General features: G+C 40.1%; 1 protein-coding gene, 1 long non-coding RNA gene, 2 other non-coding genes and 2 pseudogenes across 4 annotated transcripts; 5 read left to right on the plus strand and 1 right to left on the minus strand.

Moving 5' to 3' along the window:
• Positions 1-31258: 31258 nt before the first annotated feature.
• On the plus strand, positions 31259-37243 carry LOC122304748 (the record flags this gene model as incomplete). Its single annotated transcript, XM_043117012.1, has 6 exons — positions 31259-32371; positions 32756-33004; positions 33452-34087; positions 34217-34997; positions 35136-35470; positions 37238-37243. Coding segments are annotated over 6 exons (3120 nt in total), but the record flags the coding sequence as incomplete, so codon positions are not given.
• Positions 37244-53171: 15928 nt separating this feature from the next.
• On the plus strand, positions 53172-215845 carry LOC122304749 (annotated as a pseudogene).
• Positions 74531-76032, plus strand: LOC122304142. The gene is made up of 3 exons (XR_006240929.1): positions 74531-74671; positions 74772-74884; positions 75635-76032. It is a non-coding gene; the product is annotated as an uncharacterized LOC122304142 (long non-coding RNA).
• LOC122304750 lies at positions 215842-228866 on the minus strand (annotated as a pseudogene).
• A 27877-nt stretch (positions 228867-256743) lies between these two features.
• Positions 256744-256852, plus strand: LOC122305923. Its single transcript, XR_006241355.1, has one exon. It is a non-coding gene; the product is annotated as a small nucleolar RNA R71 (small nucleolar RNA).
• A 5947-nt stretch (positions 256853-262799) lies between these two features.
• Positions 262800-262907, plus strand: LOC122305902. The gene has a single exon (XR_006241333.1). It is a non-coding gene; the product is annotated as a small nucleolar RNA R71 (small nucleolar RNA).
• Positions 262908-288358: the final 25451 nt, after the last annotated feature.

Here is a 288358-nt window from a genome sequence, read left to right on the forward strand (position 1 = left end):
GTCAAGCCCAAGAAGCGTAACAATCTCCCAAGGTTCCCATCTACCCACAGTTAAGCTTATGACTTGAGTTAAGGGCAGTAATCGACTTCCACACGATTATTTATCTCTAGACCATATTTTGATATTAATTTATGTTTTAATATTCTTTCTCACCCTTTTTTATCTTGACCTTATTGTTTTCATCGTTGTTTTCCATCATTCTGAGATTTAATTAGAGGATTAGTATTGATCCAAGACATGTTAATTGAAACAAAGCCATGTAAACGCCCAAGTCACCGCAAATCGCCACCTCGGTGCACCTCCATGTGTGCATTGCAACAAATCGGCGCCATGCCCATGGCTTTGATACATTTCCTTAGTGGAAACTTCACCATTTACACCGCCCATTCCCCCCCAAGTCCAGTTCTAGCATCTGATGAATTAGCAGCAAGAAACCCCCATCTTTTTATCTCATTCTTTCAGTTGAAGCCCACATACAGCTTACCATTGGTTTCCGTCAAGCCCAAGACGTGTAACAAGCCCCCAAGGTTCACATCTAGCCATGTTTAAGCTTCTAGCTAGAGTTAAAGGTCAACAATCAACACCCACATGATTATTCATCTCTGAACCATGTTTTGTGCTTAATTTCACTTTTAATATTCCTTCTCACCTTTTTTGCCTAGACCTTGTGGCTTTTATTGCTGTTTGTCATCATTCTTGGGTTGAATTAGAAGACTGTTCTTCATCCAAGACAAGTCAATTGAAGGAAAAAAGGCAGGTAAATGAGCGAGTCAATGCAAATCGCCACCTAGCTGGCCCTAATGTGCATTTCGACAAATCGGCCCCTAGCCCACGCATTTCGCAATATTTTCGCCAGAGAAATCCCACAACTCACACTCCACATTAACCTGCCTAGCTCGGTAATAGAATCCGACGAATTGCCACCCACCCACCTGTCTTCTATTTCCTTCTTGAAATTGAAGGCCACATACACCTTACCATTGGTTTCGGTCAAGCCCAAGAAGCGTAACAATCTCCCATGGTTCGCATCTAGCCACAGTTAAGCTTATGACTTGAGTGAAGGGCAATAATCGACTTCCACACGATTATTTATCTCTAGACCATATTTTCATATTAATTTATCTTTTAATATTCTTTCTCACCCTTTTTATCTTGACCTTATTGTTTTCATCGTTGTTTTCCATCATTCTGAGATTCAATTAGAAGATTAGTGTTGATCCAAGACATGTTAATTGAAACAAAGCCATCTAAACGCCCAAGTCACCGCAAATCGCCACCTCGGTGCACCTTCATGTGTGCATTGCAACAAATCGGCGCCATGCCCATGGCTTTTATACATTTCCTCAGTGGAAACTTCACTATCTACACCGCACATTCCCCCCCATGTTCAGTTCTGGCATCTGTTGAATTAGCAGCAAGAAACCCCGTCTTTTATCTCATTCTTTCAGTTGATGCCCACATATAGCTTACCATTGGTTTCCGTCAAGCCCAAGACGTGTAACAAGCCCCCAAGGTTCACATCTAGCCATGTTTAAGCTTCTAGCTAGAGTTAAAGGTCAACAATCAACCCACACATGATTATTCATTTCTAAACCATATTTTGTGCTTAATTTCACTTTTAATATTCCTTCTCACCTTTTTTGCCTAAACCTTGTGGCTTTTATTGCTGTTTGTCATCATTCTTGGGTTGAATTAGAAGATTGTTCTTCCTCCAAGACAAGTCAATTGAAGGAAAGCCAGGTAAATGTCCAAGTCAATGCAAATCGGCACCTAGCTGCCCCTATATGTGCATTGCGACAAATCGGCCCCTAGCCCACGCATTTCACAATATTTTCGCAAGAGAAATCCCACTACTCACACTCCACATTAACCCGCCTAGCTCGGTAATAGAATCCGATGAATTGCCACCCAGCCACCTGTCTTCTATTTCCGTTCTTGAAATTGAAGGCCACATACACCTTACCATTGGTTTCGGTCAAGCCCAAGAAGCGTAACAATCTCCCAAGGTTCACGTCTAGCCACGGTTAAGCTTATGACTTGAGTTAAGGGCAATAATCGACTTCCACACGATTATTTACCTGTAGACCATATTTTGACATTAATTTATCTTTTAATATTCTTTCTCACCCTTTTTATCTTGACCTTATCGTTTTCATTGTTGTTATCCTCCATTCTAAGATTTAATTAGAAGATTAGTGTTGATCCAAGACATGTTAATTGAAACAAAGCCATGTAAACGCCGAAGTCACCGCAAATCGCCAACTCGATGCACCTTCAGGTGTGCATTGCAACAAATCGGCACCATACCCATGCCTTTTAGACATTTCCTCATTGGAAAACTTCTCTATTTAGACTGTACATTCACCCGCCAAGTTCAGTTCTAGCATCTGATGAATTAGCAGCAAGAAACCCCGTCTTTTATCTCATTCTTTCAGTTGAAGCCCACATACAGCTTACCATTGGTTTCCGTCAAGCTCAAGACGTGTAACAAGCCCCCAAAGTTCACCCACATGATTAAGCTTCTAGCTAGAGTTAAAGGTCAACAATCAACACACACATGATTATCCATTTCTAAACCATGTTTTGTGCTTAATTTCACTTTTAATATTCCTTCTCACGTTTTGTCCCTAAACCTTGTGGCTTTTATTGCTGCTTGTCATCATTCTTGGGTTGAATTAGAAGATTGTTCTTCATCAAAGACATGTCAATTGAAGACAAGGCAGGTAAATGTCCAAGTAAACGTAAATCGGCACCTAGCTGCCCCTACATGTGCATTGCGACAAATCGGCCCCTAACCCACGCATTTCACAATATTTTCGCAAGAGAAATCCCACTACTCACACTCCACATTAACCCGCCTAGCTCGGTAATAGAATCCGATGAATTGCCACCCACCCACCTGTCTTCTATTCCGTTCTTGAAATTGAAGGCCACATACAGCTTACCATTGGTTTCGGTCAAGGCCAAGAAGCGTAACAATCTCCCAAGGTTCACATCTAGCCATGGTCAAGCTTATGACTTGAGTTAAGGGCAATAATCGACTTCCACACGATTATCTACCTGTAGACCATATTTTGATATTAATTTATCTTTTAAAATTCTTTCTCACCTTTTTATCTTCACCTTATTGATTTCATTGTTGTTTTCCTTCTTTCTAAGATTTAATTAGAACATTAGTTTTGATCCAAGACATGTTAATCGAAACAAAGCCATGTAAACCCCGAAGTCACCGCAAATCGCCACCTCGATGCTCTTTCATGTGTGCATTACAACAAATCGGCGCCATGCCCATGCCTTTTATACATTTCCTCAGTGGAAACTTCACTATTTACACCGCACATTCCCCCCCAAGTTTAGTTCTAGCATCTGATGAATTAGCAGCAAGAAACCCCCGTCTTTTATCTCATTCTTTCAGTTGAAGCCCACATACAGCTTACCATTGGTTTCCGTCAAGCCCAAGACGTGGAACAAGCCCCCAAGGTTCACATCTAGCCATGTTTAAGCTTCCAGCTAGAGTTAAAGGTCAACAGTCAACACCCACATGATTATTCATCTCTAAACCATGTTTTGTGCTTAATTTCACTTTTAATATTCCTTCTCCCTTTTTTGCCTAAACCTTGGGGCTTTTATTGCTGTTTGTCATCATTCTTGGGTTGAATTAGAAGATTGTTCTTCATCCAAGACAAGTCAATTGAAGGAAAGGCAGGTAAATGACCAAGTCACCGCAAATCGGCACCTAGCTGCCCCTACATGTGCATTGCGACAAATCGGCCCCTAGCCCACGCATTTCGCAATATTTTCGCAAGAGAAATCCCACTACTCACACTCCACATTAACCCGCCTAGCTCGGTAATAGAATCCGACGGAATGCCACCCACCCACCTGTCTTCTATTTCGTTCTTAAAATTGAAGGCCACATACACCTTACCATTGGTTTCGGTCAAGCCCAAGAAGCGTAACAATCTCCCAAGGTTCCCATCTACCCACGGTTAAGCTTATGACTTGAGTTAAGGGCAGTAATCGACTTCCACACGATTATTTATCTCTAGACCATATTTTGATATTAATTTATCTTTTAATATTCTTTCTCACCCTTTTTTATCTTGACCTTATTGTTTTCATCGTTGTTTTCCATCATTCTGAGATTTAATTAGAAGATTAGTATTGATCCAAGACATGTTAATTGAAACAAAGCCATGTAAACGCCCAAGTCACCGCAAATCGCCACCTCAGTGCACCTCCATGTGTGCATTGCAACAAATCGGCGCCATGCCCATGGCTTTGATACATTTCCTTAGTGGAAACTTCACCATTTACACCGCCCATTCCCCCCCAAGTCCAGTTCTAGCATCTGATGAATTAGCAGCAAGAAACCCCCATCTTTTATCTCATTCTTTCAGTTGAAGCCCACATACAGCTTACCATTGGTTTCCGTCAAGCCCAAGACGTGTAACAAGCCCCCAAGGTTCACATCTAGCCATGTTTAAGCTTCTAGCTAGAGTTAAAGGTCAACAATCAACACCCACATGATTATTCATCTCTGAACCATGTTTTGTGCTTAATTTCACTTTTAATATTCCTTCTCACCTTTTTTGCCTAAACCTTGGGGCTTTTATTGCTGTTTGTCATCATTCTTGGGTTCAATTAGAAGACTGTTCTTCATCCAAGACAAGTCAATTGAAGGAAAGACAGGTAAATGAGCGAGTCAATGCAAATCGCCACCTAGCTGCCCCTACATGTGCAATTCGACAAATCGGCCCCTAGGCCACGCATTTCGCAATATTTTCGCCAGAGAAATCCCACAACTCACACTCCACAGCCTAGCTCGGTAATAGAATCCGACGAATTGCCACCCACCCACCTGTCTTCGTTTTCCTTCTTGAAATTGAAGGCCACATACACCTTACCATTGGTTTCGGTCAAGCCCAAGAAGCGTAACAATCTCCCATGGTTCGCATCTATCTAGCCACAGTTAAGCTTATGACTTGAGTGAAGGGCAATAATCGACTTACACACGATTATTTATCTCTAGACCATATTTTCATATTAATTTATCTTTTAATATTCTTTCTCACCCTTTTTATCTTGACCTTATTGTTTTCATCGTTGTTTTCCATCATTCTGAGATTCAATTAGAAGATTAGTGTTGATCCAAGACATGTTAATTGACACAAAGCCATCTAAACGCCCAAGTCACCGCAAATCGCCACCTCGGTGCACCTTCATGTGTGCATTGCAACAAATCGGTGCCATGCCCATGGCTTTTATACATTTTCTCAGTGGAAACTTCACTATCTACACCGCACATTCCCCCCCATGTTCAGTTCTGGCATCTGTTGAATTAGCAGCAAGAAACCCCGTCTTTTATCTCATTCTTTCAGTTCATGCCCACATATAGCTTACCATTGGTTTCCGTCAAGCCCAAGATGTGTAACAAGCCCCCAAGGTTCACATCTAGCCATGTTTAAGCTTCTAGCTAGAGTTAAAGGTCAACAATCAACACACACATGATTATTCATTTCTAAACCATATTTTGTGCTTAATTTCACTTTTAATATTCCTTCTCACCTTTTTTGCCTAAACCTTGTGGCTTTTATTGCTGTTTGTCATCATTCTTGGGTTGAATTAGAAGATTGTTCTTCCTCCAAGACAAGTCAATTGAAGGAAAGCCAGGTAAATGTCCAAGTCAATGCAAATCGGCACCTAGCTGCCCCTATATGTGCATTGCGACAAATCGGCCCCGAGCCCACGCATTTCACAATATTTTCGCAAGAGAAATCCCACTACTCACACTCCACATTAACCCGCCTAGCTCGGTAATAGAATCCGATGAATTGCCACCCACCCACCTGTCTTCTATTTCCGTTCTTGAAATTGAAGGCCACATACACCTTACCATTGGTTTCGGTCAAGCCCAAGAAGCGTAACAATCTCCCAAGGTTCACATCTAGCCACGGTTAAGCTTATGACTTGAGTTAAGGGCAATAATCGACTTCCACACGATTATTTACCTGTAAACCATATTTTGACATTAATTTATCTTTTAATATTCTTTCTCACCCTTTTTATCTTGACCTTATCGTTTTCATTGTTGTTTTCCTCCATTCTAAGATTTAATTAGAAGATTAGTGTTGATCCAAGACATGTTAATTGAAACAAAGCCATGTAAACGCCGAAGTCACCGCAAATCGCCAACTCGATGCACCTTCATGTGTGCATTGCAACAAATCGGCGCCATGCCCATGCCTTTTAGACATTTCCTCATTGGAAACTTCTCTATTTAGACTGTATATTCACCCCCCAAGTTCAGTTCTAGCATCTGATGAATTAGCAGCAAGAAACCCCGTCTTTTATCTCATTCTTTCAGTTGAAGCCCACATACAACTTACCATTGGTTTCCGTCAAGCTCAAGACGTGTAACAAGCCCCCAAAGTTCACCCACATGATTTAGCTTCTAGCTAGAGTTAAAGGTCAACAATCAACACACACATCATTATTCATTTCTAAACCATGTTTTGTGCTTAATTTCACTTTTAATATTCCTTCTCACGTTTTTTCCCTGAACCTTGTGGCTTTTATTGCTGCTTGTCATCATTCTTGGGTTGAATTAGAAGATTGTTCTTCATCCAAGACATGTCAATTGAAGAAAAGCCAGGTAAATGTCCAAGTCAACGCAAATCGGCACCTAGCTGCCCCTACATGTGCATTGCGACAAATCGGCCCCCAGCCCACGCATTTCACAATATTTTCGCAAGAGAAATCCCACTACTCACACTCCACATTAACCCGCCTAGCTCGGTAATAGAATCCGATGAATTGCCACCCACCCACCTGTCTTCTATTCCGTTCTTGAAATTGAAGGCCACATACACCTTACCATTGGTTTCGGTCAAGCCCAAGAAACGTAACAATCTCCCAAGGTTCACATCTAGCCACGGTTAAGCTTATGACTTGAGTTAAGGGCAATAATCGACTTCCACACGATTATTTACCTGTAGACCATATTTTGATATTAATTTATCTTTTAATATTCTTTCTCACCCTTTTTATCTTGACCTTATTGTTTTCATTGTTGTTTTCCTCCATTCTAAGATTTAATTAGTAGATTAGTATTGATCCAAGACATGTTAATTGAAACAAAGCCATGTAAACACCGAAGTCACCGCAAATCGCCAACTCGATGCACCTTCATGTGTGCATTGCAACAAATCGGCACCATACCCATGCCTTTTAGACATTTCCTCATTGGAAACTTCTCTATTTAGACTGTACATTCACCCCCCAAGTTGAGTTCTAGCATCTGATGAATTAGCAGCAAGAAACCCCCGTCTTTTATCTCATTCTTTCAGTTGAAGCCCACATACAGCTTACCATTGGTTTCCGTCAAGCTCAAGACGTGTAACAAGCCCCCAAAGTTCACCCACATGATTAAGCTTCTAGCTAGAGTTAAAGGTCAACAATCAACACACACATGATTATTCATTTCTAAACCATGTTTTGCGCTTAATTTCACTTTTAATATTCCTTCTCACGTTTTTTCCCTAAACCTTGTGGCTTTTATTGCTGCTTGTCATCATTCTTGGGTTGAATTAGAAGATTGTTCTTCATCCAAGACATGTCAATTGAAGAAAAGCCAGGTAAATGTCCAAGTAAACGCAAATCGGCACCTAGCTGCCCCTACATGTGCATTGCGACAAATCGGCCCCTAACCCACGCATTTCACAATATTTTCGCAAGAGAAATCCCACTACTCACACTCCACATTAACCCGCCTAGCTCGGTAATAGAATCCGATGAATTGCCACCCACCCACCTGTCTTCTATTCCGTTCTTGAAATTGAAGGCCACATACAGCTTACCATTGGTTTCGGTCAAGGCCAAGAAGCATAACAATCTCCCAAGGTTCACATCTAGCCATGGTCAAGCTTATGACTTGAGTTAAGGGCAATAATCGACTTCCACACGATTATCTACCTGTAGACCATATTTTGATATTAATTTATCTTTTAATATTCTTTCTCACCCTTTTTATCTTCACCTTATTGATTTCATTGTTGTTTTCCTTCTTTCTAAGATTTAATTAGAACATTAGTTTTGATCCAAGACATGTTAATCGAAACAAAGCCATGTAAACCCCGAAGTCACCGCAAATCGCCACCTCGATGCTCTTTCATGTGTGCATTACAACAAATCGGCGCCATGCCCATGCCTTTTATACATTTCCTCAGTGGAAACTTCACTATTTACACCGCACATTCCCCCCAAGTTTAGTTCTAGCATCTGATGAATTAGCAGCAAGAAACCCCCGTCTTTTATCTCATTCTTTCAGCTGAAGCCCACAGACAGCTTACCATTGGTTTCCGTCAAGCCCAAGACGTGTAACAAGCCCCCAAGGTTCACATCTAGCCATGTTTAAGCTTCCAGCTAGAGTTAAAGGTCAACAGTCAACACCCACATGATTATTCATCTCTAAACCATGTTTTGTGCTTAATTTCACTTCTAATATTCCTTCTCCCTTTTTTGCCTAAACCTTGGGGCTTTTATTGCTGTTTGTCATCATTCTTGGGTTGAATTAGAAGATTGTTCTTCATCCAAGACAAGTCAATTGAAGGAAAGGCAGGTAAATGACCAAGTCACCGCAAATCGGCACCTAGCTGCCCCTACATGTGCATTGCGACAAATCGGCCCCTAGCCCACGCATTTCGCAATATTTTCGCAAGAGAAATCCCACTACTCACACTCCACATTAACCCGCCTAGCTCGGTAATAGAATCCGACGGAATGCCACCCACCCACCTGTCTTCTATTTCGTTCTTAAAATTGAAGGCCACATACACATTACCATTGGTTTCGGTTAAGCCCAAGAAGCGTAACAATCTCCCAAGGTTCCCATCTACCCACGGTTAAGCTTATGACTTGAGTTAAGGGCAGTAATCGACTTCCACACGATTATTTATCTCTAGACCATATTTTGATATTAATTTATCTTTTAATATTCTTTCTCACCCTTTTTTATCTTGACCTTATTGTTTTCATCGTTGTTTTCCATCATTCTGAGATTTAATTAGAAGATTAGTATTGATCCAAGACATGTTAATTGAAAGAAAGCCATGTAAACGCCCAAGTCACCGCAAATCGCCACCTCGGTGCACCTCCATGTGTGCATTGCAACAAATCGGCGCCATGCGCATGGCTTTGATACATTTCCTTAGTGGAAACTTCACCATTTACACCGCCCATTCCCCCCCAAGTCCAGTTCTAGCATCTGATGAATTAGCAGCAAGAAACCCCCATCTTTTATCTCATTCTTTCAGTTGAAGCCCACATACAGCTTACCATTGGTTTCCGTCAAGCCCAAGACGTGTAACAAGCCCCCAAGGTTCAAATCTAGCCATGTTTAAGCTTCTAGCTAGACTTAAAGGTCAACAATCAACACCCACATGATTATTCATCTCTGAACCATGTTTTGTGCTTAATTTCACTTTTAATATTCCTTCTACCTTTTTTGCCTAAACCTTGGGGCTTTTATTGCTGTTTGTCATCATTCCTGGGTTGAATTAGAAGACTGTTCTTCATCCAAGACAAGTCAATTGAAGGAAAGGCAGGTAAATGAGCGAGTCAATGCAAATCGCCACCTAGCTGCCCCTACATGTGCAATTCGACAAATCGGCCCCTAGGCCACGCATTTCGCAATATTTTCGCCAGAGAAATCCCACAACTCACACTCCACATTAACCTGCCTAGCTCGGTAATAGAATCCGACGAATTGCCACCCACCCACCTGTCTTCTATTTCCTTCTTGAAATTGAAGGCCACATATACCTTACCATTGGTTTCGGTCAAGCCCAAGAAGCGTAACAATCTCCCATGGTTCGCATCTATCTAGCCACAGTTAAGCTTATGACTTGAGTGAAGGGCAATAATCGACTTCCACACGATTATTTATCTCTAGACCATATTTTCATATTAATTTATCTTTTAATATTCTTTCTCACCCTTTTTATCTTGACCTTATTGTTTTCATCGTTGTTTTCCATCATTCTGAGATTCAATTAGAAGATTAGTGTTGATCCAAGACATGTTAATTGAAACAAAGCCATCTAAACGCCCAAGTCACCGCAAATCGCCACCTCGGTGCACCTTCATGTGTGCATTCCAACAAATCGGCGCCATGCCCATGGCTTTTATACATTTTCTCAGTGGAAACTTCACTATCTACACCGCACATTCCCCCCCATGTTCAGTTCTGGCATCTGTTGAATTAGCAGCAAGAAACCCCGTCTTTTATCTCATTCTTTCAGTTGATGCCCACATATAGCTTACCATTGGTTTCCGTCAAGCCCAAGACGTGTAACAAGCCCCCAAGGTTCACATCTGGCCATGTTTAAGCTTCTAGCTAGAGTTAAAGGTCAACAATCAACACACACATGATTATTCATTTCTAAACCATATTTTGTGCTTAATTTCACTTTTAATATTCCTTCTCACCTTTTTTGCCTAAACCTTGTGGCTTTTATTGCTGTTTGTCATCATTCTTGGGTTGAATTAGAAGATTGTTCTTCCTCCAAGTCAAGTCAATTGAAGGAAAGCCAGGTAAATGTCCAAGTCAATGCAAATCGGCACCTAGCTGCCCCTATATGTGCATTGCGACAAATCGGCCCCTAGCCCACGCATTTCACAATATTTTCGCAAGAGAAATCCCACTACTCACACTCCACATTAACCCGCCTAGCTCGGTAATAGAATCCGATGAATTGCCACCCACCCACCTGTCTTCTATTTCCGTTCTTGAAATTGAAGGCCACATACACCTTACCATTGGTTTCGGTCAAGCCCAAGAAGCGTAACAATCTCCCAAGGTTCACATCTAGCCACGGTTAAGCTTATGACTTGAGTTAAGGGCAATAATCGACTTCCACACGATTATTTACCTGTAGACCATATTTTGTCATTAATTTATCTTTTAATATTCTTTCTCACCCTTTTTATCTTGACCTTATCGTTTTCATTGTTGTTTTCCTCCATTCTAAGATGTAATTAGAAGATTAGTGTTGATCCAAGACATGTTAATTGAAACAAAGCCATGTAAACGCCGAAGTCACCGCAAATCGCCACCTCGATGCGCCTTCATGTGTGCATTGCAACAAATCGGCGCCATGCCCATGCCTTTTAGACATTTCCTCATTGGAAACTTCTCTATTTAGACTGTACATTCACCCCCCAAGTTCAGTTCTAGCATCTGATGAATTAGCAGCAAGAAACCCCGTCTTTTATCTCATTCTTTCAGTTGAAGCCCACATACAACTTACCATTGGTTTCCGTCAAGCTCAAGACGTGTAACAAGCCCCCAAAGTTCACCCACATGATTTAGCTTCTAGCTAGAGTTAAAGGTCAACAAACAACACACACATGATTATTCATTTCTAAACCATGTTTTGTGCTTAATTTCACTTTTAATATTCCTTCTCACGTTTTTTCCCTGAACCTTGTGGCTTTTATTGCTGCTTGTCATCATTCTTGGGTTGAATTAGAAGATTGTTCTTCATCCAAGACATGTCAATTGAAGAAAAGCCAGGTAAATGTCCAAGTCAACGCAAATCGGCACCTAGCTGCCCCCACATGTGCATTGCGACAAATCGGCCCCTAGCCCACGCATTTCACAATATTTTCGCAAGAGAAATCCCACTACTCACACTCCACATTAACCCGCCTAGCTCTGTAATAGAATCCGATGAATTGCCACCCACCCACATGTCTTCTATTCCGTTCATGAAATTGAAGGCCACATAAACCTTGCCATTGGTTTCGGTCAAGCCCAAGAAGCGTAACAATCTCCCAAGGTTCACATCTAGCCACGGTTAAGCTTATGACTTGAGTTAAGGGCAATAATCGACTTCCACACGATTATTTACCTGTAGACCATATTTTGATATTAATTTATCTTTTAATATTCTTTCTCACCCTTTTTATCTTGACCTTATTGTTTTCATTGTTGTTTTCCTCCATTCTAAGATTTAATTAGAAGATTAGTATTGATCCAAGACATGTTAATTGAAACAAAGCCATGTAAACGCCGAAGTCACCGCAAATCGCCAACTCGATGCACCTTCATGTGTGCATTGCAACAAATCGGCACCATGCCCATGCCTTTTAGACATTTCCTCATTGGAAACTTCTCTATTTAGACTGTACATTCACCCCCCAAGTTCAGTTCTAGCATCTGATGAATTAGCAGCAAGAAACCCCGTCTTTTATCTCATTCTTTCAGTTGAAGCCCACATACAGCTTACCATTGGTTTCCGTCAAGCTCAAGACGTGTAACAAGCCCCCAAAGTTCACCCACATGATTAAGCTTCTAGCTAGAGTTAAAGGTCAACAATCAACACACACATACATGATTAAGCTTCTAACTAGAGTTAAAGGTCAACAATCAACACACACATGATTATTCATTTCTAAACCATGTTTTGTGCTTAATTTCACTTTTAATATTCCTTCTCACGTTTTTTCCCTAAACCTTGTGGCTTTTATTGCTGCTTGTCATCATTCTTGGGTTGAATTAGAAGATTGTTCTTCATCCAAGACATGTCAATTGAAGAAAAGCCAGGCAAATCGGCACCTAGCTGCCCCCACATGTGCATTGCGACAAATCGGCCCCTAGCCCACGCATTTCACAATATTTTCGCAAGAGAAATCCCACTACTCACACTCCACATTAACCCGCCTAGCTCGGTAATAGAATCCGATGAATTGCCACCCACCCACCTGTCTTCCATTCCGTTCTTGAAATTGAAGGCCACATACAGCTTACCATTGGTTTCGGTCAAGGCCAAGAAGCGTAACAATCTCCCAAGGTTCACATCTAGCCATGGTCAAGCTTATGACTTGAGTTAAGGGCAATAATCGACTTCCACACGATTATCTACCTGTAGACCATATTTTGATATTAATTTATCTTTTAATATTCTTTCTCAGCCTTTTTATCTTCACCTTATTGATTTCATTGTTGTTTTCCTTCTTTCTAAGATTTAATTAGAACATTAGTTTTGATCCAAGACATGTTAATCGAAACAAAGCCATGTAAACCCCGAAGTCACCGCAAATCGCCACCTCGATGCTCTTTCATGTGTGCATTACAACAAATCGGCGCCATGCCCATTCCTTTTATACATTTCCTCAATGGAAACTTCACTATTTACACCGCACATTCCCCCCCAAGTTTAGTTCTAGCATCTGATGAATTAGCAGCAAGAAACCCCCGTCTTTTATCTCATTCTTTCAGTTGAAGCCCACATACAGCTTACCATTGGTTTCCGTCAAGCCCAAGACGTGTAACAAGCCCCCAAGGTTCACATCTAGCCATGTTTAAGCTTCCAGCTAGAGTTAAAGGTCAACAGTCAACACCCACATGATTATTCATCTCTAAACCATGTTTTGTGCTTAATTTTACTTTTAATATTCCTTCTCCCTTTTTTGCCTAAACCTTGGGGCTTTTATTGCTGTTTGTCATCATTCTTGGGTTGAATTAGAAGACTGTTCTTCATCCAAGTTAAGTCAATTGAAGGAAAGGCAGGTAAATGAGCGAGTCAATGAAAATCAGCACCAAGCTGCCCCTACATGTGCATTGCGACAAATCGGCCCCTAGCCCACGCATTTCGCAATATTTTCGCCAGAGAAATCCCACAACTCACACTCCACATTAACCTGGCTAGCTCAGTAATAGAATCCGACGGATTGCCACCCACCCACCTGTCTTCTATTTCGTTCTTAAAATTGAAGGCCACATACACCTTACCATTGGTTTCGGTCAAGCCCAAGAAGCGTAACAATCTCCCAAGGTTCGCATCTAGCCACACTTAAGCTTATGACTTGAGTTAAGGGCAATAATCGACTTCCACACGATTATTTATCTCTAGACCATATTTTGATATTAATTTATCTTTTAATATTCTTTCTCACCCTTTTTATCTTGACCTTATTGTTTTCATCGTTGTTTTCCATCATTCTGAGATTTAATTAGAAGATTAGTATTGATCCAAGACATGTTAATTGAAACAAAGCCATCTAAACGCCCAAGTCACTGCAAATCGCCACCTTGGTGCACCTTCATGTGTGCATTGCAACAAATCGGCGCCATGCCCATGGCTTTTATACATTTCGTCAGTGGAAACTTCACTATCTAGACCGCACAATCCCCCCCAAGTTCAGTTCTAGCATCTGTTGAATTAGCAGCAAGTAACCCCGTCTTTTATCTCATTCTTTCAGTTTAAGCCCACATACAGCTTACCATTGGTTTCCGTCAAGCCCAAGACGTGTAACAAGCCCCCAAGGTTCAGATCTAGCCATGTTTAAGCTTCCAGCTAGAGTTAAAGGTCAACAATCAACACACACATCATTATTCATTTCTAAACCATATTTTGTGCTTAGTTTCACTTTTAATATTCCTTCTCACCTTTTTTGCCTAAACCTTGTGGCTTTTATTGCTATTTGTCATCATTCTTGGGTTGAATTAGAAGATTGTTCTTCCTCCAAGACATGTCAGTTGAAGGAACGCCAGGTAAATGTCTAAGTCAACGCAAATCGGCACCTAGCTGTCCCTACACGAGCATTGCGACAAATCGGCCCCTAGCCCACGCATTTCACAATATTTTCGCAAGAGAAATCCCACTACTCACACTCCACATTAACACGCCTAGCTCAGTAATAGAATCCGATGAATTGCCACCCACCCACCTGTCTTCTATTTCGTTCTTGAAATTGAAGGCCACATACACCTTCCCATTGGTTTCGGTCAGGCCCAAGAAGCGTAACAATCTCCCAAGGTTCACATCTAGCCACGGTTAAGCTTATGACTTGAGTTAAGGGCAATAATCGACTTCCACACGATTATTTACCTCTAGACCATATTTTGATATTAATTTATCTTTTAATATTCTTTCTCACCCTTTTTATCTTGACCTTATTGTTTTCATTGTTGTTTTCCTCCATTGTAAGATTTAATTAGAAGATTAGTATTGATCCAAGACATGTTAATTGAAACATAGCCATGTAAACGCCGAAGTCACCGCAAATCGCCACCTCGATGCACCTTCATGTGTGCATTGCAACAAATCGGCGCCATGCCCATGCCTTTTAGACATTTTATCATTGGAAACTTCTCTATTTAGACTGTACACTCACCCCCTAAGTTCAGTTGTAGCATCTGATGAATTAGCAGCAAGACACCCCGTCTTTTATCTCATTCTTTCAGTTGAAGCCCACATACAGCTTACCATTGGTTTCCGTCAAGCTCAAGACGTGTAACAAGCCCCCAAAGTTCACCCACATGATTAAGCTTCTAGCTAGAGTTAAAGGTCAACAATCAACACCCACATGATTATTCATCTCTAAACCATGTTTTGTGCTTAATTTCACTTTTAATATTCCTTCTCACCTTTTTTGCCTAAACCTTGTGGCTGTTATTGCTGTTTGTCATCATTCTTGGGTTGAATTAGAAGACTGTTCTTCATTCAAGACATGTCAATTGAAGGAAAGGCAGGTAAATGAGTGAGTCAACGCAAATCGGCACCTAGCTGCCCCTACATGTGCATTGCGACAAATCGGCCCCTAGCCCACGCATTTCGCAATATTTTCGCCAGAGAAATCCCACAACTCACACTCCACATTAACCTGCCTAGCTCGGTAATAGAATCCGACGGATTGCCACCCACCCACCTGTCTTCTATTTCGTTCTAAAAATTGAAGGCCACATACACCTTACCATTGGTTTCGGTCAAGCCCAAGAAGCGTAACAATCTCCCAAGGTTCGCATCTAGCCACACTTAAGCTTATGACTTGAGTTAAGGGCAATAATCGACTTCCACACGATTATTTATCTCTAGACCATATTTTCATATTAATTTATCTTTTAATATTCTTTCTCACCCTTTTTATCTTGACCTTATTGTTTTCATCGTTGTTTTCCATCATTCTGAGATTTAATTAGAAGATTAGTATTGATCCAAGACATGTTAATTGAAACAAAGCGATCTAAATGCCCAAGTCACCGCAAATTGCCACCTCGGTGCACCTTCATGTGTGCATTGCAACCAATCGGCGCCATGCCCATGGCTTTTATACATTTCCTCAGTGGAAACTTCACTATCTACACCGCACATTCCCCCCCAAGTTCAGTTCTAGCATCTGTTGAATTAGCAGCAAGAAACCCCGTCTTTTATCTCATTCTTTCAGTTCAAGCCCACATACAGCTTACCATTGGTTTCCGTCAAGCCCAAGACGTGTAACAAGCCCCCAAGGTTCACATCTAGCCACGTTTAAGCTTCTAGCTAGAGTTAAAGGTCAACAATCAACACGCACATGATTATTCATTTCTAAACCATATTTTGTGGTTAATTTCACTTTTAATATTCCTTCTCAGCTTTTTTGCCTAAACCTTGTGGCTTTTATTGCTGTTTGTCATCATTCTTGGGTTGAATTAGAAGATTGTTCTTCCTCCAGGACATGTCAATTGAAGGAAAGCCAGGTAAATGTCCAAGTCAACGCAAATCGGCACCTAGCTGCCCCTACATGTGCATTGCGACAAATCGGCCCCTAGCCCACGCATTTCACAATATTTTCGCAAGAGAAATCCCACTACTCACACTCCACATTAACCCGCCTAGCTCGGTAATAGAATCCGATGAATTGCCACCCACCCACCTGTCTTCTATTTCGTTCTTGAAATTGAAGGCCACATACACCTTACCATTGGTTTCGGTCAAGCCCAAGAAGCGTAACAATCTCCCAAGGTTCACATCTAGCCACGGTTAAGCTTATGACTTGAGTTAAGGGCAATAATCGACTTCCACACGATTATTTACCTCTAGACCATATTTTGATATTAATTTATCTTTTAATATTCTTTCTCACCCTTTTTATCTTGCCCTTATTGTTTTCATTGTTGTTTTCCTCCATTCTAAGATGTAATTAGAAGATTAGTATTGATCCAAGACATGTTAATTGAAACAAAGCTATGTAAACGCCGAAGTCACCGCAAATCGCCACCTCGATGCACCTTCATGTGTGCATTCCAACAAATCGGCGCCATGCCCATGCCTGTTAGACATTTCCTCATTGGAAACTTCTCTATTTAGACTGTACATTCACCCCCCAAGTTCAGTTCTAGCATCTGATGAATTAGCAGCAAGAAACCCCGTCTTTTATCTCATTCTTTCAGTTGAAGCCCACATACAGCTTACCATTGGTTTCCGTCAAGCTCAAGACGTGTAACAAGCCCCCAAAGTTCACCCACATGATTAAGCTTCTAGCTAGAGTTAAAGGTCAACAATCAACACCCACATGATTATTCATCTCTAAACCATGTTTTGTGCTTAATTTCACTTTTAATATTCCTTCCCACTTTTTTTGCCTAAACCTTGTGGCTTTTATTGCTGTTTGTCCTCATTCTTGGGTTGAATTAGAAGATTGTTCTTCGTCCAAGTCATGTCAATTGAAGGAAAGGCTGGTAAATGACCTAGTCAACGCAAATCAGCACCTAGCTGCCTCTATATGTGCATTGCGACAAATCGGCCCCTAACCCACGCATTTCGTAATATTTTCGCAAGAGAAATCCCACTACTCACACTCCACATTAACCCGCCTAGTTCGGTAATAGAATCCGATGAATTGCCAGCCACCCACCTGTCTTCTATTTCGTTCTTGAAATTGAAGGCCACATACACCTTACCATTGGTTTTGGTCAAGCCCAAGAAGCGTAACAATCTCGCAAGGTTCACATCTAGCAGCGGGTTAAGCTTATGACTTGAGTTAAGGGCAATAATCGACTTCCACATGATTATTTATCTCTAGACCATATTTTGATATTAATTTATCTTTTAATATTCTTTCTCACCCTTTTTATCTTGACCTTATTGTTTTCATCGTTGTTTTCCATCATTCTGAGATTTAATTAGAAGATTAGTATTCATCCAAGACATGTTAATTGAAACAAAGCCATGTAAACGCCCAAGTCACCGCAAATCGCCACCTCGGTGCACCTCCATGTGTGCATTGCAACAAATCGGCGCCATGCCCATGCCTGTTAGACATTTCCTCATTGGAAACTTCTCTATTTAGACTGTACATTCACCCCCCAAGTTCAGTTCTAGCATCTGATGAATTAGCAGCAAGAAACCCCGTCTTTTATCTCATTCTTTCAGTTGAAGCCCACATACAGCTTACCATTGGTTTCGGTCAAGCTCAAGACGTGTAACAAGCCCCCAAAGTTCACCCACATGATTAAGCTTCTAGCTAGAGTTAAAGGTCAACAATCAACACCCACATGATTATTCATCTCTAAACCATGTTTTGTGCTTAATTTCACTTTTAATATTCCTTCCCACTTTTTTTGCCTAAACCTTGTGGCTTTTATTGCTGTTTGTCCTCATTCTTGGGTTGAATTAGAAGATTGTTCTTCGTCCAAGTCATGTCAATTGAAGGAAAGGCTGGTAAATGACCTAGTCAACGCAAATCAGCACCTAGCTGCCTCTATATGTGCATTGCGACAAATCGGCCCCTAACCCACGCATTTCGTAATATTTTCGCAAGAGAAATCCCACTACTCACACTCCACATTAACCCGCCTAGTTCGGTAATAGAATCCGATGAATTGCCAGCCACCCACCTGTCTTCTATTTCGTTCTTGAAATTGAAGGCCACATACACCTTACCATTGGTTTTGGTCAAGCCCAAGAAGCGTAACAATCTCGCAAGGTTCACATCTAGCAGCGGGTTAAGCTTATGACTTGAGTTAAGGGCAATAATCGACTTCCACATGATTATTTATCTCTAGACCATATTTTGATATTAATTTATCTTTTAATATTCTTTCTCACCCTTTTTATCTTGACCTTATTGTTTTCATCGTTGTTTTCCATCATTCTGAGATTTAATTAGAAGATTAGTATTCATCCAAGACATGTTAATTGAAACAAAGCCATGTAAACGCCCAAGTCACAGCAAATCGCCACCTCGGTGCACCTCCATGTGTGCATTGCAACAAATCGGCGCCATGCCCATGGCTTTTATACATTTCCTCAGTGGAAACTTCACTATCTACACCGCACATTCCCCCCCAAGTTCAGTTCTAGCATCTGTTGAATTAGCAGCAAGAAACCCCGTCTTTTATCTCATTCTTTCAGTTCAAGCCCACATACAGCTTACCATTGGTTTCCGTCAAGCCCAAGACGTGTAACAAGCCCCCAAGGTTCACATCTAGCCACGTTTAAGCTTCTAGCTAGAGTTAAAGGTCAACAACCAACACGCACATGATTATTCATTTCTAAACCATATTTTGTGGTTAATTTCACTTTTAATATTCCTTCTCAGCTTTTTTGCCTAAACCTTGTGGCTTTTATTGCTGTTTGTCATCATTCTTGGGTTGAATTAGAAGATTGTTCTTCCTCCAGGACATGTCAATTGAAGGAAAGCCAGGTAAATGTCTAAGTCAACGCAAATCGGCACCTAGCTGCCCCTACATGTGCATTGCAACAAATCGGCCCCTAGCCCACGCATTTCACAATATTTTCGCAAGAGAAATCCCACTACTCACACTCCACATTAACCCGCCTAGCTCGGTAATAGAATCCGATGAATTGCCACCCACCCACCTGTCTTCTATTTCGTTCTTGAAATTGAAGGCCACATACACCTTACCATTGGTTTCGGTCAAGCCCAAGAAGCGTAACAATCTCCCAAGGTTCACATCTAGCCACGGTTAAGCTTATGACTTGAGTTAAGGGCAATAATCGACTTCCACACGATTATTTACCTCTAGACCATATTTTGATATTAATTTATCTTTTAATATTCTTTCTCACCCTTTTTATCTTGCCCTTATTGTTTTCATTGTTGTTTTCCTCCATTCTAAGATGTAATTAGAAGATTAGTATTGATCCAAGACATGTTAATTGAAACAAAGCTATGTAAACGCCGAAGTCACCGCAAATCGCCACCTCGATGCACCTTCATGTGTGCATTCCAACAAATCGGCGCCATGCCCATGCCTGTTAGACATTTCCTCATTGGAAACTTCTCTATTTAGACTGTACATTCACCCCCCAAGTTCAGTTCTAGCATCTGATGAATTAGCAGCAAGAAACCCCGTCTTTTATCTCATTCTTTCAGTTGAAGCCCACATACAGCTTACCATTGGTTTCCGTCAAGCTCAAGACGTGTAACAAGCCCCCAAAGTTCACCCACATGATTAAGCTTCTAGCTAGAGTTAAAGGTCAACAATCAACACCCACATGATTATTCATCTCTAAACCATGTTTTGTGCTTAATTTCACTTTTAATATTCCTTCCCACTTTTTTTGCCTAAACCTTGTGGCTTTTATTGCTGTTTGTCCTCATTCTTGGGTTGAATTAGAAGATTGTTCTTCGTCCAAGTCATGTCAATTGAAGGAAAGGCTGGTAAATGACCTAGTCAACGCAAATCAGCACCTAGCTGCCTCTATATGTGCATTGCGACAAATCGGCCCCTAACCCACGCATTTCGTAATATTTTCGCAAGAGAAATCCCACTACTCACACTCCACATTAACCCGCCTAGTTCGGTAATAGAATCCGATGAATTGCCAGCCACCCACCTGTCTTCTATTTCGTTCTTGAAATTGAAGGCCACATACACCTTACCATTGGTTTTGGTCAAGCCCAAGAAGCGTAACAATCTCGCAAGGTTCACATCTAGCAGCGGGTTAAGCTTATGACTTGAGTTAAGGGCAATAATCGACTTCCACATGATTATTTATCTCTAGACCATATTTTGATATTAATTTATCTTTTAATATTCTTTCTCACCCTTTTTATCTTGACCTTATTGTTTTCATCGTTGTTTTCCATCATTCTGAGATTTAATTAGAAGATTAGTATTCATCCAAGACATGTTAATTGAAACAAAGCCATGTAAACGCCCAAGTCACCGCAAATCGCCACCTCGGTGCACCTCCATGTGTGCATTGCAACAAATCGGCGCCATGCCCATGGCTTTTATACATTTCCTTAGTGGAAACTCCACTATTTACACCGCACATTCCCCCCCAAGTTCAGTTCTAGCATCTGATGAATTAGCAGCAAGAAACCCCCGTCTTTTATGTCATTCTTTCAGTTGAAGTCCACATACTGCTTACCATTGGTTTCCGTCAAGCTCAAGACGTGTAACAAGCCCCCAAAGTTCACCCACATGATTAAGCTTCTAGCTAGAGTTAAAGGTCAACAATCAACACCCACATGATTATTCATCTCTAAACCATGTTTTGTGCTTAATTTCACTTTTAGTATTCCTTCTCACCTTTTTTGCCTAAACCTTGTGGCTTTTATTGCTGTTTGTCATCATTCTTGGATTGAATTAGAAGATTGTTCTTCGTCCAAGACATGCCAATTGAAGGAAAGGCTGGTAAATGACCAAGTCAATGCAAATCGGCACCTAGCTGCCTCTACATGTGCATTGCGACAAATCGGCCCCTAACCCACGCATTTCGCAATATTTTCGCAAGAGAAATCCCACTACTCACACTCCACATTAACCCGCCTAGTTCAGTAATAGAATCCGATGAATTGCCATCCACCCACCTGTCTTCTATTTCGTTCTTGAAATTGAAGGCCACATACACCTTACCATTGGTTTTGGTCAAGCCCAAGAAGGGTAACAATCTCCCAAGGTTCACATCTAGCAGCGGTTAAGCTTATGACTTGAGTTAAGGGCAATAATCGACTTCCACAGGATTATTTATCTCTAGACCATATTTTGATATTAATTTATCTTTTAATATTCTTTCTCACCCTTTTTATCTTGACCTTATTGTTTTCATTGTTGTTTTCCTTCATTCTAGGATTTAATTAGAAGATTAGTATTGATCCAAGACATGTTGGTAGAAACAAAGCCATGTAAACGCCGAAGTCACCGCAAATCGCCACCTCGATGCGCCTTCATGTGTGCATTGCAACAAATCGGCGCCATGCCCATGCCTTTTAGACATTTCCTCATTGGAGACTTCTCTATTTAGATTGCACATTCACCCCCCTAGTTCAGTTCTAGCATCTGATGAATTAGCAGCAAGAAACCCCGTCTTTTATCTCATTCTTTCAGTTGAAGCCCACATACAGCTTACCATTGGTTCCGTCAAGCCCAAGACGTGTTAAAAGCCCCCAAGGTTCACATCTAGCCCTGTCTAAGCTTCTAGCTAGAGTTAAAGGGCAATAATCAACATACACAAGATTATACATTTCTAAACTATGTTTTGTGCTTAATTTCCCTTTTAATATTCTTTCTCACCTTTTTTCCCTAAACCTTGTAACTTTTAGTGCTGTTTGTTTTCATTCCTGGGTTGAATTAGATAATTGTTCTTCATCCAAGAGATGTCAATTGAAGGAAAGGCAGGTAAATGACCAAGTCACCGCAAATCGGCACCTAGCTGCCCCTACATGTGCATTGCGACAAATCGTCCCCTAGCCCACGCAGTTCGCAATATTTTCGCAAGAGAAATCCCACTACTCACACTCCACATTAACCCGCCTAGTCCGGTAATAGAATCCGATGAATTGCCACCCACCCACCTGTCTTCTATTTCGTTCTTAAAATTGAAGGCCACATACACCTTACCATTGGTTTCGGTCAAGCCCAAGAAGCGTAACAATCTCCCAAGTTTCGCATCTAGCCACACTTAAGCTTATGACTTGAGTTAAGGGCAATAATCGACTTCCACACGATTATTTATCTCTAGACCATATTTTGATATTAATTTATCTTTTAATATTCTTTCTCACCCTTTTTATCTTGACCCTATTGTTTTCATCGTTGTTTTCCATCATTCTGAGATTTAATTAGAAGATTAGTATTCATCCAAGACATGTTAATTGAAACAAAGCGATCTAAATGCCCAAGTCACCGCAAATCGCCACCTCGGTGCACCTTCATGTTTGCATTGCAACCAATCGGCGCCATGCCCATGGCTTTTATACATTTCCTCAGTGGAAACTTCACTATCTACACCGCACATTCCCCCCCAAGTTCAGTTCTAGCATCTGTTGAATTAGCAGTAAGAAACCCCGTCTTTTATCTCTTTCTTTCAGTTGAAGCCCACATACAACTTACCATTGGTTTCCGTCAAGCCCACAAGACGTGTAACAAGCCCCCAAGGTTCACATCTAGCCATGTTTAAGCCTCTAGCTAGAGTTAAAGGTCAACAATCAACACACACATGATTATTCATTTCTAAACCATATTTTGTGCTTAATTTCACTTTTAATATTCCCTCTCACCTTTTTTGCCTAAACCTTGTGGCTTTTATTGCTGTTTGTCATCATTCTTGGGTTGAATTAGAAGATTGTTCTTCCTCCAAGACATGTCAATTGAAGGAAAGCCAGGTAAATGTCCAAGTCAACGCAAATCGGCACCTAGCTGCCCCTACATGTGCATTGCGACAAATTGGCCCCTAGCCCACGCATTTCACAATATTTTCGCAAGAGAAATCCCACTACTCACACTCCACATTAACCCGCCTAGCTCGGTAATAGAATCCGATGAATTGCCACCCACCCACCTGTCTTCTATTTCGTTCTTGAAATTGAAGGCCACATACACGTTACCATTGGTTTCGGTCAAGCCCAAGAAGCGTAACAATCTCCCAAGGTTCACATCTAGCCACGGTTAATGATGTGAACCCCAATCGACTCGCGTTGAGACCGAACAACAATATTGGAAAACAAACCCAAGAACGCCAAACTCAAGTCTATGGATGGAGAATTTAGACCCGTTGAAATCTCGTTCCAAGAACCTAGATTATATTAAAATCTAGACCCAATGAAATCCCGTCTCAAGAACCCAAATTACAAGGAGGAACGCCACAAAGGTTGTGATTTACCTTTGATAAGTTCAAGAGTTCAATTAAGAACACGAGGAGAAAACTCACTCACAATGAAAATTCAATAAAAAATGTCTTACCTCTCAAATGAGGCTACAAGTCCCTTAAATAAACAATTCCCAAAACCCTAAAGGAATAGTGCCGCGGGTACTGTAGCGTGAACAGTGCCGCGCTACAGTAACTTCTAAAACCCTAGTTCACATAAATAAATAACTTTCCGAATATGCCATTGGCCAAAATACAAGGCCTTCCCAAAAACCCTAGTTCATTAGAAATAAGACATATGGGCTAGACATCTCCCAAGCCCAATTATTCTAGAATAATTCCTTTGACTAATAAAATAAGTCATTTCAATGAAATAAATAAGTCCATGGTCTTTAATAACAATCGGCTCAGGTCGTGTCTTCCATAGCTTGGATTAAGTGGATCAAAACTGGTTCTCATTCTTTCAAGCCGATCATGTGTGTTGGGCTCTTACTAGTTTCATCCCAATTGGATTGCACCAATTCTTGCATTGCTTCCTTAATCTTCGTGGCTCTTAATGTTGTAATTGATCCTTAAGACTTGGTCCACCTTGGGGCCCATCATTCCCCCTCTCCTCAAAAGGATTCGACCTCGAATCTCTACCTGGATCAAAGGGAAAAAGATCAGTAACAATGAAGATAGCAAACACGTGATACATACCTGGAAGATCCACTAGGTATGAAATATCATTAATTTTATCAAGAATTTGGAAATGTCCATCCAAGCTACTTCTGTCATCCACAAACAAAAGTATTAGAGTTAAATGAGTAAATGGATTAAAATCATAAACAACTTTAAAAGGAGAATATGAAGTAGTAGTATGCAACGTCTTATTATATGCAAACTCTTTAAATGGCAAACAATCCTCCCAAGTTTTTAAATTCTTATGAAGAACAGTGCATAAGAGCTGGGTATTAGAAACAATCCTCCTAGGTACACCATGAAGTCGCACTATCCCCTTGAAAAATAAGTTAGCTATGTTTGTGGTATCATCAATTTTATGACATGGAATGAAATGTGACATTTTACTAAATCTATGCACAACCACAAAAATAGAATCACTACCACTTTTAGTTGTACGTAGCCCCAAAACAAAGTCCATAGATATGCCTACCAATGGTTTACTAGGAACGGGTAAGGGTGTATACAACCTATGTGGCAAAACCTTAGACTTGGCCTTCCTACATGTAATGCACATGCCACAAATGCAATTGACGTCTCTTTTCTTTTTAGGCCAAAAGAAATGTTCATCCAACAATTCAATGAATGGCAAATGATACTCCCACAAACGTTCATGAAACACATCTAAGGTTTTCTTTGTACCAAAATGACCATTCCAATTATATGCAAATTCAATGAATGGTAAGTAGTACTCCCACCAATGGTCATCCAACACGTCTAAAATCCTCTTTATATCAAAATTTCCCAACAGACCACATCCATGCACAAGCAACTCACGCATAAGACTAGTAGGCACACAAAATCTTTTCTCTCTAAACAAGTACCAATCTAGTCTATATAAATGAGAAAACGATGCTTTCTTACGTACTCCATACACACTAGTCATGCCATCATCATTAACAAACAAGTTCTTATCATATTTAAGTCTCAATAACTTTGCATCTATAATGATGACAAGGACGTACCTTATTGCATAAGTATCAACCACAAAATTTTCTTTACCTTGTGTGTACTTAGTTACATAAGGAAATGTCTCAATGAGTTGCACCCACTTGTCATGCATTCTATTCAACTTACAGTGTCCTTTCAAGTGCGTCAAGGACTCATGTTCTTCAAAGAAAGGTCGAATAGGGATTGTCGCACTTGGTATAAAATCAATGTAATGCTCCATCTCTCTAATTCCACTAAACACTCCGCTAGGAATTACGACCTTATATCTCTGCAACAAAGAGATAACAATACTAGGCAAAGATTCATTAAATCCGTTAGTAGTAAAATTCGCCTTAGCATAAAAACTCACTTCTCTCTTTGCTTTTCTCTCACTTTCTTCACTCCAGCTTTTCTTTTCACTCTCATTTTTCTTTTCACTCTCTTTTTTTTCTTTCACTCTCTTTTTCCTTTTCACTCTCTCTCTTTGTTTCAGTCTCATTTTTCTTTTCACTCTCTATTTTTTCTTCACTCTCTTTTTCCTTTTCACTCTCTTTTTTCTTTTCACTCTCTCTCTTTGCTTCAGTCTCTTTATTCTTTTCACTCTCTATTTTTTCTTCACTCTCTTTTTCCTTTTCACTCTCTTTTTTTCTTTTCAGTCTCTCTCTTTGCTTCAGTCTCTTTATTCTTTTCACTCTCAATTTTTTCTTCACTCTCTTTGTTCTTTTCACTCTCTCCTTCTCTTGAGGTTTTGGCCTCACTATTTCTTTTTTGATCAACCTCACCTTTCAACTTCAGTTGGTCCTCATGGACCTGTGTTGGAGTTAAAGGAACAAGTTTGATTCTTTTTCCATCCTTTTCAAAACTGTACATGTTTCTAAACCCATCATAGATCACTCTCCTATCACACTGCCACGGCCTCCTCAACAAAATATGGCCAGCATGCATAGGCACAACATCACAAAGTACATCATCCTTGTACCTCCCAATTGAAAAAGAAACTAGCACTTGCTTATTTATCCTAACCTCCCCACAATCATTCAACCACTGCAACTTGTATGGTCTAGGGTGTTTCAAAGTAGGTAGATTCAATTTCTCAACTAAAGTAGTGCTAGCAACATTAGTACAACTCCCTCCATCAATAATCATACTACATACCTTGTTGTTGATGTGGCATCTAGTACGAAAAATGTTCTCTCTTTGCTGCTCTATACCATCCATCTTAAATTCTGTATTGGGAGCACGCCTAACAAGAGACTCGCCATACTCTTCATTCTTATTGTACATATTCTCAATACTAGGCTCACATCTCCTCCTATCTCTCCCACTTTGCAAATTTGTAATCAATGCACCTTGTTGTTCCATCTTATCCATCACTTCCCCCAACTTCAAATTTAACCTTTCAAACTTTTGTTGCATGGACTGCAACAAAAAGAATGAATTGTCTGACATCCCCTTTGGTTATGAGTCACTTTAATGAGACATTGTATGTGCTGCACAAAAAAGAATGTTAGTGGAAAAAGACCTCACACGCTCTCCCTCACGTGTTTACACTCAAATAATGGCACTCCACTCGTGTTTCACTCTTAATTGGCTTTTTCCCGATAATGATCTCACACTCTCTTGCCTTTTACCTCAAGAGTTTTCCCACTCAAGTTCTTTCAAAACTAATTGAACTAAATCAAGGCAATACAACCTTGTTTTATCCCAACTAATAATTAGATCCAAGAAACAAGAACAAGAGAAACACGGAATGAATAAAATGACAAGGGAATCAAGGAAATTATACGAATGGAAGAGTGACTGTAACACAAGATACCAACTAGAAAGAGGTAACAAGAGGTAATTCAGCCCCTTTAAGGACAAGACCCAATCAACAAATTTCTTTCTTTCTCTTTTATTGTAACTATATAGCAACCACTGAATATGCTACCTCTACTTTCCTTCTCCCTCCCTTTTTTTTTTTGAAATTTTTTTTTTTTTCGAATTTTTTTTTCTTTTCCTTTCTTTTCTTTTCTTTTCCTTTCCTTTCTTTTCTTTTCTTTTCTATTCCTTTCTTTTCTTTTCCTTTCTTTTCTTTTTCTTTTCTTTTCTCAAAAATTCAACCACAAACAGGAATATTCAATTGTGATAATCAAGCAATTGAATTTAAACACATACAAATTGGCAAGGACATAGAAGGAAATCAATGAAACCCTAGATGGTGCAAATTTTGGCAGCCCTAGGAAAAACGAATTTTTGTGCTTTTTTTTTTTTTTTTTGGGCAATTCTAGAACATTGAAGCCCTAGAATTAACAATACAATAAATAAAAAGATAGAATCAGACCTGATTGGAAACCTTGCTCTGAAAATCAAATGATGTGAACCCCAATCGACTCGCTTTGAGACCCAACAACAATATTGGAAAACAAACCCAAGAACGCCAAACTCAAGTCTATGGATGGAGAATTTAGACCCGTTGAAATCTCGTTCCAAGAACCTAGATTATATTAAAATCTAGACCCAATGAAATCCCGTCTCAAGAACCCAAATTACAAGGAGGAACGCCACAAAGGTTGTGATTTACCTTTGATAAGTTCAAGAGTTCAATTAAGAACACGAGGAGAAAACTCACTCACAATGAAAATTCAATAAAAAATGTCTTACCTCTCAAATGAGGCTACAAGTGCCTTAAATAAACAATTCCCAAAACCCTAAAGGAATAGTGCCGCGGGTACTGTAGCGTGAACAGTGCCGCGCTACAGTAACTTCTAAAACCCTAGTTCACATAAATAAATAACTTTCCGACTATGCCATTGGCCAAAATACAAGGCCTTCCCAAAAACCCTAGTTCATTAGAAATAAGACATATGGGCTAGACATCTCCCAAGCCCAATTATTCTAGAATAATTCCTTTGACTAATAAAATAAGTCATTTCAATGAAATAAATAAGTCCATGGTCTTTAATAACAATCGGCTCAAGTCGCGTCTTCCATAGCTTGGATTAAGTGGATCAAAACTGGTTCTCATTCTTTCAAGCCCATCATGTGTGTTGGGCTCTTACTAGTTTCATCCCAATTGGATTGCACCAATTCTTGCATTGCTCCCTTAATCTTCGTGGCTCTTAATGTTGTAATTGATCCTTAATACTTGGTCCACCTTGGGGCCCATCAGTTAAGCTTATGACTTGAGTTAAGGGCAATAATCGACTTCCACACGATTATTTACCTCTAGACCATATTTTGATATTAATTTATCTTTTAATATTCTTTCTCACCCTTTTTATCTTGCCCTTATTGTTTTCATTGTTGTTTTCCTCCATTCTAAGATGTAATTAGAAGATTAGTATTGATCCAAGACATCTTAATTGAAACAAAGCTATGTAAACGCCGAAGTCTCCGCAAATCGCCACCTCGATGCACCTCCATGTGTGCATTGCAACAAATCGGCGCCATGCCCATGCCTTTTAGACATTTCCTCATTGGAAACTTCTCTATTTAGACTGCACATTCACCCCCCAAGTTCAGTTCTAGCATCTGATGAATTAGCAGCAAGAAACCCCGTCTTTTATCTCATTCTTTCAGTTGAAGCCCACATACAGCTTATGATGGGAACCAAGGTGGAGCTACCCTTAAAGATCCCTTGCAAATTCCAGATGGGCCAATTACAAGATCAAGAGCCAAGAAGATCAAGGAAGCAATGCAAGGATTGGTGCAATCCACTTGGGATGAAGCTAGGAAGAGCCCAACACTCAAGATGGGCTTCAAGGAAAAAGAACCAGTTTTGATCCACTTGATACAAGCTATGGAAGACATGACTTAGAGATTGGGCCTATTGTTGTTAAGGCTTTCAATTTGTTTAACGGTATTTTATTATTAATTTAGAAGAAGTGGGCTTGAGGATGCTTGGCCCACGTATGTCTTATTTCTAATGGACTAGGGTTATTTTTGGGAAGGCCTTGTATTTTTGGCCAAGGGTTTATTTGGAAAGTTAAAATTTTATGTCTTACTAGGGTTTCAGAAGTAACTGTAGCGCGGCGTATGGCACTGTTCACGCTACAGTACCCCGACGCATTGTTTACTTAGGGTTTTGGGGATTGTCTATTTAAACCACTTGTAACCTCATTTGAGAGGCAGACTATATGGAATTGTGATTGAGAGTTGAGTGACCTCCTCTTGTTCTTCTTGAACTTCTGAACTTATCAAGGGTAAATCAAAACCTTTGTGGCGTTCTTCCTTTGTAATCTAGGTTCTTGAGACGGGTTCTTCAATGGGTCTAGATTTTGATATAATCTAGGTTCTTTGAACGGGTTCTCATTGGGTCTAGATTCTCCATCCATATACCTGAGTTTGGCTTTCTTGGGGTTGTTTTTCCAGTATTGTTGTTGGGTCTCAAAGCAAGTCTATTGGGGTTCACATCATTTGGTATCAGAGCAAGTTTTCCAATCAGGTGTAATTCTATCTTTTATCTATTGCATCTTTAATTCTAGGGTTTTATTGTTCTAGGGTTGCAAAAAAAAAAAAAAGTGCAGAAATTCGTTTTTCCTAGGGCTGCCAGATTATTCTATCATTTTGGTTTCATGTTTATCAACATTAGGTGGCTAAATTGCTTGTTTGTGGGCTGCCAAAATTTGCAGCATCTGTAGGGTTTGAAAGTTCTGGGTTTCTTGCATCTTTAAGTTTGTCAATTCCTTGGAATGTCGTTTCATTGATTCTCTTCTATTTCCTTGCCAATTTTTATGTGTTTGAATTCAGTTGTTTGATTGTTGCAATTGAATATTGCTGTTTTTGACTGAAATAGTGAGAAAAGAAAAGAAAGGAAAAGAAAAGAAAAGAAAGGAAAGGAAAAGAAAAGAAAAGAAAAGAAAAGAAAAGAAAGGAAAGGAAAAAAAAAATCAAAAAAAAAAAAAAAAAAAAAAATCCGAATTTTTATTTTATTTCAAAGGGGCTGCATATATCATTATAGTTGATATATTGTCTTGTGATTACTCTTTCCCTTGTATCATTTCCTTGAGTCTTGTGTCATTTTATTCTTTCAGTGTTTTCTCTTGTTCTTGTTTCTTGGACCAAATTACTAGTTGGAATAAGACAAGGTTGTATTGTCTTGATTTAGTTCAATTAGTTCTGAAAGAACTTGAGTGGGAAAACTCTTGAGGTAAAAGGCAAGAGAGTGTGAGATCATTAACGAAAAAAAAAAGCCAATTAAGAGTGAAACACGAGTGGAGTGCTATTTTTCGAGTGTAAACACGTAAGGGAGCGTGTGAGGTCTTTTCCACTAATAGTTTTTTTTGTGTGCAGCGTGTACGATGTCTCATAAAAGTGACTCATCACCAAAGGGGATGGCAGATAACTCCTTTATATTGCAGGCTATGCAACAACAGTTTGAACGATTGAACATGATGTTAGGGGAAGTGAGAGATAGGATGGATCAACAAGATGAAGTAATTAAAAATTTACATGGTGGGAGAGATAGGAGGAGACGTGAACCTAGAAGAGAACATGAGTATGAAGATGAAGGAGATGGTGAGGATGAGGAAGATCTAATTTCTGAAGTTGGGATGGGTAGGCATAGAGGAGTCAGGCGTGAAAGAGGATTTAGGGGAAACCCACGGGGTCGTGATGGAGTAGATAGGGACCTTGAGAGCATCAAAATGAAAATACCATCTTTCCAAGGTAGAACTGACCCTGAAGCTTATTTAGAGTGGGAGAAGAAGATAGAGTTGATCTTTGAGTGTCATAACTATTCAGAGGAGAAGAAAGTGAAGTTGGCAGTAATTGAGTTCACTGATTATGCTATTATTTGGTGGGATCAATTAGTGACCAATAGGAGGAGGAATTATGAGAGGTCTGTCGAGACATGGGGAGAGTTGAAAGCTCTCATGAGGCGGAGATTTGTACCTAGCCACTACTACAGGGACCTCTACCAGAAATTACAAAATCTTACACAAGGGTCTAGGAGTGTGGAGGACTACCATAAGGAGATGGAGGTGGCTATGATACGGGCGAATGTAGAGGAGGATAGGGAGGCCACTATGGCTAGATTTTTGTGTGGTTTGAATAGGGAGATAGCTAATGTGGTTGAGTTACAACATTATGTAGAAATAGAAGACATGGTGCACATGGCTATGAAGGTGGAGAGGCAATTAAAGAGGAAAGGGACATCAAGGTACACTTCAGTTTCTAGCACTCCTTGGAAACTAAAGTGGGAGAAAGATCATCGAGCTGTAACAAAGGCAAAGACAGAACCACCTAAAGGAAACGATGAAGGAACTAGCAACAAACCCAAGTTGGCATCCCAACCTTCTAGAAATAGAGATATTAAATGCTTTAAGTGTTTGGGTTCAGGCCACATCGCTTCTCAATGTCCAAACAAACGTGTGATGATTATGCGTGACAATGGGGAGGTGATGACTGCAAGTGAGGATGATCGTGATGGGATACCTGAGTTGGAGGATGCTAGTGATGATGATGGAGTAGAATACCCCGTAACAGGTGAGTCCCTTGTTGCCAGGCGTGCTCTCAACACACAAATTAAGATGGATGAAGCAGAGCAACAAAGGGAGAACATTTTCCATACTAGATGCCACATCAATGGCAAGGTATGTAGTATGATAATTGATGGGGGAAGTTGTACTAATGTTGCTAGCACTACATTAGTTGAAAAATTGAATTTACCTACCTTGAAACACTCCCGACCATACAAGCTGCAGTGGTTGAATGATTGTGGGGAGGTTAGGGTGGATAGACAAGTGTTGGTTACTTTTTCCATTGGGAAGTATCAAGATGAAGTGCTTTGTGATGTTGTGCCTATGCATGCTGGCCATATATTGTTGGGGAGACCATGGCAATATGATAGGAGAGTGATACATGATGGATTCAAAAACATGTACAGCTTTGTAAAGGAGGGCAAAACAACCAAGCTTGCTCCTTTAACTCCAAGACAGGTCTATGAGGACCAACTGAAACTGAAAAGTGAGGTTGCTCAAAAGAGAAAGAGTGAAAATGAGAGTGATAAAAAAAGAAAGAGTGAAAAAGAGATTGAGCAAAAAAGAAAGAGTGAAAAAGAAAAAAAGTCTGCTGAGAGAAAAGGAAAGGCAAAAGTGAGCTTCTATGCAAGAGAGAGTGAGGTTAAGAGAGCTTTCTTAGCAGATCGCCCTATGATTTTTCTTGTCTATAAAGAGTCTTATCTTAATCTTGATGAAACTAACCAAACTCTTCCTAGTTTGGCTGTTTCTTTGTTGCAGGAGTTTGAGGATGTATTCCCAGAGGAAATGCCTAATGAGTTGCCACCCATTAGAGGCATTGAGCACCAGATTGATTTCGTGCCCGGGGCTGCTATTCCAAACCGACCAGCTTATAGAAGTAATCCAGATGAGACAAAGGAGCTTCAGAGGCAAGTTGAGGATTTGATGAGCAAGGGGTACGTGAGGGAGAGCATGAGCCCATGTGCAGTACCAGTGCTTCTAGTGCCTAAGAAGGATGGGACGTGGAGGATGTGCATTGATTGCAGGGCGGTTAATAATATCACGGTAAAGTATCGCCATCCCATTCCTAGATTAGATGATATGCTCGATGAATTGCATGGCTCATGTATTTTTAGTAAAATTGATCTTAAAAGTGGGTACCATCAAATTAGAATGAAAGAGGGTGATGAATGGAAAACTGCTTTTAAGACTAAGTATGGGCTTTATGAATGGTTGGTTATGCCATTTGGACTTACAAATGCGCCCAGTACTTTCATGAGATTAATGAATCATGTCCTACGTGCGTTCATAGGCAAGTTTGTGGTTGTGTACTTTGATGATATCCTAGTGTACAGCAAGGACTTAAATGAGCATATTGAGCATTTGAGATATGTGTTTAATGTGTTGAGATGTGAAAAGTTATATGCTAACTTCAAGAAATGTACCTTTTGTATGGAGGAAGTTGTTTTTCTTGGTTATGTTGTTAGTACAAAGGGTATTGAAGTGGATGAAGAGAAAGTCAAGGCCATTAAGGAGTGGCCAACACCAAAGAGCGTCACTGAGGTAAGAAGCTTTCATGGTTTAGCTAGCTTTTATCGGCGTTTTGTTAAAGATTTTAGCACCATTGCTGCACCACTCACTGAAGTCATTAAAAAGAATGTTGGGTTTCATTGGGGGGCTAATCAAGAGAATGCATTTGCCACTATTAAGGAAAGGTTGTGCTCTGCACCCGTGTTAGCATTACCAGATTTTAACAAAGCTTTTGAGATTGAATGTGATGCCTCAGGAATAGGGATTGGAGCCGTTTTGATGCAGGATAGGCGGCCGATTGCCTTCTTCAGTGAGAAGCTAAGTGGGGCATCCCTGAAGTACCCTACTTATGACAAAGAACTTTATGCTCTTGTTCGTGCATTAGAGACTTGGCAGCACTACTTGTGGCCTAGGGAATTTGTGATCCACACCGATCATGAATCGTTGAAGCATCTCAAGGGTCAAGGTAAGTTGAATAAGAGGCATGCTAGATGGATGGAATACATTGAGACCTTTCCATATGTCATCCGTTACAAGCAAGGTAAGGAGAATATTGTTGCTGATGCTTTATCACGGAGGTATGTGCTTCTTACTTCTATGAGTGCTAAAATGCTTGGGTTTGAATATGTGAAAGATATGTATGCCGATGATGTTGACTTTTCTGATGTGTATATGGCATGTGATAAGGCGGCATTTGGTAAGTTTTACAAGCATGATGGTTACTTGTTTAAAGAAGATAAACTGTGTGTACCTAGTTGTTCTATGCGTGAGTTATTGGTGCGTGAGGCACATGGCGGGGGATTAATGGGACACTTTGGTGTCAAGAAAACCTTAGACATATTGCATGAACATTTCTTTTGGCCTAAGATGAAAAGAGACATCAATCGCATTTGTAGCAGGTGCATCACATGTAGAAAGGCCAAATCTAAGGTTTTGCCACATGGGTTATATACACCCTTACCCGTTCCTAGTGAGCCATGGGTAGACATATCTATGGACTTTGTTTTGGGGCTGCCTAGGACAAAAAGGGGTAGAGATTCTATTTTTGTAGTTGTGGATAGATTTAGCAAGATGGCACATTTCATTCCATGCCATAAAACAGATGATGCCACAAGCATAGCTGACTTGTTTTTCAAAGAGATAGTGCGACTCCATGGTGTACCCAGGAGCATTGTTTCTGATAGGGATGTTAAATTTCTTAGCTACTTTTGGAAGGTGTTGTGGGGAAAATTAGGTACTAAACTCTTATTTTCCACTACTTGTCACCCACAGACTGATGGTCAGACTGAAGTAGTTAATAGGACTTTAACTCAGCTTTTACGCACTGTTGTTCAAAAGAATTTAAAGAGTTGGGAGGATTGTTTGCCATTTATAGAGTTTGCATATAATAGGACCATGCATACTACTACTTCATACTCTCATTTTGAAATTGTTTATGGTTTTAATCCACTTACTCCTTTAGATTTGATGCCTTTGCCTATTGATGGCAGGAGTAGCTTAGATGGACAAAAGAAGGCAGAGTTGGTGAAGTCACTTCATGAGAGGGTACGGCTTCAAATTGCCCAAAACAATGAAAGGTTTGCTTCCCAAGCCAATAAAGGGCGACGGCGTGTCACCTTTGAACCAGGAGATTGGGTTTGGGTTCACATGCGCAAAGAAAGATTCCCAGCCCATAGACGGACTAAGTTGCATCCTCGAGGAGATGGACCTTTCCAAATTCTTGAGAAAATTAATGACAATGCATATAAAGTGGATCTTCCAAGTGAATATAATGTTTCTGCTACCTTCAATGTTTCTGATCTTTCTCCTTTTGATGTAGGTGAAGATTCGAGGTCGAATCCTTTTGAGGAGAGGGGGAATGATGGGAACCAAGGTGGAGCTACCCTTAAAGATCCCTTGCAAATTCCAGATGGGCCAATTACAAGATCAAGAGCCAAGAAGATCAAGGAAGCAATGCAAGGATTGGTGCAATCCACTTGGGATGAAGCTAGGAAGAGCCCAACACTCAAGATGGGCTTCAAGGAAAAAGAACCAGTTTTGATCCACTTGATACAAGCTATGGAAGACATGACTTAGAGATTGGGCCTATTGTTGTTAAGGCTTTCAATTTGTTTAACGGTATTTTATTATTAATTTAGAAGAAGTGGGCTTGAGGATGCTTGGCCCACGTATGTCTTATTTCTAATGGACTAGGGTTATTTTTGGGAAGGCCTTGTATTTTTGGCCAAGGGTTTATTTGGAAAGTTAAAATTTTATGTCTTACTAGGGTTTCAGAAGTAACTGTAGCGCGGCGTATGGCACTGTTCACGCTACAGTACCCCGACGCATTGTTTACTTAGGGTTTTGGGGATTGTCTATTTAAACCACTTGTAACCTCATTTGAGAGGCAGACTATATGGAATTGTGATTGAGAGTTGAGTGACCTCCTCTTGTTCTTCTTGAACTTCTGAACTTATCAAGGGTAAATCAAAACCTTTGTGGCGTTCTTCCTTTGTAATCTAGGTTCTTGAGACGGGTTCTTCAATGGGTCTAGATTTTGATATAATCTAGGTTCTTTGAACGGGTTCTCATTGGGTCTAGATTCTCCATCCATATACCTGAGTTTGGCTTTCTTGGGGTTGTTTTTCCAGTATTGTTGTTGGGTCTCAAAGCAAGTCTATTGGGGTTCACATCAGCTTACCATTGGTTTCCGTCAAGCTCAAGACGTGTAACAAGCCCCCAAAGTTCACCCACATGATTAAGCTTCTAGCTAGAGTTAAAGGTCAACAATCAACACCCACATGATTATTCATCTCTAAACCATGTTTTGTGCTTAATTTCACTTTTAATATTCCTTCCCACCTTTTTTGCCTAAACCTTGTGGCTTTTATTGCTGTTTGTCCTCATTCTTGGGTTGAATTAGAAGATTGTTCTTCGTCCAAGACATGTCAATTGAAGGAAAGGCTGGTAAATGACCTAGTCAACGCAAATCGGCACCTAGCTGCCTCTATATGTGCATTGCGACAAATCGGCCCCTACCCACGCATTTCGCAATATTTTCGCAAGAGAAATCCCACTACTCACACTCCACATTAACCCGCCTAGTTCGGTAATAGAATCCGATGAATTGCCAGCCACCCTCCTGTCTTCTATTTCGTTCTTGAAATTGAAGGCCACATACACCTTACCATTGGTTTTGGTCAAGCCCAAGAAGCGTAACAATCTCGCAAGGTTCACATCTAGCAGCGGGTTAAGCTTATGACTTGAGTTAAGGGCAATAATCGACTTCCACATGATTATTTATCTCTAGACCATATTTTGATATTAATTTATCTTTTAATATTCTTTCTCACCCTTTTTATCTTGACCTTATTGTTTTCATCGTTGTTTTCCATCATTCTGAGATTTAATTAGAAGATTAGTATTCATCCAAGACATGTTAATTGAAACAAAGCCATGTAAACGCCCAAGTCACCGCAAATCGCCACCTCGGTGCACCTCCATGTGTGCATTGCAACAAATCGGCGCCATGCCCATGGCTTTTATACATTTCCTCAGTGGAAAATCCACTATTTACACCGCACATTCCCCCCCAAGTTCAGTTCTAGCATCTGATGAATTAGCAACAAGAAACCCCGTCTTTTATCTCATTCTTTCAGTTGAAGCCCACATACTGCTTACCATTGGTTTCCGTCAAGCTCAAGACATGTAACAAGCCCCCAAAGTTCACCCACATGATTAACTTCTTGCTAGAGTTAAAGGTCAACAATCAACACCCACATGATTATTCATCTCTAAACCATGTTTTGTGCTTAATTTCACTTTTAATATTCCTTCTCACCCTTTTTGCCAAAACCTTGTGGCTGTTATTGCTGTTTGTCATCATTCTTGGGTTGAATTAGAAGATTGTTCTTCGTCCAAGACATGTCAATTGAAGGAAAGGCTGGTAAATGACCAAGTCAACACAAATCGGCACCTAGCTGCCTCTACATGTGCATTGCGACAAATCGGCCCCTAACCCACGCATTTCGCAATATTTTCGCAAGAGAAATCCCACTACTCACACTCCACATTAACCCGCCTAGTTCGGTAATAGAATCCGATGAATTGCCATCCACCCACCTGTCTTCTAATTCGTTCTTGAAATTGAAGGCCACATACACCTTACCATTGGTTTTGGTCAAGCCCAAGAAGCGTAACAATCTCCCAAGGTTCACACCTAGCAGCGGTTAAGCTTATGACTTGAGGAGTTAAGGGCAATAATCGACTTCCACATGATTATTTATCTCTAGACCATATTTTGATATTAATTTATCTTTTAATATTCTTTCTCCCCCTTTTTATCTTGACCTTATTGTTTTCATTGTTGTTTTCCTTCATTCTAAGATTTAATTAGAATATTAGTATTGATCCAAGACATGTTAGTAGAAACAAAGCCACGTAAACGCCGAAGTCACCGCAAATCGCCACCTCGATGCGCCTTCATGTGTGCATTGCAACAAATCGGCGCCATGCCCATGCCTTTTAGACATTTCCTCATTGGAAACTTTTCTATTTAGACTGCACATTCACCCCCCAAGTTCAGTTCTAGCATCTGATGAATTAGCAGCAAGAAACCTCGTCTTTTATCTCATTCTTTCAGTTGAAGCCCACATACAGCTTACCATTGGTTCCGTCAAGCCCAAGACGTGTTAAAAGTCCCGAAGGTTCACATCTAGCCCTGTTTAAGCTTCTAGCTAGAGTTAAAGGGCAATAATCAACATACACAAGATTATACATTTCTAAACTATGTTTTGTGCTTAATTTCCCTTTTAATATTCTTTATCACCTTTTTTCCCTGAGCCTTGTAACTTTTATTGCTCTTTCTTTTCATTCCTGGGTTGAATTAGGTAATTGTTCTTCATCCAAGACATGTCAATTGAAGGAAAGGCAGGTAAATGACCAAGTCACCGCAAATCGGCACCTAGCTGCCCCTACATGTGCATTGCGACAAATCGTTCCCTAGCCCACGCATTTCGCAACATTTTCGCAAGAGAAATCCCACTACTCACACTCCACATTAACCCGCCTAGTCCGGTAATAGAATCCGATGAATTGCCACCCACCCACCTGTCTTCTATTTCGTTCTTAAAATTGAAGGCCACATACACCTTACCATTGGTTTCGGTCAAGCCCAAGAAGCGTAACAATCTCCCAAGGTTCGCATCTAGCAGCGGGTTAAGCTTATGACTTGAGTTAAGGGCAATAATCGACGTCCACATGATTATTTATCTCTAGACCATATTTTGATATTAATTTATCTTTTAATATTCTTTCTCACCCTTTTTATCTTGACCTTATTGTTTTCATCGTTGTTTTCCATCATTCTGAGATTTAATTAGAAGATTAGTATTCATCCAAGACATGTTAATTGAAACAAAGCCATGTAAACGCCCAAGTGACCGCAAATCGCCACCTCGGTGCACCTCCATGTGTGCATTGCAACAAATCGGCGCCATGCCCATGGCTTTTATACATTTTCTCAGTGGAAACTCCACTATTTACACCGCACATTCCCCCCCCAAGTTCAGTTCTAGCATCTGATGAATTAGCAACAAGAAACCCCGTCTTTTATCTCATTCTTTCAGTTGAAGCCCACATACTGCTTACCATTGGTTTCCGTCAAGCTCAAGACATGTAACAAGCCCCCAAAGTTCACCCACATGATTAAGCTTCTAGCTAGAGTTAAAGGTCAACAATCAACACCCACATGATTATTCATCTCTAAACCATGTTTTGTGCTTAATTTCACTTTAATATTCCTTCTCACCCTTTTTGCCAAAACCTTGTGGCTGTTATTGCTGTTTGTCATCATTCTTGGGTTGAATTAGAAGATTGTTCTTCGTCCAAGACATGTCAATTGAAGGAAAGGCTGGTAAATGACCAAGTCAACACAAATCGGCACCTAGCTGCCCCTACATGTGCATTGTGACAAATCGGCCCCTAACCCACGCATTTCGCAATATTTTCGCAAGAGAAATCCCACTACTCACACTCCACATTAACCCGCCTAGTTCGGTAATAGAATCCGATGAATTGCCATCCACCCACCTGTCTTCTAATTCGTTCTTGAAATTGAAGGCCACATACACCTTACCATTGGTTTTGGTCAAGCCCAAGAAGCGTAACAATCTCCCAAGGTTCACACCTAGCAGCGGTTAAGCTTATGACTTGAGTTAAGGGCAATAATCGACTTCCACATGATTATTTATCTCTAGACCATATTTTGATATTAATTTATCTTTTAATATTCTTTCTCACCCTTTTTATCTTGACCTTATTGTTTTCATTGTTGTTTTCCTTCATTCTAAGATTTAATTAGAATATTAGTATTGATCCAAGACATGTTAGTAGAAACAAAGCCATGTAAACGCCGAAGTCACCGCAAATCGCCACCTCGATGCGCCTTCATGTGTGCATTGCAACAAATCGGCGCCATGCCCATGCCTTTTAGACATTTCCTCAATGGAAACTTTTCTATTTAGACTGCACATTCACCCCCCAAGTTCAGTTCTAGCATCTGATGAATTAGCAGCAAGAAACCTCGTCTTTTATCTCATTCTTTCAGTTGAAGCCCACATACAGCTTACCATTGGTTCCGTCAAGCCCAAGACGTGTTAAAAGCCCCCAAGGTTCACATCTAGCCCTGTTTAAGCTTCTAGCTAGAGTTAAAGGGAAATAATCAACATACACAAGATTATACATTTCTAAACTATGTTTTGTGCTTAATTTCCCTTTTAATATTCTTTCTCACCTTTTTTCCCTAAGCCTTGTAACTTTTATTGCTCTTTCTTTTCATTCCTGGGTTGAATTAGATAATTGTTCTTCATCCAAGACATGTCAATTGAAGGAAAGGCAGGTAAATGACCAAGTCACCGCAAATCGGCACCTAGCTGCCCCTACATGTGCATTGCGACAAATCGTCCCCTAGCCCACGCATTTCGCAATATTTTCGCAAGAGAAATCCCACTACTCACACTCCACATTAACCCGCCTAATCCAGTAATAGAATCCGATGAATTGCCACCCACCCGCCTGTCTTCTATTTCGTTCTTGAAATTGAAGGCCACATACACCTTACCATTGGTTTCGGTCAAGCCCAAGAAGCGTGACAATCTCCCAAGGTTCACATCTAGCAGCGGTTAAGCTTATGACTTGAGTTAAGGGCAATAATCGACTTCCACATGATTATTTATCTCTAGACCATATTTTGATATTAATTTATCTTTTAATATTCTTTCTCACCCTTTTTATCTTGACCTTATTGTTTTCATTGTTGTTTTCCTTCATTCTAAGATTTAATTAGAATATTAGTATTGATCCAAGACATGTTAATTGAAACAAAGCGATCTAAATGCCCAAGTCACCGCAAATCGCCACCTCGGTGCACCTTCATGTGTGCATTGCAACCAATCGGCGCCATGCCCATGGCTTTTATACATTTCCTCAGTGGAAACTTCACTATCTACACCGCACATTCCCCCCCAAGTTCAGTTCTAGCATCTGTTGAATTAGCAGCAAGAAACCCCGTCTTTTATCTCATTCTTTCAGTTCAAGCCCACATACATCTTACCATTGGTTTCCGTCAAGCCCAAGACGTGTAACAAGCCCCCAAGGTTCACATCTAGCCACGTTTAAGCTTCTAGCTAGAGTTAAAGGTTAACAATCAACACGCACATGATTATTCATTTCTAAACCCTATTTTGTGCTTAATTTCACTTTTAATATTCCTTCTCAGCTTTTTTGCCTAAACCTTGTGGCTTTTATTGCTGTTTGTCATCATTCTTGGGTTGAATTAGAAGATTGTTCTTCCTCCAAGACATGTCAGTTGAAGGAAAGCCAGGTAAATGTCCAAGTCAACGCAAATCGGCACCTAGCTGCCCCTACATGTGCATTGCGACAAATCGGCCCCTAGCCCACGCATTTCACAATATTTTCGCAAGAGAAATCCCACTACTCACACTCCACATTAACCCGCCTAGCTCGGTAATAGAATCCGATGAATTGCCACCCACCCACCTGTCTTCTATTTCGTTCTTGAAATTGAAGGCCACATACACCTTACCATTGGTTTCGGTCAAGCCCAAGAAGCGTAACAATCTCCCAAGGTTCACATCTAGCCGCGGTTAAGCTTATGACTTGAGTTAAGGGCAATAATCGACTTCCACACGATTATTTACCTCTAGACCATATTTTGATATTAATTTATCTTTTAATATTCTTTCTCACCCTTTTTATCTTGCCCTTATTGTTTTCATTGTTGTTTTCCTCCATTCTAAGATGTAATTAGAAGATTAGTATTGATCCAAGACATGTTAATTGAAACAAAGCTATGTAAACGCCGAAGTCACCGCAAATCGCCACCTCGATGCACCTTCATGTGTGCATTGCAACAAATCGGCGCCATGCCCATGCCTTTTAGACATTTCCTCATTGGAAACTTCTCTATTTAGACTGCACATTCACCCCCCAAGTTCAGTTCTAGCATCTGATGAATTAGCAGCAAGAAACCCCGTCTTTTATCTCATTCTTTCAGTTGAAGCCCACATACAGCTTACCATTGGTTTTCGTCAAGCTCAAGACGTGTAACAAGCCCCCAAAGTTCACCCACATGATTAAGCTTCTAGCTAGAGTTAAAGGTCAACAATCAACACCCACATGATTATTCATCTCTAAACCATGTTTTGTACTTAATTTCACTTTTAATATTCCTTCCCACCTTTTTTGCCTAAACCTTGTGGCTTTTATTGCTGTTTGTCCTCATTCTTGGGTTGAATTAGAAGATTGTTCTTCGTCCAAGACATGTCAATTGAAGGAAAGGCTGGTAAATGACCTAGTCAACGCAAATCGGCACCTAGCTGCCTCTATATGTGCATTGCGACAAATCGGCCCCTACCCACGCATTTCGCAATATTTTCGCAAGAGAAATCCCACTACTCACACTCCACATTAACCCGCCTAGTTCGGTAATAGAATCCGATGAATTGCCAGCCACCCACCTGTCTTCTATTTCGTTCTTGAAATTGAAGGCCACATACACCTTACCATTGGTTTGGGTCAAGCCCAAGAAGCGTAACAATCTCGCAAGGTTCACATCTAGCAGCGGGTTAAGCTTATGACTTGAGTTAAGGGCAATAATCGACTTCCACATGATTATTTATCTCTAGACCATATTTTGATATTAATTTATCTTTTAATATTCTTTCTCACCCTTTTTATCTTGACCTTATTGTTTTCATTGTTGTTTTCCTTCATTCTAAGATTTAATTAGAATATTAGTATTGATCCAAGACATGTTAGTAGAAACAAAGCCATGTAAACGCCGAAGTCACCGCAAATCGCCACCTTGATGCGCCTTCATGTGTGCATTGCAACAAATCGGCGCCATGCCCATGCCTTTTAGACATTTCCTCATTGGAAACTTTTCTATTTAGACTGCACATTCACCCCCCAAGTTCAGTTCTAGCATCTGATGAATTAGCAGCAAGAAACCTCGTCTTTTATCTCATTCTTTCAGTTGAAGCCCACATACAGCTTACCATTGGTTCCGTCAAGCCCAAGACGTGTTAAAAGCCCCCAAGGTTCACATCTAGCCCTGTTTAAGCTTCTAGCTAGAGTTAAAGGGAAATAATCAACATACACAAGATTATACATTTCTAAACTATGTTTTGTGCTTAATTTCCCTTTTAATATTCTTTCTCACCTTTTTTCCCTAAGCCTTGTAACTTTTATTGCTCTTTCTTTTCATTCCTGGGTTGAATTAGATAATTGTTCTTCATCCAAGACATGTCAATTGAAGGAAAGGCAGGTAAATGACCAAGTCACCGCAAATCGGCACCTAGCTGCCCCTACATGTGCATTGCGACAAATCGTTCCCTAGCCCACGCATTTCGCAACATTTTCGCAAGAGAAATCCCACTACTCACACTCCACATTAACCCGCCTAGTCCGGTAATAGAATCCGATGAATTGCCACCCACCCACCTGTCTTCTATTTCGTTCTTAAAATTGAAGGCCACATACACCTTACCATTGGTTTCGATCAAGCCCAAGAAGCGTAACAATCTCCCAAGGTTCGCATCTAGCAGCGGGTTAAGCTTATGACTTGAGTTAAGGGCAATAATCGACGTCCACATGATTATTTATCTCTAGACCATATTTTGATATTAATTTATCTTTTAATATTCTTTCTCACCCTTTTTATCTTGACCTTATTGTTTTCATCGTTGTTTTCCATCATTCTGAGATTTAATTAGAAGATTAGTATTCATCCAAGACATGTTAATTGAAACAAAGCCATGTAAACGCCCAAGTGACCACAAATCGCCACCTCGGTGCACCTCCATGTGTGCATTGCAACAAATCGGCGCCATGCCCATGGCTTTTATACATTTCCTCAGTGGAAACTCCACTATTTACACCGCACATTCCCCCCCCCCAAGTTCAGTTCTAGCATCTGATGAATTAGCAACAAGAAACCCCGTCTTTTATCTCATTCTTTCAGTTGAAGCCCACATACTGCTTACCATTGGTTTCCGTCAAGCTCAAGACATGTAACAAGCCCCCAAAGTTCACCCACATGATTAAGCTTCTAGCTAGAGTTAAAGGTCAACAATCAACACCCACATGATTATTCATCTCTAAACCATGTTTTGTGCTTAATTTCACTTTTAATATTCCTTCTCACCCTTTTTGCCAAAACCTTGTGGCTGTTATTGCTGTTTGTCATCATTCTTGGGTTGAATTAGAAGATTGTTCTTCGTCCAAGACATGTCAATTGAAGGAAAGCCAGGTAAATGACCAAGTCACCGCAAATCGGCACCTAGCTGCCCCTACAGGTGCATTGCGACAAATCGTTCCCTAGCCCACGCATTTCGCAATATTTTCGCAAGAGAAATCCCACTACTCACACTCCACATCAACCCGCCTAGTCCGGTAATAGAATCCGATGAATTGCCACCCACCCGCCTGTCTTCTATTTCGTTCTTGAAATTGAAGGCCACATACACCTTACCATTGGTTTCGGTCAAGCCCAAGAAGCGTAACAATCTCGCAAGGTTCACATCTAGCAGCGGGTTAAGCTTATGACTTGAGTTAAGGGCAATAATCGACTTCCACATGATTATTTATCTCTAGACCATATTTTGATATTAATTTATCTTTTAATATTCTTTCTCACCCTTTTTATCTTGACCTTATTGTTTTTAGTGTTGTTTTGCTTCATTCTAAGATTTAATTAGAAGATTAGTATTGATCCAAGACATGTTAATAGAAACAAAGCCATGTAAACGCCGTAGTCACCGCAAATCGCCACCTCGATGCACCTCCATGTGTGCATTGCAACAAATTGGCACCATGCCCATGCCCTTTAGACATTTCCTCATTGGAAACTTTTCTATTTAGACTGCACATTCACCCCCCAAGTTCAGTTCTAGCATCTGATGAATTAGCAGCAAGAAACCCCCGTCTTTTATCTCATTCTTTCAGTTGATGCCCACATACAACTTACCATTGGTTTCGTCAAGCCCAAGACGTGTTAAAAGCCCCCAAGGTTCACATCTAGCCCTGTTTAAGCTTCTAGCTAGAGTTAAAGGGAAATAATCAACATACACAAGATTATACATTTCTAAACTATGTTTTGTGCTTAATTTCCCTTTTAATATTCTTTCTCACCTTTTTTCCCTAAGCCTTGTAACTTTTATTGCTCTTTCTTTTCATTCCTGGGTTGAATTAGATAATTGTTCTTCATCCAAGACATGTCAATTGAAGGAAAGGCAGGTAAATGACCAAGTCACCGCAAATCGGCACCTAGCTGCCCCTACATGTGCATTGCGACAAATCGTTCCCTAGCCCACGCATTTCGCAACATTTTCGCAAGAGAAATCCCACTACTCACACTCCACATTAACCCGCCTAGTCCGGTAATAGAATCCGATGAATTGCCACCCACCCACCTGTCTTCTATTTCGTTCTTAAAATTGAAGGCCACATACACCTTACCATTGGTTTCGGTCAAGCCCAAGAAGCGTAACAATCTCCCAAGGTTCGCATCTAGCAGCGGGTTAAGCTTATGACTTGAGTTAAGGGCAATAATCGACGTCCACATGATTATTTATCTCTAGACCATATTTTGATATTAATTTATCTTTTAATATTCTTTCTCAGCCTTTTTATCTTGACCTTATTGTTTTCATCGTTGTTTTCCATCATTCTGAGATTTAATTAGAAGATTAGTATTCATCCAAGACATGTTAATTGAAACAAAGCCATGTAAACGCCCAAGTGACCGCAAATCGCCACCTCGGTGCACCTCCATGTGTGCATTGCAACAAATCGGCGCCATGCCCATGGCTTTTATACATTTCCTCAGTGGAAACTCCACTATTTACACCGCACATTCCCCCCCCAAGTTCAGTTCTAGCATCTGATGAATTAGCAACAAGAAACCCCGTCTTTTATCTCATTCTTTCAGTTGAAGCCCACATACTGCTTACCATTGGTTTCCGTCAAGCTCAAGACATGTAACAAGCCCCCAAAGTTCACCCACATGATTAAGCTTCTAGCTAGAGTTAAAGGTCAACAATCAACACCCACATGATTATTCATCTCTAAACCATGTTTTGTGCTTAATTTCACTTTTAATATTCCTTCTCACCCTTTTTGCCAAAACCTTGTGGCTGTTATTGCTGTTTGTCATCATTCTTGGGTTGAATTAGAAGATTGTTCTTCGTCCAAGACATGTCAATTGAAGGAAAGCCAGGTAAATGACCAAGTCACCGCAAATCGGCACCTAGCTGCCCCTACATGTGCATTGCGACAAATCGTTCCCTAGCCCATGCATTTCGCAATATTTTCGCAAGAGAAATCCCACTACTCACACTCCACATCAACCCGCCTAGTCCGGTAATAGAATCCGATGAATTGCCACCCACCCGCCTGTCTTCTATTTCGTTCTTGAAATTGACGGCCACATACACCTTACCATTGGTTTCGGTCAAGCCCAAGAAGTGTAACAATCTCCCAAGGTTCACATCTAGCAGCGGTTAAGCTTATGACTTGAGTTAAGGGCAATAATCGACTTCCACATGATTATTTATCTCTAGACCATATTTTGATATTAATTTATCTTTTAATATTCTTTCTCACCCTTTTCATCTTGACCTTATTGTTTTTAGTGTTGTTTTGCTTCATTCTAAGATTTAATTAGAAGATTAGTATTGATCCAAGACATGTTAATAGAAACAAAGCCATGTAAACGCCGTAGTCACCGCAAATCGCCACCTCGATGCACCTCCATGTGTGCATTGCAACAAATTGGCACCATGCCCATGCCCTTTAGACATTTCCTCATTGGAAACTTCTCTATTTAGACTGCACATTCACCCCCCAAGTTCAGTTCTAGCATCTGATGAATTAGCAGCAAGAAACCCCCGTCTTTTATCTCATTCTTTCAGTTGAAGCCCACATACAACTTACCATTGGTTTCCGTCAAGCCCAAGACGTGTAACAAGCCCCCAAGGTTCACATCTAGCCATGTTTAAGCTTCCAGCTAGAGTTAAAGGTCAACAGTCAACACCCACATGGTTATTCATCTCTAAATCATGTTTTGTGCTTAATTTCACTTTTAATATTCCTTCTCACCATTTTTGCGTAAACCTTGGGGCTTTTATCGCTGTTTGTCATCATTCTTGGGTTGAATTAGAAGACTGTTCTTCATCCAAGACATGTCAATTGAAGGAAAGGCAGGTAAATGAGTGAGTCAACGCAAATCGGCACCTAGCTGCCCCAACATGTGCATTGCGACAAATCGGCCCCAAGCCCACGCATTTCGCAATATTTTCGTCAGAGAAATCCCACAACTCATACTCCACATTAACCTGCCTAGCTCGGTAATAGAATCCGACGGATTGCCACCCACCCACCTGTCTTCTATTTCCTTCTTGAAATTGAAGGCCACATACACCTTACCATTGGTTTCGGTCAAGCCCAAGAAGCGTAACAATCTCCCATGGTTCGCATCTAGCCACACTTAAGCTTATGACTTGAGTTAAGAGCAATAATCGACTTCCACACGATTATTTATCTCTAGACCATCTTTTGATATTAATTTATCTTTTAATATTCTTTCTCACCCTTTTTATCTTGACCTTATTGTTTTCATCGTTGTTTTCCATCATTCTGAGATTTAATTAGAAGATTAGTATTGATCCAAGACATGTTAATTGAAACAAAGCGATCTAAATGCCCAAGTCACCGCAAATCGCCACCTCGGTGCACCTTCATGTGTGCATTGCAACCAATCGGCGCCATGCCCATGGCTTTTATACATTTCCTCAGTGGAAACTTCACTATCTACACCGCACATTCCCCCCCAAGTTCAGTTCCAGCATCTGTTGAATTAGCAGTAAGAAACCCCGTCTTTTATCTCATTCTTTCAGTTGAAGCCCACATACAGCTTACCATTGGTTTCCGTCAAGCCCAAGACGTGTAACAAGCCCCCAAGGTTCACATCTAGCCATGTTTAAGCTTCTAGCTAGAGTTAAAGGTCAACAATCAACACACACATGATTATTCATTTCTAAACCATATTTTGTGCTTAATTTCACTTTTAATATTTCTTCTCCCCTTTTTTGCCTAAACCTTGTGGCTTTTATTGCTGTTTGTCATCATTCTTGGGTTGAATTAGAAGATTGTTCTTCCTCCAAGACATGTCAATTGAAGGAAAGCCAGGTAAATGTCCAAGTCAACGCAAATCGGCACCTAGCTGCCCCTACATGTGCATTGCGACAAATCGGCCCCTAGCCCACACATTTCACAATATTTTTGCAAGAGAAATCCCACTACTCACACTCCACATTAACCCATCGAGCTCAGTAATAGAATCCGATGAATTGCCACCCACCCACCTGTCTTCTATTTCGTTCTTGAAATTGAAGGCCACATACACCTTACCATTGGTTTCGGTCAAGCCCAAGAAGCGTAACAATCTCCCAAGGTTCACATCTAGCCACACTTAAGCTTATGACTTGAGTTAAGGGCAATAATCGACTTCCACACGATTATTTACCTCTAGACCATATTTTGATATTAATTTATCTTTTAATATTCTTTCTCACCCTTTTTATCTTGCCCTTATTGTTTTCATTGTTGTTTTCCACCATTCTAAGATGTAATTAGAGGATTAGTATTGATCCAAGATATGTTAATTGAAACAAAGCTATGTAAACGCCGAAGTCACCGCAAATCGCCACCTCGATGCACCTTCATGTGTGCATTCCAACAAATCGGCGCCATGCCCATGCCTGTTAGACATTTCCTCGTTGGAAACTTCTCTATTTAGACTGTACATTCACCCCCCAAGTTCAGTTCTAGCATCTGATGAATTAGCAGCAAGAAACCCCGTCTTTTATCTCATTCTTTCAGTTGAAGCCCACATACAGCTTACCATTGGTTTCCGTCAAGCTCAAGACGTGTAACAAGCCCCCAAAGTTCACCCACATGATTAAGCTTCTAGCTAGAGTTAAAGGTCAACAATCAACACCCACATGATTATTCATCTCTAAACCATGTTTTGTGCTTAATTTCACTTTTAATATTCCTCCCCACCTTTTTTGCCTAAACCTTGTGGCTTTTATTGCTGTTTGTCCTCATTCTTGGGTTGAATTAGAAGATTGTTCTTCGTCCAGGACATGTCAATTGAAGGAAAGGCTGGTAAATGACCAAGTCAACGCAAATCGGCACCTAGCTGCCTCTATATGTGCATTGCGACAAATCGGCCCCTAACCCACGCATTTCGTAATATTTTCGCAAGAGAAATCCCACTACTCACACTCCACATTAACCCGCCTAGTTCGGTAATAGAATCCGATGAATTGCCATCCACCCACCTGTCTTCTATTTCGTTCTTGAAATTGAAGGCCACATACACCTTACATTGGTTTTGGTCAAGCCCAAGAAGCGTAACAATCTCGCAAGGTTCACATCTAGCAGCGGGTTAAGCTTATGACTTGAGTTAAGGGCAATAATCGACTTCCACATGATTATTTATCTCTAGACCATATTTTGATATTAATTTATCTTTTAATATTCTTTCTCACCCTTTTTATCTTGACCTTATTGTTTTCATCGTTGTTTTCCATCATTCTGAGATTTAATTAGAAGATTAGTATTCATCCAAGACATGTTAATTGAAACAAAGCCATGTAAACGCCCAAGTCACCGCAAATCGCCACCTCGATGCACCTCCATGTGTGCATTGCAACAAATCGGCGCCATGCCCATGGCTTTTATACATTTCCTCAGTGGGAAACTCCACTATTTACACTGCACATTCCCCCCCAAGTTCAGTTCTAGCATCTGATGAATTAGCAGCAAGAAACCCCGTCTTTTATCTCATTCTTTCAGTTGAAGCCCACATACTGTTTACCATTGGTTTCCGTCAAGCTCAAGACGTGTAACAAGCCCCCAAAGTTCAGCCACATGATTAAGCTTCTAGCTAGAGTTAAAGGTCAACAATCAACACCCACATGATTATTCATCTCTAAACCATGTTTTGTGCTTAATTTCACTTTTAGTATTCCTTCTCACCTTTTTTGCCTAAACCTTGTGGCTTTTATTGCTGTTTGTCATCATTCTTGGATTGAATTAGAAGATTGTTCTTCGTCCAAGACATGTCAATTGAAGGAAAGGCTGGTAAATGACCAAGTCAATGCAAATCGGCACCTAGCTGCCTCTACATGTGCATTGCGACAAATCGGCCCCTAACCCACGCATTTTGCAATATTTTCGCAAGAGAAATCCCACTACTCACACTCCACATTAACCCGCCTAGTTCAGTAATAGAATCCGATGAATTGCCATCCACCCACCTGTCTTCTATTTCGTTCTTGAAATTGAAGGCCACATACACCTTACCATTGGTTTTGGTCAAGCCCAAGAAGGGTAACAATCTCCCAAGGTTCACATCTAGCAGCGGTTAAGCTTATGACTTGAGTTAAGGGCAATAATCGACTTCCACATGATTATTTATCCCTAGACCATATTTTGATATTAATTTATCTTTTAATATTCTTTCTCAGCCTTTTTATCTTGACCTTTATTGTTTTCATTGTTGTTTTCCTTCATTCTAAGATTTAATTAGAAGATTAGTATTGATCCAAGACATGTTAATAGAAACAAAGCCATGTAAACGCCGAAGTCACCGCAAATCGCCACCTCGATGCACCTCCATGTGTGCATTGCAACAAATCGGCGCCATGCCCATGCCTTTTAGACATTTCCTCATTGGAAACTTCTCTATTTAGACTGCACATTCACCCCCCAAGTTCAGTTCTAGCATCTGATGAATTAGCAGCAAGAAACCCCGTCTTTTATCTCATTCTTTCAGTTGAAGCCCACATACAGCTTACCATTGGTTTCCGTCAAGCTCAAGACGTGTAACAAGCCCCCAAAGTTCACCCACATGATTAAGCTTCTAGCTAGAGTTAAAGGTCAACAATCAACACCCACATGATTATTCTTCTCTAAACCATGTTTTGTGCTTAATTTCACTTTTAATATTCCTTCTCACCTTTTTTGCCTAAACCTTGTGGCTTTTATTGCTGTTTGTCATCATTCTTGGGTTGAATTAGAAGATTGTTGATGGGAACCAAGGCAGGCCTACTCTTAAAGATCCTTTGCAAGTTCCAAATGGGCCAATTACAAGATCGAGAGCCAAGAAGATCAAGGAAGCAATGCAAGGATTAGTACAAACCACTTGGGAAGAAGCTAGCAAGAGCCCAACACTCAAGATGGGCTTGAAAGAAGAATAACCAGCTTTCATCCACTTGATCCAAGCTGTGGAAGACTTGACTTAAAAATATGGCCTTTAGATATTAAGGCTTTCAATTTGTTTAAAGGATTTTTATTATTAGTTTTGAATAATTGGGCTTGAGGATGCTTAACCCACATATGTCTTACTTAGTTGAACTAGGGTTTAGAAGTACTTAGCATGACACTGTTCATGCTACAGTACACGCGGCTACTGTTCACAAAGGGCATTTTTGAGAGAAAGGGTCTCAAATTTTAGTCTAGGGTTTTATCATGTTTTGGGGAGGGTATTTAAAGGATGTACTCAGCCATTTCAAGGCAGACATTATTTTATTTCGAATTTTAATTGTGAGTGAGTTTTCTCCTCTTGTTCTTAATTGAACTCTTGAACTTATCAAAGGTAAATCACAACCTTTGTGGCGTTCCTCCTCGTAATTTGGGTTCTTGAGACGGGATTTCAACGGGTCTAGATTTTGATATAATCTAGGTTCTTGAAACGAGTTCTCAACGGGTCTAAATTCTCCATCCATAGACTTGAGTTTGGCGTTCTTGGGTTTGTTTTTCCAATATTGTTGTTGGGTCTCAAAGCGAGTCGATTGGGGTTCACATCATTTGGTATTCAGAGCAAGGTTTCCAATCAGGTCTGATTCTATCTTTTATTTATTGCATCGTAAATTCTAGGGCTTCAATGTTCTAAGGTTCCACAAAAAAAAAAAAAAAAAAGGTGCAGAAATTCGTTTTTCCTTAAGCTGCCAAAATTTGCACCATCTAGGGTTTGAAATTTGTAGGGTTTCATTGATTCCCTTCTATTTCCTTGTCAATTTTTATATGTTTGAATTCAATTGTTTGATTATCCCAATTGAATATTTCTGTTTGTGGATGAATTGTTGAGAAAAGAAAAGAAAAGAAAAGAAAGGAAAGGAAAAGAAAAGAAAAGAAAAAAAAAAGAAAAAAAAATCGTCCAAAAAAAAAAAAAAAAAAGAGAGAGGGGTAGAAAAATCCAAAAATTTTTTTCTTGAGCCTTTCATCATAGGGGTTGTGCATCCTTCATTATAGTTGGTATTTTGTGTTACAGTCACTCTTCCATTCGTATAATTTCCGTGATTCTCGTGTCGTTTCTTTCCTTCCGTGTTTCTCTTGTTCTTGTTTCTTGGATCTAATTGCTAGTTGGGATTAAACAAGGTTGCTTTGTCTTGATTGAGTTCAATTAGTTCTGAAAGAACTTGAGTGGGAAAACTAGAGGTAAAAGGCAAGAGAGTGTGAGATTATTATCGAAAAAAAAAAAGCCAATTCAGAGTGAAAAACACGAGTGAAGTGCCATCATTTGAGTGTAAACACGTAAGGGAGCGTGTGAGGTCCTTTTTTTTCTGCTAACATTTTCTTTTTGCTGCACATTACAATGTCTCACCGCAGTGGCTCATCACCCAAGGGGATAGCAGATAACTCATTTGTGTTGCAAGCCATGCAACAACAGTTTGAGCGAATGAACATGCTATTGGGACAAATGGAGGATAGGATGAATCAACAACAAGCAGAGATTAGAAATTTGCAAGGTGGGAGAAATCGGAGGCGACGTGAGCCTAGGGTTGAAAATGCATATGAGAATGAAGGAGATGATGAGGATGAGGAAGACCTAACATCTGAAATTGGGTTGGGTAGACATAGAGGAGTTAGGCGTGAAAGAGGATTTGAGGGGAACCTAGGGGGTCGGGATGGTGTCGATAGAGACTTGGGGAGCATCAAAATGACAATACCATCTTTCCAAGGTAGAACTGACCCAGAGGTTTATCTAGAGTGGGAGAAAAAAATAGATTTGGTATTTGATTGTCATAATTACTCTGAGGAGAAGAAAGTAAAGTTGGCAGTAATTGAATTCACTGATTATGCTATTATTTGGTGGGATCAATTAGTGACCACTAGGAGAAGGAATCATGAGAGGCCTATAGAGACATGGGGAGAGTTGAAAGCTCTCATGAGGCGGAGATTTGTACCTAGTCACTACTATAGGGACCTTTATCAAAAGCTCCAAAATCTTACACAGGGGTTTAGGAGTGTGGAGGATTACCATAAGGAGATGGAGGTGGCTATGATTCGGGCTAATGTAGAGGAGGACCGGGAGGCCACCATGGCTAGATTTTTGAGTGGTTTGAATAGAGATGTAGCCAATGTAGTTGAATTGCAACATTATGTGGAGATAGAGGACATGGTGCACATGGCTATGAAGGTGGAGAGGCAATTAAAGAGAAAAGGGACAGCAAGGTACACTTCGGTTCCTAGCACTACTTGGAAATCAAAGTGGGATAGGAATGATCCTGCTGAAGCAAAGAGAAAGATCGAACCACCTAAGGGCAAAGATGAGGGACCTAGCAGCAAAGCCAAGGTAGAATCTCAACCTTCAAGGAATAGAGATATTAAATGTTTTAAGTGTTTGGGTTCAGGGCACATTGCTTCTCAATGTCCAAATAGGCGAGTGATGATTATGCGTGACAATGGGGAGGTGATGACTGAGAGTGAGGATGATCGTGATGGAGTGCCCGAGTTAGTTGATGCTAGTGATGACGAAGGAGTGATATATGCTGTGAGTGAGTCTCTTGTTGCTAGGCGTGCTCTCAACACACACATTAAGGTGGATGATGCCGAGCAACAGAGAGATAACATTTTCCATACTAGATGTCACATCAACAGCAAAGTATGTAGTATGATTATTGATGGAGGGAGTTGTACTAATGTGGCTAGCACTACTTTGGTTGAGAAATTGAATTTACCAACCTTAAAACACTCTAGACCATACAAATTGCAGTGGTTGAATGATTGTGGGGAAGTTAGGGTGGATAGACAAGTGTTAGTTCCTTTTTCAATTGGAAGGTATCAGGATGAGATGCTTTGTGATGTTGTGCCTATGCATGCTGGCCATATTTTGTTGGGGAGGCCGTGGCAATATGATAGGAGGGTGACACATGATGGGTTCAAAAACATGTACAGCTTTGTAAAGGAGGGTAAAACAATCAAGCTTGCTCCTTTAACTCCAAGCCAGGTCTATGAAGACCAATTGAAACTGAAAAGTGAGGTTGCTCAGAAAAGAAAGAGTGAAAATGCGAGTGATCAAAAAAGAAAGAGTGAAAATGAGAGTGATCAAAAAAGAATGAGTGAAAAAGAGATTGAGCAGAAAAGAAAGAGTGATAGTGAAAATGAGCACAACAAAAAGAGTGAAAAAGAAAGTAGAGATGTGGCTGAGAGTAGAGAAAAAAGAGTAGAGCCACGAGAGAAAAAAGAAAGAGAGTCTGCAGAGAGAAAAGGAAAGACAAAAGTGAGTTTCTATGCCAGAGAGAGTGAGGTTAAGAGGGCTTTCTTCGCAGATCGCCCTATGATTTTTCTTGTCTATAAAGAGTCTTATCTTACTCTTGATGACACTCACCAGTCTCTTCCTAGTTTGGCTATTTCCTTGTTGTAGGAGTTTGATGATGTATTCCCAGAGGAGATGCCTAATGAGTTGCCACCCATTAGAGGCATTGAGCATCAGATTGATTTTGTACCTGGAGCTGCTATTCCAAACCGACCAACCTATAGGAGTAATCCAAAGGAGACAAAGGAACTTCAGAGGCAAGTTGAGGACTTGATGAGCAAGGGGTACGTGAGGGAGAGCATGAGCCCATGTGCAGTACCAGTGCTATTAGTGCCAAAGAAGGATGGGACGTGGAGAATGTGTGTTGATTGCAGGGCGGTCAACAATATTACGGTAAAGTATCGGCATCCCATTCCTAGATTAGATGATATGCTTGATGAATTGCATGGCTCTTGTATTTTTAGTAAAATTGATCTTAAAAGTGGGTACCATCAAATTAGAATGAAAGAGGGTGATGAATGGAAAACTGCTTTTAAGACAAAGTATGGCCTTTATGAATGGTTGGTTATGCCATTTGGACTTACAAATGCGCCTAGTACTTTCATGAGATTGATGAACCATGTCCTACGTGCATTCATTGGCAAGTTTGTGGTTGTGTATTTTGATGATATCCTAGTGTACAGCAAGGACTTAAATGAGCATATTGAGCATTTGAGATATGTGTTTGATGTGTTGAGATGTGAAAAGTTGTATGCTAATTTCAAGAAATGTACCTTTTGCATGGAAAGAGTTGTTTTTCTTGGATATGTTGTTAGTACAAAGGGTATTAAGGTGGATGAAGAGAAAGTCAAGGCCATCAAGGAGTGACCAACGCCAAAGAGTATCACTGAGGTAAGAAGCTTTCATGGTTTAGCTAGTTTTTATCGGCGTTTTGTTAAAGATTTTAGCACCATTGCTGCACCACTCACTGAAGTCATTAAAAAGAATGTTGGGTTTCATTAGGGGGGTAGTCAAGAGAATGCTTTTGCCACCATTAAAGAAAGGTTGTGCTCTGCACCTGTGCTAGCATTACCTGATTTTAACAAAGCTTTTGAGATTGAATGTGATGCCTCAGGTATAGGGATTGGAGCTGTTTTGATGCAGGATAGGCGGCCCATAGCTTTCTTCAGTGAAAAGTTAAGTGGGGCCTCACTCAAGTACCCTACTTATGACAAAGAGCTTTATGCTCTTGTTCGTGCATTGGAGACTTGGCAGCACTACCTATGGCCTAGGGAATTTGTGATCCACACCGATCATGAATCATTAAAGCATCTCAAGGGTCAAGGTAAGTTGAATAAAAGGCATGCTCGTTGGATGGAATACATTGAGACATTTCCATATGTCATCTGTTACAAGCAAGGTAAGGAGAACATTGTTGCTGATGCTTTATCTCGAAGGTATGTACTTCTTACTTCTATGAGTGCTAAGATGCTTGGGTTTGAATATGTGAAAGACCTATATGCCGATGACGCTGACTTCTCTAATGTGTACGTGGCATGTGATAAGGTGGCATTTGGTAAGTTTTACAAGCATGAGGGTTACTTGTTTAAAGAAAACAAACTTTGTGTGCCAGGTTGTTCTATGCGTGAATTACTAGTGCGTGAGGCACATGGTGGTGGATTAATGGGACACTTTGGTGTCAAGAAGACTTTGGATATTTTGCATGAACATTTCTTTTGGCCTAAGATGAAGAGAGATGTCACTCGCATTTGTGGCAGGTGCATTACATGTAGGAAGGCCAAATCTAAAGTGTTGCCACATGGAACTCTTGAACTTATCAAAGGTAAATCACAACCTTTGTGGCGTTCCTCCTCGTAATTTGGGTTCTTGAGACGGGATTTCAACGGGTCTAGATTTTGATATAATCTAGGTTCTTGAAACGAGTTCTCAACGGGTCTAAATTCTCCATCCATAGACTTGAGTTTGGCGTTCTTGGGTTTGTTTTTCCAATATTGTTGTTGGGTCTCAAAGCGAGTCGATTGGGGTTCACATCAATTGTTCTTCGTCCAAGACATGTCAATTGAAGGAAAGGCTGGTAAATGACCAAGTCAATGCAAATCGGCACCTAGCTGCCTCTACATGTGCATTGCGACAAATCGGCCCCTAACCCACGCATTTCGCAATATTTTCGCAAGAGAAATCCCACTACTCACACTCCACATTAACCCGCCCAGTTCGGTAATAGAATCCGATGAATTGCCATCCACCCACCTGTCTTCTATTTCGTTCTTGAAATTGAAGGCCACATACACCTTACCATTGGTTTTGGTCAAGCCCAAGAAGCGTAACAATCTCCCAAGGTTCACATCTAGCAGCGGTTAAGCTTATGACTTGAGTTAAGGGCAATAATCGACTTCCACAAGATTATTTATCTCTAGACCATATTTTGATATTAATTTATCTATTAATATTCTTTCTCACCCTTTTTATATTGACCTTATTGTTTTCATTGTTGTTTTCCTTCATTCTAAGATTTAATTAGAAGATTAGTATTGATCCAAGACATGTTACTAGAAACAAAGCCATGTAAACGCCGAAGTCACCGCAAATCGCCACCTCGATGCGCCTTAATGTGTGCATTGCAACAAATCGGCGCCATGCCCATGCCTTTTAGACATTTCCTCATCGGAAACTTCTCTATTTAGACTCCACATTCACCCCCCAAGTTCAGTTCTAGCATCTGATGAATTAGCAGCAAGAAACCCCGTCTTTTATCTCATTCTTTCAGTTGAAGCCCACATACAGCTTACCATTGGTTCCGTCAAGCCCAAGACGTGTTAAAAGCCCCCAAGGTTCACATCTAGCCCTGTTTAAGCTTCCAGCTAGAGTTAAAGGTCAACAATCAACACCCACATGATTATTCATCTCTAAACCATGTTTTTGTGCTTAATTTCACTTTTAATATTCCTTCTCACCTTTTTTGCCTAAACCTTGTGGCTTTTATTGCTGTTTGTCATCATTCTTGGGTTGAATTAGAAGATTGTTCTTCGTCCAAGACATGTCAATTGAAGGGAGGGCTGGTAAATGACCAAGTCAACGCAAATCGGCACCTAGCTGCCTCTACATGTGCATTGCGACAAATCGGCCCCTAACCCACGCATTTCGCAATATTTTCGCAAGAGAAATCCCACTACTCACACTCCACATTAACCCGCCTAGTTCGGTAATAGAATCCGATGAATTGCCATCCACCCACCTGTCTTCTATTTCGTTCTTGAAATTGAAGGCCACATACACCTTACCATTGGTTTTGGTCAAGCCCAAGAAGCGTAACAATCTCCCAAGGTTCACATCGAGCAGCGGTGAAGCTTATGACTTGAGTTAAGGGCAATAATCGACTTCCACATGATTATTTATCTCTAGACCATATTTTGATATTAATTTATCTATAATATTCTTTCTCACCCTTTTTATATTGACCTTATTGTTTTCATTGTTGTTTTCCTTCATTCTAAGATTTAATTAGAAGATTAGTATTGATCCAAGACATGTTACTAGAAACAAAGCCACGTAAACGCCGAAGTCACCGCAAATCGCCACCTCGATGCGCCTTAATGTGTGCATTGCAACAAATCGGCGCCATGCCCATGCCTTTTAGACATTTCCTCATTGGAAACTTCTCTATTTAGACTCCACATTCACCCCCCAAGTTCAGTTCTAGCATCTGATGAATTAGCAGCAAGAAACCCCGTCTTTTATCTCATTCTTTCAGTTGAAGCCCACATACAGCTTACCATTGGTTCCGTCAAGCCCAAGACGTGTTAAAAGCCCCCAAGGTTCACATCTAGCCCTGTTTAAGCTTCTAGCTAGAGTTAAAGGTCAACAATCAACACCCACATGATTATTCATCTCTAAACCATGTTTTGTGCTTAATTTCACTTTTAATATTCCTTCTCACCTTTTTTGCCTAAACCTTGTGGCTTTTATTGCTGTTTGTCATCATTCTTGGGTTGAATTAGAAGATTGTTCTTCGTCCAAGACATGTCAATTGAAGGAAAGGCTGGTAAATGACCAAGTCAGCGAAAATCGGCACCTAGCTGCCTCTACATGTGCATTGCGACAAATCGGCCCCTAACCCACGCATTTTGCAATATTTTCGCAAGAGAAATCCCACTACCCACACTCCACATTAACCCGCCTAGTTCGGTAATAGAATCCGATGAATTGCCATCCACCCACCTGTCTTCTATTTCGTTCTTGAAATTGAAGGCCACATACACCTTACCATTGGTTTTGGTCAAGCCCAAGAAGTGTAACAATCTCCCAAGGTTCACATCTAGCAGCGGTTAAGCTTATGACTTGAGTTAAGGGCAATAATCGACTTCCACATGATTATTTATCTCTAGACCATATTTTGATATTAATTTATCTATTAATATTCTTTCTCACCCTTTTTATATTGACCTTATTGTTTTCATTGTTGTTTTCCTTCATTCTAAGATTTAATTAGAAGATTAGTATTGATCCAAGACATGTTATTAGAAACAAAGCCATGTAAAAGCCGAAGTCACCGCAAATCGCCACCTCGATGTGCCTTAATGTGTGCATTGCAACAAATCGGCGCCATGCCCATGCCTTTTAGACATTTCCTCATTGGAAACTTCTCTATTTAGACTCCATATTCACCCCCCAAGTTTAGTTCTAGCATCTGATGAATTAGCAGCATGAAACCCCGTCTTTTATCTCATTCTTTCAGGTGAAGCCCACATACAGCTTACCATTGGTTCCGTCAAGCCCAAGACGTGTTAAAAGCCCCCAAGGTTCACATCTAGCCCTGTTTAAGCTTCTAGCTAGAGTGAAAGGTCAACAATCAACACCCACATGATTATTCATCTCTAAACCATGTTTTGTGCTTAATTTCACTTTTAATATTCCTTCTCACCGTTTTTGCCTAAACCTTGTGGCTTTTATTGCTGTTTGTCATCATTCTTGGGTTGAATTAGAAGATTGTTCTTCGTCCAAGACATGTCAAATGAAGGAAAGGCTGGTAAATGACCAAGTCAACGCAAATCGGCACCTAGCTGCCTCTACATGTGCATTGCGACAAATCGGCCCCTAACCTACGCATTTCGCAATATTTTCGCAAGAGAAATCCCACTACTCACACTCCACATTAACCCGCCTAGTCCGGTAACAGAATCCGATGAATTGCCACCCACCCACCTGTCTTCAATTTCGTTCCTGAAATTGAAGGCCACATACACCTTACCATTGGTTTTGGTCAAGCCCAAGAAGCGTAACAATCTCCCAAGGTTCACATCTAGCAGCGGTTAAGCTTATGACTTGAGTTAAGGGCAATAATCGACTTCCACATGATTATTTATCTCTAGACCATATTTTGATATTAATTTATCTTTTAATATTCTTTCTCACCCTTTTTATCTTGACCTTATTGTTTTCATTGTTGTTTTCCCTCATTCTAAGATTTAATTAGAAGATTAGTATTGATCCAAGACATGTTAATAGAAACAAAGCCATGTAAACGCCGAAGTCATCGCAAATCGCCACCTCGATGCACCTCCATGTGTGCATTGCAACAAATCGGCGCCATGCCCATGCCTTTTAGACATTTCCTCATTGGAAACTTCTCTATTTAGACTGCACATTCACCCCCCAAGTTCAGTTCTAGCATCTGATGAATTAGCAGGAAGAAACCCCGTCTTTTATCTCATTCTTTCAGTTGAAGCCCACATACAACTTACCATTAGTTCCGTCAAGCCCAAGACGTGTTAAAAGCCCCCAAGGTTCACATCTAGCCCTGTTTAAGCTTCTAGCTAGAGTTAAAGGGCAATAATCAACATACACAAGATTATACATGTCTAAACTATGTTTTGTGCTTAATTTCCCTTTTAATATGCTTTCTCACCCTTCTTCCCTAAACCTTGTAACCTTTATTGTTGTTTCTTTTCATTCTTGAGTTGAATTAGAAGATTGTTCTTCATCGAAGACATGTCAATTGAAGGAAAGGCAGGTAAGTGACCAAGTCACCGTAAATTGGCACCTAGCTGCCCCTACATGTGCATTGCGACAAATCGCCCCCTAGCCCACGCATTTTGCAATATTTTCGCCAGAGAAATCCCACTACTCACACTCCACATTAACCCGCCTAGTTCGGTAATAGAATCCGATGAATTGCCACCGACCCACTTGTCTTCTACTTCGTTCTTGAAATTGAAGCCCACATACACCTTACCATTGGTTTCGGTCAAGCCCAAGAAGCGTAACAATCTCCCAAGGTACACATCTAGCCACGGTTAAGCTTATGACTTGAGTTAAGGCCAATAATCGACTTCCACACGATCATTTATCTCTAGACCATATTTTGATATTAATTTATCTTTTAATATTCTTTCTCACCCTTTTTGTCTTGACCTTATTGTTTTCATTGTTATTTTCCTTCATTCTGAGATTTAATTAGAAGATTAGTATTGATCCTAGAGATGTTAATTGAAACAAAGCCACGTAAACGCCGAAGTCACCGCAAATCGCCACCTCGATGCACCGTCATGTTTGCATTGCGATAAAATCGGCGCCATGGCCATGCCTTTTAGACATTTCCTCATTGGAAACTTCACTAGTTAGAATGCACATTAACCCCCATGTTCAGTTCTAGCATCTGATGAATTAGCAGCAAGAAACCCCGTCTTTTATCTCATTCTTTCAGTTGAAGCCCACATAGAACTTACCATTGGTTCCGTCAAGCCCAAGACGTGTTAAAAGCCCCAGAAGGTTCACATCTAGCCCTGTTTAAGCTTCTAGCTAGAGATAAAGGGCAATAATCAACATACACAAGATTATACATCTCTAAACTTTGTTTTGTGCTTAATTTCCCTTTTAATATTCTTTCTCACCTTTTTTCCCGAAACCTTGTAGCTTTTATTGCTGTTTGTTTTCATTCTCGGGTTGAATTAGAAGATTGTTCTTCATCCAAGACATGTCAATTGACGGAAAGCCAGGTAAACGACCAAGTCACTGCAAATCGGCACCTAGCTGCCCCTACATGTGCATTGCGACAATCGGACCCTAGCCCACGCATTTCGCAATATTTTTGCAAGAGAAATCCCACTACTCACACTCCACATTAACCCCCGTAGTTCGGTAATAGAATCCGACGAATTGCCACCCACCCACTTGTCTTCTACTTCGTTCTTGAAATTGAAGCCCACATACACCTTACCATTGGTTTCGGTCAAGCCCAAGAAGCGTAACAATCTCCCAAGGTACACATCTAGCCACGGTTAAGCTTATGACTTGAGTTAAGGCCAATAATCGACTTCCACACGATCATTTATCTCTAGACCATATTTTGATATTAATTTATCTTTTAAAACTCTTTCTCACCCTTTTTATCTTGACCTTATTGTTTTCGTCGTTGTTTTCTATCATTCTGAGATTTAATTAGAAGATTAGTATTGATCCAAGACATGTTAATTGAAACAAAACCATTTAAACGCCGACGTCACCGCAAATCGCCAATTGGGTGCACCTTCACGTTTGCATTGCAACAAATCGGCACCATGCCCATGCCTTTTATACATTTCCTCAGTGGAAAGTTCACTATTTACACCGCACATTCCCCGCCCCCCCAAGTTCAGTTCTAGCATCTGATGAATTAGCAGCAAGACACCCCGTCTTTTATCTCATTCTTTCTGTTGAAGCCCACATACAGCTTACCATTGGTTTCCGTTAAACTCAAGACGTGTAACAGGCCCCCAAAGTTCACATCTAGCCATGTTTAAGCTTCTAGCTAGAGTTAAAGGTCAACAGTCAACACTCACATGATTATTCATCTCTAAACCATGTTTTGTGCTTAATTTCAATTTTAATATTCCTTCTCACCTTTTTTGCCTAAACCTTGTGGCTTTCATTGCTGTTTGTCATCATTCTTGGGCTGTATTAGAAGATTGTTCTTCATCCAAGACATGTCAATTGAAGGAAAGGCAGGTAAATGACCAAGTCACCGCAAATCGGCACCTAGCTGCCCCTACATGTGCATTGCGACAAATCGCCCCCAAGCCCACGCATTTCGCAATATTTTCGCAAGAGAAATCCCACTACTCACACTCCACATTAACCCGCCCAGTTCGGTAATAGAATCCGATGAATTGCCACCCACCCACCTGTCTTCTATTTCGTTCTTGAAATTGAAGGCCACATTCACTTTACCATTGGTTTCGGTGAAGCCCAAGAAGCGTAACAATCTCCGAAGGTTAACATCTAGCCACGGTTAAGCTTATGACTTGAGTTACGGGCAATAATCGACTTCCACACGATTATTTATCTCTAGACCATATTTTGATATTAATTTATCTTTTAATATTCTTTCTCACCCTTTTTGTCTTGACCTTATTGTTTTCATTGTTATTTTCTTTCATTCTAAGATTTAATTAGAAGATTAGTATTGATCCTAGACATGTTAATTGAAACAAAGCCATGTAAACGCCGAAGACACCGCAAATCGCCACCTCGATGCGCCTTCATGTGTGCATTGCAACAAATCGGCGCCATGCCCATGCCTTTTAGACATTTCCTCGTTGGAAACTTCTCTATTTAGACTGTACATTCACCCCCCAAGTTCAGTTCTAGCATCTGATGAATTAGCAGCAAGAAACCCCGTCTTTTGTCTCATTCTTTCAGTTGAAGCCCACATACAGCTTACCATTGGTTCCGTCAAGCCCAAGACGTGTTGAAAGCCCCCAAGGTTCACATCTAGCCCTGTTTAAGCTTCTAGCTAGAGTTAAAGGGCAATAATCAACATACACAAGATTATACATTTCTAAACTATGTTTTGCGCTTAATTTCCCTTTTAATATTCTTTCTCACCTTTTTTCCCTAAACCTTGTAACTTTTATTGCTGTTTGTTTTCCTTCTTGGGTTGAATTAGAAGATTGTCTTTTATCCAAGACATGTCAATTGAAGGAAAGGCAGGTAAATGACCAAGTCACCGCAAATCGGCACCTAGCTGCCCCTACATGTGCATTGCGACAAATCGCCCCCTAGCCCACGCATTTTACAATATTTTCGCAAGAGAAATGCCACTACTCACACTCCAAATTAACCCGCCTAGTTCGGTAGTAGAATCCGATGAATTGCCACCCACCCACCTGTCTTCTATTTCGTTCTTGAAATTGAAGGCCACATACACCTTACCATTGGTTTCGGTCAAGCCCAAGAAGCGTAACAATCTCCCAAGGTTCATATCTAGCCACGGTTAAGCTTATGACTTGAGTTACGGGCAATAATCGACTTCCACACGATTATTTATCTCTAGACCATATTTTGATATTAATTTATCTTTTAATATTCTTTCTCACCCTTTTTGTCTTGACCTTATTGTTTTCATTGTTATTTTCCTTCATTCTGAGATTTAATTAGAAGATTAGTATTGATCCTAGAGATGTTAATTGAAACAAAGCCATGTAAACGCCGAAGTCACCGCAAATCGCCACCTCGATGCACCTTCATGTGTGCATTGCAACAAATCGGCGCCATGGCCATGCGTTTTAGACATTTCCTCATTGGAAACTTCTCTATTTAGACTGCACATTTACCCCCCAAGTTCAGTTCTAGCATTTGATGAATTAGCAGCAAGAAACTCCGTCTTTTATCTCATTCTTTCAGTTGAAGCCCACATATAGCTTACCATTGGTTCCGTCAAGCCCAACACGTGTTAAAAGCCCCCAAGGTTCACATCTAGCCTTGTTTAAGCTTCTAGCTAGAACTAAAGGGCAATAATCAACATACACAAGATTATACATTTCTAAACTATGTTTTGTGCTTAATTTCCCTTTTAATATTCTTTCTCACCTTTTTTCCCTAAACCTTGTAACTTTTAGTGCTGTTTGTTTTCATTCTTGGGTTGAATTAGAAGATTGTTCTTCATCCAAGACATGTCAATTGAAGGAAAGGCAGGTAAATGACCAAGTCACCGCAAATCGGCACCTAGCTGCCCCTACATGTGCATTGCGACAAATCGCCCCCTAGCCCACGCATTTCGCAATATTTTCGCAAGAGAAATCCCACTACTCACACCCCACATTAACCCGCCTAGTTCGGTAATAGAATCCGATGAATTGCCACCCACCCACCTGTCTTCTATTTCGTTCTTCAAATTGAAGGCCACATACACCTTACCATTGGTTTCGGTCAAGCCCAAGAAGCGTAACAATCTGACAAGGTTAACATCTAACCACAGTTAAGCTTCTGACTTGAGTTACGGGCAATAATCGACTCCCACACGATTATTTATCTCTAGGCCATATTTTGATATTAATTTATCTTTTAATATTCTTTCTCACCCTTTTTGTCTTGACCTTATTGTTTTCGTTGTTGTTTTCCTTCATTCTGAGATTTAATTAGAAGATTAGTATTGATCCTAGAGATGTTAATTGAAACAAAGCCATGTAAACGCCGAAGTCACCGCAAATTGCCACTCCGATGCACCTGCATGTGTGCATTGCAACAAATCGGCGCCATGGCCTTGCCTTTTAAACATTTCCTCATTGGAAACTTCACTAGTTAGAATGCACATTCACCCCACAAGTTCGGTTCTAGCCTCTGATGAATTAGCAGCAAGAAACGCCGTCTTTTATCTCATTCTTTCTGTTGATGCCCACATACAGCTTACCATTGGTTCCGTCAAGCCCGAGACGTGTTAAAAACCCCCAAGGTTCACATCTAGCCCTGTTTAAGCTTCTAGCTAGAGTTAAAGGGTAATAATCAACATGCACAAGATTATACATCTCTAAACTATGTTTTGTGCTTAATTTCCCTTTTAATATTCTTTCTCACCTTTTTTCCCTAAACCTTGTAGCTTTTATTGCTGTTTGTTTTCATTCTTTGGTTGAATTAGAAGATTGTTCTTCATCCAAGACATGTCAATTGACGGAAAGCCAGGTAAATGACCAAGTCACCGCAAATCGGCACCTAGCTGCGCCTACATGTGCATTGCGACAATCGGCCGCTAGCCCACGCATTTCGCAATATTTTCGCATGAGAGATCGCACTACTCACACTCCACATTATCCCCCCTAGTTCAGTAATAGAATCCGACGAATTGCCACCCACCCACCTGTCTTCTACTTCGTTCTTGAAATTGAAGGCCACATACACCTTACCATTGGTTTCGGTCAAGCCCAAGAAGCGTAACAATCTCCCAAGGTTCACATCTAGCCACGGTTTAGCTTATGACTTGAGTTAAGGGCAATAATCGACTTCCACACGATTATTTATCTCTAGACCATATTTTGATATTAATTTATCTTTTATTATTCTTTCTCACCCTTTTTGTCTTGACCTTATTGTTTTCATTGTTGTTTTCCTTCATTCTGAGATTTAATTAGAAGATTAGTATTGATCCTAGAGATGTTAGTTGAAACAAAGCCATGTAAATGCCGAAGTCACCGCAAATCGCCACCTCGATGCACCTTCATGTGTGCATTGCAACAAATCGGCGCCATGGCCATGCCTTTTAGACATTTCCTCATTGGAAACTTCTCTATTTAGACTGCACATTCACCCCCCAAGTTCAGTTCTAGCATCTGATGAATTAGCAGCAAGAAACCCCGTCTTTTATCTCATTCTTTCAGTTGAAGCCCACATATAGCTTACCATTGGTTCCGTCAAGCCCAAGACGTGTTAAAAGCCCCCAAGGTTCACATCTAGCCCTGTTTAAGCTTCTAGCTAGAGTTAAAGGGCAATAATCAACATACAAAAGATTATACATCTCTAAACTATGTTTTGTGCTTAATTTCCCTTTTAATATTCTTTCTCACCTTTTTTCCCTAAACCTTGTAGCTTTTATTGCTGTTTGTTTTCATTCTTGGGTTGAATTAGAAGATTGTTCTTCATCCAAGACATGTCAATTGAAGGAAAGGCAGGTAAATGACCAAGTCACCGCAAATCGGCACCTAGCTGCCCCTACATGTGCATTGCGACAAATCGCCGCCTAGCCCACGCATTTCGCAATATTTTCGCAAGAGAAATCCCACTACTCACACTCCACATTAACCCGCCTAGTTCGGTAATAGAATCCAATGAATTGCCACCCACCCACCTTTCTTCTATTTCGTTCTTGAAATTGAAGGCCACATACACCTTACCATTGGTTTCGGTCAAGCCCAAGAAGCGTAACAATCTGCCAAGGTTAACATCTAGCCACGGTTAAGCTTCAGACTTGAGTTACGGGCAATAATCGACTCCCACACGATTATGTATCTCCAGACCATATTTTGATATTAATTTATCTTTTAATATTCTTTCTCACCCTTTTTGTCCTGACCTTATTGTTTTTGTTGTTGCTTTCCTTCATTCTGAGATTTAATTAGAAGATTAGTATTGATCCTAGAGATGTTAATTGAAACAAAGCCATGTAAACGCCGAGGTCACCGCAAATCGCCACCTCGATGCACCTTTATGTGTGCATTGCAACAAATCGGCGCCATGGCCATGCCTTTTAGACATTTCCTCTTCGGAAACTTCACTAGTTAGAATGCACATTCACCCCCCAAGTTCAGTTCTAGCATCTGATGAATTAGCAGCAAGAAACGCCGTCTTTTATCTCATTCTTTCTGTTGAAGCCCACATACAGCTTACCATTGGTTCCGTCAAGCCCAAGACGTGTTAAAAGCCCCCAAGGTTCACATCTAGCCCTGTTTAAGCTTCTAGCTAGAGTTATAGGGCAATAATCAACATACAAAAGATTATACATCTCTAAACTATGTTTTGTGCTTAATTTCCCTTTTAATATTCTTTCTCACCTTTTTTCCCTAAACCTTGTAGCTTTTATTGCTGTTTGTTTTCATTCTTGGGTTGAATTAGAAGATTGTTCTTCATCCAAGACAATTCAATTAACGGAAAGCCAGGTAAATGACCAAGTCACCGCAAATCGGCACCTAGCTGCCCCTACATGTGCATTGCGACAATCGGCAGCTAGCCCACGCATTTCGCAATATTTTCGCAAGAGAGATCCCACTACTCACACTCCACATTAACCCCCCTAGTTCGGTAATAGAATCCGACGAATTGCCACCCACCCACTTGTCTTCTACTTCGTTCTTGAAATTGAAGGCCACATACACCTTACCGTTAGTTTCAGTCAAGCCCAAGAAGCGTAACAATCTGCCAAGGTTCACATCTAGCCACGGTTAAGCTTATGACTTGAGTTAAGGGCAATAATCGACTTCCACACGATTATTTATCTCTAGACCATATTTTGATATTAATTTATCTTTTATTATTCTTTCTCACCCTTTTTGTCTTGACCTTATTGTTTTCATTGTTGTTTTCCTTCATTCTGAGATTTAATTAGAAGATTAGTATTGATCCTAGAGATGTTAATTGAAACAAAGCCATGTAAATGCCGAAGTCACCGCAAATCGCAACCTCGATGCACCTTCATGTGTGCATTGCAACAAATCGGCGCCATGGCCATGCCTTTTAGACATTTCCTCATTGGAAACTTCTCTATTTAGACTGCACATTCACCCCCCAAGTTCAGTTCTAGCATCTGATGAATTAGCAGCAAGAAACCCCGTCTTTTATCTCATTCTTTCAGTTGAAGCCCACATATAGCTTACCATTGGTTCCGTCAAGCCCAAGACGTGTTAAAAGCCCCCAAGGTTCACATCTTGCCCTGTTTAAGCTTCTAGCTAGAGTTAAAGGGCAATAATCAACATACAAAAGATTATACATCTCTAAACTATGTTTTGTGCTTAATTTCCCTTTTAATATTCTTTCTCACCTTTTTTCCCTAAACCTTGTAGCTTTTATTGCTGTTTGTTTTCATTCTTGGGTTGAATTAGAAGATTGTTCTTCATCCAAGACATGTCAATTGAAGGAAAGGCAGGTAAATGACCAAGTCACCGCAAATCGGCACCTAGCTGGCCCTACATGTGCATTGCGACAAATCGCCCCCCAGCCCACGCATTTCGCAATATTTTCGCAAGAGAAATCCCACTACTCACACTCCACATTAACCCGCCTAGTTCGGTAATAGAATCCAATGAATTGCCACCCACCCACCTTTCTTCTATTTCGTTCTTGAAATTGAAGGCCACATACACCTTACCATTGGTTTCGGTCAAGCCCAAGAAGCGTAACAATCTGCCAAGGTTAACATCTAGCCACGGTTAAGCTTCAGACTTGAGTTACGGGCAATAATCGACTCCCACACGATTATTTATCTCCAGACCATATTTTGATATTAATTTATCTTTTAATATTCTTTCTCACCCTTTTTGTCCTGACCTTATTGTTTTTGTTGTTGCTTTCCTTCATTCTGAGATTTAATTAGAAGATTAGTATTGATCCTAGAGATGTTAATTGAAACAAAGCCATGTAAACGCCGAGGTCACCGCAAATCGCCACCTCGATGCACCTTTATGTGTGCATTGCAACAAATCGGCGCCATGGCCATGCCTTTTAGACATTTCCTCTTCGGAAACTTCACTAGTTAGAATGCACATTCACCCCCCAAGTTCAGTTCTAGCATCTGATGAATTAGCAGCAAGAAACGCCGTCTTTTATCTCATTCTTTCTGTTGAAGCCCACATATAGCTTACCATTGGTTCCGTCAAGCCCAAGACGTGTTAAAAGCCCCCAAGGTTCACATCTAGCCCTGTTTAAGCTTCTAGCTAGAGTTATAGGGCAATAATCAACATACAAAAGATTATACATCTCTAAACTATGTTTTGTGCTTAATTTCCCTTTTAATATTCTTTCTCACCTTTTTTCCCTAAACCTTGTAGCTTTTATTGCTGTTTGTTTTCATTCTTGGGTTGAATTAGAAGATTGTTCTTCATCCAAGACAATTCAATTAACGGAAAGCCAGGTAAATGACCAAGTCACCGCAAATCGGCACCTAGCTGCCCCTACATGTGCATTGCGACAATCGGCAGCTAGCCCACGCATTTCGCAATATTTTCGCAAGAGAGATCCCACTACTCACACTCCACATTAAACCCCCTAGTTCGGTAATAGAATCCGACGAATTGCCACCCACCCACTTGTCTTCTACTTCGTTCTTGAAATTGAAGGCCACATACACCTTACCGTTAGTTTCAGTCAAGCCCAAGAAGCGTAACAATCTGCCAAGGTTCACATCTAGCCACGGTTAAGCTTATGACTTGAGTTAAGGGCAATAATCGACTTCCACACGATTATTTATCTCTAGACCATATTTTGATATTAATTTATCTTTTAATATTCTTTCTCACCCTTTTTATCTTGACCTTATTGTTTTCATCGTTGTTTTCCATCATTCTGAGATTTAATTAGAAGATTAGTATTGATCCAAGACATGTTAATTGAAACAAAGCCATGTAAACGCCAAAATCACCGCAAATCGCCACCTGGGTGCACCTTCATGTGTGCATTGCAACAAATCGGTGCCATGCGCATGCCTTTTATACATTTCCTCAGTGGAAAGTTCACTATTTACACCGCACATTCCTCGCCCCCCAAGTTCAATTCTAGCATCAGATGAATTAGCAGCAAGAAACCCCGTCTTTTATCTCATTCTTTCAGTTGAAGCCCGCATACAGCTTACCATTGGTTTCCGTCAAGCTCAAGACGTGTAACAAGCCCCCAAAGTTCACATCTAGCCTTGTTTAAGCTTCTAGCTAGAGTTAAAGGTCAACAATCAACACCCACATGATTATTCATCTCTAAATCATGTTTTGTGCTTAATTTGAGTTTTAATATTCCTTCTCACCTTTTTTGCCTAAACCTTGTGGCTTTTATTCCTGTTTGTCATCATTCTTGGGTTGAATTAGAAGATTGTTCTTCGTCCAAGACATTTCAATTGAAGGAAAGGCTGGTAAATGACCAAGTCAACGCAAATCGCCACCTAGCTGCCTCTACATGTGCATTGCGACAAATCAGCCCCTAGCCCACGCATTTCGCAATATTTTCGCAAGAGAAATCCCACTACTCACACTCCACATTAACCCGCCTAGTTCGGTAATAGAATCCGATAAATTGCCACCCACCCACCTGTCTTCTATTTCGTTCTTGAAATTGAAGGCCACATACACCTTACCATTGGTTTCAGTCAAGCCCAAGAAGCGTAACAATCTCCCAAGGTTAACATCTAGCCACGGTTAAGCTTATGACTTGAGTTACGAGCAATAATCGACTTTCACATGATTATTTATCTCTAGACCATATTTTGATATTAATTTATCTTTTAATATTCTTTCTCACCCTTTTTGTCTTGACCTTATTGTTTTCATTGTTGTTTTCCTTCATTCTAAGATTTAATTAGAAGATTAGTATTGATCCAACACATGTTAATAGAAACAGAGCCATGTAAACGCCGAAGTCACCACAAATCGCCACCTCGATGCACCTTCATGTGTGCATTACAACAAATCGGCGCCATGCCCATGCCTTTTATACATTTCCTGATGTGAACCCCAATAGACTTGCTTTGAGACCCAACAATAATACTGGAAAAACAACCCCAAGAAAGCCAAACTCAGGTATATGGATGGAGAATCTAGACCCGATGAGAACCCGTTCAAAGAACCTAGATTATATCAAAATCTAGACCCATTGAAGAACCCGTCTCAAGAACCTAGATTACAAAGGAAGAACGCCACAAAGGTTTTGATTTACCCTTGATAAGTTCAGAAGTTCAAGAAGAACAAGAGGAGATTACTCAACTCTTAATCACAATTCCATATAGTCTGCCTCTCAAATAAGGTTACAAGTGGTTTAAATATAGAATCCCCAAAAACCCTAAGTAAACAATGCGTCGGGTACTGTAGGCTGTAGCGTGAACAGTGCCATACGCCGCGCTACAGTTACTTCTAAAACCCTAGTAAGACATAAAATTTTAACTTTCTAAATAAACCCTTGGCCAAAAATACAAGGCCTTCCCAAAAATAACCCTAGTCCATTAGAAATAAAACATACGTGGGCCAAGCATCCTCAAGCCCACTTCTTCTAAACTAATAATAAAATATCGTTAAACAAATTGAAAGCCTTAACAACAATAGGCCCAATCTCTAAGTCATGTCTTTCATAACTTGTATCAAGTGGATCAAAACTGGTTCTTTTTCCTTGAAGCCCATCTTGAGTGTTGGGGTCTTTCTAGCTTTATCCCAAGTGGATTGCACCAATCCTTGCATTGCTTCCTTGATCTTCTTGGCTCTTGATCTTGTAATTAGTCCATCTGGAATTTGCAAGGGATCTTTAAGGGTAGCTCCACCTTGGTTCCCATCATTCCCCCTCTCCTCAAAAGGATTCGACCTCGAATCTTCACCTACATCAAAAGGAGAAAGATCAGAAACATTGAAGGTAGCAGAAACATTATATTCACTTGGAAGATCCACTTTATATGCATTATCATTAATTTTCTCAAGAATTTGGAAAGGTCCATCTCTTGGAGGATGCAACTTAGTCCGTCTATGGGCTGGGAATCTTTCTTTGCGCATGTGAACCCAAACCCAATCTCCTGGTTCAAAGGTGACACGCCGTTGCCCTTTATTGGCTTGGGAAGCAAACCTTTCATTCTTTTGGGCAATTTGAAGCCGTACCCTCTCATGAGGTGACTTCACCAACTCTGCCTTCTTTTGTCCATCTAAGCTACTCCTGCCATCAATAGGCAAAGGCATCAAATCTAAAGGAGTAAGTGGATTAAAACCATAAACAATTTCAAAAGGAGAGTATGAAGTAGTAGTATGCATGGTCCTATTATATGCAAACTCTATAAATGGCAAACAATCCTCCCAACTCTTTAAATTCTTTTGAACAACAGTGCGTAAAAGCTGAGTTAAAGTCCTATTAACTACTTCAGTCTGACCATCAGTCTGTGGGTGACAAGTAGTGGAAAATAAGAGTTTAGTACCTAATTTTCCCCACAACACCTTCCAAAAGTAGCTAAGAAATTTAACATCCCTATCAGAAACAATGCTCTTGGGCACACCATGGAGTCGCACTATCTCTTTGAAAAACAAGTCAGCTATGCTTGTGGCATCATCTGTTTTATGGCATGGAATGAAATGTGCCATCTTGCTAAATCTATCCACAACCACAAAAATAGAATCTCTACCCCTTTTTGTCCTAGGCAGCCCCAAAACAAAGTCCATAGATATGTCTACCCATGGCTCACTAGGAACGGGTAAGGGTGTATATAACCCATGTGGCAAAACCTTAGATTTGGCCTTTCTACATGTGATGCACCTGCTACAAATGCGATTGATGTCTCTCTTCATCTTAGGCCAAAAGAAATGTTCATGCAATATGTCTAAGGTTTTCTTGACACCAAAGTGTCCCATTAATCCCCCGCCATGTGCCTCACGCACCAATAACTCACGCATAGAACAACTAGGTACACACAGTTTGTCTTCTTTAAACAAGTAACCATCATGCTTGTAAAACTTACCAAATGCCGCCTTATCACATGCCATGTACACATCAGAAAAGTCAACATCATCGGCATACATATCTTTCACATATTCAAACCCAAGCATTTTAGCACTCATAGAAGTAAGAAGTACATACCTCCGTGATAAAGCATCAGCAACAATATTCTCCTTACCTTGCTTGTAACGGATGACATATGGAAAGGTCTCAATGTATTCCATCCATCTAGCATGCCTCTTATTCAACTTACCTTGACCCTTGAGATGCTTCAACGATTCATGATCGGTGTGGATCACAAATTCCCTAGGCCACAAGTAGTGCTGCCAAGTCTCTAATGCCCTAACAAGAGCATAAAGTTCTTTGTCATAAGTAGGGTACTTCAGGGATGCCCCACTTAGCTTCTCACTGAAGAAGGCAATCGGCCGCCTATCCTGCATCAAAACGGCTCCAATCCCTATTCTTGAGGCATCACATTCAATCTCAAAAGCTTTGTTAAAATCTGGTAATGCTAACACGGGTGCAGAGCACAACCTTTCTTTAATAGTGGCAAATGCATTCTCTTGATTAGCCCCCCAATGAAACCCAACATTCTTTTTAATGACTTCAGTAAGTGGTGCAGCAATGGTGCTAAAATCTTTAACAAAACACCGATAAAAGCTAGCTAAACCATGAAAGCTTCTTACCTCAGTGACGCTCTTTGGTGTTGGCCACTCCTTAATGGCCTTGACTTTCTCTTCATCCACTTCAATACCCTTTGTACTAACAACATAACCAAGAAAAACAACTTCCTCCATACAAAAGGTACATTTCTTGAAATTAGCATACAACTTTTCACACCTCAACACATTAAACACATATCTCAAATGCTCAATATGCTCATTTAAGTCCTTGCTGTACACTAGGATATCATCAAAGTATACAACCACAAACTTGCCTATGAACGCACATAGGACATGATTCATTAATCTCATGAAAGTACTTGGCATATTTGTAAGTCCAAATGGCATAACTAACCATTCATAAAGCCCATACTTAGTCTTAAAAGCAGTTTTACATTCATCACCCTCTTTCATTCTAATTTGATGGTATCCACTTTTAAGATCAATTTTACTAAAAATACATGAGCCATGCAATTCATCGAGCATATCATCTAATCTAGGAATGGGATGGCGATCAAAGTTTTGAATTTCGTTCCGTTCCGGCCGGAATTGCCGGAATTTTCCGTTCCGGAACAGTAGCCGAAACCGGAACGCTCTATATTTCGTTCCGCTACAAATTCCGGCCATTTCGCCTTGTTCCGGCCCATTCCGGCCGAATTCCGGCATTCCGGCCGGAATACACTTTCCGGTCCGGAATTTAACAAACGGTGGCATTTTTGTAATTAAGGTTAACTTCACACCATTTTCGTAATTTACATTTTTTCTTCATTTTTCCTTTGGTTTTTTTTCCCCGGTTTCTTACTTCCTCACTTCTTCTCCGTGAGTCCGTGCGTCGTCTGAAGTCTGAAGAGTGAAGTCTGAACCTCTTCTCCCAGTCTCGAATCGATTCCTCATTTCTCCGGTTCCCGTTCTCCCCCCTTAGCGTTTCAGGTTTCAAACTTTCAAGTTTCTCTTCCATTTCTATTTTGTTCCTTTCCCGTTCTTCTCATTACCGGCCGGAAATCCAGATCTGAGATTCTGATCTCCTCAGGACTCCAGGAGCACTCCGACGACGCCACCAGCAACGACGCCGTCGCCGTCGCCGTCGCCCGCAGCCGGCAGCTCTGGTTTTGGCCTCTGATTTCGTCCGTCCGATCTGTGCAGGTATACCGAGTACCGTATTTCATTTTCCGGTTTTCCCTTCCGATTTCATCAAATGATGCTAACTTAAAATTATATATTGTAAGTAGATTTTAATTTTTTGTATGAAGTGGCATATATATATATATATAATATAGAAACCAATATTGAAGGAGCTTGAGGAAGATCTACGAACTCCCCCACATCCATCTGACCTCGGTTCCCTATTGAAATTTGAAACGTTAATCATGTCTATTTATATTAAGCTAGATACTAACAATAGGCCAGAGGGCGAAACCATTTAAAGAATAAAGGTCTTCTAGCTTTAATTGCAATAGAAGAGATGTTAAAAACTTAAAAATAAGGACGTTCGATTTGAGGTGAGGTTTGACTGAGCTTAAGGGGCGCCATGGGAGAGCTCAGATACTTTAGTGATGCAGGGTGCTTGATAATAACCATTCTCCTCAAGATGACAGCACACGCCCCATCTAACTTTGTGAAGATCTATTGCATCCCTTAATTTTAGCTTGTAATCTTTTCATTCTTGGCATGTACAACTTTGGTTTTTTTACTCTTGACATGTACATCTCTATTTTTAATTTTTTATTCTTATACAGTTCCTTCATTTTCTGTAATTATATATACATGCAGCTCTCAAGATCAGTTAATTTCTTTAATTTTCCCATTGGATATTGACAAATAAATTGGCATCCTTGTAGCTTAAGATCTTTACTCTTACATAATATTTATGTAATTTTCTTTTTCATAATGTAGGGGTATATAAATTATAAATGTCTAGTTGTCAATCAAATAGTGCTACCTCTACGGCATTTGCTCCTGCTAGATCAGAGGATCCAGCATGGTCCCATGCACGTGTAGTGCCAGGAGCAAGAAATAGTACTCAATGTCTTTATTGTAGCAAAATCATTAGAGGTGGCGGAGTCACGAGGTTGAAGTATCATCTAGGTGGGATTTCAGGTGATGTAGAAGCATGTAAAAAAGTCCCTGATGATATAAAATGGCAAATGAAAGAGTTGGTCAATGAAATGAAAAAAAACAAAGAGAAGAAAAGAAAACTAAGCTTAGAGATTGGATGTGGAAGCCCTGTAGATTTAACATATGATGATGTTGATGTTGGTGATGATGAGTATGAGGGAGGGAGTCAAGGACCCGTTCATGATTCAAAGGGGAAGGGGAAGGGGAAGGGGAAGGAGAAAGTAGGTGGAAAGTCAACGGGGCCATTTAGCAGATTTTTTGCTCCAAGAACAAGTCCTGGCTCTCAACCTTCTATTAAGAGTGCTATGTGTTCAAAGGAAATGATTGACAAAGCAAAAATGGCTATAGCAAATTGGTGGTATGATGCTAATTTACCTTTCAATGCATCTCAATCTAAATTTTATCAACCAGCTATAGATGCTATAGCTGCCATCGGGCCAGGATTCAAGGGTCCTTCTTTACATGAGTTGAGAGGAAATTTGTTGAAGAATTCTGTGACTGAGGTTCAGAATTATCTCTTAGATATTAAAACATCTTGGAGGGATAGTGGTTGTTCACTAATGGCAGATGGTTGGACAAATCAGAGGCAACAACCAATAATTAACTTTTTGGTTTATTGCCCAAAAGGTACAATGTTTTTGAAGTCTATTGATACATCGGGCCTTAGAAAAGATGCTGAAACATTATTTAAAATTTTTGATGAAGTTGTTCAAGAAGTTGGGGTGGAGAATATTGTGCAATTCATAACAGACAATGATGCGAGTTATAAGGCTGCAGGAAAAAAATTACAGCAAAAGTATGGCTCTTTCTTTTGGTCCCCTTGTGCAGCTCATTGTATAGATTTGATGTTAGAGAACTTTTGTGATCCCAGACATTTTCCTATTATTGATGAAACTATAAAGAAGGCAAGGAAGATAACGAAATTCATTTATAACCATGCTTGGGTTTTGGCTTTGATGAGAAAGGACTTCACCAAAGGTCATGATTTATGTCGCCCTGCAGTCACAAGGTTTGCTACAAATTTTTTAAGTATCCAATGCTTACTGTTGTTTAAGAAAGAGCTTCGACAAATGTTCACTTGTGATAAGTGGATTGTATCAAGTTACTCTAAAAGCAACATAGGGAAGGAGATAGCTGAGATTGTTCTAGAAGATAGAGAGTTTTGGGCTCAATGTCAGTTTATTGTAACAATCAGCGAGCCTTTGGTTCGAGTACTACGACTTGTCGATGGGGATGAGAAGCCTGCAATGGGATACTTGTACAATGCAATGGAGAAAGCCAAAGAGAATATAAAAGCAAGATTGAAGAACAAAGTTTCTGCATTTATGCCATTCATCAGGGTCATTGATGCTAGGTGGGATAAGCAGCTTCATAGTCCATTACATGCAGCAGGTTGTCTTCTTAATCCTGGAATTTACTTTAACCCTTGCTTTAAAAGTAGAAATGATGTTTCTAGAGGGTTTACGACGTGCGTTGTAAAGATGGAACCTGATATTGATAAGCAAGATGAGATCATTCAACAAATTGACATGTATAAGAATGCAAATGGTGATTTTGGACAACCTATAGCAATACGCCAGCGTGAAAAAAGTAATCCAGGTAACCTCAATATCCTTTGTTAAATAGTATGAATCTATATTTTAATTCTTTTATTTAATTTTAAGTAATAATTTATAATTGCACTTTTGTTGTAGTTGCATGGTGGAGTACTTTTGGAAATGAGTTTCCAGCTCTTCAAACGTTTGCAATCCGCATATTAAGTCAATGTTGTAGTGCAACTGGTTGTGAAAGAAATTGGAGTACATTTGAATTTATTCATTCAAAGAAGAGGAATAGATTAGAGCATAAACGTTTGAATGATTTAGTATTTGTTCGTTATAACTTGAAGCTCCGTGAGAGGTAAACTTTTTCAAAAATAATGTTTTTAATTGTTGAAAAATATGTAATATTTTCACTTACGTGTGACTTTTATTTTGGCAGAAACATAAAGAGGGGAAGAGATGCTTTGGATCCAATCAATCTTGAGAATATTGACTTGATGGAGGAATGGGTAGGTGAAGAATCAGAGCTTATTGATGGAGAAGACTTGGATTGGGGAAGTATTGAGGAGCCATTAGCCTCACAAAATTTGGAAGAAGGTGTTAATGTTGGTATTGATATTGATGATGATGGTGGTGACAATGACATTGACGAAAATATTTTGAGTAGCTTTGCTAATAATGATCCTTTTTGTCTTATTGATGAAAATGAATGATTACAGTTGGATTGAGAACTTATGATATTTTATTTAGTTTTATAAATGTGTGTTTAAGACTTGTATTCACTATGGAGAAATATTATTAAGTTATCTGGTATGTATACTTTTAAGAGAATTGTATTGATTTTATTTTGGAATATAGTTATTATATATAATTTATCTATATAATATCTATCCCGAAACGTACCGGTACCGAAATATTCCGTTCCAGTGCCTCAACCGGAATGGTCACCGAAACGGATTTCAAAACTTTGACTTTGGTGTCAAGAAGACTTTGGATATTTTGCATGAACATTTCTTTTGGCCTAAGATGAAGAGAGATGTCACTCGCATTTGTGGCAGGTGCATTACATGTAGGAAGGCCAAATCTAAAGTGTTGCCACATGGGTTGTATACACCCTTACCCGTTCCTAGTGAACCATGGGTCGACATATCTATGGACTTTGTTTTGGGGCTACCTAGGACCAAAAGGGGTAGAGATTCTATTTTTGTGGTTGTGGATAGATTTAGTAAAATGGCACATTTCATTCCATGCCATAAAACAGATAATGCCACAAACATAGCTGACTTGTTTTTCAGGGAGATAGTGCGACTCTATGGTGTTCCCAGGAGTATTGTTTCTGATAGGGATGTTAAATTCCTTAGCTACTTTTGGAAGGTGTTGTGGGGGAAATTGGGTACCAAGCTCTTATTTTCCACTACTTGTCATCCGCAGACTGATGGTCAAACTGAAGTAGTTAATAGGACCTTAACTCAGCTTTTACGCATTGTTGTTCATAAGAATTTAAAAACTTGGGAGGATTGTTTGCCATTCATAGAGTTTGCATATAATGGGTCCATGCATACTACTACTTCATATTCTCCTTTTGAAATTGTTTATGGATTCAATCCGCTTACCCCTTTAGATTTGATGCCTTTACCGATTGATGGCAGGAGTAGCTTGGATGGACAAAAGAAGGCGGAGTTGGTGAAGTCACTCCATGAGAGGGTACGGCTTCAAATTGCGCAAAAGAATGAAAGAGTTGCTTCCCAAGCCAATAAAGAGCGAAGGTGTGTCATCTTTGAACCTGGAGATTGGGTTTGGGTTCACATGCGCAAAGAAAGATTCCCAGCTCATCGAAGGACTAAGTTGCATTCTTGAGGAGATGGACCTTTCCAAATCCTTGAGAAAATTAATGACAATGCCTATAAAGTGGATCTCCCAGGTGAGTATAATGTGTCTGCTACCTTCAATGTTTCTGATCTTTCTCCTTTTGACGTAGGTGAAGATTCGAGGTCGAATCCTTTTGAGGAGAGCGGGAATGATGGGAACCAAGGCAGGCCTACTCTTAAAGATCCTTTGCAAGTTCCAGATGGGCCAATTACAAGATCGAGAGCCAAGAAGATCAAGGAAGCAATGCAAGGATTAGTACAAACCACTTGGGAAGAAGCTAGCAATAGCCCAACACTCAAGATGGGCTTGAAAGAAGAAAAACCAGCTTTGATCCACTTGATCCAAGCTGTGGAAGACTTGACTTAGAAATATGGCCTTTAGATATTAAGGCTTTCAATTTGTTTAAAGGATTTTTATTATTAGTTTTGAATAAGTGGGCTTGAGGATGCTTAACCCACATATGTCTTACTTATTTGAACTAGGGTTTAGAAGTACTGTAGCATGACACTGTTCACGCTACAGTACAAGCGGCAACTGTTCACAAAGGGCATTTTTGAGAGAAAGGGTCTCAAATTTTAGTCTAGGGTTTTATCATATTTTGGGGAGGGTATTTAAAGGATGTAATCAGCCATTTCAAGGGGACATTATTTTATTTCGAATTTTAATTGTGAGTGAGCTTTCTCCTCTTGTTCTTAATTGAACTCTTGAACTTATCAAAGGTAAATCACAACCTTTGTGGTGTTCCTCCTCGTAATTTGGGTTCTTGAGACGGGATTTCAACGGGTCTAGATTTTTATACAATCTAGGTTCTTGAAACGAGTTCTCAACGGGTCTAAATTCTCCATCCATAGACTTGAGTTTGGCGTTCTTGGGTTTGTTTTTTCCAATATTGTTGTTGGGTCTCAAAGCGAGTCGATTGGGGTTCACATCAGACCAAGTCACCGCAAATCGGCAGCTACCTGCCCCTACATGTGCATTTCGACAAATCGCCCCCTAGCCCACGCATTTCGCAATATTTTCGCAAGAGAAATCCCACTACTCACACTCCACATTAACCCGCCTAGTTCGGTAATAGAATCCGATGAATAGCCACCCACCCACCTGTCTTCTATTTCGTTCTTGAAATTGAAGGCCACATACAACTTACCATTGGTTTCGGTCAAGCCCAAGAAGCGTAACAATCTCCCAAGGTTAACATCTAGCCACGGTTAAGCTTATGACTTGAGTTACGGGCAATAATCGACTTCCACACGATTATTTATCTCTAGACCATATTTTGATATTAATTTATCTTTTAATATTCTTTCTCACCCTTTTTGTCTTGACCTTATTGTTTTCATTGTTGTTTTCCTTCATTCTAAGATTTAATTAGAAGATTAGTATTGATCCAATACATGTTAATAGAAACAAAGCCATGTAAACGCCGAAGTCACCGTAAATCGCCACCTCGATGCACCTTCATGTGTGCATTGCAACAAATCGGCGCCATGCCCATGCCTTTTATACATTTCCTCAGTGGAAGCGTCACTATTTACACCGCACATTCCCCGCCCCCCCAAGTTCAGTTCTAGCATCTGATGAATTAGCAGCAAGAAACCCCGTATTTTACCTCATTCTTTCAATTGAAGCCCACATACAGCTTACCATTGCTTTCCGTCAAGCTCAAGACGTGTAACAAGCCCCCAAAGTTCACATCTAGCCATGTTTAAGCTTCTAGCTAGAGTTAAAGGTCAACAATCAACACCCACATGATTATTCATCTCTAAACCATGTTTTGTGCTTAATTTCACTTTTAATATTCCTTCTCACCTTTTTTGCCTAAACCTTGTGGCTTTTATTGCTGTTTGTCATCATTCTTGGGTTGAATTAGAAGATTGTTCTTCGCCCAAGACATGTCAATTGAAGGAAAGGCTGGTAAATGACCAAGTCAACGCAAATCGGCACCTAGCTCCCTCTACAAGTGCATTGCGACAAATCGGCCCCTAGCCCACGCATTTCGCAATATTTTTGCAAGAGAAATCCACCTACTCACACTCCACATTAACCCGCCTAGTTCGGTAATAGAATCCGATAAATTGCCACCCACCCACCTGTCTTCTATTTCGTTCTTGAAATTGAAGGCCACATACACCTTGCCATTGGTTTCGGTCAAGCCCAAGAAGCGTAACAATCTCCCAAGGTTCACATCTGGCAGCGGTTAAGCTTATGACTTGAGTTAAGGCCAATAATCGACTTCCACATGATTATTTATCTCCAGACCATATTTTGATATTAATTTATCTTTTAATATTCTTTCTCACCCTTTTATCTTGACCTTATTGTTTTCATTGTTGTTTTCCTTCATTCTAAGATTTAATTAGAAGATTAGTATTGATCCAAGACACGTTAATAGAAACAAAGCCATGTAAACGCCTAAGTCACCGCAAATCGCCACCTCGATGCACCTTCATGTGTGCATTGCAACAAATCGGCGCCATGCCCATGCCTTTTAGACATTTCCTCATTGGAAACTTCTCTATTTAGACTGCACATTCACCCCCAAGTTCAGTTCTAGCATCTGATGAATTAGCAGCAAGAAACCCCCGTCTTTTATCTCATTCTTTCAGTTGAAGCCCACATACAGCTTACCATTGGTTCCGTCATGCCCAAGACGTGTTAAAAGCCCCCAACATTCACATCTAGCCCTGTTTAAGCTTCTAGCTAGAGTTAAAGGGCAATAATCGACATACACAAGATTATACATTTCTAAACTATGTTTTGGTGCTTAATTTCCCTTTTAATATTCTTTCTCACCTTTTTTCCCTAAACCTTGTAACTTTTATAGCTGTTTGTTTTCATTCTTGGGTTGAATTAGAAGATTGTTCTTCATCCAAGACATGTCAATTGAAGGAAGGGCAGGTAAATGACCAAGTCACCACAAATCGGTACCTAGCTGCCCCTACATGTGCATTGTGACAAATCGCCCCCTAGCCCACGCATTTCGCAATATTTTCGCAAGAGAAATCCCACTACTCACACTCCACATTAGCCCGCCGAGTTCGGTAATAGAATCCGATGAATTGCCACCCACCCACCGTTCTTCTATTTCGTTCTGGAAATTGAAGGCCACATACACCTTACCATTGGTTTCGGTCAAGCCCAAGAAGCGTAACAATCTCCCAAGGTTAACATCTAGCCACGGTTAAGCTTATGACTTGAGTTACGGGCAATAATCGACTTCCACACGATTATTTATCTCTAGACCATATTTTGATATTAATTTATCTTTTAATATTCTTTCTCACCCTTTTTGTCTTGACCTTATTGTTTTCATTGTTGTTTTCCTTCATTCTAAGATTTAAATAGAAGATTAGTATTGATCCAATACATGTTAATAGAAACAAAGCCATGTAAACACCGAAGTCACCGCAAATCGCCAGCTCGATGCACCTTCATGTGTGCATTGCAACAAATCGGCGCCATGCCCATGCCTTTTATACATTTCCTCAGTGGAAACTTCACTATTTACACCGCACATTCCCCGCCGCCCCAAGTTCAGTTCTAGCGTCTGATGAATTAGCAGCAAGAAACCCTGTCTTTTACCTCATTCTTTCAGTTGAAGCCCACATACAGCTTACCATTGCTTTCCGTCAAGCTCAAGACGTGTAACAAGCCCCCAAAGTTCACATCTAGCCATGTTTAAGCTTCTAGCTAGAGTTAAAGGTCAACAATCAACGCCCACATGATTATTCATATCTCTAAACCATGTTTTGTGCTTAATTTCACTTTTAATATTCCTTCTCACCTTTTTTGCCTAAACCTTGTGGCTTTTATTGCTGTTTGTCATCATTCTTGGGTTGAATTAGAAGATTGTTCTTCGTCCAAGACATGTCAATTGAAGGAAAGGCTGGTAAATGACCAAGTCAACGCAAATCGGCACCTAGCTGCCTCTACATGTCCATTGCGACAAATCGGCCCCTAGCCCATGCATTCCGCAATATTTTCGCAAGAGAAATCCCACTACTCACACTCCATATTAACCCGCCTAGTTCGGTAATAGAATCCGATGAATTGCCACCCAGCCACCTGTCTTCTATTTCGTTCTTGAAATTGAAGGCCACATACACCTTACCATTGGTTTCGGTCAAGCCCAAGAAGCGTAACAATCTCCCAAGGTTCACATATAGCAACGGTTAAGCTTATGACTTGAGTTAAGGGCAATAATCGACTTCCACATGATTATTTATCTCCAGACCATATTTTGATATTAATTTATCTTTTAATATTCTTTCTCACCCTTTTATCTTGACCTTATTGTTTTCATTGTTGTTTTCCTTCATTCTAAGATTTAATTAGAAGATTAGTATTGATCCAAGACACGTTATTAGAAACAAAGCCATGTAAACGCCGAAGTCACCGCAAATCGCCACCTCGATGCACCTTCATGTGTGCATTGCAACAAATCGGCGCCATGCCCATGCCTTTTAGACATTTCCTGATTGGAAACTTCTCTATTTAGACTGCACATTCACCCCCCAAGTTCAGTTCTAGCATCTGATGAATTACCAACAAGAAACCCCGTCTTTTATCTCATTCTTTCAGTTGAAGCCCACATACAGCTTACCATTGGTTCCGTCAAGCCCAAGACGTGTTAAAAGCGCCCAACGTTCACATCTAGCCCTGTTTAAGCTTCTAGCTAGAGTTAAAGGGCAATAATCGACATACACAAGATTATACATTTCTAAACTATGTTTTGTGCTTAATTTCCCTTTTAATATTCTTTCTCACCTTTTTTCCCCAAACCTTGTAACTTTTATTGCTGTTTGTTTTCATTTTTGGGTTGAATTAGAAGATTGTTCTTCAGCCAAGACATGTCAATTGAAGGAAAGGCAGGTAAATGACCAAGTCACCGCAAATCGGCACCTAGCTGCCCCTACATGTGCATTGCGACAAATCGCCCCCTAGCCCACGCATTTTGCAATATTTTCGCAAGAGAAATCCCACTACTCACACTCCACATTAATCCGCCTAGTTCGGTAATAGAATCCGATGAATTGCCACCCACCCACCTGTCTTCTATTTCGTTCTGGAAATTGAAGGCCACATACACCTTACCATTGGTTTCGGTCAAGCCCAAGAAGCGTAACAATCTCCCAAGGTTAACATCTAGCCACGGTTAAGCTTATGACTTGAGTTACGGGCAATAATCGACTTCCACACGATTATTTATCTCTAGACCATATTTTGATATTAATTTATCGTTTAATATTCTTTCTCACCCTTTTTGTCTTGACCTTATTGCTTTCATTGTTGTTTTCCTTCATTCTAAGATTTACTTAGAAGATTAGTATTGATCCAATACATGTTAATAGAAAGAAAGCCATGTAAACGCCGAAGTCACCGCAAATCGCCACCTCGATGCAACTTCATGTGTGCATTGCAACAAATTGGCGCCATGCCCATGCCTTTTATACATTTCCTCAGTGGAAACTTCACTATTTACACCGCACATTCCCCGCCCCCCCAAGTTCAGTTCTAGCATCTGATGAATTAGCAGCAAGAAACCCCGTCTTTTACCTCATTCTTTCAGTTGAAGATCACATACAGCTTACCATTGCATTCCGTCAAGCTCAAGACGTGTAACAAGCCCCCAAAGTTCACATCTAGCCATGTTTAAGCTTCTAGCTAGAGTTAAAGGTCAACAATCAACGCCCACATGATTATTCATCTCTAAACCATGTTTTGTGCTTAATTTCACTTTTAATATTCCTTCTCACCTTTTTTGCCTAAACCTTGTGGCTTTTATTGCTGTGAATTAGAAGATTGTTCTTCGTCCAAGACATGTCAATTGAAGGAAAGGCTGGTAAATGACCAAGTCAACGCAAATCGGCACCTAGCTGCCTCTACATGTGCATTGCGACAAATCGGCCCCTAGCCCACGCATTTCGCAATATTTTCGCAAGAGAAATCCCACTACTCACACTCCACATTAACCCGCCTAGTTCGGTAATAGAATCCGGTGAATTGCCACCCACCCACCTGTCTTCTATTTCGTTCTTCAAATTGAAGGCGACATACACCTTGCCATTGGTTTCGGTCAAGCCCAAGAAGCGTAACAATCTCCCAAGGTTCACATCTAGCAACGGTTAAGCTTATGACTTGAGTTAAGGGCAATAATCGACTTCCACATGATTATTTATCTCCAGACCATATTTTGATATTAATTTATCTTTTAATATTCTTTCTCACCCTTTTATCTTGACCTTATTGTTTTCATTGTTGTTTTCCTTCATTCTAAGATTTAATTAGAAGATTAGTATTGATCCAAGACATGTTAATAGAAACAAAGCCATGTAAACGCCGAAGTCACCGCAAATCGCCACCTCGATGCACCTTCATGTGTGCATTGCAACAAATCGGCGCCATGCCCATGCCTTTTAGACATTTCCTCATTGGAAACTTCTCTATTTAGACTGCACATTCACCCCCAAGTTCAGTTCTAGCATCTGATGAATTAGCAGCAAGAAACCCCCGTCTTTTATCTCATTCTTTCAGTTGAAGCCCACATACAGCTTACCATTGGTTCCGTCAAGCCAAAGACGTGTTAAAAGCCCCCAACGTTCACATCTAGCCCTGTTTAAACTTCTAGCTAGTGTTAAAGGGCAATAATCGACATACACAAGATTATACATTTCTAAACTATGTTTTGTGCTTAATTTCCATTTTCATATTCTTTCTCACCTTTTTTCCCCAAACCTTGTAACTTTTATTGCTGTTTGTTTTCATTCTTGGGTTGAATTAGAAGATTGTTCTTCAGCCAAGACATGTCAATTGAAGGAAAGGCAGGTAAATGACCAAGTCACCGCAAATCGGCACCTAGCTGCCCCTACATGTGCATTGCGACAAATCGCCCCCTAGCCCACGCATTTTGCAATATTTTCGCAAGAGAAATCCCACTACTCACACTCCACATTAACCCGCCTAGTTCGGTAATAGAATCCGATGAATTGCGACCCACCAACCTGTCTTCTATTTCGTTCTTGAAATTGAAGGCCACATACACCTTACCATTGGTTTCGGTCAAGCCCAAGAAGCGTAACAATCTCCCAAGGTTAACATCTAGCCACGGTTAAGCTTATGACTTGAGTTACGGGCAATAATCGACATCCACACGATTATTTATCTCTAGACCATATTTTGATATTAATTTATCTTTTAATATTCTTTCTCACCCTTTTTGTCTTGACCTTATTGCTTTCATTGTTGTTTTCCTTCATTCTAAGATTTACTTAGAAGATTAGTATTGATCCAATACATGTTAATAGAAAGAAAGCCATGTAAACGCCGAAGTCACCGCAAATCGCCACCTCGATGCACCTTCATGTGTGCATTGCAACAAATCGGCGCCATGCCCATGCCTTTTATACATTTCCTCAATGGAAACTTCACTATTTACACCGCACATTCCCCGCCCCCCCAAGTTCAGTTCTAGCATCTGATGAATTAGCAGCAAGAAACCCCGTCTTTTACCTCATTCTTTCAGTTGAAGATCACATACAGCTTACCATTGCATTCCGTCAAGCTCAAGACGTGTAACAAGCCCCGAAAGTTCACATCTAGCCATGTTTAAGATTCTAGCTAGAGTTAAAGGTCAACAATCAACGCCCACATGATTATTCATCTCTAAACCATGTTTTGTGCTTAATTTCACTTTTAATATTCCTTCTCACCTTTTTTGCCTAAACCTTGTGGCTTTTATTGCTGTTTGTCATCATTCTTGGGTTGAATTAGAAGATTGTTCTTCGTCCAAGACATGTCAATTGAAGGGAAGGCTGGTAAATGACCAAGTCAACGCAAATCGGCACCTAGCTGCCTCTACATGTGCATTGCGACAAATCGGCCCCTAGCCCACGCATTTCGCAATATTTTCGCAAGAGAAATCCCACTACTCACACTCCACATTAACCCGCCTAGTTCGGTAATAGAATCCGGTGAATTGCCACCCACCCACCTGTCTTCTATTTCGTTCTTGAAATTGAAGGCCACATACACCTTGCCATTGGTTTCGGTCAAGCCCAAGAAGCGTAACAATCTCCCAAGGTTCACATCTAGCAACGGTTAAGCTTATGACTTGAGTTAAGGGCAATAATCGACTTCCACATGATTATTTATCTCCAGACCATATTTTGATATTAATTTATCTTTTAATATTCTTTCTCACCCTTTTATCTTGACCTTATTGTTTTCATTGTTGTTTTCCTTCATTCTAAGATTTAATTAGAAGATTAGTATTGATCCAAGACACGTTAATAGAAACAAAGCCATGTAAACGCCGAAGTCACCGCAAATCGCCACCTCGATGCACCTTCATGTGTGCATTGCAACAAATCGGCGCCATGCCCATGCCTTTTAGACATTTCCTGATTGGAAACTTCTCTATTTAGACTGCACATTCACCCCCCAAGTTCAGTTCTAGCATCTGATGAATTACCAACAAGAAACCCCGTCTTTTATCTCATTCTTTCAGTTGAAGCCCACATACAGCTTACCATTGGTTCCGTCAAGCCCAAGACGTGTTAAAAGCGCCCAACGTTCACATCTAGCCCTGTTTAAGCTTCTAGCTAGAGTTAAAGGGCAATAATCGACATACACAAGATTATACATTTCTAAACTATGTTTTGTGCTTAATTTCCCTTTTAATATTCTTTCTCACCTTTTTTCCCCAAACCTTGTAACTTTTATTGCTGTTTGTTTTCATTTTTGGGTTGAATTAGAAGATTGTTCTTCAGCCAAGACATGTCAACTGAAGGAAAGGCAGGTAAATGACCAAGTCACCGCAAATCGGCACCTAGCTGCCCCTACATGTGCATTGCGACAAATCGCCCCCTAGCCCACGCATTTTGCAATATTTTCGCAAGAGAAATCCCACTACTCACACTCCACATTAATCCGCCTAGTTCGGTAATAGAATCCGATGAATTGCCACCCACCCACCTGTCTTCTATTTCGTTCTGGAAATTGAAGGCCACATACACCTTACCATTGGTTTCGGTCAAGCCCAAGAAGCGTAACAATCTCCCAAGGTTAACATCTAGCCACGGTTAAGCTTATGACTTGAGTTACGGGCAATAATCGACTTCCACACGATTATTTATCTCTAGACCATATTTTGATATTAATTTATCGTTTAATATTCTTTCTCACCCTTTTTGTCTTGACCTTATTGCTTTCATTGTTGTTTTCCTTCATTCTAAGATTTACTTAGATGATTAGTATTGATCCAATACATGTTAATAGAAAGAAAGCCATGTAAACGCCGAAGTCACCGCAAATCGCCACCTCGATGCAACTTCATGTGTGCATTGCAACAAATCGGCGCCATGCCCATGCCTTTTATACATTTCCTCAGTGGAAACTTCACTATTTACACCGCACATTCCCCGCCCCCCCAAGTTCAGTTCTAGCATCTGATGAATTAGCAGCAAGAAACCCCGTCTTTTACCTCATTCTTTCAGTTGAAGATCACATACAGCTTACCATTGCATTCCGTCAAGCTCAAGACGTGTAACAAGCCCCCAAAGTTCACATCTAGCCATGTTTAAGCTTCTAGCTAGAGTTAAAGGTCAACAATCAACGCCCACATGATTATTCATCTCTAAACCATGTTTTGTGCTTAATTTCACTTTTAATATTCCTTCTCACCTTTTTTGCCTAAACCTTGTGGCTTTTATTGCTGTTTGTCATCATTCTTGGGTTGAATTAGAAGATTGTTCTTCGTCCAAGACATGTCAATTGAAGGAAAGGCTGGTAAATGACCAAGTCAACGCAAATCGGCACCTAGCTGCCTCTACATGTGCATTGCGACAAATCGGCCCCTAGCCCACGCATTTCGCAATATTTTCGCAAGAGAAATCCCACTACTCACACTCCACATTAACCCGCCTAGTTCGGTAATAGAATCCGGTGAATTGCCACCCACCCACCTGTCTTCTATTTCGTTCTTCAAATTGAAGGCGACATACACCTTGCCATTGGTTTCGGTCAAGCCCAAGAAGCGTAACAATCTCCCAAGGTTCACATCTAGCAACGGTTAAGCTTATGACTTGAGTTAAGGGCAATAATCGACTTCCACATGATTATTTATCTCCAGACCATATTTTGATATTAATTTATCTTTTAATATTCTTTCTCACCCTTTTATCTTGACCTTATTGTTTTCATTGTTGTTTTCCTTCATTCTAAGATTTAATTAGAAGATTAGTATTGATCCAAGACACGTTAATAGAAACAAAGCCATGTAAACGCCTAAGTCACCGCAAATCGCCACCTCGATGCACCTTCATGTGTGCATTGCAACAAATCGGCGCCATGCCCATGCCTTTTAGACATTTCCTCATTGGAAACTTCTCTATTTAGACTGCACATTCACCCCCAAGTTCAGTTCTAGCATCTGATGAATTAGCAGCAAGAAACCCCCGTCTTTTATCTCATTCTTTCAGTTGAAGCCCACATACAGCTTACCATTGGTTCCGTCAAGCCCAAGACGTGTTAAAAGCCCCCAACGTTCACATCTAGCCCTGTTTAAACTTCTAGCTAGTGTTAAAGCGGAAGAATCGACATACACAAGATTATACATTTCTAAACTATGTTTTGTGCTTAATTTCCATTTTCATATTCTTTCTCACCTTTTTTCCCCAAACCTTGTAACTTTTATTGCTGTTTGTTTTCATTCTTGGGTTGAATTAGAAGATTGTTCTTCAGCCAAGACATGTCAATTGAAGGAAAGGCAGGTAAATGACCAAGTCACCGCAAATCGGCACCTAGCTGCCCCTACTTGTGGATTGCGACAAATCGCCCCCTAGCCCACGCATTTTGCAATATTTTCGCAAGAGAAATCCCACTACTCACACTCCACATTAACCCGCCTAGTTCGGTAATAGAATCCGATGAATTGCCACCCACCAACCTGTCTTCTATTTCGTTCTTGAAATTGAAGGCCACATACACCTTACCATTGGTTTCGGTCAAGCCCAAGAAGCGTAACAATCTCCCAAGGTTAACATCTAGCCACGGTTAAGCTTATGACTTGAGTTACGGGCAATAATCGACATCCACACGATTATTTATCTCTAGACCATATTTTGATATTAATTTATCTTTTAATATTCTTTCTCACCCTTTTTGTCTTGACCTTATTGCTTTCATTGTTGTTTTCCTTCATTCTAAGATTTACTTAGAAGATTAGTATTGATCCAATACATGTTAATAGAAAGAAAGCCATGTAAACGCCGAAGTCACCGCAAATCGCCACCTCGATGCACCTTCATGTGTGCATTGCAACAAATCGGCGCCATGCCCATGCCTTTTATACATTTCCTCAATGGAAACTTCACTATTTACACCGCACATTCCCCGCCCCCCCAAGTTCAGTTCTCGCATCTGATGAATTAGCAGCAAGAAACCCCGTCTTTTACCTCATTCTTTCAGTTGAAGATCACATACAGCTTACCATTGCATTCCGTCAAGCTCAAGACGTGTAACAAGCCCCCAAAGTTCACATCTAGCCATGTTTAAGCTTCTAGCTAGAGTTAAAGGTCAACAATCAACGCCCACATGATTATTCATCTCTAAACCATGTTTTGTGCTTAATTTCATTTTTAATATTCCTTCTCACCCTTTTTGCCTAAACCTTGTGGCTTTTATTGCTGTTTGTCATGATTCTTGGGTTGAATTAGAAGATTGTTCTTCGTCCAAGACATGTCAATTGAAGGAAAGGCTGGTAAATGACCAAGTCAACGCAAATCGGCACCTAGCTGCCTCTACATGTGCATTGCGACAAATCGGCCCCTAGCCCACGCATTTCGCAATATTTTCGCAAGAGAAATCCCACTACTCACACTCCACATTAACCCGCCTAGTTCGGTAATAGAATCCGGTGAATTGCCACCCACCCACCTGTCTTCTATTTCGTTCTTCAAATTGAAGGCGACATACACCTTGCCATTGGTTTCGGTCAAGCCCAAGAAGCGTAACAATCTCCCAAGGTTCACATCTAGCAACGGTTAAGCTTATGACTTGAGTTAAGGGCAATAATCGACTTCCACATGATTATTTATCTCCAGACCATATTTTGATATTAATTTATCTTTTAATATTCTTTCTCACCCTTTTATCTTGACCTTATTGTTTTCATTGTTGTTTTCCTTCATTCTAAGATTTAATTAGAAGATTAGTATTGATCCAAGACATGTTAATAGAAACAAAGCCATGTAAACGCCGAAGTCACCGCAAATCGCCACCTCGATGCACCTTCATGTGTGCATTGCAACAAATCGGCGCCATGCCCATGCCTTTTAGACATTTCCTCATTGGAAACTTCTCTATTTAGACTGCACATTCACCCCCAAGTTCAGTTCTAGCATCTGATGAATTAGCAGCAAGAAACCCCCGTCTTTTATCTCATTCTTTCAGTTGAAGCCCACATACAGCTTACCATTGGTTCCGTCAAGCCAAAGACGTGTTAAAAGCCCCCAACGTTCACATCTAGCCCTGTTTAAACTTCTAGCTAGTGTTAAAGGGCAATAATCGACATACACAAGATTATACATTTCTAAACTATGTTTTGTGCTTAATTTCCATTTTCATATTCTTTCTCACCTTTTTTCCCCAAACCTTGTAACTTTTATTGCTGTTTGTTTTCATTCTTGGGTTGAATTAGAAGATTGTTCTTCAGCCAAGACATGTCAATTGAAGGAAAGGCAGGTAAATGACCAAGTCACCGCAAATCGGCACCTAGCTGCCCCTACATGTGCATTGCGACAAATCGCCCCCTAGCCCACGCATTTTGCAATATTTTCGCAAGAGAAATCCCACTACTCACACTCCACATTAACCCGCCTAGTTCGGTAATAGAATCCGATGAATTGCGACCCACCAACCTGTCTTCTATTTCGTTCTTGAAATTGAAGGCCACATACACCTTACCATTGGTTTCGGTCAAGCCCAAGAAGCGTAACAATCTCCCAAGGTTAACATCTAGCCACGGTTAAGCTTATGACTTGAGTTACGGGCAATAATCGACATCCACACGATTATTTATCTCTAGACCATATTTTGATATTAATTTATCTTTTAATATTCTTTCTCACCCTTTTTGTCTTGACCTTATTGCTTTCATTGTTGTTTTCCTTCATTCTAAGATTTACTTAGAAGATTAGTATTGATCCAATACATGTTAATAGAAAGAAAGCCATGTAAACGCCGAAGTCACCGCCAATCGCCACCTCGATGCACCTTCATGTGTGCATTGCAACAAATCGGCGCCATGCCCATGCCTTTTATACATTTCCTCAATGGAAACTTCACTATTTACACCGCACATTCCCCGCCCCCCCAAGTTCAGTTCTAGCATCTGATGAATTAGCAGCAAGAAACCCCGTCTTTTACCTCATTCTTTCAGTTGAAGATCACATACAGCTTACCATTGCATTCCGTCAAGCTCAAGACGTGTAACAAGCCCCGAAAGTTCACATCTAGCCATGTTTAAGATTCTAGCTAGAGTTAAAGGTCAACAATCAACGCCCACATGATTATTCATCTCTAAACCATGTTTTGTGCTTAATTTCACTTTTAATATTCCTTCTCACCTTTTTTGCCTAAACCTTGTGGCTTTTATTGCTGTTTGTCATCATTCTTGGGTTGAATTAGAAGATTGTTCTTCGTCCAAGACATGTCAATTGAAGGGAAGGCTGGTAAATGACCAAGTCAACGCAAATCGGCACCTAGCTGCCTCTACATGTGCATTGCGACAAATCGGCCCCTAGCCCACGCATTTCGCAATATTTTCGCAAGAGAAATCCCACTACTCACACTCCACATTAACCCGCCTAGTTCGGTAATAGAATCCGGTGAATTGCCACCCACCCACCTGTCTTCTATTTCGTTCTTGAAATTGAAGGCCACATACACCTTGCCATTGGTTTCGGTCAAGCCCAAGAAGCGTAACAATCTCCCAAGGTTCACATCTAGCAACGGTTAAGCTTATGACTTGAGTTAAGGGCAATAATCGACTTCCACATGATTATTTATCTCCAGACCATATTTTGATATTAATTTATCTTTTAATATTCTTTCTCACCCTTTTATCTTGACCTTATTGTTTTCATTGTTGTTTTCCTTCATTCTAAGATTTAATTAGAAGATTAGTATTGATCCAAGACACGTTAATAGAAACAAAGCCATGTAAACGCCGAAGTCACCGCAAATCGCCACCTCGATGCACCTTCATGTGTGCATTGCAACAAATCGGCGCCATGCCCATGCCTTTTAGACATTTCCTGATTGGAAACTTCTCTATTTAGACTGCACATTCACCCCCCAAGTTCAGTTCTAGCATCTGATGAATTACCAACAAGAAACCCCGTCTTTTATCTCATTCTTTCAGTTGAAGCCCACATACAGCTTACCATTGGTTCCGTCAAGCCCAAGACGTGTTAAAAGCGCCCAACGTTCACATCTAGCCCTGTTTAAGCTTCTAGCTAGAGTTAAAGGGCAATAATCGACATACACAAGATTATACATTTCTAAACTATGTTTTGTGCTTAATTTCCCTTTTAATATTCTTTCTCACCTTTTTTCCCCAAACCTTGTAACTTTTATTGCTGTTTGTTTTCATTTTTGGGTTGAATTAGAAGATTGTTCTTCAGCCAAGACATGTCAATTGAAGGAAAGGCAGGTAAATGACCAAGTCACCGCAAATCGGCACCTAGCTGCCCCTACATGTGCATTGCGACAAATCGCCCCCTAGCCCACGCATTTTGCAATATTTTCGCAAGAGAAATCCCACTACTCACACTCCACATTAACCCGCCTAGTTCGGTAATAGAATCCGGTGAATTGCCACCCACCCACCTGTCTTCTATTTCGTTCTTCAAATTGAAGGCGACATACACCTTGCCATTGGTTTCGGTCAAGCCCAAGAAGCGTAACAATCTCCCAAGGTTCACATCTAGCAACGGTTAAGCTTATGACTTGAGTTAAGGGCAATAATCGACTTCCACATGATTATTTATCTCCAGACCATATTTTGATATTAATTTATCTTTTAATATTCTTTCTCACCCTTTTATCTTGACCTTATTGTTTTCATTGTTGTTTTCCTTCATTCTAAGATTTAATTAGAAGATTAGTATTGATCCAAGACACGTTAATAGAAACAAAGCCATGTAAACGCCTAAGTCACCGCAAATCGCCACCTCGATGCACCTTCATGTGTGCATTGCAACAAATCGGCGCCATGCCCATGCCTTTTAGACATTTCCTCATTGGAAACTTCTCTATTTAGACTGCACATTCACCCCCAAGTTCAGTTCTAGCATCTGATGAATTAGCAGCAAGAAACCCCCGTCTTTTATCTCATTCTTTCAGTTGAAGCCCACATACAGCTTACCATTGGTTCCGTCAAGCCCAAGACGTGTTAAAAGCCCCCAACGTTCACATCTAGCCCTGTTTAAACTTCTAGCTAGTGTTAAAGCGGAAGAATCGACATACACAAGATTATACATTTCTAAACTATGTTTTGTGCTTAATTTCCATTTTCATATTCTTTCTCACCTTTTTTCCCCAAACCTTGTAACTTTTATAGCTGTTTGTTTTCATTCTTGGGTTGAATTAGAAGATTGTTCTTCAGCCAAGACATGTCAATTGAAGGAAAGGCAGGTAAATGACTAAGTCACCGCAAATCGGCACCTAGCTGCCCCTACTTGTGGATTGCGACAAATCGCCCCCTAGCCCACGCATTTTGCAATATTTTCGCAAGAGAAATCCCACTACTCACACTCCACATTAACCCGCCTAGTTCGGTAATAGAATCCGATGAATTGCCACCCACCAACCTGTCTTCTATTTCGTTCTTGAAATTGAAGGCCACATACACCTTACCATTGGTTTCGGTCAAGCCCAAGAAGCGTAACAATCTCCCAAGGTTAACATCTAGCCACGGTTAAGCTTATGACTTGAGTTACGGGCAATAATCGACATCCACACGATTATTTATCTCTAGACCATATTTTGATATTAATTTATCTTTTAATATTCTTTCTCACCCTTTTTGTCTTGACCTTATTGCTTTCATTGTTGTTTTCCTTCATTCTAAGATTTACTTAGAAGATTAGTATTGATCCAATACATGTTAATAGAAAGAAAGCCATGTAAACGCCGAAGTCACCGCAAATCGCCACCTCGATGCACCTTCATGTGTGCATTGCAACAAATCGGCGCCATGCCCATGCCTTTTAGACATTTCCTGATTGGAAACTTCTCTATTTAGACTGCACATTCACCCCCCAAGTTCAGTTCTAGCATCTGATGAATTACCAACAAGAAACCCCGTCTTTTATCTCATTCTTTCAGTTGAAGCCCACATACAGCTTACCATTGGTTCCGTCAAGCCCAAGACGTGTTAAAAGCGCCCAACGTTCACATCTAGCCCTGTTTAAGCTTCTAGCTAGAGTTAAAGGGCAATAATCGACATACACAAGATTATACATTTCTAAACTATGTTTTGTGCTTAATTTCCCTTTTAATATTCTTTCTCACCTTTTTTCCCCAAACCTTGTAACTTTTATTGCTGTTTGTTTTCATTTTTGGGTTGAATTAGAAGATTGTTCTTCAGCCAAGACATGTCAATTGAAGGAAAGGCAGGTAAATGACCAAGTCACCGCAAATCGGCACCTAGCTGCCCCTACATGTGCATTGCGACAAATCGCCCCCTAGCCCACGCATTTTGCAATATTTTCGCAAGAGAAATCCCACTACTTACACTCCACATTAATCCGCCTAGTTCGGTAATAGAATCCGATGAATTGCCACCCACCCACCTGTCTTCTATTTCGTTCTGGAAATTGAAGGCCAGATACACCTTACCATTGGTTTCGGTCAAGCCCAAGAAGCGTAACAATCTCCCAAGGTTAACATCTAGCCACGGTTAAGCTTATGACTTGAGTTACGGGCAATAATCGACTTCCACACGATTATTTATCTCTAGACCATATTTTGATATTAATTTATCGTTTAATATTCTTTCTCACCCTTTTTGTCTTGACCTTATTGCTTTCATTGTTGTTTTCCTTCATTCTAAGATTTACTTAGAAGATTAGTATTGATCCAATACATGTTAATAGAAAGAAAGCCATGTAAACGCCGAAGTCACCGCAAATCGCCACCTCGATGCAACTTCATGTGTGCATTGCAACAAATCGGCGCCATGCCCATGCCTTTTATACATTTCCTCAGTGGAAACTTCACTATTTACACCGCACATTCCCCGCCCCCCCAAGTTCAGTTCTAGCATCTGATGAATTAGCAGCAAGAAACCCCGTCTTTTACCTCATTCTTTCAGTTGAAGATCACATACAGCTTACCATTGCATTCCGTCAAGCTCAAGACGTGTAACAAGCCCCCAAAGTTCACATCTAGCCATGTTTAAGCTTCTAGCTAGAGTTAAAGGTCAACAATCAACGCCCACATGATTATTCATCTCTAAACCATGTTTTGTGCTTAATTTCACTTTTAATATTCCTTCTCACCTTTTTTGCCTAAACCTTGTGGCTTTTATTGCTGTTTGTCATCATTCTTGGGTTGAATTAGAAGATTGTTCTTCGTCCAAGACATGTCAATTGAAGGAAAGGCTGGTAAATGACCAAGTCAACGCAAATCGGCACCTAGCTGCCTCTACATGTGCATTGCGACAAATCGGCCCCTAGCCCACGCATTTCGCAATATTTTCGCAAGAGAAATCCCACTACTCACACTCCACATTAACCCGCCTAGTTCGGTAATAGAATCCGGTGAATTGCCACCCACCCACCTGTCTTCTATTTCGTTCTTCAAATTGAAGGCGACATACACCTTGCCATTGGTTTCGGTCAAGCCCAAGAAGCGTAACAATCTCCCAAGGTTCACATCTAGCAACGGTTAAGCTTATGACTTGAGTTAAGGTCAATAATCGACTTCCACATGATTATTTATCTCCAGACCATATTTTGATATTAATTTATCTTTTAATATTCTTTCTCACCCTTTTATCTTGACCTTATTGTTTTCATTGTTGTTTTCCTTCATTCTAAGATTTAATTAGAAGATTAGTATTGATCCAAGACACGTTAATAGAAACAAAGCCATGTAAACGCCTAAGTCACCGCAAATCGCCACCTCGATGCACCTTCATGTGTGCATTGCAACAAATCGGCGCCATGCCCATGCCTTTTAGACATTTCCTCATTGGAAACTTCTCTATTTAGACTGCACATTCACCCCCAAGTTCAGTTCTAGCATCTGATGAATTAGCAGCAAGAAACCCCCGTCTTTTATCTCATTCTTTCAGTTGAAGCCCACATACAGCTTACCATTGGTTCCGTCAAGCCCAAGACGTGTTAAAAGCCCCCAACGTTCACATCTAGCCCTGTTTAAACTTCTAGCTAGTGTTAAAGCGGAAGAATCGACATACACAAGATTATACATTTCTAAACTATGTTTTGTGCTTAATTTCCATTTTCATATTCTTTCTCACCTTTTTTCCCCAAACCTTGTAACTTTTATTGCTGTTTGTTTTCATTCTTGGGTTGAATTAGAAGATTGTTCTTCAGCCAAGACATGTCAATTGAAGGAAAGGCAGGTAAATGACTAAGTCACCGCAAATCGGCACCTAGCTGCCCCTACTTGTGGATTGCGACAAATCGCCCCCTAGCCCACGCATTTTGCAATATTTTCGCAAGAGAAATCCCACTACTCACACTCCACATTAACCCGCCTAGTTCGGTAATAGAATCCGATGAATTGCCACCCACCAACCTGTCTTCTATTTCGTTCTTGAAATTGAAGGCCACATACACCTTACCATTGGTTTCGGTCAAGCCCAAGAAGCGTAACAATCTCCCAAGGTTAACATCTAGCCACGGTTAAGCTTATGACTTGAGTTACGGGCAATAATCGACATCCACACGATTATTTATCTCTAGACCATATTTTGATATTAATTTATCTTTTAATATTCTTTCTCACCCTTTTTGTCTTGACCTTATTGCTTTCATTGTTGTTTTCCTTCATTCTAAGATTTACTTAGAAGATTAGTATTGATCCAATACATGTTAATAGAAAGAAAGCCATGTAAACGCCGAAGTCACCGCAAATCGCCACCTCGATGCACCTTCATGTGTGCATTGCAACAAATCGGCGCCATGCCCATGCCTTTTATACATTTCCTCAATGGAAACTTCACTATTTACACCGCACATTCCCCGCCCCCCCAAGTTCAGTTCTAGCATCTGATGAATTAGCAGCAAGAAACCCCGTCTTTTACCTCATTCTTTCAGTTGAAGATCACATACAGCTTACCATTGCATTCCGTCAAGCTCAAGACGTGTAACAAGCCCCGAAAGTTCACATCTAGCCATGTTTAAGATTCTAGCTAGAGTTAAAGGTCAACAATCAACGCCCACATGATTATTCATCTCTAAACCATGTTTTGTGCTTAATTTCACTTTTAATATTCCTTCTCACCTTTTTTGCCTAAACCTTGTGGCTTTTATTGCTGTTTGTCATCATTCTTGGGTTGAATTAGAAGATTGTTCTTCGTCCAAGACATGTCAATTGAAGGGAAGGCTGGTAAATGACCAAGTCAACGCAAATCGGCACCTAGCTGCCTCTACATGTGCATTGCGACAAATCGGCCCCTAGCCCACGCATTTCGCAATATTTTCGCAAGAGAAATCCCACTACTCACACTCCACATTAACCCGCCTAGTTCGGTAATAGAATCCGGTGAATTGCCACCCACCCACCTGTCTTCTATTTCGTTCTTGAAATTGAAGGCCACATACACCTTGCCATTGGTTTCGGTCAAGCCCAAGAAGCGTAACAATCTCCCAAGGTTCACATCTCGCAACGGTTAAGCTTATGACTTGAGTTAAGGGCAATAATCGACTTCCACAGGATTATTTATCTCCAGACCATATTTTGATATTAATTTATCTTTTAATATTCTTTCTCACCCTTTTATCTTGACCTTATTGTTTTCATTGTTGGTTTCCTTCATTCTAAGATTTAATTAGAAGATTAGTATTGATCCAAGACACGTTAATAGAAACAAAGCCATGTAAACGCCGAAGTCACCGCAAATCGCCACCTCGATGCACCTTCATGTGTGCATTGCAACAAATTGGCGCCATGCCCATGCCTTTTAGACATTTCCTCATTGGAAACTTCTCTATTCAGACTGCACATTCACCCCCAAGTTCAGTTCTAGCATCTGATGAATTAGCAGCAAGAAACCCCCGTCTTTTATCTCATTCTTTCAGTTGAAGCCCACATACAGCTTACCATTGGTTCCGTCAAGCCCAAGACGTGTTAAAAGCCCCCAACGTTCACATCTAGCCCTGTTTAAACTTCTAGCTAGAGTTAAAGGGCAATAATCGACATACACAAGATTATACATTTCTAAACTATGTTTTGTGCTTAATTTCCATTTTCATATTCTTTCTCACCTTTTTTCCCCAAACCTTGTAACTTTTATTGCTGTTTGTTTTCATTCTTGGGTTGAATTAGAAGATTGTTCTTCAGCCAAGACATGTCAATTGAAGGAAAGGCAGGTAAATGACCAAGTCACCGCAAATCGGCACCTAGCTGCCCCTACATGTGCATTGCGACAAATCGCCCCCTAGCCCACGCATTTTGCAATATTTTCGCAAGAGAAATCCCACTACTCACACTCCACATTAACCCGCCTAGTTCGGTAATAGAATCCGATGAATTGCCACCCACCAACCTGTCTTCTATTTCGTTCTTGAAATTGAAGGCCACATACACCTTACCATTGGTTTCGGTCAAGCCCAAGAAGCGTAACAATCTCCCAAGGTTAACATCTAGCCACGGTTAAGCTTATGACTTGAGTTACGGGCAATAATCGACATCCACACGATTATTTATCTCTAGACCATATTTTGATATTAATTTATCTTTTAATATTCTTTCTCACCCTTTTATCTTGACCTTATTGTTTTCATTGTTGTTTTCCTTCATTCTAAGATTTAATTAGAAGATTAGTATTGATCCAAGACACGTTAATAGAAACAAAGCCATGTAAACACCGAAGTCACCGCAAATCGCCACCTCGATGCACCTTCATGTGTGCATTGCAACAAATCGGCGCCATGCCCATGCCTTTTAGACATTTCCTCATTGGAAACTTCTCTATTTAGACTGCACATTCACCCCCAAGTTCAGTTCTAGCATCTGATGAATTAGCAGCAAGAAACCCCCGTCTTTTATCTCATTCTTTCAGTTGAAGCCCACATACAGCTTACCATTGGTTCCGTCAAGCCCAAGACGTGTTAAAAGCCCCCAACGTTCACATCTAGCCCTGTTTAAACTTCTAGCTAGTGTTAAAGCGGAAGAATCGACATACACAAGATTATACATTTCTAAACTATGTTTTGTGCTTAATTTCCATTTTCATATTCTTTCTCACCTTTTTTCCCCAAACCTTGTAACTTTTATTGCTGTTTGTTTTCATTCTTGGGTTGAATTAGAAGATTGTTCTTCAGCCAAGACATGTCAATTGAAGGAAAGGCAGGTAAATGACTAAGTCACCGCAAATCGGCACCTAGCTGCCCCTACTTGTGGATTGCGACAAATCGCCCCCTAGCCCACGCATTTTGCAATATTTTCGCAAGAGAAATCCCACTACTCACACTCCACATTAACCCGCCTAGTTCGGTAATAGAATCCGATGAATTGCCACCCACCAACCTGTCTTCTATTTCGTTCTTGAAATTGAAGGCCACATACACCTTACCATTGGTTTCGGTCAAGCCCAAGAAGCGTAACAATCTCCCAAGGTTAACATCTAGCCACGGTTAAGCTTATGACCTGAGTTACGGGCAATAATCGACATCCACACGATTATTTATCTTTAGACCATATTTTGATATTAATTTATCTTTTAATATTCTTTCTCACCCTTTTTGTCTTGACCTTATTGCTTTCATTGTTGTTTTCCTTCATTCTAAGATTTACTTAGAAGATTAGTATTGATCCAATACATGTTAATAGAAAGAAAGCCATGTAAACGCCGAAGTCACCGCAAATCGCCACCTCGATGCACCTTCATGTGTGCATTGCAACAAATCGGCGCCATGCCCATGCCTTTTATACATTTCCTCAATGGAAACTTCACTATTTACACCGCACATTCCCCGCCCCCCCAAGTTCAGTTCTAGCATCTGATGAATTAGCAGCAAGAAACCCCGTCTTTTACCTCATTCTTTCAGTTGAAGATCACATACAGCTTACCATTGCATTCCGTCAAGCTCAAGACGTGTAACAAGCCCCCAAAGTTCACATCTAGCCATGTTTAAGCTTCTAGCTAGAGTTAAAGGTCAACAATCAACGCCCACATGATTATTCATCTCTAAACCATGTTTTGTGCTTAATTTCACTTTTAATATTCCTTCTCACCTTTTTTGCCTAAACCTTGTGGCTTTTATTGCTGTTTGTCATCATTCTTGGGTTGAATTAGAAGATTGTTCTTCGTCCAAGACATGTCAATTGAAGGAAAGGCTGGTAAATGACCAAGTCAATGCAAATTGGCACCTAGCTGCCTCTACATGTGCATTGCGACAAATCGGCCCCTAGCCCACGCATTTCGCAATATTTTCGCAAGGGAAATCCCACTACTCACACTCCACATTAACCCGCCTAGTTCGGTAATAGAATCCGGTGAATTGCCACCCACCCACCTGTCTTCTATTTCGTTCTTGAAATTGAAGGCCACATACACCTTGCCATTGGTTTCGGTCAAGCCCAAGAAGCGTAACAATCTCCCAAGGTTCACATCTCGCAACGGTTAAGCTTATGACTTGAGTTAAGGGCAATAATCGACTTCCACAGGATTATTTATCTCCAGACCATATTTTGATATTAATTTATCTTTTAATATTCTTTCTCACCCTTTTATCTTGACCTTATTGTTTTCATTGTTGGTTTCCTTCATTCTAAGATTTAATTAGAAGATTAGTATTGATCCAAGACACGTTAATAGAAACAAAGCCATGTAAACGCCGAAGTCACCGCAAATCGCCACCTCGATGCACCTTCATGTGTGCATTGCAACAAATCGGCGCCATGCCCATGCCTTTTAGACATTTCCTCATTGGAAACTTCTCTATTCAGACTGCACATTCACCCCCAAGTTCAGTTCTAGCATCTGATAAATTAGCAGCAAGAAACCCCCGTCTTTTATCTCATTCTTTCAGTTGAAGCCCACATACAGCTTACCATTGGTTCCGTCAAGCCCAAGACGTGTTAAAAGCCCCCAACGTTCACATCTAGCCCTGTTTAAACTTCTAGCTAGAGTTAAAGGGCAATAATCGACATACACAAGATTATACATTTCTAAACTATGTTTTGTGCTTAATTTCCATTTTCATATTCTTTCTCACCTTTTTTCCCCAAACCTTGTAACTTTTATTGCTGTTTGTTTTCATTCTTGGGTTGAATTAGAAGATTGTTCTTCAGCCAAGACATGTCAATTGAAGGAAAGGCAGGTAAATGACCAAGTCACCGCAAATCGGCACCTAGCTGCCCCTACATGTGCATTGCGACAAATCGCCCCCTAGCCCACGCATTTTGCAATATTTTCGCAAGAGAAATCCCACTACTCACACTCCACATTAACCCGCCTAGTTCGGTAATAGAATCCGATGAATTGCCACCTACCCACCTGTCTTCTATTTCGTTTTTGAAATTGAAGGCCACATACACCTTACCATTGGTTTCGGTCGAGCCCAAGAAGCGTAACAATCTCCCAAGGTTAACATCTAGCCACGGTTAAGCTTATGACTTGAGTTACGGGCAATAATCGACTTCCACACGATTATTTATCTCTAGACCATATTTTGATATTAATTTATCTTTTAATATTCTTTCTCACCCTTTTTGTCTTGACCTTATTGTTTTCATTGTTGTTTTCCTTCATTCTAAGATTTAATTAGAAGATTAGTATTGATCCAATACATGTTAATAGAAACAAAGCCATGTAAACACCGAAGTCACCGCAAATCGCCACCTCGATGCACCTTCATGTGTGCATTGCAACAAATCGGCGCCATGCCCATGCCTTTTATACATTTCCTCAGTGGAAACTTCACTATTTACACCGCACATTCCCCGCCGCCCCAAGTTCAGTTCTAGCATCTGATGAATTAGCAGCAAGAAAGCCCGTCTTTTACCTCATTCTTTCAGTTGAAGCCCACATACAGCTTACCATTGCTTTCCGTCAATCTCAAGACGTGTAACAAGCCCCCAAAGTTCACATCTAGCCATGTTTAAGCTTCTAGCTAGAGTTAAAGGTCAACAATCAACGCCCACATGATTATTCATTTCTAAACCATGTTTTGTGCTTAATTTCACTTTTAATATTCCTTCTCACCTTTTTTGCCTAAACCTTGTGGCTTTTATTGCTGTTTGTCATCATTCTTGGGTTGAATTAGAAGATTGTTCTTCGTCCAAGACATGTCAATTGAAGGAAAGGCTGGTAAATGACCAAGTCAACGCAAATCGGCACCTAGCTGCCTCTACATGTCCATTGCGACAAATCGGCCCCAAGCCCATGCATTTCGCAATATTTTCGCAAGAGAAATCCCACTACTCACACTCCACCTTAACCCGCCTAGTTCGGTAATAGAATCCGATGAATTGCCACCCACCCACCTGTCTTTTATTTCGTTCTGGAAATTGAAGGCCACATACACCTTACCGTTGGTTTCGGTCAAGCCCAAGAAGCGTAACAATCTCCCAAGGTTAACATCTAGCCACGGTTAAGCTTATGACTTGAGTTACGGGCAATAATCGACTTCCACACGATTATTTATCTCTAGACCATATTTTGATATTAATTTATCGTTTAATATTCTTTCTCACCCTTTTTGTCTTGACCTTATTGCTTTCATTGTTGTTTTTCTTCATTCTAAGATTTACTTAGAAGATTAGTATTGATCCAATACATGTTAATAGAAAGAAAGCCATGTAAACGCCGAAGTCACCGCAAATCGCCACCTCGATGCACCTTCATGTGTGCATTGCAACAAATCGGCGCCATGCCCATGCCTTTTATACATTTCCTCAGTGGAAGCATCACTATATACACCGCACATTCCCCGCCCCCCCAAGTTCAGTTCTAGCATCTGATGAATTAGCAGCAAGAAACCCCGTCTTTTACCTCATTCTTTCAGTTGAAGCCCACATACAGCTTACCATTGCTTTCCGTCAAGCTCAAGACGTGTAACAAGCCCCCAAAGTTCACATCTAGCCATGTTTAAGCTTCTAGCTAGAGTTAAAGGTCAACAATCAACGCCCACATGATTATTCATTTCTAAACCATGTTTTGTGCTTAATTTCACTTTTAATATTCCTTCTCACCTTTTTTGCCTAAACCTTGTGGCTTTTATTGCTGTTTGTCATCATTCTTGGGTTGAATTAGAAGATTGTTCTTCGTCCAAGACATGTCAATTGAAGGAAAGGCTGGTAAATGACCAAGTCAACGCAAATCGGCACCTAGCTGCCTCTACATGTGCATTGCGACAAATCGGCCCCTAGCCCACGCATTTCGCAATATTTTCGCAAGAGAAATCCCACTACTCACACTCCACATTAACCCGCCTAGTTCGGTAATAGAATCCGGTGAATTGCCACCCACCCTCCTGTCTTCTATTTCGTTCTTCAAATTGAAGGCGACATACACCTTGCCATTGGTTTCGGTCAAGCCCAAGAAGCGTAACAATCTCCCAAGGTTCACATCTAGCAACGGTTAAGCTTATGACTTGAGTTAAGGGCAATAATCGACTTCCACATGATTATTTATCTCCAGACCATATTTTGATATTAATTTATCTTTTAATATTCTTTCTCACCCTTTTATCTTGACCTTATTGTTTTCATTGTTGTTTTCCTTCATTCTAAGATTTAATTCGAAGATTAGTATTGATCCAAGACACGTTAATAGAAACAAAGCCATGTAAACGGCGAAGTCACCGCAAATCGCCACCTCGATGCACCTTCATGTGTGCACTGCAACAAATCGGCGCCATGCCCATGCCTTTTAGACATTTCCTCATTGGAAACTTCTCTATTTAGACTGCACATTCACCCCCAAGTTCAGTTCTAGCATCTGATGAATTAGCAGCAAGAAACCCCCGTCTTTTATCTCATTCTTTCAGTTGAAGCCCACATACAGCTTACCATTGGTTCCGTCAAGCCCAAGACGTGTTAAAAGCCCCCAACGTTCACATCTAGCCCTATTTAAACTTCTAGCTAGAGTTAAAGGGCAATAATCGACATACACAAGATTATACATTTCTAAACTATGTTTTGTGCTTAATTTCCCTTTTAATATTCTTTCTCACCTTTTTTCCCCAAACCTTGTAACTTTTATTGCTGTTTGTTTTCATTCTTGGGTTGAATTAGAAGATTGTTCTTCAGCCAAGACATGTCAATTGAAGGAAAGGCAGGTAAATGACCAAGTCACCGCAAATCGGCACCTAGCTGCCCCTACATGTGCATTGCGACAAATCGCCCCCTAGCCCACGCATTTTGCAATATTTTCGCAAGAGAAATCCCACTACTCACACTCCACATTAACCCGCCTAGTTCGGTAATAGAATCCGATGAATTGCCACCCAGCCACCTGTCTTCTATTTCGTTCTTGAAATTGAAGGCCACATACACCTTACCATTGGTTTCGGTCAAGCCCAAGAAGCGTAACAATCTCCCAAGGTTAACATCTAGCCACGGTTAAGCTTATGACTTGAGTTACGGGCAATAATCGACTTCCACACGATTATTTATCTCTAGACCATATTTTGATATTAATTTATCGTTTAATATTCTTTCTCACCCTTTTTGTCTTGACCTTATTGCTTTCATTGTTGTTTTCCTTCATTCTAAGATTTACTTAGAAGATTAGTATTGATCCAATACATGTTAATAGAAAGAAAGCCATGTAAATGCTGAAGTCACCGCAAATCGCCACCTCGGCGCACCTTCATGTGTGCATTGCAACAAATCGGCGCCATGCCCATGCCTTTTATACATTTCCTCAGTGGAAGCGTCACTATTTACACCGCACATTCCCCGCCCCCCCAAGTTCAGTTCTAGCATCTGATGAATTAGCAGCAAGAAACCCCGTCTTTTACCTCATTCTTTCAGTTGAAGCCCACATACAGCTTACCATTGCTTTCCGTCAAGCTCAAGACGTGTAACAAGCCCCCAAAGTTCACATCTAGCCATGTTTAAGCTTCTAGCTAGAGTTAAAGGTCAACAATCAACGCCCACATGATTATTCATATCTCTAAACCATGTTTTGTGCTTAATTTCACTTTTAATATTCCTTCTCACCTTTTTTGCCTAAACCTTGTGGCTTTTATTGCTGTTTGTCATCATTCTTGGGTTGAATTAGAAGATTGTTCTTCGTCCAAGACATGTCAATTGAAGGGAAGGCTGGTAAATGACCAAGTCAACGCAAATCGGCACCTAGCTGCCTCTACATGTGCATTGCGACAAATCGGCCCCTAGCCCACGCATTTCGCAATATTTTCGCAAGAGAAATCCCACTACTCACACTCCACATTAACCCGCCTAGTTCGGTAATAGAATCCAGTGAATTGCCACCCACCCACCTGTCTTCTATTTCGTTCGTGAAATTGAAGGCCACATACACCTTGCCATTGGTTTCGGTCAAGCCCAAGAAGCGTAACAATCTCCCAAGGTTCACATCTAGCAACGGTTAAGCTTATGACTTGAGTTAAGGGCAATAATCGACTTCCACATGATTATTTATCTCCAGACCATATTTTGATATTAATTTATCTTTTAATATTCTTTCTCACCCTTTTATCTTGACCTTATTGTTTTCATTGTTGTTTTCCTTCATTCTAAGATTTAATTAGAAGATTAGTATTGATCCAAGACACGTTAATAGAAACAAAGCCATGTAAACGCCGAAGTCACCGCAAATCGCCACCTCGATGCACCTTCATGTGTGCATTGCAACAAATCGGCGCCATGCCCATGCCTTTTAGACATTTCCTGATTGGAAACTTCTCTATTTAGACTGCACATTCACCCCCCAAGTTCAGTTCTAGCATCTGATGAATTAGCAACAAGAAACCCCGTCTTTTATCTCATTCTTTCAGTTGAAGCCCACATACAGCTTACCATTGGTTCCGTCAAGCCCAAGACGTGTTAAAAGCGCCCAACGTTCACATCTAGCCCTGTTTAAGCTTCTAGCTAGAGTTAAAGGGCAATAATCGACATACATAAGATTATACATTTCTAAACTATGTTTTGTGCTTAATTTCCCTTTTAATATTCTTTCTCACCTTTTTTCCCCAAACCTTGTAACTTTTATTGCTGTTTGTTTTCATTTTTGGGTTGAATTAGAAGATTGTTCTTCAGCCAAGACATGTCAATTGAAGGAAAGGCAGGTAAATGACCAAGTCACCGCAAATCGGCACCTAGCTGCCCCTACATGTGCATTGCGACAAATCGCCCCCTAGCCCACGCATTTTGCAATATTTTCGCTAGAGAAATCCCACTACTCACACTCCACATTAACCCGCCTAGTTCGGTAATAGAATCCGATGAATTGCCACCCACCCACCTGTCTTCTATTTCGTTCTGGAAATTGAAGGCCACATACACCTTACCATTGGTTTCGGTCAAGCCCAAGAAGCGTAACAATCTCCCAAGGTTAACATCTAGCCACGGTTAAGCTTATGACTTGAGTTACGGGCAATAATCGACTTCCACACGATTATTTATCTCTAGACCATATTTTGATATTAATTTATCGTTTAATATTCTTTCTCACCCTTTTTGTCTTGACCTTATTGTTTTCATTGTTGTTTTCCTTCATTCTAAGATTTAATTAGAAGATTATAGTATTGATCCAATACATGTTAATAGAAACAAAGCCATGTAAACACCGAAGTCACCGCAAATCGCCACCTCGATGCACCTTCATGTGTGCATTGCAACAAATCGGCGCCATGCCCATGCCTTTTATACATTTCCTCAGTGGAAACTTCACTATTTACACCGCACATTCCCCGCCGCCCCAAGTTCAGTTCTAGCATCTGATGAATTAGCAGCAAGAAACCCCGTCTTTTACCTCATTCTTTCAGTTGAAGCCCACATACAGCTTACCATTGCTTTCCGTCAAGCTCAAGACGTGTAACAAGCCCCCAAAGTTCACATCTAGCCATGTTTAAGCTTCTAGCTAGAGTTAAAGGTCAACAATCAACGCCCACATGATTATTCATATCTCTAAACCATGTTTTGTGCTTAATTTCACTTTTAATATTCCTTCTCACCTTTTTTGCCTAAACCTTGTGGCTTTTATTGCTGTTTGTCATCATTCTTGGGTTGAATTAGAAGATTGTTCTTCGTCCAAGACATGTCAATTGAAGGAAAGGCTGGTAAATGACCAAGTCAACGCAAATCGGCACCTAGCTGCCTCTACATGTCCATTGCGACAAATCGGCCCCTAGCCCATGCATTTCGCAATATTTTCGCAAGAGAAATCCCACTACTCACACTCCACATTAACCCGCCTAGTTCGGTAATAGAATCCGATGAATTGCCACCCACCCTCCTGTCTTCTATTTCGTTCTTCAAATTGAAGGCGACATACACCTTGCCATTGGTTTCGGTCAAGCCCAAGAAGCGTAACAATCTCCCAAGGTTCACATCTAGCAACGGTTAAGCTTATGACTTGAGTTAAGGGCAATAATCGACTTCCACATGATTATTTATCTCCAGACCATAGTTTGATATTAATTTATCTTTTAATATTCTTTCTCACCCTTTTATCTTGACCTTATTGTTTTCATTGTTGTTTTCCTTCATTCTAAGATTTAATTCGAAGATTAGTATTGATCCAAGACACGTTAATAGAAACAAAGCCATGTAAACGGCGAAGTCACCGCAAATCGCCACCTCGATGCACCTTCATGTGTGCATTGCAACAAATCGGCGCCATGCCCTTGCCTTTTAGACATTTCCTCATTGGAAACTTCTCTATTTAGACTGCACATTCACCCCCAAGTTCAGTTCTAGCATCTGATGAATTAGCAGCAAGAAACCCCCGTCTTTTATCTCATTCTTTCAGTTGAAGCCCACATACAGCTTACCATTGGTTCCGTCAAGCCCAAGACGTGTTAAAAGCCCCCAACGTTCACATCTAGCCCTGTTTAAACTTCTAGCTAGAGTTAAAGGGCAATAATCGACATACACGAGATTATACATTTCTAAACTATGTTTTGTGCTTAATTTCCATTTTCATATTCTTTCTCACCTTTTTTCCCCAAACCTTGTAACTTTTATTGCTGTTTGTTTTCATTCTTGGGTTGAATTAGAAGATTGTTCTTTAGCCAAGACATGTCAATTGAAGGAAAGGCAGGTAAATGACCAAGTCACCGCAAATCGGCACCTAGCTGCCCCTACATGTGCATTGCGACAAATCGCCCCCTAGCCCACGCATTTTGCAATATTTTCGCAAGAGAAATCCCACTACTCACACTCCACATTAACCCGCCTAGTTCGGTAATAGAATCCGATGAATTGCCACCCACCAACCTGTCTTCTATTTCGTTCTTGAAATTGAAGGCCACATACACCTTACCATTGGTTTCGGTCAAGCCCAAGAAGCGTAACAATGTCCCAAGGTTAACATCTAGCCACGGTTAAGCTTATGACTTGAGTTACGGGCAATAATCGACATCCACACGATTATTTATCTCTAGACCATATTTTGATATTAATTTATCTTTTAATATTCTTTCTCACCTTTTTTCCCCAAACCTTGTAACTTTTATTGCTGTTTGTTTTCATTTTTGGGTTGAATTAGAAGATTGTTCTTCAGCCAAGACATGTCAATTGAAGGAAAGGCAGGTAAATGACCAAGTCACCGCAAATCGGCACCTAGCTGCCCCTACATGTGCATTGCGACAAATCGCCCCCTAGCCCACGCATTTTGCAATATTTTCGCAAGAGAAATCCCACTACTCACACTCCACATTAACCCGCCTAGTTCGGTAATAGAATCCGATGAATTGCCACCCACCCACCTGTCTTCTATTTCGTTCTGGAAATTGAAGGCCACATACACCTTACCATTGGTTTCGGTCAAGCCCAAGAAGCGTAACAATCTCCCAAGGTTAACATCTAGCCACGGTTAAGCTTATGACTTGAGTTACGGGCAATAATCGACTTCCACACGATTATTTATCTCTAGACCATATTTTGATATTAATTTATCGTTTAATATTCTTTCTCACCTTTTTTGTCTTGACCTTATTGTTTTCATTGTTGTTTTCCTTCATTCTAAGATTTAATTAGAAGATTAGTATTGATCCAATACATGTTAATAGAAACAAAGCCATGTAAACACCGAAGTCACCGCAAATCGCCACCTCGATGCACCTTCATGTGTGCATTGCAACAAATCGGCGCCATGCCCATGCCTTTTATACATTTCCTCAGTGGAAACTTCACTATTTACACCGCACATTCCCCGCCGCCCCAAGTTCAGTTCTAGCATCTGATGAATTAGCAGCAAGAAACCCCGTCTTTTACCTCATTCTTTCAGTTGAAGCCCACATACAGCTTACCATTGCTTTCCGTCAAGCTCAAGACGTGTAACAAGCCCCCAAAGTTCACATCTAGCCATGTTTAAGCTTCTAGCTAGAGTTAAAGGTCAACAATCAACGCCCACATGATTATTCATATCTCTAAACCATGTTTTGTGCTTAATTTCACTTTTAATATTCCTTCTCACCTTTTTTGCCTAAACCTTGTGGCTTTTATTGCTGTTTGTCATCATTCTTGGGTTGAATTAGAAGATTGTTCTTCGTCCAAGACATGTCAATTGAAGGAAAGGCTGGTAAATGACCAAGTCAACGCAAATCGGCACCTAGCTGCCTCTACATGTCCATTGCGACAAATCGGCCCCTAGCCCATGCATTTCGCAATATTTTCGCAAGAGAAATCCCACTACTCACACTCCACATTAACCCGCGTAGTTCGGTAATAGAATCCGATGAATTGCCACCCACCCACCTGTCTTTTATTTCGTTCTGGAAATTGAAGGCCACATACACCTTACCCTTGGTTTCGGTCAAGCCCAAGAAGCGTAACAATCTCCCAAGGTTAACATCTAGCCACGGTTAAGCTTATGACTTGAGTTACGGGCAATAATCGACTTCCACACGATTATTTATCTCTAGACCATATTTTGATATTAATTTATCGTTTAATATTCTTTCTCACCCTTTTTGTCTTGACCTTATTGCTTTCATTGTTGTTTTCCTTCATTCTAAGATTTACTTAGAAGATTAGTATTGATCCAATACATGTTAATAGAAAGAAAGCCATGTAAACGCCGAAGTCACCGCAAATCGCCACCTCGATGCACCTTCATGTGTGCATTGCAACAAATCGGCGCCATGCCCATGCCTTTTAGACATTTCCTCATTGGAAACTTCTCTATTTAGACTGCACATTCACCCCCAAGTTCAGTTCTAGCATCTGATGAATTAGCAGCAAGAAACCCCCGTCTTTTATCTCATTCTTTCAGTTGAAGCCCACATACAGCTTACCATTGGTTCCGTCAAGCCCAAGACGTGTTAAAACCCCCAACGTTCACATCTAGCCCTGTTTAAACTTCTAGCTAGAGTTAAAGGGCAATAATCGACATACACAAGATTATACATTTCTAAACTATGTTTTGTGCTTAATTTCCATTTTCATATTCTTTCTCACCTTTTTTCCCCAAACCTTGTAACTTTTATTGCTGTTTGTTTTCATTCTTGGGTTGAATTAGAAGATTGTTCTTTAGCCAAGACATGTCAATTGAAGGAAAGGCAGGTAAATGACCAAGTCACCGCAAATCGGCACCTAGCTGCCCCTACATGTGCATTGCGACAAATCGCCCCCTAGCCCACGCATTTTGCAATATTTTCGCAAGAGAAATCCCACTACTCACAATCCACATTAACCCGCCTAGTTCGGTAATAGAATCCGATGAATTGCCACCCACCAACCTGTCTTCTATTTCGTTCTTGAAATTGAAGGCCACATACACCTTACCATTGGTTTCGGTCAAGCCCAAGAAGCGTAACAATCTCCCAAGGTTAACATCTAGCCACGGTTAAGCTTATGACTTGAGTTACGGGCAATAATCGACATCCACACGATTATTTATCTCTAGACCATATTTTGATATTAATTTATCTTTTAATATTCTTTCTCACCCTTTTTGTCTTGACCTTATTGCTTTCATTGTTGTTTTCCTTCATTCTAAGATTTACTTAGAAGATTAGTATTGATCCAATACATGTTAATAGAAAGAAAGCCATGTAAACGCCGAAGTCACCGCAAATCGCCACCTCGATGCACCTTCATGTGTGCATTGCAACAAATCGGCGCCATGCCCATGCCTTTTATACATTTCCTCAATGGAAACTTCACTATTTACATCGCACATTCCCCGCCCCCCCAAGTTCAGTTCTAGCATCTGATGAATTAGCAGCAAGAAACCCCGTCTTTTACCTCATTCTTTCAGTTGAAGATCACATACAGCTTACCATTGCTTTCCGTCAAGCTCAAGACGTGTAACAAGCCCCCAAAGTTCACATCTAGCCATGTTTAAGCTTCTAGCTAGAGTTAAAGGTCAACAATCAACGCCCACATGATTATTCATCTCTAAACCATGTTTTGTGCTTAATTTCACTTTTAATATTCCTTCTCACCTTTTTTGCCTAAACCTTGTGGCTTTTATTGCTGTTTGTCATCATTCTTGGGTTGAATTAGAAGATTGTTCTTCGTCCAAGACATGTCAATTGAAGGAAAGGCTGGTAAATGACCAAGTCAACGCAAATCGGCACCTAGCTGCCTCTACATGTGCATTGCGACAAATCGGCCCCTAGCCCACGCATTTCGCAATATTTTCGCAAGAGAAATCCCACTACTCACACTCCACATTAACCCGCCTAGTTCGGTAATAGAATCCGGTGAATTGCCACCCACCCACTTGTCTTCTATTTCGTTCTTGAAATTGAAGGCCACATACACCTTGCCATTGGTTTCGGTCAAGCCCAAGAAGCGTAACAATCTCCCAAGGTTCACATCTCACAACGGTTAAGCTTATGACTTGAGTTAAGGGCAATAATCGACTTCCACAGGATTATTTATCTCCAGACCATATTTTGATATTAATTTATCTTTTAATATTCTTTCTCACCCTTTTATCTTGACCTTATTGTTTTCATTGTTGTTTTCCTTCATTCTAAGATTTAATTAGAAGATTAGTATTGATCCAAGACACGTTAATAGAAACAAAGCCATGTAAACGGCGAAGTCACCGCAAATCGCCACCTCGATGCACCTTCATGTGTGCATTGCAACAAATCGGCGCCATGCCCATGCCTTTTAGACATTTCCTCATTGGAAACTTCTTTATTTAGACTGCACATTCACCCCCCAAGTTCAGTTCTAGCATCTGATGAATTAGCTGCAAGAAACCCCGTCTTTTATCTCATTCTTTCAGTTGAAGCCCACATACAGCTTACCATTGGTTCCGTCAAGCCCAAGACGTGTTAAAAGCGCCCAACGTTCACATCTAGCCCTGTTTAAGCTTCTAGCTAGAGTTAAAGGGCAATAATCGACATACACAAGATTATACATTTCTAAACTATGTTTTGTGCTTAATTTCCCTTTTAATATTCTTTCTCACCTTTTTTCCCCAAACCTTGTAACTTTTATTGCTGTTTGTTTTCATTCTTGGGTTGAATTAGAAGATTTTTCTTCAGCCAAGACATGTCAATTGAAGGAAAGGCAGGTAAATGACCAAGTCACCGCAAATCGGCACCTAGCTGCCCCAACATGTGTATTGCGACAAATCGCCCCCTAGCCCACGCATTTTGCAATATTTTCGCAAGAGAAATCCCACTACTCACACTCCACATTAACCCGCCTAGTTCGGTAATAGAATCCGATGAATTGCCACCCACCCACCTGTCTTCTATTTCGTTCTTGAAATTGAAGGCCACATACACCTTACCATTGGTTTCGGTCAAGCCCAAGAAGCGTAACAATCTCCCAAGGTTAACATCTAGCCACGGTTAAGCTTATGACTTGAGTTACGGGCAATAATCGACTTCCCCACGATTACTTATCTCTAGACCATATTTTGATATTAATTTATCTTTTAATATTCTTTCTCACCCTTTTTGTCTTGACCTTATTGCTTTCATTGTTGTTTTCCTTCATTCTAAGATTTACTTAGAAGATTAGTATTAATCCAATACATGTTAATTGAAACAAAGCCATGTAAACGCCGAAGTCACCGCAAATCGCCACCTCGATGCACCTTCATGTGTGCATTGCAACAAATCGGCGCCATGCCCATGCCTTTTATACATTTCCTCAGTGGAAACTTCACTATTTACACCGCACATTCCCCGCCCCCCCAAGTTCAGTTCTAGCATCTGATGAATTAGCAGCAAGAAACCCCGTCTTTTACCTCATTCTTTCAGTTGAAGATCACATACAGCTTACCATTGGTTCCGTCAAGCCCAAGACGTCTTAAAAGCCCCCAACGTTCACATCTAGCCCTGTTTAAGCTTCTAGCTAGAGTTAAAGGGCAATAATCGAGATACACAAGATTATACATTTCTAAACTATGTTTTGTGCTTAATTTCCCTTTTAATATTCTTTCTCACCTTTTTTCTCTAAACCTTGTAACTTTTATTGCTGTTTGTTTTCATTCTTGGACTGAATTAGAAGATTGTTCTTCAGCCAAGACATGTCAATTGAAGGAAAGGCAGGTAAATGACCAAGTCACCGCAAATCAGCACCTAGCTGCCCCTACATGTGCATTGCGACAAATCGCCCCCTAGCCCACGCATTTTGCAATATTTTCGCAAGAGAAATCCCACTACTCACACCTCACATTAACCCACCTAGTTCGGTAATAGAATCCGATGAATTGCCACCCACCCACCTGTCTTCTATTTCGTTCTTGAAATTGAAGGCCACATACACCTTACCATTGGTTTCGGTCAAGCCCAAGAAGCGTAACAATCTCCCAAGGTTAACATCTAGCCACGGTTAAGCTTATGACTTGAGTTACGGGCAATAATCGACTTCCACACGGTTATTTATCTCTAGACCATATTTTGATATTAATTTATCTTTTAATATTCTTTCTCACCCTTTTTGTCTTGACCTTATTGCTTTCATTGTCCTTTTCCTTCATTCTAAGATTTACTTAGAAGATTAGTATTAATCCAATACATGTTAATTGAAACAAAGCCATGTAAACGCCGAAGTCACCGCAAATCGCCACCTCGATGCACCTTCATGTGTGCATTGCAACAAATCGGCGCCATGCCCATGCCTTTTATACATTTCCTCAGTGGAAACTTCACTATTTACACCGCACATTCCTCGCCCCCCCAAGTTCAGTTCTAGCATCTGATGAATTAGCAGCAAGAAACCCCGTCTTTTACCTCATTCTTTCAGTTGAAGATCACATACAGCTAACCATTGCTTTCCGTCAAGCTCAAGACGTGTAACAAGCCCCCAAAGTTCACATCTAGCCATGTTTAAGCTTCTAGCTAGAGTTAAAGGTCAACAATCAACGCCCACATGATTATTCATCTCTAAACCATGTTTTGTGCTTAATTTCACTTTTAATATTCCTTCTCACCTTTTTTGCCTAAACCTTGTGGCTTTTATTGCTGTTTGTCATCATTCTTGGGTTGAATTAGAAGATTGTTCTTCGTCGAAGACATGTCAATTGAAGGAAAGGCTGGTAAATGACCAAGTCAACGCGAATCGGCACCTAGCTGCCTCTACATGTGCATTGCGACAAATCGGCCCCTAGCCCACGCATTTCGCAATATTTTCGCAAGAGAAATCCCACTACTCACACTCCACATTAACCCGCCTAGTTCGGTAATAGAATCCGGTGAATTGCCACCCACCCACCTGTCTTCTATTTCGTTCTTGAAATTGAAGGCCACATACACCTTGCCATTGGTTTCGGTCAAGCCCAAGAAGCGTAACAATCTCCCAAGGTTCACATCTTGCAACGGTTAAGCTTATGACTTGAGTTAAGGGCAATAATCGACTTACACATGATTATTTATCTCCAGACCATATTTTGATATTAATTTATCTTTTAATATTCTTTCTCACCCTTTTATGTTGACCTTATTGTTTTCATTGTTGTTTTCCTTCATTCTAAGATTTAATTAGAAGATTAGTATTGATCCAAGACACGTTAATCGAGAAACAAAGCCATGTAAACGCCGAAGTCACCACAAATCGCCACCTCGATGCACCTTCATGTGTGTGCATTGCAACAAATCGGCGCCATGCCCATGCCTTTTAGACATTTCCTCATTGGAAACTTCTCTATTTAGACTGCACATTCACCCCCCAAGTTCAGTTCTAGCATCTGATGAATTAGCAGCAAGAAACCCCGTCTTTTATCTCATTCTTTCAGTTGAAACCCACATACAGCTTACCATTGGTTCCGTCAAGCCCAAGATGTGTTAAAAGCCCCCAACGTTCACATCTAGCCCTGTTTAAGCTTCTAGCTAGAGTTAAAGGGCAATAACCGATATACACAAGATTATACATTTCTAAACTATGTTTTGTGCTTAATTTCCCTTTTAATATTATTTCTCACCTTTTTTCCCTAAACCTTGTAACTTTTATTGCTGTTTGTTTTCATTCTTGGGTTGAATTAGAAGATTGTTCTTCAGCCAAGACATGTCAATTGAAGGAAAGGCAGGTAAATGACCAAGTCATCGCAAATCGGCACCTAGCTGCCCCTACATGTGCATTGCGACAAATCGCCCCCTAGCCCACGCATTTTGCAATATTTTCGCAAGAGAAATCCCACTACTCACACTCCACATTAACCCGCCTAGTTCGGTAATAGAATCCGGTGAATTGCCACCCACCCACCTGTCTTCTATTTCGTTCTTGAAATTGAAGGCCACATACACCTTGCCATTGGTTTCGGTCAAGCCCAAGAAGCGTAACAATCTCCCAAGGTTCACATCTAGCAACGGTTAAGCTTATGACTTGAGTTAAGGGCAATAATCGACTTCCACATGATTATTTATCTCCAGACCATATTTTGATATTAATTTATCTTTTAATATTCTTTCTCACCCTTTTATCTTGACCTTATTGTTTTCATTGTTGTTTTCCTTCATTCTAAGATTTAATTAGAAGATTAGTATTGATCCAAGACACGTTAATAGAAACAATGCCATGTAAACGCCGAAGTCACCGCAAATCGCCACCTCGATGCACCATCATGTGTGCATTGCAACAAATCGGCGCCATGCCCATGCCTTTTAGACATTTCCTCATTGGAAACTTCTCTATTTAGACTACACATTCACCCCCCCAAGTTCAGTTCTAGCATCTGATGAATTAGCAGCAAGAAACCCCGTCTTTTATCTCATTCTTTCAGTTGAAGCCCACATACAGCTTACCATTGGTTCCGTCAAGCCCAAGACGTCTTAAAAGCCCCCAACGTTCACATCTAGCCCTGTTTAAGCTTCTAGCTAGAGTTAAAGGGCAATAATCGAGATACACAAGATTATACATTTCTAAACTATGTTTTGTGCTTAATTTCCCTTTTAATATTCTTTCTCACCTTTTTTCTCCAAACCTTGTAACTTTTATTGCTGTTTGTTTTCATTTTTGGGTTGAATTAGAAGATTGTTCTTCAGCCAAGACATGTCAATTGAAGGAAAGGCAGGTAAATGACCAAGCCACCGCAAATCGGCACCTAGCTGCCCCTACATGTGCATTGCGACAAATCGCCCCCTAGCCCACGCATTTTGCAATATTTTCGCAAGAGAAATCCCACTACTCACACTCCACATTAACCCGCCTAGTTCGGTAATAGAATCCGATGAATTGCCACCCACCCACCTGTCTTCTATTTCGTTTTGGAAATTGAAGGCCACATACACCTTACCATTGGTTTCGGTCAAGCCCAAGAAGCGTAACAATCTCCCAAGGTTAACATCTAGCCACGGTTAAGCTTATGACTTGAGTTACGAGCAATAATCGACTTCCACACGATTATTTATCTCCAGACCATATTTTGATATTAATTTATCGTTTAATATTCTTTCTCACCCTTTTTGTCTTGACCTTATTGCTTTCATTGTTGTTTTCCTTCATTCTAAGATTTACTTAGAAGATTAGTATTCATCCAATACATGTTAATAGAAAGAAAGCCATGTAAACGCCGAAGTCACCGCAAATCGCCACCTCGATGCACCTTCATGTGTGCATTGCAACAAATCGGCGCCATGCCCATGCCTTTTATACATTTCCTCAGTGGAAACTTCACTATTTACACCGCACATTCCCCGCCCCCCCAAGTTCAGTTCTAGCATCTGATGAATTAGCAGCAAGAAACCCCGTCTTTTACCTGATTCTTTCAGTTGAAGATCACATACAGCTTACCATTGCATTCCGTCAAGCTCAAGACGTGTAACAAGCCCCCAAAGTTCACATCTAGCCATGTTTAAGCTTCTAGCTAGAGTTAAAGGTCAACAATCAACGCCCACATGATTATTCATCTCTAAACCATGTTTTGTACTTAATTTCACTTTTAATATTCCTTCTCACCTTTTTTGCCTAAACCTTGTGGCTTTTATTGCTGTTTGTCATCATTCTTGGATTGAATTAGAAGATTGTTCTTCGTCCAAGACATGTCAATTGAAGGAAAGGCTGGTAAATGACCAAGTCAACGCAAATCGGCACCTAGCTGCCTCTACATGTGCATTGCGACAAATCGGCCCCTAGCCCACGCATTTCGCAATATTTTCGCAAGAGAAATCCCACTACTCACACTCCACATTAACCCGCCTAGTTCGGTAATAGAATCCGGTGAATTGCCACCCACCCACCTGTCTTCTATTTCCTTCTCGAAATTGAAGGCCACATACACCTTGCCATTGGTTTCGGTCAAGCCCAAGAAGCGTAACAATCTCCCAAGGTTCACATCTAGCAACGGTTAAGCTTATGACTTGAGTTAAGGGCAATAATCGACTTCCACATGATTATTTATCTCCAGACCATATTTTGATATTAATTTATCTTTTAATATTCTTTCTCACCCTTTTATCTTGACCTTATTGTTTTCATTGTTGTTTTCCTTCATTCTAAGATTTAATTAGAAGATTAGTATTGATCCAAGACACGTTAATAGAAACAAAGCCATGTAAACGCCGAAGTCACCGCAAATCGCCACCTCGATGCACCATCATGTGTGCATTGCAACAAATCGGCGCCATGCCCATGCCTTTTAGACATTTCCTCATTGGAAACTTCTCTATTTAGACTGCACATTCACCCCCCAAGTTCAGTTCTAGCATCTGATGAATTAGCAGCAAGAAACCCCGTCTTTTATCTCATTCTTTCAGTTGAAGCCCACATACAGCTTACCATTGGTTCCGTCAAGCCCAAGATGTCTTAAAAGCCCCCAACGTTCACATCTAGCCCTGTTTAAGCTTCTAGCTAGAGTTAAAGGGCAATAATCGAGATACACAAGATTATACATTACTAAACTATGTTTTGTGCTTAATTTCCCTTTTAATATTCTTTCTCACCTTTTTTCTCTAAACCTTGTAACTTTTATTGCTATTTGTTTTCATTCTTGGACTGAATTAGAAGATTGTTCTTCAGCCAAGACATGTCAATTGAAGGAAAGGCAGGTAAATGACCAAGTCACCGCAAATCGGCACCTAGCTGCCCCTACATGTGCATGGCGACAAATCGCCCCCTAGCCCACGCATTTTGCAATATTTTCGCAAGAGAAATCCCACTACTCACACCTCACATTAACCCACTTAGTTCGGTAATAGAATCCGATGAATTGCCACCCACCCACCTGTCTTCTATTTCGTTCTTGAAATTGAAGGCCACATACACCTTACCATTGGTTTCGGTCAAGCCCAAGAAGCGTAACAATCTCCCAAGGTTAACATCTAGCCACGGTTAAGCTTATGACTTGAGTTACGGGCAATAATCGACTTCCACACGATTATTTATCTCTAGACCAAATTTTGATATTAATTTATCTTTTAATATTCTTTCTCACCCTTTTTGTCTTGAACTTATTGCTTTCATTGTTGTTTTCCTGCATTCTAAGATTTACTTAGAAGATTAGTATTGATCCAATACATGTTAATAGAAACAAAGCCATGTAAACGCCGAAGTCACCGCAAATCGCCACCTCGATGCACCTTCATGTGTGCATTGCAACAAATCGGCGCCATGCCCGTGCCTTTTATACATTTCCTCAGTGGAAACTTCACTATTTACACCGGACATTCCCCGCCCCCCCAAGTTCAGTTCTAGCATCTGATGAATTAGCAGCAAGAAACCCCGTCTTTTACCTCATTCTTTCTGTTGAAGCCCACATACAGCTTACCATTGCTTTCCGTCAAGCTCAAGACGTGTAACAAGCCCCCAAAGTTCACATCTAGCCATCTTTAAGCTTCTAGCTAGAGTTAAAGGTCAACAATCAACGCCCACATGATTATTCATCTCTAAACCATGTTTTGTGCTTAATTTCACTTTTAATATTCCTTCTCACCTTTTCTACCTAAACCTTGTGGCTTTTATTGCTGTTTGTCATCATTCTTGGGTTGAATTAGAAGATTCTTCTTCGTCCAAGGCATGTCAATTGAAGGAAAGGCTGGTAAATGACCAAGTCAACGCAAATCGGCACCTAGCTGCCTCTACATGTGCATTGCGACAATTCGGCCCCTAGCCCACGCATTTCGCAATATTTTCGCAAGAGAAATCCCACTACTCACACTCCACATTAACCCGCCTAGTTCGGTAATAGAATCCGGTGAATTGCCACCCACCCACCTGTCTTCTATTTCGTTCTTGAAATTGAAGGCCACATACACCTTGCCATTGGTTTCGGTCAAGCCCAAGAAGCGTAACAATCTCCCAAGGTTCACATCTTGCAACGGTTAAGCTTATGACTTGAGTTAAGGGCAATAATCGACTTACACATGATTATTTATCTCCAGACCATATTTTGATATTAATTTATCTTTTAATATTCTTTCTCACCCTTTTATGTTGACCTTATTGTTTTCATTGTTGTTTTCCTTCATTCTAAGATTTAATTAGAAGATTAGTATTGATCCAAGACACGTTAATAGAGAAACAAAGCCATGTAAACGCCGAAGTCACCACAAATCGCCACCTCGATGCACCTTCATGTGTGCATTGCAACAAATCGGCGCCATGCCCATGCGTTTTAGACATTTCCTCATTGGAAACTTCTCTATTTAGACTGCACATTCACCCCCCAAGTTCAGTTCTAGCATCTGATGAATTAGCAGCAAGAAACCCCGTCTTTTATCTCATTCTTTCAGTTGAAGCCCACATACAGCTTACCATTGGTTCCGTCAAGCCCAAGACGTGGTAAAAGCCCCCAACGTTCACATCTAGCCCTGTTTAAGCTTCTAGCTAGAGAGTTAAAGGGCAATAACCGACATACACAAGATTATACATTTCTAAACTATGTTTTGTGCTTAATTTCCCTTTTAATATTCTTTCTCACCTTTTTTCCCTAAACCTTGTAACTTTTATTGCTGTTTGTTTTCATTCTTGGGTTGAATTAGAAGATTGTTCTTCAGCCAAGACATGTCAATTGAAGGAAAGGCAGGTAAATGACCAAGCCACCGCAAATCGGCACCTAGCTGCCCCTACATGTGCATTGCGACAAATCGCCCCCTAGCCCACGCATTTTGCAATATTTTCGCAAGAGAAATCCCACTACTCACACTCCACATTAACCCGCCTAGTTCGGTAATAGAATCCGATGAATTGCCACCCACCCACCTGTCTTCTATTTCGTTCTTGAAATAGAAGGCCACATACACCTTACCATTGGTTTCGGTCAAGCCCAAGAAGCGTAACAATCTCCCAAGGTTAACATCTAGCCACGGTTAAGCTTATGACTTGAGTTACGAGCAATAATCGACTTCCACACGATTATTTATATCTAGACCATATTTTGATATTAATTTATCGTTTAATATTCTTTCTCACCCTTTTTGTCTTGACCTTATTGCTTTCATTGTTGTTTTCCTTCATTCTAAGATTTACTTAGAAGATTAGTATTGATCCAATACATGTTAATAGAAAGAAAGCCATGTAAACGCCGAAGTCACCGCAAATCGCCACCTCGATGCACCTTCATGTGTGCATTGCAACAAATCGGCGCCATGCCCATGCCTTTTATACATTTCCTCAGTGGAAACTTCACTATTTACACCGCACATTCCCCGCCCCCCCAAGTTCAGTTCTAGCATCTGATGAATTAGCAGCAAGAAACCCCGTCTTTTACCTCATTCTTTCAGTTGAAGATCACATACAGCTTACCATTGCATTCCGTCAAGCTCAAGACGTGTAACAAGCCCCCAAAGTTCACATCTAGCCATGTTTAAGCTTCTAGCTAGAGTTAAAGGTCAACAATCAACGCCCACATGATTATTCATCTCTAAACCATGTTTTGTGCTTAATTTCACTTTTAATATTCCTTCTCACCTTTTTTGCCTAAACCTTGTGGCTTTTATTGCTGTTTGTCATCATTCTTGCGTTGAATTAGAAGATTGTTCTTCGTCCAAGACATGTCAATTGAAGGAAAGGCTGGTAAATGACCAAGTCAACGCAAATCGGCACCTAGCTGCCTCTACATGTGCATTGCGACAAATCGGCCCCTAGCCCACGCATTTCGCAATATTTTCGCAAGAGAAATCCCACTACTCACACTCCACATTAACCCGCCTAGTTCGGTAATAGAATCCGGTGAATTGCCACCCACCCACCTGTCTTCTATTTCGTTCTTGAAATTGAAGGCCACATACACCTTGCCATTGGTTTCGGTCAAGCCCAAGAAGCGTAACAATCTCCCAAGGTTCACATCTTGCAACGGTTAAGCTTATGACTTGAGTTAAGGGCAATAATCGACTTACACATGATTATTTATCTCCAGACCATATTTTGATATTAATTTATCTTTTAATATTCTTTCTCACCCTTTTATGTTGACCTTATTGTTTTCATTGTTGTTTTCCTTCATTCTAAGATTTAATTAGAAGATTAGTATTGATCCAAGACACGTTAATAGAGAAACAAAGCCATGTAAACGCCGAAGTCACCACAAATCGCCACCTCGATGCACCTTCATGTGTGCATTGCAACAAATCGGCGCCATGCCCATGCGTTTTAGACATTTCCTCATTGGAAACTTCTCTATTTAGACTGCACATTCACCCCCCAAGTTCAGTTCTAGCATCTGATGAATTAGCAGCAAGAAACCCCGTCTTTTATCTCATTCTTTCAGTTGAAGCCCACATACAGCTTACCATTGGTTCCGTCAAGCCCAAGACGTGGTAAAAGCCCCCAACGTTCACATCTAGCCCTGTTTAAGCTTCTAGCTAGAGAGTTAAAGGGCAATAACCGACATACACAAGATTATACATTTCTAAACTATGTTTTGTGCTTAATTTCCCTTTTAATATTCTTTCTCACCTTTTTTCCCTAAACCTTGTAACTTTTATTGCTGTTTGTTTTCATTCTTGGGTTGAATTAGAAGATTGTTCTTCAGCCAAGACATGTCAATTGAAGGAAAGGCAGGTAAATGACCAAGCCACCGCAAATTGGCACCTAGCTGCCCCTACATGTGCATTGCGACAAATCGCCCCCTAGCCCACGCATTTTGCAATATTTTCGCAAGAGAAATCCCACTACTCACACTCCACATTAACCCGCCTAGTTCGGTAATAGAATCCGATGAATTGCCACCCACCCACCTGTCTTCTATTTCGTTCTTGAAATAGAAGGCCACATACACCTTACCATTGGTTTCGGTCAAGCCCAAGAAGCGTAACAATCTCCCAAGGTTAACATCTAGCCACGGTTAAGCTTATGACTTGAGTTACGAGCAATAATCGACTTCCACACGATTATTTATATCTAGACCATATTTTGATATTAATTTATCGTTTAATATTCTTTCTCACCCTTTTTGTCTTGACCTTATTGCTTTCATTGTTGTTTTCCTTCATTCTAAGATTTACTTAGAAGATTAGTATTGATCCAATACATGTTAATAGAAAGAAAGCCATGTAAACGCCGAAGTCACCGCAAATCGCCACCTCGATGCACCTTCATGTGTGCATTGCAACAAATCGGCGCCATGCCCATGCCTTTTATACATTTCCTCAGTGGAAACTTCACTATTTACACCGCACATTCCCCGCCCCCCCAAGTTCAGTTCTAGCATCTGATGAATTAGCAGCAAGAAACCCCGTCTTTTACCTCATTCTTTCAGTTGAAGATCACATACAGCTTACCATTGCATTCCGTCAAGCTCAAGACGTGTAACAAGCCCCCAAAGTTCACATCTAGCCATGTTTAAGCTTCTAGCTAGAGTTAAAGGTCAACAATCAACGCCCACATGATTATTCATCTCTAAACCATGTTTTGTGCTTAATTTCACTTTTAATATTCCTTCTCACCTTTTTTGCCTAAACCTTGTGGCTTTTATTGCTGTTTGTCATCATTCTTGCGTTGAATTAGAAGATTGTTCTTCGTCCAAGACATGTCAATTGAAGGAAAGGCTGGTAAATGACCAAGTCAACGCAAATCGGCACCTAGCTGCCTCTACATGTGCATTGCGACAAATCGGCCCCTAGCCCACGCATTTCGCAATATTTTCGCAAGAGAAATCCCACTACTCACACTCCACATTAACCCGCCTAGTTCGGTAATAGAATCCGGTGAATTGCCACCCTCCCACCTGTCTTCTATTTCGTTCTTGAAATTGAAGGCCACATACACCTTGCCATTGGTTTCGGTCAAGCCCAAGAAGCGTAACAATCTCCCAAGGTTCATATCTTGCAACGGTTAAGCTTATGACTTGAGTTAAGGGCAATAATCGACTTACACATGATTATTTATCTCCAGACCATATTTTGATATTAATTTATCTTTTAATATTCTTTCTCACCCTTTTATGTTGACCTTATTGTTTTCATTGTTGTTTTCCTTCATTCTAAGATTTAATTAGAAGATTAGTATTGATCCAAGACACGTTAATAGAGAAACAAAGCCATGTAAACGCCGAAGTCACCACAAATCGCCACCTCGATGCACCTTCATGTGTGCATTGCAACAAATCGGCGCCATGCCCATGCGTTTTAGACATTTCCTCATTGGAAACTTCTCTATTTAGACTGCACATTCACCCCCCAAGTTCAGTTCTAGCATCTGATGAATTAGCAGCAAGAAACCCCGTCTTTTATCTCATTCTTTCAGTTGAAGCCCACATACAGCTTACCATTGGTTCCGTCAAGCCCAAGACGTGTTAAAAGCCCCCAACGTTCACATCTAGCCCTGTTTAAGCTTCTAGCTAGAGTTAAAGGGCAATAACCGACATACACAAGATTATACATTTCTAAACTATGTTTTGTGCTTAATTTCCCTTTTAATATTCTTTCTCACCTTTTTTCCCTAAACCTTGTAACTTTTATTGCTGTTTGTTTTCATTCTTGGGTTGAATTAGAAGATTGTTCTTCAGCCAAGACATGTCAATTGAAGGAAAGGCAGGTAAATGACCAAGTCACCGCAAATCGGCACCTAGCTGCCCCTACATGTGCAGTGCGACAAATCGCCCTCTAGCCCACGCATTTTGCAATATTTTCGCAAGAGAAATCCCACTACTCACACTCCACATTAACCCGCCTAGTTCAGTAATAGAATCCGATGAATTGCCACCCACCAACCTGTCTTCTATTTCGTTCTTGAAATTGAAGGTCACATACACCTTACCATTGGTTTCGGTCAAGCCCAAGAAGCGTAACAATCTCCCAAGGTTAACATCTAGCCACGGTTAAGCTTATGACTTGAGTTACGGGCAATAATCGACTTCCACACGATTATTTATCTCTAGACCATATTTTGATATTAATTTATCTTTTAATATTCTTTCTCACCCTTTTTGTCTTGACCTTATTGCTTTCATTGTTGTTTTCCTTCATTCTAAGATTTACTTAGAAGATTAGTATTGATCCAATACATGTTAATTGAAACAAAGCCATGTAAACGCCGAAGTCACCGCAAATCGCCACCTCGATGCACCTTCATGTGTGCATTGCAACAAATCGGCGCCATGCCCGTGCCTTTTATACATTTCCTCAGTGGAAACTTCACTATTTACACCGGACATTCCCCGCCCCCCCAAGTTCAGTTCTAGCATCTGATGAATTAGCAGCAAGAAACCCCGTCTTTTACCTCATTCTTTCTGTTGAAGCCCACATACAGCTTACCATTGCTTTCCGTCAAGCTCAAGACGTGTAACAAGCCCCCAAAGTTCACATCTAGCCATCTTTAAGCTTCTAGCTAGAGTTAAAGGTCAACAATCAACGCCCACATGATTATTCATCTCTAAACCATGTTTTGTGCTTAATTTCACTTTTAATATTCCTTCTCACCTTTTCTACCTAAACCTTGTGGCTTTTATTGCTGTTTGTCATCATTCTTGGGTTGAATTAGAAGATTGTTCTTCGTCCAAGGCATGTCAATTGAAGGAAAGGCTGGTAAATGACCAAGTCAACGCAAATCGGCACCTAGCTGCCTCTACATGTGCATTGCGACAATTCGGCCCCTAGCCCACGCATTTCGCAATATTTTCGCAAGAGAAATCCCACTACTCACACTCCACATTAACCCGCCTAGTTCGGTAATAGAATCCGGTGAATTGCCACCCACCCACCTGTCTTCTATTTCGTTCTTGAAATTGAAGGCCACATACACCTTGCCATTGGTTTCGGTCAAGCCCAAGAAGCGTAACAATCTCCCAAGGTTCACATCTTGCAACGGTTAAGCTTATGACTTGAGTTAAGGGCAATAATCGACTTACACATGATTATTTATCTCCAGACCATATTTTGATATTAATTTATCTTTTAATATTCTTTCTCACCCTTTTATGTTGACCTTATTGTTTTCATTGTTGTTTTCCTTCATTCTAAGATTTAATTAGAAGATTAGTATTGATCCAAGACACGTTAATAGAGAAACAAAGCCATGTAAACGCCGAAGTCACCACAAATCGCCACCTCGATGCACCTTCATGTGTGCATTGCAACAAATCGGCGCCATGCCCATGTCTTTTAGACATTTCCTCATTGGAAACTTCTCTATTTAGACTGCACATTCACCCCCCAAGTTCAGTTCTAGCATCTGATGAATTAGCAGCAAGAAACCCCGTCTTTTATCTCATTCTTTCAGTTGAAGCCCACATACAGCTTACCATTGGTTCCGTCAAGCCCAAGACGTGTTAAAAGCCCCCAACGTTCACATCTAGCCCTGTTTAAGCTTCTAGCTAGAGTTAAAGGGCAATAACCGACATACACAAGATTATACATTTCTAAACTATGTTTTGTGCTTAATTTCCCTTTTAATATTCTTTCTCACCTTTTTTCCCTAAACCTTGTAACTTTTATTGCTGTTTGTTTTCATTCTTGGGTTGAATTAGAAGATTGTTCTTCAGCCAAGACATGTCAATTGAAGGAAAGGCAGGTAAATGACCAAGTCACCGCAAATCGGCACCTAGCTGCCCCTACATGTGCAGTGCGACAAATCGCCCTCTAGCCCACGCATTTTGCAATATTTTCGCAAGAGAAATCCCACTACTCACACTCCACATTAACCCGCCTAGTTCGGTAATAGAATCCGATGAATTGCCACCCACCAACCTGTCTTCTATTTCGTTCTTGAAATTGAAGGTCACATACACCTTACCATTGGTTTCGGTCAAGCCCAAGAAGCGTAACAATCTCCCAAGGTTAACATCTAGCCACGGTTAAGCTTATGACTTGAGTTACGGGCAATAATCGACTTCCACACGATTATTTATCTCTAGACCATATTTTGATATTAATTTATCTTTTAATATTCTTTCTCACCCTTTTTGTCTTGACCTTATTGCTTTCATTGTTGTTTTCCTTCATTCTAAGATTTACTTAGAAGATTAGTATTGATCCAATACATGTTAATTGAAACAAAGCCATGTAAACGCCGAAGTCACCGCAAATCGCCACCTCGATGCACCTTCATGTGTGCATTGCAACAAATCGGCGCCATGCCCGTGCCTTTTATACATTTCCTCAGTGGAAACTTCACTATTTACACCGGACATTCCCCGCCCCCCCAAGTTCAGTTCTAGCATCTGATGAATTAGCAGCAAGAAACCCCGTCTTTTACCTCATTCTTTCTGTTGAAGCCCACATACAGCTTACCATTGCTTTCCGTCAAGCTCAAGACGTGTAACAAGCCCCCAAAGTTCACATCTAGCCATCTTTAAGCTTCTAGCTAGAGTTAAAGGTCAACAATCAACGCCCACATGATTATTCATCTCTAAACCATGTTTTGTGCTTAATTTCACTTTTAATATTCCTTCTCACCTTTTCTACCTAAACCTTGTGGCTTTTATTGCTGTTTGTCATCATTCTTGGGTTGAATTAGAAGATTGTTCTTCGTCCAAGGCATGTCAATTGAAGGAAAGGCTGGTAAATGACCAAGTCAACGCAAATCGGCACCTAGCTGCCTCTACATGTGCATTGCGACAATTCGGCCCCTAGCCCACGCATTTCGCAATATTTTCGCAAGAGAAATCCCACTACTCACACTCCACATTAACCCGCCTAGTTCGGTAATAGAATCCGGTGAATTGCCACCCACCCACCTGTCTTCTATTTCGTTCTTGAAATTGAAGGCCACATACACCTTGCCATTGGTTTCGGTCAAGCCCAAGAAGCGTAACAATCTCCCAAGGTTCACATCTTGCAACGGTTAAGCTTATGACTTGAGTTAAGGGCAATAATCGACTTACACATGATTATTTATCTCCAGACCATATTTTGATATTAATTTATCTTTTAATATTCTTTCTCACCCTTTTATGTTGACCTTATTGTTTTCATTGTTGTTTTCCTTCATTCTAAGATTTAATTAGAAGATTAGTATTGATCCAAGACACGTTAATAGAGAAACAAAGCCATGTAAACGCCGAAGTCACCACAAATCGCCACCTCGATGCACCTTCATGTGTGCATTGCAACAAATCGGCGCCATGCCCATGTCTTTTAGACATTTCCTCATTGGAAACTTCTCTATTTAGACTGCACATTCACCCCCCAAGTTCAGTTCTAGCATCTGATGAATTAGCAGCAAGAAACCCCGTCTTTTATCTCATTCTTTCAGTTGAAGCCCACATACAGCTTACCATTGGTTCCGTCAAGCCCAAGACGTGTTAAAAGCCCCCAACGTTCACATCTAGCCCTGTTTAAGCTTCTAGCTAGAGTTAAAGGGCAATAACCGACATACACAAGATTATACATTTCTAAACTATGTTTTGTGCTTAATTTCCCTTTTAATATTCTTTCTCACCTTTTTTCCCTAAACCTTGTAACTTTTATTGCTGTTTGTTTTCATTCTTGGGTTGAATTAGAAGATTGTTCTTCAGCCAAGACATGTCAATTGAAGGAAAGGCAGGTAAATGACCAAGTCACCGCAAATCGGCACCTAGCTGCCCCTACATGTGCATTGCGACAAATCGCCCTCTAGCCCACGCATTTTGCAATATTTTCGCAAGAGAAATCCCACTACTCACACTCCACATTAACCCGCCTAGTTCGGTAATAGAATCCGATGAATTGCCACCCACCAACCTGTCTTCTATTTCGTTCTTGAAATTGAAGGTCACATACACCTTATCATTGGTTTCGGTCAAGCCCAAGAAGCGTAACAATCTCCCAAGGTTAACATCTAGCCACGGTTAAGCTTATGACTTGAGTTACGGGCAATAATCGACTTCCACACGATTATTTATCTCTAGACCATATTTTGATATTAATTTATCTTTTAATATTCTTTCTCACCCTTTTTGTCTTGACCTTATTGCTTTCATTGTTGTTTTCCTTCATTCTAAGATTTACTTAGAAGATTAGTATTGATTCAATACATGTTAATTGAAACAAAGCCATGTAAACGCCGAAGTCTCCGCAAATCGCCACCTCGATGCACCTTCATGTGTGCATTGCAACAAATCGGCACGATGCCCATGCCTTTTATACATTTCCTCAGTGGAAACTTCACTATTTACACCGCACATTCCCCGCCCCCCCAAGTTCAGTTCTAGCATCTGATGAATTAGCAGCAAGAAACCCCGTCTTTTACCTCATTCTTTCAGTTGAAGATCACATACAGCTTACCATTGCATTCCGTCAAGCTCAAGACGTGTAACAAGCCCCCAAAGTTCACATCTAGCCATGTTTAAGCTTCTAGCTAGAGTTAAAGGTCAACAATCAACGCCCACATGATTATTCATCTCTAAACCATGTTTTGTGCTTAATTTCACTTTTAATATTCCTTCTCACCTTTTTTGCCTAAACCTTGTGGCTTTTATTGCTGTTTGTCATCATTCTTGGGTTGAATTAGAAGATTGTTCTTCGTCCAAGACATGTCAATTGAAGGAGAGGCTGGTAAATGACCAAGTCAACGCAAATCGGCACCTAGCTGCCTCTACATGTGCATTGCGACAAATCGGCCCCTAGCCCACGCATTTCGCAATATTTTCGCAAGAGAAATCCCACTACTCACACTCCACATTAACCCGCCTAGTTCGATAATAGAATCCGGTGAATTGCCACCCACCCACCTGTCTTCTATTTCGTTCTTGAAATTGAAGGCCACATAGACCTTGCCATTGGTTTCGGTCAAGCCCAAGAAGCGTAACAATCTCCCAAGGTTCACATCTAGCAACGGTTAAGCTTATGACTTCAGTTAAGGGCAATAATCGACTTCCACATGATTATTTATCTCCAGACCATATTTTGATATTAATTTATCTTTTAATATTCTTTCTCACCCTTTTATCTTGACCTTATTGTTTTCATTGTTGTTTTCCTTCATTCTAAGATTTAATTAGAAGATTAGTATTTATCCAAGACACGTTAATAGAAACAAAGCCATGTAAACGCCGAAGTCACCGCAAATCGCCACTTCGATGCACCTTCATGTGTGCATTGCAACAAATCGGGGCCATGCCCATGCCTTTTAGACATTTCCCGATTGGAAACTTCTCTATTTAGACTGCACATTCACCCCCCAAGTTCAGTTCTAGCATCTGATGAATTAGCAACAAGAAACCCCGTCTTTTATCTCATTCTTTCAGTTGAAGCCCACATACAGCTTACCATTGGTTCCGTCAAGCCCAAGACGTGTTAAAAGCGCCCAACGTTCACATCTAGCCCTGTTTAAGCTTCTAGCTAGAGTTAAAGGGCAATAATCGACATACACAAGATTATACATTTCTAAACTATGTTTTGTGCTTAATTTCCCTTTTAATATTCTTTCTCACATTTTTTCCCCAAACCTTGTAACTTTTATTGCTGTTTGTTTTCATTTTTGGGTTGAATTAGAAGATTGTTCTTCAGCCAAGACATGTCAATTGAAGGAAAGGCAGGTAAATGACCAAGCCACCGCAAATCGGCACCTAGCTGCCCCTACATGTGCATTGCGACAAATCGCCCCCTAGCCCACGCATTTTGCAATATTTTCGCAAGAGAAATCCCACTACTCACACTCCACATTAACCCGCCTAGTTCGGTAATAGAATCCGATGAATTGCCACCCACCCACCTGTCTTTTATTTCGTTCTTGAAATTGAAGGCCACATACACCTTACCATTGGTTTCGGTCAAGCCCAAGAAGCGTAACAATCTCCCAAGGTTAACATCTAGCCACGGTTAAGCTTATGACTTGAGTTATGAGCAATAATCGACTTCCACACGATTATTTATATCTAGACCATATTTTGATATTAATTTATCGTTTAATATTCTTTCTCACCCTTTTTGTCTTGACCTTATTGCTTTCATTGTTGTTTTCCTTCATTCTAAGATTTACTTAGAAGATTAGTATTGATCCAATACATGTTAATAGAAAGAAAGCCATGTAAACGCCGAAGTCACCGCAAATCGCCACCTCGATGCACCTTCATGTGTGCATTGCAACAAATCGGCGCCATGCCCATGCCTTTTATACATTTCCTCAGTGGAAACTTCACTATTTACACCGCACATTCCCCGCCCCCCCAAGTTCAGTTCTAGCATCTGATGAATTAGCAGCAAGAAACCCCGTCTTTTACCTCATTCTTTCAGTTGGAGATCACATACAGCTTACCATTGCATTCCGTCAAGCTCAAGACGTGTAACAAGCCCCCAAAGTTCACATCTAGCCATGTTTAAGCTTCTAGCTAGAGTTAAAGGTCAACAATCAACGCCCACATGATTATTCATCTCTAAACCATGTTTTGTGCTTAATTTCACTTTTAATATTCCTTCTCACCTTTTTTGCCTAAACCTTGTGGCTTTTATTGCTGTTTGTCATCATTCTTGGGTTGAATTAGAAGATTGTTCTTCGTCCAAGACATGTCAATTGAAGGAAAGGCTGGTAAATGACGAAGTCAACGCAAATCGGCACCTAGCTGCCTCTACATGTGCATTGCGACAAATCGGCCCCTAGCCCACGCATTTCGCAATATTTTCGCAAGAGAAATCCCACTACTCACACTCCACATTAACCCACCTAGTTCGATAATAGAATCCGGTGAATTGCCACCCACCCACCTGTCTTCTATTTCGTTCTTGAAATTGAAGGCCACATACACCTTGCCATTGGTTTCGGTCAAGCCCAAGAAGCGTAACAATCTCCCAAGGTTCACATCTAGCAACGGTTAAGCTTATGACTTCAGTTAAGGGCAATAATCGACTTCCACATGATTATTTATCTCCAGACCATATTTTGATATTAATTTATCTTTTAATATTCTTTCTCACCCTTTTATCTTGACCTTATTGTTTTCATTGTTGTTTTCCTTCATTCTAAGATTTAATTAGAAGATTAGTATTTATCCAAGACACGTTAATAGAAACAAAGCCATGTAAACGCCGAAGTCACCGCAAATCGCCACTTCGATGCACCTTCATGTGTGCATTGCAACAAATCGGGGCCATGCCCATGCCTTTTAGACATTTCCCGATTGGAAACTTCTCTATTTAGATTGCACATTCACCCCCCAAGTTCAGTTCTAGCATCTGATGAATTAGCAACAAGAAACCCCGTCTTTTATCTCATTCTTTCAGTTGAAGCCCACATACAGCTTACCATTGGTTCCGTCAAGCCCAAGACGTGTTAAAAGCGCCCAACGTTCACATCTAGCCCTGTTTAAGCTTCTAGCTACAGTTAAAGGGCAATAATCGACATACACAAGATTATACATTTCTAAACTATGTTTTGTGCTTAATTTCCCTTTTAATATTCTTTCTCACATTTTTTCCCCAAACCTTGTAACTTTTATTGCTGTTTGTTTTCATTTTTGGGTTGAATTAGAAGATTGTTCTTCAGCCAAGACATGTCAATTGAAGGAAAGGCAGGTAAATGACCAAGCCACCGCAAATCGGCACCTAGCTGCCCCTACATGTGCATTGCGACAAATCGCCCCCTAGCCCACGCATTTTGCAATATTTTCGCAAGAGAAATCCCACTACTCACACTCCACATTAACCCGCCTAGTTCGGTAATAGAATCCGATGAATTGCCACCCACCCACCTGTCTTCTATTTCGTTCTTGAAATTGAAGGCCACATACACCTTACCATTGGTTTCGGTCAAGCCCAAGAAGCGTAACAATCTCCCAAGGTTAACATCTAGCCACGGTTAAGCTTATGACTTGAGTTACGAGCAATAATCGACTTCCACACGATTATTTATATGTAGACCATATTTTGATATTAATTTATCGTTTAATATTCTTTCTCACCCTTTTTGTCTTGACCTTATTGCTTTCATTGTTGTTTTCCTTCATTCTAAGATTTACTTAGAAGATTAGTATTGATCCAATACATGTTAATAGAAAGAAAGCCATGTAAACGCCGAAGTCACCGCAAATCGCCACCTCGATGCACCTTCATGTGTGCATTGCAACAAATCGGCGCCATGCCCATGCCTTTTATACATTTCCTCAGTGGAAACTTCACTATTTACACCGCACATTCCCCGCCCCCCCAAGTTCAGTTCTAGCATCTGATGAATTAGCAGCAAGAAACCCCGTCTTTTACCTCATTCTTTCAGTTGAAGATCACATACAGCTTACCATTGCATTCCGTCAAGCTCAAGACGTGTAACAAGCCCCCAAAGTTCACATCTAGCCATGTTTAAGCTTCTAGCTAGAGTTAAAGGTCAACAATCAACGCCCACATGATTATTCATCTCTAAACCATGTTTTGTGCTTAATTTCACTTTTAATATTCCTTCTCACCTTTTTTGCCTAAACCTTGTGGCTTTTATTGCTGTTTGTCATCATTCTTGGGTTGAATTAGAAGATTGTTCTTCGTCCAAGACGTGTCAATTGAAGGAAAGGCTGGTAAATGACCAAGTCAACGCAAATCGGCACCTAGCTGCCTCTACATGTGCATTGCGACAAATCGGCCCCTAGCCCACGCATTTCGCAATATTTTCGCAAGAGAAATCCCACTACTCACACACGACATTAACCCGCCTAGTTCGGTAATAGAATCCGGTGAATTGCCACCCACCCACCTGTCTTCTATTTCCTTCTCGAAATTGAAGGCCACATACACCTTGCCATTGGTTTCGGTCAAGCCCAAGAAGCGTAACAATCTCCCAAGGTTCACATCTAGCAACGGTTAAGCTTATGACTTGAGTTAAGGGCAATAATCGACTTCCACATGATTATTTATCTCCAGACCATATTTTGATATTAATTTATCTTTTAATATTCTTTCTCACCCTTTTATCTTGACCTTATTGTTTTCATTGTTGTTTTCCTTCATTCTAAGATTTAATTAGAAGATTAGTATTGATCCAAGACACGTTAATAGAAACAAAGCCATGTAAACGCCGAAGTCACCGCAAATCGCCACCTCGATGCACCTTCATGTGTGCATTGCAACAAATCGGCGCCATGCCCATGCCTTTTAGACATTTCCTGATTGGAAACTTCTCTATTTAGAATGCACATTCACCCCCCAAGTTCAGTTCTAGCATCTGATGAATTAGCAACAAGAAACCCCGTCTTTTATCTCATTCTTTCAGTTGAAGCCCACATACAGCTTACCATCGGTTCCGTCAAGCCCAAGACGTGTTAAAAGCGCCCAACGTTCACATCTAGCCCTGTTTAAGCTTCTAGCTAGAGTTAAAGGGCAATAATCGACATACACAAGATTATACATTTCTAAACTATGTTTTGTGCTTAATTTCCCTTTTAATATTCTTTCTCACCTTTTTTCCCCAAACCTTGTAACTTTTATTGCTGTTTGTTTTCATTTTTGGGTTGAATTAGAAGATTGTTCTTCAGCCAAGACATGTCAATTGAAGGAAAGGCAGGTAAATGACCAAGTCACCGCAAATCGGCACCTAGCTGCCCCTACATGTGCATTGCGACAAATCGCCCCCTAGCCCACGCATTTTGCAATATTTTCGCAAGAGAAATCCCACTACTCACACTCCACATTAACCCGCCTAGTTCGGTAATAGAATCCGATGAATTGCCACCCACCCACCTGTCTTCTATTTCGTTCTTGAAATTGAAGGCCACATACACCTTACCATTGGTTTCGGTCAAGCCCAAGAAGCGTAACAGTCTTCCAAGGTTAACATCTAGCCACGGTTAAGCTTATGACTTGAGTTACGGGCAATAATCGACTTCCACACGATTATTTATCTCTAGACCATATTTTGATATTAATTTATCGTTTAATATTCTTTCTCACCCTTTTTGTCTTGACCTTATTGCTTTCATTGTTGTTTTCCTTCATTCTAAGATTTACTTAGAAGATTAGTATTGATCCAATACATGTTAATACAAAGAAAGCCATGTAAACGCCGAAGTCACCGCAAATCGCCACCTCGATGCACCTTCATGTGTGCATTGCAACAAATCGGCGCCATGCCCATGCCTTTTATACATTTCCTCAGTGGAAACTTCACTATTTACACCGCACATTCCCCGCCCCCCCAAGTTCAGTTCTAGCATCTGATGAATTAGCAGCAAGAAACCCCGTCTTTTACCTCATTCTTTCAGTTGAAGATCACATACAGCTTACCATTGCATTCCGTCAAGCTCAAGACGTGTAACAAGCCCCCAAAGTTCACATCTAGCCATGTTTAAGCTTCTAGCTAGAGTTAAAGGTCAACAATCAACGCCCACATGATTATTCATCTCTAAACCATGTTTTGTGCTTAATTTCACTTTTAATAATCCTTCTCACCTTTTTTGCCTAAACCTTGTGGCTTTTATTGCTGTTCGTCATCATTCTTGGGTTGAATTAGAAGATTGTTCTTCGTCCAAGACATGTCAATTGAAGGAAAGGCTGGTAAATGACCAAGTCAACGCAAATCGGCACCTAGCTGCCTCTACATGTGCATTGCGACAAATCGGCCCCTAGCCCAGGCATTTCGCAATATTTTCGCAAGAGAAAACCCACTACTCACACTCCACATTAACCCGCCTAGTTCGGTAATAGAATCCGGTGAATTGCCACCCACCCACCTGTCTTCTATTTCGTTCTTGAAATTGAAGGCCACATACACCTTGCCATTGGTTTCGGTCAAGCCCAAGAAGCGTAACAATCTCCCAAGGTTCACATCTAGCAACGGTTAAGCTTATGACTTGAGTTAAGGGCAATAATCGACTTCCACATGATTATTTATCTCCAGACCATATTTTGATATTAATTTATCTTTTAATATTCTTTCTCACCCTTTTATCTTGACCTTATTTCTTTCATTGTTGTTTTCCTTCATTCTAAGATTTAATTAGAAGATTAGTATTGATCCAAGACACGTTAATAGAAACAAAGCCATGTAAACGCCGAAGTCACCGCAAATCGCCACCTCGATGCACCTTCATGTGTGCATTGCAACAAATCGGCGCCATGCCCATGCCTTTTAGACATTTCCTTATTGGAAACTTCTCTATTTAGACTGCACATTCACCCCCAAGTTCAGTTTTAGCATCTGATGAATTAGCAGCAAGAAACCCCGTCTTTTATCTCATTCTTTCAGTTGAAGCCCACATACAGCTTACCATTGGTTCCGTCAAGCCCAAGACGTGTTAAAAGCCCCCAACGTTCACATCTAGCCCTGTTTAAACTTCTAGCTAGAGTTAAAGGGCAATAATCGACATACACAAGATTATACATTTCTAAACTATGTTTTGTGCTTAATTTCCATTTTAATATTCTTTCTCACCTTTTTTCCCCAAACCTTGTAACTTTTATTGCTGTTTGTTTTCATTCCTGGGTTGAATTAGAAGATTGTTCTTCAGCCAAGACATGTCAATTGAAGCAAAGGCAGGTAAATGACCAAGTCACCGCAAATCGGCACCTAGCTGCCCCTACATGTGCATTGCGACAAATCGCCCCCTAGCCCACACATTTTGCAATATTTTCGCAAGAGAAATCCCACTACTCACACTCCACATTAACCCGCCTAGTTCGGTAATAGAATCCGATGAATTGCCACCCACCAACCTGTCTTCTATTTCGTTCTTGAAATTGAAGGCCACATACACCTTACCATTGGTTTCGGTCACGCCCAAGAAGCGTAACAATCTCCCAAGGTTAACATCTAGCCACGGTTAAGCTTATGACTTGAGTTACGGGCAATAATCGACATCCACACGATTATTTATCTCTAGACCATATTTTGATATTAATTTATCTTTTAATATTCTTTCTCACCCTTTTTGTCTTGACCTTATTGCTTTCATTGTTGTTTTCCTTCATTCTAAGATTTACTTAGAAGATTAGTATTGATCCAATACATGTTAATAGAAACAAAGCCATCTAAACGCCGAAGTCACCGCAAATCGCCACCTCGATGCACCTTCATGTGTGCATTGCAACAAATCGGCGCCATGCCCATGCCTTTTATACATTTCCTCAGTGAAAACTTCACTATTTACCCCGCACATTCCCCGCCCCCCAAGTTCAGTTCTAGCATCTGATGAATTAGCAGCAAGAAACCCCGTCTTTTACCTCATTCTTTCAGTTGAAAATCACATACAGCTTACCATTGCTTTCCGTCAAGCTCAAGCCGTGTAACAAGCCCCCAAAGTTCACATCTAGCCATGCTTAAGCTTCTAGCTAGAGTTAAAGGTCAACAATCAACGCCCACATGATTATTCATCTCTAAACCATGTTTTGTGCTTAATTTCACTTTTAATATTCCTTCTCACCTTTTTTGCCTAAACCTTGTGGCTTTTATTGCTGTTTGTCATCATTCTTGGGTTGAATTAGAAGATTGTTCTTCGTCCAAGACATGTCAATTGAAGGAAAGACTGGTAAATGACCAAGTCAACGCAAATCGGCACCTAGCTGCCTCTACATGTGCATTGCGACAAATCGGCCCCTAGCCCACGCATTTCTCAATATTTTCGCAAGAGAAATCCCACTACTCACACACCACATTAACCCGCAAATCGCCACCTCGATGCACCTTCATGTGTGCATTGCAACAAATCGGTGCCATGCCCATGCCTTTTAGACATTTCCTGATTGGAAACTTCTCTATTTAGACTGCACATTCACCCCCCAAGTTCAGTTCTAGCATCTGATGAATTAGCAACAAGAAACCCCGTCTTTTATCTCATTCTTTCAGTTGAAGCCCACATACAGCTTACCATTGGTTCCGTCAAGCCCAAGACGTGTTAAAAGCGCCCAACGTTCACATCTAGCCCTGTTTAAGCTTCTAGCTAGAGTTAAAGGGCAATAATCGACATACACAAGATTATACATTTCTAAACTATGTTTTGTGCTTAATTTCCCTTTTAATATTCTTTCTCACCTTTTTTCCCCAAACCATGTAACTTTTATTGCTGTTTGTTTTCATTTTTGGGTTGAATTAGAAGCTTGTTCTTCAGCCAAGACATGTCAATTGAAGGAAAGACAGGTAAATGACCAAGTCACCGCAAATCGGCACCTAGCTGCCCCTACATGTGCATTGCGACAAATCGCCCCCTAGCCCACGCATTTTGCAATATTTTCGCAAGAGAAATCCCACTACTCACACTCCACATTAACCCGCCTAGTTCGGTAATAGAATCCGATAAATTGCCACCCACCCACCTGTCTTCTATTTCGTTCTTGAAATTGAAGGCCACATACACCTTACCATTGGTTTCGGTCAAGCCCAAGAAGCGTAACAATCTCCCAAGGTTAACATCTAGCCACGGTTAAGCTTATGACTTGAGTTACGGGCAATAATCGACTTCCACACGATTATTTATCTCTAGACCATATTTTGATATTAATTTATCGTTTAATATTCTTTCTCACCCTTTTTGTCTTGACCTTATTGCTTTCATTGTTGTTTTCCTTCATTCTAAGATTTACTTAGAAGATTAGTATTGATCCAATACATGTTAATACAAAGAAAGCCATGTAAACGCCGAAGTCACCGCAAATCGCCACCTCGATGCACCTTCATGTGTGCATTGCAACAAATCGGCGCCATGCCCATGCCTTTTATACATTTCCTCAGTGGAAACTTCACTATTTACACCGCACATTCCCCGCCCCCCCAAGTTCAGTTCTAGCATCTGATGAATTAGCAGCAAGAAACCCCGTCTTTTACCTCATTCTTTCAGTTGAAGATCACATACAGCTTACCATTGCATTCCGTCAAGCTCAAGACGTGTAACAAGCCCCCAAAGTTCACATCTAGCCATGTTTAAGCTTCTAGCTAGAGTTAAAGGTCAACAATCAACGCCCACATGATTATTCATCTCTAAACCATGTTTTGTGCTTAATTTCACTTTTAATATTCCTTCTCACCTTTTTTGCCTAAACCTTGTGGCTTTTATTGCTGTTTGTCATCATTCTTGGGTTGAATTAGAAGATTGTTCTTCGTCCAAGACATGTCAATTGAAGGAAAGGCTGGTAAATGACCAAGTCAACGCAAATCGGCACCTAGCTGCCTCTACATGTGCATTGCGACAAATCGGCCCCTAGCCCACGCATTTCGCAATATTTTCGCAAGAGAAATCCCACTACTCACACTCCACATTAACCCGCCTAGTTCGGTAATAGAATCCGGTGAATTGCCACCCACCCACCTGTCTTCTATTTCGTTCTTGAAATTGAAGGCCACATACACCTTGCCATTGGTTTCGGTCAAGCCCAAGAAGCGTAACAATCTCCCAAGGTTCACATCTAGCAACGGTTAAGCTTATGACTTGAGTTAAGGGCAATAATCGACTTCCACATGATTATTTATCTCCAGACCATATTTTGATATTAATTTATCTTTTAATATTCTTTCTCACCCTTTTATCTTGACCTTATTGTTTTCATTGTTGTTTTCCTTCATTCTAAGATTTAATTAGAAGATTAGTATTGATCCAAGACACGTGAATAGAAACAAAGCCGTGTAAACGACGAAGCCTCCGCAAATCGCCACCTCGATGCACCTTCATGTGTGCATTGCAACAAATCGGCGCCATGCCCATGCCTTTTAGCCATTTCCTCATTGGAAACTTCTCTATTTAGACTGCACATTCACCCCCCAAGTTCAGTTCTAGCATCTGATGAATTAGCAGCAAGAAACCCCGTCTTTTATCTCATTCTTTCAGTTGAAGCCCACATACAGCTTACCATTGGTTCCGTCAAGCCCAAGACGTGTTAAAAGCGCCCAACGTTCACATCTAGCCCTGTTTAAGCTTCTAGCTAGAGTTAAAGGGCAATATTCGACACACACAAGATTATACATTTCTAAACTATGTTTTGTGCTTAATTTCCCTTTTAATATTCTTTCTCACCTTTTTTCCCTAAACCTTGTAACTTTTATTGCTGTTTGTTTTCATTCTTGGGTTGAATTAGAAGATTGTTCTTCAGCCAAGACATGTCAATTGAAGGAAAGGCAGGTAAATGACCAAGTCACCGCAAATCGGCACCTAGCTGCCCCTACATGTGCATTGCGACAAATCGCCCCCTAGTCCACGCATTTTGCAATATTTTCGCAAGAGAAATCCCACTACTCACACTCCACATTAACCCGCCTAGTTCGGTAATAGAATCCGATGAATTGCCACCCACCCACCTGTCTTCTATTTCGTTCTTGAAATTGAAGGCCACATACACCTTACCATTGGTTTCGGTCAAGCCCAAGAAGCGTAACAATCTCCCAAGGTTAACATCTAGCCACGGTTAAGCTTATGACTTGAGTTACGGGCAATAATCGACTTCCACACGATTATTTATCTCTAGACCATATTTTGATATTAATTTATCTTTTAATATTCTTTCTCACCCTTTTATCTTGACCTTATTGTTTTCATTGTTGTTTTCCTTCATTCTAAGATTTAATTAGAAGATTAGTATTGATCCAATACATGTTAATAGAAACAAAGCCATGTAAACGCCGAAGTCACCGCAAATCGCCACCTCGATGCACCTTCATGTGTGCATTGCAAGAAATCGGCGCCATGCCCATGCCATTTATACATTTCCTCAGTGGAAACTTCACTATTTACACCGGACATTCCCCGGCCCCCCAAGTTCAGTTCTAGCATCTGATGAATTAGCAGCAAGAAACCCCCGTCTTTTACCTCATTCTTTCAGTTGAAGCCCACATACAGCTTACCATTGCTTTCCGTCAAGCTCAAGACGTGTAACAAGCCCCCAAAGTTCACTTCTAGCCATCTTTAAGCTTCTAGCTAGAGTTAAAGGTCAACAATCAACGCCCACATGATTATTCATCTCTAAACCATGTTTTGTGCTTAATTTCACTTTTAATATTCCTTCTCACGTTTTTTACCTAAACCTTGTGGCTTTTATTGCTGTTTGTCATCATTCTTGGGTTGAATTAGAAGATTGTTCTTCGTCCAAGACATGTCAACTAAAGGAAAGGCTGGTAAATGACCAAGTCAACGCAAATCGGCACCTAGCTGCCTCTACATGTGCATTGCGACAAATCGGCCCCTAGCCCACGCATTTCGCAATATTTTCGCAAGAGAAATCCCACTACTCACACTCCACATTAACCCGCCTAGTTCGGTAATAGAATCCGGTGAATTGCCACCCACCCACCTGTCTTCTATTTCGTTCTTGAAATTGAAGGCCACATACACCTTGCCATTGGTTTCGGTCAAGCCCAAGAAGCGTAACAATCTCCCAAGGTTCACATCTAGCAGCGGTTAAGCTTATGACTTGAGTTAAGGGCAATAATCGACTTCCACATGATTATTTATCTCTAGACCATATTTTGATATTAATTTATCTTTTAATATTCTTTCTCACCTGTTTTATCTTGACGTTATTGTTTTCATTGTTGTTTTCCTTCATTCTAAGATTTAATTAGAAGATTAGTATTGATCCAAGACACGTTAATAGGAACAAAGGTATGTAAACGCCGAAGTCACCGCAAATCGCCACCTCGATGCACCTTCATGTGTGCATTGCAACAAATCGGCGCCATGCCCATGCCTTTTAGACATTTCCTCATTGGAAACTTCTCTATTTACACTGCACATTCACCCCCCAAGTTCAACTCTAGCATCTGATGAATTAGCAGCAAGAAACCCCGTCTTTTACCTCATTCTTTCAGTTGAAGCCCACATACAGCTTACCATTGGTTCCGTCATGCCCAAGACGTGTTAAAAGCCCCCAACCTTCACATCTAGCCCAGTTTAAGCTTCTAGCTAGAGTTAAAGGGCAATAATCGACATACACAAGATTATACATTTCTAAACTATGTTTTGTGCTTAATTTCCCTTTTAATATTCTTTCTCACCTTTTTTCCCTAAACCTTGTAACTTTTATAGCTGTTTGTTTTCATTCTTGGGTTGAATTAGAAGATTGTTCTTCATCCAAGACATGTCAATTGAAGGAAGGGCAGGTAAATGACCAAGTCACCACAAATCGGTACCTAGCTGCCCCTACATGTGCATTGTGACAAATCGCCCCCTAGCCCACGCATTTCGCAATATTTTCGCAACAGAAATCCCACTACTCACACTCCACATTAACCCGCCTAGTTCAGTAATAGAATCCGATGAATTGCCACCCACCCACCGTTCTTCTATTTCGTTCTGGAAATTGAAGGCCACATACACCTTGCCATTGGTTTCGGTCAAGCCCAAGAAGCGTAACAATCTCCCAAGGTTCACATCTAGCAACGGTTAAGCTTATGACTCGAGTTAAGGGCAATAATCGACTTACACATGATTATTTATCTCCAGACCATATTTTGATATTAACTTATCTTTTAATATTCTTTCTCACCCTTTTATCTTGACCTTATTGTTTTCATTGTTGTTTTCCCTCATTCTAAGATTTAATTAGAACATTAGTATTGATCCAAGACACGTTAATAGATACAAAGCCATGTAAACGCCGATGTCACCGCAAATCGCCACCTCGATGCACCTTCTTGTGTGCATTGCAACAAATCGGCGCCATGCCCATGCCTTTTATACATTTCCTCGGTGGAAACTTCACTATTTACACCGCACGTTCCCCGCCCCCCCAAGTTCAGTTCTAGCATCTGATGAATTAGCAGCAAGAAACCCCCGTCTTTTACCTCATTCTTTCAGTTGAAGCCCACATACAGCTTACCACTGCTTTCCGTCAAGCTCAAGACGTGTAACAAGCCCCCAAAGTTCACATCTAGCCATGTTTAAGCTTCTAGCTAGAGTTAAAGGTCAACAATCAACGCCCACATGATTATTCATCTCTAAACCATGTTTTGTGCTTAATTTCACTTTTAATATTCCTTCTCACCTTTTTTGCCTAAACCTTGTGGCTTTTATTGCTGTTTGTCATCATTCTTGGGTTGAATTAGAAGATTGTTCTTCGTCCAAGACATGTCAATTGAAGGAAAGGCTGGTAAATGACCAAGTCAACGCAAATCGGCACCTAGCTGCCTCTACATGTGCATTGCGACAAATCGGGCCCTAGCCCACGCATTTCGCAATATTTTCGCAAGAGAAATCCCACTACTCACACTCCACATTAACCCGCCTAGTTCGGTAATAGAATCCGGTGAATTGCCACCCACCCACCTGTCTTCTATTTCGTTCTTGAAATTGAAGGCCACATACACCTTGCCATTGGTTTCGGTCAAGCCCAAGAAGCGTAACAATCTCCCAAGGTTCACATCTAGCAACGGTTAAGCTTATGACTTGAGTTAAGGGCAATAATCGACTTCCACATGATTATTTATCTCCAGACCATATTTTGATATTAATTTATCTTTTAATATTCTTTCTCACCCTTTTATCTTGACCTTATTGTTTTCATTGTTGTTTTCCTTCATTCTAAGATTTAATTAGAAGATTAGTATTGATCCAAGACACGTTAATAGAAACAAAGCCATGTAAACGCCGAAGTCACCGCAAATCGCCACCTCGATGCACCTTCATGTGTGCATTGCAACAAATCGGTGCCATGCCCATGCCTTTTAGACATTTCCTTATTGGAAACTTCTCTATTTAGACTGCACATTCACCCCCAAGTTCAGTTCTAGCATCTGATGAATTAGCGGCAAGAAACCCCGTCTTTTATCTCATTGTTTCAGTTGAAGCCCACATACAGCTTACCATTGGTTCCGTCAAGCCCAAGACGTGTTAAAAGCCCCCAACGTTCACATCTAGCCCTGTTTAAACTTCTAGCTAGAGTTAAAGGGCAATAATCGACATACACAAGATTATACATTTCTAAACTATGTTTTGTGCTTAATTTCCATTTTAATATTCTTTCTCACCTTTTTTCCCCAAACCTTGTAACTTTTATTGCTGTTTGTTTTCATTCCTGGGTTGAATTAGAAGATTGTTCTTCGTCCAAGACATGTCAATTGAAGGAAAGGCTGGTAAATGACCAAGTCAACGCAAATCGGCACCTAGCTGCCTCTACATGTGCATTGCGACAAATCGGGCCCTAGCCCACGCATTTCGCAATATTTTCGCAAGAGAAATCCCACTACTCACACTCCACATTAACCCGCCTAGTTCGGTAATAGAATCCGGTGAATTGCCACCCACCCACCTGTCTTCTATTTCGTTCTTGAAATTGAAGGCCACATACACCTTGCCATTGGTTTCGGTCAAGCCCAAGAAGCGTAACAATCTCCCAAGGTTAACATCTAGCCACGGTTAAGCTTATGACTTGAGTTACGGGCAATAATCGACATCCACACGATTATTTATCTCTAGACCATATTTTGATATTAATTTATCTTTTAATATTCTTTCTCACCCTTTTTGTCTTGACCTTATTGCTTTCATTGTTGTTTTCCTTCATTCTAAGATTTACTTAGAAGATTAGTATTGATCCAATACATGTTAATAGAAACAAAGCCATGTAAACGCCGAAGTCACCGCAAATCGCCACCTCGATGCACCTTCATGTGTGCATTGCAACAAATCGGCGCGATGCCCATGCCTTTTATACATTTTCTCAGTGAAAACTTCACTATTTACACCGCACATTCCCCGCCCCCCCAAGTTCAGTTCTAGCATCTGATGAATTAGCAGCAAGAAACCCCGTCTGTTACCTCATTCTTTCAGTTGAAAATCACATACAGCTTACCATTGCTTTCCGTCAAGCTCAAGACGTGTAACAAGCCCCCAAAGTTCACATCTAGCCATGTTTAAGCTTCTAGCTAGAGTTAAAGGTCAACAATCAACGCCCACATGATTATTCATCTCTAAACTATGTTTTGTGCTTAATTTCCATTTTAATATTCTTTCTCACCTTTTTTCCCCAAACCTTGTGGCTTTTATTGCTGTTTGTCATCATTCTTGGGTTGAATTAGAAGATTGTTCTTCGTCCAAGACATGTCAATTGAAGGAAAGGCTGGTAAATGACCAAGTCAACGCAAATCGGCACCTAGCTGCCTCTACATGTGCATTGCGACAAATCGGCCCCTAGCCCACGCATTTCTCAATATTTTCGCAAGAGAAATCCCACTACTCACACACCACATTAACCCGCCTAGTTCGGTAATAGAATCCGGTGAATTGCCACCCACCCACCTGTCTTCTATTTCGTTCTCAAAATTGAAGGCCACAAACACCTTGCCATTGGTTTCGGTCAAGCCCAAGAAGCGTAACAATCTCCCAAGGTTCACATCTAGCAACGGTTAAGCTTATGACTTGAGTTAAGGGCAATAATCGACTTCCACATGATTATTTATCTCCAGACCATATTTTGATATTAATTTATCTTTTAATATTCTTTCTCACCCTTTTATCTTGACCTTATTGTTTTCATTGTTGTTTTCCTTCATTCTAAGATTTAATTAGAAGATTAGTATTGATCCAAGACACGTTAATAGAAACAAAGCCATGTAAACGCCGAAGTCACCGCAAATCGCCACCTCGATGCACCTTCATGTGTGCATTGCAACAAATCGGCGCCATGCCCATGCCTTTTAGACATTTCCTGATTGGAAACTTCTCTATTTAGAATGCACATTCACCCCCCAAGTTCAGTTCTAGCATCTGATGAATTAGCAACAAGAAACCCCGTCTTTTATCTCATTCTTTCAGTTGAAGCCCACATACAGCTTACCATTGGTTCCGTCAAGCCCAAGACGTGTTAAAAGCGCCCAACGTTCACATCTAGCCCTGTTTAAGCTTCTAGCTAGAGTTAAAGGGCAATAATCGACATACACAAGATTATACATTTCTAAAGTATGTTTTGTGCTTAATTTCCCTTTTAATATTCTTTCTCACCTTTTTCCCCAAACCTTTTAACTTTTATTGCTGTTTGTTTTGATTTTTGGGTTGAATTAGAAGATTGTTCTTCAGCCAAGACATGTCAATTGAAGCAAAGGCAGGTAAATGACCAAGTCACCGCAAATCGGCACCTAGCTGCCCCTACATGTGCATTGCAACAAATCGCCCCCTAGCCCACGCATTTTGCAATATTTTCGCAAGAGAAATCCCACTACTCACACTCCACATTAACCCGCCTAGTTCGGTAATAGAATCCGATGAATTGCCACCCACCCACCTGTCTTCTATTTCGTTCTTGAAATTGAAGGCCACATACACCTTACCATTGGTTTCGGTCAAGCCCAGGAAGCGTAACAGTCTTCCAAGGTTAACATCTAGCCACGGTTAAGCTTATGACTTGAGTTACGGGCAATAATCGACTTCCACACGATTATTTATCTCTAGACCATATTTTGATATTAATTTATCGTTTAATATTCTTTCTCACCCTTTTTGTCTTGACCTTATTGCTTTCATTGTTGTTTTCCTTCATTCTAAGATTTACTTAGAAGATTAGTATTGATCCAATACATGTTAATAGAAAGAAAGCCATGTAAACGCCGAAGTCACCGCAAATCGCCACCCCGATGCACCTTCATGTGTGCATTGCAACAAATCGGCGCCATGCCCATGCCTTTTATACATTTCCTCAGTGGAAACTTCACTATTTACACAGCACAGTCCCCGCCCCCCCAAGTTCAGTTCTAGCATCTGATGAATTAGCAACAAGAAACCCCGTCTTTTACCTCATTCTTTCAGTTGAAGATCACATACCGCTTACCATTGCATTCCGTCAAGCTCAAGACGTGTAACAAGCCCCCAAAGTTCACATCTAGCCATGTTTAAGCTTCTAGCTAGAGTTAAAGGTCAACAATCAACGCCCACATGATTATTCATCTCTAAACCATGTTTTGTGCTTAATTTCACTTTTAATATTCCTTCTCACATTTTTTGCCTAAACCTTGTGGCTTTTATTGCTGTTTGTCATCATTCTTGGGTTGAATTAGAAGATTGTTCTTCGTCCAAGACATGTCAATTGAAGGAAAGGCTGGTAAATGACCAAGTCAACGCAAATCGGCACCTAGCTGCCTCTACATGTGCATTGCGACAAATCGGCCCCTAGCCCACGCATTTCGCAATATTTTCGCCAGAGAAATCCCACTACTCACACTCCACATTAACCCGCCTAGCTCGGTAATAGAATCCGGTGAATTGCCACCCACCGGCCTGTCTTCTATTTCGTTTTTGAAATTGAAGGCCACATACACCTTGCCATTGGTTTCGGTCAAGCCCAAGAAGCGTAACAATCTCCCAAGGTTCACATCTAGCAACGGTTAAGCTTATGACTTGAGTTAAGGGCAATAATCGACTTCCACATGATTATTTATCTCCAGACCATATTTTGATATTAATTTATCTTTTAATATCCTTTCTCACCCTTTTATCTTGACCTTATTGTTTTCATTGTTGTTTTCCTTCATTCTAAGATTTAATTAGAAGATTAGTATTGATCCAAGACACGTGAATAGAAACAAAGCCATGTAAACGCCGAAGCCACCGCAAATCGCCACCTCGATGCACCTTCATGTGTGCATTGCAACAAATCGGCGCCATGCCCATGCCTTTTAGCCATTTCCTCATTGGAAACTTCTCTATTTAGACTGCACATTCACCCCCCAAGTTCAGTTCTAGCATCTGATGAATTAGCAGCAAGAAACCCCGTCTTTTATCTCATTCTTTCAGTTGAAACCCACATACAAATTACCATTGGTTCCGTGAAGCCCAAGACGTGTTAAAAGCGCCCAACGTTCACATCTAGCCCTGTTTAAGCTTCTAGCTAGAGTTAAAGGGCAATATTCGACATACACAAGATTATACATTTCTAAACTATGTTTTGTGCTTAATTTCCCTTTTAATATTCTTTCTCACCTTTTTTCCCTAAACGTTGTAACTTTTATTGCTGTTTGTTTTCATTCTTGGGTTGAATTAGAAGATTGTTCTTCAGCCAAGACATGTCAATTGAAGGAAAGGCAGGTAAATGACCAAGTCACCGCAAATCGGCACCTAGCTGCCCCTACATGTGCATTGCGACAAATCGCCCCCTAGCCCACGCATTTTGCAATATTTTCGCAAGAGAAATCCCACTACTCACACTCCACATTAACCCGCCTAGTTCGGTAATAGAATCCGATGAATTGCCACCCACCCACCTGTCTTCTATTTCGTTCTTGAAATTGAAGGCCACATACACCTTACCATTGGTTTCGGTCAAGCCCAAGAAGCGTAACAATCTCCCAAGGTTCACATCTAGCAACGGTTAAGCTTATGACTCGAGTTAAGGGCAATAATCGACTTACACATGATTATTTATCTCCAGACCATATTTTGATATTAACTTATCTTTTAATATTCTTTCTCACCCTTTTATCTTGACCTTATTGTTTTCATTGTTGTTTTCCCTCATTCTAAGATTTAATTAGAAGATTAGTATTGATCCAAGACACGTTAATAGAAACAAAGCCATGTAAACGCCGATGTCACCGCAAATCGCCACCTCGATGCACCTTCTTGTGTGCATTGCAACAAATCGGCGCCATGCCCATGCCTTTTATACATTTCCTCGGTGGAAACTTCACTATTTACACCGCATGTTCCCCGCCCCCCCAAGTTCAGTTCTAGCATCTGATGAATTAGCAGCAAGAAACCCCCGTCTTTTACCTCATTCTTTCAGTTGAAGCCCACATACAGCTTACCATTGCTTTCCGTCAAGCTCAAGACGTGTAACAAGCCCCCAAAGTTCACATCTAGCCATGTTTAAGCTTCTAGCTAGAGTTAAAGGTCAACAATCAACGCCCACATGATTATTCATCTCTAAACCATGTTTTGTGCTTAATTTCACTTTTAATATTCCTTCTCACCTTTTTTGCCTAAACCTTGTGGCTTTTATTGCTGTTTGTCATCATTCTTGGGTTGAATTAGAAGATTGTTCTTCGTCCAAGACATGTCAATTGAAGGAAAGGCTGGTAAATGACCAAGTCAACGCAAATCGGCACCTAGCTGCCTCTACATGTGCATTGCGACAAATCGGCCCCTAGCCCACGCATTTCGCAATATTTTCGCAAGAGAAATCCCACTACTCACACTCCACATTAACCCGCCTAGTTCGGTAATAGAATCCGGTGAATTGCCACCCACCCACCTGTCTTCTATTTCGTTCTTGAAATTGAAGGCCACATACACCTTGCCATTGGTTTCGGTCAAGCCCAAGAAGCGTAACAATCTCCCAAGGTTCACATCTAGCAACGGTTAGGCTTATGACTTGAGTTAAGGGCAATAATCGACTTCCACATGATTATTTATCTCCAGACCATATTTTGATATTAATTTATCTTTTAATATTCTTTCTCACCCTTTTATCTTGACCTTATTGTTTTCATTGTTGTTTTCCTTCATTCTAAGATTTAATTAGAAAATTAGTATTGATCCAAGACACGTTAATAGAAACAAAGCCATGTAAACGCCGGAGTCACCGCAAATCGCCACCTCGATGCACCTTCATGTGTGCATTGCAACAAATCGGTGCCATGCCCATGCCTTTTAGACATTTCCTTATTGGAAACTTCTCTATTTAGACTGCACATTCACCCCCAAGTTCAGTTCTAGCATCTGATGAATTAGCGGCAAGAAACCCCGTCTTTTATCTCATTCTTTCAGTTGAAGCCCACATACAGCTTACCATTGGTTCCGTCAAGCCCAAGACGTGTTAAAAGCCCCCAACGTTCACATCTAGCCCTGTTTAAACTTCTAGCTAGAGTTAAAGGGCAATAATCGACATACACAAGATTATACATTTCTAAACTATGTTTTGTGCTTAATTTCCATTTTAATATTCTTTCTCACCTTTTTTCCCCAAACCTTGTAACTTTTATTGCTGTTTGTTTTCATTCCTGGGTTGAATTAGAAGATTGTTCTTCAGCCAAGACATGTCAATTGAAGGAAAGGCAGGTAAATGACCAAGTCACCGCCAATCGGCACCTAGCAGCCCCTACATGTGCATTGCGACAAATCGCCCCCTAGCCCACACATTTTGCAATATTTTCGCAAGAGAAATCCCACAACTCACACTCCACATTAACCCGCCTAGTTCGGTAATAGAATCTGATGAATTGCCACCCATCAACCTGTCTTCTATTTCGTTCTTGAAATTGAAGGCCACATACGCCTTACCATTGGTTTTGGTCAAGCCCAAGAAGCGTAACAATCTCCCAAGGTTAACATCTAGCCACGGTTAAGCTTATGACTTGAGTTACGGGCAATAATCGACATCCACACGATTATTTATCTCTAGACCATATTTTGATATTAATTTATCTTTTAATATTCTTTCTCACCCTTTTTGTCTTGACCTTATTGCTTTCATTGTTGTTTTCCTTCATTCTAAGATTTACTTAGAAGATTAGTATTGATCCAATACATGTTAATAGAAACAAAGCCATGTAAACGCCGAAGTCACCGCAAATCGCCACCTCGATGCACCTTCATGTGTGCATTGCAACAAATCGGCGCGATGCCCATGCCTTTTATACATTTTCTCAGTGAAAACTTCACTATTTACACCGCACATTCCCCGCCCCCCCAAGTTCAGTTCTAGCATCTGATGAATTAGCAGCAAGAAACCCCGTCTGTTACCTCATTCTTTCAGTTGAAAATCACATACAGCTTACCATTGCTTTCCGTCAAGCTCAAGACGTGTAACAAGCCCCCAAAGTTCACATCTAGCCATGTTTAAGCTTCTAGCTAGAGTTAAAGGTCAACAATCAACGCCCACATGATTATTCATCTCTAAACTATGTTTTGTGCTTAATTTCCATTTTAATATTCTTTCTCACCTTTTTTCCCCAAACCTTGTGGCTTTTATTGCTGTTTGTCATCATTCTTGGGTTGAATTAGAAGATTGTTCTTCGTCCAAGACATGTCAATTGAAGGAAAGGCTGGTAAATGACCAAGTCAACGCAAATCGGCACCTAGCTGCCTCTACATGTGCATTGCGACAAATCGGCCCCTAGCCCACGCATTTCTCAATATTTTCGCAAGAGAAATCCCACTACTCACACACCACATTAACCCGCCTAGTTCGGTAATAGAATCCGGTGAATTGCCACCCACCCACCTGTCTTCTATTTCGTTCTCAAAATTGAAGGCCACAAACACCTTGCCATTGGTGATGGGCCCCAAGGCAGATCAAGTCTTAAGAATCAATTACAAGATTAAGAGCCACGAAGATTAAGGGAGCAATACAAAAATTGGTGCAATCCAATTGGGATGAAACTAGCAAGAGCCCAACACACATGATGGGCTTGAAAGAATGAGAACCAGTTTTGATCCACTTGATCCAAGCTATGGAAGACACGACTTGAGCCGATTGTTATTAAAGACCATGGACTTATTTATTTCATTGAAATGGCTTATTTTATTAGTTAAAGGAATTATTCTAGAATAATTGGGCTTGGGAGATGTCTAGCCCATATGTCTTAATTCTAATGAACTAGGGTTTTTGGGAAGGCCTTGTATTTTGGCCAAGGGCATATTTGGAAAGTTATTAATTTATGTGAACTAGGGTTTTAGAAGTTACTGTAGCGCGGCACTGTTCACGCTACAGTACCCGCGGCACTATTCCTTTAGGGTTTTGGGAATTGTTTATTTAAGGCACTTGTAGCCTCATTTGAGAGGTAAGACATTTTTTATTGAATTTTCATTGTGAGTGAGTTTTCTCCTCTTGTTCTTAATTGAACTCTTGAACTTATCAAAGGTAAATCACAACCTTTGTGGCGTTCCTCCTTGTAATTTGGGTTCTTGAGACGAGATTTCATTGGGTCTAGATTTTAATATAATCTAGGTTCTTGAAACGGGATCTCAACGGGTCTAAATTCTCCATCCATAGACTTGAGTTTGGCGTTCTTGGGTTGGTTTTTCCAATATTGTTGTTGGGTCTCAAAGCGAGTCGATTGGGGTTCACATCATTTGGTATTCAGAGCCAGGTTTCCAATCAGGTCTGATTCTATCTTTATTTATTGTATCGTTAATTCTAGAGCTTCATTATTCTAGGGTTGCACAAAAAAAAAAAAAAAAGTGCAGAAATTCGAATTTCCTAGGGCTGCCAAATTATTCTATCTTTTGGGTTGAATGTTCATCATCATAGGGTGCCTAAATTCCTTGTTTGAGAGCTGCCAAAATTTGCACCATCTAGGGTTTGAAATTTCTAGGGTTTCATTGATTCCCTTCTATTTTCCTTGTCAATTTGTATGTGTTTGAATTCAATTGTTTGTTTATCACAATTGAATATTTCTGTTCGTGGTTGAATTGTTGAGAAAAGAAAAGAAAAAAAAAAGGAAGGGAAAGGAAAGGAAAGGAAAAGAAAAGAAAAGAAAAGAAAGGAAAAGAAAAGAAAAGAAAAGAAAATAAAGGAAAAAAAAAATTCGAAAAAAAAAAAGGAAAAAAAAAATTCGAAAAAAAAAAAAAAAAGAAGAGAAAGAAAAGGATTTTTGGTATAGGTTGTTTGGAATAGTTTGGCTTATGAACTTGAGTGACTTGACATTGATTGAGCCATTTTTAAAGGGGCTAAATACATTTTTTTCTAGTTGGTGTCTTGTTTTGTAATTACTCTTTCCCTCGTATAATTTCCTTGATTCTCGTGTCATTGTTGTTCCTTCCGTGTTTCTCTTATTCTTGTTTCTTGGATCTAATTGCTAGTTGGGATTAAACAAGGTTGCTTTGTCTTGATTGTGTTCAATTAGTTCTGAAAGAACTTGAGTGGGAAAACTCTTGAGGTAAAAGGCAAGAGAGTGTGAGATCATTATCGGGAAAAAGCCAATTAAGAGTGAAACACGAGTGGAGTGCCATTATTTGAGTGTAAACACGTGAGGGAGAGCGTGTGAGGTCTTTTTTCACTAACATTCTTTTTTGTGCAGCACATACAATGTCTCATTAAAGTGACTCATAACCAAAGGGAATGTCAGACAATTCATTCTTTTTGTTGCAGTCCATGCAACAAAAGTTTGAAAGGCTAAATTTGAAGTTGGGGGAAGTGATGGATAAGATGGAACAACAAGGTGCATTGATTAGAAATTTGCAAAGTGGGAGAGATAGGAGGAGATGTGAGCCTAGTATTGAGAATAGGTACAATAAGAATGAAGAGAATGGCGAGTCTCTTGTTAGGCGTGCTCCCAATACAGAATTTAAGATGGATGGTATAGAGCAGCAAAGAGAGAACATTTTTCGTACTAGATGCCACATCAACAACAAGGTATGTAGTATGATTATTGATGGAGGGAGTTGTACTAATGTTGCTAGCACTACTTTAGTTGAGAAATTGAATCTACCTACTTTGAAACACCCTAGACCATACAAGTTGCAGTGGTTGAATGATTGTGGAGAGGTTAGGATAAGTAAGCAAGTGCTAGTTTCTTTTTCAATTGGGAGGTACAAGGATGATGTACTTTGTGATGTTGTGTCTATGCATGCTGGCCATATTTTGTTGGGGAGGCCGTGGCAGTGTGATAGGAGAGTGATCTATGATGGGTTTAGAAACATGTACAGTTTTGAAAAGGATGGAAAAAGAATCAAACTTGCTCCTTTAACTCCAACACAGGTCCATAAGGACCAACTGAAGTTGAAAAGTGAGGTTGATAAAAAAAGAAATAGTGAGGCCAAAACCTCAAGAGAAGGAGAGAGTGAAAAGAACAAAGAGAGTGAAGAAAAAATAGAGAGTGAAAAGAATAAAGAGACTGAAGCAAAGAGAGAGAGTGAAAAGAAAAAAGAGAGTGAAAAGAAAAAAGAGAGTGAAAGAAAAAAAGAGAGTGAAAAGAAAAATGAGAGTGAAAATAAAAGCTGGAGTGAAGAAAGTGAGAGAAAAACAAAGAGAGAAGTGAGTTTTTATGCTAAGGCGAATTTTACTACTAACGGATTTAATGAATCTTTGCCTAGTATTGTTATCTCTTTGTTGCAGGGATATAAGGTCGTAATTCCTAGCGGAGTGTTTAGTGGATTGTCATCTATTAGAGAGATAGAGCATTACATTGATTTTATGCCAAGTGCGACAATCCCTACTCGACCTTTCTTTGAAGAACATGAGTCCTTGACGCACTTGAAAGGACACTGTAAGTTGAATAGAATGCATGACAAGTGGGTGCAACTCATTGAGACATTTCCTTATGTAACTAAGTACACACAAGGTAAAGAAAATTTTGTGGTTGATGCTTATGCAAGAAGGTACGTCCTTGTCATCATTATAGATGCAAAGTTATTGAGACTTGAATATGATAAGAACTTGTTTGTTAATAATGATGATGGCATGGCTAGTGTGTATGGAGTACGTAAGAAAGCATTGTTTTCTCATTTATATAGACTAAATTGGTACTTGTTTAGAGAGAAAAGATTTTGTGTGCCTACTAGTCTTATGCGTGAGTTGCTTGTGCATGGATGTGGTCTGTTGGGAAATTTTGATATAAAGAGGATTTTAGACGTGTTGGATGACCATTGGTGGGAGTACTACTTACCATTCATTGAATTTGCATATAATTGGAATGGTCATTTTGGTGCAAAGAAAACTTTAGATGTGTCTCATGAACATTTGTGGGAGTATCATTTGTCTTTCATTGAATTATTGGATGGACATTTCTTTTGGCCTAAGATGAAAAGAGACGTCAATTGCATTTGTGGCATGTGCATTACATGTAGGAAGGCCAAGTCTAAGGTTTTGCCACATTGGTTGTATACACCTTTACCCGTTCCTAGTAAACCATTGGTAGGCATATCTATAGACTTTGTTTTGGGGCTGCGTACAATTAAAAGGGGTAGAGATTCTATTTTTGTGGTTGTGCATAGATTTAGCAAAATGTCACATTTCATTCCATGTCATAAAATTGATGATACCACAAACATAGCTAACTTATTTTTCAGGGGGATAGTGCGACTTCATGGTGTACCTAGGAGTATTGTTTCTAATACTCAGCTCTTATGCACTGTTCTTCATAAGAATTTAAAAACTTGGGAGGATTGTTTGCCATTTAAAGAGTTTGCATATAATAGGACCTTGCATACTACTACTTCATATTCTCCTTTTGAAGTTGTTTATGATTTTAATCCACATAATTATTTAACTCTGATACTTTTGCTTGTGGATGACAGAAGTAGCTTGGATGGACATTTCCAAATTCTTGATAAAATTAATGATATTTCATATCTCGTGGATCTTCGAGGTATGTATCATGTGTTTCCTATTTTCAATATTACTAATCTTTTTCCCTTTGATCCAGGTGGAGATTCGAGGTCGAATCCTTTTGAGGAGAGGGGGAATGATGGGCCCCAAGGCAGATCAAGTCTTAAGAATCAATTACAAGATTAAGAGCCACGAAGATTAAGGGAGCAATACAAAAATTGGTGCAATCCAATTGGGATGAAACTAGCAAGAGCCCAACACACATGATGGGCTTGAAAGAATGAGAACCAGTTTTGATCCACTTGATCCAAGCTATGGAAGACACGACTTGAGCCGATTGTTATTAAAGACCATGGACTTATTTATTTCTTTGAAATGGCTTATTTTATTAGTTAAAGGAATTATTCTAGAATAATTGGGCTTGGGAGATGTCTAGCCCATATGTCTTAATTCTAATGAACTAGGGTTTTTGGGAAGGCCTTGTATTTTGGCCAAGGGCATATTTGGAAAGTTATTAATTTATGTGAACTAGGGTTTTAGAAGTTACTGTAGCGCGGCACTGTTCACGCTACAGTACCCGCGGCACTATTCCTTTAGGGTTTTGGGAATTGTTTATTTAAGGCACTTGTAGCCTCATTTGAGAGGTAAGACATTTTTTATTGAATTTTCATTGTGAGTGAGTTTTCTCCTCTTGTTCTTAATTGAACTCTTGAACTTATCAAAGGTAAATCACAACCTTTGTGGCGTTCCTCCTTGTAATTTGGGTTCTTGAGACGAGATTTCATTGGGTCTAGATTTTAATATAATCTAGGTTCTTGAAACGGGATCTCAACGGGTCTAAATTCTCCATCCATAGACTTGAGTTTGGCGTTCTTGGGTTGGTTTTTCCAATATTGTTGTTGGGTCTCAAAGCGAGTCGATTGGGGTTCACATCAATTGGTTTCGGTCAAGCCCAAGAAGCGTAACAATCTCCCAAGGTTCACATCTAGCAACGGTTAAGCTTATGACTTGAGTTAAGGGCAATAATCGACTTCCACATGATTATTTATCTCCAGACCATATTTTGATATTAATTTATCTTTTAATATTCTTTCTCACCCTTTTATCTTGACCTTATTGTTTTCATTGTTGTTTTCCTTCATTCTAAGATTTAATTAGAAGATTAGTATTGATCCAAGACACGTTAATAGAAACAAAGCCATGTAAACGCCGAAGTCACCGCAAATCGCCACCTCGATGCACCTTCATGTGTGCATTGCAACAAATCGGCGCCATGCCCATGCCTTTTAGACATTTCCTGATTGGAAACTTCTCTATTTACACTGCACATTCACCCCCCAAGTTCAGTTCTAGCATCTGATGAATTAGCAACAAGAAACCCCGTCTTTTATCTCATTCTTTCAGTTGAAGCCCACATACAGCTTACCATTGGTTCCGTCAAGCCCAAGACGTGTTAAAAGCGCCCAACGTTCACATCTAGCCCTGTTTAAGCTTCTAGCTAGAGTTAAAGGGCAATAATCGACATACACAAGATTATACATTTCTAAAGTATGTTTTGTGCTTAATTTCCCTTTTAATATTCTTTCTCACCTTTTTCCCCAAACCTTTTAACTTTTATTGCTGTTTGTTTTGATTTTTGGGTTGAATTAGAAGATTGTTCTTCAGCCAAGACATGTCAATTGAAGCAAAGGCAGGTAAATGACCAAGTCACCGCAAATCGGCACCTAGCTGCCCCTACATGTGCATTGCAACAAATCGCCCCCTAGCCCACGCATTTTGCAATATTTTCGCAAGAGAAATCCCACTACTCACACTCCACATTAACCCGCCTAGTTCGGTAATAGAATCCGATGAATTGCCACCCACCCACCTGTCTTCTATTTCGTTCTTGAAATTGAAGGCCACATACACCTTACCATTGGTTTCGGTCAAGCCCAGGAAGCGTAACAGTCTTCCAAGGTTAACATCTAGCCACGGTTAAGCTTATGACTTGAGTTACGGGCAATAATCGACTTCCACACGATTATTTATCTCTAGACCATATTTTGATATTAATTTATCGTTTAATATTCTTTCTCACCCTTTTTGTCTTGACCTTATTGCTTTCATTGTTGTTTTCCTTCATTCTAAGATTTACTTAGAAGATTAGTATTGATCCAATACATGTTAATAGAAAGAAAGCCATGTAAACGCCGAAGTCACCGCAAATCGCCACCCCGATGCACCTTCATGTGTGCATTGCAACAAATCGGCGCCATGCCCATGCCTTTTATACATTTCCTCAGTGGAAACTTCACTATTTACACAGCACAGTCCCCGCCCCCCCAAGTTCAGTTCTAGCATCTGATGAATTAGCAACAAGAAACCCCGTCTTTTACCTCATTCTTTCAGTTGAAGATCACATACAGCTTACCATTGCATTCCGTCAAGCTCAAGACGTGTAACAAGCCCCCAAAGTTCACATCTAGCCATGTTTAAGCTTCTAGCTAGAGTTAAAGGTCAACAATCAACGCCCACATGATTATTCATCTCTAAACCATGTTTTGTGCTTAATTTCACTTTTAATATTCCTTCTCACATTTTTTGCCTAAACCTTGTGGCTTTTATTGCTGTTTGTCATCATTCTTGGGTTGAATTAGAAGATTGTTCTTCGTCCAAGACATGTCAATTGAAGGAAAGGCTGGTAAATGACCAAGTCAACGCAAATCGGCACCTAGCTGCCTCTACATGTGCATTGCGACAAATCGGCCCCTAGCCCACGCATTTCGCAATATTTTCGCAAGAGAAATCCCACTACTCACACTCCACATTAACCCGCCTAGCTCGGTAATAGAATCCGGTGAATTGCCACCCACCGGCCTGTCTTCTATTTCGTTTTTGAAATTGAAGGCCACATACACCTTGCCATTGGTTTCGGTCAAGCCCAAGAAGCGTAACAATCTCCCAAGGTTCACATCTAGCAACGGTTAAGCTTATGACTTGAGTTAAGGGCAATAATCGACTTCCACATGATTATTTATCTCCAGACCATATTTTGATATTAATTTATCTTTTAATATTCTTTCTCACCCTTTTATCTTGACCTTATTGTTTTCATTGTTGTTTTCCTTCATTCTAAGATTTAATTAGAAGATTAGTATTGATCCAAGACACGTGAATAGAAACAAAGCCATGTAAACGCCGAAGCCACCGCAAATCGCCACCTCGATGCACCTTCATGTGTGCATTGCAACAAATCGGCGCCATGCCCATGCCTTTTAGCCATTTCCTCATTGGAAACTTCTCTATTTAGACTGCACATTCACCCCCCAAGTTCAGTTCTAGCATCTGATGAATTAGCAGCAAGAAACCCCGTCTTTTATCTCATTCTTTCAGTTGAAACCCACATACAAATTACCATTGGTTCCGTGAAGCCCAAGACGTGTTAAAAGCGCCCAACGTTCACATCTAGCCCTGTTTAAGCTTCTAGCTAGAGTTAAAGGGCAATATTCGACATACACAAGATTATACATTTCTAAACTATGTTTTGTGCTTAATTTCCCTTTTAATATTCTTTCTCACCTTTTTTCCCTAAACGTTGTAACTTTTATTGCTGTTTGTTTTCATTCTTGGGTTGAATTAGAAGATTGTTCTTCAGCCAAGACATGTCAATTGAAGGAAAGGCAGGTAAATGACCAAGTCACCGCAAATCGGCACCTAGCTGCCCCTACATGTGCATTGCGACAAATCGCCCCCTAGCCCACGCATTTTGCAATATTTTCGCAAGAGAAATCCCACTACTCACACTCCACATTAACCCGCCTAGTTCGGTAATAGAATCCGATGAATTGCCACCCACCCACCTGTCTTCTATTTCGTTCTTGAAATTGAAGGCCACATACACCTTACCATTGGTTTCGGTCAAGCCCAAGAAGCGTAACAATCTCCCAAGGTTCACATCTAGCAACGGTTAAGCTTATGACTCGAGTTAAGGGCAATAATCGACTTACACATGATTATTTATCTCCAGACCATATTTTGATATTAACTTATCTTTTAATATTCTTTCTCACCCTTTTATCTTGACCTTATTGTTTTCATTGTTGTTTTCCCTCATTCTAAGATTTAATTAGAAGATTAGTATTGATCCAAGACACGTTAATAGAAACAAAGCCATGTAAACGCCGATGTCACCGCAAATCGCCACCTCGATGCACCTTCTTGTGTGCATTGCAACAAATCGGCGCCATGCCCATGCCTTTTATACATTTCCTCGGTGGAAACTTCACTATTTACACCGCATGTTCCCCGCCCCCCCAAGTTCAGTTCTAGCATCTGATGAATTAGCAGCAAGAAACCCCCGTCTTTTACCTCATTCTTTCAGTTGAAGCCCACATACAGCTTACCATTGCTTTCCGTCAAGCTCAAGACGTGTAACAAGCCCCCAAAGTTCACATCTAGCCATGTTTAAGCTTCTAGCTAGAGTTAAAGGTCAACAATCAACGCCCACATGATTATTCATCTCTAAACCATGTTTTGTGCTTAATTTCACTTTTAATATTCCTTCTCACCTTTTTTGCCTAAACCTTGTGGCTTTTATTGCTGTTTGTCATCATTCTTGGGTTGAATTAGAAGATTGTTCTTCGTCCAAGACATGTCAATTGAAGGAAAGGCTGGTAAATGACCAAGTCAACGCAAATCGGCACCTAGCTCCCTCTACAAGTGCATTGCGACAAATCGGCCCCTAGCCCACGCATTTCGCAATATTTTTGCAAGAGAAATCCACCTACTCACACTCCACATTAACCCGCCTAGTTCGGTAATAGAATCCGATGACTTGCCACCCACCCACCTGTCTTCTATTTCGTTCTTGAAATTGAAGGCCACATACACCTTACCATTGGTTTCGGTCAAGCCCAGGAAGCGTAACAGTCTTCCAAGGTTAACATCTAGCCACGGTTAAGCTTATGACTTGAGTTACGGGCAATAATCGACTTCCACACGATTATTTATCTCTAGACCATATTTTGATATTAATTTATCGTTTAATATTCTTTCTCACCCTTTTTGTCTTGACCTTATTGCTTTCATTGTTGTTTTCCTTCATTCTAAGATTTACTTAGAAGATTAGTATTGATCGAATACATGTTAATAGAAAGAAAGCCATGTAAACGCCGAAGTCACCGCAAATCGCCACCTCGATGCACCTTCATGTGTGCATTGCAACAAATCGGCGCCATGCCCATGCCTTTTATACATTTCCTCAGTGGAAACTTCACTATTTACACAGCACAGTCCCCGCCCCCCCAAGTTCAGTTCTAGCATCTGATGAATTAGCAACAAGAAACCCCGTCTTTTACCTCATTCTTTCAGTTGAAGATCACATACAGCTTACCATTGCATTCCGTCAAGCTCAAGACGTGTAACAAGCCCCCAAAGTTCACATCTAGCCATGTTTAAGCTTCTAGCTAGAGTTAAAGGTCAACAATCAACGCCCACATGATTATTCATCTCTAAACCATGTTTTGTGCTTAATTTCACTTTTAATATTCCTTCTCACATTTTTTGCCTAAACCTTGTGGCTTTTATTGCTGTTTGTCATCATTCTTGGGTTGAATTAGAAGATTGTTCTTCGTCCAAGACATGTCAATTGAAGGAAAGGCTGGTAAATGACCAAGTCAACGCAAATCGGCACCTAGCTGCCTCTACATGTGCATTGCGACAAATCGGCCCCTAGCCCACGCATTTCTCAATATTTTCGCAAGAGAAATCCCACTACTCACACACCACATTAACCCGCCTAGTTCGGTAATAGAATCCGGTGAATTGCCACCCACCCACCTGTCTTCTATTTCGTTCTCAAAATTGAAGGCCACAAACACCTTGCCATTGGTTTCGGTCAAGCCCAAGAAGCGTAACAATCTCCCAAGGTTCACATCTAGCAACGGTTAAGCTTATGACTTGAGTTAAGGGCAATAATCGACTTCCACATGATTATTTATCTCCAGACCATATTTTGATATTAATTTATCTTTTAATATTCTTTCTCACCCTTTTATCTTGACCTTATTGTTTTCATTGTTGTTTTCCTTCATTCTAAGATTTAATTAGAAGATTAGTATTGATCCAAGACACGTTAATAGAAACAAAGCCATGTAAACGCCGAAGTCACCGCAAATCGCCACCTCGATGCACCTTCATGTGTGCATTGCAACAAATCGGCGCCATGCCCATGCCTTTTAGCCATTTCCTCATTGGAAACTTCTCTATTTACACTGCACATTCACCCCCCAAGTTCAGTTCTAGCATCTGATGAATTAGCAGCAAGAAACCCCGTCTTTTATCTCATTCTTTCAGTTGAAACCCACATACAAATTACCATTGGTTCCGTCAAGCCCAAGACGTGTTAAAAGCGCCCAACGTTCACATCTAGCCCTGTTTAAGCTTCTAGCTAGAGTTAAAGGGCAATATTCGACATACACAAGATTATACATTTCTAAACTATGTTTTGTGCTTAATTTCCCTTTTAATATTCTTTCTCACCTTTTTTCCCTAAACGTTGTAACTTTTATTGCTGTTTGTTTTCATTCTTGGGTTGAATTAGAAGATTGTTCTTCAGCGAAGACATGTCAATTGAAGGAAAGGCAGGTAAATGACCAAGTCACCGCAAATCGGCACCTAGCTGCCCCTACATGTGCATTGCGACAAATCGCCCCCTAGCCCACGCATTTTGCAATATTTTCGCAAGAGAAATCCCACTACTCACACTCCACATTAACCCGCCTAGTTCGGTAATAGAATCCGATGAATTGCCACCCACCCACCTGTCTTCTATTTCGTTCTTGAAATTGAAGGCCACATACACCTTACCATTGGTTTCGGTCAAGCCCAAGAAGCGTAACAATCTCCCAAGGTTAACATCTAGCCACGGTTAAGCTTATGACTTGAGTTACGGGCAATAATCGACTTCCACACGATTATTTATCTCTAGACCATATTTTGATATTAATTTATCTTTTAATATTCTTTCTCACCCTTTTATCTTGACCTTATTGTTTTCATTGTTGTTTTCCTTCATTCTAAGATTTAATTAGAAGATTAGTATTGATCCAATACATGTTAATAGAAACAAAGCCATGTAAACGCCGAAGTCACCGCAAATCCCCACCTCGATGCACCTTCATGTGTGCATTGCAACAAATCGGCGCCATGCCCATGCCTTTTATACATTTCCTCAGTGGAAACTTCACTATTTACACCGGACATTCCCCGGCCCCCCAAGTTCAGTTCCAGCATCTGATGAATTAGCAGCAAGAAACCCCATCTTTTACCTCATTCTTTCAGTTGAAGCCCACATACAGCTTACCATTGCTTTCCGTCAAGCTCAAGACGTGTAACAAGCCCCCAAAGTTCACTTCTAGCCATCTTTAAGCTTCTAGCTAGAGTTAAAGGTCAACAATCAACGCCCACATGATTATTCATCTCTAAACCATGTTTTGTGCTTAATTTCACTTTTAATATTCCTTCTCACCTTTTTTACCTAAACCTTGTGGCTTTTATTGCTGTTTGTCATCATTCTTGGGTTGAATTAGAAGATTGTTCTTCGTCCAAGACATGTCAATTGAAGGAAAGACTGGTAAATGACCAAGTCAACGCAAATCGGCACCTAGCTGCCTCTACATGTTCATTGCGACAAATCGGCCCCTAGTCCACGCATTTCGCAATATTTTCGCAAGAGAAATCCCACTACTCACACTCCACATTAACCCGCCTAGTTCGGTAATAGAATCCGGTGAATTGCCACCCACCCACCTGTCTTCTATTTCGTTCTTGAAATTGAAGGCCACATACACCTTGCCATTCGTTTCGGTCAAGCCCAAGAAGCCTAACAATCTCCCAAGGTTCACATCTTGCAACGGTTAAGCTTATGACTTGAGTTAAGGGCAATAATCGACTTACACATGATTATTTATCTCCAGACCATATTTTGATATTAATTTATCTTTTAATATTCTTTCTCACCCTTTTATGTTGACCTTATTGTTTTCATTGCTGTTTTCCTTCATTCTAAGATTTAATTAGAAGATTAGTATTGATCCAAGACACGTTAATAGAGAAACAAAGCCATGTAAACGCCGAAGTCACCACAAATCGCCACCTCGATGCACCTTCATGTGTGCATTGCAACAAATCGGCGCCATGCCCATGCCTTTTATACATTTCCTCAGTGGAAACTTCACTATTTACACAGCACATTCCCCGCCCCCCCAAGTTCAGTTCTAGCATCTGATGAATTAGCAGCAAGAAACCCCGTCTTTTACCTCATTCTTTCAGTTGAAGATCACATACAGCTTACCATTGCATTCCGTCAAGCTCAAGACGTGTAACAAGCCCCCAAGTTCAGTTCTAGCATCTGATGAATTAGCAGCAAGAAACCCCGTCTTTTATCTCATTCTTTCAGTTGAAGCCCACATACAGCTTACCATTGGTTCCGTCAAGCCCAAGACGTGTTAAAAGCGCCCAACGTTCACATCTAGCCCTGTTTAAGCTTCTAGCTAGAGTTAAAGGGCAATAATCGACATACACAAGATTATACATTTCTAAACTATGTTTTGTGCTTAATTTCCCTTTTAATATTCTTTCTCACCTTTTTTCCCCAAACCTTGTAACTTTTATTGCTGTTTGTTTTCATTCTTGGGTTGAATTAGATGATTGTTCTTCAGCCAAGACATGTCAATTGAAGGAAAGGCAGGTAAATGACCAAGTCACCGCAAATCGGCACCCAGCTGCCCCTACATGTGCATTGCGACAAATCGCCCCCTAGCCCACGCATTTTGCAATATTTTCGCAAGAGAAATCCCACTACTCACACTCCACATTAACCCGCCTAGTTCGGTAATAGAATCCGATGAATTGCCACCCACCCACCTGTCTTCTATTTCGTTCTTGAAATTGAAGGCCACATACACCTTACCATTGGTTTCGGTCAAGCCCAAGAAGCGTAACAATCTCCCAAGGTTAACATCTAGCCACGGTTAAGCTTATGACTTGAGTTACGGGCAATAATCGACTTCCACACAATTATTTATCTCTAGACCATATTTTGATATTAATTTATCTTTTAATATTCTTTCTCACCCTTTTTGTCTTGAACTTATTGCTTTCATTCTTGTTTTCCTTCATTCTAAGATTTACTTAGAAGATTAGTATTGATCCAATACATGTTAATAGAAACAAAGCCATGTAAACGCCGAAGTCACCGCAAATCGCCACCTCGATGCACCTTCATGTGTGCATTGCAACAAATCGGCGCCATGCCCATGCCTTTTATACATTTCCTCAGTGGAAACTTCACTATTTACACCGGACATTCCCCGCCCCCCCAAGTTCAGTTCTAGCATCTGATGAATTAGCAGCAAGAAACCCCGTCTTTTACCTCATTCTTTCAGTTGAAGTCCACATACAGCTTACCATTGCTTTCCGTCAAGCTCAAGACATGTAACAAGCCCCCAAAGTTCACATCTAGCCATCTTTAAGCTTCTAGCTAGAGTTAAAGGTCAACAATCAACGCCCACATGATTATTCATCTCTAAACCATGTTTTGTGCTTAATTTCACTTTTAATATTCCTTCTCACCTTTTTTACCTAAACCTTGTGGCTTTTATTGCTGTTTGTCATCATTCTTGGGTTGAATTAGAAGATTGTTCTTCGTCCAAGGCATGTCAATTGAAGGAAAGGCTGGTAAATGACCAAGTCAACGCAAATCGGCACCTAGCTGCCTCTACATGTGCATTGCGACAAATCGGCCCCTAGCCCACGCATTTCGCAATATTTTCGCAAGAGAAATCCCACTACTCACACTCCACATTAACCCGCCTAGTTCGGTAATAGAATCCGGTGAATTGCCACCCACCCAGCTGTCTTCTATTTCGTTCTTGAAATTGAAGGCCACATACACCTGGCCATTGGTTTCGGTCAAGCCCAAGAAGCGTAACAATCTCCCAAGGTTCACATCTTGCAACGGTTAAGCTTATGACTTGAGTTAAGGGCAATAATCGACTTACACATGATTATTTTATCTCCAGACCATATTTTGATATTAATTTATCTTTTAATATTCTTTATCACCCTTTTATGTTGACCTTATTGTTTTCATTGTTGTTTTCCTTCATTCTAAGATTTAATTAGAAGATTAGTATTGATCCAAGACACGTTAATAGAAACAAAGCCATGTAAACGCCGAAGTCACCACAAATCGCCACCTCGATGCACCTTCATGTGTGGATTGCAACAAATCGGCGCCATGCCCATGCCCTTTAGACATTTCCTCATTGGAAACTTCTCTATTTAGACTGCACATTCACCCCCCAAGTTCAGTTCTAGCATCTGATGAATTAGCAGCAAGAAACCCCGTCTTTTATCTCATTCTTTCAGTTGAAGCCCACATACAGCTTACCATTGGTTCCGTCAAGCCCAAGACGTGTTAAAAGCACCCAACGTTCACATCTAGCCCTGTTTAAGCTTCTAGCTAGAGTTAAAGGGCAATAATCGACATACACAAGATTATACATTTCTAAACTATGTTTCGTGCTTAATTTCCCTTTTAATATTCTTTCTCACCTTTTTTCCCTAAACCTTGTAACTTTTATTGCTGTTTGTTTTCATTCTTGGGTTGAATTAGAAGATTGTTCTTCATCCAAGGCATGTCAATTGAAGGAAAGGCAGGTAAATGACCAAGTCACCGCAAATCGGCACCTAGCTGCCCTTACAGGTGCATTGCGACAAATCGCCCCCTAGCCCACGCATTTTGCAATATTTTCGCAAGAGAAATCCCACTACTCACACTCCACATTAACCCGCCTAGTTCGGTAATAGAATCCGATGAATTGACACCCACCCACCTGTCTTCTATTTCGTTCTTGAAATTGAAGGCCACATACAGCTTACCATTGGTTTCGGTCAAGCCCAAGAAGCGTAACAATCTCCCAAGGTTAACATCTAGCCACGGTTAAGCTTATGACTTGAGTTACGGGCAATAATCGACTTCCACACGATTATTTATCCCTAGACCATATTTTGATTTTAATTTATCTTTTAATATTCTTTCTCACCCTTTTTGTCTTGACCTAATTGCTTTCATTGTTGTTTTCCTTCATTCTAAGATTTAATTAGAAGATTAGTATTGACCCAATACAAGTTAAAAGAAACAAAGCCATGTAAACGCCGAAGTCACCGCAAATCGCCACCTCGATGCACCTTCATGTGTGCATTGCAACAAATCGGCGCCATGCCAATGCCTTTTATACATTTCCTCAGTGGAAACTTCACTATATACACCGCACATTCCCCGCCCCCCAAAGTTCAGTTCTAGCATCTGATGAATTAGCAGCAAGAAACCCCGTCTTTTATCTCATTCTTTCAGTTGAAGCCCACATATAGCTTACCATTGGTTTCTGTCAAGCTCAAGACGTGTAACAAGCCCCCAAAGTTCACATCTAGCCATGTTTAAGCTTCTAGCTAGAGTTAAAGGTCAACAATCAACCCCCACATGATTATTCATCTCTAAACTATGTTTTGTGCTTAATTTCACTTTTAATATTCCTTCTCACCTTTTTTGCCTAAACCTTGTGGCTTTTATTGCTGTTTGTCATCATTCTTGGGTTGAATTAGAAGATTGTTCTTCGTCCAAGACATGTCAATTGAAGGAAAGGCTGGTAAATGACCAAGTCAGCGCAAATCGGCACCTAGCTGCCCCTACATGTGCATTGCGACAAATCGCCCCCTAGCCCACGCATTTTGCAATATTTTCGCAAGAGAAATCCCACTACTCACACTCCACATTAACCCGCCTAGTTCGGTAATAGAATCCGATGAATTGCCACCCACCCACCTGTCTTCTTTTTCGTTCTTGAAATTGAAGGCCACATACACCTTACCATTGGTTTCGGTCAAGCCCAAGAAGCGTAACAATCTCCCAAGGTTAACATCTAGCCACGGTTAAGCTTATGACTTGAGTTACGGGCAATAATCGACTTCCACACGATTATTTATCTCTAGACCATATTTTGATATTAATTTATCTTTTAATATTCTTTCTCACCCTTTTTGTCTTGAACTTATTGCTTTCATTGTTGTTTTCCTTCATTCTAAGATTTAATTAGAAGATTAGTATTGACCCAATACAAGTTAATAGAAACAAAGCCATTTAAACGCCGAAGTCACCGCAAATCGCCACCTCGATGCACCTTCATGTGTGCATTGCAACAAATCGGCGCCATGCCCATGCCTTTTATACATTTCCTCAGTGGAAACTTCACTATTTACACCGCACATTCCCCGCCCCCCCAATTTCAGTCCTAGCATCTGATGAATTCGCAGCAAGAAACCCCGTCTTTTATCTCATTCTTTTAGTTGAACCCACATACAGCTTACCATTGCCTTCCATCAAGCTCAAGACGTGTAACAAGCCCCCAAAGTTCACATCTAGCCATGTTTAAGCTTCTAGCTAGAGTTAAAGGTCAACAATCAACGCCCACATGATTATTCATCTCTAAACCATGTTTTGTGCTTAATTTCACTTTTAATATTCCTTCTCACCTTTTTTACCTAAACCTTGTGGCTTTTATTGCTGTTTGTCATCATTCTTGGGTTGAATTAGAAGATTGTTCTTCGTCCAAGGCATGTCAATTGAAGGAAAGGCTGGTAAATGACCAAGTCAACGCAAATCGGCACCTAGCTGCCTCTACATGTGCATTGCGACAAATCGGCCCCTAGCCCACGCATTTCGCAATATTTTCGCAAGAGAAATCCCACTACTCACACTCCACATTAACCCGCCTAGTTCGGTAATAGAATCCGGTGAATTGCCACCCACCTAGCTGTCTTCTATTTCGTTCTTGAAATTGAAGGCCACATACACCTTGCCATTGGTTTCGGTCAAGCCCAAGAAGCGTAACAATCTTCCAAGGTTCACATCTTGCAACGGTTAAGCTTATGACTTGAGTTAAGGGCAATAATCGACTTACACATGATTATTTTATCTCCAGACCATATTTTGATATTAATTTATCTTTTAATATTCTTTCTCACCCTTTTATGTTGACCTTATTGTTTTCATTGTTGTTTTCCTTCATTCTAAGATTTAATTAGAAGATTAGTATTGATCCAAGACACGTTAATAGAAACAAAGCCATGTAAACGCCGAAGTCACCACAAATCGCCACCTCGATGCACCTTCATGTGTGGATTGCAACAAATCGGCGCCATGCCCATGCCCTTTAGACATTTCCTCATTGGAAACTTCTCTATTTAGACTGCACATTCACCCCCCAAGTTCAGTTCTAGCATATGATGAATTAGCAGCAAGAAACCCCGTCTTTTATCTCATTCTTTCAGTTGAAGCCCACATACAGCTTACCATTGGTTCCGTCAAGCCCAAGACGTGTTAAAAGCACCCAACGTTCACATCTAGCCCTGTTTAAGCTTCTAGCTAGAGTTAAAGGGCAATAATCGACATACACAAGATTATACATTTCTAAACTATGTTTCGTGCTTAATTTCCCTTTTAATATTCTTTCTCACCTTTTTTCCCTAAACCTTGTAACTTTTATTGCTGTTTGTTTTCATTCTTGGGTTGAATTAGAAGATTGTTCTTCATCCAAGGCATGTCAATTGAAGGAAAGGCAGGTAAATGACCAAGTCACCGCAAATCGGCACCTAGCTGCCCTTACAGGTGCATTGCGACAAATCGCCCCCTAGCCCACGCATTTTGCAATATTTTCGCAAGAGAAATCCCACTACTCACACTCCACATTAACCCGCCTAGTTCGGTAATAGAATCCGATGAATTGACACCCACCCACCTGTCTTCTATTTCGTTCTTGAAATTGAAGGCCACATACAGCTTACCATTGGTTTCGGTCAAGCCCAAGAAGCGTAACAATCTCCCAAGGTTAACATCTAGCCACGGTTAAGCTTATGACTTGAGTTACGGGCAATAATCGACTTCCACACGATTATTTATCCCTAGACCATATTTTGATATTAATTTATCTTTTAATATTCTTTCTCACCCTTTTTGTCTTGACCTAATTGCTTTCATTGTTGTTTTCCTTCATTCTAAGATTTAATTAGAAGATTAGTATTGACCCAATACAAGTTAATAGAAACAAAGCCATTTAAACGCCGAAGTCACCGCAAATCGCCACCTCGATGCACCTTCATGTGTGCATTGCAACAAATCGGCGCCATGCCAATGCCTTTTATACATTTCCTCAGTGGAAACTTCACTATATACACCGCACATTCCCCGCCCCCCAAAGTTCAGTTCTAGCATCTGATGAATTAGCAGCAAGAAACCCCGTCTTTTATCTCATTCTTTCAGTTGAAGCCCACATATAGCTTACCATTGGTTTCTGTCAAGCTCAAGACGTGTAACAAGCCCCCAAAGTTCACATCTAGCCATGTTTAAGCTTCTAGCTAGAGTTAAAGGTCAACAATCAACCCCCACATGATTATTCATCTCTAAACCATGTTTTGTGCTTAATTTCACTTTTAATATTCCTTCTCACCTTTTTTGCCTAAACCTTGTGGCTTTTATTGCTGTTTGTCATCATTCTTGGGTTGAATTAGAAGATTGTTCTTCGTCCAAGACATGTCAATTGAAGGAAAGGCTGGTAAATGACCAAGTCAGCGCAAATCGGCACCTAGCTGCCCCTACATGTGCATTGCGACAAATCGCCCCCTAGCCCACGCATTTTGCAATATTTTCGCAAGAGAAATCCCACTACTCACACTCCACATTAACCCGCCTAGTTCGGTAATAGAATCCGATGAATTGCCACCCACCCACCTGTCTTCTTTTTCGTTCTTGAAATTGAAGGCCACATACACCTTACCATTGGTTTCGGTCAAGCCCAAGAAGCGTAACAATCTCCCAAGGTTAACATCTAGCCACGGTTAAGCTTATGACTTGAGTTACGGGCAATAATCGACTTCCACACGATTATTTATCTCTAGACCATATTTTGATATTAATTTATCTTTTAATATTCTTTCTCACCCTTTTTGTCTTGAACTTATTGCTTTCATTGTTGTTTTCCTTCATTCTAAGATTTAATTAGAAGATTAGTATTGATCCAATACATGTTAATATAAACAAAGCCATTTAAACGCCGAAGTCACCGCAAATCGCCACCTCGATGCACCTTCATGTGTGCATTGCAACAAATCGGCGCCATGCCCATGCCTTTTATACATTTCCTCAGTGGAAACTTCACTATTTACACCGCACATTCCCCGCCCCCCCAATTTCAGTTCTAGCATCTGATGAATTAGCAGCAAGAAACCCCGTCTTTTATCTCATTCTTTTAGTTGAACCCACATACAGCTTACCATTGCCTTCCATCAAGCTCAAGACGTGTAACAAGCCCCCAAAGTTCACATCTAGCCATGTTTAAGCTTCTAGCTAGAGTTAAAGGTCAACAATCAACACCCACATGATTATTCATCTCTAAACCATGTTTTGTGCTTAATTTCACTTTTAATATTCCTTCTCACCTTTTTTGCCTAAACCTTGTGGCTTTTATTGCTGTTTGTCATCATTCTTGGGTTGAATTAGAAGACTGTTCTTCGTCCAAGACATGTCAATTGAGGGAAAGGCACGTAAATGACCAAGTCACCGCAAATCGTCATCTAGCTGCCCCTACGTGTGCATTGCGACAAATCGCCCCCTAGCCCAAGGTTAACATCTAGCAGCGGTTAAGCTTATTACTTGAGTTACGGGCAATAATCGACTTCCACACGACTATTTATCTCTAGACCATATTTTGATATTTATTTATCTTTTAATTTTCTTTCTCACCCTTTTTGTCTTGACCTTATTGTTTTCATTGTTGTTTTCCTTCATTCTAAGATTTAATTAGAAGATTAGTATTGATCCAATACATGTTAATAGAAACAAGGCCATGTAAACGCCGAAGTCGCCGCAAATCGCCACCTCGATGCACCTTCATGTGTGCATTGCAACAAATCGGCGCCATGCCCATGCCTTTTATACATTTCCTCAGTGGAAACTTCACTATTTACACCTCACATTCCCCGCCCCCCCAAGTTCAATTCTAGCATCTGATGAATTAGCAGCAAGAAACCCCGTCTTTTATCTCATTCTTTCAGTTGAAGCCCACATATAGCTTACCATTGGTTTCCGTCAAGCTCAAGACGTGTAACAAGCCCCCAAAGTTCACATTTAGCCATGTTTAAGCTTCTAGCTAGAGTTAAAGGTCAACAATCAACACCTACATGATTATTCATCTCTAAACCATGTTTTGTGCTTAATTTCACTTTTAATATTCCTTCTCACCTTTTTTGCCTAAGCCTTGTGGCTTTTATTGCTGTTTGTCATCATTCTTGGGTTGAATTAGAAAATTGTTCTTCGTCCAAGACATGTCAATTGAAGGAAAGGCTGGTAAATGACCAAGTCGACGCAAATCGGCACCTAGCTGCCTCTACATGTGCATTGCGACAAATCGGCCCCTAGCCCACGCATTTCGCAATATTTTCGTAAGAGAAATCCCACTAATCACACTCCACATTAACCCGCCTAGTTCGGTAATAGAATCCGATAAATTGCCACCCACCCACCTGTCTTCTATTTCGTTCTTGAAATTGAAGGCCACATAAACCTTGCCATTGGTTTCGGTCAAGCCCAAGAAGCGTAACAATCTCCCAAGGTTCACATCTAGCAGCGGTTAAGCTTATGACTTGAGTTAAGGGCAATAATCGACTTCCACATGATTATTTATCTCTAGACCATATTTTGATATTAATTTATCTTTTAATATTCTTTCTCACTCTTTTTATCTTGACCTTATTGTTTTCATTGTTATTTTCCTTCATTCTAAGATTTAATTAGAAGATTAGTATTGATCCAAGACACGTTAATAGAAACAAAGCCATGTAAAGGCCGAAGTCACCGCAAATCGCCACCTCGATGCACCTTCATGTGTGCATTGCAACAATTCGGCGCCATGCCCATGCCTTTTAGACATTTCCTCATTGGAAACTTCTCTATTTAGACTGCACATTCACCCCTCAAGTTCAGTTCTAGCATCTGATGAATTAGCAGCAAGAAAGCCCGTGTTTTATCTCATTCTTTCAGTTGAAGCCCACATACAGCTTACCATTGGTTCCGTCAAGCCCAAGACGTGTTAAAAGCCCGCAAGGTTCACATCTAGCCCTGTTTAAGCCTCTAGCTAGAGTTAAAGGGCAATAATCCACATACACGAGATTATACATTTCTAAACTATGATTTATGCTTAATTTCCCTTTTAATATTCTTTCTCACCTTTTTTCCCTAAACCTTGTAACTTTTATTGCTGTTTGTTTTCATTCTTGGGTTGAATTAGAAGATTGTTCTTCATCCAAGACATGTCAATTGAAGGAAAGGCAGGTAAATGACCAAGTCACCGTAAATCGGCACCTAGCTGCCCCTACATGTGCATTGCGACAAATCGCCCCCTAGCCCACGCATTTTGCAATATTTTCGCAAGAGAAATCCCACTACTCACACTCCACATTAACCCGCCTAGTTCGGTAATAGAATCCGATGAATTGCCACCCACCCACATGTCTTCTATTTCGTTCTAGAAATTGAAGGCCACATACACCTTACCATTGGTTTCGGTCAAGCCCAAGAAGCGTAACAATGTCCAAAGGTTAACATCTAGCCACGGTTAAGCTTATGACTTGAGTTACGGGCAATAATCGACTTCCACACGATTATTTATCTCTAGACCATATTTTGATATTAATTTATCTTTTAATATTCTTTCTCACCCTTTTTGTCTTGACCTTATTGTTTTCATTGTTGTTTTCCTTCATTCTAAGATTTAATTAGAAGATTAGTATTGATCCAATACATGTTAATAGAAACAAAACCATGTAAACGCCGAAGTCGACGCAAATCGCCACCTCGATGCACCTTCATGTGTGCATTGCAACAAATCGGCGCCATGCCCATGCCTTTTATACATTTCCTCAGTGGAAACTTCACTATTTACACCGCACATTCCCCGCCCCCCCAAGTTCAATTCTAGCATCTGATGAATTAGCAGCAAGAAACCCCGTCTTTTATCTCATTCTTTCAGTTTAAGCCCACATACAGCTTACCATTGGTTTCCGTCAAGCTCAAGACGTGTAACAAGCCCCCAAAGTTCACATCTAGCCATGTTTAAGCTTCTAGCTAGCGTTAAAGGTCAACAATCAACGCCCACATGATTAGTCATCTCTAAACCACGTTTTGTGCTTAATTTCACTTTTAATATTCCTTCTCACCTTTTTTGCCTAAACCATGTGGCTTTTATTGCTGTTTGTCATCATTCTTGGGTTGAATTAGAAGATTGTTCTTCGTCCAAGACATGTCAATTGAAGGAAAGGCTGGTAAATGACCAAGTCAACGCAAATCGGCACCTAGCTGCCTCTACATGTGCATTGCGACAAATCGGCCTCTAGCCCATGCCTTTCACAATATTTTCGCAAGAGAAATCCCACTACTCACACTCCACATTAACCCGCCTAGTTCGGTAATAGAATCCGACTTATTGCCACCCACCCACCTGCCTTTTACTTCGTTCTTGAAATTGAAGGCCACATACACCTTAGCATTGGTTTCGGTCAAGCCCAAGAAGTGTAACAATCTCCCAAGGTTCACATCTAGCAACGGTTAAGGTTATGACTTGAGTTAAGGGCAATAATAGACTTCCACATGATTATTTATCTCTAGACCATATTTTGATATTAATTTATCTTTTAATATTCTTTCTCACCCTTTTTATCTTGACCTTATTGTTTTCATTGTTGTTTTCCTTCATTCTAAGATTTAATTAGAAGATTAGTATTGATCCAAGACACGTTAATAGAAACAAAGCCATGTAAAGGCCGAAGTCACCGCAAATCGCCACCTCGATGCACCTTCATGTGTGCATTGCAACAATTCGGCGCCATGCCCATGCCTTTTAGACATTTCCTCATTGGAAACTTCTCTATTTAGACTGCACATTCACCCCTCAAGTTCAGTTCTAGCATCTGATGAATTAGCAGCAAGAAAGCCCGTGTTTTATCTCATTCTTTCAGTTGAAGCCCACATACAGCTTACCATTGGTTCCGTCAAGCCCAAGACGTGTTAAAAGCCCGCAAGGTTCACATCTAGCCCTGTTTAAGCCTCTAGCTAGAGTTAAAGGGCAATAATCCACATACACGAGATTATACATTTCTAAACTATGATTTGTGCTTAATTTCCCTTTTAATATTCTTTCTCACCTTTTTTCCCTAAACCTTGTAACTTTTATTGCTGTTTGTTTTCATTCTTGGGTTGAATTAGAAGATTGTTCTTCATCCAAGACATGTCAATTGAAGGAAAGGCAGGTAAATGACCAAGTCACCGTAAATCGGCACCTAGCTGCCCCTACATGTGCATTGCGACAAATCGCCCCCTAGCCCACGCATTTTGCAATATTTTCGCAAGAGAAATCCCACTACTCACACTCCACATTAACCCGCCTAGTTCGGTAATAGAATCCGATGAATTGCCACCCACCCACATGTCTTCTATTTCGTTCTAGAAATTGAAGGCCACATACACCTTACCATTGGTTTCGGTCAAGCCCAAGAAGCGTAACAATGTCCAAAGGTTAACATCTAGCCACGGTTAAGCTTATGACTTGAGTTACGGGCAATAATCGACTTCCACACGATTATTTATCTCTAGACCATATTTTGATATTAATTTATCTTTTAATATTCTTTCTCACCCTTTTTGTCTTGACCTTATTGTTTTCATTGTTGTTTTCCTTCATTCTAAGATTTAATTAGAAGATTAGTATTGATCCAATACATGTTAATAGAAACAAAACCATGTAAACGCCGAAGTCGACGCAAATCGCCACCTCGATGCACCTTCATGTGTGCATTGCAACAAATCGGCGCCATGCCCATGCCTTTTATACATTTCCTCAGTGGAAACTTCACTATTTACACCGCACATTCCCCGCCCCCCCAAGTTCAATTCTAGCATCTGATGAATTAGCAGCAAGAAACCCCGTCTTTTATCTCATTCTTTCAGTTTAAGCCCACATACAGCTTACCATTGGTTTCCGTCAAGCTCAAGACGTGTAACAAGCCCCCAAAGTTCACATCTAGCCATGTTTAAGCTTCTAGCTAGAGTTAAAGGTCAACAATCAACGCCCACATGATTAGTCATCTCTAAACCACGTTTTGTGCTTAATTTCACTTTTAATATTCCTTCTCACCTTTTTTGCCTAAACCATGTGGCTTTTATTGCTGTTTGTCATCATTCTTGGGTTGAATTAGAAGATTGTTCTTCGTCCAAGACATGTCAATTGAAGGAAAGGCTGGTAAATGACCAAGTCAACGCAAATCGGCACCTAGCTGCCTCTACATGTGCATTGCGACAAATCGGCCTCTAGCCCATGCCTTTCACAATATTTTCGCAAGAGAAATCCCACTACTCACACTCCACATTAACCCGCCTAGTTCGGTAATAGAATCCGACTTATTGCCACCCACCCACCTGCCTTTTACTTCGTTCTTGAAATTGAAGGCCACATACACCTTAGCATTGGTTTCGGTCAAGCCCAAGAAGCGTAACAATCTCCCAAGGTTCACATCTAGCAACGGTTAAGGTTATGACTTGAGTTAAGGGCAATAATAGACTTCCACATGATTATTTATCTCTAGACCATATTTTGATATTAATTTATCTTTTAATATTCTTTCTCACCCTTTTTATCTTGACCTTATTGTTTTCATTGTTGTTTTCCTTCATTCTAAGATTGAATTAGAAGATTAGTATTGATCCAAGACACGTTAATAGAAACAAAGCCATGTAAAGGCCGAAGTCACCGCAAATCGCCACCTCGATGCACCTTCATGTGTGCATTGCAACAATTCGGCGCCATGCCCAAGCCTTTTAGACATTTCCTCATTGGAAACTTCTCTATTTAGACTGCACATTCACCCCTCAAGTTCAGTTCTAGCATCTGATGAATTAGCAGGAAGAAAGCCCGTGTTTTATCTCATTCTTTCAGTTGAAGCCCACATACAGCTTACCATTGGTTCCGTCAAGCCCAAGACGTGTTAAAAGCCCGCAAGGTTCACATCTAGCCCTGTTTAAGCCTCTAGCTAGAGTTAAAGGGCAATAATCCACATACACAAGATTATACATTTCTAAACTATGATTTGTGCTTAATTTCCCTTTTAATATTCTTTCTCACCTTTTTTCCCTAAACCTTGTAACTTTTATTGCTGTTTGTTTTCATTCTTGGGTTGAATTAGAAGATTGTTCTTCATCCAAGACATGTCAATTGAAGGAAAGGCAGGTAAATGACCAAGTCACCGTAAATCGGCACCTAGCTGCCCCTACATGTGCATTGCGACAAATCGCCCCCTAGCCCACGCATTTTGCAATATTTTCGCAAGAGAAATCCCACTACTCACACTCCACATTAACCCGCCTAGTTCGGTAATAGAATCCGATGAATTGCCACCCACCCGCCTGTCTTCTTTTTCGTTCTTGAAATTGAAGGCCACATACACCTTACCATTGGTTTCGGTCAAGCCCAAGAAGCGTAAAATCTCCCAAGGTTAACATCTAGCCACGGTTAAGCTTATGACTTGAGTTACGGGCAATAATCGACTTCCACACGATTATTTATCTCTAGACCATATTTTGATATTAATTTATCTTTTAATATTCTTTCTCACCCTTTTTGTCTTGAACTTATTGCTTTCATTGTTGTTTTCCTTCATTCTAAGATTTAATTAGAAGATTAGTATTGATCCAATACATGTTAATAGAAACAAAGCCATTTAAACGCCGAAGTCACCGCAAATCGCCACCTCGATGCACCTTCATGTGTGCATTGCAACAAATCGGCGCCATGCCCATGCCTTTTATACATTTCCTCAGTGGAAACTTCACTATTTACACCGCACATTCCCCGCCCCCCCAATTTCAGTTCTAGCATCTGATGAATTAGCAGCAAGAAACCCCGTCTTCTATCTCATTCTTTTAGTTGAACCCACATACAGCTTACCATTGCCTTCCATCAAGCTCAAGACGTGTAACAAGCCCCCAAAGTTCACATCTAGCCATGTTTAAGCTTCTAGCTAGAGTTAAAGGTCAACAATCAACACCCACATGATTATTCATCTCTAAACCATGTTTTGTGCTTAATTTCACTTTTAATATTCCTTCTCACCTTTTTTGCCTAAACCTTGTGGCTTTTATTGCTGTTTGTCATCATTCTTGGGTTGAATTAGAAGACTGTTCTTCGTCCAAGACATGTCAATTGAGGGAAAGGCACGTAAATGACCAAGTCACCGCAAATCGTCACCTAGCTGCCCCTACGTGTGCATTGCGACAAATCGCCCCCTAGCCCAAGGTTAACATCTAGCAGCGGTTAAGCTTATGACTTGAGTTACGGGCAATAATCGACTTCCACACGACTATTTATATCTAGACCATATTTTGATATTTATTTATCTTTTAATTTTCTTTCTCACCCTTTTTGTCTTGACCTTATTGTTTTCATTGTTGTTTTCCTTCATTCAAAGATTTAATTAGAAGATTAGTATTGATCCAATACATGTTAATAGAAACAAGGCCATGTAAACGCCGAAGTCGCCGCAAATCGCCACCTCGATGCACCTTCATGTGTGCATTGCAACAAATCGGCGCCATGCCCATGCCTTTTATACATTTCCTCAGTGGAAACTTCACTATTTACACCTCACATTCCCCGCCCCCCCAAGTTCAATTCTAGCATCTGATGAATTAGCAGCAAGAAACCCCGTCTTTTATCTCATTCTTTCAGTTGAAGCCCACATATAGCTTACCATTGGTTTCCGTCAAGCTCAAGACGTGTAACAAGCCCCCAAAGTTCACATTTAGCCATGTTTAAGCTTCTAGCTAGAGTTAAAGGTCAACAATCAACACCTACATGATTATTCATCTCTAAACCATGTTTTGTGCTTAATTTCACTTTTAATATTCCTTCTCACCTTTTTTGCCTAAGCCTTGTGGCTTTTATTGCTGTTTGTCATCATTCTTGGGTTGAATTAGAAGATTGTTCTTCGTCCAAGACATGTCAATTGAAGGAAAGGCTGGTAAATGACCAAGTCGACGCAAATCGGCACCTAGCTGCCTCTACATGTGCATTGCGACAAATCGGCCCCTAGCCCACGCATTTCGCAATATTTTCGTAAGAGAAATCCCACTAATCACACTCCACATTAACCCGCCTAGTTCGGTAATAGAATCCGATAAATTGCCACCCACCCACCTGTCTTCTATTTCGTTCTTGAAATTGAAGGCCACATAAACCTTGCCATTGGTTTCGGTCAAGCCCAAGAAGCGTAACAATCTCCCAAGGTTCACATCTAGCAGCGGTTAAGCTTATGACTTGAGTTAAGGGCAATAATCGACTTCCACATGATTATTTATCTCTAGACCATATTTTGATATTAATTTATCTTTTAATATTCTTTCTCACCCTTTTTATCTTGACCTTATTGTTTTCATTGTTATTTTCCTTCATTCTAAGATTTAATTAGAAGATTAGTATTGATCCAAGACACGTTAATAGAAACAAAGCCATGTAAAGGCCGAAGTCACCGCAAATCGCCACCTCGATGCACCTGCATGTGTGCATTGCAACAATTCGGCGCCATGCCCATGCCTTTTAGACATTTCCTCATTGGAAACTTCTCTATTTAGACTGCACATTCACCCCTCAAGTTCAGTTCTAGCATCTGTTGAAATAGCAGCAAGAAAGCCCGTGTTTTATCTCATTCTTTCAGTTGAAGCCCACATACAGCTTACCATTGGTTCCGTCAAGCCCAAGACGTGTTAAAAGCCCGCAAGGTTCACATCTAGCCCTGTTTAAGCCTCTAGCTAGAGTTAAAGGGCAATAATCCACATACACAAGATTATACATTTCTAAACTATGATTTGTGCTTAATTTCCCTTTTAATATTCTTTCTCACCTTTTTTCCCTAAACCTTGTAACTTTTATTGCTGTTTGTTTTCATTCTTGGGTTGAATTAGAAGATTGTTCTTCATCCAAGACATGTCAATTGAAGGAAAGGCAGGTAAATGACCAAGTCACCGTAAATCGGCACCTAGCTGCCCCTACATGTGCATTGCGACAAATCGCCCCCTAGCCCACGCATTTTGCAATATTTTCGCAAGAGAAATCCCACTACTCACACTCCACATTAACCCGCCTAGTTCGGTAATAGAATCCGATGAATTGCCACCCACCCACATGTCTTCTATTTCGTTCTAGAAATTGAAGGCCACATACACCTTACCATTGGTTTCGGTCAAGCCCAAGAAGCGTAACAATGTCCAAAGGTTAACATCTAGCCACGGTTAAGCTTATGACTTGAGTTACGGGCAATAATCGACTTCCACACGATTATTTATCTCTAGACCATATTTTGATATTAATTTATCTTTTAATATTCTTTCTCACCCTTTTTGTCTTGACCTTATTGTTTTCATTGTTGTTTTCCTTCATTCTAAGATTTAATTAGAAGATTAGTATTGATCCAATACATGTTAATAGAAACAAAACCATGTAAACGCCGAAGTCGACGCAAATCGCCACCTCGATGCACCTTCATGTGTGCATTGCAACAAATCGGCGCCATGCCCATGCCTTTTATACATTTCCTCAGTGGAAACTTCACTATTTACACCGCACATTCCCCGCCCCCCCAAGTTCAATTCTAGCATCTGATGAATTAGCAGCAAGAAACCCCGTCTTTTATCTCATTCTTTCAGTTTAAGCCCACATACAGCTTACCATTGGTTTCCGTCAAGCTCAAGACGTGTAACAAGCCCCCAAAGTTCACATCTAGCCATGTTTAAGCTTCTAGCTAGCGTTAAAGGTCAACAATCAACGCCCACATGATTAGTCATCTCTAAACCACGTTTTGTGCTTAATTTCACTTTTAATATTCCTTCTCACCTTTTTTGCCTAAACCATGTGGCTTTTATTGCTGTTTGTCATCATTCTTGGGTTGAATTAGAAGATTGTTCTTCGTCCAAGACATGTCAATTGAAGGAAAGGCTGGTAAATGACCAAGTCAACGCAAATCGGCACCTAGCTGCCTCTACATGTGCATTGCGACAAATCGGCCTCTAGCCCATGCCTTTCACAATATTTTCGCAAGAGAAATCCCACTACTCACACTCCACATTAACCCGCCTAGTTCGGTAATAGAATCCGACTTATTGCCACCCACCCACCTGCCTTTTACTTCGTTCTTGAAATTGAAGGCCACATACACCTTAGCATTGGTTTCGGTCAAGCCCAAGAAGTGTAACAATCTCCCAAGGTTCACATCTAGCAACGGTTAAGGTTATGACTTGAGTTAAGGGCAATAATAGACTTCCACATGATTATTTATCTCTAGACCATATTTTGATATTAATTTATCTTTTAATATTCTTTCTCACCCTTTTTATCTTGACCTTATTGTTTTCATTGTTGTTTTCCTTCATTCTAAGATTTAATTAGAAGATTAGTATTGATCCAAGACACGTTAATAGAAACAAAGCCATGTAAAGGCCGAAGTCACCGCAAATCGCCACCTCGATGCACCTTCATGTGTGCATTGCAACAATTCGGCGCCATGCCCATGCCTTTTAGACATTTCCTCATTGGAAACTTCTCTATTTAGACTGCACATTCACCCCTCAAGTTCAGTTCTAGCATCTGATGAATTAGCAGCAAGAAAGCCCGTGTTTTATCTCATTCTTTCAGTTGAAGCCCACATACAGCTTACCATTGGTTCCGTCAAGCCCAAGACGTGTTAAAAGCCCGCAAGGTTCACATCTAGCCCTGTTTAAGCCTCTAGCTAGAGTTAAAGGGCAATAATCCACATACACGAGATTATACATTTCTAAACTATGATTTGTGCTTAATTTCCCTTTTAATATTCTTTCTCACCTTTTTTCCCTAAACCTTGTAACTTTTATTGCTGTTTGTTTTCATTCTTGGGTTGAATTAGAAGATTGTTCTTCATCCAAGACATGTCAATTGAAGGAAAGGCAGGTAAATGACCAAGTCACCGTAAATCGGCACCTAGCTGCCCCTACATGTGCATTGCGACAAATCGCCCCCTAGCCCACGCATTTTGCAATATTTTCGCAAGAGAAATCCCACTACTCACACTCCACATTAACCCGCCTAGTTCGGTAATAGAATCCGATGAATTGCCACCCACCCACATGTCTTCTATTTCGTTCTAGAAATTGAAGGCCACATACACCTTACCATTGGTTTCGGTCAAGCCCAAGAAGCGTAACAATGTCCAAAGGTTAACATCTAGCCACGGTTAAGCTTATGACTTGAGTTACGGGCAATAATCGACTTCCACACGATTATTTATCTCTAGACCATATTTTGATATTAATTTATCTTTTAATATTCTTTCTCACCCTTTTTGTCTTGACCTTATTGTTTTCATTGTTGTTTTCCTTCATTCTAAGATTTAATTAGAAGATTAGTATTGATCCAATACATGTTAATAGAAACAAAACCATGTAAACGCCGAAGTCGACGCAAATCGCCACCTCGATGCACCTTCATGTGTGCATTGCAACAAATCGGCGCCATGCCCATGCCTTTTATACATTTCCTCAGTGGAAACTTCACTATTTACACCGCACAATCCCCGCCCCCCCAAGTTCAATTCTAGCATCTGATGAATTAGCAGCAAGAAACCCCGTCTTTTATCTCATTCTTTCAGTTTAAGCCCACATACAGCTTACCATTGGTTTCCGTCAAGCTCAAGACGTGTAACAAGCCCCCAAAGTTCACATCTAGCCATGTTTAAGCTTCTAGCTAGAGTTAAAGGTCAACAATCAACGCCCACATGATTAGTCATCTCTAAACCACGTTTTGTGCTTAATTTCACTTTTAATATTCCTTCTCACCTTTTTTGCCTAAACCATGTGGCTTTTATTGCTGTTTGTCATCATTCTTGGGTTGAATTAGAAGATTGTTCTTCGTCCAAGACATGTCAATTGAAGGAAAGGCTGGTAAATGACCAAGTCAACGCAAATCGGCACCTAGCTGCCTCTACATGTGCATTGCGACAAATCGGCCTCTAGCCCATGCCTTTCACAATATTTTCGCAAGAGAAATCCCACTACTCACACTCCACATTAACCCGCCTAGTTCGGTAATAGAATCCGACTTATTGCCACCCACCCACCTGCCTTTTACTTCGTTCTTGAAATTGAAGGCCACATACACCTTAGCATTGGTTTCGGTCAAGCCCAAGAAGCGTAACAATCTCCCAAGGTTCACATCTAGCAACGGTTAAGGTTATGACTTGAGTTAAGGGCAATAATAGACTTCCACATGATTATTTATCTCTAGACCATATTTTGATATTAATTTATCTTTTAATATTCTTTCTCACCCTTTTTATCTTGACCTTATTGTTTTCATTGTTGTTTTCCTTCATTCTAAGATTGAATTAGAAGATTAGTATTGATCCAAGACACGTTAATAGAAACAAAGCCATGTAAAGGCCGAAGTCACCGCAAATCGCCACCTCGATGCACCTTCATGTGTGCATTGCAACAATTCGGCGCCATGCCCAAGCCTTTTAGACATTTCCTCATTGGAAACTTCTCTATTTAGACTGCACATTCACCCCTCAAGTTCAGTTCTAGCATCTGATGAATTAGCAGGAAGAAAGCCCGTGTTTTATCTCATTCTTTCAGTTGAAGCCCACATACAGCTTACCATTGGTTCCGTCAAGCCCAAGACGTGTTAAAAGCCCGCAAGGTTCACATCTAGCCCTGTTTAAGCCTCTAGCTAGAGTTAAAGGGCAATAATCCACATACACAAGATTATACATTTCTAAACTATGATTTGTGCTTAATTTCCCTTTTAATATTCTTTCTCACCTTTTTTCCCTAAACCTTGTAACTTTTATTGCTGTTTGTTTTCATTCTTGGGTTGAATTAGAAGATTGTTCTTCATCCAAGACATGTCAATTGAAGGAAAGGCAGGTAAATGACCAAGTCACCGTAAATCGGCACCTAGCTGCCCCTACATGTGCATTGCGACAAATCGCCCCCTAGCCCACGCATTTTGCAATATTTTCGCAAGAGAAATCCCACTACTCACACTCCACATTAACCCGCCTAGTTCGGTAATAGAATCCGATGAATTGCCACCCACCCGCCTGTCTTCTTTTTCGTTCTTGAAATTGAAGGCCACATACACCTTACCATTGGTTTCGGTCAAGCCCAAGAAGCGTAAAATCTCCCAAGGTTAACATCTAGCCACGGTTAAGCTTATGACTTGAGTTACGGGCAATAATCGACTTCCACACGATTATTTATCTCTAGACCATATTTTGATATTAATTTATCTTTTAATATTCTTTCTCACCCTTTTTGTCTTGAACTTATTGCTTTCATTGTTGTTTTCCTTCATTCTAAGATTTAATTAGAAGATTAGTATTGATCCAATACATGTTAATAGAAACAAAGCCATTTAAACGCCGAAGTCACCGCAAATCGCCACCTCGATGCACCTTCATGTGTGCATTGCAACAAATCGGCGCCATGCCCATGCCTTTTATACATTTCCTCAGTGGAAACTTCACTATTTACACCGCACATTCCCCGCCCCCCCAATTTCAGTTCTAGCATCTGATGAATTAGCAGCAAGAAACCCCGTCTTCTATCTCATTCTTTTAGTTGAACCCACATACAGCTTACCATTGCCTTCCATCAAGCTCAAGACGTGTAACAAGCCCCCAAAGTTCACATCTAGCCATGTTTAAGCTTCTAGCTAGAGTTAAAGGTCAACAATCAACACCCACATGATTATTCATCTCTAAACCATGTTTTGTGCTTAATTTCACTTTTAATATTCCTTCTCACCTTTTTTGCCTAAACCTTGTGGCTTTTATTGCTGTTTGTCATCATTCTTGGGTTGAATTAGAAGACTGTTCTTCGTCCAAGACATGTCAATTGAGGGAAAGGCACGTAAATGACCAAGTCACCGCAAATCGTCACCTAGCTGCCCCTACGTGTGCATTGCGACAAATCGCCCCCTAGCCCAAGGTTAACATCTAGCAGCGGTTAAGCTTATGACTTGAGTTACGGGCAATAATCGACTTCCACACGACTATTTATATCTAGACCATATTTTGATATTTATTTATCTTTTAATTTTCTTTCTCACCCTTTTTGTCTTGACCTTATTGTTTTCATTGTTGTTTTCCTTCATTCAAAGATTTAATTAGAAGATTAGTATTGATCCAATACATGTTAATAGAAACAAGGCCATGTAAACGCCGAAGTCGCCGCAAATCGCCACCTCGATGCACCTTCATGTGTGCATTGCAACAAATCGGCGCCATGCCCATGCCTTTTATACATTTCCTCAGTGGAAACTTCACTATTTACACCTCACATTCCCCGCCCCCCCAAGTTCAATTCTAGCATCTGATGAATTAGCAGCAAGAAACCCCGTCTTTTATCTCATTCTTTCAGTTGAAGCCCACATATAGCTTACCATTGGTTTCCGTCAAGCTCAAGACGTGTAACAAGCCCCCAAAGTTCACATTTAGCCATGTTTAAGCTTCTAGCTAGAGTTAAAGGTCAACAATCAACACCTACATGATTATTCATCTCTAAACCATGTTTTGTGCTTAATTTCACTTTTAATATTCCTTCTCACCTTTTTTGCCTAAGCCTTGTGGCTTTTATTGCTGTTTGTCATCATTCTTGGGTTGAATTAGAAGATTGTTCTTCGTCCAAGACATGTCAATTGAAGGAAAGGCTGGTAAATGACCAAGTCGACGCAAATCGGCACCTAGCTGCCTCTACATGTGCATTGCGACAAATCGGCCCCTAGCCCACGCATTTCGCAATATTTTCGTAAGAGAAATCCCACTAATCACACTCCACATTAACCCGCCTAGTTCGGTAATAGAATCCGATAAATTGCCACCCACCCACCTGTCTTCTATTTCGTTCTTGAAATTGAAGGCCACATAAACCTTGCCATTGGTTTCGGTCAAGCCCAAGAAGCGTAACAATCTCCCAAGGTTCACATCTAGCAGCGGTTAAGCTTATGACTTGAGTTAAGGGCAATAATCGACTTCCACATGATTATTTATCTCTAGACCATATTTTGATATTAATTTATCTTTTAATATTCTTTCTCACCCTTTTTATCTTGACCTTATTGTTTTCATTGTTATTTTCCTTCATTCTAAGATTTAATTAGAAGATTAGTATTGATCCAAGACACGTTAATAGAAACAAAGCCATGTAAAGGCCGAAGTCACCGCAAATCGCCACCTCGATGCACCTGCATGTGTGCATTGCAACAATTCGGCGCCATGCCCATGCCTTTTAGACATTTCCTCATTGGAAACTTCTCTATTTAGACTGCACATTCACCCCTCAAGTTCAGTTCTAGCATCTGTTGAATTAGCAGCAAGAAAGCCCGTGTTTTATCTCATTCTTTCAGTTGAAGCCCACATACAGCTTACCATTGGTTCCGTCAAGCCCAAGACGTGTTAAAAGCCCGCAAGGTTCACATCTAGCCCTGTTTAAGCCTCTAGCTAGAGTTAAAGGGCAATAATCCACATACACAAGATTATACATTTCTAAACTATGATTTGTGCTTAATTTCCCTTTTAATATTCTTTCTCACCTTTTTTCCCTAAACCTTGTAACTTTTATTGCTGTTTGTTTTCATTCTTGGGTTGAATTAGAAGATTGTTCTTCATCCAAGACATGTCAATTGAAGGAAAGGCAGGTAAATGACCAAGTCACCGTAAATCGGCACCTAGCTGCCCCTACATGTGCATTGCGACAAATCGCCCCCTAGCCCACGCATTTTGCAATATTTTCGCAAGAGAAATCCCACTACTCACACTCCACATTAACCCGCCTAGTTCGGTAATAGAATCCGATGAATTGCCACCCACCCACATGTCTTCTATTTCGTTCTAGAAATTGAAGGCCACATACACCTTACCATTGGTTTCGGTCAAGCCCAAGAAGCGTAACAATGTCCAAAGGTTAACATCTAGCCACGGTTAAGCTTATGACTTGAGTTACGGGCAATAATCGACTTCCACACGATTATTTATCTCTAGACCATATTTTGATATTAATTTATCTTTTAATATTCTTTCTCACCCTTTTTGTCTTGACCTTATTGTTTTCATTGTTGTTTTCCTTCATTCTAAGATTTAATTAGAAGATTAGTATTGATCCAATACATGTTAATAGAAACAAAACCATGTAAACGCCGAAGTCGACGCAAATCGCCACCTCGATGCACCTTCATGTGTGCATTGCAACAAATCGGCGCCATGCCCATGCCTTTTATACATTTCCTCAGTGGAAACTTCACTATTTACACCGCACATTCCCCGCCCCCCCAATTTCAGTTCTAGCATCTGATGAATTAGCAGCAAGAAACCCCGTCTTCTATCTCATTCTTTTAGTTGAACCCACATACAGCTTACCATTGCCTTCCATCAAGCTCAAGACGTGTAACAAGCCCCCAAAGTTCACATCTAGCCATGTTTAAGCTTCTAGCTAGAGTTAAAGGTCAACAATCAACACCCACATGATTATTCATCTCTAAACCATGTTTTGTGCTTAATTTCACTTTTAATATTCCTTCTCACCTTTTTTGCCTAAACCTTGTGGCTTTTATTGCTGTTTGTCATCATTCTTGGGTTGAATTAGAAGACTGTTCTTCGTCCAAGACATGTCAATTGAGGGAAAGGCACGTAAATGACCAAGTCACCGCAAATCGTCACCTAGCTGCCCCTACGTGTGCATTGCGACAAATCGCCCCCTAGCCCAAGGTTAACATCTAGCAGCGGTTAAGCTTATGACTTGAGTTACGGGCAATAATCGACTTCCACACGACTATTTATATCTAGACCATATTTTGATATTTATTTATCTTTTAATTTTCTTTCTCACCCTTTTTGTCTTGACCTTATTGTTTTCATTGTTGTTTTCCTTCATTCAAAGATTTAATTAGAAGATTAGTATTGATCCAATACATGTTAATAGAAACAAGGCCATGTAAACGCCGAAGTCGCCGCAAATCGCCACCTCGATGCACCTTCATGTGTGCATTGCAACAAATCGGCGCCATGCCCATGCCTTTTATACATTTCCTCAGTGGAAACTTCACTATTTACACCTCACATTCCCCGCCCCCCCAAGTTCAATTCTAGCATCTGATGAATTAGCAGCAAGAAACCCCGTCTTTTATCTCATTCTTTCAGTTGAAGCCCACATATAGCTTACCATTGGTTTCCGTCAAGCTCAAGACGTGTAACAAGCCCCCAAAGTTCACATTTAGCCATGTTTAAGCTTCTAGCTAGAGTTAAAGGTCAACAATCAACACCTACATGATTATTCATCTCTAAACCATGTTTTGTGCTTAATTTCACTTTTAATATTCCTTCTCACCTTTTTTGCCTAAGCCTTGTGGCTTTTATTGCTGTTTGTCATCATTCTTGGGTTGAATTAGAAGATTGTTCTTCGTCCAAGACATGTCAATTGAAGGAAAGGCTGGTAAATGACCAAGTCGACGCAAATCGGCACCTAGCTGCCTCTACATGTGCATTGCGACAAATCGGCCCCTAGCCCACGCATTTCGCAATATTTTCGTAAGAGAAATCCCACTAATCACACTCCACATTAACCCGCCTAGTTCGGTAATAGAATCCGATAAATTGCCACCCACCCACCTGTCTTCTATTTCGTTCTTGAAATTGAAGGCCACATAAACCTTGCCATTGGTTTCGGTCAAGCCCAAGAAGCGTAACAATCTCCCAAGGTTCACATCTAGCAGCGGTTAAGCTTATGACTTGAGTTAAGGGCAATAATCGACTTCCACATGATTATTTATCTCTAGACCATATTTTGATATTAATTTATCTTTTAATATTCTTTCTCACCCTTTTTATCTTGACCTTATTGTTTTCATTGTTATTTTCCTTCATTCTAAGATTTAATTAGAAGATTAGTATTGATCCAAGACACGTTAATAGAAACAAAGCCATGTAAAGGCCGAAGTCACCGCAAATCGCCACCTCGATGCACCTGCATGTGTGCATTGCAACAATTCGGCGCCATGCCCATGCCTTTTAGACATTTCCTCATTGGAAACTTCTCTATTTAGACTGCACATTCACCCCTCAAGTTCAGTTCTAGCATCTGTTGAATTAGCAGCAAGAAAGCCCGTGTTTTATCTCATTCTTTCAGTTGAAGCCCACATACAGCTTACCATTGGTTCCGTCAAGCCCAAGACGTGTTAAAAGCCCGCAAGGTTCACATCTAGCCCTGTTTAAGCCTCTAGCTAGAGTTAAAGGGCAATAATCCACATACACAAGATTATACATTTCTAAACTATGATTTGTGCTTAATTTCCCTTTTAATATTCTTTCTCACCTTTTTTCCCTAAACCTTGTAACTTTTATTGCTGTTTGTTTTCATTCTTGGGTTGAATTAGAAGATTGTTCTTCATCCAAGACATGTCAATTGAAGGAAAGGCAGGTAAATGACCAAGTCACCGTAAATCGGCACCTAGCTGCCCCTACATGTGCATTGCGACAAATCGCCCCCTAGCCCACGCATTTTGCAATATTTTCGCAAGAGAAATCCCACTACTCACACTCCACATTAACCCGCCTAGTTCGGTAATAGAATCCGATGAATTGCCACCCACCCACATGTCTTCTATTTCGTTCTAGAAATTGAAGGCCACATACACCTTACCATTGGTTTCGGTCAAGCCCAAGAAGCGTAACAATGTCCAAAGGTTAACATCTAGCCACGGTTAAGCTTATGACTTGAGTTACGGGCAATAATCGACTTCCACACGATTATTTATCTCTAGACCATATTTTGATATTAATTTATCTTTTAATATTCTTTCTCACCCTTTTTGTCTTGACCTTATTGTTTTCATTGTTGTTTTCCTTCATTCTAAGATTTAATTAGAAGATTAGTATTGATCCAATACATGTTAATAGAAACAAAACCATGTAAACGCCGAAGTCGACGCAAATCGCCACCTCGATGCACCTTCATGTGTGCATTGCAACAAATCGGCGCCATGCCCATGCCTTTTATACATTTCCTCAGTGGAAACTTCACTATTTACACCGCACAATCCCCGCCCCCCCAAGTTCAATTCTAGCATCTGATGAATTAGCAGCAAGAAACCCCGTCTTTTATCTCATTCTTTCAGTTTAAGCCCACATACAGCTTACCATTGGTTTCCGTCAAGCTCAAGACGTGTAACAAGCCCCCAAAGTTCACATCTAGCCATGTTTAAGCTTCTAGCTAGAGTTAAAGGTCAACAATCAACGCCCACATGATTAGTCATCTCTAAACCACGTTTTGTGCTTAATTTCACTTTTAATATTCCTTCTCACCTTTTTTGCCTAAACCATGTGGCTTTTATTGCTGTTTGTCATCATTCTTGGGTTGAATTAGAAGATTGTTCTTCGTCCAAGACATGTCAATTGAAGGAAAGGCTGGTAAATGACCAAGTCAACGCAAATCGGCACCTAGCTGCCTCTACATGTGCATTGCGACAAATCGGCCTCTAGCCCATGCCTTTCACAATATTTTCGCAAGAGAAATCCCACTACTCACACTCCACATTAACCCGCCTAGTTCGGTAATAGAATCCGACTTATTGCCACCCACCCACCTGCCTTTTACTTCGTTCTTGAAATTGAAGGCCACATACACCTTAGCATTGGTTTCGGTCAAGCCCAAGAAGCGTAACAATCTCCCAAGGTTCACATCTAGCAACGGTTAAGGTTATGACTTGAGTTAAGGGCAATAATAGACTTCCACATGATTATTTATCTCTAGACCATATTTTGATATTAATTTATCTTTTAATATTCTTTCTCACCCTTTTTATCTTGACCTTATTGTTTTCATTGTTGTTTTCCTTCATTCTAAGATTGAATTAGAAGATTAGTATTGATCCAAGACACGTTAATAGAAACAAAGCCATGTAAAGGCCGAAGTCACCGCAAATCGCCACCTCGATGCACCTTCATGTGTGCATTGCAACAATTCGGCGCCATGCCCAAGCCTTTTAGACATTTCCTCATTGGAAACTTCTCTATTTAGACTGCACATTCACCCCTCAAGTTCAGTTCTAGCATCTGATGAATTAGCAGGAAGAAAGCCCGTGTTTTATCTCATTCTTTCAGTTGAAGCCCACATACAGCTTACCATTGGTTCCGTCAAGCCCAAGACGTGTTAAAAGCCCGCAAGGTTCACATCTAGCCCTGTTTAAGCCTCTAGCTAGAGTTAAAGGGCAATAATCCACATACACAAGATTATACATTTCTAAACTATGATTTGTGCTTAATTTCCCTTTTAATATTCTTTCTCACCTTTTTTCCCTAAACCTTGTAACTTTTATTGCTGTTTGTTTTCATTCTTGGGTTGAATTAGAAGATTGTTCTTCATCCAAGACATGTCAATTGAAGGAAAGGCAGGTAAATGACCAAGTCACCGTAAATCGGCACCTAGCTGCCCCTACATGTGCATTGCGACAAATCGCCCCCTAGCCCACGCATTTTGCAATATTTTCGCAAGAGAAATCCCACTACTCACACTCCACATTAACCCGCCTAGTTCGGTAATAGAATCCGATGAATTGCCACCCACCCGCCTGTCTTCTTTTTCGTTCTTGAAATTGAAGGCCACATACACCTTACCATTGGTTTCGGTCAAGCCCAAGAAGCGTAAAATCTCCCAAGGTTAACATCTAGCCACGGTTAAGCTTATGACTTGAGTTACGGGCAATAATCGACTTCCACACGATTATTTATCTCTAGACCATATTTTGATATTAATTTATCTTTTAATATTCTTTCTCACCCTTTTTGTCTTGAACTTATTGCTTTCATTGTTGTTTTCCTTCATTCTAAGATTTAATTAGAAGATTAGTATTGATCCAATACATGTTAATAGAAACAAAGCCATTTAAACGCCGAAGTCACCGCAAATCGCCACCTCGATGCACCTTCATGTGTGCATTGCAACAAATCGGCGCCATGCCCATGCCTTTTATACATTTCCTCAGTGGAAACTTCACTATTTACACCGCACATTCCCCGCCCCCCCAATTTCAGTTCTAGCATCTGATGAATTAGCAGCAAGAAACCCCGTCTTCTATCTCATTCTTTTAGTTGAACCCACATACAGCTTACCATTGCCTTCCATCAAGCTCAAGACGTGTAACAAGCCCCCAAAGTTCACATCTAGCCATGTTTAAGCTTCTAGCTAGAGTTAAAGGTCAACAATCAACACCCACATGATTATTCATCTCTAAACCATGTTTTGTGCTTAATTTCACTTTTAATATTCCTTCTCACCTTTTTTGCCTAAACCTTGTGGCTTTTATTGCTGTTTGTCATCATTCTTGGGTTGAATTAGAAGACTGTTCTTCGTCCAAGACATGTCAATTGAGGGAAAGGCACGTAAATGACCAAGTCACCGCAAATCGTCACCTAGCTGCCCCTACGTGTGCATTGCGACAAATCGCCCCCTAGCCCAAGGTTAACATCTAGCAGCGGTTAAGCTTATGACTTGAGTTACGGGCAATAATCGACTTCCACACGACTATTTATATCTAGACCATATTTTGATATTTATTTATCTTTTAATTTTCTTTCTCACCCTTTTTGTCTTGACCTTATTGTTTTCATTGTTGTTTTCCTTCATTCAAAGATTTAATTAGAAGATTAGTATTGATCCAATACATGTTAATAGAAACAAGGCCATGTAAACGCCGAAGTCGCCGCAAATCGCCACCTCGATGCACCTTCATGTGTGCATTGCAACAAATCGGCGCCATGCCCATGCCTTTTATACATTTCCTCAGTGGAAACTTCACTATTTACACCTCACATTCCCCGCCCCCCCAAGTTCAATTCTAGCATCTGATGAATTAGCAGCAAGAAACCCCGTCTTTTATCTCATTCTTTCAGTTGAAGCCCACATATAGCTTACCATTGGTTTCCGTCAAGCTCAAGACGTGTAACAAGCCCCCAAAGTTCACATTTAGCCATGTTTAAGCTTCTAGCTAGAGTTAAAGGTCAACAATCAACACCTACATGATTATTCATCTCTAAACCATGTTTTGTGCTTAATTTCACTTTTAATATTCCTTCTCACCTTTTTTGCCTAAGCCTTGTGGCTTTTATTGCTGTTTGTCATCATTCTTGGGTTGAATTAGAAGATTGTTCTTCGTCCAAGACATGTCAATTGAAGGAAAGGCTGGTAAATGACCAAGTCGACGCAAATCGGCACCTAGCTGCCTCTACATGTGCATTGCGACAAATCGGCCCCTAGCCCACGCATTTCGCAATATTTTCGTAAGAGAAATCCCACTAATCACACTCCACATTAACCCGCCTAGTTCGGTAATAGAATCCGATAAATTGCCACCCACCCACCTGTCTTCTATTTCGTTCTTGAAATTGAAGGCCACATAAACCTTGCCATTGGTTTCGGTCAAGCCCAAGAAGCGTAACAATCTCCCAAGGTTCACATCTAGCAGCGGTTAAGCTTATGACTTGAGTTAAGGGCAATAATCGACTTCCACATGATTATTTATCTCTAGACCATATTTTGATATTAATTTATCTTTTAATATTCTTTCTCACCCTTTTTATCTTGACCTTATTGTTTTCATTGTTATTTTCCTTCATTCTAAGATTTAATTAGAAGATTAGTATTGATCCAAGACACGTTAATAGAAACAAAGCCATGTAAAGGCCGAAGTCACCGCAAATCGCCACCTCGATGCACCTGCATGTGTGCATTGCAACAATTCGGCGCCATGCCCATGCCTTTTAGACATTTCCTCATTGGAAACTTCTCTATTTAGACTGCACATTCACCCCTCAAGTTCAGTTCTAGCATCTGTTGAATTAGCAGCAAGAAAGCCCGTGTTTTATCTCATTCTTTCAGTTGAAGCCCACATACAGCTTACCATTGGTTCCGTCAAGCCCAAGACGTGTTAAAAGCCCGCAAGGTTCACATCTAGCCCTGTTTAAGCCTCTAGCTAGAGTTAAAGGGCAATAATCCACATACACAAGATTATACATTTCTAAACTATGATTTGTGCTTAATTTCCCTTTTAATATTCTTTCTCACCTTTTTTCCCTAAACCTTGTAACTTTTATTGCTGTTTGTTTTCATTCTTGGGTTGAATTAGAAGATTGTTCTTCATCCAAGACATGTCAATTGAAGGAAAGGCAGGTAAATGACCAAGTCACCGTAAATCGGCACCTAGCTGCCCCTACATGTGCATTGCGACAAATCGCCCCCTAGCCCACGCATTTTGCAATATTTTCGCAAGAGAAATCCCACTACTCACACTCCACATTAACCCGCCTAGTTCGGTAATAGAATCCGATGAATTGCCACCCACCCACATGTCTTCTATTTCGTTCTAGAAATTGAAGGCCACATACACCTTACCATTGGTTTCGGTCAAGCCCAAGAAGCGTAACAATGTCCAAAGGTTAACATCTAGCCACGGTTAAGCTTATGACTTGAGTTACGGGCAATAATCGACTTCCACACGATTATTTATCTCTAGACCATATTTTGATATTAATTTATCTTTTAATATTCTTTCTCACCCTTTTTGTCTTGACCTTATTGTTTTCATTGTTGTTTTCCTTCATTCTAAGATTTAATTAGAAGATTAGTATTGATCCAATACATGTTAATAGAAACAAAACCATGTAAACGCCGAAGTCGACGCAAATCGCCACCTCGATGCACCTTCATGTGTGCATTGCAACAAATCGGCGCCATGCCCATGCCTTTTATACATTTCCTCAGTGGAAACTTCACTATTTACACCGCACATTCCCCGCCCCCCCAATTTCAGTTCTAGCATCTGATGAATTAGCAGCAAGAAACCCCGTCTTCTATCTCATTCTTTTAGTTGAACCCACATACAGCTTACCATTGCCTTCCATCAAGCTCAAGACGTGTAACAAGCCCCCAAAGTTCACATCTAGCCATGTTTAAGCTTCTAGCTAGAGTTAAAGGTCAACAATCAACACCCACATGATTATTCATCTCTAAACCATGTTTTGTGCTTAATTTCACTTTTAATATTCCTTCTCACCTTTTTTGCCTAAACCTTGTGGCTTTTATTGCTGTTTGTCATCATTCTTGGGTTGAATTAGAAGACTGTTCTTCGTCCAAGACATGTCAATTGAGGGAAAGGCACGTAAATGACCAAGTCACCGCAAATCGTCACCTAGCTGCCCCTACGTGTGCATTGCGACAAATCGCCCCCTAGCCCAAGGTTAACATCTAGCAGCGGTTAAGCTTATGACTTGAGTTACGGGCAATAATCGACTTCCACACGACTATTTATATCTAGACCATATTTTGATATTTATTTATCTTTTAATTTTCTTTCTCACCCTTTTTGTCTTGACCTTATTGTTTTCATTGTTGTTTTCCTTCATTCAAAGATTTAATTAGAAGATTAGTATTGATCCAATACATGTTAATAGAAACAAGGCCATGTAAACGCCGAAGTCGCCGCAAATCGCCACCTCGATGCACCTTCATGTGTGCATTGCAACAAATCGGCGCCATGCCCATGCCTTTTATACATTTCCTCAGTGGAAACTTCACTATTTACACCTCACATTCCCCGCCCCCCCAAGTTCAATTCTAGCATCTGATGAATTAGCAGCAAGAAACCCCGTCTTTTATCTCATTCTTTCAGTTGAAGCCCACATATAGCTTACCATTGGTTTCCGTCAAGCTCAAGACGTGTAACAAGCCCCCAAAGTTCACATTTAGCCATGTTTAAGCTTCTAGCTAGAGTTAAAGGTCAACAATCAACACCTACATGATTATTCATCTCTAAACCATGTTTTGTGCTTAATTTCACTTTTAATATTCCTTCTCACCTTTTTTGCCTAAGCCTTGTGGCTTTTATTGCTGTTTGTCATCATTCTTGGGTTGAATTAGAAGATTGTTCTTCGTCCAAGACATGTCAATTGAAGGAAAGGCTGGTAAATGACCAAGTCGACGCAAATCGGCACCTAGCTGCCTCTACATGTGCATTGCGACAAATCGGCCCCTAGCCCACGCATTTCGCAATATTTTCGTAAGAGAAATCCCACTAATCACACTCCACATTAACCCGCCTAGTTCGGTAATAGAATCCGATAAATTGCCACCCACCCACCTGTCTTCTATTTCGTTCTTGAAATTGAAGGCCACATAAACCTTGCCATTGGTTTCGGTCAAGCCCAAGAAGCGTAACAATCTCCCAAGGTTCACATCTAGCAGCGGTTAAGCTTATGACTTGAGTTAAGGGCAATAATCGACTTCCACATGATTATTTATCTCTAGACCATATTTTGATATTAATTTATCTTTTAATATTCTTTCTCACCCTTTTTATCTTGACCTTATTGTTTTCATTGTTATTTTCCTTCATTCTAAGATTTAATTAGAAGATTAGTATTGATCCAAGACACGTTAATAGAAACAAAGCCATGTAAAGGCCGAAGTCACCGCAAATCGCCACCTCGATGCACCTGCATGTGTGCATTGCAACAATTCGGCGCCATGCCCATGCCTTTTAGACATTTCCTCATTGGAAACTTCTCTATTTAGACTGCACATTCACCCCTCAAGTTCAGTTCTAGCATCTGTTGAAATAGCAGCAAGAAAGCCCGTGTTTTATCTCATTCTTTCAGTTGAAGCCCACATACAGCTTACCATTGGTTCCGTCAAGCCCAAGACGTGTTAAAAGCCCGCAAGGTTCACATCTAGCCCTGTTTAAGCCTCTAGCTAGAGTTAAAGGGCAATAATCCACATACACAAGATTATACATTTCTAAACTATGATTTGTGCTTAATTTCCCTTTTAATATTCTTTCTCACCTTTTTTCCCTAAACCTTGTAACTTTTATTGCTGTTTGTTTTCATTCTTGGGTTGAATTAGAAGATTGTTCTTCATCCAAGACATGTCAATTGAAGGAAAGGCAGGTAAATGACCAAGTCACCGTAAATCGGCACCTAGCTGCCCCTACATGTGCATTGCGACAAATCGCCCCCTAGCCCACGCATTTTGCAATATTTTCGCAAGAGAAATCCCACTACTCACACTCCACATTAACCCGCCTAGTTCGGTAATAGAATCCGATGAATTGCCACCCACCCACATGTCTTCTATTTCGTTCTAGAAATTGAAGGCCACATACACCTTACCATTGGTTTCGGTCAAGCCCAAGAAGCGTAACAATGTCCAAAGGTTAACATCTAGCCACGGTTAAGCTTATGACTTGAGTTACGGGCAATAATCGACTTCCACACGATTATTTATCTCTAGACCATATTTTGATATTAATTTATCTTTTAATATTCTTTCTCACCCTTTTTGTCTTGACCTTATTGTTTTCATTGTTGTTTTCCTTCATTCTAAGATTTAATTAGAAGATTAGTATTGATCCAATACATGTTAATAGAAACAAAACCATGTAAACGCCGAAGTCGACGCAAATCGCCACCTCGATGCACCTTCATGTGTGCATTGCAACAAATCGGCGCCATGCCCATGCCTTTTATACATTTCCTCAGTGGAAACTTCACTATTTACACCGCACATTCCCCGCCCCCCCAAGTTCAATTCTAGCATCTGATGAATTAGCAGCAAGAAACCCCGTCTTTTATCTCATTCTTTCAGTTTAAGCCCACATACAGCTTACCATTGGTTTCCGTCAAGCTCAAGACGTGTAACAAGCCCCCAAAGTTCACATCTAGCCATGTTTAAGCTTCTAGCTAGCGTTAAAGGTCAACAATCAACGCCCACATGATTAGTCATCTCTAAACCACGTTTTGTGCTTAATTTCACTTTTAATATTCCTTCTCACCTTTTTTGCCTAAACCATGTGGCTTTTATTGCTGTTTGTCATCATTCTTGGGTTGAATTAGAAGATTGTTCTTCGTCCAAGACATGTCAATTGAAGGAAAGGCTGGTAAATGACCAAGTCAACGCAAATCGGCACCTAGCTGCCTCTACATGTGCATTGCGACAAATCGGCCTCTAGCCCATGCCTTTCACAATATTTTCGCAAGAGAAATCCCACTACTCACACTCCACATTAACCCGCCTAGTTCGGTAATAGAATCTGACTTATTGCCACCCACCCACCTGCCTTTTACTTCGTTCTTGAAATTGAAGGCCACATACACCTTAGCATTGGTTTCGGTCAAGCCCAAGAAGTGTAACAATCTCCCAAGGTTCACATCTAGCAACGGTTAAGGTTATGACTTGAGTTAAGGGCAATAATAGACTTCCACATGATTATTTATCTCTAGACCATATTTTGATATTAATTTATCTTTTAATATTCTTTCTCACCCTTTTTATCTTGACCTTATTGTTTTCATTGTTGTTTTCCTTCATTCTAAGATTTAATTAGAAGATTAGTATTGATCCAAGACACGTTAATAGAAACAAAGCCATGTAAAGGCCGAAGTCACCGCAAATCGCCACCTCGATGCACCTTCATGTGTGCATTGCAACAATTCGGCGCCATGCCCATGCCTTTTAGACATTTCCTCATTGGAAACTTCTCTATTTAGACTGCACATTCACCCCTCAAGTTCAGTTCTAGCATCTGATGAATTAGCAGCAAGAAAGCCCGTGTTTTATCTCATTCTTTCAGTTGAAGCCCACATACAGCTTACCATTGGTTCCGTCAAGCCCAAGACGTGTTAAAAGCCCGCAAGGTTCACATCTAGCCCTGTTTAAGCCTCTAGCTAGAGTTAAAGGGCAATAATCCACATACACGAGATTATACATTTCTAAACTATGATTTGTGCTTAATTTCCCTTTTAATATTCTTTCTCACCTTTTTTCCCTAAACCTTGTAACTTTTATTGCTGTTTGTTTTCATTCTTGGGTTGAATTAGAAGATTGTTCTTCATCCAAGACATGTCAATTGAAGGAAAGGCAGGTAAATGACCAAGTCACCGTAAATCGGCACCTAGCTGCCCCTACATGTGCATTGCGACAAATCGCCCCCTAGCCCACGCATTTTGCAATATTTTCGCAAGAGAAATCCCACTACTCACACTCCACATTAACCCGCCTAGTTCGGTAATAGAATCCGATGAATTGCCACCCACCCACATGTCTTCTATTTCGTTCTAGAAATTGAAGGCCACATACACCTTACCATTGGTTTCGGTCAAGCCCAAGAAGCGTAACAATGTCCAAAGGTTAACATCTAGCCACGGTTAAGCTTATGACTTGAGTTACGGGCAATAATCGACTTCCACACGATTATTTATCTCTAGACCATATTTTGATATTAATTTATCTTTTAATATTCTTTCTCACCCTTTTTGTCTTGACCTTATTGTTTTCATTGTTGTTTTCCTTCATTCTAAGATTTAATTAGAAGATTAGTATTGATCCAATACATGTTAATAGAAACAAAACCATGTAAACGCCGAAGTCGACGCAAATCGCCACCTCGATGCACCTTCATGTGTGCATTGCAACAAATCGGCGCCATGCCCATGCCTTTTATACATTTCCTCAGTGGAAACTTCACTATTTACACCGCACAATCCCCGCCCCCCCAAGTTCAATTCTAGCATCTGATGAATTAGCAGCAAGAAACCCCGTCTTTTATCTCATTCTTTCAGTTTAAGCCCACATACAGCTTACCATTGGTTTCCGTCAAGCTCAAGACGTGTAACAAGCCCCCAAAGTTCACATCTAGCCATGTTTAAGCTTCTAGCTAGAGTTAAAGGTCAACAATCAACGCCCACATGATTAGTCATCTCTAAACCACGTTTTGTGCTTAATTTCACTTTTAATATTCCTTCTCACCTTTTTTGCCTAAACCATGTGGCTTTTATTGCTGTTTGTCATCATTCTTGGGTTGAATTAGAAGATTGTTCTTCGTCCAAGACATGTCAATTGAAGGAAAGGCTGGTAAATGACCAAGTCAACGCAAATCGGCACCTAGCTGCCTCTACATGTGCATTGCGACAAATCGGCCTCTAGCCCATGCCTTTCACAATATTTTCGCAAGAGAAATCCCACTACTCACACTCCACATTAACCCGCCTAGTTCGGTAATAGAATCCGACTTATTGCCACCCACCCACCTGCCTTTTACTTCGTTCTTGAAATTGAAGGCCACATACACCTTAGCATTGGTTTCGGTCAAGCCCAAGAAGCGTAACAATCTCCCAAGGTTCACATCTAGCAACGGTTAAGGTTATGACTTGAGTTAAGGGCAATAATAGACTTCCACATGATTATTTATCTCTAGACCATATTTTGATATTAATTTATCTTTTAATATTCTTTCTCACCCTTTTTATCTTGACCTTATTGTTTTCATTGTTGTTTTCCTTCATTCTAAGATTGAATTAGAAGATTAGTATTGATCCAAGACACGTTAATAGAAACAAAGCCATGTAAAGGCCGAAGTCACCGCAAATCGCCACCTCGATGCACCTTCATGTGTGCATTGCAACAATTCGGCGCCATGCCCAAGCCTTTTAGACATTTCCTCATTGGAAACTTCTCTATTTAGACTGCACATTCACCCCTCAAGTTCAGTTCTAGCATCTGATGAATTAGCAGGAAGAAAGCCCGTGTTTTATCTCATTCTTTCAGTTGAAGCCCACATACAGCTTACCATTGGTTCCGTCAAGCCCAAGACGTGTTAAAAGCCCGCAAGGTTCACATCTAGCCCTGTTTAAGCCTCTAGCTAGAGTTAAAGGGCAATAATCCACATACACAAGATTATACATTTCTAAACTATGATTTGTGCTTAATTTCCCTTTTAATATTCTTTCTCACCTTTTTTCCCTAAACCTTGTAACTTTTATTGCTGTTTGTTTTCATTCTTGGGTTGAATTAGAAGATTGTTCTTCATCCAAGACATGTCAATTGAAGGAAAGGCAGGTAAATGACCAAGTCACCGTAAATCGGCACCTAGCTGCCCCTACATGTGCATTGCGACAAATCGCCCCCTAGCCCACGCATTTTGCAATATTTTCGCAAGAGAAATCCCACTACTCACACTCCACATTAACCCGCCTAGTTCGGTAATAGAATCCGATGAATTGCCACCCACCCGCCTGTCTTCTTTTTCGTTCTTGAAATTGAAGGCCACATACACCTTACCATTGGTTTCGGTCAAGCCCAAGAAGCGTAAAATCTCCCAAGGTTAACATCTAGCCACGGTTAAGCTTATGACTTGAGTTACGGGCAATAATCGACTTCCACACGATTATTTATCTCTAGACCATATTTTGATATTAATTTATCTTTTAATATTCTTTCTCACCCTTTTTGTCTTGAACTTATTGCTTTCATTGTTGTTTTCCTTCATTCTAAGATTTAATTAGAAGATTAGTATTGATCCAATACATGTTAATAGAAACAAAGCCATTTAAACGCCGAAGTCACCGCAAATCGCCACCTCGATGCACCTTCATGTGTGCATTGCAACAAATCGGCGCCATGCCCATGCCTTTTATACATTTCCTCAGTGGAAACTTCACTATTTACACCGCACATTCCCCGCCCCCCCAATTTCAGTTCTAGCATCTGATGAATTAGCAGCAAGAAACCCCGTCTTCTATCTCATTCTTTTAGTTGAACCCACATACAGCTTACCATTGCCTTCCATCAAGCTCAAGACGTGTAACAAGCCCCCAAAGTTCACATCTAGCCATGTTTAAGCTTCTAGCTAGAGTTAAAGGTCAACAATCAACACCCACATGATTATTCATCTCTAAACCATGTTTTGTGCTTAATTTCACTTTTAATATTCCTTCTCACCTTTTTTGCCTAAACCTTGTGGCTTTTATTGCTGTTTGTCATCATTCTTGGGTTGAATTAGAAGACTGTTCTTCGTCCAAGACATGTCAATTGAGGGAAAGGCACGTAAATGACCAAGTCACCGCAAATCGTCACCTAGCTGCCCCTACGTGTGCATTGCGACAAATCGCCCCCTAGCCCAAGGTTAACATCTAGCAGCGGTTAAGCTTATGACTTGAGTTACGGGCAATAATCGACTTCCACACGACTATTTATATCTAGACCATATTTTGATATTTATTTATCTTTTAATTTTCTTTCTCACCCTTTTTGTCTTGACCTTATTGTTTTCATTGTTGTTTTCCTTCATTCAAAGATTTAATTAGAAGATTAGTATTGATCCAATACATGTTAATAGAAACAAGGCCATGTAAACGCCGAAGTCGCCGCAAATCGCCACCTCGATGCACCTTCATGTGTGCATTGCAACAAATCGGCGCCATGCCCATGCCTTTTATACATTTCCTCAGTGGAAACTTCACTATTTACACCTCACATTCCCCGCCCCCCCAAGTTCAATTCTAGCATCTGATGAATTAGCAGCAAGAAACCCCGTCTTTTATCTCATTCTTTCAGTTGAAGCCCACATATAGCTTACCATTGGTTTCCGTCAAGCTCAAGACGTGTAACAAGCCCCCAAAGTTCACATTTAGCCATGTTTAAGCTTCTAGCTAGAGTTAAAGGTCAACAATCAACACCTACATGATTATTCATCTCTAAACCATGTTTTGTGCTTAATTTCACTTTTAATATTCCTTCTCACCTTTTTTGCCTAAGCCTTGTGGCTTTTATTGCTGTTTGTCATCATTCTTGGGTTGAATTAGAAGATTGTTCTTCGTCCAAGACATGTCAATTGAAGGAAAGGCTGGTAAATGACCAAGTCGACGCAAATCGGCACCTAGCTGCCTCTACATGTGCATTGCGACAAATCGGCCCCTAGCCCACGCATTTCGCAATATTTTCGTAAGAGAAATCCCACTAATCACACTCCACATTAACCCGCCTAGTTCGGTAATAGAATCCGATAAATTGCCACCCACCCACCTGTCTTCTATTTCGTTCTTGAAATTGAAGGCCACATAAACCTTGCCATTGGTTTCGGTCAAGCCCAAGAAGCGTAACAATCTCCCAAGGTTCACATCTAGCAGCGGTTAAGCTTATGACTTGAGTTAAGGGCAATAATCGACTTCCACATGATTATTTATCTCTAGACCATATTTTGATATTAATTTATCTTTTAATATTCTTTCTCACCCTTTTTATCTTGACCTTATTGTTTTCATTGTTATTTTCCTTCATTCTAAGATTTAATTAGAAGATTAGTATTGATCCAAGACACGTTAATAGAAACAAAGCCATGTAAAGGCCGAAGTCACCGCAAATCGCCACCTCGATGCACCTGCATGTGTGCATTGCAACAATTCGGCGCCATGCCCATGCCTTTTAGACATTTCCTCATTGGAAACTTCTCTATTTAGACTGCACATTCACCCCTCAAGTTCAGTTCTAGCATCTGTTGAATTAGCAGCAAGAAAGCCCGTGTTTTATCTCATTCTTTCAGTTGAAGCCCACATACAGCTTACCATTGGTTCCGTCAAGCCCAAGACGTGTTAAAAGCCCGCAAGGTTCACATCTAGCCCTGTTTAAGCCTCTAGCTAGAGTTAAAGGGCAATAATCCACATACACAAGATTATACATTTCTAAACTATGATTTGTGCTTAATTTCCCTTTTAATATTCTTTCTCACCTTTTTTCCCTAAACCTTGTAACTTTTATTGCTGTTTGTTTTCATTCTTGGGTTGAATTAGAAGATTGTTCTTCATCCAAGACATGTCAATTGAAGGAAAGGCAGGTAAATGACCAAGTCACCGTAAATCGGCACCTAGCTGCCCCTACATGTGCATTGCGACAAATCGCCCCCTAGCCCACGCATTTTGCAATATTTTCGCAAGAGAAATCCCACTACTCACACTCCACATTAACCCGCCTAGTTCGGTAATAGAATCCGATGAATTGCCACCCACCCACATGTCTTCTATTTCGTTCTAGAAATTGAAGGCCACATACACCTTACCATTGGTTTCGGTCAAGCCCAAGAAGCGTAACAATGTCCAAAGGTTAACATCTAGCCACGGTTAAGCTTATGACTTGAGTTACGGGCAATAATCGACTTCCACACGATTATTTATCTCTAGACCATATTTTGATATTAATTTATCTTTTAATATTCTTTCTCACCCTTTTTGTCTTGACCTTATTGTTTTCATTGTTGTTTTCCTTCATTCTAAGATTTAATTAGAAGATTAGTATTGATCCAATACATGTTAATAGAAACAAAACCATGTAAACGCCGAAGTCGACGCAAATCGCCACCTCGATGCACCTTCATGTGTGCATTGCAACAAATCGGCGCCATGCCCATGCCTTTTATACATTTCCTCAGTGGAAACTTCACTATTTACACCGCACATTCCCCGCCCCCCCAATTTCAGTTCTAGCATCTGATGAATTAGCAGCAAGAAACCCCGTCTTCTATCTCATTCTTTTAGTTGAACCCACATACAGCTTACCATTGCCTTCCATCAAGCTCAAGACGTGTAACAAGCCCCCAAAGTTCACATCTAGCCATGTTTAAGCTTCTAGCTAGAGTTAAAGGTCAACAATCAACACCCACATGATTATTCATCTCTAAACCATGTTTTGTGCTTAATTTCACTTTTAATATTCCTTCTCACCTTTTTTGCCTAAACCTTGTGGCTTTTATTGCTGTTTGTCATCATTCTTGGGTTGAATTAGAAGACTGTTCTTCGTCCAAGACATGTCAATTGAGGGAAAGGCACGTAAATGACCAAGTCACCGCAAATCGTCACCTAGCTGCCCCTACGTGTGCATTGCGACAAATCGCCCCCTAGCCCAAGGTTAACATCTAGCAGCGGTTAAGCTTATGACTTGAGTTACGGGCAATAATCGACTTCCACACGACTATTTATATCTAGACCATATTTTGATATTTATTTATCTTTTAATTTTCTTTCTCACCCTTTTTGTCTTGACCTTATTGTTTTCATTGTTGTTTTCCTTCATTCAAAGATTTAATTAGAAGATTAGTATTGATCCAATACATGTTAATAGAAACAAGGCCATGTAAACGCCGAAGTCGCCGCAAATCGCCACCTCGATGCACCTTCATGTGTGCATTGCAACAAATCGGCGCCATGCCCATGCCTTTTATACATTTCCTCAGTGGAAACTTCACTATTTACACCTCACATTCCCCGCCCCCCCAAGTTCAATTCTAGCATCTGATGAATTAGCAGCAAGAAACCCCGTCTTTTATCTCATTCTTTCAGTTGAAGCCCACATATAGCTTACCATTGGTTTCCGTCAAGCTCAAGACGTGTAACAAGCCCCCAAAGTTCACATTTAGCCATGTTTAAGCTTCTAGCTAGAGTTAAAGGTCAACAATCAACACCTACATGATTATTCATCTCTAAACCATGTTTTGTGCTTAATTTCACTTTTAATATTCCTTCTCACCTTTTTTGCCTAAGCCTTGTGGCTTTTATTGCTGTTTGTCATCATTCTTGGGTTGAATTAGAAGATTGTTCTTCGTCCAAGACATGTCAATTGAAGGAAAGGCTGGTAAATGACCAAGTCGACGCAAATCGGCACCTAGCTGCCTCTACATGTGCATTGCGACAAATCGGCCCCTAGCCCACGCATTTCGCAATATTTTCGTAAGAGAAATCCCACTAATCACACTCCACATTAACCCGCCTAGTTCGGTAATAGAATCCGATAAATTGCCACCCACCCACCTGTCTTCTATTTCGTTCTTGAAATTGAAGGCCACATAAACCTTGCCATTGGTTTCGGTCAAGCCCAAGAAGCGTAACAATCTCCCAAGGTTCACATCTAGCAGCGGTTAAGCTTATGACTTGAGTTAAGGGCAATAATCGACTTCCACATGATTATTTATCTCTAGACCATATTTTGATATTAATTTATCTTTTAATATTCTTTCTCACCCTTTTTATCTTGACCTTATTGTTTTCATTGTTATTTTCCTTCATTCTAAGATTTAATTAGAAGATTAGTATTGATCCAAGACACGTTAATAGAAACAAAGCCATGTAAAGGCCGAAGTCACCGCAAATCGCCACCTCGATGCACCTGCATGTGTGCATTGCAACAATTCGGCGCCATGCCCATGCCTTTTAGACATTTCCTCATTGGAAACTTCTCTATTTAGACTGCACATTCACCCCTCAAGTTCAGTTCTAGCATCTGTTGAATTAGCAGCAAGAAAGCCCGTGTTTTATCTCATTCTTTCAGTTGAAGCCCACATACAGCTTACCATTGGTTCCGTCAAGCCCAAGACGTGTTAAAAGCCCGCAAGGTTCACATCTAGCCCTGTTTAAGCCTCTAGCTAGAGTTAAAGGGCAATAATCCACATACACAAGATTATACATTTCTAAACTATGATTTGTGCTTAATTTCCCTTTTAATATTCTTTCTCTCCTTTTTTCCCTAAACCTTGTAACTTTTATTGCTGTTTGTTTTCATTCTTGGGTTGAATTAGAAGATTGTTCTTCATCCAAGACATGTCAATTGAAGGAAAGGCAGGTAAATGACCAAGTCACCGTAAATCGGCACCTAGCTGCCCCTACATGTGCATTGCGACAAATCGCCCCCTAGCCCACGCATTTTGCAATATTTTCGCAAGAGAAATCCCACTACTCACACTCCACATTAACCCGCCTAGTTCGGTAATAGAATCCGATGAATTGCCACCCACCCACATGTCTTCTATTTCGTTCTAGAAATTGAAGGCCACATACACCTTACCATTGGTTTCGGTCAAGCCCAAGAAGCGTAACAATGTCCAAAGGTTAACATCTAGCCACGGTTAAGCTTATGACTTGAGTTACGGGCAATAATCGACTTCCACACGATTATTTATCTCTAGACCATATTTTGATATTAATTTATCTTTTAATATTCTTTCTCACCCTTTTTGTCTTGACCTTACTGTTTTCATTGTTGTTTTCCTTCATTCTAAGATTTAATTAGAAGATTAGTATTGATCCAATACATGTTAATAGAAACAAAACCATGTAAACGCCGAAGTCGACGCAAATCGCCACCTCGATGCACCTTCATGTGTGCATTGCAACAAATCGGCGCCATGCCCATGCCTTTTATACATTTCCTCAGTGGAAACTTCACTATTTACACCTCACATTCCCCGCCCCCCCAAGTTCAATTCTAGCATCTGATGAATTAGCAGCAAGAAACCCCGTCTTTTATCTCATTCTTTCAGTTGAAGCCCACATATAGCTTACCATTGGTTTCCGTCAAGCTCAAGACGTGTAACAAGCCCCCAAAGTTCACATTTAGCCATGTTTAAGCTTCTAGCTAGAGTTAAAGGTCAACAATCAACACCTACATGATTATTCATCTCTAAACCATGTTTTGTGCTTAATTTCACTTTTAATATTCCTTCTCACCTTTTTTGCCTAAGCCTTGTGGCTTTTATTGCTGTTTGTCATCATTCTTAGGTTGAATTAGAAGATTGTTCTTCGTCCAAGACATGTCAATTGAAGGAAAGGCTGGTAAATGACCAAGTCGACACAAATCGGCACCTAGCTGCCTCTACATGTGCATTGCGACAAATCGGCCCCTAGCCCACGCATTTCGCAATATTTTCGTAAGAGAAATCCCACTAATCACACTCCACATTAACCCGCCTAGTTCGGTAATAGAATCCGATAAATTGCCACCCACCCACCTGTCTTCTATTTCGTTCTTGAAATTGAAGGCCACATAAACCTTGCCATTGGTTTCGGTCAAGCCCAAGAAGCGTAACAATCTCCCAAGGTTCACATCTAGCAGCGGTTAAGCTTATGACTTGAGTTAAGGGCAATAATCGACTTCCACATGATTATTTATCTCTAGACCATATTTTGATATTAATTTATCTTTTAATATTCTTTCTCACCCTTTTTATCTTGACCTTATTGTTTTCATTGTTATTTTCCTTCATTCTAAGATTTAATTAGAAGATTAGTATTGATCCAAGACACGTTAATAGAAACAAAGCCATGTAAAGGCCGAAGTCACCGCAAATCGCCACCTCGATGCACCTCCATGTGTGCATTGCAACAATTCGGCGCCATGCCCATGCCTTTTAGACATTTCCTCATTGGAAACTTCTCTATTTAGACTGCACATTCACCCCTCAAGTTCAGTTCTAGCATCTGATGAATTAGCAGCAAGAAAGCCCGTGTTTTATCTCATTCTCTCAGTTGAAGCCCACATACAGCTTACCATTGGTTCCGTCAAGCCCAAGATGTGTTAAAAGCCCGCAAGGTTCACATCTAGCCCTGTTTAAGCCTCTAGCTAGAGTTAAAGGGCAATAATCCACATACACAAGATTATACATTTCTAAACTATGATTTGTGCTTAATTTCCCTTTTAATATTCTTTCTCACCTTTTTTCCCTAAACCTTGTAACTTTTATTGCTGTTTGTTTTCATTCTTGGGTTGAATTAGAAGATTGTTCTTCATCCAAGACATGTCAATTGAAGGAAAGGCAGGTAAATGACCAAGTCACCGTAAATCGGCACCTAGCTGCCCCTACATGTGCATTGCGAAGAATCGCCCCCTAGCCCACGCATTTTGCAATATTTTCGCAAGAGAAATCCCACTACTCACACTCCACATTAACCCGCCTAGTTCGGTAATAGAATCCGATGAATTGCCACCCACCCACATGTCTTCTATTTCGTTCTAGAAATTGAAGGCCACATACACCTTACCATTGGTTTCGGTCAAGCCCAAGAAGCGTAACAATGTCCAAAGGTTAACATCTAGCCACGGTTAAGCTTATGACTTGAGTTACGGGCAATAATCGACTTCCACACGATTATTTATCTCTAGACCATATTTTGATATTAATTTATCTTTTAATATTCTTTCTCACCCTTTTTGTCTTGACCTTATTGTTTTCATTGTTGTTTTCCTTCATTCTAAGATTTAATTAGAAGATTAGTATTGATCCAATACATGTTAATAGAAACAAAACCATGTAAACGCCGAAGTCGACGCAAATCGCCACCTCGATGCACCTTCATGTGTGCATTGCAACAAATCGGCGCCATGCCCATGCCTTTTATACATTTCCTCAGTGGAAACTTCACTATTTACACCGCACATTCCCCGCCCCCCCAAGTTCAATTCTAGCATCTGATGAATTAGCAGCAAGAAACCCCGTCTTTTATCTCATTCTTTCAGTTTAAGCCCACATACAGCTTACCATTGGTTTCCGTCAAGCTCAAGACGTGTAACAAGCCCCCAAAGTTCACATCTAGCCATGTTTAAGCTTCTAGCTAGAGTTAAAGGTCAACAATCAACGCCCACATGATTAGTCATCTCTAAACCACGTTTTGTGCTTAATTTCACTTTTAATATTCCTTCTCACCTTTTTTGCCTAAACCATGTGGCTTTTATTGCTGTTTGTCATCATTCTTGGGTTGAATTAGAAGATTGTTCTTCGTCCAAGACATGTCAATTGAAGGAAAGGCTGGTAAATGACCAAGTCAACGCAAATCGGCACCTAGCTGCCTCTACATGTGCATTGCGACAAATCGGCCTCTAGCCCATGCCTTTCACAATATTTTCGCAAGAGAAATCCCACTACTCACACTCCACATTAACCCGCCTAGTTCGGTAATAGAATCCGACTTATTGCCACCCACCCACCTGCCTTTTACTTCGTTCTTGAAATTGAAGGCCACATACACCTTAGCATTGGTTTCGGTCAAGCCCAAGAAGCGTAACAATCTCCCAAGGTTCACATCTAGCAACGGTTAAGGTTATATGACTTGAGTTAAGGGCAATAATAGACTTCCACATGATTATTTATCTCTAGACCATATTTTGATATTAATTTATCTTTTAATATTCTTTCTCACCCTTTTTATCTTGACCTTATTGTTTTCATTGTTGTTTTCCTTCATTCTAAGATTTAATTAGAAGATTAGTATTGATCCAAGACACGTTAATAGAAACAAAGCCATGTAAAGGCCGAAGTCACCGCAAATCGCCACCTCGATGCACCTTCATGTGTGCATTGCAACAATTCGGCGCCATGCCCATGCCTTTTAGACATTTCCTCATTGGAAACTTCTCTATTTAGACTGCACATTCACCCCTCAAGTTCAGTTCTAGCATCTGATGAATTAGCAGGAAGAAAGCCCGTGTTTTATCTCATTCTTTCAGTTGAAGCCCACATACAGCTTACCATTGGTTCCGTCAAGCCCAAGACGTGTTAAAAGCCCGCAAGGTTCACATCTAGCCCTGTTTAAGCCTCTAGCTAGAGTTAAAGGGCAATAATCCACATACACAAGATTATACATTTCTAAACTATGATTTGTGCTTAATTTGCCTTTTAATATTCTTTCTCACCTTTTTTCCCTAAACCTTGTAACTTTTATTGCTGTTTGTTTTCATTCTTGGGTTGAATTAGAAGATTGTTCTTCATCCAAGACATGTCAATTGAAGGAAAGGCAGGTAAATGACCAAGTCACCGTAAATCGGCACCTAGCTGCCCCTACATGTGCATTGCGACAAATCGCCCCCTAGCCCACGCATTTTGCAATATTTTCGCAAGAGAAATCCCACTACTCACACTCCACATTAACCCGCCTAGTTCGGTAATAGAATCCGATGAATTGCCACCCACCCACATGTCTTCTATTTCGTTCTAGAAATTGAAGGCCACATACACCTTACCATTGGTTTCGGTCAAGCCCAAGAAGCGTAACAATGTCCAAAGGTTAACATCTAGCCACGGTTAAGCTTATGACTTGAGTTACGGGCAATAATCAACTTCCACACGATTATTTATCTCTAGATCATATTTTGATATTAATTTATCTTTTAATATTCTTTCTCACCCTTTTTGTCTTGACCTTATTGTTTTCATTGTTGTTTTCCTTCATTCTAAGATTTAATTAGAAGATTAGTATTGATCCAATACATGTTAATAGAAACAAAACCATGTAAACGCCGAAGTCGACGCAAATCGCCACCTCGATGCACCTTCATGTGTGCATTGCAACAAATCGGCGCCATGCCCATGCCTTTTATACATTTCCTCAGTGGAAACTTCACTATTTACACCTCACATTCCCCGCCCCCCCAAGTTCAATTCTAGCATCTGATGAATTAGCAGCAAGAAACCCCGTCTTTTATCTCATTCTTTCAGTTGAAGCCCACATATAGCTTACCATTGGTTTCCGTCAAGCTCAAGACGTGTAACAAGCCCCCAAAGTTCACATTTAGCCATGTTTAAGCTTCTAGCTAGAGTTAAAGGTCAACAATCAACACCTACATGATTATTCATCTCTAAACCATGTTTTGTGCTTAATTTCACTTTTAATATTCCTTCTCACCTTTTTTGCCTAAGCCTTGTGGCTTTTATTGCTGTTTGTCATCATTCTTAGGTTGAATTAGAAGATTGTTCTTCGTCCAAGACATGTCAATTGAAGGAAAGGCTGGTAAATGACCAAGTCGACGCAAATCGGCACCTAGCTGCCTCTACATGTGCATTGCGACAAATCGGCCCCTAGCCCACGCATTTCGCAATATTTTCGTAAGAGAAATCCCACTAATCACACTCCACATTAACCCGCCTAGTTCGGTAATAGAATCCGATAAATTGCCACCCACCCACCTGTCTTCTATTTCGTTCTTGAAATTGAAGGCCACATAAACCTTGCCATTGGTTTCGGTCAAGCCCAAGAAGCGTAACAATCTCCCAAGGTTCACATCTAGCAGCGGTTAAGCTTATGACTTGAGTTAAGGGCAATAATCGACTTCCACATGATTATTTATCTCTAGACCATATTTTGATATTAATTTATCTTTTAATATTCTTTCTCACCCTTTTTATCTTGACCTTATTGTTTTCATTGTTATTTTCCTTCATTCTAAGATTTAATTAGAAGATTAGTATTGATCCAAGACACGTTAATAGAAACAAAGCCATGTAAAGGCCGAAGTCACCGCAAATCGCCACCTCGATGCACCTCCATGTGTGCATTGCAACAATTCGGCGCCATGCCCATGCCTTTTAGACATTTCCTCATTGGAAACTTCTCTATTTAGACTGCACATTCACCCCTCAAGTTCAGTTCTAGCATCTGATGAATTAGCAGCAAGAAAGCCCGTGTTTTATCTCATTCTCTCAGTTGAAGCCCACATACAGCTTACCATTGGTTCCGTCAAGCCCAAGACGTGTTAAAAGCCCGCAAGGTTCACATCTAGCCCTGTTTAAGCCTCTAGCTAGAGTTAAAGGGCAATAATCCACATACACAAGATTATACATTTCTAAACTATGATTTGTGCTTAATTTCCCTTTTAATATTCTTTCTCACCTTTTTTCCCTAAACCTTGTAACTTTTATTGCTGTTTGTTTTCATTCTTGGGTTGAATTAGAAGATTGTTCTTCATCCAAGACATGTCAATTGAAGGAAAGGCAGGTAAATGACCAAGTCACCGTAAATCGGCACCTAGCTGCCCCTACATGTGCATTGCGAAGAATCGCCCCCTAGCCCACGCATTTTGCAATATTTTCGCAAGAGAAATCCCACTACTCACACTCCACATTAACCCGCCTAGTTCGGTAATAGAATCCGATGAATTGCCACCCACCCACATGTCTTCTATTTCGTTCTAGAAATTGAAGGCCACATACACCTTACCATTGGTTTCGGTCAAGCCCAAGAAGCGTAACAATGTCCAAAGGTTAACATCTAGCCACGGTTAAGCTTATGACTTGAGTTACGGGCAATAATCGACTTCCACACGATTATTTATCTCTAGACCATATTTTGATATTAATTTATCTTTTAATATTCTTTCTCACCCTTTTTGTCTTGACCTTATTGTTTTCATTGTTGTTTTCCTTCATTCTAAGATTTAATTAGAAGATTAGTATTGATCCAATACATGTTAATAGAAACAAAACCATGTAAACGCCGAAGTCGACGCAAATCGCCACCTCGATGCACCTTCATGTGTGCATTGCAACAAATCGGCGCCATGCCCATGCCTTTTATACATTTCCTCAGTGGAAACTTCACTATTTACACCGCACATTCCCCGCCCCCCCAAGTTCAATTCTAGCATCTGATGAATTAGCAGCAAGAAACCCCGTCTTTTATCTCATTCTTTCAGTTTAAGCCCACATACAGCTTACCATTGGTTTCCGTCAAGCTCAAGACGTGTAACAAGCCCCCAAAGTTCACATCTAGCCATGTTTAAGCTTCTAGCTAGAGTTAAAGGTCAACAATCAACGCCCACATGATTAGTCATCTCTAAACCACGTTTTGTGCTTAATTTCACTTTTAATATTCCTTCTCACCTTTTTTGCCTAAACCATGTGGCTTTTATTGCTGTTTGTCATCATTCTTGGGTTGAATTAGAAGATTGTTCTTCGTCCAAGACATGTCAATTGAAGGAAAGGCTGGTAAATGACCAAGTCAACGCAAATCGGCACCTAGCTGCCTCTACATGTGCATTGCGACAAATCGGCCTCTAGCCCATGCCTTTCACAATATTTTCGCAAGAGAAATCCCACTACTCACACTCCACATTAACCCGCCTAGTTCGGTAATAGAATCCGACTTATTGCCACCCACCCACCTGCCTTTTACTTCGTTCTTGAAATTGAAGGCCACATACACCTTAGCATTGGTTTCGGTCAAGCCCAAGAAGCGTAACAATCTCCCAAGGTTCACATCTAGCAACGGTTAAGGTTATATGACTTGAGTTAAGGGCAATAATAGACTTCCACATGATTATTTATCTCTAGACCATATTTTGATATTAATTTATCTTTTAATATTCTTTCTCACCCTTTTTATCTTGACCTTATTGTTTTCATTGTTGTTTTCCTTCATTCTAAGATTTAATTAGAAGATTAGTATTGATCCAAGACACGTTAATAGAAACAAAGCCATGTAAAGGCCGAAGTCACCGCAAATCGCCACCTCGATGCACCTTCATGTGTGCATTGCAACAATTCGGCGCCATGCCCATGCCTTTTAGACATTTCCTCATTGGAAACTTCTCTATTTAGACTGCACATTCACCCCTCAAGTTCAGTTCTAGCATCTGATGAATTAGCAGGAAGAAAGCCCGTGTTTTATCTCATTCTTTCAGTTGAAGCCCACATACAGCTTACCATTGGTTCCGTCAAGCCCAAGACGTGTTAAAAGCCCGCAAGGTTCACATCTAGCCCTGTTTAAGCCTCTAGCTAGAGTTAAAGGGCAATAATCCACATACACAAGATTATACATTTCTAAACTATGATTTGTGCTTAATTTGCCTTTTAATATTCTTTCTCACCTTTTTTCCCTAAACCTTGTAACTTTTATTGCTGTTTGTTTTCATTCTTGGGTTGAATTAGAAGATTGTTCTTCATCCAAGACATGTCAATTGAAGGAAAGGCAGGTAAATGACCAAGTCACCGTAAATCGGCACCTAGCTGCCCCTACATGTGCATTGCGACAAATCGCCCCCTAGCCCACGCATTTTGCAATATTTTCGCAAGAGAAATCCCACTACTCACACTCCACATTAACCCGCCTAGTTCGGTAATAGAATCCGATGAATTGCCACCCACCCACATGTCTTCTATTTCGTTCTAGAAATTGAAGGCCACATACACCTTACCATTGGTTTCGGTCAAGCCCAAGAAGCGTAACAATGTCCAAAGGTTAACATCTAGCCACGGTTAAGCTTATGACTTGAGTTACGGGCAATAATCGACTTCCACACGATTATTTATCTCTAGACCATATTTTGATATTAATTTATCTTTTAATATTCTTTCTCACCCTTTTTGTCTTGACCTTATTGTTTTCATTGTTGTTTTCCTTCATTCTAAGATTTAATTAGAAGATTAGTATTGATCCAATACATGTTAATAGAAACAAAACCATGTAAACGCCGAAGTCGACGCAAATCGCCACCTCGATGCACCTTCATGTGTGCATTGCAACAAATCGGCGCCATGCCCATGCCTTTTATACATTTCCTCAGTGGAAACTTCACTATTTACACCTCACATTCCCCGCCCCCCCAAGTTCAATTCTAGCATCTGATGAATTAGCAGCAAGAAACCCCGTCTTTTATCTCATTCTTTCAGTTGAAGCCCACATATAGCTTACCATTGGTTTCCGTCAAGCTCAAGACGTGTAACAAGGCCCCAAAGTTCACATTTAGCCATGTTTAAGCTTCTAGCTGGAGTTAAAGGTCAACAATCAACACCTACATGATTATTCATCTCTAAACCATGTTTTGTGCTTAATTTCACTTTTAATATTCCTTCTCACCTTTTTTGCCTAAGCCTTGTGGCTTTTATTGCTGTTTGTCATCATTCTTAGGTTGAATTAGAAGATTGTTCTTCGTCCAAGACATGTCAATTGAAGGAAAGGCTGGTAAATGACCAAGTCGACGCAAATCGGCACCTAGCTGCCTCTACATGTGCATTGCGACAAATCGGCCCCTAGCCCACGCATTTCGCAATATTTTCGTAAGAGAAATCCCACTAATCACACTCCACATTAACCCGCCTAGTTCGGTAATAGAATCCGATAAATTGCCACCCACCCACCTGTCTTCTATTTCGTTCTTGAAATTGAAGGCCACATAAACCTTGCCATTGGTTTCGGTCAAGCCCAAGAAGCGTAACAATCTCCCAAGGTTCACATCTAGCAGCGGTTAAGCTTATGACTTGAGTTACGGGCAATAATCGACTTCCACATGATTATTTATCTCTAGACCATATTTTGATATTAATTTATCTTTTAATATTCTTTCTCACCCTTTTTATCTTGACCTTATTGTTTTCATTGTTATTTTCCTTCATTCTAAGATTTAATTAGAAGATTAGTATTGATCCAAGACACGTTAATAGAAACAAAGCCATGTAAAGGCCGAAGTCACCGCAAATCGCCACCTCGATGCACCTCCATGTGTGCATTGCAACAATTCGGCGCCATGCCCATGCCTTTTAGACATTTCCTCATTGGAAACTTCTCTATTTAGACTGCACATTCACCCCTCAAGTTCAGTTCTAGCATCTGATGAATTAGCAGCAAGAAAGCCCGTGTTTTATCTCATTCTTTCAGTTGAAGCCCACATACAGCTTACCATTGGTTCCGTCAAGCCCAAGACGTGTTAAAAGCCCGCAAGGTTCACATCTAGCCCTGTTTAAGCCTCTAGCTAGAGTTAAAGGGCAATAATCCACATACACAAGATTATACATTTCTAAACTATGATTTGTGCTTAATTTCCCTTTTAATATTCTTTCTCACCTTTTTTCCCTAAACCTTGTAACTTTTATTGCTGTTTGTTTTCATTCTTGGGTTGAATTAGAAGATTGTTCTTCATCCAAGACATGTCAATTGAAGGAAAGGCAGGTAAATGACCAAGTCACCGTAAATCGGCACCTAGCTGCCCCTACATGTGCATTGCGACAAATCGCCCCCTAGCCCACGCATTTTGCAATATTTTCGCAAGAGAAATCCCACTACTCACACTCCACATTAACCCGCCTAGTTCGGTAATAGAATCCGATGAATTGCCACCCACCCACATGTCTTCTATTTCGTTCTAGAAATTGAAGGCCACATACACCTTACCATTGGTTTCGGTCAAGCCCAAGAAGCGTAACAATGTCCAAAGGTTAACATCTAGCCACGGTTAAGCTTATGACTTGAGTTACGGGCAATAATCGACTTCCACACGATTATTTATCTCTAGACCATATTTTGATATTAATTTATCTTTTAATATTCTTTCTCACCCTTTTTGTCTTGACCTTATTGTTTTCATTGTTGTTTTCCTTCATTCTAAGATTTAATTAGAAGATTAGTATTGATCCAATACATGTTAATAGAAACAAAACCATGTAAACGCCGAAGTCGACGCAAATCGCCACCTCGATGCACCTTCATGTGTGCATTGCAACAAATCGGCGCCATGCCCATGCCTTTTATACATTTCCTCAGTGGAAACTTCACTATTTACACCGCACATTCCCCGCCCCCCCAAGTTCAATTCTAGCATCTGATGAATTAGCAGCAAGAAACCCCGTCTTTTATCTCATTCTTTCAGTTTAAGCCCACATACAGCTTACCATTGGTTTCCGTCAAGCTCAAGACGTGTAACAAGCCCCCAAAGTTCACATCTAGCCATGTTTAAGCTTCTAGCTAGAGTTAAAGGTCAACAATCAACGCCCACATGATTAGTCATCTCTAAACCACGTTTTGTGCTTAATTTCACTTTTAATATTCCTTCTCACCTTTTTTGCCTAAACCATGTGGCTTTTATTGCTGTTTGTCATCATTCTTGGGTTGAATTAGAAGATTGTTCTTCGTCCAAGACATGTCAATTGAAGGAAAGGCTGGTAAATGACCAAGTCAACGCAAATCGGCACCTAGCTGCCTCTACATGTGCATTGCGACAAATCGGCCTCTAGCCCATGCCTTTCACAATATTTTCGCAAGAGAAATCCCACTACTCACACTACACATTAACCCGCCTAGTTCGGTAATAGAATCCGACTTATTGCCACCCACCCACCTGCCTTTTACTTCGTTCTTGAAATTGAAGGCCACATACACCTTAGCATTGGTTTCGGTCAAGCCCAAGAAGCGTAACAATCTCCCAAGGTTCACATCTAGCAACGGTTAAGGTTATATGACTTGAGTTAAGGGCAATAATAGACTTCCACATGATTATTTATCTCTAGACCATATTTTGATATTAATTTATCTTTTAATATTCTTTCTCACCCTTTTTATCTTGACCTTATTGTTTTCATTGTTGTTTTCCTTCATTCTAAGATTTAATTAGAAGATTAGTATTGATCCAAGACACGTTAATAGAAACAAAGCCATGTAAAGGCCGAAGTCACCGCAAATCGCCACCTCGATGCACCTTCATGTGTGCATTGCAACAATTCGGCGCCATGCCCATGCCTTTTAGACATTTCCTCATTGGAAACTTCTCTATTTAGACTGCACATTCACCCCTCAAGTTCAGTTCTAGCATCTGATGAATTAGCAGGAAGAAAGCCCGTGTTTTATCTCATTCTTTCAGTTGAAGCCCACATACAGCTTACCATTGGTTCCGTCAAGCCCAATACGTGTTAAAAGCCCGCAAGGTTCACATCTAGCCCTGTTTAAGCCTCTAGCTAGAGTTAAAGGGCAATAATCCACATACACAAGATTATACATTTCTAAACTATGATTTGTGCTTAATTTGCCTTTTAATATTCTTTCTCACCTTTTTTCCCTAAACCTTGTAACTTTTATTGCTGTTTGTTTTCATTCTTGGGTTGAATTAGAAGATTGTTCTTCATCCAAGACATGTCAATTGAAGGAAAGGCAGGTAAATGACCAAGTCACCGTAAATCGGCACCTAGCTGCCCCTACATGTGCATTGCGACAAATCGCCACCTAGCCCACGCATTTTGCAATATTTTCGCAAGAGAAATCCCACTACTCACACTCCACATTAACCCGCCTAGTTCGGTAATAGAATCCGATGAATTGCCACCCACCCACATGTCTTCTATTTCGTTCTAGAAATTGAAGGCCACATACACCTTACCATTGGTTTCGGTCAAGCCCAAGAAGCGTAACAATGTCCAAAGGTTAACATCTAGCCACGGTTAAGCTTATGACTTGAGTTACGGGCAATAATCGACTTCCACACGATTATTTATCTCTAGACCATATTTTGATATTAATTTATCTTTTAATATTCTTTCTCACCCTTTTTGTCTTGACCTTATTGTTTTCATTGTTGTTTTCCTTCATTCTAAGATTTAATTAGAAGATTAGTATTGATCCAATACATGTTAATAGAAACAAAACCATGTAAACGCCGAAGTCGACGCAAATCGCCACCTCGATGCACCTTCATGTGTGCATTGCAACAAATCGGCGCCATGCCCATGCCTTTTATACATTTCCTCAGTGGAAACTTCACTATTTACACCGCACATTCCCCGCCCCCCCAAGTTCAATTCTAGCATCTGATGAATTAGCAGCAAGAAACCCCGTCTTTTATCTCATTCTTTCAGTTTAAGCCCACATACAGCTTACCATTGGTTCCCATCAAGCTCAAGACGTGTAACAAGCCCCCAAAGTTCACATCTAGCCATGTTTAAGCTTCTAGCTAGAGTTAAAGGTCAACAATCAACGCCCACATGATTAGTCATCTCTAAACCACGTTTTGTGCTTAATTTCACTTTTAATATTCCTTCTCACCTTTTTTGCCTAAACCATGTGGCTTTTATTGCTGTTTGTCATCATTCTTGGGTTGAATTAGAAGATTGTTCTTCGTCCAAGACATGTCAATTGAAGGAAAGGCTGGTAAATGACCAAGTCAACGCAAATCGGCACCTAGCTGCCTCTACATGTGCATTGCGACAAATCGGCCTCTAGCCCATGCCTTTCACAATATTTTCGCAAGAGAAATCCCACTACTCACACTCCACATTAACCCGCCTAGTTCGGTAATAGAATCCGACTTATTGCCACCCACCCTCCTGCCTTTTACTTCGTTCTTGAAATTGAAGGCCACATACACCTTAGCATTGGTTTCGGTCAAGCCCAAGAAGCGTAACAATCTCCCAAGGTTCACATCTAGCAACGGTTAAGGTTATGACTTGAGTTAAGGGCAATAATAGACTTCCACATGATTATTTATCTCTAGACCATATTTTGATATTAATTTATCTTTTAATATTCTTTCTCACCCTTTTTATCTTGACCTTATTGTTTTCATTGTTGTTTTCCTTCATTCTAAGATTTAATTAGAAGATTAGTATTGATCCAAGACACGTTAATAGAAACAAAGCCATGTAAAGGCCGAAGTCACCGCAAATCGCCACCTCGATGCACCTTCATGTGTGCATTGCAACAATTCGGCGCCATGCCCATGCCTTTTAGACATTTCCTCATTGGAAACTTCTCTATTTAGACTGCACATTCACCCCTCAAGTTCAGTTCTAGCATCTGATGAATTAGCAGGAAGAAAGCCCATGTTTTATCTCATTCTTTCAGTTGAAGCCCACATACAGCTTACCATTGGTTCCGTCAAGCCCAAGACGTGTTAAAAGCCCGCAAGGTTCACATCTAGCCCTGTTTAAGCCTCTAGCTAGAGTTAAAGGGCAATAATCCACATACACAAGATTATACATTTCTAAACTACGATTTGTGCTTAATTTGCCTTTTAATATTCTTTCTCACCTTTTTTCCCTAAACCTTGTAACTTTTATTGCTGTTTGTTTTCATTCTTGGGTTGAATTAGAAGATTGTTCTTCATCCAAGACATGTCAATTGAAGGAAAGGCAGGTAAATGACCAAGTCACCGTAAATCGGCACCTAGCTGCCCCTACATGTGCATTGCGACAAATCGCCCCCTAGCCCACGCATTTTGCAATATTTTCGCAAGAGAAATCCCACTACTCACACTCCACATTAACCCGCCTAGTTCGGTAATAGAATCCGATGAATTGCCACCCACCCACATGTCTTCTATTTCGTTCTAGAAATTGAAGGCCACATACACCTTACCATTGGTTTCGGTCAAGCCCAAGAAGCGTAACAATGTCCAAAGGTTAACATCTAGCCACGGTTAAGCTTATGACTTGAGTTACGGGCAATAATCGACTTCCACACGATTATTTATCTCTAGACCATATTTTGATATTAATTTATCTTTTAATATTCTTTCTCACCCTTTTTGTCTTGACCTTATTGTTTTCATTGTTGTTTTCCTTCATTCTAAGATTTAATTAGAAGATTAGTATTGGTCCAATACATGTTAATAGAAACAAAACCATGTAAACGCCGAAGTCGACGCAAATCGCCACCTCGATGCACCTTCATGTGTGCATTGCAACAAATCGGCGCCATGCCCATGCCTTTTATACATTTCCTCAGTGGAAACTTCACTATTTACACCTCACATTCCCCGCCCCCCCAAGTTCAATTCTAGCATCTGATGAATTAGCAGCAAGAAACCCCGTCTTTTATCTCATTCTTTCAGTTGAAGCCCACATATAGCTTACCATTGGTTTCCGTCAAGCTCAAGACGTGTAACAAGCCCCCAAAGTTCACATTTAGCCATGTTTAAGCTTCTAGCTAGAGTTAAAGGTCAACAATCAACACCTACATGATTATTCATCTCTAAACCATGTTTTGTGCTTAATTTCACTTTTAATATTCCTTCTCACCTTTTTTGCCTAAGCCTTGTGGCTTTTATTGCTGTTTGTCATCATTCTTGGGTTGAATTAGAAGATTGTTCTTCGTCCAAGACATGTCAATTGAAGGAAAGGCTGGTAAATGACCAAGTCGACGCAAATCAGCACCTAGCTGCCTCTACATGTGCATTGCGACAAATCGGCCCCTAGCCGACGCATTTCGCAATATTTTCGTAAGAGAAATCCCATTAATCACACTCCACATTAACCCGCCTAGTTCGGTAATAGAATCCGATAAATTGCCACCCACCCACCTGTCTTCTATTTCGTTCTTGAAATTGAAGGCCACATAAACCTTGCCATTGGTTTCGGTCAAGCCCAAGAAGCGTAACAATCTCCCAAGGTTCACATCTAGCAGCGGTTAAGCTTATGACTTGAGTTAAGGGCAATAATCGACTTCCACATGATTATTTATCTCTAGACCATATTTTGATATTAATTTATCTTTTAATATTCTTTCTCACCCTTTTTATCTTGACCTTATTGTTTTCATTGTTGTTTTCCTTCATTCTAAGATTTAATTAGAAGATTAGTATTGATCCAAGACACGTTAATAGAAACAAAGCCATGTAAACGCCGAAGTCACCGCAAATCGCTACCTCGATGCACCTTCATGTGTGCATTGCAACAAATCGGCGCCATGCCCATGCCTTTTAGACATTTCCTCATTGGAAACTTCTCTATTTAGACTCCACATTCACTCCCCAAGTTCAGTTCTAGCATCTGATGAATTAGCAGCAAGAAAGCCCGTGTTTTATCTCATTCTTTCAGTTGAAGCCCACATACAGCTTACCATTGGTTCCGTCAAGCCCAAGACATGTTAAAAGCCCCCAAGGTTCACATCTAGCACTGTTTAAGCTTCTAGCTAGAGTTAAAGGCAATAATCGACATACACAAGATTATACATTTCTAAACTATGTTTTGTGCTTAATTTCCCTTTTAATATTCTTTCTCACCTTTTTTCCCTAAACCTTGTAACTTTTATTGCTGTTTGTTTTCATTCTTGGGTTGAATTAGAAGATTGTTCTCCATCCAAGACATGTCAATTGAAGGAAAGGCAGGTAAATGACCAAGTCACTGCAAATTGGCACCTAGCTGCCCCTACATGTGCATTGCGACAAATCGCCCCCTAGCCCACGCATTTCGCAATATTTTCGCAAGAGAAATCCCACTACTCACACTCCACATTAACCCGCCTAGTTCGGTAATAGAATCCACTGAATTGCCACCCACCCACCTGTCTTCTATTTAGTTCTTGAAATTGAAGGCCACATACACCTTACCATTGGTTTCGGTCAAGCCCAAGAAGCTTAAACAATCTCCCAAGCTTAACATCTAGCCACGGTTAAGCTTATGACTTGAGTTACGGGCAATAATCGACTTCCACACGATTTTTTATCTCTAGACCATATTTTGATATTAATTTATCTTTTAATATTCTTTCTCACCCTTTTTGTCTTGACCTTATTGTTTTCATTGTTGTTTTCCTTCATTCTAAGATTTAATTAGAAGATTAGTATTGATCCAATACATGTTAATAGAAACAAAGCCATGTAAACGCCGAAGTCACCGCAAATCGCCACCTCGATGCACCTTCATGTGTGCATTGCAACAAATCGGCGCCATGCCCATGCCTTTTATACATTTCCTCAGTGGAAACTTCACTATTTACACCGCACATTTCCCACCCCCCCAAGTTCAGTTCTAGCATCTGATGAATTAGCAGCAAAAAACCCCCGTCTTTTATCGCATTCTTTCAGTTGAAGCCCACATACAGCTTACCATTGGTTTCCGTCAAGCTCAACAAGCCCCCAAAGTTCACATCTAGCCATGTTTAAGCTTCTAGCTAGAGTTAAAGGTCAACAATCAACACCCACATGATTATTCATCTCTAAACCATGTTTTGTGCTTCATTTCACTTTTAATATTCCTTCTCACCTTTTTTGCCTAAACCTTGTGGCTTTTATTTGATGTGAACCCCAATCGACTCGCTTTGAGACCCAACAACAATATTGGAAAAGCAAACCCAAGAACGCCAAACTCAAGTCTATGGATGGAGAATTTAAACCCGTTGAGAACTCGTTTCAAGAACCTAGATTATATCAAAATCTAGACCCGTTGAAATCCCGTCTCAAGAACCCAAATTACGAGGAGGAACGCCACAAAGGTTGTGATTTACCTTTGATAAGTTCAAGAGTTCAATTAAGAACAAGAGGAGAAAACTCACTCACAATTAAAATTCGAAATAAAATAATGTCTGCCTTGAAATGGCTGGTTACATCCCTTAAATACCCTCCCCAAAACATGATAAAATCCTAGACTAAAATTTGAGACCCTTTCTCTCAAAAATGCCCTTTGTGAACCGTAGCCGCGTGTACTGTAGCGTGAACAGTGTCATGCTACAGTACTTCTAAACCCTAGTTCAAATAAGTATGACATATGTGGGTTAAGCATCCTCAAGCCCACTTATTCAAAACTAATAATAAAAATCCTTTAAACAAATTGAAAGCCTTAATATCTAAAGGCCATATTTCTAAGTCAAGTCTTCCACAGCTTGGATCAAGTGGATCAAAGCTGGTTTTTCTTCTTTCAAGCCCATCTTGAGTGTTGGGCGCTTGCTAGCTTCTTCCCAAGTGGTTTGTACTAATACTTGCATTGCTTCCTTGATCTTCTTGGCTCTCGATCTTGTAATTGGCCCATCTGGAACTTGTAAAGGATCTTTAAGAGTAGGCCTGCCTTGGTTCCCATCATTCCCCCTCTCCTCAAAAGGATTCGACCTTGAATCTTCACCTAGGTCAAAAGGAGAAAGATCAGAAACATTGAAGGTAGCAGACACATTATACTCACCTGGGAGATCCACTTTATAGGCATTGTCATTAATTTTCTCAAGGATTTGAAAAGGTCCATCTCCTCGAGGATGCAACTTAGTCCTCCGATGAGCTGGGAATCTTTCTTTGCGCATGTGAACCCAAACCCAATCTCCAGGTTCAAAGATGACACGCCTTCGCCCTTTATTGGCTTGGGAAGCAACTCTTTCATTCTTTTGCGCAATTTGAAGCCGTACCCTCTCATGGAGTGACTTCACCAACTCCGCCTTCTTTTGTCCATCCAAGCTACTCCTGCCATCAACCGGTAAAGGCATCAAATCTAAAGGGGTAAGCGGACTGAATCCATAAACAATTTCAAAAGGAGAATATGAAGTAGTAGTATGCATGATCCTATTATATGCAAACTCTATGAATGGCAAACAATCCTCCCAAGTTTTTAAATTCTTATGAACAACAGTGCGTAAAAGCTGAGTTAAGGTCCTATTAACTACTTCAGTTTGACCATCAGTCTGCGGATGACAAGTAGTGGAAAATAAGAGCTTGGTACCCAATTTCCCCCACAACACCTTCCAAAAGTAGCTAAGGAATTTAACATCCCTATCAGAAACAATACTCCTGGGAACACCATGGAGTCGCACTATCTCCCTGAAAAACAAGTCAGCTATGTTTGTGGCATCATCTGTTTTATGGCATGGAATGAAATGTGCCATTTTACTAAATCTATCCACAACTATAAAAATAGAATCTCTACCCCTTTTGGTCCTAGGTAGCCCCAAAACAAAGTCCATAGATATGTCGACCCATGGTTCACTAGGAACGGGTAAGGGTGTATACAACCCATGTGGCAACACTTTAGATTTGGCCTTCCTACATGTAATGCACCTGCCACAAATGCGAGTGACATCTCTCTTCATCTTAGGCCAAAAGAAATGTTCATGCAAAATATCCAAAGTCTTCTTGACACGAAAGTGTCCCATTAATCCACCACCATGTGCCTCACGCACTAGTAATTCACGCATAGAACAACCTGGCACACAAAGTTTGTTTTCTTTAAACAAGTAACCCTCATGCTTGTAAAACTTACCAAATGCCACCTTATCACATGCCACGTACACATTAGAGAAGTCAGCGTCATCGGCATATAGGTCTTTTACATATTCAAACCCAAGCATCTTAGCACTCATAGAAGTAAGAAGTACATACCTTCGAGATAAAGCATCAGCAACAATGTTCTCCTTACCTTGCTTGTGACAGATGACATATGGAAATGTCTCAATGTATTCCATCCAACAAGCATGCCTTTTATTCAACTTACCTTGACCCTTGAGATGCTTTAATGATTCATGATCGGTGTGGATCACAAATTCCCTAGGCCATAAGGTAGTGCTGCCAAGTCTCCAATGCACGAATAAGAGCATAAAGCTCTTTGTCATAAGTAGGGTACTTGAGTGAGGCCCCACTTAACTTTTCACTGAAGAAAGCTATGGGCCGCCTATCTTGCATCAAAACAGCTCCAATCCCTATACCTGAGGCATCGCATTCAATCTCAAAAGCTTTGTTAAAATCAGGTAATGCTAGCACAGGTGCAGAGCACAACCTTTCTTTAATGGTGGCAAAAGCATTCTCTTGAGTAGCCCCCCAATGAAACCTAACATACTTTTTAATGACTTCAGTGAGTGGTGCAGCAATGGTGCTAAAATCTTTAACAAAACGCCAATAAAAGCTAGCAAAACCATGAAAGCTTCTTACCTCAGTGATACTCTTTGGCGTTGGCCACTCCTTAATGGCCTTGACTTTCTCTTCATCCACCTCAATACCCTTTGTACTAACAACATATCCAAGAAAAACAACTCTTTCCATGCAAAAGGTACATTTCTTGAAATTAGCATACAACTTTTCACATCTCAACCAATCAAACACATATCTCACATGCTCAATATGCTCATTTAAGTCCTTACTGTACACTAGGATATCATCAAAATACACAACCACAAACTTGCCAATGAATGCACGTAGGACATGGTTCATCAATCTCATGAAAGTACTGGGCGCATTTGTAAGTCCAAATGGCATAACCAACCATTCATAAAGGCCATATAGTTAGTCTTAAAAGCAGTTTTCCATTCATCACCCTCTTTCATTCTAATTTGATGGTACCCACTTTTAAGATCAATTTTACTAAAAATACAAGAGCCATGCAATTCATCAAGCATATCATCTAATCTAGGAATGGGATGCCGATACTTTACCGTAATATTGTTGACCGCCCTGCAATCAACACACATTCTCCACGTCCCATCCTTCTTTGGCACTAATAGCACTGGTACTGCACATGGGCTCATGCTCTCCCTCACGTAGCCCTTGCTCATCAAGTCCTCAACTTGCCTCTGAAGCTCCTTTGTCTCCTCTGGATTACTCCTATAGGCTGGTCGGTTTGGAATAGCAGCTCCAGGTACAAAATCAATCTGATGCTCAATGCCTCTAATGGGTGGCAACTCATTAGGCATCTCCTCTGGGAATACATCATCAAACTCCTGCAACAAGGAAATAGCCAAACTAGGAAGAGACTGGTGAGTGTCATCAAGAGTAAGATAAGACTCTTTATAGACAAGAAAAATCATAGGGCGATCTGCGAAGAAAGCCCTCTTAACCTCACTCTCTCTGGTATAGAAACTCACTTTTGTCTTTGCTTTTCTCTCTGCAGACTCTCTTTCTTTTTTCTCTCGTGGCTCTACTCTTTTTTCTCTATTCTCAGCCACATCTCTACTTTCTTTTTCACTCTTTTTGTTGTGCTCATTTTCACTATCACTCTTTCTTTTTTGCTCAATCTCTTTTTCACTCATTCTTTTTTGATCACTCTCATTTTCACTCTTTCTTTTTTGATCACTCTCATTTTCACTCTTCCTTTTCTGAGCAACTTCACTTTTCAGTTTCAATTGGTCTTCATAGACCTGGCTTGGAGTTAAAGGAGCAAGCTTGATTGTTTTGCCCTCCTTTACAAAGCTGTACATGTTTTGGAACCCATCATGTGTCACCCTCCTATCATATTGCCACGGCCTCCCCAACAAAATATGGCCAGCATGCATAGGCACAACATCACAAAGTACCTCATCTTGATACCTTCCAATTGAAAAAGGAACTAACACTTGTCTATCCACCTTAACTTCCCCACAATCATTCAACCACTACAATTTGTATGGTCTAGAGTGTTTTAAGGTTGGTAAATTCAATTTCTCAACCAAAGTAGTGCTAGCCACATTAGTACAACTCCCTCCATCAATAATCATACTACATACTTTGCTGTTGACATGACATCTAGTATGGAAAATGTTCTCTCTCTGTTGCTCGGCATCATCCACCTTAATGTGTGTGTTGAGAGCACGCCTAGCAACAAGAGACTCACTCACAGCATATATCACTCCTTCGTCATCACTAGCATCAACCAACTCGGGCACTCCATCACGATCATCCTCACTCTCAGTCATCACCTCCCCATTGTCACGCATAATCATCACTCGCCTATTTGGACATTGAGAAGCAATGTGCCCTGAACCCAAACACTTAAAACATTTAATATCTCTATTCCTTGAAGGTTGAGATTCTACCTTGGCTTTGCTGCTAGGTCCCTCATCTTTGCCCTTAGGTGGTTCGATCTTTCTCTTTGCTTCAGCAGGATCATTCCTATCCCACTTTGATTTCCAAGTAGTGCTAGGAACCGAAGTGTACCTTGCTGTCCCTTTTCTCTTTAATTGCCTCTCCACCTTCATAGCCATGTGCACCATGTCCTCTATCTCCACATAATGTTGCAATTCAACCACATTGGCTATATCTCTATTCAAACCACTCAAAAATCTAGCCATGGTGGCCTCCCGGTCCTCCTCTACATTAGCCCAAATCATAGCCACCTCCATCTCCTTATGGTAATCCTCCACACTCCTAGACCCCTGTGTAAGATTTTGGAGCTTTTGATAAAGGTCCCTATAGTAGTGACTAGGTACAAATCTCCGCCTCATGAGAGCTTTCAACTCTCCCCATGTCTCTATAGGCCTCTCATGATTCCTCCTCCTAGTGGTCACTAATTGATCCCACCAAATAATAGCATAATCAGTGAATTCAATTACTGCCAACTTTACTTTCTTCTCCTCAGAGTAATTATGACAATCAAATACCAAATCTATTTTTTTCTCCCACTCTAGATAAACCTCTGGGTCAGTTCTACCTTGGAAAGATGGTATTGTCATTTTGATGCTCCCCAAGTCTCTATCGACACCATCCCGACCCCCTAGGTTCCCCTCAAATCCTCTTTCACGCCTAACTCCTCTATGTCTACCCAACCCAATTTCAGATGTTAGGTCTTCCTCATCCTCATCATCTCCTTCATTCTCATATGCATTTTCAACCCTAGGCTCACGTCGCCTCCGATTTCTCCCACCTTGCAAATTTCTAATCTCTGCTTGTTGTTGATTCATCCTATCCTCCATTTGTCCCAATAGCATGTTCATCCGCTCAAACTGTTGTTGCATGGCTTGCAACACAAATGAGTTATCTGCTATCCCCTTGGGTGATGAGCCACTGCGGTGAGACATTGTAATGTGCAGCAAAAAGAAAATGTTAGCAGAAAAAAAGGACCTCACACGCTCCCTTACGAGTTTACACTCAAATGATGGCACTCCACTAGTGTTTCACTCTGAATTGGCTTTTTTTTTCGATAATAATCTCACACTCTCTTGCCTTTTACCTCTAGTTTTCCCACTCAAGTTCTTTCAGAACTAATTGAACTCAACCAAGACAAAGCAACCTTATTTAATCCCAATTAGCAATTAGATCCAAGAAACAAGAACAAGAGAAACACAGAAGGAAAGAAACGACACGAGAATCACGGAAATTATACGAATGGAAGAGTGACTGTAACACAAGATACCAACTATAATGAAGGATGCACAACCCGTATGATGAAAGGCTCAAGAAAAAAAATTATGGAGATTTTTCTACACCTTTTTTTTTCTTTTTTCTTTTTTTTTTCTGGACGATTTTTTTTTCTTTTCCTTTCTTTTCTTTTCTTTTCTTTTCTTTTTTTTTCTTTTCCTTTCTTTTCTTTTCTTTTCTTTTCTTTTCTTTTCTCAACAATTCATCCACAAACAGAAATATTCAATTGGGATAATCAAACAATTGAATTCAAACATATAAAAATTGACAAGGAAATAGAAGGGAATCAATGAAACCCTACAAATTTCAAACCCTAGATGGTGGAAATTTTGGCAGCCTAAGAAAAAACGAATTTCTGCACCTTTTTTTTTTTTTGGGAACCTTAGAACATTGAAGCCCTAGAATTTACGATGCAATAAATAAAAGATAGAATCAGACCTGATTGGAAACCTTGCTCTGAATACCAAATGATGTGAACCCCAATCGACTCGCTTTGAGACCCAACAACAATATTGGAAAAGCAAACCCAAGAACGCCAAACTCAAGTCTATGGATGGAGAATTTAGACCCGTTGAGAACTCGTTTCAAGAACTTAGATTATATCAAAATCTAGACCCGTTGAAATCCCGTCTCAAGAACCCAAATTACGAGGAGGAACGCCACAAAGGTTGTGATTTACCTTTGATAAGTTCAAGAGTTCAATTAAGAACAAGAGGAGAAACCTCACTCACAATTAAAATTCGAAATAAAATAATGTCTGCCTTGAAATGGCTGGTTACATCCCTTAAATACCCTCCCCAAAACATGATAAAACCCTAGACCAAAATTTGAGACCCTTTCTCTCAAAAATGCCCTTTGTGAACAGTAGCCGCGTGAACAGTGTCATGCTACAGTACTTCTAAACCTTAGTTCAAATAAGTAAGACATATGTGGGTTAAGCTTCCTCAAGCCCACTTATTCAAAACTAATAATAAAAATCCTTTAAACAAATTGAAAGCCTTAATATCTAAAGGCCATATTTCTAAGTCAAGTCTTCCACAGCTTGGATCAAGTGGATCAAAGCTGGGTTTTCTTCTTTCAAGCCCATCTTGAGTGTTGGGCTCTTGCTAGCTTCTTCCCAAGTGGTTTGTACTAATTCTTGCATTGCTTCCTTGATCTTCTTGGCTCTCGATCTTGTAATTGGCCCATCTGGAACTTGCAAAGGATCTTTAAGAGTAGGCCTGCCTTGGTTCCCATCATTATTGCTGTTTGTCATCATTCTTGGCTTGAATTAGAAGATTGTTCTTCGTACAAGACATGTCAATTGAAGAAAAGGTTGGTAAATGACCAAGTCAACGCAAATCGGCCCCTAGCTGCCTCTACGTGTGCATTGCGACAAATCGGCCCCTAGCCCACGCATTTCGCAATATTTTCGCAAGAGAAATCCCACTACTCACACTCCAGATTAACCCGCCTAGTTCGGAAATAGAATCCGATGAATTGCCACCCACCCACCTGTCTTCTATTTTGTTCTTGAAATTGAAGGCCACATACACCTTACCATTGGTTTTGGTCAAGCCCAAGAAGCGTAACAATCGCCCAAGGTTCACATCTAGCAGCGGTTAAGCTTATGACTTGAGTTAAGGGCAATAATCGACTTCCACATGATTATTTATCTCTAGACCATATTTTGACATTAATTTATCTTTTAATATTCTTTCTCACCCTTTTTATCTTGACCTTATTGTTTTCATTGTTGTTTTCCTTCATTCTAAGATTTAATTAGAAGATTAGTATTGATCCAAGACATGTTAATAGAAACAAAGACATGTAAACGCCGAAGTCACCGCAAATCGCCACCTCGATGCACCTTCATGTGTGCATTGCAACAAATCGGCACCATGCCCATGCCTTTTAGACATTTCCTCATTGGAAACTTCTCTATTTAGACTGCACATTCACCCCCAAGTTCAGTTCTAGCATCTGATGAATTAGCAGCAAGAAACCCCGTCTTTTATCTCATTCTTTCAGTTGAAGCCCACATACAGCTTACCATTGGTTCCGTCAAGCCCAAGACGTGTTAAAAGCCCCCAACGTTCACATCTAGCCCTGTTTAAGCTTCTAGCTAGAGTTAAAGGGCAATAATCAACATACACAAGATTATACATTTCCAAATAATGTTTTGTGCTTAATTTCCCTTTTAATATTCTTTCTCACCTTTTTTCCCTAAACCTTGTAACTTTTATTGTTGTTTGTTTTCATTCTTGGGTTGAATTAGAATATTGTTCTTCATCCAAGACATGTCAATTGAAGCAAAGGCAGGTAAATGACCAAGTCACCGCAAATCGGCACCTAGCTACCCCTACATGTGCATTGTGACAAATCGGCCCCTAGCCCACGCATTTCGCAAGAGAAATCCCACTACTCACACTCCACATTAACCCGCCTAGTTCGGTAATAGAATCCGACTTATTGCCACCCACCCACCTGCCTTTTACTTCGTTCTTGAAATTGAAGGCCACAGACACCTTAGCATTGGTTTCGGTCAAGCCCAAGAAGCGTAACAATCTCCCAAGGTTCACATCTAGCCACGGTTAGGCTTATGACTTGAGTTAAGGGCAATAATTGACTTCCACACGATTATTTATCTCTAGACCATATTTTCATATTAATTTATCTCTTAATATTCTTTCTCACCCTTTTTATCTTGACCTTATTGTTTTCATTGTTGTTTTCATTCATTCTGAGATTTAATTAGAAGATTAGTATTGATCCATGACATGTTAATTGAAACAAAGCCATGTAAACACCCAAGTCACCGCAAATCGCCACCTCGGTGCACCTTCATGTGTGCATTGCAACAAATCGACGCCATGCCCATGCCTTTTAGACATTTCCTCATTGGAAACTTCACTATTTACACTGCACATTCACCCCCCAAATTCAGTTCTAGCATCTGATGAATTAGCAGGAAGAAACCCCGTCTTTTATCTCATTCTTTCGGTTGAAGCCCACATACAACTTACCATTGGTTTCCGTCACGCCCAAGACGTGTAACAAGCCCCCAAGGTTCACATCTAGCCATGTTTAAGCTTCTAGCTAGAGTTAAAGGTCAATAATCAACACCCACATGGTTATTCATCTCTAAACCATGTTTTGTGCTTAATTTCACTTTTAATATTCCTTCTCACCTTTTTTCCCTAAACCTTGTGGCTTTTATTGCTGTTTGTCATCATTCTTGGGTTGAATTAGAAGATTGTTCTTCATCCAAGACATGTCAATTGAAGGAAAGCCAGGTAAATGACCAAGTCACCTCAAATCGGCACCTAGCTGCCCCTACATGTGCATTGCGACAATCGGACCCTAGCCCACGCATTTCACAATATTTTCGCAAGAGAAATCCCACTACTCACACTCCACATTAACCCCCCTAGTTCGGTAATAGAATCCAGCGAATTGCCATCCACCCACCTGTCTTCTACTTCGTTCTTGAAATTTAAGGCCACATACACCTTACCATTGGTTTCGGTCAAGCCCAAGAAGCGTAACAATCTCCCAAGGTTCACATCCAGCCACGATTACGCTTATGACTTGAGTTAAGGGCAATAATCGACTTCCACACGATTATTTATCTCTAGACCATATTTTGATATTAATTTATCTTTTAATATTCTTTCTCACCCTTTTTATCTTGACCTTATTGTTTTCATTCTTGTTTTCCATCATTCTGAGATTTAATTAGAAGATTAGTATTGATCCAAAACATGTTAATTGAAACAAAGCCATGTAAACAGCCAAGTCTCCGCAAATCGCCACCTCGGTGCACCTTCATGTGTGCATTGCCACAAATCTGCGCCATGCCCATGCCTTTTAGATATTTCCTCAGGGGAAACTTCACTATTTATACCGCACATTCACCCCCCAAGTTGAGTTCTAGCATTTGATGAATTAGCAGCAAGAAACCCCGTCTTTTCTCTCATTCTTTCAGCTCAAGCCCACATACCGCTTACCATTGGTTTCCGTCATGCCCAAGACGTGTAACAAGCCCCCAAGGTTCACATCCAGCCATGTTTAAGCTTCTTGCATGAGTTAAAGGTCAACAATCAACACACACATGATTATTCATCTCTAAACCATGTTTTCTGCTTAATTTCACTTTTAATATTCCTTCTCACCTTTTTTGCCTAAACCTTGTGGCTTTTATTGCTGTTTGTCATCATTCTTGGGTTGAATGAGAAGATTGTTCTTCATCCAAGACATGTCAATTGAAGGAAAGGCAGGTAAATGACCAAGTCACCGCAAATCGGCAGCTAGCTGCCCCTACATGTGCATTGCGACAAATCGGCCCCTAGGCCACGCATTTCACAATATTTGAAAGCAAGAGAAATCCCACTACTCACACTCCACATTAACCCGCCAAGTTCGGTAATAGAATTCGACGAATTGCCACCCACACACCTTGTCTTCTATTTCGTTCTTGAAATTGAAGGCCACATACACCTTACCATTGGTTTTGGTCAAGCGCAAGAAGCGTAACAATCTCCCAAGGTTCACATCTAGCCACGGTTAAGCTTATGACTTGAGTTAAGGGCAATAATCGACTTCCACACGATTATTTATCTGTAGACCATATTTTGATATTAATTTATCTCTTAATATTCTTTCTCACCCTTTTTATCTTGACCTTATTGTTTTCCTTTTTGTTTTCCATCATTCTGAGATTTAATTAGAAGATTAGTATTGATCCAAGACACGTTAATTGAAACAAAGCCATGTAAACGCCCAAGTCACCGCAAATCGCCACCTCGGTGCACCTTCATGTGTGCATTGCAACAAATCGGCGCCATGCCCATGCCTTTTAGACATTTCCTCATTGGAAACTTCACTATTTACACTGCACATTCACCCCCCAAGTTCAGTTCTAGCATCTGATGAATTAGCAGCAAGAAACCCCGTCTTTTATCTCATTCTTTCAGTTGAAGCCCACATACAGCTTACCATTTGATGTGAACCCCAATAGACTTGCTTTGAGACCCAACAACAATACTGGAAAAACAACCCAAGAAAGCCAAACTCAGGTATATGGATGGAGAATCTAGCCCCGATGAGAACTCGTTCAAAGAACCTAGATTATATCAAAATCTAGACCCATTGAAGAACCCGTCTCAAGAACCTAGATTACAAAGGAAGAACGCCACAAAGGTTTTGATTTACCCTTGAGAAGTTCAGAAGTTCAAGAAGAACAAGAGGAGATCACTCAACTCTCAATCATAATTCCATATAGTCTGCCTCTCAAATGAGGTTACAAGTGGTTTAAATAGACAATCCCCAAAAATCCTAAGTAAACAACGCGTCGGGTACTGTAGCGTGAACAGTGTCATACGCTGCGCTACAGTTAGTTCTGAAACCCTAGTAAGACATAAAATTTTAACTTTCCAAATAAACCCTTGGCCAAAAATACAAGGCCTTCCCAAAAATAACCCTAGTCCATTAGAAATAAGACATACGTGGGCCAAGCATCCTCAAGCCCACTTCTTCTAGACTAATAATAAAATACCGTTAAACAAATTGAAAGCCTTAACAACAATAGGCCCAATCTCTAAGTCATGTCTTCCATAGCTTGTATCAAGTGGATCAAAACTGGTTCTTTTTCCTTGAAGTCCATCTTGAGTGTTGGGCTCTTCCTAGCTTCATCCCAAGTGGATTGCAGCAATCCTTGCATTGCTTCCTTGATCTTCTTGGCTCTTGATCTTGTAATTGGCCCATCTGGAATTTGCAAGGGATCTTTAAGGATAGCTCCACCTTGGTTCCCATCATTCCCCCTCTCCTCAAAAGGATTCGACCTCGAATCTTCACCCTCTCATGAAGTGACTTCACCAACTCTGCCTTCTTTTGTCCATCTAAGCTACTCCTGCCATCAATAGGTAAAGGCATCAAATCTAAAGGAGTAAGTGGATTAAAACCATAAACAATTTCAAAAGGAGAGTATGAAGTAGTAGTATGCATGGTCCCATTATATGCAAACTCTATAAATGGCAAACAATCCTCCCAAGTCTTTAAATTCTTATGAACAACAGTGCGTAAAAGCTGAGTTAAAGTCCTATTAACTACTTCGGTCTGACCATCAGTCTGTGGGTGACAAGTAGTGGAAAAGAGTTTAGTACCTAATTTTCCCCACAACACCATCCAAAAGTAGCTAAGAAATTTAACATCCCTATCAGAAACAATGCTCTTGGGCACACCATGGAGTCGCACTATCTCTTTGAAAAACAAGTCAGCTATGCTTGTGGCATCATCTGTTTTATGGCATGGAATGAAATGTGTCATCTTGCTAAATCTATCCACAACCACAAAAATAGAATCTCTACCCCTTTTTGTCCTAGGCAGCCCCAAAACAAAGTCCATAGATATGTCTACTCATGGCTCACTAGGAACGGGTAAGGGTGTATATAACCCATGTGGCAAAACCTTAGATTTGGCCTTTCTACATGTGATGCACCTGCTACATATGCGATTGATGTCTCTTTTCATCTTAGGCCAAAAGAAATGTTCATGCAATATGTCTAAGGTTTTCTTGACACCAAAGTGTCCCATTAATCCCCCGCCATGTGCCTCACGCACCAATAACTCACGCATAGAACAACTAGGTACACAGTTTGTCTTCTTTAAACAAGTAACCATCATGCTTGTAAAACTAACCAAATGCCGCCTTATCACATGCCATGTACACATCAGAAAAGTCAACATCATAGACATACATATCTTTCACATATTCAAACCCAAGTATTTTAGCACTCATAGAAGTAAGAAGTACATACCTTCATGATAAAGCATCAGCAACAATATTCTCCTTACCTTGCTTGTAACGGATGACATATGGAAAGGTCTCAATGTATTCCATCCATCTAGCATGCCTCTTATTCAACTTACCTTGACCCTTGAGATGCTTCAACGATTCATGATCGGTGTGGATCACAAATTCCCTAGGCCACAAGTAGTGCTGCAAAGTCTCTAATGCACGAACAAGAGCATAAAGTTCTTTGTCATAAGTAGGGTACTTCAGGGATGCCCCACTTAGCTTCTCACTGAAGAAGGCAATCGGCCGCCTATCCTGCATCAAAACGGCTCCAATCCCTATTCCTGAGGCATCATATTCAATCTCAAAAGCTTTGTTAAAATCTGGTAATGCTAACACAGGTGCAGAGCACAACCTTTCTTTAATAGTGGCAAATGCATTCTCTTGATTAGCCCCCCAATGAAACCCAACATTCTTTTTAATGACTTCAGTGAGTGGTGCAGCAATGGTGCTAAAATCTTTAACAAAACGCCGATAAAAGCTAGCTAAACCATGAAAGCTTCTTACCTCAGTGACGCTCTTTGGTGTTGGCCACTCCTTAATGGCCTTGACTTCTCTTCATCCACTTCAATACCCTTTGTACTAACAACATAACCAAGAAAAACAACTTCCTCCATACAAAAGGTACATTTCTTGAAATTAGCATACAACTTTTCACACCTCAACACATTAAACACATATCTCAAATGCTCAATATGCTCATTTAAGTCCTTGCTGTACACTAGGATATCATCAAAGTATACAACCACAAACTTGCCTATGAACGCACGTAGGACATGATTCATTAATCTCATGAAAGTACTCGGCGCATTTGTAAGTCCAAATGGCATAACTAACCATTCATAAAGCCCATACTTAAGTGTTAAAAGCAGTTTTCCATTCATCACCCTCTTTCATTCTAATTTGATGGTACCCACTTTTAAGATCAATTTTACTAAAAATACATGAGCCATGCAATTCATCGAGCATATCATCTAATCTAGGAATGGGATGGCGATACTTTACCGTGATATTTTTAACCGCCCTGCAATCAATGCACATCCGCCACGTCCCATCCTTCTTAGGCACTAGAAGCACTGGTACTGCACATGGGCTCATGCTCTCCCTCACGTACCCCTTGCTCATCAAATCCTCAACTTGCCTCTGAAGCTCCTTTGTATCATCTGGATTACTTCTATAAGCTGGTCGGTTTGGAATAGCAGCCCCAGGCACGAAATCAATTTGGTGCTCAATGCCTCTAATGGGTGGCAACTCATTAGGCATTTCCTCTAGGAATACATCCTCAAACTCCTGCAACAAAGAAACAGCCAAACTAGGAAGAGGTTGGTTAGTTTCATCAAGATTAAGATAAGACTCTTTATAGACAAGAAAAATCATAGGGCGATCTGCTAAGAAAGCTCTCTTAACCTCACTCCCTCTTGCATAGAAACTCACTTTTGTCTTTCCTTTTCTCTCAGCAGACTCTTTTTCTTTTTCACTCTTTCTTTTTTGCTCAATCTCTTTTTCACTCTTTCTTTTTTTATCACTCTCATTTTCACTCTTTCTTTTTTGAGCAACCTCACTTTTCAGTTTCAGTTGGTCCTCATAGACCTGTCTTGGAGTTAAAGGAGCAAGCTTGGTTGTTTTGCCCTCCTTTACAAAGCTGTACATGTTTTTGAATCCATCATGTATTACTCTCCTATCATATTGCCATGGTCTCCCCAACAATATATGGCCAGCATGCATAGGCACAACATCACAAAGCACTTCATCTTGATACTTCCCAATGGAAAAAGTAACTAACACTTATCTATCCACCCTAACCTCCGCACAATCATTCAACCACTGCAGCTTGTATGGTCGAGAGTGTTTCAAGGTAGGTAAATTCAATCTTTCAACTAATATAGTGCTAGCAACATTAGTACAACTCCCCCCATCAATTATCATACTACATACCTTGCCATTGATGTGGCATCTAGTATGGAAAATGTTCTCCCTTTGTTGCTCTGCTTCATCCATCTTAATTTGTGTGTTGAGAGCACGCCTGGCAATAAGGGACTCACCTGTTACGAGGTATTCTACTCAATCATTATCACTAGCATCCTCCAACTCAGGTATCTCATCACGATCATCCTCACTTGCAGTCATCACCTCCCCATTGTCACGCATAATCATCACACGTTTGTTTGGACATTGAGAAGCGATGTGGCCTGAACCCAAACACTTAAAGCATTTAATATCTCTATTTCTAGAAGGTTGGGATGCCAACTTGGGTTTGTTGCTAGTTCCTTCATCGTTTCCTTTAGGTGGTTCTGTCTTTGCCTTTGTTACAGCTCGATCATCTTTCTCCCACTTTGGTTTCCAAGGAGTGCTAGAAACTAAAGTGTACCTTGATGTCCCTTTCCTCTTTAATTGCCTCTCCACCTTCATAGCCATGTGAACCATGTCTTCTATTTCTACGTAATGTTGCAACTCAACCACATTGGCTATCTCCCTATTCAAACCAGACAAAAATCTAGCCATAGTGGCCTCCCTATCCTCCTCTACATTCGCCCGTATCATAGCCACCTCCATCTCCTTATGGTAGCCCTCCACACTCCTAGACCCCTGTGTAAGATTTTGTAATTTCTGGTATAGGTTCCTATAGTAGTGGCTAGGTACAAATCTCCACCTCATGAGAGCTTTCAACTCTCCCCATGTCTCGACAGACCTCTCATAATTCCTCCTCCTATTGGTCACTAATTGATCCCACCAAATAATAGCATAATCAGTGAACTCAATTACTGCCAACTTCACTTTCTTCTCCTCTGAATAGTTATGACACTCAAAGATTAACTCTATCTTCTTCTCCCACTCTAAATAAGCTTCTGGGTCAGTTCTACCTTGGAAAGATGGTATTTTCATTTTGATGCTCTCAAGGTCCCTATCTACTCCATCACGACCCCGCGAGTTTCCCCTAAATCCTCTTTCACGCCTGACTCCTCTATGCCCACCCATCCCAACTTCAGAAATTAGATCTTCCTCATCCTCACCATCTCCTTCATCTTCATAATCATGTTCTCTTCTAGGTTCACGTCTCCTCCTATCTCTCCCACCATGTAAATTTTTAATTACTTCATCTTGTTGATCCATCCTATCTCTCACTTCTCCTAACATCATGTTCAATCGTTCAAACTGTTGTTGCATAGCCTACAACATAAAGGAGTTATCTGCCATCCCCTTTGGTGATGAGTCACTTTTATGAGACATCGTACACGCTGCACAAAAAAAAACTATTAGTGGAAAAGACCTCACACACTCCCTTACGTGTTTACACTCGAGTAATAGCACTCCACTCGTGTTTCACTCTTAATTGGCTTTTTTCCGATAATGATCTCACTCTCTTGCCTTTTACCTCAAGAGTTTTCCCACTCAAGTTCTTTCAGAACTAATTGAACTATAAATCAAGACAATACAACCTGTCTTATTCCAACTAGTAATTAGGTTCAAGAAACTCTTAACAAGAGAAAATATAGAAAGAATAAAATGACACAAGACTCAAGGAAATGCTACGAGGGAAAGAGTACTCACAAGACAATACACCAACTATAAAGATAAATGCAGCCCCTCTGATGATAAAAAATTCGGATTCCTAAACTTTTTTTTTTTTTTCTTTTCCTTTCTTTTCTTTTCTTTTCTATTCTTTTCTTTTCCTTTCTTTTCTCTTCTTTTCTTTTCTTTTCTCATTGATTCAATCACAAATAGCAATATTCAATTGTAACAATCAAACAATTGAATTCAACACATAAAAATTGGCAAGGAAACAGAAGAGAATCAATGAAACGACACTCCAAAGAATTAACAAACTTAAAGATGCAAGAAACTCCAGAAATTTCCAACCTCTATATGGTGTAAATTTTGGCAGCCCTCAAACAAGCAACTTAGCCAACCAATGTTGATAAACAAGAAACCAAATGATAGAGTAATCTGCCAGCCCTAGGAAAAACGAATTTCTGCACTTTTTTTTTTACAATCCTAGAACAATGAAACCCAAGAATGGAAGATGCAATAGATAAAAGATAGAATTACACCTGATTGGAAACCTTGCTCTGATTACCAAATGATGTGAACCCCAACAGACTTGCTTTGAGACCCAACAACAATACTAGAAAAACAACCCCAAGAAAGCCAAACTCAGGTATATGGATGAAGAATCTAGACCCGATGATAACTCATTCAAAGAACCTAGATTATATCAAAATCTAGACCCATTGAAGAACCCGTCTCAAGAACTTAGATTACAAAGGAAGAACGCCACAAAGGTTTTGATTTACCCTTGATAAGTTCAGAAGTTCAAGAAGAACAAGAGGAGAGATCACTCAACTCTCAATCATAATTCCATATAGTCTGCCTCTCAAATGAGGTTACAAGTGGTTTAAATAGACAATCCCCAAAAACCCTAAGTAAACAATGCGTCGGGTACTGTAGCGTGAACAGTGCCATACGCCGCGCTACAGTTACTTCTGAAACCCTAGTAAGACATAAAATTTTAACTTTCCAAATAAACCCTTTCCCAAAAATAACCCTAGTCCATTAGAAATAAGACATACGTGGGCCAAGCATCCTCAAGCCCACTTCTTCTAAACTAATAATAAAATACCGTTAAACAAATTGAAAGACTTAACAACAATAGGCCCAATCTCTAAGTCATGTCTTCCATAGCTTGTATCAAGTGGATCAAAACTGGTTCTTTTTCCTTAAAGCCCATCTTGAGTGTTGGGCTCTTCCTAGCTTCATCCCAAGTGGATTGCAGCAATCCTTGCATTGCTTCCTTGATCTTCTTGGCTCTTGATCTTGTAATTGGCCCATCTAGAATTTGCAAGGGATCTTTAAGGATAGCTCCACCTTGGTTCCCATCACCATTGGTTTCCGTCAAGCCCAAGACGTGTTAAAAGCCCCCAAGGTTCACATCTAGCCCTGTTTAAGCTTCTATAGCTAGAGTTAAAGGGCAATAATCAACATACACAAGACTATACATCTCTAAACTATGTTTTGTGCTGAATTTCCCTTTTAATATTCTTTCTCACCTTTTTTTCCCTAAACCTTGTAGCTTTCATTGCTGTTTGTTTTCATTCTTGGGTTGAATTAGAAGATCGTTCTTCATCCAAGACATGTCAATTGAAGGAAAGCTAGGTAAATGACCAAGTCACTCCAAATCGGCACCTAGCTGCTCCTACATGTGCATTGCGACAAATCGGCCCCTAGCCCACGCATTTCGCAATATTTTCGCAAGAGAAATCCCACTACTCACAATCCACATTAACCCGCCTAGTTCGGTAATAGAATCCGACGAATTGCCACCCACACACCTGCTTCTTTTTCATTCTTGAAATTGAAGGTCACATACACCTTACCAATGGTTTCGGTCAACCTTAAGATGCGTAACAATCTCCCAAGGTTCACATCTAGCCACGGTCAAGCTTATGACTTGAGTTAAGGGCTATAATCGACTTCCACACGATTATTTCTATAGACCATATTTTGATGTTAATTTATTTTTTAATATTCTTTCTCACCCTTTTTATCTTGACCTTATCGTTTTCATTGTTGTTTTCCATCATTCTAAGATTTAATTAGAAGATTAGTATTGATCCAGGACATGTTAATTGAAACAAAGCCATGTAAATGCCCATGTCACCGCAAATCGCCACCTCGGTGCACCTTCATGTGTGCATTGCAACAAATCGTCGCCATGCCCATGCCTTTTAGACATTTCCTCATTGGAAACCTCACTATTTACTCCGCACATTCACCCCCCAAGTTCAGTTCTAGCATCTGATGAATTAGCAGCAAAAAACCCCGTCTTTTATCTCATTCTTTCAGTTGAAGCCCACTTACAGCTTACCATTGGTTTCCGTCAAGCCCAAGACGTGTAACAAGCCCCCAATGTTCACATCTAGCCATGTTTAAGCTTCTAGCTAGAGTTAAAGGTCAACAATCAACACACTCATGATTATTCATCTCTGAACCATGTTTTGCGCTTAATTCCAATTTTAATATTCTTTCTCACCTTTTTTCCCTAAACGTTGTAGCCTTTATTGCTGATTGTCATCATTCTCGGGTTGAATTAGAAGATTCTTCTTCATCCAAGACTTGTCAATTGAAGGAAAGCCAGGTGAATGACCAAGTCACCACAAATCGGCACCTAGCTGCCCCTACATGTGCATTGCGACAAATCGGCCCCTAGCCCCCGCATTTCGCAATATTTTCAAAAGAGAAATCACACTACTCACACTCCACATTAAGCCGCATAGTTCGGTAATAGAATCCGACGAATTGCCACCCACCCACCTGTCTTCTATTTCCTTCTTGAAATTGAAGGCCACATACACCTTACCATTGGTTTCGGTCAAGCCCAAGAAGCGTAACAATCTCCCAAGGTTCACATCTAGCCACGGTTAAGCTTATGACTTGAGTTAAGGGCAATAATCGACTTCCACACGATTATTTGTCTCTAGACCATATTTTGATATTAATTTATCTTTTAATATTCTTTCTCACCCTTTTTATCTTGACCTCATCGTTTTCATCGTTGTTTTCCTTCATTCTGAGATTTAATTAGAAGATTAGCATTGATCCAAGACATGTTAATTGAAACAAAGCCATGTAAACGACCATGTCACCGCAAATCATCACCTCGGTGCACCTTCATGTGTGCATTGCAACAAATCGGCGCCATGACCATGCCTTTTAGACATTTCCTCATTGGAAACCTCACTATTTACACCGCACATTCACCCCCCAAGTTCAGTTCTAGCATCTGATGAATTAGCAGCAAGAAACCCCATCTTTTATCTCATTCTTTCACTTGTAGCCCACATACAGCTTACCATTGGTTCCGTCAAGCCCAGGACGTGTTAAATGCTCCCAAGGTTCACATCTAGCCATGTTTAAGCTTCTAGCTAGAGTTAAAGGTCAACAATCAACACACACATGATTATTCATCTCTAAACCATGTTTTGTGCTTAATTCCAATTTTAATATTCTTTCTCACCTTTTTCCCTAAACGTTGTAGCCTTTATTGCTGATTGTCATCATTCTTGGGTTGAATTAGAAGATTCTTCTTCATCCAAGACTTGTCAATTGAAGGAAAGCCAGGTAAATGACCAAGTCACCACAAATCGGCACCTAGCTGCCCCTACATGTGCATTGCGACAAATCGGCCCCTAGCCCCCGCATTTCGCAATATTTTCAAAAGAGAAATCACACTACTCATACTCCACATTAAGCCACATAGTTCGGTAATAGAATCCGACGAATTGCCACCCACACACCTTGTCTTCTATTTCGTTCTTGAAATTGAAGGCCACATACACCTTACCATTGGTTTCGGTCAAGCCCATGAAGCCTAACAATCTCCCAAGGTTCACATCTAGCCACGGTTAAGCTTATGACTTGAGTTAAGGGTAATAATCGACTTCCACACAATTATTTGTCTCTAGACCATATTTTGATATTAATTTATCTTTTAATATTCTTTATCACCCTTTTTATCTTGACCTCATCGTTTTCATTGTTGTTTTCCATCATTCTGAGATTTAATTAGAAGATTAGTATTGATCCAAGACATGTTAATTGAAACAAAGCCATGTAAACGCCGATGTCACCGCGAATCGCCACCTTGGTGCACCTTCATGTGTGCATTGCAACAAATCGGCGCCATGCCCATGCCTTTTAGACATTTCCACATCGGAAACTTAACTATTTACACCCCACATTCACGCCCCAAGTGCAGTTCTAGCATCTGAGGAATTAGCAGCAAGAAACCCCATCTTTTATCTCATTCTTTCAGTTGAAGCCCACATACAGCTTACCATTGGTTTCCGTCAAGCCCAAGACGTGTAACAAGTCCCCAATGTTCACATCTAGCCATGTTTAAGCTTCTAGCTAGAGTTAAAGGTCAACAATCAACACACACATGATTATTCATCTCTAAACCATGTTTTGTGCTTAATTTCAATTTTAATATTCTTTCTCACCTTTTTTCCCTAAACCTTGTAGCTTTTATTGTTGATTGTCATCATTCTTGGGTTGAATTAGAAGATTGTTCTACATCCATGACATGTCGATTGAAGGAAAGCCAAGTAAAAGACCAAGTCACCGCAAATCGGCACGTAGCTGCACCTACATGTGCATTGCGACAAATCGGCCCCTAGCCCCTGCATTTCGCAATATTTTCGCAAGGGAATTCCCAATACTCACAATCCACATTAACCCGCCTAGTTCGGTAATAGAATCCGACGAATTGCCACCCACACACCTGCTTCTTTTTCATTCTTGAAATTGAAGGTCACATACACCTTACCAATGGTTTCGGTCAACCTTAAGATGCGTAACAATCTCCCAAGGTTCACATCTAGCCACGGTCAAGCTTATGACTTGAGTTAAGGGCTATAATCGACTTCCACACGATTATTTCTATAGACCATATTTTGATGTTAATTTATTTTTTAATATTCTTTCTCACCCTTTTTATCTTGACCTTATCGTTTTCATTGTTGTTTTCCATCATTCTAAGATTTAATTAGAAGATTAGTATTGATCCAGGACATGTTAATTGAAACAAAGCCATGTAAATGCCCATGTCACCGCAAATCGCCACCTCGGTGCACCTTCATGTGTGCATTGCAACAAATCGTCGCCATGCCCATGCCTTTTAGACATTTCCTCATTGGAAACCTCACTATTTACTCCGCACATTCACCCCCCAAGTTCAGTTCTAGCATCTGATGAATTAGCAGCAAAAAACCCCGTCTTTTATCTCATTCTTTCAGTTGAAGCCCACTTACAGCTTACCATTGGTTTCCGTCAAGCCCAAGACGTGTAACAAGCCCCCAATGTTCACATCTAGCCATGTTTAAGCTTCTAGCTAGAGTTAAAGGTCAACAATCAACACACTCATGATTATTCATCTCTGAACCATGTTTTGCGCTTAATTCCAATTTTAATATTCTTTCTCACCTTTTTTCCCTAAACGTTGTAGCCTTTATTGCTGATTGTCATCATTCTCGGGTTGAATTAGAAGATTCTTCTTCATCCAAGACTTGTCAATTGAAGGAAAGCCAGGTGAATGACCAAGTCACCACAAATCGGCACCTAGCTGCCCCTACATGTGCATTGCGACAAATCGGCCCCTAGCCCCCGCATTTCGCAATATTTTCAAAAGAGAAATCACACTACTCACACTCCACATTAAGCCGCATAGTTCGGTAATAGAATCCGACGAATTGCCACCCACCCACCTGTCTTCTATTTCCTTCTTGAAATTGAAGGCCACATACACCTTACCATTGGTTTCGGTCAAGCCCAAGAAGCGTAACAATCTCCCAAGGTTCACATCTAGCCACGGTTAAGCTTATGACTTGAGTTAAGGGCAATAATCGACTTCCACACGATTATTTGTCTCTAGACCATATTTTGATATTAATTTATCTTTTAATATTCTTTCTCACCCTTTTTATCTTGACCTCATCGTTTTCATCGTTGTTTTCCTTCATTCTGAGATTTAATTAGAAGATTAGCATTGATCCAAGACATGTTAATTGAAACAAAGCCATGTAAACGACCATGTCACCGCAAATCATCACCTCGGTGCACCTTCATGTGTGCATTGCAACAAATCGGCGCCATGACCATGCCTTTTAGACATTTCCTCATTGGAAACCTCACTATTTACACCGCACATTCACCCCCCAAGTTCAGTTCTAGCATCTGATGAATTAGCAGCAAGAAACCCCATCTTTTATCTCATTCTTTCACTTGTAGCCCACATACAGCTTACCATTGGTTCCGTCAAGCCCAGGACGTGTTAAATGCTCCCAAGGTTCACATCTAGCCATGTTTAAGCTTCTAGCTAGAGTTAAAGGTCAACAATCAACACACACATGATTATTCATCTCTAAACCATGTTTTGTGCTTAATTCCAATTTTAATATTCTTTCTCACCTTTTTCCCTAAACGTTGTAGCCTTTATTGCTGATTGTCATCATTCTTGGGTTGAATTAGAAGATTCTTCTTCATCCAAGACTTGTCAATTGAAGGAAAGCCAGGTAAATGACCAAGTCACCACAAATCGGCACCTAGCTGCCCCTACATGTGCATTGCGACAAATCGGCCCCTAGCCCCCGCATTTCGCAATATTTTCAAAAGAGAAATCACACTACTCACACTCCACATTAAGCCACATAGTTCGGTAATAGAATCCGACGAATTGCCACCCACACACCTTGTCTTCTATTTCGTTCTTGAAATTGAAGGCCACATACACCTTACCATTGGTTTCGGTCAAGCCCATGAAGCCTAACAATCTCCCAAGGTTCACATCTAGCCACGGTTAAGCTTATGACTTGAGTTAAGGGTAATAATCGACTTCCACACAATTATTTGTCTCTAGACCATATTTTGATATTAATTTATCTTTTAATATTCTTTATCACCCTTTTTATCTTGACCTCATCGTTTTCATTGTTGTTTTCCATCATTCTGAGATTTAATTAGAAGATTAGTATTGATCCAAGACATGTTAATTGAAACAAAGCCATGTAAACGCCGATGTCACCGCGAATCGCCACCTTGGTGCACCTTCATGTGTGCATTGCAACAAATCGGCGCCATGCCCATGCCTTTTAGACATTTCCACATCGGAAACTTAACTATTTACACCCCACATTCACGCCCCAAGTGCAGTTCTAGCATCTGAGGAATTAGCAGCAAGAAACCCCATCTTTTATCTCATTCTTTCAGTTGAAGCCCACATACAGCTTACCATTGCTTTCCGTCAAGCCCAAGACGTGTAACAAGTCCCCAATGTTCACATCTAGCCATGTTTAAGCTTCTAGCTAGAGTTAAAGGTCAACAATCAACACACACATGATTATTCATCTCTAAACCATGTTTTGTGCTTAATTTCAATTTTAATATTCTTTCTCACCTTTTTTCCCTAAACCTTGTAGCTTTTATTGTTGATTGTCATCATTCTTGGGTTGAATTAGAAGATTGTTCTACATCCATGACATGTCGATTGAAGGAAAGCCAAGTAAAAGACCAAGTCACCGCAAATCGGCACGTAGCTGCACCTACATGTGCATTGCGACAAATCGGCCCCTAGCCCCTGCATTTCGCAATATTTTCGCAAGGGAATTCCCAATACTCACAATCCACATTAACCCGCCTAGTTCGGTAATAGAATCCGACGAATTGCCACCCACACACCTGCTTCTTTTTCATTCTTGAAATTGAAGGTCACATACACCTTACCAATGGTTTCGGTCAACCTTAAGATGCGTAACAATCTCCCAAGGTTCACATCTAGCCACGGTCAAGCTTATGACTTGAGTTAAGGGCTATAATCGACTTCCACACGATTATTTCTATAGACCATATTTTGATGTTAATTTATTTTTTAATATTCTTTCTCACCCTTTTTATCTTGACCTTATCGTTTTCATTGTTGTTTTCCATCATTCTAAGATTTAATTAGAAGATTAGTATTGATCCAGGACATGTTAATTGAAACAAAGCCATGTAAATGCCCATGTCACCGCAAATCGCCACCTCGGTGCACCTTCATGTGTGCATTGCAACAAATCGTCGCCATGCCCATGCCTCTTAGACATTTCCTCATTGGAAACCTCACTATTTACTCCGCACATTCACCCCCCAAGTTCAGTTCTAGCATCTGATGAATTAGCAGCAAAAAACCCCGTCTTTTATCTCATTCTTTCAGTTGAAGCCCACTTACAGCTTACCATTGGTTTCCGTCAAGCCCAAGACGTGTAACAAGCCCCCAATGTTCACATCTAGCCATGTTTAAGCTTCTAGCTAGAGTTAAAGGTCAACAATCAACACACTCATGATTATTCATCTCTGAACCATGTTTTGCGCTTAATTCCAATTTTAATATTCTTTCTCACCTTTTTTCCCTAAACGTTGTAGCCTTTATTGCTGATTGTCATCATTCTCGGGTTGAATTAGAAGATTCTTCTTCATCCAAGACTTGTCAATTGAAGGAAAGCCAGGTGAATGACCAAGTCACCACAAATCGGCACCTAGCTGCCCCTACATGTGCATTGCGACAAATCGGCCCCTAGCCCCCGCATTTCGCAATATTTTCAAAAGAGAAATCACACTACTCACACTCCACATTAAGCCACATAGTTCGGTAATAGAATCCGACGAATTGCCACCCACACACCTTGTCTTCTATTTCGTTCTTGAAATTGAAGGCCACATACACCTTACCATTGGTTTCGGTCAAGCCCAAGAAGCCTAACAATCTCCCAAGGTTCACATCTAGCCACGGTTAAGCTTATGACTTGAGTTAAGGGCAATAATCGACTTCCACACGATTATTTGTCTCTAGACCATATTTTGATATTAATTTATCTTTTAATATTCTTTCTCACCCTTTTTATCTTGACCTTATCGTTTTCGTTGTTGTTTTCCATCATTTTGAGATTTAATTAGAAGATTAGTATTGATCCAAGACATGTTAATTGAAACAAAGCCATGTAAACGCCCATGTCACCGCAAATCGCCACCTCGGTGCACCTTCATGTGTGCATTGCAACAAATCGGCGCCATGACCATGCCTTTTAGACATTTCCTCACTGGAAACCTCACTATTTACACCGCACATTCACCCCACAAGTTCAGTTCTAGCATCTGATGAATTAGCAGCTAGAAACCCCGTCTTTTATCTAATGCTTTCAATTGAAGCCCACATACAGCTTACCATTGCTTTCCGTCAAGCCCAAGACGTGTAACAAGCCCCCAATGTTCACATCTAGCCATGTTTAAGCTTCTAGCTAGAGTTAAAGGTCAACAATCAACACACTCATGATTATTCATCTCTGAACCATGTTTTGTGCTTAATTCCAATTTTAATATTCTTTCTCACCATTTTTCCCTAAACGTTGTAGCCTTTATTGCTGATTGTCATCATTCTTGGGTTGAATTAGAAGATTCTTCTTCATCCAAGACTTGTCAATTGAAGGAAAGCCAAGTGAATGACCAAGTCACCGCAAATCGGCACCTAGCTGCCCCTACATGTGCATTGCGACAAATCGGCCCCTCGCCCCCGCATTTCGCAATATTTTCGAAAGAGAAATCACACTACTCACACTCCACATTAAGCCGCATAGTTCGGTAATAGAATCCGACGAATTGCCACCCACACACCTTGTCTTCTATTTCGTTCTTGAAATTGAAGGCCACATACACCTTACCATTGGTTTTGGTCAAGCCCAAGAAGCGTAACAATCTCCCAAGGTTCACATCTAGCCACGGTTAAGCTTATGACTTGAGTTAAGGGCAATAATCGACTTCCACACGATTTTTTGTCTCTAGACCATATTTTGATATTAATTTATCTTTTAATATTCTTTCTCACCCTTTTTATCTTGACCTTATCGTTTTCATTGTTGTTTTCCATCATTCTGAGATTTAATTAGAAGATTAGTATTGATTCAAGACATGTTAATTGAAACAAAGCCATGTAAACGCCCATGTCACCGCAAATCGCCACCTCGGTGCACCTTCATGGGTGCATTGCAACCAATCGGCGCCATGACCATGCCTTTTAGACATTTCCTCATTGGAAATCTCACTATTTACACCGCACATTCACCCCCCATGTTCAGTTCTAGCATCTGATGAATTAGCAGCAAGAAACCCCATCTTTTATCTCATTCTTTCAGTTGTAGCCCACATACAGCTTACCATTGGTTCCGTCAAGCCCAAGACTTGTTAAAAGCTCCCAAGGTTCACATCTAGCCATGTTTAAGCTTCTAGCTAGAGTTAAAGGTCAAGAATCAACACACACATGATTATTCATCTCTAAAGCATGTGTTGTGCTTAATTTCAATTTTAATATTCTTTCTCTCCTTTTTTCCCTAAACCTTGTAACTTTTATTGTTGATTGTCATCATTCTTGGGTTGAATTAGAAGATTGTTCTACATCCAAGTCATGTCAATTGAAGGAAAGCCAGGTAAATGACCAAGTCACCGCAAATCGGCACGTAGCTGCACCTACATGTGCATTGCAACAAATCGGCCCCTAGCCCCCGCATTTCGCAATATTTTCGAAAGAGAAATCACACTACTCACACTCCACAATAAGCCGCGTAGTTCGGTAATAGAATCCGATGAATTGCCACCCACACCATGTCTTTTATTTCGTTCTTGAAATTGAAGGCGACATACACCTTATCATTGGTTTTGGTCAAGCCCAAGAAGCGTAACAATCTCCCAAGGTTCACATCTAGTCACGGTTAAGATTATCACTTGAGTTAAGGGCAATAATCGACTTCCACACGATTATTTATCTCTAGACCATATTTTGAAATTAATTTATTTATCTTTTTATATTCTTTCTCACTCTTTTTATCTTGACCGTATTGTTTTCTATCATTCTGAGATTTAATTAAAAGATTAGTATTGATCCAAGACATGTTAATTGAAACAAAGCCATGTAAATGCCGATGTCACCGCGAATCGCCACCTCGGTGCACCTTCATGTGTGCATTGCAACAAATCGGCGCCATGCCCATGCCTTTTAGACATTTCCACATTGGAAACTTAACTATTTACACCCCACATTCACGCCCCAAGTGCAGTTCTAGCATCTGTGGAATTAGCAGCAAGAAACCCCATCTTTTATCTCATTCTTTCAGTTGAAGCCCACATACAGCTTACCATTGGTTTCCGTCAAGCCCAAGACGTGTAACAAGCCCCCAAGGTGCACATCTAGCCATGTTCACAACAGAGCATTGTAGGCAAAAACAAAAACTGCCGAATACTAATCTATATTAAGAAAGAAAAGTCAAAGAAAATGAAATGAAAATTCTGCTACTTAAACGGAAGAGAAAGAAAATAAACTCAAGGTTGCCCTACTGCTATATACGGAAAGAAAAACTCAAACGGGAAAACAAGTGCAACTTCAAGAACTCAGTTGCTCAACTGTAGCCGAATGAAAAACCAAAAAAAAAAAAACTCTCTCTAGCTTCTAAACGGAAAGAAGTAAGTAAAAACTGCCCATGTGTTGCTGCCTCCAGCTAATTAAATACTCTGTCCAACTTAAACGAAAGAAAGAAAGAAATAAAATCTGCTGCTGCTACTTTCCGTCCAGCTGTCTTCCATGATCCCATGTGTTCTCCTGCTGCCCCAGATGCTATTGATCTCCAGCTGCACGTCCAGCTACTCGGAAAAGAGAGAACAAATCTGCTGCTGCATGTGTGAGTTGGTTGCTATGTGCTGTCCGAATGAGTGTTCTGCTTGTGTGAGCTGGTGTGAGTTGGTTGATTGTGAGCTGCTTTGGTCCAGGTGATGCTATTGATCTCTTGCTGCACGTCCAGCTACTCGGAAAAGAAGGAATAAATAACTCAGAAGCTTGCTACTGCTGCACGTTCAGGTTGCTGTCCATGTGGTCCGAATGAGTTGCTGTCTGCATGTGTAAGTTGGTCCCATGCATGGTCCGAATGAGTGGTTGCTGCATGGTGTCCGTGTGGTCTGCATGTGCATTGTGTGAGTCACTTTTCTGCATGTGTGAGCTGGTGTGAGTGCAGTTCCGAGTGAGTGCTTTGCTGCTGTGTTTGTTCTGCTGCATGGTTGCTGTCCATGTGGTCCGAATGAGTGGTTGCTGCATGGTGTCCGTGTGGTCTGCATGTGCATTGTGTGAGTCACTTTTCTGCATGTGTAAGCTGGTGTGAGTGCAGTTCCGAGTGAGTGCTTTGCTGCTGTGTTTGTTCTGCTGCATGGTTGCATCGCCCCACATCATTATTCAGCCTATGTATATTAGCTCGAATGCGGAGTATCTTTCTCAACACTCTTCCATCATGAAGTTTCATGCCATCGAGCTTTTCAATGGAAAAAGCCTCATCACCCAACGTCCCCAAACAGGTTTTCCAACTAACCCTTACCTTGATTTTCCTCAGCATAATCTCTCTTTGCTTGAACAGAAACACACACTCATCATTTTCCTTTCCTACGTTAAATTTCCAAGGTTTGAGAAGCATAGGATTTCACAAGGAATGTGATATATTTATTGGAAAATGAGTTGGCAAGAAGTGCTTCTATCTTTTGAAGGTGGAAAGATAGCTCAAGAAACCCTATGAACATGAAGAACAAGGAGAACAATGGTACAAACACAAATGATAATAGAAAGCAAGAAAAATTATGGACTAGAATGCACAGTAATCAATAGTTGGTAGAATTCAAGCAGAAATTCATGCTTTTAATCAATTAAAATCACAACTTTGATTTATTCACTTTAACCATTTTTCCATTTAAAACCAATAATAATGTCATGAAGAATTTAAAATACATTGGTTTTAAATAGCTAAAATATGCAATATTTCAGCTCAATCACTCACACTCCACATTAAGCCGCATAGTTCGGTAATCGAATCCGATGAATTGCAGCCCACACACCTTGTCTTCTATTTCGTTCTTGAAATTGAAGGCCACATACACCTTACCATTGGTTTCGGTCAAGCCCAAGAAGCGTAACAATCTCCCAAGGTTCACATCTAGCCACGGTTGAGCTTATGACTTGAGTTAAGGGCAATAATCGACTTCCACACGATTATTTGTCTCTAGACCATATTTTGATATTAATTTATCTTTTAATATTCTTTCTCACCCTTTTTATCTTGACCTTATCGTTTTCGTTGTTGTTTTCCATCATTCTGAGATTTAATTAGAAGATTAGTATTGATCCAAGACATGTTAACTGAAACAAAGCCATGTAAACGCCCATGTCACCGAAAATCGCCACCTCGGGGCACCTTCATGTGTGCATTGCAACAAATCGGCGCCATGCCCATAACTTTTAGACATTTCCTCATTGGAAACGTCACTATTTACACCCCACATTCACCCCACAAGTTCAGTTCTAGCATCTGATGAATTAGCAGCAAGAAACCCCGTCTTTTATCTCATTCTTTCAATTGAAGCCCACATACAGCTTACCATTGGTTTCCGTCAAGCCCAAGACATGTTAAAAGCTCCCAAGGTTCACATCTAGCCATGTTTAAGCTTCTCGCTAGAGTTAAAGGTCAACAATCAACACACACATGATTATTCATCTCTAAATAATGTTTTGTGCTTAATTTCAATTTTAATATTCTTTCTCACCTTTTTTCCATAAACCTTGTAGCTTTTATTGTTGATTGTCATCATTCTTGGGTTGAATTAGAAGATTGTTCTTCATCCAAGACATGTCAATTGAAGGAAAGCCAGGTAAATGACCAAGTCACCGCAAATCGGCACCTAGCTGCCCCTACATGTGCATTGCGACAAATCGGCCCCTAGTCCCCGCATTTCGCAATATTTTCGAAAGAGAAATCACACTACTCACACTCCACATTAAGCCGCATAGTTCGGTAATAGAATCCGACGAATTGCCACCCACACACCTTGTCTTCTATTTCGTTCTTGAAATTGAAGGCCACATACACCTTACCATTGGTTTTGGTCAAGCCCAAGAAGCGTAACAATCTCCCAAGGTTCACATCTAGCCACGGTTGAGCTTATGACTTGAGTTAAGGGCAATAATCGACTTCCACACGATTATTTATCTCTAGACCATATTTTAATATTAATTTATATTTTAATATTCTTTCTCACCCTTTTTATCTTGACGTTATTTTTTTCACTGTTGTTTTCCAACATTCTGAGATTTAATTAGACGATTAGTATTGATCCAAGACATGTTAATTGAAAGAAAGCCATCTAAACGCCCAAGTCACCGCAAATCGCCATCTCGGTGCACCTTCATGTGTGCATTGCAACAAATTGCCACCATGCCCATGCCTTTTAGACATTTCCTCTTTGGAAACTTCACTATTTACACCGCACATACACCCCCCAAGTTCAGTTCTAGCATGTGATGAATTAGCAGCAAGAAACCCTATCTTTTATCTCATTCTTTCAGTTGTAGCCCACATACAGCTTACCATTGGTTCGGTCAAGCCCAAGACGTGTAGCAAGCCCCCAATGTTCACATCTAGCCATGTTTAAGCTTCTAGCTAGAGTTAAAGGTCAACAATCAACACACACATGATTATTCATCTCTGAACCATGTTTTGTGCTTAATTTCAATTTTAATATTCTTTCTCACCTTTTTTCCCTAAACCTTGTAGCTTTTATTGCTGATTGTCATCATTCTTGGGTTCAATTAGAAGATTGTTCTTCATCCAAGACATGTCAATTGAAGGAAAGCCAGGTAAATGACCAAGTCACCGCAAATTGGCACCTAGCTGCCCCTACATGTGCATTGCGACAAATCGGCCCCTAGCCACCGCATTTCACAATATTTTCGCAAGAGAATTCCCACTACTCACACTCCACATTAACCCGCCTACTTCGGTAATAGAATCCGACGAACTGCCACCCACACACCTGTCTTCTAGTTCGTTCTTGAAATTGAAGGCCACATACACCTTACCATTGGTTTCGGTCAAGCCTAGAAGCGTAACAATCTCCCAAAGTTCACATCTAGCCACGGTTAAGCTTATGACTTGAGTTAAGGGCAATAATCGACTTCCACACGATTATTTATCTCTAGACCATATTTTGATATTAATTTATCTTTTAATATTCTTTCTCACCCTTTTTATCTTGACGTTATTTTTTTCATTGTTGTTTTCCATCATTCTGAGATTTAATTAGAAGATTAGTATTCATCCAAGACATGTTAATTGAAACAAAGCCATGTAAACGCCCAAGTCACCACAAATCGCCACCTCGGTGCACCTTCATGTGTGCATTGCAACAAATCGGCGCCATGCCCATGCCTTTTAGACATTTCCTCTTTGGAAACTTCACTATTTACACCGCACATACTCCCCCCAAGTTCAGTTCTAGCATCTGATGAATTAGCAGCAAGAAACCCTGTCTTTTATCTCATTCTTGCAGTTGTAGCCCACATTCAGCTTACCATTGGTTCGGTCAAGCCCAAGACGTGTAAGATGCCCCCAATGTTCAGATCTAGCCATGTTTAAGCTTCTAGCTAGAGTTAAAGGTCAACAATCAGCACACACATCATTATTCATCTCTGAACCATGTTTTGTGCTTAATTTCAATTTTAATATTCTTTCTCACCTTTTTTCCCTAAACCTTGTAGCTTTTATTGCTGATTGTCATCATTCTTGGGTTCAATTAGAAGATTGTTCTTCATCCAAGACATGTCAATTGAAGGAAAGCCAGGTAAATGACCAAGTCACCGCAAATCAGCACCCAGCTGCCCCTACATGTGCATTGCGACAAATCAGCCCCTAGCCACCGCATTTCGCAATATTTTCGCAAGAGAATTCCCACTACTCACACTCCACATTAACCCGCCTAGTTCGGTAATAGAATCCGACGAATTGCCACCCACACACCTGTTTTCTAGTTCGTTCTTGAAATTGAAGGCCACATACACCTTACCATTGGTTTCCAACATTCTAGTTCGTTCAGTAATAGAATCCGACAGATTGAGCTTGAGGAGGAAACTTGCGACACTCATTCACAATCAAGGAGCTTATTATCTTGGATATATGACTCTTTATCTCTTTGTTTTCTTCAACAACCTGCATAATCAAAGATTCAAACTTTTGATTAGTTTTACTCTGATCATCAATAAAAGCATGCAAAGTGTCTTCTAAAGGACTCCTAGAAGATGAAGGTGCATGATATGGTGCAGGATATGATCTAGGGGGTTGTGCAGGCGGCTGGTTTTCAGTCTTCCAGCTAAAATTGGGGTGATTACGCCACCCAGGATTGTAGGTATCAGAGAAAGGTGCAATAGGCTTCATGTACATGCCTAAGGCATTACATTGTTCGTCATACATCCCTCTCATCTCAGCAAATGTGGGACACTCTTGGGCAAGGTGATCTACCCCACCACACACAAAACATCGTCCAAAAGACTCTGCATGATTAGCCACGTGTGTTGGCTTTAAGTCTTTATTCTTCAACACCTCTAGCTCCCTAGTGAGCATCTCAACCTTAGCCTTTAGGTTATCTTGTTCCCTGAGATGGTAAATTCCACCACCATTTAGGTTTTCTGCAGGTCGTGACCTATTTGTGCTCTCAGTAGCACTAGGTCCAGTCCAAGTGTGAGCTTTTTCAGCAAGCTTATTGAGGTATTTTGTGGCCTCATCAAGATCTTTCTGTAAGAACTCACACACATCATTTCCACAAATTGACGCTCTCTAGGTGTAAGTCCCTTATAAAAATAGCTCACAAGGCGCCAATTCTCATATCCATGGTGAGGACACATTACTCAATAGCTCCTTAAATCTCTCCCAAGACTGATACAAAGTCTCACTATCCTTTTGTACAAAGGTGGAGATTTGTCTTTTTAAAGCATTGGTCTTATGTTGGGGAAAGAATTTATTAAAGAAGACCTGAGTCATCTCATTCCATGACCCAATAGATCGTGGTCTCAATGAGTATAGCCAACTCTTAGCTCTATCTTTCAAAGAGAAAGGAAAGAACTTAAGTCTCACAATGTCATCATTTTGACTATGAAAAGTCGCAACTACTTCCTCAAACTCCCTAATGTGCACATATGGATTTTCATTTTCCAAGCCATGAAAAGTAGGGAGTAACTGTATCATCCCTGTTTTAAAATCCAATTGGCGAATATTAGCTGAAAACATGATGCATGATGGTGTGGCTGTGCATGTAGGGTGGAGGTAATCCTGAAGGGTCCTAGTGGGTTGATCTTCGTTTTCACTCATTTTCTCAGAATTAGAAGAATTTTCAAACAAATGATCAGAAATGTTAAACTCAGACTCTAACACAGGTCTACAAGCAAACCGACCAAAGGCGTCTCTATACCTGTGTATGCAAGGTAGAGAAAAACACAACACTAAAAAAAAAACTACAAAAAGAAATAGAAAATTAAAAAAATGCAGCAAGCTAAAAGAGGGGACGAAGTTACCGCCTTTACAAACTGTTGAAAAGAAAAACTCTCACAATTCTTCTACCGTCTCCCCGGCAACGGCGCCAAAATTTGATTACGCCCAAAGAATAACGCGATAGTTGTAGCACAGCTTTGGGGTGTTGATTCCACAGGGAGAGAAATTAAAAGAATAGCAAGAGAAACAAAGAAACTAAAGAAAAAATATTAAATAAGTAATAGAGAACAAAGATTAATTTTAAATGTAAATTCAAGTGCAGCAAAGTGATTAACAGAAAAAGTACTCAAATTTGACAAACAATAGAGCGTCGAGAATCCCTTGCACAAATCTGGTATTTTAATTATTCTTAATTCATTGGATAACTCAATTAGAAACTCAATTCCCGCAATTCCCAATCGGAAGGTATAGATTTTATAAACCAGACTGAAATCAAATATAACCCTTTGAAAAAACATTCACCACTTTTAAAAAACGCGAATTACTACCCCTATTGATAAAATCCAATGACGACAATATACTCAGGAAGCGATATTGTAACAAAAAACTAAATCAATATAGATAAATAACTGATCCAAACATAATCAAAGAACTAATTCATTCAATAGAAAAAGCATGACTGAATCCATAAACACAATAAATTCTATGAGTATTCGAAGAAAAAAACATCAACGATGAATTGAGAATGATAAAACAAAAGAGTTTTAGCAATTGAAAATCAAATACATGAATTAACAATAAATTAGAAATACCATCTAATGTGCAAGTTCATCCCTAACCCTACTTGAGAATTTAGTTACCCATAAATATAATGGACAACAAAAATCTCCAGAGAAAACTTAAGCGAACGGTGGCCATGGAAGTGATTTTCTCCTCTCTTCAGATCTGCCTCTTGTGCCTCTTCCTCCCCCTCCATTTCGTGCTAATGATATGCTTATATAGGGTAGGAAAGAAACCCTAATGTCCTCTTAATTTCTGCATAAAAAAATCGCCTAAATTTTAGGACTTATCTTGACAGCCACGTACTGCCTTCGGAAGTTCGAATTTGGAAATCCTTATTAGAGACAAAGTTGTAGCCCTTTAAGATAGCTTTCCAATTCATTAACAATCGCATCAATCAGATATGTGAGTAAAAAGATACAGTCAAAAGACTAAAGTATGTCCAGACTGTCTCCTAGCGAATTTCGGACTTGGACTTCTTGTGGTTTCATTTTGTGATTTTTTTTCTTTTTCTTTTCTTCCAAATTGCTCTCAAACCCCATGAATGTCCTCCTTTGAATTTGACTGGGCTTGACTTACTCTTTTATAAACTCTGAAATTAGATATAAAAAAACTGCTTAGGAGTATCCCAACGTAAATACAAATTCAATTTAAGAATACACATTATTTCATATGATTTCTATTCATATTTTAGCATTTTAGTCCAATAATAGGGTATATAGAGTGCACTTTTGCACACTCATCACACCCCCCAACTTACTCCTTGCTAGTCCCTAGCAATTTTCATGTCAAAACAACGAAAGAGACCAAAGAAAATCACACATAAAGGCCATCAAGTCACACTTTCCAGATTCACATATCAAAACAATCTAAGGAATCCAATAACCCATCAAGATCAATCCACCTATAGCAATCCACAGAGTGTGTGTAGGTTCTCCAAGCCATAACCATCGTACCACTAACCTTGACACATGCAACATCAAGAACGTCTTAAGCAAAAGGTTCAACTCCATAACTCACGGGTATAATAGTGTTTCGTGTAAAGGCTCTCTCTATGGAGTTGACAATGAGTTTATACACACTCTCATGGAAAATTAGGCAATTATGTACAAGCAACAAGCAAACAATGATCTTATGATAGGAACACTAACAAATGAGACTTCCATCAATTTTTCCAACAGCTTACTTAGGATTAGAATGGTCAACAAAAAAGGTTGTAATGTGGCTTGGTTTTGGGATTATATAAAAAAAAAAGGATGAAAGGGATTCAAAAACTTCCAAGTACATACAAAGGGAATTTTATTAAATATCTCAATAGACCACACTTCTCATTTGATATACTCTCTAACTTTTCAGATCATCAAATAATAATGATTTTCCTTCTTCTTCCTCTTTTTTTGTTTTCAACAATTTGATGGACAAACACATGCCACTTTTGTATTCTTTCCATCTCTACCAACTTTTTTTTTTTTTTTTTTTGGAGCTCACTCAATTGAACACTTTGCAACTTGTACTCTTCTCTTTTTTCTATCGTCTTCTTCTTCTTCTTAATTGAAAATGATAAAATTAAAGAAAGAAAATACAAATTCCACACCTAGTATACAGTTGGAAGTAAAAAGGGTAAGAAAATCTGTGTATAGGTTATACTCCAATGTGGAGAGGCATGGATGATATGGGCATATGAAAAGAAAAAGCTACAAGTGTTTATTGGCTCAAAGTTGGCTACTAGGGGTCTATGATGGAAATGATAGCTTGAAAGGCTCAAACGTTAATCCTAAGTTGACCTTCGTCATATCCCAAGTATATCCATCATTGTACCGCAAACCATGTAATGATATTCTCAAAAGAAGTGCCCAATTCAATAGATCAATTAACGCTTATCACAATTTACTACATTTGTATGCTCTCAATCCTCTCCAAACTCACATGAATACTTAAGCAAAAGAGTTCTCTAGCTACATGTGTCAAACCACCATCTTACCACAAAACTTGGATAAGTGCATTAAGGATTCTGTGAATGTTTCAGCAAAAAATGATTTGGTGGGTTTGGTGAATTCACGAAGATGGCTATGAATGAGAATGAGTACACATGTGAAAATGATGCACGTGTGATGCAAATTAAAAAAAAATTGACACATGAAAATATGCCACAGAGTTCCAACAAGCATTTTAAATACTGAATTTGTACCACCACCCCCCAACTTAAATGAAACATTGTCCTCAATGTTTAAGAATCAAAATTGAATGGGGAGTAATTGAAAATGGTAGAATACACCTGATGAGTGACGTGGGTAGCTCCCTAAACACCAAAGATGGTAATCTGAAATGACAAAATGAAACTATCCTGCAATCAAAAACAAAGAAAACAACAGTAAACAAAAAGGAAAAGAAAGAAAATAAGAAAAAACAAAAACAAAACAAAGCAAAACAAAATAAATAAAGAAACACATACCTTGGTGGTGTGGTCAAGGTTGATAGATTGGATCCACAAGTGGAATGTCTTCCACTTCCGGAACTTGCCTATCAAGTAATATTTTAAGGCGTTGACCATTTACTTTAAAGATCCGACCATCCTTAGGATCCTCTATTTCTACCACCCCATTTACAAAAATATTTTTCACTAGAAATGGGTCAGTCCACCTAAACCGAGGTTTTCCTTTGTGCTTGTGAGATCCAAAATCATATAAGCATATTCGGTCATTAGGTTTAAACCTCTTCCTAAGAATATTTTTATCATGAAACGTTTTCATTTTAACCTTATAGACTTTAGACTTAGGCAAAGATTTCAATTTAACTCTTCATGCTTTCATACTTACAGGAATCTGTTTTCCACATTTCTTAGGCAACTCCTCAAATTTCTGTTGCCAAACCTGTGTGCCATAATCCTAAGTTTCATAAAAAATAGCACAAATATCAATAACATCATATGAATCACTAACAGATGTATTAAACTCAAAATTCACAAGGGGATATTCAAGGGGATCAAAATCATGAGTTGTGTGAACTCCCTTATCAATCAGTGCATCAATCATATACGTTTGGTGGCACTCGTCATTTGTTGACTGCTTCTCAATATGGAAAATGTTGACCTCCATGGTCATGTTTCCAAAAGATAACTTCATCAACCCATTCCTGCAATTTATAAGTGCATTAGCCGTAGTAAGGAAAGATCTACCTAATATGAGAGGAACTTTAGAGTTAGACTCAATAACTGATTGAGTGTCCAAAATTAAGAAATCAACAGGATAATAAAACTTGTCAATTTGGATCAAAACATCCTCAACTATCCCCCTCGGTTTCTTAATTGAACGATCAGCCAACTGAAGCACGACAGAAGTAGCTTAATTTCACCCAAACCAAGCTGCAAATAAATGGAATAAGGCATCAAATTAACACTAGCTCCTAGATCTAGCAAGGCTTGCCCAAACTCATGATTCCCAATATTACATGCAATGGTTGGACAACCAGGATCCTTGTACTTAGGAGGAATTCGCTGCTCAATTAGAGCACTAACTTGCTCTGTCAGAAATGCTGTCTTCTTAACATGGTGCTTCCTCTTAACTGTACATAAATCTTTAAGAACTTTTGCATAAGTGGGAACTTGTTTAATAACATGCAAAAGAGGAAGGTTAATCTTTACCTGCCTGAGGTTCTGCAAAATTTCATTACTAGGATCCAAAGTTCGCATACCAGATTTTAAAGCTTGAGGAAATGGTACCTTAACTGGACTCTTGATTACCTCGGCATCCTTGGGGAACTCGGTGCTATCATTGCTTTGTTCCTCTTCAACATTCTCTTGCTTATCAGTTGTTGGGATGTGTAAGGACTTACCACTTCTTGTCATAATGGCATTGACTTCTTTTAAATTTTTTTGTGTCATATGCTGACCTTGGGGTGCGGATTGAGCTTGAGAAGGAAACTTGCCACGCTCATTCACACTCAAGGAGCTCATTATCTTGGATATATGACCCTTTATCTCTTTGTTTTCTTCAACAACCTGCATAATCAAAGATTCAAACTTTTGATTAGTTTTACTCTGTGCCTCAATAAAAGCATGCAAAGTGTCTTCTAAAGGACTCCTAGAAGATGAAGGTGCATGATATGGTGCAGGATATGATCTAGGGGGTTGTGCAGGCGGCTGGTTTTCAGACTTCCAGCTAAAATTGGGGTGATTACGCCAACCAGGATTGTAGGTATCAGAGAAAGGTGCAACAGGCTTCATGTACATACCTAAGGCATTACATTGTTCCTCATACATCCCTCTCATCTCAGCAAATGTGGGACACTCTTGGGCAAGGTGATCTACCCCACCACACACAAAACATCCTCCAAAAGACTCTGCATGATTAGCCACGTGTGTTGGCTTTAAGTCCTTAGTCTTCAACGCCTCTAGCTCTCTAGTGAGCATCTCAACCTTAGCTTTTAGGTTATCTTCTTCCCTGAGATGGTAAATTCCACCACCATTTAGGTTTCTTGCAGATCGTGACCTATTTGTGCTCTCAGTAGCACTAGGTCCAGTCCAAGTGTGAGCTTTTTCTGCAAGCTCATTGAGGTATTCTATGGCCTCATCAGGATCTTTCTGTAAGAACTCACCATTACACATCATCTCCACAAATTGACGCTCTCTAGGTGTAAGTCCCTCATAAAAATAGCTCACTAAGTGCCAATTCTCATACCCATGGTGAGGACACATACTCAATAGCTCTTTAAATCTCTCCCAAGACTGATACAAAGTCTCACTGTCCTTTTGTAGAAAGGTGGAGATTTGCCTTTTTAAAGCATTGGTCTTATGTTGGGGAAAGTATTTATTAAAAAAGACCTGAGTCATCTCATTCCATGACCCAATAGATCGTGGTCTCAAAGAGTATAGCCAACTCTTAGCTTTATCCTTCAAAGAGAAAGGAAAGAACTTAAGTCTCACAATGTCATCAGTTGCATTTTGACTATGAAAAGTCGCAACTACTTCCTCAAACTCCCTAATGTGCACATATGGATTTTCATTTTCCAAGCCATGAAAAGTAGGGAGTAACTGTATCATCCCTGTTTTAAAATCCAATTGGCGAATATTAGCTGGAAACATGATGCATGATGGTGTGGCTGTGCGTGTAGGGTGGAGGTAATCCTGAAGGGTCCTAGTGGGTTTATCTTTGTGTTCACTCATTTTCTCAAAATTAGAAGAATTATCAAACAAATGATCAGAAAAATTAAACTCTGACTCTAACATAGGTCTACAAGCAAACCGACCCAAGGCGTCTCTATACCTGTGCATGCAAGGTAGAGAAAAATGCAACACTAAAAAAAACCGCAAAAAAAAAAAGAAAATAAAAAAATAAAAATAAAATAAAATGCAGCAAGCTAAAATAGGGAACGAAGTTACCGCCTTTACAAACTGTTGAAAAGAAAAACTATCTCACAATTCTTCTACCATCTCCCCGGCAACGGCGCCAAAATTTGATTACGCCCAAAGAATAACGCGGTAGTTGTAGCACAGCTTTGGGGTGTCGATTCCACAGGGAGACAAATTAAAAGAATAGCAAGAGGAACAAAGAAACTAAAGAAAAAATATTAAATAAGTAATAGAGAACAAAGATTAATTTTAAATGTAAATTAAAGTGATTAACGGAAAAAGTACTCAAATTTGATGAACAGTAGAGCATCGGGAATCCCTTGCACAAATCTGGTATTTTAATTATTCTTAATTCATTGGATAACTTAATTAGGAACTCAATTCCCGCAATTCCCAATCGGAAGGCATAGATTTATAACCAGACTTAAATCAAATGTAACCATTTGAAAAAACATTCACCACTTTTAAAAAATGTGAATTTCTACCCCTATTGATAAAATCCAATGATGACAATATACTCAGGAAGCGATATTGCAGCAAAAAACTAAATCAATATAGATAAATAATTGATCCAAACATAATCAAAGAACTAATCCATTCAATAGAAAAACCATGACTGAATCCATAAACACAATAAATTCTATGATTATTTGGAGAAAAAAACATCAACGATAAATTGAGAATGATAAAACAAAAGAGTTTTAACAATTGAAAATCAAATACATGAATTAACAGTAAATTAGAAATACCATCTAATGTGCAAGTTCATCCCTAACCCTACTTGAGAATTTAGTTACCCATAAATATAATGGACAACAAAAATCTCCAGAGAAAATTGAAGCGAACGGTGGCCATGGAAGTGATTTTCTCCTCTCTTCAAATCTGCCTCTTGTGCCTCTTCCTCCCCTCCATTTCGTGCTAATGATATGCTTATATAGGGTAAGAAAGAAACCCTAATGTCCTCTTGATTTCCGCATAAAAAAATCACCTAAATTTTAGGACTTATTTTGACAGCCACGTACAGCCTTCAAGATTTCGAATTTGGAAATCCTTATTAGAGACAAAGTTATAGCCCTTTAAGATTGCTTTCTAATGCATCAAGAATCGCATCAATAAGATATATGAGTAAAAAGATACGGTCAAAACACTAAAGTATGTCCAGACCGTCTCCTAGCGAATTTCGGACTTGGACTTCTTGTGGTTTCATTTTGTGATTTTTTTCTTTTTCTTTTCTTCCAAATTGCTCTCAAACCCCATGAATGTCCTCCTTTGAATTTGACTGGGCTTGACTTACTCTTTTATAAACTCTGAAATTAGACATAAAAAAACTGCTTAGGAGTATCCCAACGTAAATAGAAATTCAATTTAAGAATACACCTTAATTCCTATGATTTCTATTCACATTTTAGCATTTTAGTCTAATAATAGGGTATATAGAGTGCACTTTCGCACACTCATCAGGCAACCAGGGTCTTTGTACTTGGGAGGAATCCGCTGCTCAATTAGAGCACTAACTTGCTCTGTCAGAAATGCTGTCTTCTTAACATGGTGCTTCCTCTTGACTGTACACAAATCTTTAAGAACTTTTGCGTAAGTAGGAACTTGTTTAATAACATGCAAAAGAGGGAGGTTAATTTTTACCTGCTTAAGATTCTCCAAGATTTCATTGTTAGGATCCAAAGTTCGCTTATTCAGTTTTAAAGCTTGAGGAAATGGTACCTTAACTGGGCTCTTTATTACCTCGGCTTCTTTGGGCAGCTCGGCACCACTATTGCTTTGATCCTCTTCCACATCCTCTGATTTGTTCGTTGTTGGGATGTGTAATGAATTACCACTTCGTGTCACAATGGCATTCGCATCCTTCAAATTCTCTTGTGCCATGTGTTGACCATGGGGTACGGATTGAGCTTGAGAAGGAAACTTACCTCGCTCATTCATACTCAAGGAGCTCATCAATTTGGACACTTGGCTTTTTATCTCCTTATTTTCTTGAACAACCTACGTAATCAAAGATTTAAACTTTTGGTTAGTCTTACCTTGTGCCCCAATAAAAGCATGTAAAGTATCTTCTAAGGGGCTCCTAGAAGATGAAGGTGCATGATATGGTGTAGGATATGATCTACGGGGTTGTGCCGGCGACTGGTTTTCAGAATTCCAGCTAAAATTGGGGTGATTACGCCACCCCAGATTATAGGTGTCAGAGAAATGTGTAAAAGGCTTCTTGTACATACCTAAGGCATTACATTGTTCCTCAAATATTCTTCTCATCTCAGCAAATGTGGGACACTCTTGGGCAAGGTGATCTACCCCACCACACACAAAACATGGTCCAAAAGATGTGCGATTAGCCATGTGTGTTGGCTTTAAGTCCTTAGTCTTCAATGCCTCTAGCTCTCTAGTGAGCATCTCAACCTTAGCTTTTAGGTTATCTTCTTTCCTAAGATGGTAAATTCCACCACCATTTAGGTTTGTTGCAGGTCGTGACCTATTTGTGCTCTCAGTAGCAGTAGGTCCAGTCCAAGTGTGAGCATTTTCAGCAAGCTTATCAGGATCTTTCTGTAAGAACTCACCATTACACATCATCTCCACAAATTGACGCTCTCTAGGTGTAAGTCCCTCATAAAAATAACTCACTAACCGCCAATTCTCATATCCATGGTGAGGACACATACTCAATAGCTCCTTAAATCTCTCCCAAGACTGATACAAAGTCTGACTATCCTTTTATACAAAGGTGGAGATTTGCATTTTTAAAGCATTGGTCTTATGTTGGGGAAAGTATTTATTAGAGAAGACCTGAGTCATCTCATTCCATGACCCAATAGATCGTGGTCTCAATGAGTATAGCCAACTCTTAGCTCTATCTTTCAAAGAGAAAGGAAAGAACTTAAGTCTCACAATGTCATTAGTTGCATTTTGACTATGAAAAGTCGTAACTACTTCCTTAAACTCCCTAATGTGCACACATATAGATTTTCATTTTCCAAACCATGAAAAGTAGGGAGTAACTGTATCATCCATGTTTTAAAATCTAATTGGCGAATATTAGCTGGAAACATGATGCATGATGGTGTGACTGTACGTGCAGGGTGGAGGTAATCCTGAAGGGTCCTAGCGGGTTGATTTTCGTGTGTACTCATTTTCTCAGAATTAGAAAAATTATCAAACAAATGATCAGAAAAATTAAACTCTGACTCTAACACAGGTCTACAAGCAAACCGACCCAAGGCGTCTCTATACTTGTGCATGCAAGGTAGAGAAAAACGCAACATTAAAAAAAACTACAAAAAGAAGAAGAAAATAAAAAAAAGATGTAGAAAGCTAAAATAGGGAACGAAGTTACTGCTTTTACAAATTGTTGAAAAGAAAAACTATCTCACAATTCTTCTACTGTCTCCCCGGCAACGGTGCCAAAATTTGATTACCACCAAAGAATAACGCGGTAGTTGTAGCACAGCTTTGGGGTGTCGATTCCACAGGGAGACAAATTAAAAGAATAGCAAGAGGAACAAAGAAACTAAAGAAAAAATATTAAATAAGTAATAGAGAACAAAGATTAATTTTAAATGTAAATTCAAGTGAAGCAAAATGATTAACAGAAAAAGTACTCAAATTTGACAAACAATAGAGTGTTGGGAATCCCTTGCACAAATCTGGTATTTTAATTATTCTTAATTCATTGGATAACTTAATTAGGAACTCAATTCCCGCAATTCCCAATCGGAAGGTATAGATTTATAACCAGACTTAAATCAAATGTAACCCTTTGAAAAAACATTCACCACTTTTAAAAAATGTGAATTTCTACCCCTATTGATAAAATCCAATGATGACAATATACTCAGGAAGCGATATTGCAGCAAAAAACTAAATCAATATAGATAAATAATTGATCCAAACATAATCAAATAACTAATCCATTCAATAGAAAAATCATGACTGAATCCATAAACACAATAAATTCTATGATTATTTGGAGAAAAAAACATCAACGATGAATTGAGAATGATAAAACAAAAGAGTTTTAACAATTGAAAATCAAATACATGAATTAACAGTAAATTAGAAATACCATCTAATGTGCAAGTTCATCCCTAACCCTACTTGAGAATTTAGTTACCCATAAATATAATGGACAACAAAAATCTCCAGAGAAAATTGAAGCGAACGGTGGCCATGGAAGTGATTTTCTCCTCTCTTCAAATCTGCCTCTTGTGCTTCTTACTCCCCTCCATTTCGTGCTAATGATATGCTTATATAGGGTAAGAAAGAAACCCTAATGTCCTCTTGATTTCTGCATAAAAAAATCACCTAAATTTTAGGACTTATCTTGGCAGCCACGTACACCCTTCAGGATTTTGAATTTGGAAATTCTTATTAGAGACAAAGTTATAGCCCTTTAAGATAGCTTTCTAATACATCAAGAATCGCATCAATCCGATATGTGAGTAGAAAGATACAGTCAAAAGATTGTCCACACTGTCCCTAGCAAATTTCGGACTTGGACTTCTTGTGATCTCATTTTGTGATTTTTTTTCTTTTTCTTTTCTTCCAAATTGCTCTCAAACCCCATGAATGTCCTCCTTTGAATTTGACTGGGCTTGACTTGCTCTTTTATAAACTCTGAAATTAGTCATAAAAAAAATGTTTAGGAGTATCCCAATGTAAATAGAAATTCAATTTAAGAATACACATTAATTCCTATAATTTCTATCCACATTTTAGCATTTTAGTCCAATAATAGGGTATATAGAGTGCACTTTCGCACGCTCATCAGTGCACCTTCATGTGTGCATTGCAACAAATCGGCACCATGCCCATGCCTTTTAGTCATTTCCTTATTGGAAACTTCACTATTTACACACCACATTCACCCCCAAGTTCAGTTTTAGCATCAGATGAATTAGCAGAAAGAAACCCCGTCTTTTATCTCATTCTTTCAGTTGAAACCCACATTGATGGGCCCCAAAGCTGACCAAGTCTTAAGGATCAATTACAAGATTAAGAGCCACGAAGATTAAGAGAGCAATGCAAGAATTGGTGCAATCCAAGTGGGATCAAGCTAGCAAGAGCCCAACACTCATGATGGGTTTGAAAGAAGGAGAGAACCAGTTTTGCTCCACTTGATCCAAGCTATGGAAGACACGACTTGGGCCTATTGTTATTGAAGGCCATGGACTTATTGATTTCATTAAAAGGGCTTAATTTATTAGTCAAATGAATTAATCAAGAATAATTGGGCTTGGGGGATAGTCGTGTCTTCCATAGCTTGGATTAAGTGGATCAAAACTGGTTCTCCTTCTTTCAAGCCCATTATGAGTGTCGGGCTCTTGCTAGCTTGATCCCAATTGTATTGCTCCCTTGATCTTCTTGGCTCTTAATCTTGTAATTGATCCTTAAGACTTGGTCCGCCTTGGGACCCATCATTCCCCTTCTCTTCAAAAAGATTCGACTTCGAATCTCCACCTGGATCATAGGGAAAAAAATCAGTAACATTGAAAATAGCAAACACATGATACTTACCTGGAAGATCCACAAGATATGAAGAATCATTAACTTTATCAAGAATTTGGAAATATCCATGCAAGCTACTTCTGTCATCAACAGGTAAATGCATTAAATCAAAAGAAATAAATGGATTAAAACCATAAATAATTTCAAAAGGACAATATGAAGTATCAGTATGCATGATCCTATTATATGTAAACTCTATAAATGACAAATGATACTCTCGCAAACGTTCATGTAACAATTCAATAATTGGAAAATGATACTCCCACAAACATTCATATAACAATTCAATAAATGGAAAATCATACTCCTACAAACGTTCATGAAACACATTTAAAGTCTTCGTTACACCAAAATGACCATTCCAATTATATGTGATCTCAATGAATGGCAAACCATACTCCCAAAAGTTTTCATGTAATACACGTAAACTCTTCTTTACACCAAAGTGACCACTCCAACTATATGCAAACTCAATGAATGGGAAACAATACTCCCACCAATATTCAAACAATATGCCTAAAATATTGTTTATACCAAAGTGACCACTCCAACTATATGCAAACTTAATAAATGGCAAGTAGTACTCCCACCAATGGTCATGCAACACGTCTAAAGTTCTCTTTATATCAAAATTTCTCAACATGCCACATCCATGCACAAGCAACTCACGCATAAGACTAGAAGGAACACAAAGTCTTTTCTCCCTAAACAAGTACCAATCTAGTCTGTATAAATGAGAAGACGATGCTTTCTCACGTACTCCATATACACTAGTCAAGCCATCATCATTAACAAACAAGTTCTTATTATATTGAAATCTCAATAATTTTGTATCCAAAATGAAGAAAAGGACATACCTTCTTGATAATGCTTCAAATACAAGATTTCTCTTACCATATGTGTACTGAGTTACATGAGGAAATGTCTCAATGAATTGAACCCACTTGGCATGCATTCTATCCAACTTAACTTGTCCCTTCAAGTGCGTCAAGGACTTATGCTCTTCAAATAAAGGTCGGTTAGGGATTATTACACCTGGCACAAGATCAATGTATTGCTCTATCTCTCTAATAGGTGGCAATCCACTAAACACACCGCTAGGAATCATGACCTCATATCCCTGCAACAAAGAGATAACAACACTAGGCAAAGATTTGTTAAGTCCGTTAGTATTAAAATTTGGCTTAGCATAAAAGCTCACTTCTCTCTTTGTTTTTCTCTCACTTTCTTCACTCTCAACTTTCTTTTCACTCTCTTTTCTTCTTGTGGTTTTAACATCACCATCATTTCTTTCACTCTTTTTTTCCTTTACACTCTGCTTTCTTTCAATCCCTTTTTCAACATCTTTTTTTGAACTCTCAGCCTCACAATTGTATTTCAACTCATTCTCTCTTTTTCTTGAGGTTTCACTATTTCTTTCTTCCCCAACCTCACTTTTACTCTTTCTTTTTTGATCAACCTCACTTTTCAACTTGAGTTGGTCCTCATGGACCTGTGTTGGAGTTAAAGGAGCAAGTTTGATTGTTTTTCCATCATTTTCAAAACTGCACATGTTCCTAAACCCATCATGGATCACTCTCCTATCACACTACCACGGCCTCCCCAACAAAATATGGCCAGCATGCATAGGCACTACATCACAAAGCACCTCATCCTTGTACTTCCCAATTGAAAAAGAAACTAGCACTTGCTTATTTACCCTAACCTCCCCACAATCATTCAACCACTGCAACTTGTATGGTCTAGGGTGTTTCAAGGTAGGTAAATTCAATTTCTCAACTAAATTAGTGCTAGCAACATTAGTACAACTTCCCCCATCAATGATCATACTACATAACTTGTTGTTGATGTGGCATCTAGTATGAAAAATGTTCTCTCTTTGTTGCTCTATATCATCCATCTTAAATTCTGTATTGGGAGCACGCCTAACAATAAGAGACTCGCCATACTCTTCATTCTTATCATACCTATTCTCAATACTAGGCTCATGTCTCCTCCTATCTTTTCCACTTTGTAGATTTCTAATCACTGCACCTCGTTGATCCATCATATCCCTTACTTCTCCCAACACCATGTTCAACCGCTCAAATTGTTGTTGCATGGCTTGCAGCACAAATGAATTATTTGACATCCCCTTTGGTTATGAGTCACTTTAATGAGTCATTGTATGTGCTGCACAAAAAAGAATGTTAGTGGAAAAAGACCTCATGCTCTCAATCTTACGTGTTTATACTCAAATAATGACACTCCACTCGTGTTTCACACTTAATTGGCTTTTTTCCAATAATGATCTCACATTCTCTTGCTTTTTATCTCAAGAGTTTTCCCTCTCAAGTTCTTTCAGTACTAATTGAACTAAATCAAGACAATACAACCTTGTCTTATTCCAACTAGTAATTGGGTCCAAGAAACAAGAACAAGAGAAAACACTGAAAGAATAAAATGATACAAGACTCAAGGAAATGATACAAAGGAAAGAGTAATCACAAGACAATATACCAACTACTGGAAAAACAACCCCAAGAAAGCCAAACTCAGGTATATGGATGGAGAATCTAGACCCGATGAGAACTCGTTCAAAGAACCTAGATTATATCAAAATCTAGACCCATTGAAGAACCCGTCTCAAGAACCTAGATTACAAAGGAAGAACGCCACAAAGGTTTTGATTTACCTTTGATAAGTTCAGAAGTTCAAGAAGAACAAGAGGAGATAACTCAACTCTCAATGACAATTCCATAAAGTCTGCCTCTCAAATGAGGTTACAATTGGTTTAAATAGACAATCCCCAAAAACCATAAGTAAACAATGCCTTGAGTACTGGTGAACAGTTCCATACGCCGTGCTACAGTAACTTCTGAAACCCTAGTAACACATAAAATTAAAACTTTCCAAATAAACCCTTAGCCAAAATACAAGGCCTTCCCCAAACCCTAGTTCACTAGAAATAAGACGTGTGGGCTGGACATCCCCCAAGCCCAATTATTCTTGATTAATTCATTTGACTAATAAAATAAGCCTTTTTAATGAAATCAATAAGTCCATGGCGTTCAATAACAATAAGCCCAAGTCGTGTCTTCCATAGCTTGGATCAAGTGGATCAAAACTGGTTCTCCTTCTTTCAAGCCCATCATGAGTGTTGGGCTCTTGCTAGCTTGATTCCAATTGGATTGCAACAATTCTTGTATTGCTCCCTTGATCTTCGTGGCTCTTAATCTTGTAATTGATCCTTAAGACTTAGTCCGCCTTGGGGCCCATCATTCCCCCTTCTCTTCAAAAGGATTCGACCCCGAATCTCTGCTTGGATCATAGGGAAAACAATCAGTAACATTGAAAATAGCAAACACATGATACTTACCTAGAAGATCCACTAGATATGAAGTATTATTAACTTTATCAAGAATTTGGAAATGTCCATGCAAGCTACTTCTGTCATCAACAGGTAAATGCATTAAATCAAAAGAAATAAATGGATTAAAACCATAAATAATTTCAAAAGGACAATATGAAGTATCAGTATGCATGATCCTATTATATGTAAACTCTATAAATGACAAATGATACTCTCGCAAACGTTCATGTAACAATTCAATAATTGGAAAATGATACTCCCACAAACGTTCATGTAACAATTCAATAAATGGAAAATGATACTCCTACAAACGTTCATGAAACACATCTAAAGTCTTCCTTACACCAAAATGACCATTCCAATTATATGTGATCTCAATGAATGGCAAATCATACTCCCAAAAGTTTTCATGTAATACACGTAAACTCTTCTTTACACCAAAGTGACCAATCCAACTATATGCAAACTCAATGAATGGGAAACAATACTCCCACCAATATTCATGCAATATGCCTAAAATATTCTTTATACCAAAGTGACCACTCCAACTATATGCAAACTTAATGAATGACAAGTAGTACTCCCATCAATGGTCGTGCAACACGTCTAAAGTCATCTTTATATCAAAATTTCTCAACAGGCCACATCCATGCACAAGCAACTCACACATAAGACTAGTGGGCACACAAAGTCTTTTCTCTCTAAACAAGTACCAATCTAGTCTGTATAAATGAGAAAATGATGCTTTCTCACGTACTCCATACACACTAGTCAAGCCATCATCATTAACAAACAAGTTCTTATCATATTGAAATCTCAATAACTTTGCATCCAAAATGAAGACAAGGACATACCTTCTTGATAATGCTTGAAATACAAGATTTCTCTTACCATATGTGTACTGAATTACATGAGGAAAGGTCTCAATGAATTGAACCCACTTGGCATGCATTCTATCCAACTTAACTTGTCCCTTCAAGTGCATCAAGGACTCATGCTCTTCAAATAAAGGTCGGTTAGGGATTGTCACACCCGGCACAAGATCAATGTATTGCTCTATCTCTCTAATAGGTGGCAATCCACTAAACACACCGCTAGGAATCATGACCTCATATCCGTGCAACAAAGAGATAACAACACTAGGCAAAGATTTGTTAAGTCCGTTAGTATTAAAATTTGGCTTAGCATAAAAACTTACTTCTCTCTTTGTTTTTCTCTCACCTTTTTCGCTCTCATCTTTCTTTTCACTCTCTTTTTTTCTTGTGGTTTTAACATCACCCTCATTTCTTTCACTCTCTTTTTCCTTTACACTCTCCTTTCTTTCAATCCCTTTTTCAACATCTTTTTTTGAACTCTCAGCCTCACAATTGTATTTCAACTCATTCTCTCTTTTTCTTGAGGTTTCACTATTTCTTTCTTCCCCAACCTCACTTTTACTCTTTCTTTTTTTATCAACCTCACTTTTCAACTTGAGTTGGTCCTCATGGACCTGTGTTGGAGTTAAAGGAGTAAGTTTGATTATTTTTCCATCATTTTCAAAACTGTACATGTTCCTAAACCCATCATGGATTACTCTCCTATCACACTGCCACGGCCTCCCCAACAAAATATGGCCAGCATGCATAGGCACTACATCATTCCCAATTGAAAAAGAAACTAGCACTTGCTTATTTACCCTAACCTCCCCACAATCATTCAACCACTGCAACTTGTATGGTCTAGGGTGTTTGAACGTAGTTAAATTCAATTTCTCAACTAAATTAGTGCTAGCAACATTAGTACAACTTCCCCCATCAATGATCATACTACATACCTTGTTGTTGATGTGGTATCTAGTATGAAAAATGTTCTCTCTTTGCTGCTCTATATCATCCATCTTAAATTCTGTATTGGGAGCATGCCCAACAACAAGAGACTCACCATACTCTTCACTCTTATCATACCTATTCTCAATACTAGGCTCATGTCTCCTCCTATCTTTCCCACTTTGTAGATTTCTAATCACTGCACCTCGTTGATCTATCATATCCCTTACTTCTCCCAATACCATGTTCAACCGCTCAAATTGTTGTTGCATGGCTTGCAGCACAAATGAATTATTTGACATCCCCTTTGGTTATGAATCACTTTAATGAGTCATTGTATGTACTGCACAAAATAGAATGTTAGTGGAAAAAGACCTCACGCTCTCTATCTTACGTGTTTACACTTAAATAATGGCACTCCACTCGTGTTTCACACTTAATTGACTTTTTTTCGATAATGATCTCACACTCTCTTGCCTTTTACCTCAAGAGTTTTCCCACTCAAGTTCTTTCAGAACTAATTGAACTAGATCAAGACAATACAACCTTGTCTTATTCCAACTAGTAATTAGGTCCAAGAAACAAGAACAAGAGAAAACACTGAAAGAATAAAATGACACAAGACTCAAGGAAATGATACAATTGAAAGAGTAATCACAAGACAATATACCAACTATAATGATATATGTAGCCCCTTTGAAATAAAATAAAATTTCGGATTTTTTTTTTCAATTTGTTTTTTTTGTTTTGTTTTCTTTTCCTTTCCTTTCTTTTCTTTTCTTTTCCTTTCTTTTCTCACTATTTCAATCAAAAACAGCAATATTCAATTGTAACAATCAAACAACTGAATTCAAACACATAAAAATTGGCAAGGAAATAGAAGAGAATCAATGAAATGACACTCCAAGGAATTGACAAACTTAAAGATGCAAGAAACCCAGAAATTTCCAACCCTACAGATGCTGCAAATTTTGGCAGCCCTCAAACAAGCAATTTAGCCACCCAATGTTGATAAACATGAAACCAAAATGATAGAGTAATCTAGCAGCCCTAGGAAAAATGAATTTCTGCACTTTTTTTTTTTTGCAACGCTAGAACAATGAAATCCTAGAATTAAAGATGCAATAGATAAAGGATAGAATTACACCTGATTGGAAACCTTGCTCTGATTACCAAATGATGTGAACCCCAATAGACTTGCTTTGAGACCCAACAACAATACTGGAAAAACAACCCCAAGAAAGCCAAACTCAGGTATATGGATGGAGAATCTAGACCCGATGAGAACTCGTTCAATGAACCTAGATTATATCAAAATCTAGACCCATTGAAGAACCTGTCTCAAGAACCTAGACTACAAAGGAAGAACGCCACAATGGTTTTGATTTACCCTTGATAAGTTCAGAAGTTTAAGAAGAACAAGAGGAGATAACTCCACTCTCAATGACAATTCCATGTAGTCTGCCTCTCAAATGAGGTTACAATTAGTTTAAATAGACAATCCCCAAAAACCCTAAGTAAACAATGTGTCGGGTACTGTAGCGTGAACAGTGTCATACGCCGCGCTACAGTAACTTCTGAAACCCTAGTAAGTCATAAAATTATAACTTTCCAAATAAACCCTTGGCCAAAATACAAGGCCTTCCCCAAACCCTAGTTCATTAGAAATAAGACGTGTGGGCTGGACATCCCCCAAGCCCAATTATTCTTGAATAATTCATTTGACTAATAAAATAAGCCCTTTTAATGAAATCAATAAGTCCATGGCGTTCAACAACAATAACCCCAAGTCGTGTCTTCCATAGCTTGGATCAAGTGGATCAAAACTGGTTCTCCTTCTTTGAAGCCCATCATGAGTGTTGGGCTCTTGCTAGCTTGATTCCAATTGGATTGCAACAATTCTTGTATTGCTCCCTTGATCTTCATGGCTCTTAATCTTGTAATTGATCCTTAAGACTTGGTCCGCCTTGGGGCCCATCACGTCTCTTATCTCATTCTTTTAGTTGAAGCCCACATACAGCTTACCATTGGTTTCCGTCAAGCCCAAGACGTGTAACAAGCCCCCAAGGTTTACATCTAGCCATGTTTAAGCTTCTAGCTAGAGTTAAAGGTCACCAATCAACACACATGATTATTCATCTCTAAACCATGTTTTGTGATTAATTTCCCTTTTAATATTCTTTCTCACCTTTTTTCCTTAAACCATGTTGCTTTTATTGCTGTTTTTCATCATTCTTGGGTTGAATTAGAGGATTAGTCTTGATCCAAGACATGTGAATTGAAGCAAAGCCATGTAAGTGCCGAGGTCACTGCAAATCGGCACCAAGGTGCCCCTTCATGTCCATTGCAACAAATTGGCCCCAAGCCCACGCCACTTACACCATTTTCGCAAGACAAATCTCATTACTTGCATCCCACCTTAACCCGCCTAGTTCAGTAACAGCATCGGAGGAGTTGGCTCCTAGACAACTGTCTCTTATTTCATCCTTCCAATTGATGCCCGCATACACGTTACCATTGGTTTCCATCAAGCCCGAGAAGTGTAAGAAACGCTCGAGGTTCATAGCTAGCCGTGGTTAAGCTTTTGACTCAAGTGCAATAATCAACTTACACATAATTATTCATCTCCAAACCAGGTTTTGAGGTTAATTTCCCTTCTTACATTCACTCTCCCTTTTTATCTTGACCTTATTGTTTTCATTGTTGTTTTTCGTCATTCTTAGATTTCATTAGAAGATTAGTATTGATCCAAGACATGTTAACTGAAACAAAGCCATGTAAACGCCAAAGTCATCGCAAATCGCCACCTCGGTGCATCTTGATGTGTGCATTGCAACAAATCCGCACTATGCCCAAGCCTTTTAGACATTTCCTCATTGGAAACTTCACTATTTACACCCCACATTCACCCTCCAAGTTCAGTTCTAGCATCTGATGAATCAGCAGCAAGAAACCCTGTCTTTTATCTCATTCTTTCAGTTGAAGCGCACGTACAGCTTACTATTGGTTTCCATCAAGCCCAAGACGTGTTAAAAGTCCCAAGGTTCACATCTAGCCATGTTTAAGCTTCTAGCTAGAGTTAACGGGCAATAATCAACATACACAAGATTATTCATCTCTAAACAATGTTTTGTGCATAATTTCCCTTTTAAAATTCTTTCTCACCTTTTTTCCCTAAACCTTGTAGCTTTTATTGCTGTTTGTCATCATTCTTGGGTCGAATTAGAAGATTGTTCTTCATCCAACAAGACATGTCAACTGAAGGAAAGCTAGGTAAATGACCAAGTCACCGCAAATCAGCACCTAGCTGCCCCTACATGTGCATTGCGACGAATTGGCCCCTAGACCCCACATTTCGCAATATTTTCGCAAGAGAAATCCCACTACTCACACTCCACATTAACCCGCCTAGTTCCGTAATAGAATCCGACGAATTGCTACCCACACACCTGTCTTCTATTTCTCTCTTGAAATTGAAGACCATATACACCTAACCATTGGTTTCGGTCAAGCCCAAGAAGTGTAACAATCTCCCAAGGTTCACATCCAGCCACGGTTAAGCTTATGACTTGAGTTAAGGGCAATAATCGACTTCCAGAGGATTATTTTATCTCTAGATGATATTTTGATATTAATTTATTTATCCTTTTATATTCTTTCTCACCCTTTTTATCTTGACCTTATTGTTTTCATTGTTGTTTTCCATCATTCTGAGATTTAATTAGAAGATTAGTATTGATCCGAGACATGTTAATTGAAACAAAGCCATGTAGTTGCCCAAGTCACCGCAAATCGCCACCTCGGTGCATCTTCAGGTGTGCATTGCAACAAATCGGCACCATGCCCATGCCTCTTAGACATTTCCTCATTGGAAACTTCACTATTTACACCCCACATTCACCCTCCAAGTTCAGTTCTAGCATCTGATGAATTAGCAGCAAGAAACCCCGTATTTTATCTCATTCTTTCAGTTGGAGCGCATGTACAGCTGACCATTGGTTTCCGTCAAGCCCAAGACGTGTAACAAGCCCCCAAGGTTTACATCTAGCCATGTTTAAGCTTCTAGCTAGAGTTAAAGGTCACCAATCAACACACATGATTATTCATTTCTAAACCATGTTTTGTGATTAATTTCCCTTTTAATATTCTTTCTCACCTTTTTTCCTTAAACCATGTTGCTTTTATTGCTGTTTTTCATCATTCTTGGGTTGAATTAGAGGAGTAGTCTTGATCCAAGACATGTGAATTGAAGCAAAGCCATGTAAATGCCGAGGTCACTGAAAATCGGCACCAAGGTGCCCCTTCATGTCCATTGCAACAAATTGGCCCCAAGCCCACGCCATTTACACCATTTTCGCAAGACAAATCTCATTACTTGCATCCCACCTTAACCCGCCTAGTTCACTAACAGCATCGGAGGAGTTGGCTCCTAGACAACTGTCTCTTATTTCATCCTTCCAATTGATGCCCGCATACACGTTACCATTGGTTTCCGTCAAGCCCGAGAAGTGTAAGAAACGCTCGAGGTTCATAGCTAGCCGTGGTTAAGCTTTTGACTCAAGTGCAATAATCAACTTACACATAATTATTCATCTCCAAACCAAGTTTTGAGGTTAATTTCCCTTCTTAGATTCACTCTCCCCTTTTATCTTCACCTTATTGTTTTCAATGTTGTTTTTCGTCATTCTTAGATTTCATTAGAAGATTAGTATTGATCCAAGACATGTTAACTGAAACAAAGCCATGTAAACGCCAAAGTCACTGCAAATCGCCACCTCGGTGCACCTTCCTGTGTGCATTGCAACAAATCGGCACTATGCCCAAGCCTTTTAGACATTTCCTCATTGGAAACTTCACTATTTACACCCCACATTCACCCTCCAAGTTCAGTTCTAGCATCTGATGAATCAGCAGCAAGAAACCCCGTCTTTTATCTCATTCTTTCAGTTGAAGCGCACGTACAGCTTACTATTAGTTTCCGTCAAGCCCAAGACGTGTTAAAAGTCCCAAGGTTCACATCTAGCCATGTTTAAGCTTCTAGCTAGAGTTAACGGGCAATAATCAACATACACAAGATTATTCATCTCTAAACAATGTTTTGTGCATAATTTACCTTTTAAAATTCTTTCTCACCTTTTTTCCCTAAACCTTGTAGCTTTTATTGCTGTTTGTCATCATTCTGGGGTCGAATTAGAAGATTGTTCTTCATCCAACAAGACATGTCAATTGAAGGAAAGCTAGGTAAATGACCAAGTCACCGCAAATCAGCACCTAGCTGCCCCTATATGTGCATTGCGACGAATTGGCCCCTAGCCCCCGCATTTCGCAATATTTTCGCAAGAGAAATCCCACTACTCACACTCCACATTAACCCGCCTAGTTCCGTAATAGAATCCGATGAATTGCTACCCACACACCTGTCTTCTATTTCTCTCTTGAAATTGAAGACCATATACACCTAACCATTGGTTTCGGTCAAGCCCAAGAAGTGTAACAATCTCCCAAGGTTCACATCCAGCCACGGTTAAGCTTATGACTTGAGTTAAGGGCAATAATCGACTTCCAGAGGATTATTTTATCTCTAGATGATATTTTGATATTAATTTATTTATCTTTTTATATTCTTTCTCACCCTTTTTATCTTGACCTTATTGTTTTCATTGTTGTTTTCCATCATTCTGAGATTTAATTAGAAGATTAGTATTGATCCGAGACATGTTAATTGAAACAAAGCCATGTAGTCGCCCAAGTCACCGCAAATCGCCACCTCGGTGCATCTTCAGGTGTGCATTGCAACAAATCGGCACCATGCCCATGCCTCTTAGACATTTCCTCATTGGAAACTTCACTATTTACACCCCACATTCACCCTCCAAGTTCAGTTCTAGTATCTGATGAATTAGCAGCAAGAAACCCCGTCTTTTATCTCATTCTTTCAGTTGGAGCGCATGTACAGCTGACCATTGGTTTCCATCAAGCCCAAGACGTGTTAAAAGTCCCCAAGGTTCACATCTAGCCATGTTTAAGCTTCTAACTAGAGTTAAGGGGCAATAATCAACATACACAAGATTATTCATCTCTAAACAATGTTTTGTGCTTTATTTCCCTTTTAATATTGTTTCTCAACTTTTTTCACTAAACCTTTGTAGCTCTTATTGATGTTTTTCATCATTCTTGGCTTGAATTAGAAGATTGTTCTTCATCCAAGACATGTCAATTGAAGGAAAGCCAGGTAAATGACCAAGTCACCGCAAATCAGCACCTAGCTGCCCCTACGTGTGCATTCCGACAAGTCGGCCCCTAGGGCATATCGCAATATTTTCGCAAGAGAAATCCCACTACTCACACTCCACATTAACCCGCAGAGTTCCGTAATAGAATCTGACGAATTGCTACCCACATACCTGTCTTCTATTTCGTTCTTTAAATTGAAGGCCACATACACCTAACCATTGGTTTCGATCAAGTCCAAGAAGCGTAACAATCTCCCAAGGTTCACATCTAGCCACAGTTAAGCTTATGACTTCAGTTAAGGGCAATAATCGACTTCCAGAGGATTATTTTATCTCTAGACCACATTTTGATATTAATTTATTCATCTTTTTATATTCTTTCTCACCCTTTTTATCTTGACCTTATTGTTTTTCATTGTTGTTTTCCATCATTCTGAGATTTAATTAGAAGATTAGTATTGATCCAAGACATGTTAATTGAAACAAAGCCATGTAAACGCTCAAGTCACCGCAAATCGCCACCTCGGTGCACCTTCATGTGTGCATTGCAACAAATCGGCACCATGCCCATGCCTTTTAGACATTTCCTCATTGGAAACTTCACTATTTACACCCCACATTCACCCTCCAAGTTCAGTTCTAGCATCTGATGAATTAGCAGCAAGAAACCCCATCTTTTATCTCATTCTTTCAGTTGAAGCGCACGTACAGCTTACTATTGGTTTCGTCAAGCCCAAGACGTGTTAAAAGCCCGCAAGGTTGACATCTAGCCATGTTTAGACATCTAGCCATGTTTAAGCTTCTAGCTAGAGTTAAGGGGCAATAATCAACATACACAAGATTATTCATCTCTAAACAATGTTTTGTGCTTATTTTCAATTTTAATATTCTTTCTCTCCTTTTTTCCCTAAACCTTTGTAGCTTTTATTGTTGTTTTTCATCATTCTTGGGTTGAATTAGAAGATTGTTCTTCATCCGAAACATGTCAACTGATGGAAAGCCAGGTAAATGACCAAGTCACTGCAAATCGGCACCTAGCTGCCCCTACGTGTGCATTGCGACAAATCGGCCCCTAGCCCCCACATTTCGCAATATTTTTGCAAGAAAAATCCCACTACTCACACTCCACATTAACCCGCCTAGTTCAGTAATAGAATCCGACGAATTGCCACCCACACACCTGTCTTCTATTTCATTCTTGAAATTGAAGGCCACATACACCTTACCATTGGTTTCAGTCAAGCCCGAGAAGCGTAACAATCTCCAACGGTTCACATCTAGCCACAGTTAAGCTTATGACTTGAGTTAAGGGCAATAATCGACTTCCACACGATTATTCATGTCTAGACCATATTTTCATATTAATTTATCTTTTAATATTCTTTCTCACCCCTTTTATCTTGACCTTGTTGTTTTCATTGTTGTTTTCCATCATTCTAAGATTTAATTAGAAGATTAGTATTGATCCAAGACATGTTAATTGAAACAAAGCCATGTAAATGCCCGAGTCACTGCAAATCGCCACCTCGGTGCACCTTCATGTGTGCATTGCAACAAATCGGCGCCATGCCCATGCCTTTTAGACATTACCTGATTGGAAACTTCACTATTTAGACCCCACATTCACCCCCCAAGTTTAGTTCTAGCATCTGATGAGTTAGCATCCGTCTTTTATCTTATTCTTTCAGTTGAAGCCCATGTACAGCTTACAATTGGTTTCCGTCAAGCCCAAGATGTGTAACAAGCCCCCAAGGTTGACATCTAGCCATGTTTAAGCTTCTAGCTAGAGCTAAAGGTCAACAATCAACACACACATGATTATTCATCTGTAAATCATGTTTTGTGTTTAATTTCCCTTTTAATATTCTTTCTCACCTTTCTTCCTGAAACCTTGTTGCTTTTATTGTTGTTTTTCATCATTCTGTGGTTGAATTAGAGGATTAGTCTTGATCCAAGACATGTGAATTGAAGCAAAGCCATGTAAATGCCGAGGTCACTGCAAATCGGCACCAAGGTGCCCCTTCATGTCCATTGCAACAAATTGGCCCCAAGCCCACGCCTTTTACACCATTTTCGCAAGACAAATCTCATTACTTGCATCCCACCTTAACCTGCCTAGTTCAGTAACAGCATCCAAGGAGTTGGCTCCCAGACAACAGTCTCTTATTTCATGATGCCCGCATACACGTTACCATTGGTTTCGGTCAAGCCCAAGAGGCGTAACAATCTCCCAAGGTTCACATCCAGCCACGGTTAAGCTTATGACTTGAGTTAAGGGCAACAATCGACTTCCAGAGGATTATTTTATCTCTAGACCATATTTTGATATAAATTTATTTATCTTTTTTTATTCTTTCTCGACCTTTTTATCTTCACCTTATTGTTTTCATTGTTGTTTTCCATCATTCTGAGATTTAATTAGAAGATTAGTATTGATCTAAGACATGTGAATTGAAACAAAGCCATGTAAACACCAAAGTCACCGCAAATCGCCACCTCGGTGCACCTTCATGTGTGCATTGCAACAAATCGGCGCCATGCCCATGTCTTTTAGACATTTCCTCTTTGGAAACCTCACTATCTATACCCCACATTCACCCCCCAAGTTTAGTTCTAGCATCTGATGAATTAGCAGCAAGAAACCCCGTCTTTTATCTCATTCTTTCAGTTGAAGCCCACATACAGCTTACCATTGGTTTCCGTCAAGCCCAAGGCGTGTAACAAGCCCCCAAGGTTCATATCTAGCCATGTTTAAGCTTCTAGCTAGAGTTAAGGAGCAATAATCAACATACACAAGATTATTCATCTCTAAACAATGTTTTGTGCTTAATTTTCCTTTTAATATTCTTTCTCACCTTTTTTCCCTAAGCATTGTAGCTTTTATTGCTATTTGTCACCATTCTTGGGTGGAATTAGAAGATTGTTCTTCATCCAAGAGATGTCAATTGAAGGTAAGGCAGGTAAATGACCAAGTCACCGCAAATCGGCACCTAGCTGCCCCTACGTGTGCATTGCGACAAATCGGCCCCTAGCCCCCACATTTCGCAATATTTTCGCAAGAGAAATCCCACTACTCACACTCCACATTAACCTGCCTAGTCCCGTAATAGAATCCGACGAATTGCAACCCACACACCTGTCTTCTATTTCGTTCTTGAAATTGAAGGCCACATACACCTAACCATTGGTTTCGATCAAGCCCAAGAAGCGTAACAATCTCCCAAGGTTCACATCCAGCCACGGCTAAGCTTATGACTTGAGTTAAGGGCAATAATCGACTTCCAGAGGATTATTTTATCTCTAGACCATATTTTGATATTAATTTATTTATCTTTTTATATTCTTTCTCACCCTTTTTATCTTGACCTTATTGTTTTCATTGTTGTTCTCCATCATTCTGAGATTTAATTACAAGATTAGTATTGATCCAAGACATGTTAATTGAAACAAAGCCATGTAAACGCCCAAGTCACCGCAAATCGCCACCTTGCTGCACCTTCATGTGTGCATTGCAACAAATTGGCACCATGCTCACCCTTTTTAGACATTTCCTCATTGGAAACTTCGCTATTTACACCCCACATTCACCCTCCATGTTCAGTTGTAGCATCTGATGAATTAGCAGCAGGAAACCCCCGTCTTTTATCTCATTCTTTCAGTTGAAGCGCACGTACAGCTTACCATTGGTTTCCGTCAAGCCCAAGACGTGTTAAAAGCCCCCAAGGTTCACATCTAGCCATGTTTAAGCTTCTAGCTAGAGTTAAGGGGCAATAATCAACATACACAAGATTATTCATCTCTAAACATTGTTTTCTGCATAATTTCCCTTTTGATATTCTTTCTCACCATTTTTCCCTAAACCTTCGTAGCTTTTATTGCTGTTTTTCATCATTCTTGGGTTGAATTAGAAGATTGTTCTTCATCCAAGACATGTCAATTGAAGGAAAGCCAGGTAAATGACCAAGTCACCGCAAATCGGCACCTAGGTTCCCCTACGTGTGCGTTGCGACAAATCGGCCCCTAGCCCCCGCATTTCACAATATTTTCGCAAGAGAAATCCCACTACTCACACTCCACATTAACCCGCCTAGTTCCGTAATAGAATCCGACGAATTGCGACCCCCACACCTGTCTTCTATTTCGTTTCCTGAAATTGAAGGCCACATACACCTAACCATTGGTTTCGATCAAGCCCAAGAAGCGTAACAATCTCCCAAGATTCACATCCAGCCACGGTTTAGCTTATGAATTGAGTTAAGGGCAATAATCGACTTCCAGAGGATTATTTTATCTCTAGACTATATTTTGATATTAATTTATTCATCTTTTTATATTCTTTCTCACCCTTTTTATCTTGACCTTATTGTTTTCATTGTTGTTTTCCATCACTCTGAGATTTAATTAGAAGATTAGTATTGATCCAAGACTTGTTAATTGAAAAAAAGCCATGTAAACGCCCAAGTCACCGCAAATCGCCACCTCAGTGCACCTTCATGTGTGCATTGCAACAAATTGGCACCATGCCCACGCCTTTTAGACATTTCCTCATTGGAAACTTCGCTATTTAAACCCCACATTCACCCTCCAAGTTGAGTTCTAGCATCTGATGAATTAGCAGCAAGAAACCCCGTCTTTTATCCCATTCTTTCAGTTGAAGCGCATGTACAGCTTACCATTGGTTTCTGTCAAGCCCAAGACGTGTTAAAAGACCCAAGGTTCACATCTAGCCATGTTTAAGCTTCTGGCTAGAGCTAAGGGGCAATAATCAACATACACAAGATTATTCATCTCTAAACAATGTTTTGTGCTTAATTTCCCTTTTAATATTCTTTCTCACCTTTTTTCCCTAAACCTTCGTAGCTTTTATTGCAGTTTTTCATCATTCTTGGGTGCAATTAGAAGATTGTTCTTCATCCAAGAGATGTCAATTGAAGGAAAGCCAGGTAAATGACCAAGTCGCCGCAAATCGGCACCTAGGTTCCCCTACGTGTGCGTTGCGACAAATCGGCCACTAGCCCCCGCATTTTGCAATATTTTCGCAAGAGAAATCCCACTACTCACACTCCACATTAACTCGCCTAGTTCAGTAATAGAATCCGACGAATTGCGACCCATACACCTGTCTTCTATTTTGTTCTTGAAATTGAAGGCCACATACACCAAACCATTGGTTTCAATCAAGCCCAAGAAGCGTAACAATCTCCCAAGGTTCACATCCAGCCACGGTTTAGCTTATGAATTGAGTTAAGGGCAATAATCGACTTCCAGAGGATTATTTTATCTCTAGACCATATTTTGATATTAATTTATTTATTTTTTTATATTCTTTCTCACCCTTTTTATCTTGACCTTATTGTTTTTCATTGTTGTTTTCCATCACTCTAAGATTTAATTAGAAGATTAGTATTGATCGAAGACATGTTAATTGAAACAAAGCCATGTTAACGCCCAAGTCACCGCAAATCGCCACCTCGGTGCACCTTCATGTGTGCATTGCAACAAATTGGCACCATGCCCATGCCTTTTAGACATTTCCTCATTGGAAACTTCGCTATTTACACCCCACATTCACCCTCCAAGTTCAATTCTAGCATCTAATGAATTAGCAGCAAGAAACCCCGTCTTTTATCTCATTCTTTCAATTGAAGCGCACGTACAGCTTACTATTGGTTTCCGTCAAGCCCAAGACGTGTTAAAAGCCCCAAGGTTCACATCTAGCCATGTTTAAGCTTCTAGTTAGAGTTAACGGGCAATAATCAACATACACAAGATTATTCATCTCTAAACAATGTTTTGTGCATAATTTCCCTTTTAATATTCTTTCTCACCTTTTTTCGCTAAACCTTGTAGCTTTTATTGCTGTTTGTCATCATTCTTGGGTCGAATTAGAAGATTGTTCTTCATCCAACAAGACATGTCAATTGAAGGAAAGGCAGGTAAATGACCAAGTCACCGGAAAGCGGCACCTAGCTGCCCCTACATGTGCATTGCGACGAATTGGCCCCTAGCCCCCGCATTTCGCAATATTTTCGCAAGAGAAATCCCACTACTCACACTCCACATTAACCAGCCTAGTTCGGTAATAGAATCCGATGAATTGCCACCCACACACCTGTCTTCTATTTCTTCATTGACATTGAAGGCCACATACACCTTACCATTGGTTTCGGTCAAGTCCAAGAAGCGTAAGAATCTCCCAAGGTTCACATCTAGCCAGGGTAAAGTTTATGACTTGAGTTAAGGGTAATAATCGACTTCCAGAGGATTATTTTATCTCTAGACCATATTTTGATATTAATTTATTTTATTTTTTATATTCTTTCTCACCCATTTTATCTTGACCTTATTGTTTTCATTGTTGTTTTCCATCATTCTGAGATTTAATTAGAAGATTAGTATTGATCCAAGACATGTTAATTGAAACAAAGCCATGTAAATGCCCAAGTCACCGCAAATCGCCACCTTGGTGCACCTTCATGTGTGGATTGCAACAAATCGGCGGCATGCCCATGCCTTTTAGACATTTCCTCATTGGAAACTTCCCTATTTACACACCACATTCACCCTCCAAGTTCAGTTCTAGCATTTGATGAATTAGCAGCAAGAAACCCCGTCTTTTATCTCATTCTTTCAGTTGAAGCGCACGTACACCTTACCATTGGTTTCCGTCAAGCCCAAGACGTGTTAAAAGCCCCCAAGGTTCACATCTAGCCATGTTTAAGCTTCTAGCTAGAGTTAAAGGTCAACAATCAACTCAACATGTTTTGTGCTTAATTTGCCTTTTAATATTCTTTCTCACATTTTTTCCCTAAACCTTGTAGCTTTATTGCTTTTTTTCATCATTCTTAGGTTGGATAAGAAGATAGTTCTTCATCCAAGACATGTCAATTGAAGGAAAGCCAGCTAAATGACCAAGTCACCGCCAATCGGCCCGTAGCTGCCCCTACATGTTCATTGCGACAAATCGGCCCCTAGCCCCTGGGTTTCGGAATATTTTCTCAAGAGAAATCCCACTACTCACACTCCACATTAACCCGCCTAATTCGGTAATAGAATCCAACGAATTGCCACCCACACACTTGTCTTCTATTTCGTTGTTGAAATTGAAGCGCACGTACACCTTACCATTGGTTTCCGTCAAGCCCAAGACGTGGTAAAAGCTCCCAAGGTTCACATCTAGCCATGTTTAAGCTTCTAGCTAGAGTTAAAGGTCAACAATAAACTCACCATGTTTTGTGCTTAATTTGCCTTTTAATATTCTTTCTCACATTTTTTCCCTAAACCTTGTAGCTTTTATTGATTTTTTTCATCATTCTTAGGTTGGATAAGAAGATTGTTCTTCATCCAAGACATGTCAATTGAAGGAAAGCTAGCTAAATGACCAAGTCACCGCCAATCGGCCCCTAGCGGCCCCTACATGTTCATTGCGACAAATCGGCCCCTAGCCCCTGCGTTTCGCCATATTTTCGCAAGAGAAATCCCACTACTCACACTCCACATTAACCCGCCTAGTTTGGTAATAGAATCCGACGAATTGCCACCCACACACTTGTCTTCTATTTCGTTCTTGAAATTGAAGGCCACATACAGCTTACCATTGGTTTCCGTCAAGCCCAAGACGCGTAACAAGCCCCGAAGGTTCACATCTAGCAATGTTTAAACTTCTAACTAGAGCTAAAGGTCAACAATCAACACACACATGATTATTCATCTGTAAACCATGTTTTGTGCTTAATTTATTTATCATTTTATATTCTTTCTCACCCTTTTTATCTTGACCTAATTGTTTTCATTGTTGTTTTCCATCATTCTGAGATTTAATTAGAAGATTAGTATTGATCCAAGACATGTTAATTGAAACAAAGCCATGTAAACGCCCAAGTCACTGCAAATCGCCACCTCGATACACCTTCTTGTGTGCATTGCAACAAATCGGCGCCATGCCCATGCCTGTTAGACATTTCCTCATTGGAAACTGCAC

The sequence above is a fragment of the Carya illinoinensis genome, chromosome 3 (assembly GCF_018687715.1).
Source record: "Carya illinoinensis cultivar Pawnee chromosome 3, C.illinoinensisPawnee_v1, whole genome shotgun sequence".
Lineage (NCBI taxonomy): Eukaryota > Viridiplantae > Streptophyta > Magnoliopsida > Fagales > Juglandaceae > Carya > Carya illinoinensis.